This window comes from Desmodus rotundus, chromosome 13, assembly GCF_022682495.2.
Source record: "Desmodus rotundus isolate HL8 chromosome 13, HLdesRot8A.1, whole genome shotgun sequence".
In the NCBI taxonomy this organism is placed as follows: domain Eukaryota; kingdom Metazoa; phylum Chordata; class Mammalia; order Chiroptera; family Phyllostomidae; genus Desmodus; species Desmodus rotundus.
The window spans coordinates 8,030,883-8,239,722 of record NC_071399.1 but is presented as its reverse complement, the minus strand read 5'-3'; the positions used below and the strand labels follow the sequence as shown (position 1 = coordinate 8,239,722).

The 208,840-nt window shown below is 45.7% G+C and overlaps 1 protein-coding gene and 1 pseudogene across 7 annotated transcripts; both read right to left on the bottom strand.

The window, feature by feature from the left end:
• Positions 1–29,173: 29,173 nt before the first annotated feature.
• Positions 29,174–206,906, bottom strand: STOX2 (storkhead box 2). 7 transcript variants are annotated; one of them, XM_053916859.1, is made up of 6 exons: positions 206,143–206,212; positions 60,254–60,556; positions 60,028–60,147; positions 48,722–48,874; positions 38,830–41,098; positions 29,174–33,573 (listed from the first exon to the last, which is right to left on the bottom strand). In XM_053916859.1, the coding sequence occupies exons 3-6, from the start codon at positions 60,050–60,052 to the stop codon at positions 33,378–33,380; spliced, it is 2,643 nt and encodes an 880-aa protein (XP_053772834.1). In that variant the 5' UTR covers positions 60,053–60,147; positions 60,254–60,556; positions 206,143–206,212; the 3' UTR covers positions 29,174–33,377. The 7 variants fall into 7 exon arrangements, with proteins under 7 accessions (XP_053772834.1, XP_053772833.1, XP_053772832.1 ...); XM_053916858.2 differs by lacking the exons at positions 60,028–60,147; positions 60,254–60,556; positions 206,143–206,212 and adding exons at positions 38,618–38,666; positions 206,543–206,906; XM_053916857.2 differs by lacking the exons at positions 60,028–60,147; positions 60,254–60,556; positions 206,143–206,212 and adding an exon at positions 206,543–206,906.
• Positions 198,900–199,056, bottom strand: LOC112306808 (U2 spliceosomal RNA; annotated as a pseudogene).
• Positions 206,907–208,840: the final 1,934 nt, after the last annotated feature.

The following is a 208,840-nucleotide window of genomic DNA, read 5'->3' as shown; positions in this document are numbered from 1 at the left end:
CTCGTTCAGGTTCTTTGATCACTGGCCCAATGCCAATAAAGATAGGATGAAAGCACTAGCAAACTTCTTTTCAAACGGCAGAACAAGCGGAGATAAATTTGTAGGTGATTGGGGAGCATGGCAAATTTTATACCTAGAGAAAAGTGTAAGAAAAAGAGATTCCCACCTTGTTCTCTAAACTGGAGCCGAAAATAACAACTCAGGTGTGTTCTGATTGCCTGGCTGCTCTGGGTGCTGCAGCACCCAAAATTCTACGACGGCTCCCACAGTCTCCCCAGCCTCCGTCTTCTGCACAGCTCGCCTGAGTTCCTCTTACTTGTGTCTTCTGTCCTGGAGGGTCGGGAGACACCCGCCATGGCCTGACAAGCTCTCCACTTGAATCCCAAGGTGGGACGGTCATTCATGCCTAAGTCTTGAGTTAGTGGCCATAAAGCGACTTCAACGAGTTACTCCAATTGTAGCCTCCTTACTTGTAGGCAAGAGCTGCAATTCACGAGGGAAAACAAAACAAGACAAAAACACCCAATGTTTCAAAAGACAAAGTTCGCAGCATCTTGTCAGGCCTTGGATTCAGGTGGGACCTCATGCACCCAGCAGAAGGAACTGACCCAGGCTAGAACTTACATCAAATCACAGGGAGGGAAGCTGGACTCTTCCTGGCTCACAGCAGCCACCTCCAGGGACAGCACGCAGGAGGACCCGCGGCTTCGCAGCCTACGTGCCTGAGTTCTCCTAAATGGAAGGTGGCAATCCCGCTCGAGCAGCGGTGCGCCGGAGAAGTCACAGACCTGCTTCCTGGTCACATTCTCCATGTGGCAATGAGTTATTTCTCCACCAAACGGGTCAGAGGCCAGAGACTCTCCCAATCCCACCATTTTTGTTTGGCTTATTGTGGATTTTCTGACAGGAAATGGGAATTTGGTTGATAATTACCAGACGTACAGATAAGGTTTCCTCATTAAAGTCTCATAAAACCATGAAAATAAATCATTGCAAGTGGAAAGAGAAAGAAAATCTTCTGTTTAGACTTTTCCATGACCGTTTAGGCCAATTATTTTTCCGTCTTCCAGCCCCGGTGACTTTATTTTCAGCGAGCATGGGGCCTGGTAATCAGAGGAAAGAATTTAGAGACCTCACAGAACTTCTCTGATTTTAAGCTAATGGCTTAGTATGCAAGGACAGGCCAAGCCTGGCAGAATAAACTATGGAAGTGCAGCTGAGGAAACACAGCAGAGGAAACCCACGTAATACGTGTCTGCAGATATGATACAAACATAAATAAATACTGCAATTTCAAGAAAATCGAAGGGGTTCATTTGGCCCGTCTGGGAGACGAAAGCTGTTAGGAGTCACGGGGAACAGGGACGTTCCCAAATGAGACTCTGCGGGGAATGAGAGCAGACCACCCCTCCCACAGTCCCTCCAATACCAGGCATCAGGGCTCTGATGGAGTTGAGTTTCTCCCAGGAATTTCCCAACCTGGCCACAAGCCCAGGATCTTTCCAATTTTTTTGCCATCATTTCTCTGGTCCCAAGTCCCAGCCTTAACAGCATTTCGCTTTCTCCCAGAGTTAGTCTGGCCAGCCAATCAGAACAATGGTGGTACTGGATCAATAGCTGTTAGCAATGGCCTTCAAGGTTCCACACCAGGTTCCTGAGCAATATCTGACCTTGGATGGGTGGAGCAGGTGCCTCTTCCTCCGTAGAATGCCCTACAAGAGCAGGGAAAGAAACACACTCCAAGGTCAAATAATAAGTTCACACTAAAATTAATCCAGATTGTTTATAAACTATTACAATGAAGATAGTCAGGGTGGATCACTAGGTAGCAGGGTGACCAACTGTCCAGGTTTGCCAGGGACAGAGATCAATGCCCAGGGCTAAAACCAGACAATGCTGGACAAGCTGGTCACCCTACTGGGTGGAGCAGGGACAGTAACTGAAACCCACCACTGTGCTCATTTCGCCCTTTCCTACGAGACTGAAACATTTCTGAGGCAGTGACTACGACGTGCCGAAATATAAGGTTTTGATTTAAGTCTATGAGCCTATTTTGTCGCCTTTGGTGACAAGTACGACACAGGCATGAGATCCAGCTGGAAGGCTCCATCTGCCCCCAAATGTTTCTATGACTAGAAGTCACTGTCTCAGTCTGCTCAGCCACCGTAAGAAAATACCAGGCCGGGTGGCTTAAACAAGACATTTATTTTTGCACAGTTCTGGAGGCTGAACGTCCAGCACTCGGGTTCCAGCTAATTCTGTTTCTGGTAAGAACTTCCTTCCTGGCTTGTGGACAGCCGCCGTCTCACTGTGTCCTCACATGGCCTTTCCTTGGTGTGCAGGGACCAGGAGAGATACATTAAGGAAGCTCTCTTGCATTGCTTATTATATAATTCTATCAGGTCAGGGTCCCACCCTTATCATCTTGTTTGACTGTAATTACTTCCTTAGAAATCACATGTCCAGATGCAGCCACACTAGAGGTTAGGGCTTCAGTAGAGGAATTTGGGGGAGACATAAACATTCAGTGTATAACAGTCACGTCACTCAATCAGGACTGACCAATTTTAAAGCCCCATTTGAGAACATCCATTGAGAGAATGTATACGACAGCCCTTGGTGGACCTGAGTGCCCTGTGTAAGTCGAGCATACCGTGTAGACCAGGTGATGATCGGCCGTCTGGATGGGGCTCCTTAACTGTGACAATGGTACCACCTAATGTAAGATGTTAATAATAAAGAAAAGTGTGTGAGGGACGTGGGAGTAGTATATTCCCATGTATTCAATACTCTGTGCTAACGCTACGTACAGCACTATGTGCTGAATTTTCCTGTAAATCTAAAACTGTTCTACAAATAAAGTCTGTTATTAATAATAAAACCCACATAAAGTTTTTATTTATGAGACCAGTTTGTCAAGAATAAATACAATGTTTATTTTTAAATCTATTGAAACTCATTGGACTTTAGGGCATTATGCTAAGAGAAATAAGCCAGATGGAGAAAGGCAAATACAGTATGATCTCACTTATATGTAAACCTAAAACACACCCACCTACAAACTCATAGACACAGAGAACAGTTTGGTGGTTGCCAGGGGCAGGAGGTGGGGGGGATGCAAAGTGCGTGAAAGTGGTCAAAATGTACAAACTTCTAGCTATAAGATGATGGCTAAGTCCTGGTTTACTTTTTTTAAAATAAGAAGAAATAAAATACCACCATGCCATTGAACATGGAAGTCAGCTAAGGAGAAAACGCTTTAACAATCTTACTAAGTTTTAATTTTCTACTTTATCTACCTCTTAATGTAAAAAAGTACTTTAAAATAACTAATGAAAAAGTCAGACAGAAAGCTCACACGTTACATGATTCCAGTCATCCAAAATAGGTGAATCTACAGAAGCAGAAAGCATATTCGTGGTTGCCAGAGGGTGGAGGAAGGGAGGGTTGGGGAGTGACCGCTAGTGGGGATGGGGTTGCCTTTGGGGACCAGGAAAAGATTTTGGAACTAGACAGGGGAGATGGTTGTACAACAATGTGATGTACTAAATGCCATTGAATTCATTTTAAAATGATTCATTTTACAGAGAAAGAACTCATGGACACAGACAACAGGGTGGTGACTGGAGGGTGGGCTGGTGGGGCGTGGAGGTGAAAGAGGGTATGGGGGGATAAATGGTAATGGAAAAAATACAATAAAAATATTTTAAAAATTCATTTTATGTGAAGCAAATTATACCTCAATTAAAATAATTAGTGACAATAAAATAATTTGAAAGTAAAATAATTTAATAATGGTAATAAAACAGTGATAATAAAAATAAGCAATAACATCAACACCATGCTTTGTGTCTGTCTGTCTGCCCTGTCGTTCTTTGTCAGAACTCCGAGTGTTAATCAGCATTCTCGTACAAGTGTAAGTGACCAAGTACAATAAAAGTCATTTTTATTTGGAAAAAAAATCAGGAAGCAGTTCTAAGTCAAAACGGAATCTGACCACAGGGCACCACTTACCAGGGTAGACCGGGGTGGGCGCAGTGACGTGGGCGCAGTGAGGTGGGACCTTCAGCAATAACCCGAACCCAGTGGTCCTCATGGTCTTTGGTCGTGAGTGGAGAGGAGGGGGCCGAGTACACTTTAAAATCCCCTGCCAGGGAGAAATATCCAAGGGTTTTCAAGTAAAATTCAGAGACCGGCATGTGGGTTAGCAAGGCAAAGCGACCCTACTCCTGCATGGCCCGCTGCTCCCTAACTCAGAGCTCCCTCTTCTGTCATTCCGTCCAAGTACCAGGTTTGGACTGGGGAAGAGAGAGCCAGTACTTTCAGGTTCAGGTCAAGAAGCTGAAATTTAAAATCTCTAGTGCGTTCAACAACAATGAAACATAACAGAAACCATGGCAGAAACCAGACCGGTATTCACCAAACGGAGCAAGTCAGGGTGGCATTCTTTTCCTGCTCCATCCAGAACTGCTATGGGTACAAAACCAGTTCTGAGCTTTGGGAAGCAATTTGTAGGATGATGAACACCACCACAAAATGTGACTCCACGCTCCAAACCATCCTCCTTTGCACATCTAATCCCCCACCCCCCCATAACACGATCCATCTTAATCCAATTTAAAAGCATGGTTTCCATTCACTTTTCAAGAATTGTGTAAAATAAACATTTCAGCAGACATGACCGCACATTTGCCTTGGCTTCCCCGCTTCTTGATAGCGTTGCTTCATGGCCTTTCACAGTACGGCCTTCTGCCCATAGAATCCTTTGTGGGGCAGCACTAGGCCCATGGCGAGTCCGTAGGTGGGAAGGGTAACATTTAGATAAAAGTCGCTGCTCTAGCCGGGCACAGGGAGAGCAATATTAATCACTTCACTCCTGGCATGGAAAATGACTTCAGCGACCTGCACAATGACGATGTCAAACTGTCTTTTTAAATCTGACACTTGCCCTGGAAATGCTAGGAATCCATGACACTTCCAATTAAATACCGAAGATCTCCAAACACAAGTTCAGAGAGGGCTCATTTAGAAATTATTGTCAAGACTCACCAAGGAACGGTCATAATTTGGGAGAAAAAATGTTTAAAACGGCAAAAAGCCCCACCAAGGGACTATCTACACGGTTTCCCCATTGAAAAACTAAACTGAAAGTCAAAAGCATGCACTTTATTTAGACTAAAAGTCACAAAGATTAAAAATGTGTGATTAAGAAGAATCTGTGGCAATAAGCAGTTTCCAGAGGCAGGATGCTGTTTCTATGGAGGAAAAGGAGGAAAATCTAAATACTGCACCTCCCTTCTCTCCTACGTTTCCCTAAAGAACAAAGAGTTCACCTTGGACTCACGTTCTGGGTTAAAGTGGATTTTTGATTTACATTTATGTTGACAATTTCTTCCCACAAAGAATAAAATTGGGACAGGAAGTAGTAAGAGATAACAGTGCCAGACTATGAGGAAACCAAGATCTATCCGAAGACATACTCAAACTCTCCAGTAGCCTCCAGTACACCCCTTAAAAAATAAGAAAAAAAGAAAAAGAAAAATTCAGAGAAGCACTTTTTGTATCTTACGAATTACAGGGAGACATTTTCCCCTTGATACTTACCGGGCCACGAGAAAAATCTGTGACCCATTTCAGAGAAATCATCTGTGTCTATTTCAAATATTAATATTTTCAAGCAAGGCATAACTGGGGAGAAAGAAGGAAGATTAACATGAGAACATTACGTGCAGCTCAATACAATCTAAAACCTGCCTGAGATCAGATGGATGTTCTTAGAAGAAAATTAAAACATACCTTACGCGTTAAATCACACAGCTGAGTTGTCAGTTCAGTAGCTCCTGTTGGGACGATAGCAAATTCAGCTCCAATCCGAAGGAAGGCCTGGTGCTGAAGGACAAGCAGATGGAGGGGGAATTAGAAAGTGAAACCACGTGGCATTTGTCAACCAATGAGAGCTCCATAAAGACCTGCACATACACAGGCTGAGGGAGGGGGCAGGACAGGTGGGAGAGGCCAGTCTTGCTTTCCAGAGTTGTACACACAAAGTCCCAACGAGGAAAGAAAGGACTGGCCCCACCTGTTCTCCAGGGACAGCACTCCCTTCTCGGGACAGGAGCCCTGACTCTGGACATGGGGACACACGGATGGTGGGGGCCGGGTGGCCACGCTGCCTACTTCCTCTGAAAAACCATTAAAACCGAGTCTCTACTTGTTGTAGACATTCCTGCGCCCGCTTCAAAGGCACAATCCCTCAGTTCCAATCCTCACATTACCAGCTCAAATATCACAAAGGCCACGTGTGCCTGGGGCGGAACTGCAAAGCCGCAGCCAGTTTCCTGGGTGGCCCCAGCTGTCTCTATTGGAGCTGTTTTCATGAGGTTTCCCTGTCTACCTCCAAATGTGTTGGTGGCGGATCATCTCCTCGTGGCTGTGTGTCGTATGTGCCTCCAGGGTGCTGCTCTCATCAAGTGGTATTGATGTGTATACCTGGTGCTGGCCCAGGGCCCCTCTCTGTGTGTAAGGGTGGAGGGCCCCTCTGGGGGGGTCAGCCATCAGGAGAGGGAGCCCATCTCCCAAATGTGAATCCAAAATTTGAAGGGAAGGCTCAGATAGCACAGAGAGAGCACACAGAGAGACTCTGGTTCTCTGGGCCTCATCTTTGGGTTTGTTTTTTTTTAAGGTTTTATTTATTTATTTTTACAGGGACGGGAAGAGAAGGAGAAAGAGCGGGAGAGAAATACCAATGTGTGATTGTCTCTCGCACGCCTCAATCTAGGGAATTGGCCCGCAACCCAGGCACCGTGCTCCGCGACCAGGAATCCAACCCATGACCTTTCTGTCTGTGGGATGACGCCCAACCCACTTAGCCAGACCAGTCAGGGCTGGGCCTCATCTTGATGGATGAGTATGGTCGCTGAAGACAAGTCAAGAGCCAGTACTCGAGAACCCAGACGGAGTGACCCAGCTGGCACCAGGTCCTCGGAGCTGGAATGCAGTGAGCCCAGCCCCGCCATGGGCTCGGCTTATTTATTTTCCATCTGCTTCATCCTTTGGAACAGTGTGTGAAGGGCCCCAGCCTACCGCAGCTGTGTTAAAGGGAACACGGTGAAAGGAAGGGTGTCTAAGCTCAGGCGAGAACTTCCAAGTATGCACCGCTGGCTCACAGAGGGGCTCCGCAAGGTGAGAGTGGCCCAGCGGAAGTTGCAACCCCTGCAGAGGGAGCCCAGTCGTCCCTGGCCGCATAGAGGTTCTCTCCCTGGGCCTAAGTATTGATTCTGGAATTTGGATTTTGATTCTTGGTTCTGGATTTTATTTTATCTGGATCTTACATTCTAGGCTCTTTCCTCCTACCTCCTAACAAAACTTGCTTCTAAAACAAACAACAACAAAAAAAGGACCTATTTAATCAGTAAACATATTCAGGGTTTACTGTGCACCAAGCTCCAAGAAATGTTCTGGAAGCTACAACATGGGGCTGCACCATGACCTGCAGGAGGCCGAACCTCCCACTCGTGAGTGGTACCTCCCACCCTCGCCAGCTAATTCTATTCTAAGCCTTTCTGTGGTTGTGAATGGAAACACTTGGTCCTCGGCTACAGGACTATCCGGTGTCACCAGCGGTTGGGGCCAGGGTTCCGGACCCTCAGATCATAGCAAGGCCAGTCTTGGGCACGGATCCCAGCTGACTGCGTTCTCTTTTATTACTCTACAACGCCAATCAAGTCCTGCCGGTTAGCACATCACCAAGTGACTCGATCTCTTTCCCTGTGTAATGAGCAGGTAGAAACTCGCTGCGCCCCAACCGCCAGACTCTCAAGTGCACTAAGTTAAATCTCCTAACAAATATTTTCACGATATCCTGCCCACAGACAAAAATACGTTGACACAGAGCACCCCGACAACAGATTCAGGATAATAAACTGTATTAAATTACTAAGGCTTTCCTAGCCTTCAGTAAGATAAATATGCTAATAAGCCTTCTTCTGAAAGGAGTAAAGTTAAAAAGTCATTGTTCCCAGCACTCCCTCAGACAGGCAGCACCCAGACAGGAAGAGAGCAAAAAGGCAGGGCTGGAAAATAAAGAAAACACAAAGAGAGCATCACTCCAGATACCCATCAAAGGCCAGGATGCCCCGTCCTCCTGGGAGGAAAGTCGAACCTTCCCAGCCTTCTGTCAGCGGTGTCTACCTTGACCACACCTCCATTTCAGCCTCAGGCTCAGTGCCCAGGGTATGTGCACTGCAGCGCTTACCAAACGCTGGAGAATTCAAAGAAGAGTAACTGTCTTAAAAATACAAAAACAATGCTGCATGACTGAGATTCGTTCAGGTTAATTTGATAGCTCTTGTACTGGCTGCTAACACTTGGCAAAGTATTACCCACGGCTGAGGGGTTTAAACAATGGAAGTGCATGTTCTCACAGTTTGGGGGCCAGAAGTCCAAGATCAAGGTGTCAGCAGGGTTGGTGTCTTCTGAGACCCTCCTCCGTGGCTTGTTGCTGGCCATCTTCTCCCTGTGTCCTTCCTGCGTGTGTGGCTGTGTCCAAATCTCCTCTTAGAAGGACTGCAGTCGTAATGAATTAAGGCCTACCATATACCTTCATCTCACCTTAATTACCTCTTTAGAGGTTCTACCTCCAAATAGTCACATTTTGAGGGGCTGGAAGTTAGAGTTGCAACATGTGAATTCTGGGGAGACACAATTTAGCTCTTAATATTTATAAAATACCAATACGATTATGAAATTTAGGATGCACAAATATTTACTTGAAATAGTTTGTAAGTTAAAAGTTCTCATTTTATAAGAACTCTGGCTGTTCCCAATGGTCATTTCAAAAAGTATGCCCAACCTAAAGTTAGATAAATTACTTGTAGCCGAGTATCCACGGAAGCGATTTCTATTTCTAGCCCACACTTCCTGTCCTTGCAGAATCGACTGCCTGTCCGACTCGTGGATGTCAAAGGACAGCTCGGTCTCAGTGGGAGCAGACCCCTCAGACGGGCTTCCCTGCAGTTTCCACGGCGTCCTGCAGCTGGCAGGCACATCGGTGCTCGGGTCCAAGCCCACGGAGTCCAATCGCGGATCCCGAGTTTTCTCTCAACCCACTTCTGACATATAAAGAAATCCTGCTGGCTCCAACTTCAAAAGACTTTCCTATCTGCCCGCTTCTCACCACCTCTCCTGCTAGAGTACAAGTCACCCTTATCTCACCTGAGTGTGGCTTGTCCCTAACAGTCTGCTCACACTCTTGTCCCTCTACAGTCACCTCTCAGCCCGGCAGCCAGGGCAGTTCTTGTAAATATGTCAGACCATGCCGAACCCTGTAATTTTCCATTTCACAAGCCTCAGTGACCCACAAAACCTCTAACGCCTGCTCCCTGCTCCCTCTTAGAGTTCGCCACCTACCCATTCTCCTGGCGCAGGTACGCCGCGGGCCTCCTTGATGTTTTTCCAACACGTCAAGGGCCCGTGCCTTAGTAATTCCCTGGGCAAGGGCCCAGCCTTCCTAGATAGAGCAAGTCAAACTCCCCAACCTCCTTCATGCCTTGGCTCAAATCTAACCTTCTCTAAAAGGCATATCCAACCCCTGCATTGGAAACCGTCCCCATCCCTCTTCTCTGCTGGTCCTTCCCTCCCTGGCACTTCCCGCCTGCTAACACACCATCCGGGTTTCACTCAGTGTTCTCGCTGCCCCACCTGCATCCCACCCGCCAAGGTGAGCTCCGGGTCTTCTTCACCAAGGTGTCCCCTTAGCCTGGACTGAAGCCCACCATGTGGTGGGCACTCAATACATGTTGTTTAATGGATGGGTAGGTGAGTAAATGAAAATACAAAATTATTTTCAATGCTTTCAACCCTTTTAACAACACACCGAAAAGTGGCCTTTAACGTAGCATGTGGAGGAATTTTAAAGCATTTGGGTGAGGGTGCTACTCCTCCAAGTGAGAGGCCTCGTCTCTTCGGACACTGCCCTGGCAGTTTCTTCTGTCTGGCTCTTTCCACGAAACTCCCACCCAGCTACTATGTCATCTCCTATTTCCCTCCTAACCAGGAATCCTTCTTCCTATTTCTCCACCTAAATAACTGCACCACTCATCTCTCTTCCTTAGGACCAGGTGTTGTCCGGACAATTTCTAAACGAAAACAGCTTTCCACAGAAATGCCCCTCTGTGGCCAGGCAGCCTGGGGTTGTGCCCTGGTGTCACCTTCCTCGCCTGGGCAGTGTAACGCCGTCCCGTGCGGCTGGTGAGCGGAATGGGTTAGTGCAGATGCCGCAGAACTCTTCCTGTCACAGAATATCCATCCATGCGTTCGGTATGTTTCTTCTTGATATTATTGTCCCATGAAGAAACTTGCTTGATAGACACATGCTGTATTATCTTAACACAGTTTTCAGCTGCATGGGTCAACATCAACAAAACCATAACAACACACAAATAAAGATTCTATTTGCATCACATGAAAATCCAGACCAGGTTTTCACTGAATGTGGAATAATCTGACTTAAATATAGACTCCTAGCATGGTAAAAAAAAAAAAAAAAAAAAAAGAAGAAGAAGAAGAAGAACAAACAAACAAAAAAAACTTGGGGAGAATGCCAAAGGCAACTTCCAAATGATAGTCTTTGACCAGAACAGCAGAAACCAAATATAACAGACTCATAGGACTGAAAATTGAGACATGCTGCTAATACGGAGATGCCACAGACAGGGAAAATCAGAGGCGTTTTGAACGCCCGCCCTGAGGTGCAAGTCACTAGGGCCAGCACGCCTGTCTGCCGGTCCTCAGGAGCATCCAAGGTACTTTTCACGAGAGCGACTCTCTGCAGGCTGGCCCCGGTGAGGGAGGGGCTGTTGGATAATGCTCAGTGCTTCTGCAAAGCCACTCCACGGAGATACCATAGCAGGTAAAAATAAATCAGTCCCTTCAGGGGGAAAAAAAAAAGTTACTCACTCAACATTAAGTCTGAGGAGACTTGAAAATGGGTGAACCTCAGGCTTTTGAGGTTTAAGGTCATCTCCCAAGGAGGGGAGAGATTTATAACAGAACTTTAAAGTTCTAAGTGACTTGAGAAACGATCATTTTGCAGTTGAGAAAAATTAACACACTGAGAGGTTAAGTCCATAGCAAAGAAAAAATAATGGGCTTTCAATTGAGATACCCTGTAATGTAAGGACAATAAAAGATTAAAAAATATATTAACCTACAATGTCAAGGAGATAAGAGAGTGTCTATATGCAGATGAGTGATTTCGGCAAGATTCCATAAGGCAGAAAGCCAGTGCAGAAGTGATGGATGAACCGCGCGAGGAGGCGGGGACAGAGCAGCACCGAGCTGGCCAAGGGGCATCTGGTCGCAGGGAGAGGTGGCCGCCCTGCAGGACTTCTCGGAGCTTAGGAACTGGAGACTTCAGCCTGGCAAAATGGGGAGTGAAACTTGCAAAAAATAAGTGAATTCATTAAAGGTAACTAAATTAAGCAATCCATAGCCCAACGATTTTGTGCTTTTTTCATCTCACGGCACACATACTCTAGTTATTAAAATTCCATGGCACACCAAAAATATATTTTTTGCCAATCTGATAAAAAAATAGGTGTAATTTGGATTCATTCATAGTGGATGGCTGCTGGTGTGTTGGCTGTTGTCATTTTTTAATTTGACGATATAAGGGAAAAGAGGTCAGTGCCCCTGACTAAATAGTCAGGTGTCACACATTTTAAAAATTCTTGCGGCACACGGGTTGAAAATGGCTGCCCTAGCTTACCGCATAGAACGCTATTACCTGGGCATTCGAAAGCTGATGAATCAGATGTTTCTTTTTCAGAAAATTAAATAGCCACGTCCCCTCAAAGACGTCCACATTCTGGCTTTTCGTGGATTCGCAGCACAATGGCGGCCTGCTAGTCCTAAACACAAAACCTTACCCAAACACGCAGAGCTCCATCCACCTCCACACTCCTACTCTTAAATATTAATGGGCAATCTGGGAAATACAAAATATAAGCAAGAAAGTTCATAATAGACAGAAATAATATGATCCTAGAAGAAGGGAGAAGGGAGAAAATAGGAAAGAACCAAGTAAACACAAAATTCTGGCATTCTCAAAGAATTTGAATAAATACATCGTATCTATAAAATGAAAGGAGGATGTTTTAATAAAGGAATGGGCATGAATTTTTGTCTTACAAATTAAGACTATGAAAGCCAAGATGAAATACATCAGTTGGGTAATTGAAAGATGGAGTCAAGGAAATCTCGACAACAAAACTCATTGACCAAGAGATAGTATGAAAGAAATAGTAAGAAACTAAGAGACATAATACTTTAGGTCCTCCATCCAACAAATAATGGTTTGGGGAAGAGAGACTAGAGGGAATGGGGGTGTGAAAATTAAATATATAATACAGGATAATTTCTGAGTTGAAAAATAGAAGTGTCTACATTTAAAGAACCCGCTTCAATAAAAGAACAAATGAATCCGTGGAAAAAGATTTGCATCAAGTGACCCTGTGACTCTGTAGTGAACAATAATTATGCATTTATAACAATAAAACCACCTGCACACAATAAAAGGGACATTATTGGCTCAACTGACAAAATTGAAATATGGATGGTTAGGCTCGATAAAAAGTCTTTTTTCCAAAGTTAAATGTACTGAAGTTGAAAATAAACACTCTCTAGTCTTTGGAAATTCACACTGAAGTATTTAGAGGTAAAGGGTACATAACTTACCGTCAAATAGTTCAGAAAAAAGTGGTGTGTGTGTGTGTCTATGACGAGAGAGCTAGAACAAAGACAACTAAGATCAAATATTGGTGATAGGTGGATCTAGGTATAGTGTATATGGGTGTTCTTTGTACTAATCTTATTCTTAGGACTTTTTGAAAGTTTAAAATATGTTTTAAGGACAAAAATATTTGTAAAAGCCTTCCAATACACAATACAATTCCAAGCATATTTAGTTATAAAGGAGAGTTTCCTTCGAAAGTGAACAAAAATCAAACTGAACTTAGACTTTTTGGTCATGTTATACACCAGAAGAAATGAAATTATAGACATTTTGGGTAATATAATTGTGGCATAATATTTTCATCCTCAGTCAAGAAGTTCTTCTTGAAAACGGGAAATAGGAGCTCATTTCCTCATTTTATATTGGGGAACTCAGAGCATAATGCGCAATCTTGACTTTGATAATTTGTGAAAATAAGCTGAAAAATATAGAAAAACTTAACAGTAGTACGATGGAAACACACGTGGTGATGGGCAGCTGCTGCTTGTGGGTGCGACGCGGAGCCAGGAGAAGCCCTCGTGCCAACCAGGGACCGGGGCAGCAAGTGCTGTTGCTAGAAGCTCATGACTCCAGAAACGCATCGGAGCTTGAAGGACCCACGCACAACTAGAGGCTGCTCAGAGCCTAGAGTCAGCTTCGACGGGTCACCAAAAGTGAAGGGTCTTAAGATCCACGAGTGAAACTAGGCCTCCGACAAAGAGCTCTTCTCCCTGTGAGGGTAACAGCTCCTGATTTGCTGCTGGATCCTGGAGGAGACAATGGACCACGGGCCACCAGGCAACCAGACACTTGGTACTCACCATTCATGACCTGGGTGTCCCCTGATCCACTTGGCCATAAAATTGGAAACTCCAAGAAGTGCTCATCCATTACGGAATGACGATATCTGCAGGCCGGTGCCTGACAATTCCTGAGGGTATAAACGAGGGCCACAAGCACGGAGCTCACACACCCACATGCTTGCCGTGGCCACTCCACAGCCTCGCCCATCCCCGTGGCTTCAGGCAAATTCCCAGCAACCAATAGACTGGAGAGGAAGACAACCCCCACCACGTTTCGATGGCCCAGAGCCACATGGCAGCACCGCCCAAAGTGGCCTGCTGCGGTCATTGTGGCCCCACTTTGGAGCAGCCCTGAATGCCGGGGGAAGAAGTCCTCCCCTCGGGCAGCACTGCATCTGAAAGGGGACACGGCCTGGGAAGGCCCGGCATGGAGCCATGGAGGGCGAGCAGGGGGCCATATGGTCGGAGACAATGTCATGGTTAAAAACAGTCTACACCTGTGTATGTGTATCAGCCTGATTCTGTTAAAATATATATACATTTTATGTACATACTATATATAGTTACATATAACTACATACACATATAGATATATAGATGCATAATTGTGCATCTAATTGTAAAATGAAAACCACCCATATGTTGCTGTGTGTAATGCACACCCACATTTTGGGCCCAAGCTGTCAGGAAACAAATCTTTTGTTTTAATTTTTTAATTCAATTATTTACTTATTTATATTCAGGTATTTGCTTTGTAAGACCTAGGATCATATTCCGGGGTATTATTTTGCATACAGATACCATTACTGCTCTCTATAGTTACACTTTTAATGCATAAGAATAAATAAAAGTATTAAAAACATTTATATAGATACAGAACTAGTCCTATCCATGTACAATGTGCATCCTTATTTTTCCCTCAGAAATGTGGGCAAAAAAAGTGTGCATTACAGACGGCAAAATGCGGTACACATTCCATCATGGTAACATTATAAGTGGTTTTTATTTTCTTTCTTATATTTTCCTAGACATGTTTCCACTGTGCATTACTTCTATAAACAGAAAAAAGTTAAATATTATTTTAGAAAGGAACTTCCTCATGGCTTGGCACCGTGAAAACGAGCTCAGCATGCTTGTGGAGTTTATCTTGCCCTGAAGTCTATCTCCTGTGAGCAAGATTGTGGTTCTAGTAGGACCTTTGTGAGCCTGGTTTGGCTCGCTACACACCAAAGACAGCGGAATCATGATCTCTGTAACCGACTCAGTCATATAAATAGAATGCAAAATGAGAGGCTTTCTGTTCACGTAAATGCGCCCAAGGCAGTGTGGCATCGCTGAGAGATCTGGGCTTTGGGGTGAGATTGGCTGGTGTTTGACTCCTGGCTCTGCTGTTTTCCAGCCACAAGGCATTGGACAAGACAACTGACCTCCGAGTCCAGTAGTGGATGCCAAGGACCTTATCCTATCCATATGGTATGACCAAAAGAACTCAAAGCGGTAAGTTAGGTAAGATCCCTATTGACTGGTACTGAACACATAGAGGACTTCTGTAGGTACACCCACGGTAAAGCAGAGTGGATGGCAGGGCTGGAACAAGGGGCTGGCTCAGACTTACCAAGCCCTGAAATACCACTGACTTTTACTAGCAGAAAGGGAGTCAAAAGTCTTAATTTACCTTCTGCCCAACAGGCTACAATTTACTAGGTGAGCATGGGTTGGTGAGCTGAAAGAGGGGGGGTGGGGCGGATCTTGGTAAGCTCCTGCCTTCTCCCTTGGAGTCCTGATTCCTCACTGGGTCACACCCAGTTATGGGTGTGAACGAACCCCAGCCACCATTCATACTCCCACCGTCAGATGGGAAAGCACAGAACGGACAGCAGTGTCCACAGGTTTGTAAGATTACAAAGCAAGTCTACTCCAGGGGAGGCAACACAGAAAGGCGCTCTAGCGTAGCCCTTGCTCTCCTCTCTGGTTTCCACGTTAGTTTAGGAAATGCTTTAAGTTGAGAAAAATAAACTCAGGCCCATCCCAGGTGGATGAAGCTTGAGAGCAAGAAAAGAAACAGGCTCACAGTTAGAAAAGCATTTTGTAAACTCCGTAACCACAAGAAAGGCCTGCCGCTGGTCTCCGTCCCTATTCACGTTCTTCCCCGAGAGTCCTTGTGCTGTAGCCCAAATCTGCAGCCCCCACAGATGGGCGGCTGTGCACATCTCTTCCCAACTTTTTGGGTTCAGCAACATCTGCTGACCACCTGAAGTCAGCTGTGCCGGGAGAACTTCCTACCGACAGCCACTGCACCTGGGCTTTAGCGTTAGAAAGGTCTGGATTTGCAGCCTGGGTTCGCAATCTTAAAATACCTTTGTATCGTGAGTGAGGACCACGTGCTCTCGTGGCTCTCGGACCCCTCATGTATGACATTAGGGTGATGAATGCATCTCGAAAGTCACCATCTCTAACCTGTGAACAGTGCCTAACGTAGTCCTGGAGAAATGAGGGAGGTACAATTATTGCTAAGTTCATATTCCCTAAGGCAGCTGAAGACTTTTTGGAATTTTCTAGGAAGCTCTGTTAGCTTTCCCCAGGATTTTAAGGCAACAAGGGATAAAGCACGTAGGAAGGAATCAACTGCAGCTCTTCCCTCCAAAACAGAATTGCAGGAAGCTCAGTGGGGAGGAAGGCTAGAGACAGGGCCAGCAGGCCACTGCCTAGAGGGCTGTTCATCCCAGTCCCCTCCACCTTCCTGTGTAATGTCCAAGTTTGCCGTATCTGAAATGTCTCCAGCCAAGCAAATGTCTTTTAGCCCTCAGTGCCAGTTGTAGTGACTGAAATGTGGGCAAGTTATGCCATACTGTGAGGTTATTAGTCAACCTGCAAGCCTTCTGAATCTTTCAGAAAAAAAGAAAAAGTTGTGCTCAAGAGAGAGACAGAGAGAGGAAGAAACTGAGGAAGAAGGAGAAGGAGAAGGAGGAGGGGGAAGAGGGAGAAGAAGAAAGAAAAGGGAAGGAGAGAGAATAGAGAAGAGGGAGGAATGATAGGAGGGAGGGGAAAAAGCAAAGGAGAGAAAAAGAGAGTTCACAGCTCTTTATGGCTGGTTTTCCTGTGGAATCTATTATGTCTGGGAATGACAGTCTTGCAGCAACATCTGGGGCTCATCATCTGCTTCTGCTACACCAGGGAAGAGATGATTTCTGGATGTTAATCTAACATGGGGGCGCTCTATAAACACACCAAAAGGAACAGCAGACCTTTCCAATTTACTGTGCCAGATGAGAGAATTTAGAGACTGGAGGGAAAATTTTCACTGCAATGTCAAGGTGGGAGTCCTCAGGACCTCCATCCAGATAAGCACAAGCCCCATCTGTATCAGGGAAGACTCAGGCTGAAACACAAGCTCACATTCCTTGCTTTGTGCATATATTTGAACAGATACAAGTTCAAGGACTTCCGAGACATTGGTCAGCTAGAGTTAGAGCAAAGTCTCTCTCTAACTGAGATGCTGTCCTGTAGACAGGGGTGATTACTGCTAGTTTGAAAAGAGTCTCCTATATGAAAGGCTGATGTTCAATTAACCTCTAGAAGAAACAAGCAGTTCAAGTAGAAAATCACAGTCTGGAACCAACCATGACTTTCCCACAGTCGTGGTTGATCATGTAGAGTTCTTGTTAATCTCAATAGGTCTTGGGGAAATTCTTGATTTCTTTCTGTACAGAAGGGGACTTCAAGTTCAGAGTGCCTCTAGGAGGATGGTCAATATAATGTATAAACAGATTATTCAAATCAAGAAAGGATGTCAGCATAATTACCAGGAAGAACAGCATCTGTTCCCTGTGTATACAGAAAAGATGGTTTTAAGTCAAAAGGCAGCTGAAAGATGCAGTCTTTTCTTTTCGATGACCCCCCAAAATGAAATATTTATAGGGCTTTTAAAAAGCAATAATTTTCTTATTGCCAAGAAATTTATTTGACTGTTATTTTAAATTAGGAAAAAAAGGTCTCCAGCTTTTATGTGTTAAAAATTGTAACTGTTTATTGGGGGCACGAGACCAAAAACTCTCATTTTATTGAAGCTTTTGACATATGCTCAGCTATTAACCTTTCGCAGTGAAACGAGAACATTCCTTCTAAGTTCTAGAATTCAATGAGAATCTAAACATTTTTCCCCAATATTTTTTTATTACATACAATTTCTGGTTCAGTGAAAGTGTGCTGCGTTACAAGACATTGAAAACACTAGGGAGAAATAGTTTTTAAACTATTTATCATCCTATGGGGTTTTGATTTTCTGCTGACTGTTATAACTTGAGAATGGAGGGCCTCGCTGTAGGGGGGGAGTTATTTATGAATAGTTTGTGATTTGGAGCAGCTGTTCTTTGCTATAGATCCTTCTTGTTTGATAACCACATTTGCACAGAAAGCTATACCACTAATAAGTGGGTGCACGCTAACCGAACTACAGCAGAGCTGTTACCTTGAAGAAAGAAAGACGTCAACTACAAAGCTCCTCTAGGTTCAAGTATCCTTGAGTTTCTTCATTGTGGGAGAACAATAAATCTGAAAACCTGATGCATCTTGGGAGTTACATGTCATCAATAAGAAAGAACACTGTCAAGTATGTAGCTTCCACTGTGGACTAAAATAAAAACATCTTACAGGAGAGGTTGCATCCTCGTGCAAATCAGAAGGCTTTTATTCAACCCAGACAAACAGGACGAAACTCTCTGGGTTGTTTGGTAAATGTTTCCCTACCGAGCTAGAGACCAACTCATCCTTTCACTGTGCTTGGAGACTTGAAAACCAGAAAGGGGAAATATTTTTGAATTTGACTACACTGTTCCTGACCAGCCAGATGAAAAAGACATAAAAGCAAAATAGTTACTTTCTTGCAAAATGCTTATGATTAGAAATGACTAATTCAGTTTCTTATGGCATACATTTAGAGGGGCAGCAGTGAAGGAATCCTTTGTCATAAATCCGTTTTACTGAAACTTAAAGAGGAAATGTGTGATGCCTGATCTGCTGAACAATTTCACAGATTGTACACCAAAATCCACCTCCTGGGTGCAAATGCTAGGGGAGTGGTCATAGCTGCAGAAGTACCGAAATGAAAGTGACCTTTAATTGGGTTAGGACATAAATCCTTTAATAACTGCTCGAGGGAGAGTAAGTGGACACAGCAAATTGTGAAGGGTAATTTGACAATATATTTTAAAAGCCTTGAACATGCAAAGGGCTTTTGACCTAGGAATTCTACTTCCAGGAAACATTCAGATTCCTTTAAGGATGTTTGTTGCAGCCTAACACTTCAACATCAGGAAAATGTTTAAAGAAATGTCCAACAATAAGGAACAGGAAGAAAATGAGTTCAGGAAAGACTCGAAATAGGCAGCCATTTAGAGTAATGTGACAGAAGACTATTTCAGGACAAATATTCGTGGTAACTATGGGAAAAAGGCAGGTCGCACAAGAGCTTGGACTGTATGGTCCCGATTTTGTTCAAAAACACACAAAACATTAAAAGGAAATACAGTACGTCAAAATGACACCTGTCTCGTTCAAACCTGAGGAGCCACACATGTGTTGGACCCTCTCAGGCCAGGACAGCTCAGTGGTCCAGGGTTCAGTAATTCAAAGATGAGGCTAGAGGTCTCCAGACAGATTCGTATTATAAGCTCATTCTAATTTTACTTGTTATTTTCCAAATATACAAATACATTCTATCTCCAACACTTTTCAAATATCGGTTGTTTTTGTTTAAAAAAAATGGATAATGATGCCTCCCTAGGAATACTGATAATAATACCCCAACATATATCTGCTGCACAGCCACCAATTCCACTTAGAAGCCTCTTGAAAGAGTGGCCTCCATTTCACAGGCTCTTCGCGGAGCTGTTCCAACTTTAAAACAGAACAGACTAGAAGGAGTGCCAGGTGGCTCTGAGGGATCTGTGACCTTGTCGAAGGCCACCGTTCCCCGATGACTTCATCCCCTACCACTCTCATGCATGCGCTTCTTCATGTGCTCGTTCAGTCATTCGATAAACATCTATGCCTTTGTCAGAACCGAAAACACAAAGATGACTAAGGGACAGCCCCTCCCCCTGAAGCAAAAGGGACAGAAAGACACCTAAACAGACTCGTCTGAAACTGTGCAGAAGGTCACGTTCACTGGCATCCTACTATTGCAGGCTCTTCTATAATACGAAGACCTCTGGGGGGGAAAAAACTTTTCTACGTAGTTTCTACTAAGTAGTAACTACTGGCTTTTCTCCTGTGCAGGAGAGACAGGCTGTAGGAAAGAATGGAAAGACAGAGAAAAGCGGCTCAAAGCCAAACTCACCTGCTTCCCACGTTTGCCTGGGGGTATGGCTTTCTCTGCCCTAGAAGCACATTTAAAGGGTGAGTGTGAGGTCGAGTCCAGCAGCGAGGGCTCCAGGGTCCCGAATGGCCCGAGTCAGGGAGTGGATGAGCAGGGGGCCAGCGCGCTGTTCCTATGCAGCAGAAACCTTCGCTGTCCACATCGTCGTGAGACGACCTGAGGGGGAGGTTCTCAGCGTAAACAGGACTCTGTCATTGCAGGAAGGGATTGTTGAGGGATGTTTAATCCTTGGAAAATGTGATTGGTTGTGCAGAATGTCTCGGCTTGACAGTAACATAGCTTCGTGTTGGGTGTTTTAGAACTATGTTTGAGGAAGCAGGAAAAAGTGAAACATCTTCCCTGATTCCTGAAGGCCATTTGAAGAAATCACCACCAAATCTCAGTGTCTGCATCTTGGGGGACCTAGGCCATGACAGGAAATCATCCCAATTCTGACCAGTCAGTGTCGGGGCCAAGAGAACCCACAGTGGAACCCCTTCTCCAGGCCTGGTGAGCTGGGCCAGCCTCCTGCAGTGCCAGTCAGCAAACAGTGGGCGGGTGCTCCGATGGGGCGGGGGAGCAGGAATGGCTGGTCCAGGCCTGCCCACTTGTCTTTAGGATGGTCCAGTGGCCGCAGGGAGCCTGAGGAGCGTTCTGGCTGGGACACTGAAAGGCCAGTGATGTGAGGTTAGGGCAGAGAGATGACATGGGGACCCGGACAAAAGGACTTTATAAATCCTCGTAAAGAGTTGGGTCTGATTTACGTAATTTTCACCATTGAAAGGATTTAAACAGGGCAGCAACATACATACAGTTGTACTTTGAGTTCAGAGTCCAATTTGGTATTTAATCATCTCAAGTCACAAGTATAATAAAATAGAGCAAGATCATAGCACCTTCACGTTAGTGACTGTGGATGGTATTAACCCAGCCCAAAACTACTGGTGTTTCAGAAGTCTTCAAAATAATTTGGCTTTTTCCCTCCCCAAGTACAAGTGTGTTATGTGGTGAGGGATGCTCTGAAACCCACCGGCAGAACCACAAGTGGATTTGACTGTCAGAGTTAGTGACCATGTTAACGATAAGCAGGGAGAACATCTGGTCAGCACCAGCCTGGAGCCCGCCGCTCTGCCAACTTCTGGGAGGTGCCAGTGGGGAGATGCCTCCCAACTTCAAGGGCTGCCGAGTCCAACTGGGAGAGCGCAATATACACATGGGAAAAGGAGGACCAGCAAAGAACGGAGTGTCAAATTGACCGAAGGGGGTTGGCCGACAGCAGAGGGCTTCCTGCCGAAAGCCAGACTGAAGACAGTAATTGAAAGTGAGGGGTGGGCGGTGGCTCCATCCACACCCACAGGTGTGTAGTAATCATGTGTGACAGTCTTCCAGTGTGTCACTTTCCAATGACCACTTGCAATGTTCTGTAGCACAATTTCGTTTCCAGCTTCAATCCCAACTGCCTGAAAGGATACTTGTGCCGCAATGGTGCCATAATAGTGTCCTGTCTCCCCGACCCCCCACGACGGCACAAATCTGGTGTGGGACCTTACCAAGCATGTGCTGTTTCCATGGATCTCACGTCATCCTCACAGGCGTCGTTGTGAAGTAGGATGGCAGAATCCTTCCCCATTTTTGTAACCGCCGGCATGCTGAGCCTCAGGGTCACATGAGGGAGGCTGGCTGCCAAATCCCACACCTGGTGAGCAGGTGGGAGAGTTCTGGGACTTGCAGCTGCACCCGGCAGGTGCACTTTCCCACGCTATCTTCGGCGTTTTGCACCCTGCTTGCATTGCTCCTTTTCTAGGCATAAGCATAACATTCCTTCCTGAACCCCCTAGTAAACAATGATCGTGACTTTTACTTTGTGTCCCCAGGACTTACCAAGATGCCTAACAGTCAGAAGGAAGGCAATAAACATTTACTGCTTAAAACACCTATTGCATCAAATGAATATCCAAATGTATTACCATCCATGCAGGTGTATGTGTGTATAATCTTTCTATTGACTTCAGCGCCTTACTCAAAGGGTATATTATTAATTACTGAATTTAGAAAAGCAGTATTCAGGGTACTTTTAAAAATAAGTTAGCACCTTCATCGCCTTTAATAGACTACCTTTCTGGGATGATATTTTCTAGTCTATGATTTAGATATATTTATTGAAGGTTACGATAAAGATTAACTAACCATAATATGAACTGACAAGCACTGCACTTGAAGGCATGGTAGGATGTACTTGAAGCTTCTCGATTCGATTTGGAGGGGAACGGAGCTAGTTGTGAGGAATGGTTTGGGAGGAATGGTTAAGAATAAAGTAAAGAATAACAAGAAATCAAGCACCCGCTCGTCCTGGCTGCAAGTGACTCATTTGTCTCCCCTGTGCTGGCTTTTACTCTGGGCCTAAAGAAAGAAACAATCCTGACCTTTAATCCCTTTTCCCCCTGAATCCTACCTCGTATGACAAAATTCTGGACTGCACTTCATTGAGACCAGGAGGACGTCTTTGCTCTGGAAAGCAGGACGCGTGCCAATCTGCAACTTTAAGAAAATAATAAGGCTTTTTATACTCAAGAGAGATCTTCGGACTTCGGGGTTCAGTCCCCATCAGGGGTGGAGTGGCCCAGAAGCACAGCAGAGAAAGACAGGGCTTACTCACTAGGGAGGATTCAAACAGAGGACGCACGCAGTCACATCCGTGACCTTTCTTCTGTGTATTGTATTCATAAACACTTTTTCATAAATTGTATGCTGAGTTTTAAATAATATAGGCTTATTGTAAAAAAAATTGGCACATACAGGAAGCTAAAAGGCATAGGTGTCTTTTCACAGAGTCAAGAATTTCAAGAAGTGGAAATTTGGAAGCCCCTGTTCAAGTTACCTGCTACACCCCGCCTCCCTTTGGGAACTTGACCTAGGGTCCATTCAGCTCACCCCGACCCACGATCATACCCCTGGGGTAGGATCGCAGTCATGGTTTCTGAACCTTGACGTCACAGAGAAGAATTTCATTCTAGCACTACTGCTGAATAGAGGAGTCCCGATCCCACAGGTAAACCAGAGCTTTGCGGGCTCTTGGGGCATTATGTCAACCCAGAGCAAGGCTTTAACACTTTTTACTTGATTGTATTATCATTTTTAGTGAACCTGAATATTTGGGTGTCATAGCAAGTAGTCTGTTAACCAGAACTCCCTGGTTATACTTTTTAAATACACGACGGCTCCAGAATGAGCTAGCCATAGCTGGCGACCTGTTGTAGGAAGATATGCGAAAAAAAGGTTATCAAGAAATCAAAATCAAGAACTTGTTTTAAAAGTGCGTGACGGGGTTGGGGGAGAGAAATGAGAACATTAAAATGAAAAATTAGCTGTAGCCACAATCTCACAGATGAAAAAAGTGAAGGAACAGGAGTTTAGGGGAAGAAATGACAAGAAACAGGAAGAAAAACATGTGGCTGAGATAGAGGGGGGGAAAAACGAAATCAAGAGAGAGAGAAAGTATATTATTTGTTACACTGTTATGGAAAGTTTGCATAAATAACCGCCAGCCGTCTGTAGATTTCAGATACGGTTAAAAGGAAACATATTGTGATCGCGGTCACAGATACTCCCACCGCTTTGGGGAAGCAGCCCTGGCCACAGGGCTCACGGCCATTCCCTTCCCCACAAATGAACTCCACTTACACGCCCCCAGCTTCTCCTGACCCAAATCCAGGGGCTTTTGACCACCTTTTCAGGCCTTCCCCCACCCCTTGTCGCACACACGCCAAGGAGTCCTGAGGGGGAGCCCAGTTCCTGCTGAGCCCCAACCCAAGAGCCAAAAGAAAAAGGGGCCCAGGGCTTCCCTTCTTCTTTTCTTTCAATCTTTTAACAACTTTTTCACATTTCCAAAGCCACACCCTGGTCACTGGTTTTCTTTTGTAATACGGAAGACCCATTTCCAGCAGTGTGGTGAGCACACTTCATAAACAGCGGGCTTATTGTAAGAAAAAAAAATTGGCACATACACAAAGCTAAAAGGCATAGGTGTCTTTTCATAGGCGGCTGCTTAGGTTAGAAGGAGGCGAAGGACCCCACCTGTTTGAAATCCTGCTTGAGGCCTTCAACCCAGGCCCATTTGAAACAGTGACTGGAGGAAGTGCCCCCAGGAAATCCAATCAACAGAACAGAAGTGGCATAAATTGTTTAGCTGGGGTCATGGTCTCGGGCAGGAGGAGTCTGCACTCTTGACTTGAAGACAAAAATGGCGAACACAGTTGGAAACAACAGGGGTGAGGGGAGTACAGAGACCCTACTGGGTCAGGGCAGGAAAGTGGAAAAGGGGCGCCCAGAGAAGCCCTTGGGAAAGGAAGGCATTTAAGCTGGGCCTTGAAACCCGGCTAACATGTAGATGTACCAAGGTGGGGAGTGGTGAGAAGAAAATGGGGCTCCCTAAAAATACGGTGCATTACTTTGAAGTCAACATAGTGCTTTCCAAGTGCCGACAGTGTGACAAGAGGGCAGGTCACATTAGGCAATGTTACTAGTGACCTCTTTCCCTCTGAACCTTAACCTTCTTTAGAACAATCCACTTAGGACCACAGAAGTCCACTAACAAGTTCATGGTCTTCACCGCTCCATCACATGGAGTAAGCGCCCTGCTTGGGAGAAGTTGGGAAAACTTTCCATTTTTTTCACTTCCACGTTTGTCCATATTTATCTGAGCAGTTTTATAAATGACAGTGGAGGAAGCACCACACATGTATACTGCAAGAGAACAATCAGGTACGTGTGTGGCAGGTGTCGGGAGCCAGGCTCCCCACTGCTGGAGAGGGAGGTTACAGATGAGCACGGGGGAGAAGGCTGGAACCATCTAGGAGGTATGGATTCGCTTGGGATACAGCAGTGTGAACTCATGCGGAGCTTACTAGAGATGCCGATGTTACCTGTGGAAATACTGACAGACACGCATGTATGCACAGGTCAGTGTACTCACTTGCATGTCCTGGCTCTGTCAGCGGAAGGGCCTGGGAATACCAGCTCTCCAGGAGCGGTGGGCCTACCACCAGCCCCCAGCTCTTGGTTCCTAACGCAAAGGCGAGAGGAAATCAGACTGAAGGAAGATACTGCTGTGGGTACAAAGAGGGCAATATAAATACGAACTGAAAACAATGGCAATTAGATACACAATTACTGTGTATACAAATTATATATTACATATTCCTATATCATTAATATGTATAATATGGTAATCAATATTATGTCATTATATATATGTAACTGAGACCAGGAACAAGTCCAAATATTAATAGAACAGGCAGCGTAACAACAAACAAACAAAAATCGTTGGTTTTATGTAGACAAAAGAGTAAAGTAAAAATACCCTAGGTAACAGAAAAGAATGATGCTGCACAGAACTTAACAATGCAGAGAAGAAAGGGGATGTGAAGGAAGATGTCCCGGGAAGAACGTTTGACAGCATCCGGAGGCTGCCTGACTAACCCGTCTCGGTGGTCACCAGGACAAGCCCATGCCGGGTCAAGGGGCAGGCCGTTCACTCCGTTGGACACTAGCCTCAAAGTCCTAGACCTGCCTGAGGAGGAGAGACTGTCCTCTTCAATGAGCACCTGCTCAATTCCACCCTTTTCACTCCAACCTGGACCTGCAGGCCCTTCTTGTCTCCTCTAATGCATCGAATCTTCCTCTCCTGCTCCCCATCGTACTTCTCATGCAACGCCTTTAAGATTCCCCAAAAACCCTGCCCAGCCTAACTTGAGAGCAGGTGCCTTGAATTTCCTGAAATTCCTACATGGTGCATGCAGCGTGCTCTGTGAGTGCATTACACACTTAACCCATGTGTCACGTGATTAACTATTTGCTTTACAGGAAGAGTCTGGACCCACTGAGCCCAGAGAGGGGGGCTATCAGGAAATCCAAGTGTTCCCTCAGTAGGGATAAGCTTTCACAGTTAAATGAATTTTTAAGGTCAGGCAAATAAGTTCTTTTTATTATTCAGTGGCTCTTGATTTCACAGCTGGAACAGGGTGGGGGCAAATATTGAGTTCTCTGCTTCGATTGTTATTCTGGAAGAAAAAAAAAAATCCCACCACTCTAAACACTGAAAAATAAGTTAAAACCATATCATTTCCTTTGGAAAGAAAAGATTTTTATGAACTGTGACCATTCTTTCCAAGGAGTCAGAGCCCTTCCTTCCATCCCCGTCCTAAGTCACCCCATCCCGTCTCTGTGTCTAGTTGACTGGATCTTTCTGGAAGGCACATGCACTGATCCCTCCCCGGACCGGCGCAGCGTGTGGTCCGAGCGTAAAATGCACAATACGCCCTCAATATTCCTGCTCATCCTAACGTCACTCTTGAAAACTGGAGTGTCTGTATGGAGGCAGTTTGAAATATGGAGAGACAAAACTCTTTCAACTAAAATAAGACCTGGCCTCCAGAGCTGTCGCCGTGGGCTCTGCGCTCGTGTCCGAATGACACTGCCATCGTTCACAGCCGTTTGGGGAAGTCTGCTCGCGGGATTGCCTTTACGAGAGAGTCAGGCTCAACGGGAGAGCTCCGCATTGTTTCTGATTAAGAATGCTGTTTCCTAGCTCAATCGTTCCAGCAGGTCCTTTTTGCTTGGAGAACATGGAGTCCATGCTCCCAGGCCAAAGACTGGCCGCCCCCAAGGAGTAAAAAGAACATACAATAAATTCAGAAGACTCAGTATCGCCGAAGGTTTACTGGAGAGGGGGTCACGCCTATTTGGGGATAGAAGTTGTGATGTGAATGCTCACAAAACAGAATGAAACAAAACCAAAACCAACCCCGTTCCTTTCTAATTGCATGCAGAAAGTTTAATTATATGCATCTCTAAGTCTCACTCTTTTAAATGTGAAGAACTAGCTAAAAACGTGATTTTTTCAACATTCCTGGAAAAAAGATTTTGATCAGAAATGTCCATTTTTAGTTGTTTTCATTCAAAAGCGCTGATAAAGATTGTGCACTAAAAATTTGTCATGAAACCATGTTAACTGGGGAGAGAAATAAATTGATCTCACCTGAAGTGTTCTCTCTCAGGTACCAAAAAAAATCCACTTAGACATATAACCAAATGTTATTTAATATCTTAAAAAGTAACACAATCCAAAATGGATATTTCACACAACACTACATAAACAACATGAACACAATATTACCATATGGAGGGACTTTCAAATATAGACTTACAAAAATCCCTGTGCTTTTTTTTTCTTTTAAGTTATTATACTAAGCATGACAAGTAACCATCATTTACAATATGGCACACTGACACGATAAAAACCATGTTACAAATGTGCTGTTATAAATCAGTAACATTAGGGAAGACATTTCATGAACTGTAATTATTTCATATGAAATACTATACAATATAAACAGAACATCCATCTTGGATGACCTTTACAGCAACCAGAGACCAAGTAATTTAAATTTTTTTTTTTTTCAGTGCAAACACATTTTTTTCAAGGCAGTCTTGGCTGCAAAACTCCGTTCTAACATACAGTAAATCCCACTTGCACTTCTTAATTCATGTACCCTAATGCGATAGTCACATTCAGTCACTCAGAGAAAGATACCTGCAGAATTATGATCCCTTTAAACTGAACGCTGAAATTTAATTCTCTGCTAGAAAGTAGTATCTATGTCAACTACTCTAAGGACCTTAATTTGTAGCTGTCAATACTTATAGGAAGGCGACCCGAGGTTAGCTCTGGGGCTAACCCACCCCGTGTGCACAATACCACACACTATTTCGCCCTTCCAGTGTGGAAACCACGGCGGTGTATCGGTATCTAGGTGGGGAGACAGGGAGCAGGGGGAGGATTTGGAGGGCAGGAAGGCGAGGAGCTGCAGAGCATGTCATTCATGATACATTTCCTGGAACTGCAGAGGACTGATATTGGAGGAGATCTCAGATCTCGGATTTGGTACCTCTTTTGGGTGGGAGCAAAGGAACGGGGTGCCAAGGTCAACCTTTGGACAGGGAGGTAGGCAGCGGTATGTGGACCAGCCAAGCTTCTAGCCTTACACGGGCTTGCTGTCATCACTGTCTCACCTGGGAAGCAGCCCCTTCCCTTGTTGGCAGGATGTGTGTGTGTGTGTGTGTGTGTGTGTGTTCGCATTTGAAGCCAACAGGAGCAATTTAAAGCCTGGTAACTGATAATATACAATCATAAGAAGGAGGTTGAGCCCCCCTTTGAGCCTTGTGGAATTCTGAACCTTGCAAATCAGCAACTGTGAGCCACAGACAACACGACTGTGAACACACAGGGTCTTGTGTCAGGGGACCATCACCGGGGGCTCTCTGGGATGGGGGCTGCTGCAAGAGACGCCGAGAGGAACTCAACCTGGGAGATGCCGATGTCTGTTTCAAACACACCAGGACATTTAATAACGAATTTTTCATATACGTAATTTATGAAACATCTCCTATGTAAAAATCTACGGGAAAATCTTGGATGTTTCCTTAATCCTGTAAACCCTTCTGGGAGAGTGACGGAGTGACAGCTGATTCTTTTATCTTACTTGGCAAAGATCAGATCGATGGTAATCTCTTTCCTGCCCATATTTTACCATCTCAAAGCAAAAACAATGTTTTCCATGGCTTTTGCATTAATTTCTCCCATGTTCCTGCTTCCCTGGCACTAAATGTGTACGGGAGAGTCACTGAGGAACAGAAGGGTACTGGAGGTCTTGACAATGGGCAGGACAGGCCTGGGGGCTGGGGAGAGGGAAAGAAAGGGTCACTTCTGCTGGGGACCACGGTCACCTGCCAGCAGCCTGCCAGATGGTCCTACAGCTGGCCTGTGGCAAGAGAGAAGACCCCCATTGAGGATCTTCTATCTCCTAACTCAAGAAAATACGTAGAACTAGATCGGCTCCCTCGGAAACCCAGATTCCTCAGAGCAGGGTTTGATAATGGTACTGAATTTCTGTCGTGCTAAGAAGCACTGTGAAGAGTACTCGAGACAGTTATTCATGAAAATGTCTGTTTCAGCACCTTCCACTGCCAAGAGTAGTCAAGTTCCTGAAAGATGGTGTTTTAGCGCGGGGGTCACAGAAGCCCGATGTGAAATTGTAAACAGGGTGTAGGTCTAGATCTCCTCTGCCCACCATGGCGTGTGAGTGGACGTGCTGCCCTCCCACTTCCTAAATCGATCCAGTGAGGGGTACCGACGTGTAAAATTCCAAACACCCTGAACTTTTGGAATGAAAATGGACAAAGGTGTAAAGTTGTATTTGTTTTCTTTGACTTTATTAGCACACATCAGAAAAAATAGCATTGTACTGAGTGATTTCTCACGATGGTCTATCAAACAGATAGAAAAGAGATTGTTGATAGCTGCCGCTGTGTTCTGGGTAATCTTGTCACTCCTTCTGTTTATGCATTTCAAGTATGGGGATTACAAATAGGACCTGCTTGATGGGTGTTGTGAATCTGAATGCTTTGGAAGCACTTTGAGATCCCAAAATGAACTTGTAAAGTCATTATAGGTTGCTGTTGGTTTTTAATCAAGCTCTAAATGCTGCCCATATTATAAACGATGAGACTTTTCAAAATATGATCACTATTGTATTGTGAGCAATATGCCTATCATTGAAATTAAAAACTTTATTTTCAAGTACACTTTGTGGTGGTAAGTGGTTTATCCTGGGTAGAATTTTGCAAAGCTGTGCCAACCTAAAAAAAGGAACAATGCTTTTGTTTCCATTGAAGAGTTGTTTTCTTTTCTTTTCTTTCTTTTTTTTTTTTTGGTTCCCAAGGTGACTGCAATGTAATTGAAAATCGCATTTTAGAAATGCTGGTTGGGTTATGGAAAAGGGAGGTTTGGGAACAGCTGGTGTTCAGATCAGTGTTACTCCAGATTAACTTTCAATTTCTGCTTCCTGAACTTGAGTTTCCCAAAGTCAGAGAAGCAATGGTTTGTTTTCTTTATCCAGCTAGCCCCCTTTTAGCCCTCCAATTTATTTTCTCGATTTGCTAGCACCCCCCTTTCCACATGCTCGTGAAGGTCCCCTGAGATGTGCAAAATATACAGAATGGATGACCAACTACGTAACAGAAGTTGGCTGCACAGCACAGCTCTGCTCACTGAAGTGAAGTGTGGTTTGATATGGTGGCATGCGCGTGGAGGCAGAGAGGACCAAAGTGCTTCAAAGGTGGCAGTCCAAATCTCTTGTGTGTCTTCTGCTACTGAGAATCTAGAACTGAAATCAGAGTTTTAGAGAAGTCAATAGCTCGCCAAGTTATGTTTATCCATTGGCTCTTCGCCAGGGGGAACTTTTTAGCAGGAACTGGGGTGAGGAGGGGGGAGACAAGAAATTTAAACTTCCTACCATTCATAACAAAATCAAGTGCGCCTTTGTGGGCAGGAGAGGGGAGACAGGTTTACATCTGAAGGTGAAATAATGCCGTCAAAGGAAACCATGGCCATGAAGAAGTCATGAGTCCGCGCAGACAGTCACTGACACACACACACAGAACGCCGTGGCCTAATGACACGCGAGTTTTCAACTTTGCTTTTCTGAACAATACACTTCAACGCACTGCTGCCGCTTCATCAGATTTATGGAGGTAGTTATATGTAAAAATAAAAATTACCATAAAGTAATATGCTGTATCATAATAATACATAAGTGTGCAAAATGCTGACAGATGGGTTGACCCTTTAAAGTTGAACGCTACAGAGATTCATCCAGATTCAATTCTGTAACCCTTTCAGGTGATACGCTCTCAGTGAAGACTAGCTAAGCATCCGTGTAGCACGGAGCTCTCCTTTCACTGGAGGACAAGGATATTGGCAAAGCTAGGAGTGGCCCGAGTGTTTAGTCACTGAGAACCTCACGGAGTGACCTGACTGAGACGGTCACTGAGTAGACCGTCTTGGGTGACATTTGTGGTGCGCTTCCTGCCACCCTCCTTCCCCATTCAGGAATCCCAAATAGATCAGACGAGGCTATTTCTACATGGAACATCTGCTTACATTGTATCATCTTTGAAGTTCATTATTTCTATGCCAATGGCTGCTGGTCTGAGGGAGTTCTTTTCTTTCTTCTTCTTTTTTTTTTTTTTTCCAAATCATGTGCCCAATAGCATCAGGCAAATAGTGTACACATTTCATTTGAATAACGTCTGTAAACCTACTTCTTGTGAAATATTGATAAATTCATATTTTAAAGCTTCTAAAGGTAATGCTTTCCTTTCCTGTTCGCACAGCATTTGATTATTATAATGGCTACTTGCAGAGGATCAACTAGACGCTGATGGATTGTTTCAATGGTTATATTATTTATGAGCTGATAGCATGATAAACACTTGAGAGCAGGTTTTTGGGGGAAAAAAACGAATTTAGACAGAAGAATTTAGTAACCGTATGGTATACAACTCCCCAAGGAAACAGACTCTGTATATAGTCTCTTAGATGTGTTATCTAAGAGATATTTAAGCAGATCTGGGCATATTTGAGCAGTGAGTCAAATAGTGCATTTCTGAGCAATCAAGGCATGCCTTGGAGGAAATAAGGCATGACATTGAACACCAGCTCACTTATGCATTTTAGTGGTGTGGGAGTTTACCAAGAAGTGGGCTGAGGTCTCACTCTAAGCACACCAAATGAGCCTGTCCTGAACTCGACACGTCCAGTCTCCCACGCGCCTTCCAAATGTCCGATAAGGCGTGAGTGGGCACCCAATGCATACGACTGCATTGTTTAAACAGACTGCCAGGACTGAGCCTAATGCGGGGGCAGAAGGGTTCCACAGATTTTATGCCATTGATTGAAATCTGAGGAAAGAACATTTTAGATTTATTTTTGGATCTATATTTCATGGTATATGGCTCCAAACATCACATGACGCTAAACTAAATAAACTTTTGGTCAGACCATCTACTCGTGTCCTAGGTAACCCTTTTGCAAATAATTTTCCATTCTGTCCAGATTTATTCTGCTGTTCTCATAAAATAAAACAAGGGGACTTTGAAAAGTCTCTTTCCTAGAAGGCTGAAGCTTGTTTGTCATCCCGTTGCCACTGACTGGCTTCTTTGTATTCAATGTGACTGTGTAAGCTAAAGCCAAATGCGAACAAACCATTTTGAAATAAGTTGGGCTAATAACCATACAGCCACCTAAACATGCCTCTTGAAATTGGCTACAAAGTGTCTGTAAACATTACTCTGGCATAGTTCACGTATGCATCATTGTCATTACGGTCAACTTTAGGGGAGGACAGGTTAGAAGTACACACCAGGCTTGCAGAACGGCCACATTCCGTTGCTCGTTACATGGGCGCATCTCTACTTCGGATCAAAACTCACGTTAAAGTTTTCTCTATAGATATCTTCCCAGGAATAAAAGGCCTGAAGTTCAACTCTCCCTAAATCTGCTCTTTCCTCTAACCACTAAAAATTATCTCCCATAGCCTAATTTAGGCATTCTATTTAAAACTACATAAAATAGATTTATGTCCTTCCATTAGAAAGAATAACATCCCCAGGCCATACTCTTCATTTGTATCACAAAGAACATTTTGCTTTTAAACAAACTAATTATCGTATCTATTCTCATAAGCTAGGATCATCATAAGTATCCCAAAGAGGAAACGCTGTTCCTTACATCTTTGATGAACACCTTTTAGAAGTCCACATTACCTCTTCCATCACTGAGCGCTGAGCCCCAGCCAGGCTGGGGACCCCTTCCTTTTTATCCACTTCAGATTCAAAGGCCTATATTCCTGTGGGCGATGACGGAAGGTTCAAACTCAGACAAGCACCTGTGACCTTAAACACAAACTCCTGCACACACACACTCCCAGCACGGCCATCACGGCCCTCCCGACACACGTCCCTGGGCGCCTGCAAAGCCGCTTCACGCACACTCACAGTGACAAATGACAGGTGCCTAAACGCTTCACACACAGAGGGCTGGGGTCCCTTCTCGGCAGGGTGGTACTGGCGTCCCTCACGGTGGGCCCTTACACTGGACATTTTGTGGTGGCTTAGTGTTGTTTTGCTGTTACTGTTGTGTTTTGGGGGAAGTGCCAAGAGTCAGTTCTGCGGCACCATCTGCCCGCAGACCGGGAGCTACGCGCACCTGTGGCATCGAAACGTGGAACTGGCAAACTGCAGGACATGGAAAGTGCGCAGCACACTGACAGCGTCTAGACGTTCCTACGGGTGCTCGGGTACAGTTAGTGAAGCAAAAGTGTACACATCACCCCTACTGCTATTCTGTTGCTACAGAGCCATACATGTGAGAAGCAATACTCTGAAAGAAAGACTTTTGTGGTTTGCTCTAGCCTACTTAGCAGCACAGTTTAAGTAAACACAAAAACTGTGGTTGAGATGCTTGTCTTCCCGAAGATGTAAACATCAGTCCCAGTGTCGTAAACTTGGCTGCATCGAACGAGACAGGAGATCGGAGGCAGGACGACTCTCACACACTAGTCACAGAAGCTTGCAAGCAGTTGGAAGGTTTCTGTAACTTCTCAGCATCGTTGGTCGGGGGGTCCGTACTGGATCGGAAGTTGAAGGCCGGGCCGGCTCCACCGTGGGCCGGGCTCAAGGTGGGGTTCTGCCGACGGTTACTTTCGACAATGCTTGACGTGTTGGAAGCCAGGCTCTCCCGAGTGCTAAAAGAGTAAAAAGGTTGTGTTTTGTTTTGTTTGGAACATAAATGACTAGAGAGTGAGTTCCAGAGGAAGAGCAAATGATGTAGGTAATGGGTTTGCTCTGTTGGCTCACAACGTCACACCCAGACCCTCTCCTACTGGTTAGTCACACGTGGCTCCAGGAGCTTGTGTGACAGACCCAGCTGGCAGCGCCCTGAAGAAAGGGTTTTTCCACAGCTCGCACCCTTCCAGTGGCTCCCCTCTCCTCGAGGAAACAAACTACTTCAAAATTTGATGTGTCTACAGCTATTGCATCAGTTTTTAAACATACTCATAAATACACATATGGGATGATTTCATTTCAGGCTGGGACTTCACTGATATAACTGCTCCCGAATAAACCCAATGATTGCACCCTAATGGTTCTGTTTTCATTCTTGAGTAGCAGATTTTGACTTTGGTGGACTCTGAGCATGCCATTGGCTAATCTGCCACACTGATGGAAATAAAATCCTATTTTAAACACCTTCACACCTCTGTTTCAAATTTTAACCCTTTAGTGATAACATGTCACACATTATATTTTCAGATGAGGAATCTTAGATGCTACCCATGCAGTTGTGAAGTTTACATTATCCGCATACCCCGCCCCCAACACCCTTTGGTAGGAATTTAAAGGATTCTTATAGAGTAGAGATGACTTAAAGACTTTAGTATTTTGATTTCTCTTAATTTTCCTAAGTTAGAAATACTGAAATCTATTTTATTGCTCCAAGAGACTTAGAACATTTAACATTTCAAATGTGTAGGGAAATAACAGAAATAAGATTACTTGGCCTGATTGATAGGAGCTGAATGGGTTTCATGTTCAAGGTCCTCAAAATGGTAATAAGAAACTTACCAGCTTACAGACAGTCTGAAGAAACCCTTGCTGTTCAAAATACCCATCCTATTGGATAGATTCAAGGTTTATAAAATATTTGATGGGAGCTGGTCCCCATAACTGGTCTGAGCCTGCCGAAGCTGGTCTGCCGGTCAAAGTACGATAGGGGACACCCTCACTGCCCCTCATTCCCGTCCAAAACTGATGGTACTTTTGTCTGCGCCCCGGACCCTGGCAGCCCTTACCAGCAGGTTCTTCCATCCTAACCCCTTGTGGCCTTGAATTTGCTTCTCATCAAGGGGCTGAGAGTTAATTGTTCAAAAGAAAGTGTGTTTATCGACTACCAAAAAGACAACCGGACATTTCTTGACGGCAGAGAGTACCTCCAGAAGGTTAACACTTTTCTAAAAGTAAGTCGAGTTCTTCCACTATGCCTTTGGTAAACCTGGGCATACCTGAAGAATACTCAGCACATCATCAATAACGGCATGGGAAGTACTGGCCTTACCTACTTACCTGCCTGACCTCTTCCCTAAGCAAAATCATCAGCGGCTTCCCGGCCCTATTACGGAGGCACAGGTCAGGTGAAGGAAGGAAAAAAGGTGACAAATGTGCAGGCCCAGAGATTCCATGAGATGTTCCTTCAGTTTCATTCCTAATCCTGACAGTACCTCTCCCTTCTGGTGTTTAACTCCCTCATTTTTAAAATTGGGAAGGTTACTTGATGTACCTACTCACAGAGTGACCGTGAAGAAGAACCATGCATCGATGAAGAATTTGTACATGGAACAGGTAGACAAATGTAAATTATTTCTGTTCGATAGCCAGCATGTCGTGAAGCAGGTAGCCGCTGTGGGTTGGTTTGGGAATCTACACATTACTAACGCCATCTTTTCTATGGGAAAACACACTGGAAGATCCAAGGAACCCACTTTTACACCAGCCTTTAAGGCATGGGCTCAACATGTTCCTGCTGACTGCCAGACGCTGTGCAAGGCACTACATACAGACACACATCGCTGCGAAGGGCGGTCTGTGCTGGTACCTGTCTATGCGCCCGGACGCCTCTCTGCCATGGCCCACATAGTCACCGTGGTAACTGGATACAGGGCTCCAGTTTCTCCAAAGGATGCACTTCATGATAGCTGTAATCACGAGTGCAGGGCGTGACATGCACAGTGAGGGCTCTGGGCATAAGGATGAAAAAGTTAACGCAGATGGAGTGTGAGCAGGAAAAATATCCCACAAATTTAAACGTTCGTACTTTTTAAAGGAGAGAGCTAATGGAGTACCGCCTTAAAAGTAAGACCTTGGGGTTTCATAGGCAGAAGACCTGAACCCGACTGCCCCGTGGTTCGTGTGTTTCACGTGGCCCCTGGCTTCACACCATCACACGGTACGGACAGCACACGTCCCTGGCAGCCGCGGGTCCCTCTGGTTTTCATACTAACTTTATCCACCAGTTTTGTAGCAGGCTTTTAATGTCAAAAAATTTCAGTTTCAATATTAGATCTGTGGCAGAGCTTACGTGTCTACCTTTTTTCCCTTCTCAATACCCTTTAGGTTTCCCGAAAACGGGACTGAAGAATTTTAGAAATGTGGCTGAACATGACTCCTGAGCCAGCATTGAAAGCTGAGAGTGTGGGGATCACCATTTTTGGTCTTTTTTTAAAAAGTTGGATCTTAGTTGGTCAGTGAACTATTTACTGAAAGACCTGAATAAATGGTCCACTTAAGATTTCTGTATCTCACACCTGTGGGGAGATGTCAGTGGGATGATGCCATTTGGCTAAAATACTCCTCATGCTAGCCAGTAAAACTCCCTACAACTCAAGTATTCTCCTTTGTAAACTCTCCCCATGCACTAGTTAGAAAGGCAGCTTAGTGAATTCAGAGGTATACAGAAAATACAGTTTACACATAGGTATAGAAAATGCATTAAATAAGGGGGTATGATAAGGAATTGTTACGTAGATCCTCTAAATGCATGAATTTATGGGTGAGCTATGTATGCCTATGAGAAAATTCTGCCTAATGAGAGTGGACAGACACATAACTAATCTGTCTCCTCGGAGTAACCTTTACCTTCTACCGTGACAAGGTGCTTCAAGAAATGCAAATAAACTGACTTCAAAAAATAATCCCATTCATACCCTGTGTTCTGAACCCCAAATTTAGAGATAAAATATATCCTGTGGAGAGACTGGTTCAACTCTCTCATGAATATTTCTGTTTCTTTTCCCCCAAACAAACAAAAAACTTCCAATGTTATGCAGCGGTAGGTTCTTGAGTTGGAACCATTAAGGACTCTCAATGTCTCCTTAGCAACTATCTCTGGACTACTAAAGTCTTCTCTCAGCGGAGGTCTGGGGACCAAGGGCAACATGAAGGGTGAAAAGCATTAGGTGGGAAGAGCCTACATAATATGAAACAGCAGAGCATAAGGTACAGGCAAATAAACCACACCTTCCTTAAGCGATGGTTTTGAACTTCTACTGTCGATTACAGACCTTCAATCAAGCCTATAAGGTAGCCCCTGTAAGGATTTCAAGAGGAGAAAAAAGCGTAGAAAAAAGAAATAGAAAGGAAAGGACACACAACAAAATAACTGGTGAATAAGTTAAGATTTGATTTGCAAATTACGCAGGAAAAGTTATTTCTTAGAAAAGCCATTTAATAGGTTGGCAGTTTTCAGACCAAGTGCCATGCTCCTTGAGGTCCCCTAGGGCTCCTCAAGGGACAGGCAGCAAAGACCTGAGACTCCTGGTCTCTCACTCACTTTAGCCAGAGGGCCAGCTCTGTAGTCTGTTTAGATTTTGGGTGTCTGCCCATGTTAACTTGGAAAAATGGTTACATGACAATAATGATGATGATGATGATGATGATGATGATGACAACGATGAGAAAGGCCTAATACGTGACAGATAGATTAATGATTCCCAGTTCTGATTTTTGGGGTGTTATGTCCCCAAATTATCTAGACATACAGTGAAATGATCACAATAGAACTGATTATAATTCTTCATAATTAAAATAAGCATGTGAAGTACATAATCATATCTGAATACTTGTTAAAATGACAAATATTGTAAAATCTTGGGAATCACAGCAAACGAGGACCGTCAACCTCTCCACAGTATTTCTGCGTCTCAGAGTCACCAATCTGGAGTAGAATTTAGAAAGAAAATGAGGGCCAGAGTCGCCCTTTGAGGAGGAGGAAGAGTAAAGGAGAAAAAACGGGAAGCTGCGTAGACTCTCTTTTGCTTTCTTAACCTCTGAGCCACTTCAGGGCACTAAACGTGACCATCGGGCACTACATAGTCTCAACTGTCAACCCTCTGCTGAATCACCAGCACCTACCTAAAAGGAGGGACTATGATTAGAGGACTCGGATTAGGTCGTACCAGTTCTGCGGGGCGGGGGGGGGGGGGAGAGAACCACGCGGGCATGTGCCCTGATCTAACAGGGCAGAGGCCCCCGATCTTCCTGTGGGAAGAACAAGGTCCATTTCCCTGTTGACGCGTGAGTGGTGAGAGGAAGGAGTATGAGCAAGCAGGGGCGGGTCACAAAGAAAGTCAGGGTTCCAATGGCAACTAGCTTCTAGGTCTACTGGGAAGGTTTTCAGACCTGATTTTACAGTTGACCCTTAGACATCACAGGGCGCAGGGGTTTTGACCCTCCCGCAGTTGGACGTCCATGTATACTTTTGACTCCCCGCACACTTAACTCAGAATAGCCTACTGTTGATGGGAAGCCTTACAGATAATATAAACAGGCATCAACACTTATTTGTATATGTAGTAATACTGTATTCTTACAATAAAGTCAGTTAGAGAAAATGTTAGTAAGAAAATCATCAGAGAGAATACACTGACAGTATTTACTGAGAAAAAATCTGCCCTTACTTGACCCACACAGTTCAAACCTGTGTTGTTCAAGAGTCAACTGTACATTCTCACTAGAGGGGACCACAGTGCTTGAGTCAATCAGTTCATTCCCAGCCCCCACCCCGCCCCCACTACCTACTCATTCTACTCCATGTTCTAAGGACTTCAAAATAAAACACAACAAAACCCTTTCTTTATCAGAATGGTGGCAATATAAACATAGAAAAAAATACTGGGAAATGTTGGTCTTATTTAGATTGGACTGATGCGAGTTTGAGGGGAGGAGCCAACCCACCAGTCCAGATTGGTGATCTCTACAGCTGCAGAAACATTTGTTTCAATTCCTGAAAAAGAAGTCAGAAACAGGTTGTTAACAACACCACTCACGCAACTCTTAACCCTCATTCACAGAACTGAGACTGTGAAACCAGAAGCTTTTTGAGTTCTTTGCACAAAGCCCCAGGCCCTGGTAGGTGTATGTGTGTGCAGAAGGACGCCTCTCCCTACCGTGGGGAGTTGAATCCGCTGTCCACAGTGATGCTGCTGCTGTCCATGCTGTCCAGGCGTGCCGAATGGGTGGTTCTCTGGTGGCTGCTGCTGTCGGTTTCTTTCGGAGCAAGAAGGGTGAGGTTCTTCTCAAATTTCCTCTGCAAGTCTCTTTCCTTCTCCCTCTCAAGGAGCCACTGCATGGTGCCCACATCATCTCGGTTCTTCTCCTCCTCGGTGGTCTTGTTTGCCCCTTCCTCAGAGTCATCATCATCGGAGACATTGTAATAGTCAAACGAGGCTTCCTGGTTCCCCCCAGACTCCTGCTGACGCTGGAGGGCAGGCAGGACTTGTGCCCCCGAGGTCCCCAGGGGTGATGGCTCCAGCTTCTCACATCGGCCTGGCAGTGCATCAGTGGGTGTCTTCGGGTGAGATTTGAGGAGGGACAGGCTGGACTTGTGATAGCTGTTGACGGACAAGGTGCTGTGAAGAGGTTTGAACAGTGTGTCTTTGCTGAATATCTCTTTCCTCTTGTCCAGGCTGCTGGGCTCGGCGCCGTGATGCTGGATGAGGCGTCCATTGGCCATCCCTTCTGCTGTGGCGCTGGGAGCAGCTGGGCCCCCACCGGGCCCTTTTGGCGACTCCTCCTTGTGCCCCACAGGCTCCCTGGAGGAATGGGGGGCCGGCCTATCAGAGAGAGGCAGCTTTTTCACCCCTTCTGCCAGGGCTAGAGTGTCATGGTCCTCTTTATTCTTTCCCAGAGGTGACGGTGCCGTGAGCACTGTCTCACTGGAGGTGTTGCACTGGAAATAGTCATCCGTGGCTGTTTTTGTGGGACAAGAGTTGAGTTCACCATAGGATGGCAAACTCTCGGGTGGTTTGCCTGGCTCCAAGAGGCTACAAGCGCTGGACGGTTCCTTGCTGCCACCGACTTTTTCTGGAATACACACCTCTTTATAGCCTGTGGACAAAATGTGAGCCCTTTGATGACCGGCGGTCTGTGCAGGCCTCAGAGTACTGTCGTCGATGTAGGACTGGATGGGCGTCTGGTCATCCTGGCTGCAGCCTTCGGCCAGGTCATCCGGTGTCCCCAGAGAGGAGGCACCCAGGGGGCCTTTAGAGTTGTCCATGGACCTGGACCGCTCCTTGGCTTTGCTGGACCTCTCGTTCCTGGACCGCCGGTCCTGGGTATGGCTGTGGCTTCGGTGCACTTTTGAGTGGGAGCTCCCCCTGGAAGGTTCAGGAAAAGGCATCTCAGTCCTCCTTTTGGCCAGTTCTCCCGACACATCCCATTCCGGCGTCATGGGGAAATGAGGCTCGATCACGTTGGTGTTGCTGTGCATGATGAAGTTCTCTCCTTTGTGTTCAATGATGAAGCAGCCCTCCCTGGGGGCCCTGGTGAGAGGGTCGCAGAAGTCATACTCTCTGTCACCTGGGATATCCAGGTGGGAACCTTCCGACGGGTCTCCTTTAGAAACTCGCGTCTTGCTGTGTGACCGAGACTTCCCATGGGACTTCCGATGAGTCCTACTCTTTTTACTTCTTCCACTGTGATGGGCAGAGGATCCTGCTTTACTCCTATGCGCTTTTTCCTCTTCGAGCTTCTTCATTAGTGCAGTGTGCCTCATGACGTTCTCCACGGTCAAGTCCGGGTTGATACGCCGAATGATTTCCATTTCCACCTCCCGAGGGATGGTCGTCGGCGTGTCCTCGTCTCGCAGCGGCCACTCCTCGGGAGGAAACTGGGCGGAGAAATTGGCTAGCTGTTTGGTCTTGTCTTTTTTAAAACTGAGCCGGAATAACTTGAGCCCAAATTTTTTGGACTGCTTTTCACTATCTTTAGGTTTGGAGAGAGTTTCTGCCTTGTAAGAAAAATTTACAGTACTTTTGCTCTTTTCGGTGGGTGGCACCTGGCAGAGTGAAGGAGGGCAGTACGGGTCCTTGCAGTCCTTGGCAGGTTTCCTCTGCAGGGTCGACGCGTGCATGCTGTGCATGTCTTCTCTGCAGCAGTGGCAAGAGTCGCAGTGGTTTCTGGGTAATGTCCTTTCCCTGACGCAGCCTGAAGCAGAGGGTGTAATGGTTCCGGGTTGTGGGGAGGTACACTGAGACCTGTCAGGTATCCTCTCGTCCAAATGGTACCACTTACTGTTAGTTCTTATGAGGGAAGGAGTTATGAAATAAGTCTGCGGGGTCACAATGAAATAGCCGTCTGGAGTTGGGTAGATCTTCCTCTCCCGCACCAGCGTGTTCAGCGTGTGCCTCAGAATTTCTTGGCTTGGGGTGGGAACACCTAAAACCAAGAGAACACACTCGTGAGCAGGGAGGGGAAACATGCTTTAGATCCCTGATGGTTCAGAATCTGCCGTGGACTGAATGTTTGTGTTCCCCCAAGACTCATACAGTCAAGCCCCAATACAAAGGTATTGGGGGGTGGGACCATAGGGTTAGATGAGGTCATGAGATGGAGCCCCCCCATGATGTGACATTATGAGAAGTGAAGATCACAGCCCTCTTGCTCTGTAATGTGAGGACCCAGGAAGAGGATCCTCACTCTACACCAAATGTGCAGGCACCTTGACCTTGGACTCACTTCCTAGCCTCCAGAACTGTGAGAAATAAATGTCTGTCGTTGAAGCTCCCCTGTCTATGGTCTCTTGTTACAGCAGCCCAGACCGACTATGACAACATCCTGTTACTGTGGCCAAGCTTCAAAGTATCATCAGAGAGCAAGGACGCAGCATTCGAAGGTGTCCCTTAGGCTCAGTGGGAATCCCAGTTTTCTCTGATGACGCTTACGAGCATTACCACCGACAGAAGGAGAAAGCGGAAGGGGTGGGGAGAGAAAGGGGAGTGTGATGAAGTTAGGTCACTACTGTTGTAAAAAGGCTTTACCGAACTGAATCTTTAAAGATAGAATATTTTTAAATAAATAGAGAAATGAGAAATGTTTTACATGATATGATATACATCAACAAAAAAGACTTTTTTTCTATTAAAGCAATTAGGGAAACAGGGTTGAGAAGCCATCTTGGTATTGAAAAGCAAAGCTACAACACAGAGAGGCTACCGGATATACTTGGAACTTCTCCACACGTTTTTAAAGATTAAGTTTACTTAATAAACTGAACTTTATAAATTATATAAAAGGACAATTGGTCTTGACCATGGTTCATGATGCAGTTCTCTCCCATTTTAAACTACCATGGTCAATTTTGAATTATAGCCCTGGTGGAATCCAGGGCAGACCCTTCTTGGCACGAGTCAGCAGGACGGAGGTGGTTTTCCTAACTCGTAACCAGGAGCCCTAAGAAATACACTCATGAAAACTTAGATGTTCCATGTCTCTCTGGTCCCTGGTCCAAAACTGCCATACTTGCCAGAAGAGAAATTTCAGAAGGAAACCATAGATAACTCCTTGGTAGAGTAACGGACACTGTTTTCAAAGGGTTTTGCGTGTATGTGTATGCCCCGGCTACCCGAAGAGACAGAATTGGGCATATGCACACTTAAGGAAGCGTACATTCTCCAGACTGTAGTGCGTTTACTTTAGCTCTTGGCTGTTCTCCATTCCTCATTGCCAGGTACATTGATGGTTACCACGTTTATAAGGTTGACCTGAATGATATATGGCCACGTGTCACTTAACTACAGGGACACGTTCAGAGAAATGTAGTTTAGGTGATCTTGTTGTTGTGTGAACATTCGTAGAGAGTTCACTCAAACCTAGATGGTCTAGCCCACTACACACCTCGGCTAGATGGCGGATGTCGCCTACTGCTCCTAGGACACAAACCTGGACGGTAGGTAGGTTACTATACTGAATACTGCAGGCAAGTGTAGCACAATGATAAGAACTTGCTTGCCTAAACACAGAGAAGGCACAGTAAAATTATGGTATAAAAGATAAAAATGGGGAGGAGGTCGAGGGACTGGGTGAAAGGTGGGAAGGGGGTAGGGGAATGAGTGAATAAAATGAAGGTGTTAAGAAGTGCACAAATTGGTAGTTACAGAATAGTCAGGGGATATAAAAAATTACGGCATAGGAATATAGTCAATAACATTGTAATAACTATGCATGTTGTCGGATAAGTCCTAGAATTTATCCAGGTGATCACTTAGTAAGATATATAATGTCCAATCACTGGGTTATACACCTGAAACGAGTATGATATTGTATGTCAACTATAATTGAAAAATAAAAAATTACTTTTAAAAAATGGTGCACCTGTACAGGACATTTACCATGAACGGAGCTTGTAGGACTCAATGTTGCTCTGGGTGAGTCAGTGAGCCAAGGGTGAGTGAGTGTGAAGGCCTGGGACACTACTGTACACCACTGTAGATTTCGTAAACACTGTCCCACAAGTCCCTCTCCCTGCTTACTTCCGATGGGGTCAGAAAGAACACCGGAGCTGTCGATGCTGCTCCGTGAAGAGGGTTGTGGGCTGGGCTGATTGGAAACATCGAGGAGCAAGTGGCTGGGCAGGGCAGAGACCACCAACAGAGTGACAGTCAGGAGGGAGTGAACGGTGGCCTGAGGGTCAGTAGTAGGAATGAGAGATCAAGAAGGGAAGATAAAGGGGCACAGGGGACTGTCGTGGCTGTGTCATTTTGCCTGTTGCACATTGGAGCAGTGTCAGATTAAGGAGCTCTGTGGTAGTCATTACAAAAAAGAGCACTGAACGTGGAGACGGTGTAGAAATGAGGACTCAATATTTTGACTTTGGAAACTTGTTTTCAGTTCCATTGACCCTCTGGCACTGAAGTGATGGAAGAAAGAAAGCTCATCTATGCTTTAGATCATTACAACCTGAACATATTTCCCAAGTCCAGGGACAGGCTGGCCCCACCCAACCACAGAAAGCTCTCACTAAAGTGGCAGTGGCCCTAACACCTGTGCAGGTAGCTCCTCTGGGCCTGCGTCCTTGTACAAGGTCTTAGGTCCCTGAAAAAGAATGTATAGCCATGTTCTCTGGGCCCATCAGACTAGGTCTGGGGGCAATGCAGCACCCCCTGAGTGTGTGATGCTGGGGGGATGGGCTCCTCCACACTGAGACAGGACAGAGGCCGAAGGACCGAGACATCACATGTGCACTCAACACTGAGGGGCTGGGAGTGAGAGGGAACCTACTGCCAAGCCCCACAGAAACTGATCCTGTCGGAGGAAAACAAATCCTCCTCAACTACATGTCCTTCTATTTCTTACAGGAAGTCCAGCTCCATTGTAATCTCAGGGACCACCATTGTACACGTGGTCTGTCGTTGAATGAAACGTCACATGGGGTGCATGATGGCAGTTTGGAAACAGGTCAGGTTGAATCAGACTGCCAATATTCAACCGTGTCTGATCCACAAAAATGACAGTTCATGCAGACTGAAAGCTTGGGCTCCGGAGCCAGACTGCCAGATAGAAATCCATCACTGTTAATGGATGTTATTGGTTGGATTATGCCCCCTACCTTCTGCCATTTGTAGACTCAAGTCCTAACCCCAGTACCCCAGAATGTGACCTTAGGTGGAGACAGAGTCTTTATAAAGAGAATCGAGTTACAATGAGGTCATTAGGAGGGCCCTAACCTATACGACTGGTGTCATTTTAGAGGGGGAAATTTGAACACAGAGATGCACAGAGAGAGAAGACAATGAGAAGAGACACTGGGAGAAGACGGCTGTCCATCAGCTGAGGAGACAGTCCTGGAACAGACTCGGCCCTCGCAGCCTTCAGAAGGAGCCCACCAACTCGAGTGGTACCTCGATGTTGGAATTCTAGCCTCCAGAACTGTAAGACAATACATTTCTGTCGTTTAAGCCACATGTACTATGTTATGGATGCTCTAGAAAACTTAACCCAGCTGGTATCATCTTAGGCAACTTACTTAACCTCTCTGAGCCCCCATTCACTACCACCAAAATGTGGATCTTAATCGTACCTACCCACACAGGGTTGTTGTGGGTTTAAATGAATGTAATGTATTGGGTTGGCCAGAAAGTTCATTTTTTTTCCATAAGATGACTCTAGCAGTGCTTAGTTGTCTTTAACTTCATTCGAAACAGTTTTGTTAAGGTTGTATATTAGCGTGCATTTAAAAAAAGTTATCAAAATTGGTGAATTTCTGTGTATCCACTTTAATATTGAAGATGGAAGAAAATACACACAACGTTTTTGGCATATTACACTTTATTATTTCAAGAAATGCAAAAACGAGATTTGTGCAGTGTATGGAGAAGGTGCTGTGACTGATCGAATGTGTCAAAAGGGGTTTGAGAAGTTTTGTGCTGGAGATTTCTTGGTGATGCTCCATGGTTGGGTAGACCAGTTGAAGTTGATAGCGATCAAATCAAGACATTGATGAGAACAATCAATGTTCTAACATGTGGGAGATAGCTGATGTGCTTAAAATATCCAAATCAATAAAGTTATTGGTGAAAATGAAATTTTGTCTTTTATTTTACAGAAAAAAACTAAATGGACTTTTTGGCCAACCCAGTGTGTACAATAGTACCTCACATACAGTGAGGACTCAATACAGTAGCTATTAGTAGTCTCAACTTTGGGTCAGGGCCCACGGAAACCTAGATTACCTTCAGAGAACACTGCCTAGCAACCTAGAACAGCTGGGTAAGCAGAGAAGTGTGGGCTCCCCCAATCCTTCCAAAACTAGGAAGGTGGGATACAAAAGCATTGGAAACAGCTGGGATCACTCAAGGGAAACGAGGCCATGACTATGATGTGACACAGACACCCATGTCACCTTCTCCAGAAGGCATCCTTAGTGACCAAGGCAGGAAAGGTGACATTGCCCAGGAAGAAGGTATTACTATACATAATTACTTCATGTTTGACCTGCATGCTTTCCTTTCCTTCTGCTCTTGAGAAACAGGGAACTGGTTTTCCTGCAAGTGACTTCAATGCCAGGATAATCACAATTTTTTTTTCTGAAATTTTTATGGGAGTTTCTGCCCAAAATAAAAGCGAATTCCAATTGAATTAGTGATATAATCCAAACCATATCAATGCAATTCTTGGGAGATGGTATACAACAAAAAATGCTTTAAACTTAAAACAGTTGCTAAGCCCTACTAACAACCTTCTTCTCAACAACTTCAGGGGGCGCTATTCACACAGAATTCAGCTCCTGAGAAGAGACACTCAGTACAATTGTCACCCCCTGGAGTTGCGCAGCATGACAACCCAGATAACAAACCCATATTTAAAACTCAGGGTATCTTACGTGGTAGCATACATTCAGTCAAAATTAAAACAGAAGTTTTCCTAAAAATGGTAAGGCTCACTTATAAGATTTCACGATTGAGTTTACCGTGCTGCTAGATTAAAGGAAAGGGCCTAATTCATAAAAGTAGCTATTACTATATGACAAAAATTTAGCTGTATTCTAGAATTTGCTGATTGTAGGCCTTCCAAGTTATCTTAGAACCCTTACAAAACTGTATAGAATCATGACTACGCTGTAATCATTCCTTACCATTAGGACTAAGCTCTCTGATTATTCCCAAATGAAGGGATAAGAAAGTTTCCAGAGAAAATTTACATCTAAGGTTTTTGTCTTATATTTGCAAGTATATCAATCAAATAATGTTTAATTTGGAAAAAAAAGACAAAATAGAAAAACATTCCCTGTTTGATCCCTTTTCCATCCTTCTACCTGTTCATTTGCAAATGCTTTTAGTGGTAGTCACTGATATCCATGATAATTATTTTATTAGTAAGCCCTAGTGTAATGACTGATATTTTCAATTGTCTACGAAATTCAGGGTTCTACTAGAAATCCGTAGGGGTCACCTGAAAGAGATGTGGTTGTGAAATTTAACGTTCGCACGTTCTATCATTTTCAGACTCTACTCCCAGAGTTCATCACGAATTTGGATTTTAAGAGCTTAAAGAATACAGATAAGCTTTCCACCCGAGCTGACCCTTCCCTTACCTTACTACTGAAAGGAAAAGGTTTGCCTGGAAGTTAACAAGGAGAGACAAACAATTAGTGAAGAACATTCAAAGAGCATCAAAGGTTACAAAACTTAAGGTAACTTATAGGTTGCACGGGTGGGCTCCCGTCAGAGCAGGGGTGTCCAACCGCTGGGCATCTCTGGGCCACGCTGGAAAAAGGGTTGTCTTGAGCCACACATTAAGAACACAAACTCTAATGAAAACTGATGAGCAAAAAAAAAAGGTTTTAAGTAAATTTACGATTTTGTGTTGGGCCACATTCATGGCCACCTTGGGCCACATGCGGCCTGAGGGCTGCAGGTTGTACACCCCGTCAGAGTTTTTAAACAGTACACATAATTTCAAACTCATTAATTGGGAAATGGAAAGAGAAGGAAAAATTACCAGGAAAAGTGGGGAGACTCGACATCATACATTACTACTTAGTTTAGAAGCAGTCTTTCTGTCCTCTCCCCAGGGCTGGGTACATCACCCCACACCATGACCTTGAGTTTGGCCAATGAAATGTTAGTGTGCGTGGCACTACCAAAGTGCTGCCAGGCCCTTTTGCATCCAAGCTGGTTCTCTTGTGCCTTTGCCGTCACCACGCACAGAGCAAGACTCTGCTTGCCCCCTTTTCCAGGGAGGATGGGGTACAGGTGACTCAGAGCCACCTGACTAGGACCCATCTGAATCACCTGACTCCTGGAGAACCCACGACACTTGAGCTAAATAAATGTTTATTGGTGTATGCCATTCATGTTCTGTATTTGCTTGTTGCCCAGGTTTTTTGGAGCGAACACTAACTGATACAGCCAACAGCTTATATTTACTAAGGTCTCTTCTCCATTGAATGAAAATATGTGAAGCATTGGTGTTTAACATAAGCTCTATTTCAACCCAGGTAGAGGTCGCATGCAAACCAAGCTGGCAAACTGGTGGCCTGATAATGTGTTTTATTTGACTTGCATGTCTTTGGCATACTCATGTTAAAACGCACATGCATGTCACATAAAATTGAAATTCCAGATTCTCTTGGAAAAACAGCAGATTTTGCAAGTCTGGTAGGGTCCTTTTTTTTGGAGAAAGGGAGTGACAGACTGCAGCGAAGTAAGGGCTGCGTCTCCTGAGATGGGGTATGTGTTCTTCAGTTCATCCCCCTTCCTAACACCTTCTAGCACTGGAGGCTTCAAATGCCTTTCACACAGCAGCGGGGCTATTGTCTTCTTTTTATAACAGTTAAGAGAAAACATTTTATTATTTTATATAATCTTTAGTATATTTTACTGTTTTTACAGTGAGATCTTTTGTAATTTACCAAATGTGATTTAAAAATTTTTTTTATCCTCACCCGAGGACATTATTTTCATTGTTTTAAGAGCGAGAGGAAGGAAGAGAGGGGAAACAGAGAGACAGAGAGAGATACTGATGTGAGAAAGAAACATTTGGTTGCCTCCTGTACCTGCCCCGACAGGGGATCAAACCCACAACCTGGGTATGTGGCCTGACCAGGAATTGAACTTGTGACCTCTGGAATGACACTCCAACCAACCGAGCCACACTGGCCAGGGCCCAAATATCATTCTTAAAATTCATTGGGTCATGACGTAGGCATGCGAGGTATGTTTAGTTTTGACATCACTCCTCCTATAGTCGAACCGTGAAGGATGAAAATGTTCAGCTGTTTCTGACTGGCTCCCAGGAACCACAGTGTCGGTGTACTTGAACAAGGTTGGGTTGCAGAGGTGGGATGGAACCTCGGTGGGATTCCTCATGGAATCCAATTTCATTTCTTTTTCTCAGTGTCAATTAAAAAAGTCTTACAACTGAAGAAGGCAGGTTATTTTTGAAGTAACACAGGTGCCTTCATTTTTAATTACAAAACTAAGAAAAGCGTGTGGTCCGTTTTGGCAGAGATTTTTTTTTCTGTCCTACTGGAACACGAGAGGAACTATCCGTTCCCGTTACCTGGGAAGCACGTGGTCAGGTGCTCCATCAGTGCTTCTTGGGTGACAGGTTTTCGTGCCGAGTTCATTGCTGAGATGGCCAAGCAAAGGATCTCCCCGAGTGGAATAAACTGAGACTGACTGATGGGAGACATACTGATTGGTGATACATCACCTGCAGAAAGACAATTTTCAAGTGAGCGGTTCATGAAGAGGCCCAGCCATCTGTCCCCCACACACACCCTTCACACATACACCACCCTTCTGTGACTCTCACCTCGTCCCTGTGTTAGGCGGGCGGGTCACCTCTCAACACTGACCTCCTTCGCACAAGCACGGCCCACCCCTTCCGGTGGAGAGATGGCCTCCACAGGCAAAACCTGCCTTCAGACCCGAGAGCCCATCTAAATCGACAAATTACGGAAAGGCCGCAACCATGGGACTTTGGGAAACAACCTCTGTTTCTGTTAACCTGGAGCTTATGGGTTTACTCCCGGCCATCTACACCCTGACAGATGCATCTGTGGTCACTGGACAACTCATTCATTCAAATAGTGAGGGCTCTTTAGGGTCAGGTATCTGCTGGGGGGTTAGGACCATGACTTAGGCCGCTTCCCCCAAACACTTCTGCTCCCAAGGAATTTTTATTCAAGTGGAGGAGACAGACAAGTAGACCAAAGTTCATGGTGTCCCAGAGAGGCCGAATACCTGGGGCAGAGCAGGGAGGTGGGGGTGGGGCTGAGAGGCAGGGAGTGAGAGGAGGTTTCCCTGAGGATGTGCAGCCTGAACCCAGTGCTGAAGGAAAAGAGTGTCTGTGGCAGTGGTTGGGATGGTTGGGAGGCAGGGGGGGAACGAAGGGGGTGGTAGGGCCCACCAGCAGGTGTTTCTGGGGAGGCCCACAGGTTATGCAGGCACAGTGGGAGGAAAGAGCTGTGTGGTCAAGGCTTTCATCCTATGAGGGAGGGTGAAAAGCCATGGAGGGAACTTAAGGAAAGACAGTCAGAGGTCTTTCAGAAAGAGGACTGTAGGCCACATAAAGAATGGACTGGAGGAGCAGGAGAGGGAGGACAGATGACTTCCAGGAGGGGCTGAGCCCTCCTGCACATATTTGCATCTAAAAGGGTGGTGGTCGGGGTGGAGGCAGTGGGGGTGGAGGAGCTGGTGGGGACAGAGGCCTGAAGGCAGGAGGCCGAAGACCTGGCAGCCAGGGGGTTAACTGACTGTGGCTCTGGGGGAGGTGTCAAGAGGAAATGCAAATATGCCTTCCATTCCTGCCATCTTCACATCACAGTGTGGTGATTTTCAAGTTCAAGTTCTGCTCCAAGAATTCCTAGCCCCCAACAGAGGGAGAGTCTAGGAAAGCAGGAAAGTCTGCTCCTGACACCTGGGTGCCCTCTGTTTCACTTAAAAAAAAAAAAGGCCTTATCAAAAGAGGGTGAAAGCTATCAGCAGAGAGGAATCCCAATGAGCTTTTCTAAGTTTATTTCTCCCGTGTACTCACATCCTCTCTCCTGTCTTGTTTCCTAAGCATGATTTCTCTCTTGTAATAAGTACCATGGCCCGGAGAACAGAGACTTGGGTCAGCCTAAGCAACACCTTCCCAGAAGAGGTCTAGGAGCTCTGGAGTGGACCTGCCTCCTCACTGCCAGGCACTTAGAGCTGTACCCAGAGCTACCCCTAGTTCAGTGGGAGTCCGGAATCCCTTTGGGAAAGAACTTGAACCCTGTGTTGATGGACTGAATGGGAAAGAGTTGAATGGATGAAACCAGGCAACAGGGCTTGGGAATGAAAACCACCAGATGAAGGGGTGAGTCTAACAGGAGAACCAGCAGATGAAGCAGCAGGACCCCAGTGTCAAAGGTCTGATGCCCCCCGTAAGCCCAGGTCAGCTCAATGCTTCCCTCTCGCCTGCATTCCTTAGGGTTCCAATCAGCACTGCTATTGGTGCCATTCTCTGCAAGATGCGTATGAGGAGAGTAAGACATTTTCCCCAAAACCAGAGAGAGCGAGGAGTACTCAAATCTGGGCCAGGATAAAGGCCAGCAGAGATAAAAATCAGCAGGAACCGGAACTGACCCAACTTAAAACCCACAAACTTCTGGGGCCTACAAGATGTAAGTGCCATAAAGAGACAGTCTCTGAGAGGTTCTTGAAAATCTTGGAGGGGGTCGCAGGGGGTGGAAGCCAGAACATGGAATTTTGGGCTGATACTGTGGATGTGAACTTCCCTCACTGGCTGATGAAGCTCAACTCATGTTGGGGACTTAAAAATGGCAGAATTCTGTGGGCTGGGACCACCTCACTGTGCAAGTGTGAACCAGGGGTGATGGTGAATGAGCAAAGGTGAGAGTTCGGAGCTCCACCTAGTCAACTCTCTCCTCCCCTCAGTGCTGGGTAGCTCAGCCACAGCCACCCTCGAGGTCTTCTGTGATTCCTTCTCTCCCCCCTCTACCTCCCACAGGAGAGGACAAGCACTCCGAGGCCAGGGTTCCTGATGAGTTGCTAGGTTGGCCATGGAAGTCACGTAGAAGGATTTTGTAAATCAGATGAACAGAAAGGTGAGGTCAGGTGGCAAAGCGGGGAGGTCGGGGCACGTCCCAGTGCCTTCGGCCTGTGCGCCACCTGGGAAGGGGACGCCTTCTAATGTTTGCCTGTCGTAACTCAGGACTTCTCAGATCAAAAATATAAAATTACTAAAGATGGTTTTCTTAAGTGCAGGTCTATTCTCTTATTTTTGTATAAGTTACAGGGGACTTGATCTCTCTGTAAAAAAGAAATAACTATTAGCAAAATAAACTAATTTAGGTCAGGCTTCTCCTTGTGCTTTTAGCTGAAAGTATTTGTTTAGTGTAAATGCCATCTTCTAAGCTAATTCCTTGTCATTCATTGCAGCCAAATATAAGAGGCAGCACACTCTAAGTGTCTGAACTGCATTTGCTTCGAAAAAGCTCAGTTCCACTGTGATAAAGAATATGTGCAATAACTTTTAACTCAGGATAGAGGACAAAATGGAATTTGGAGGCTCTAAGTGACTATCTCCACGTCATCTTGTTTTTATTCTGCACTAAGATATATTAATTTCCACTTCCTCCCTACCCCCAGCCTCGTGGGCAATCCTGGGCTTCCTGGACCTCTCCCTGCCCTCCACCCCTACCCCAAACCACTGTTGTCTCTAACCTAGCTCATCAGAATGGCCGGACGACTGAACTTGCCCTCCTGCCCCATTGCTCCCTTCCTCACAGAGTGACCCAGCCTTCTTAGGAAAGCATAAAACACACCACTTCCCTGCATAAAATGCAGCATGGACTGCCAGGTGGCACCTAGAAGATCAGAACTCCTCACCAGGCCTGCAATGGCCCCCAGGGTCTGAGCCTGTCAGCCCCCGGCTGAGGCCTCCCCCACTGCTCACCACCTGGTGTCAGAGAACTGCTTGGTGGGGAGGAGACACCACACACCAGCCTACCACGGGTACCAGACTCTTACCAAGCCACTGTCTTCCCTCTCTGAGTGTGCGTGTGCCCTGGTGCGCTGTCTGTCTCATGCACGAGATTATAAGCTCCTGGGCAGAAGGGCACATGGACGCCAGGTTCCCACCACAATTCCAGTGCCTAGAATAATCCAGAGCTTACACCGGACACCCAATAAATGTCTGTTGAATGAATGAACATCCCTTTATAACATTATAATCCAAGGGATTTCTCAGGGTAGTTAAAGGATTGTGATTTCATTCATATTTTTTGCTCAATAATTACAAAGCAAATTTAACAAAAGACTGAATAGACCTAATTTATACACAATTTCTAAGACTTTCCTATTAATATAATAATAATAATAATAATCCCCCCCAAACATAGCAGTTACCATAGAAAAATAATGACCTACTAAGCAATTGTGAGGATGTGCATTTCACATCTATACTAAAGAAACCACGGGTATCTCGCAAACAACATAACACATCACTCAAGTTTACTGTGATTCTCCATGGATCTTCCATCAGACCTGCTTAATGAGTCAACTAGTCATTGTTAAAATGTATTACTAGAAAATTCTTCCAACTGGACCACATTTATGGTCAAAGAAAACAAGGACTATAAATGCCACTAAAACACTGTTGATCATCATAATCTCCTGAAACCGCCCCATTTCGCATAAACCACGAATTGCTACATGTCGATAATTTAGAGGTTCGATTTTTCTACTGTCAGAATTAGTTCTGAACACACTCATAAAGACAACTCATCTAAAAACTCATAGCTACCTTGTAGGCTGACAAATTCTTCCTAAACTGCAATAACTCTGTCCTGTTGTTCCAACAAGAAGGGGTAAATAGGCTTCGTTTCAGCTTTATTTTCTTACGAACATCCACTTAGGCACAGTCCTCAGGGAGCATTTGTCAAATCCAGGATGATTCAGACAAAACCAAACACAGTGCCTTGGACAGAGTAAGCATTCAATAAATTTCTGGTAAGTGAATTTAAGATGGGAGAAGACGTGAGAATATTACCATTGTAAGTAAATGTCTTTGATTCTAAGAGCATTTAACATCAAATTTAGAATACCTCGGTGAACATTTGGACATCGCTTTCATCTAAGGGACTAGTCAGCTGAGAAGCATGGGGACAAAGAAATCTGTCTGGTGGCGATGAGGGAGAGGAGGATGGAGACCACACTGGAGACGGGAGACAGCATGTGCGGAGCACCAAGCGCCACGCTGAGCTGGGGGAGCCAGGCCTAGTGAGGCACCGCTGGGCCAGACTGCAGGTGAGAGGGAGAGGAAAGTAGAAGCCAGATCCTGGTTGACCAGAAGGCTTCAGTCTCATTCTTGGTACTAATGAGGAGCCACTCACTGCTTGTATTTACACAGAGGAACAACATGGCATAGTTAGAAAATCACTACTGTGCACGTGTGGAGAACACACCAGTGACGATGCCAAGCAGCCAGGCGACTGACGAGGAGGGTCTGGACGACATCACACACATGCTCACTTTCTCTGTCCTACCGTCTACAGTCAGTTACCACGTCAGAATAACTTGATTACACACATGTATTTTCACTATTTAAACCCCTCTATCTATTCTCCCAACCAACTCTTGGCCAGTTACTTCAGCTAGAATTAGTTCAAAAAATTCTCTCTCATGTAATTCATCCTTTCAAGAAATATACCTGAGGGACTATTATATACCCGATACCTTCAGGTACTCGAGTTCCAAAACTGTTCCTATCTCGGTTCTATTTGAGGTGGGAACCCCACAAACCATAGTGCAACAAAACTCTGTCCTTTACGAATGCCATTTCCTTTCCCAGGCATTAACTTGGGCTCTCTGTACCCAAACTTTGTGCACGAGGGAGGACAATACAACTCCTAAGAAGATGTGACTTTCCTGACAACTTACACTCATGTCCTCCCAGAAGACATCATAGCTTTCCAAAAGGACCTACTAGAAAAAGAAACGTAAATCCATTTTCTTCCACCGGAAGTGCCCATCTTCATACTAATGCATAAGCAAAAGAACGCCGTGATTTTCCCAGGTGAACCATGTCATAATCATCTATAAGCCTGGAAGTACCCCAAAGTCCATCACCTATGTTAGCCTTCTTTAAATAATGTTTTTTTCTCCCAAGCGCCAGCATTCCTGTTTATTTTTAAATACTATTTTTATTGTAAATGTCAAAACTGATTCTCTCCTCTGGTTGAACAGTTACCTTTGACCCTAATGAAGTTCATACACCAAAGCAGCTTTCCTGTGCTTACAAACACAGTTCTGAAACTGTTTTGTTTGTAATCAGGAAACTCCCCAAATAAAGAGGCATGCAAGGGATATTTTGATAAGTGCCAGTCTCCTACAGCAAAACACGATGACCACTCTGCCTCTGGTTCCTTATCTGGAAGGCGACAGTTTGGGTGACATGATTTCAAAGATGCCGTCAGGCTCTCACATGCTCAGATTCTGTATCAGGGCTGCAGAGTTTTGGCATAAAAACACAACATAGAATTCTTGTCTAGCTGTATTTCCGCCTTGCTGGAGAAATTATTTTAATGCTTATCCAATCAGAGAAAGTAGGTTTTAATTTTTACAATAGCAAAATAGATTGGCTATTAATTTTCCCCCCTTTAATAAAGGTTTTATAATTCACTCTAATTCAAAGTCTTGCTCCGCTTTGCTCCTCGGGACCAAAGTGAGGCTGTTTTGTTCTCCGAACTGCCAAAATTAACACTAAAATTAAAATTATAGATGCCAATAAAATTACCACATGCAGTAGATACTGCTTCTCATAAAAATGGTCCAACTTCCCTGTAAAATGTACAGGGGCACAGTGACAATGCAACTCTGTTCCCTTCAAAAAACTAGTCACAGAACTACTCATGGGCCAAGTGTTACCTTTAATACCCTTGGGCCTGGGGAAGTCATAAGCTTTCTGAGGTTAAGAAAACACCTTCTCTGAGGCAAAGCATCAGACAAATCTTGTGTTTTGCAATTTAGTTCAATTTATTAACCCTGAGTTTATGTGTCAGTGTTGCTCGGTTCTTTTAGCAGACGGTCTACTACAATATATTTTTTTAAGTTCTTCTGAGGAACACACACTTTCCCTCCCTATGCAGCACCCTGCAAGAAGGCAGGCAGACAGAGCCCATTGGCCCAGGTGCTGCCAGGTGGCGTGCAGCTCTCCCGTGAAACCAAATTACTGTACTTGGCTTTCACACGTTTGTATTTGAAGTTTAAAAGAAAGCTGTTGTTGAACAAAGGCACTTTTACCAATTTGTGGTGTTTGGTTTAAATGCTGCTGATTTCAGAAAAGTAAGGCTGAGCCCTCCTTGCGGCAGTCAAGGCGGGGAAAGTGGACACAAAAAGGAATTTTAGAACATTTAGAAATTCTCTAAGAGCTTTTCTAAAGTTTGTGAATGTTTTATTTCGACACTGGATGGATCTCCTAAAGAAGGTCCAGTTCCTAAGCCATTATTTGCATAAATTATTTTAATTCAAAGGAGAATGTAAATAGGAAGCTCTTGTTAATAATACTCAGGTTAATGGAGGCTGGCGTTAGCTCTGGCTTACTAAGAAACTTCTAATGAGGGTAGGGTTAAAGAAGAGCTGGCAAGGTGGCATGTGCTGGGTGTGAGCGCGCGCGCGCGTTACATCTACTGCATCCCCTGAATCCTTCCGTTTACCTGCCTGTCTGACGCAGAGAGGCCAGGTGAAATGACAAGTCAGTTGGCTCATTGGTTTACAAAAGAAGCCCATCATCTTCCCCAGTCTACAAGTTTCCATTAGTCGTATTAGCTATTGCTGTTGTTTCTGTGATTTGACCCCTGATAAACAGCTGTCATAAGATAAGCAGAGACGGACGAGGCAGAACAAGTGGAGGCTCAGGTAGAGAAGGGCTGTCCGTGAACAGTGATGCATGCGACCTCCTCACCAGGGAGCCTGCTCCACCATCCCCAGGTGGATGCCTGACATCTTCTCCAATCAACTGCTAACACTATTGGACCATTCTGCTACTACAGTTGATGGGTCGCTTGAAAGTTAGAATGTAAATAGGGGCCATCAGGCCAATGACATAATTCAAACTTTTGCTAAGGTTCCATATTAAAAGCCAAGTGTGGGTTTAATCTTAGGCACTATGGAATAAAACCTAGCAGAGTGCTGGACACAAAGCAGACACTCAACATTGGATGAATAAATAGGCAGTGCACACACAGACAAGGCAAGCTAAGACCTTGCTACCTGCCAAGATGCTGTCCATCACCAGCTGCCCCCTTACTTTCCAGTCCCTCATTCAGGACCGAGTTAAAGCCATTTACAACCACGGTAAAATCATGATGAAATACCAGTCCTCCTTGACAACAATTAATAAGATCTCTCAGATACCATGCCATTCTGTAAGGCACTGACTAATGAGTTCCTATGTAATATAGTGTCTTCCTTCACTATGTTAAAAGTACACCATGTAGGACAAAATCTAAATTCCTGCTTTACTTCTCTTGCATCCCCATCGGATGTCAGAACCCAGCCTAACACTAGGGACGTATTAGATGTTCCAATTTCCATGGATGGTATTTTTCCTCTACAGTTTAACAAATCAGTTTAGAATCTCCAGGGTCATTCCTGTCCCCTCTTAATAAGTACGAATCACCATGGCTGTTTCTCAAAATTGTGTTCTTTGCTTCATCGGTTTAGGGATCACAAGTTTACTGTGAATGATTACTGTAAAATGCAATCGGAACACAACAAGAAGGCCTCGTTAAATACAGTTTGAATGTGTCTATGGTGACAGTTCCCACATGACAACAAAATTATACCGAATGGCTGCTATGGACTCCTGAACAAATGAACACCCTCCCGCCCCTTCTGACCGCCGCGGAGGCTGGTGCGAAAGAACTGCACAGGGAGTGTGGAGGCGGAGGAGCACAGGGGGCAGAGCAGGCACACAGAGAACACGCCCGGCTCCCTGCACCTCAGGTTCAGAACCGGGTTCTGCTCCTCATTAGTTGTGTGAATTGAAGCAAATTATTTAATGTTTTGAGTCTTGATTGCTTCTTTATTAAGTATACATCGTAATGTTTACATCATAGAGTTATTGAGGGGGTTAAGTGTTTACACTGTCCCTGAGACCTAATAGATGGTTAATGAACGGGAGTTCGGCCTAAAATTGTCTTCCCCAAGCCTATCTGGATCTATTCAATACACTTGTTTACGGAGTTTGAATTTCTACCGATAGGAAAATCATCTGGTTCTAAAAAGAAACCTTAAAGAAGAAGCAGCTGTGGGAAGACTAAGAGGGCAACAGCCTTTCTTACACTAGAACTAATGGGTTTAGTCCGATTGCTCACCTCTTGATTGTTATCTGTGAGCGTGCACACTGAATGAAGGGACTATTTTGACTGGGAGGCAGAGAAGTACATAGGTGGCATTTGGGATGTTTACTGGGCAGGGCGACAATGGTCTCAAAGCAAGCGAGAGACATGCATTCCATAGCGACTTTGGGGAGAGGAGGACACCAGGAAAAGGGAAAAAATGTGAATAAAGAGGTACAAGAATGTCAAAAACATCAAAGAAAGTTGTCCTCTTTCAAAATTTTGGCTGGGTTGGTCCTTTACCTGAAAAAGAAAAAGGAAACTTGGCACTTAGGTAAGTACCCTTAGTGCTAAAAGTCAGTGTACCAGGAGTTACCGCATTTTGCCGTATATACTGCACACCCGTGTTTTTGGCCCAAACACTCAGGGAAAAAAAACTTGCATTTTAATTTTTTAATCCAATGTTTTATTTATATATAGAACCCATTAGCATATTCCAGGGTATTATTTTGCATATGGATATCGTTATTGCTTTCTAGAGTTACACTTTTAACACATAAGTAAAATAAAAAAATTAAAAACATTTATATAGATACAGAATTAGTACAACCCATGGATAATGCGTATCCTTATTTTTTCCTAAAAAATTTGGGCAAAGAGTGCACATTATATATAGCAAAATACGGTAATTTCTGCCGGAACCTGGGATGCTAATAGCCATTTTGGTTCTCTCTTCTAAGGAAAAGATTCTGTATGGGAAATCTCCCACATAAAATTTTGGAATTTCTCATATTCCTTACTCAGGGATGGCTTGCCCAATAATATTATGCATCCTAATTAAGAAAACCATAACCAATGTTCATCGTTAAGGGCTCACCTTTATATTTTTCTTAACAATAACAATCCTGTAGAGGCAATGGGGGGGCACCGTCTGTAACCCCATCTCAGGTTAGAACAAGCTTCATCTCGACAGTTATGTGTGTAACTCCTTAGGTCTACCTTAGCCTTAATCTACCAGTGAACACTCTTGAAATGAACAAAATAGATCGTGCTCACCCTTTATGACAACCTAGCACTTTTTAAATGGCCTTTCTTCTTAATCAACTATTTACTGAGCGGTTTCCATGGGCAGGAAACTCTAGGAGATGTGAATTGTAGAAAAAGGCATAAATCTTGATGCCTGCCCTCAGTGAGCTTATGACTTGGGTGGGGAAACAGGATATAAATGTGTGAGAATAGAAGCAATTGTAACATGTTTAAATTACTGTTTAAAACACCTTTAGAGGAGATATAACAAGAGAGTACATGAATGACTAGCAACTTAATTCTGTCATAGAAATTTATTAATATATAATTATATATATATGCATACACACAAAGAGAGAAATTAATGGGTCAAGAGGACTGAAAAAGGACCTTCAGTTGGGAGTAACCAAGGAGAGCTTTGTGTGGGAAGGAGACTTTGAATAGGGTCGTTAAGGGTGAGTAGCATTGATGGGTATGGGGCCATTATATAATTAAATTTTCAACATATGCTTGTGTTTTTCCTGACGAAACATCCTTTGAAACTGACTCAACATCCTCAACTTTGCTTCGAAGATGCAAAGTGCTATACCCGAAGAAGAGCCACCTTGGACAATGAGGAAGGGCACATGCTTTCTTTCCTTCTGTGAAAGGGTGAATTATGGGATGGATATGAGCGTAGAGAGAAAAGACATGTTCACAGAGCTCAATATACAGTTTGCATTATTTTTAAATGGACTCGTTATTATTAGACATTACATAAGGGATTTAACACTCTCAGAAATGTCTAATAAAAAAGCGCTAAAGCTATAAACTTGCTAAAGTGGTAAAACTATGCTTTTCCAATGTGCTAAGTTTCACTTTGGAAAGGGAACCTGTAATCTACCTTTGAGGACCAAACTTTAGCATCTCACTATTTTTTTAAAAATTAAAAAAAATTTTTAAAAGGCTCTTGTGTGAAAAGCCCATAGATGCTATAAGAAAACAGGTAGGTCCTGATCTGAATCCTCCAGCAGACGAGGGCAAAACACAAAATACGCCTACTTCCTCTGTGGTTAATAGCAGCCTCAAAGTAATGGTAGTAACGTCGGACACAGCCTCGAGCAGATTTCTTGAACTTCAGTGTGCTGCGTGTAGGTCCACAGGCCAAATAACACACTGCATTTCAAAGTTTCCAATAATATTTACTGCATGCCTCCCTCAGAGGAGTGAAGAGAGAGTATAGCCAATGGGAATCTGAAGCAGTTTAATTGTTTCCTATTCGAACATCCTACAGCTGTCTGAATTTGCAGTTTCGAGGTGACGCCTGGGGACGACTCACGCTGGCTAGGTTGCATCTGGAGGGCAGCAGACAGGGGGCGTTGGTGCTGCTCCAGATTGAGGCCGTGGGAGGCTACAACAGCAAGACCCCTTTTCAGAGGGCTGGGCACCGCATCAAAGGGGTCGTGGGCAACGTTACCGTATTTCTTTGCATACAACAACTCTTGAAAGAAAAGCAGGGGCAACCTACCTGACCCTTTCTGGACTGGCTCCATCCCTCAGGTAGCTTTGACGCTAAAGCCTGGTGCATGCTAGGGGTTTGCATCCAGGCACAAGAAGGAGCCAGTAACAGAAACGGACGTCCTAGAATCTGGAATAAGAAGACAGAGTAAACTTTCGAGTAACAACATCCGAAATGAGCATTTCAGATTGGCTGCTGAGGGCACGTGGAACACAACAGGAATCTGGTACTTTACCTTGGTGGGTCTACTTTTAAAAATGAGTCCCAGTACTCTCAGTTCTTCTCACAGTTCAGGGCTTGAGGTACGGGTACCAGTTCAGGTCAAAAGCACCTTTAAAAGGGCTCTGTGCATGGACTTGGCTGGTAACAGTTTTAGGGAAGAAAACAATCCTCTTTACCATTCTTTTTATCCTATTTGCACGGAACAGCGGGAATCCTGTCCCGCGCCTAGGCCACAGATCACAGCCACTGGCACGAGCCACCATCCCACTGCAGAGCCTCGGGAATCTGCAGAGTCACTCCTCTTCTGCCTGGTTCTCTGCAAAGTGAAGTCATAGGGACGGATCAGCCAACCTGGCTTCTCACTACCCTGCCCAGAATCCTTTGTGAAGTGAAATGAGTCATCGCTCCAAGAAAAGCTACAGCCTCTGGTGTGTGCAGGCTCCTTTGTCTGTGCGCTGCAGTGAAGGCGCTGGGCTGGGAGTGCGCCCCAGGCCCAGGGCTGCCAGGGACCCATCCTCCTCTCCAGGGCACCCAGGTCCCCTCGCATGCATTAGCATAGGCACTTATTGTTTTAATCACAAAAACAGGAAAAAGGGCACATACCTCTGGACGCTTGAAGAAAAAAGACACACGTTAAAATTGATCTAGTGTCATATACTCACCAGTCCATAATTATAAACCTGACACATTCTCTCTCTCTCCCTCTCTTTTTTTTTAAAGGCTGGCTTTCCATTGTGATGAAGGACGAATCTCCCTCCTTGTGTACCAGGCCGTTTACTGTGCCCTGAATCAAAGTTTAGCTGCAGCGAGCTATTGGTCCTAAATTCCAGTTGTGTGCAAGTCCTTGCAAGCCTGGGTCTCATCACAGCCGACAGAGCCGGCCAGCGGGCTCCAGCACAGGCAGCCCACAGCCCACAGCCCACAGCCCGCCGCCAGGGCTGCTTCCGCTGCCGCCCAGAGAGAGAGAGAGAGAGAGAGAGGGAGAGGGAGGGAGAGAGAGAGAGAGAGAGAGAGGGGTGGCGTTGGGAATGAGGTCACTATGTCAGGAACTCATTCTCAGCGTGAGGCTCTCCTGAGCTCACAACACAACTGAAGGTATGATTCATAAGATTTTTTTATATCGCTGCTTCATCAGCCTTGAAAAAAGGTCTCTGTCTAAGATCTGTAACTTAAAAATAAAACCTTTACATATCTGTGGGAAAACGTCCCTTCTCTGCACTGCGTGTACCACACTGTACTCATTATTTGCTCCACAATGAAGAACTCCTGCATATACACGTGTGCATATTATATTCACACACACACACAGACACATGTACATACAGAGGAGTTTATGTCAGCAAAACCACAGAGAAAACCATTTGTCTCTATTTAGAGTACAAGAAATCACACAAATGTCTCAAGAGGGAAAGGGGGGTGGGAGTTGGAGAGAATGATAGAGATATCAGCAATCATATTAAAACTGGAGAAAAATGGAGTCTGAGAGGAAAAGAGTCACCCAGAAAAGAAAGAATTCTGTTGTAGCAGTAATAACACTGCCCCAACTCCCCCCAAAGAAATGATACCAAAGCAGGCACCTCTCACTGTCTCCATGCAGGAACCAAAGAGATGCCAGTAAATTAACCCATACTCAGAAACTAAACTGATTTGGGTAGCAGACGATATTTATACAGCCAATTCTCCTACATCCTCACAGATACAGTAGCTAAGTTACAAGGAATACAAAGCGCAGGGCACAACCAGGGCTGGGAAGAGCAAAACTCCCACCAGAATCACATCTTCCCTTAACTCCCGGGATTTAGCCCGTCTTCAGACACCTCCTTCCGCAGAGCTCTGGTCTTATCCAAGCCAGCGGCCACCTGCTGGTGTGACCCTACACAGTGAGCCCCATGCTATCCCCCAAAAGCCGGAAAAATGTATAAGTCTCTCCTGTTCACAACTCACCCCATATCTACAAATACTAGCCCAGTCCCTCCGTTCCAAATCACTTCTTCTGTAGTTGGACACAGTTTGGGACCCTTAGTAAACATGCACCCTCTATGTTCATTCACTGATCATTGATACGTTAGGTCTCAGCATTATTAACAAAGCTTCTTCAGCTCCTGCAACCATCTGACACTTGCAAATCCTCTGCCCTCATGGTTTCCACGGTTGGCTCCCGCTCATGCATGTCGATTCCCCTCTTCAAATGTTGTACAAAGAACCTCATGTACTCCGGCCGAGTTCTACCAATGGCCCTGTCCTCTCCCTGGTTCTGGACTCGATAGTCACATGGTCTAAGACAACAGTAGGTTATTGGCTATTGTGCCACACTGTCAGCTCCCCAGGGAACTCCTTCACAGGAACTGCTATGAGATCAGGTCTCATTTATGCACTTGAAAAAGAGAAGCCTCATCAACTATGCCTTGTATGTTTCATCATAAATGGCTTGTTCTTGATTTTCCCTTTGGATGTATGATTTGCTCTCCTTTGCTGGGCCACCCAGGTTCCTGTCCATTCTTTACACTGAGCCGGTGGCCCAGCACCCAGGCCTCCTACCCCAGCAGCTCACCGTGACTCAGCTGTCTTTGAGTTTGGCTGTGTCGTTAGTTATAAATCCACCTAACTCAGCCTGTTCCTGTCGGGCATAGTCTGGTGGCTATAAGGTCAGAGAGTGTACCTCACAAACACCTGCACCTTCAGAAAGCAATGATGTAACCACGTAACAAATGGACTGAAAATGAACGTGTAACTAGGGATATCTTGGGCCCTAGCGATGTAAGGGCCTCTGGGAACCTCTAGGTTATTAGGCCACTTCTTGACAGCTAAAAATTCAAGTTCCCTCTATGATATAGAAAAGTTTAGATAAGTGGATAAAGGGAAAAAAAACAAATACTCAAAGAAAAGAGATGGAAAAATACAAAGAAAAATGTATTCAAATTTTCTAATATCCAAACGTGTATGTTTCTCTCTATTTATAGGTCTCCTATGCCCATGTATGGAAACTCATCTAAATTTGACAAGGACCCAATAAGGGAGGTGCTGTTACTAGTCCCACTTTAAAGTGAGATTAACTGCCTTCCTCAGGCTCCCACAGCTGGTAAGTGGCAGGATTTGAACCTGGGGCAGAAGGCCCTTAATAAAACCCTTAATAAAATACATACCCTTAAATCAATTAAAAATATTCATTGGGTGCTTTTAACTACCAGACATTCTGCCTTTGGACTATTATAATAAAATAACCACTAGCAACAATTTTGGCGGGGAAAAACCCTCTAGCTCAATTTTTACATTTAACTTGAAGCCCATTCACTTCGCTAACGTGTGAGGTCCGTGAGGTTCAGCTCGCAGACTCTGTCTCTGTAGCGGCAGCGTTTGCCCAGTTCTGCAGCCCCCGGTGGGCTGACCTCCAGCCTCAGGCCACAGACCACTGCTGAACGACCGTGCAATTGAGTGTGACTGACTGGTCAAAACTGTATCCATAAGCTCACGTTGTGGTCCTACCAACACCAAGATGAGTTTGTTGATGAACACCCATTAGCCTTAACACAGCCATAAAGGCGAGAAGACACTCTGATACTATAAATATCGGTCTTTGATGGAGAGACAGATTCAAGAATCAACAGCAGATGCAATTAGCAGTCCTCCTCCTCTCCCTGGTGCCTCATGCTCCTTTTAATAACAGCTTCAGCATTACGGTAAAGATTTACAAACATCATATACCATATCGCAGAGGTGATTTGCTCAGTTGACGAGGTGTGGGCAGTGGTTGTGCTTGGCTGGTCCCTTGGCAAAAGATTACATAGTAGCACTATACAGTGACACAGCTATCCCGGATCTTTAAAAAAAAAATGCTTTGATGACCAATGCCCTAGCACAATCTCAGAGCTACTGTACTTGATAAAGCAGAGAGCAATACATACCCTCAACTCAATTAAAATACTCACTGGGTGCCTAGCTGCAAACGTGTAGGACAGTTTGGATAATGCAGAGCCTGTGCAGGGGCACATACGAACTTTCCCGTGAACCAGTGACGTGGTCTCTGCTGCCATGAAGCTTACAGTGCAAGTGAGGAGAAAAGATATTCACCCTAAAAAGCACAAAGGATACAAGACAATGTTTGTCAAAAGAGAGGATCAGATAGCAGGCACCCCTAAGAATTCAGGAGAAAGAACCTCGGTTGAAACAGTGAGGAGTGGCTTCCAGGGAAAGGCAAACTTGACCTAGGACCTGGAGAGATGAGAGAAAAGAGAAAAGGCATGCCCTGGGTTGAAACAGGAGTTCCTAGAAAAGAGAGGTTTTTACATGCTTTGTGTTTACACATGTATTCCTGAAAAGTGCCTAGCCAATGGTAGGCACCAAATAAATATGTACAGAATGAATGAATGAATGAATGAGCTGGACAAAGAAAGAATGAACCCAGGTATGGGGGTACTGATGCAAGGGAGGTGAGGAAACAGGAGGTGGGCCTGCCTGGGGTGGAGGATTCATACTGGGGAGTTGAGGGAAAGGAGGTAAGAAGGATGGTTTAATAGCAGATCAAGAACAGTGTTTAATGGATAAGAAAATGACCCACCTTAAATGTGCAATGAATTTCACTTGGCATTTGTTATAGCCATTACTAAGTCTCCTCCCTAAGAAGCATTACCCGATGTGAACCCCATGTTCTCCAAAACAAGTATTTATAAACTCATGGAAGCTCATGTGGACTGCATGGTCAGATGCTCTTTCACCAGGGATTTCTCTGCCCCCCGTCAGCATGCAGAAGTCTGCAACGCCAAGACTCTCTCCCCTTTGCCAAAATATAGCAATAGGGGAGGAAAAGATCCTAGCCTGTAGCAATCTTATACTAAACCACCCTAATTCAATGTAGTTCAAGCCAACAAACATGCACTAAATGCAACGCTGAAGACACTGCTTGTTGCTGAGGTCAGAATAGAGATGAGGATGTTATAGCATCTCCTCAGTCTTGCATCAGCATCTGAGTCGTTCTGTGAGTCATTCAAGGGAAAGATACTATGAGAACAACAACCCCCAAAAGATGATTATTTCTCCTACAAGAGAGAGATGGTGAGGAAACACTGCGGGAACTGGCCAGTGCTTTAGGAAGAATGTGGCAGGTGAGGTGGGCCCCAAAGGTGAGTGAGTAAAGGAGAAGGGAGAGAAAAGAAGGGGGTGTCTTTCCAGCCAGAGAAGCAGTGTGCACAGAGATCACGTGGGTTCAGGAGTGCAGACGCTCTGGGGAACGGTTCTGGTGGTCACCCAGCTTGGCTAGCGTGGTAAGACATGTCAAGGACATGGGTAGAGATTAAGCCAAAGAGACAGTCAGGCTGACAGAAGATTTGGAAGAAGATGAAATGATAGGAGAAAGGCATTTGGGGTTTTTACAGGGGTGTGGTACCACTGAGGCTGAAAGTTTAGGTTGCTCTGGCAACAGGGTGTAGGATGCATCCAAAGGGAGAAGGTAAGAAATTACGGGGACAACGAAATATTGTGAGATCCTTATTGTGAGAGCCTATTGTGAGATCCTTATCAAGATGCAGCGAGTGCACCTTAAACAAGGAACAGAGAGGGGCACAGAGATAGGAAATTTGTTTCTGTTTCACAGAGGAAGTGTCCAAAATTTCCGGCATGTTAGGATATTGTCAGAAATTCACTTCCAGAAATATCACGTACACCGAATGCTACTTGCCCGTAATCTACCCAAAAGACAGTCTGTGCTTTGGGGACAGTCTGACATTCAGAGTAGTGCCCAGGGTGGAATAGTAGTTCAAGGTGAGAAATAAGAGGAGGAGGAGAAGTCCTCTGAAGAGAAGCCCTGGGCCCCAATAACAGGTCAGACTTTCCCAGTTGCATGAAAGCTGATAAAAAGACACAAATTAAAAATTCAGTGGAAGTGTTTTAAAAAAACAGAAAGTTCCAACGTTTTCAAGGCCCATAGAGCCCAGGATTTACCAGTTAAGTGCTATTCTATTATGGTAGAAGAAATAACTTCAATTAAAGTTGAGTTAGATGCTACAGGATAGACTAGGAAACTAAATATGTGAAGACCAAATACCCTTGGTATCCCTACAAGTATCAGGGAGCATCCATGTGAACACAGAGTGTAGAACAGGGTTGCTCTGTATTAGTCACTAAAGTTCTAAAAAGTCTTCAGATAAGGTCAATTCTCATAGGCTGAGAAACAGAATAAGGACATGTTAGAGCTGTAGGAGACACTGAAAGGCATCTAGTATTTATTATTTGACTGAAGATAATCAATCCTAGGGTCCAAATGGGGAAGATGACTTGCCCAAGGTTACAAAGAGCTGTCGCAAAGCCAGAACTGGCACCCAGGTCTCTGGGGTCTCAGTGCAGACATCTCTCCATCACCCCACAGCACCTTGTAAAGTCTACTGGAAGAAAATGGAACCCTAAGGCCTCTCCAGATGCACTGTGGTTAAGGTATTATAAATGAAGTAGGCAGATATCCAAGTCTCCATACTGAACTCACGATAGTATGCATTCCTTTTCTGCTCTTAGTTCTTCTCATTAATGTCCAAAGAAGACAAGGAAGGGAAAGATGGAAGTGAGAACCTGGGAGTTTTCATTTAAAAAGACAGATTTTAAAATTGAAGTTTTGACAGTAAATGGTACGGAAACTGTGGGAAAGCACAGGAAAAGGAAATGTTACTCTTTTCCATTATAATTTCATTACAGTAGTTGGATTTGTGGACTGGTCATTTCTAACCTCCTGGCCAAAAACACAGTTGCGTATACCTCAGACATTTCTCCTTAGTACTTTCTACCGCAGAGGGTAGTGAAGGTATGTCCACAGAAGCCCACAATAGGCAAGAAAAAAGAAGATTCTTTAAAGTGTCCCTGAAATTCATGCAGCTATATATTATATTCTGCAATACATTGCTTTTTGTCTTAATAGCAAACATTTAAAAAATTGTTTCCATTGAACATCATTCAACGTTACTTTCCAAATTTTCCAAGTGAACCAACCCTCTAGGCAGACTGTCCACGTTGAAAGTGAGGTTGTATGAATAAACCTACAGTGCAAGCCCCGGTCCCGGGAGGCAAATATGCCCCCAACGTGACAAGCAACACTACATCTGAAAACACACCTGGAAATGGTGTTTCCCAATCAGTTCTCAAAGTTATCGTCAGTATTGTCGCAGCTTGAAAGATATATCGTTATTAAGCCCTATGATCTGTTCTAGCTGGAACTAGTTAGAAAGTCAAGGGCCTGAGAAACTGAATTACTTTATCACTGGCTTATTTAATTATGGCCAAGTGATCCCCTCTGTGGGTTGCATTCCTCCTCTGTGCGATGAAATCAAGGAAAAAAAAATATGAAAGTTGCCAAGGCTGCCATAGTTTTATAAAGGAGACCTATCTATAGAACTAACCTCTGACCTCAAGGCGTTTCCAATTAACTAAGGAATGAAAAGTAAACACACATGAAAAGAAAGTATCACAATATTTTCCCAAAAAAACCATGAATACGAGGGGGAAAAGTTACTGCCAACTAAGCGCAGACGGAGTGTAAAGCGAAGAAATACTGGCCGAACACTTCCAGCACAACTCGCTGTGCCCGGGCTGTCCCCGCAGTGCCAGGCTGGGAGGGGCGAGCGACGCGACACACGCTTCGGGCAAGCGGAGGGGCCTTCCACGTGCTGCGCCCCGGCCCCTTCCATTGACCTGGACGGACTCCGAATGTCTCCTCCATTTCCGTTTCCACTGACTGGAAAGTGACCAGGGTTCAGACTCTATTTCCAGCACCCAAAACAGTGATTTCGGCACCTAACACGGTCAAATAAGGGTTGACTCCCAAAACCCACAGCAGCTGGGCTTTAGCTTCCTCTACACGTTCATTGTCACCAACGTCTACTCATCCACTGTCTTCCGGAGCTGACTCTAGGTCAGTCCTCCGCGTCCCTCCGCCCGGCATCTCACGGAGGTTGGGTCATCCCTCCGTGTACATAAAGTGCTTACAAAACCGGGGGCCTGGGGGCAATCATAACGGCCTGATGTCAAAGAATACAACGCAGTCACATTCTCTTTCGTCTCTCTGTAATAAATGGATACAAATGAACTTTCTGCGCTATCCAGGATCGCAGTGATTACTCAACCACCAATATTTGCTCTAGCCAACACAGTAGCTATTAGCCATGCATGGCTATTTCACTTGCAGTTAATGTACATTAAATCAAATTAAAAATTTAGGTCCTCTATTTCAAGTGCTCAGTAGCTACACAAGTATTCACCACATTGGGCACGGCATATACAGGGTGGGGCAAAAGTAGGTTTACAGTGGCTCCTATGGAAAACAATACAATCATGAAAGAATAATAATACAAGAATAAATTGTGTTGTGTGTACTCACAACTGTAAACGTACTTTTGCCCCACCCAGGGGAGACAATTTCTATCACCACACAAAGTTCTATTGGACAGCACTGATCTAGTTAATCAATAAGCAATCACAAGAACCTCAGATACCATTCACTTTCACCTTGAAAACCTATCATTTTTAAACATAATTTTAGAAGTTCACATGTACAAAATCAAGGCCTTGCTTGATGTACAAGCTCTATGAGTTTTAACACATATGTAGGCTTGTGTAACCACCACCCCGATCAGGACAGGGTGAGAGAGAACAGTCCCCCCACCCCCAGATGTGCATGACGCTCCTTGTACACCCCAGCCCATGGGAACAACCCAGATGCTCCTTGTCCCTACTGTTTTGTCGTTCCCAGAACGTCACGTACATGGAAACGTCCAGTATGTAACCTTTGGAAACGGGCTTCTACCACTGAGCACAGAGCTACTGAAACCCATCACATTGCACACACTAGGAGCAGGATGGCTGGGCCATATGGTACAGGTGGGCGTGCCTTTACACACCTTTATAAGAGACGGCCACACTGTTTTCCCGATTGGCTGTACAGCCGTACAATCCAACCTGCAATGCGGTTCCAGGAACTTTTTGTTTACGTCTTGGGGTTCTCTAGGTAGTCAGTCATGTTGCCTGCAAATAGGGACAGTTTCTCGCCATTTGTCTTTTAGTTCTTTTTTAAGGAATTTTAGTACGATTTTTGAACAAGAACGATAAAAGTGGACACCTTGTCTCGTCCCTAACCTAAAGGTTAGAGTAGTCAGTCTTTATTAAGTATGATGTTAGCTGCAGGGTTTTGTAGATGTTCTCTATTCTACATTAAGGGAGTTGCCTTTTATTCCTAGATTAAGAGCTTTTAATCATAAAAGTACGTTGAATTTTATCAACTGTTTTTTCTGAATCAATTGATATTACCATGTGATTTTTCTTCTTTAGTCTGTTAAAATAGTGGATTACATTAATTGATTTTCAAATACTGAATTAGCTTTGCATTCCAGGGCTAATCCCCATTGGATCATGGTTTATTATTCTTTTATATATCACTGGATTCAATTTGCTAATGTTTGGGGGAGTTTTTACATTTATGTTTATGAGGAACTTTGGTCTGCAGTTTTCCTGTATTATACTATCTGTCTGGTTTCATAAACTCAGTTGGGAAGTGTTACCTCCTCTTTTATTTTCTATAAAAGACCATATCAAATTGGTCGTATTTCTTCCGTAAATGTTTGGTAGACTTCTTCATTGAAACTACCTGGTTCTGGAGTTTTGGGGTTTCAGTTTCTTGGGGTAAAATTTTAACTATGAATTAAATGTATTTAAAAGATATAGGACTGTTCAGGTAATCTATCCTTTCTTGAGTGAGTTTTGATAGGATGTTTTTTCTAGGATTTGGTCCATTTGATCTGAATTGCTGAATTTATGTGCGCACAGACACTTATCATACTTTTAGTCTCTGTGGAGGCTGTAGAGATATGCCCTTTTTCACACCTAATGTTTATAATTTGTATCTTCTTATTTCCTCGTCAATTTGGCTACAGGTTGATCAATTTTCTTGCTGTTTTTAAAGAACCAGCTTTTGACTTCATTGGTTTTCTCCATTGATTTTTTTTCAAGTTCATTGATATCTACTCTTCATTATTTCGTTCCTCCTGCTTGCTTTGGATTTATTTTGTGCTTCCCTTTCTAGTTGCTTTAGGTGAAAGCTTACTGTTCATTACAGATCTCTTTCTCTTTTCTAACATAAGCATTTAATCTTTGCATTTCCCTCTAAGCCCTGCTTTGTCTGCTTCATATGAATTGTGGGGTGTTGTATTTCCATTTTTGTTCACCTCAAAATACTTTCTACTTGCCCTGAGACTTCTTCTTTGATCCATGGATTACTTAGAAACACATTGTCTAATTTCCTGGTATTTGGGGATTTATTGGTTATCTTTCTGTTGTTGATTTCTAGTTAAATTCCATTGTGGTAAAATAACATACTTTGGATTATTTCAATTTTTTTTAACTGCTTTTAGGTTTGTTTTATGTCTCAGGCTCTCATCTATCTTTGTGAATGATCTCTGAGGATTTGAAAGGAATGCATATTCTGCTATTTTGAGGAGGAATATTTTATAAAGGCCAATTCGACCTCCTCGTTTGAGAGTGTTGTTCAGTTCTTGTTTATCTTTATGGTTTTCTATGTACTTGTTCTATTGATGACTAAGAGAGACGTGTTGCAGTCCCCAACCATAATTACCCATTTCTCCTTTCAGTTCTATTTTTACCTCCTATACATTGAAGCTTTGTTGTTAGATACATACATTTTTAATATTCTCTTTTTGAAAAAAATTTTTTTATAAGAACACTTAACATGAAGTCTATCCACCTAACAGATCTTTAAGTTTACAATAAATACAGTACTGTTATCTACAGGTGCAATGTCGCATATCAGAACTCCAGAACTCATTCAGCTTGTATGAATGAAAGTTTCTGCGTGTTGATTAGCAACTGATTCCCCCCTCCCCCGGCCTCTGGCAACCACCATTCCATTCTTGGCCTCTATGCGTCTGACCTTTGAGATATCTCGTATGGGTGCAATCCTGCAGTATTCCCTTGTGTGTGACTGTCTTACTTCACTTCGTACAATATCCTCACGGCTCACCCGTGTTGCTGCCTATTTTAAGATTTCTTTCTGCTTTAAGGCTCAATATACACCACGGTATATGCATCCCATGTTTGCTTTACCCATTTATCTGCCGGAAGACGACCGGGGACAGTGATGCAAGGAACAGGGGATGCTTGACAGCTCTCGAAGGTCCTGCTTCCAATTCTTTTGGATAAATACCCAGAAGTTGGATTTCTGGATCAGAGGGTAGCTCTCTATTTAATTTATGAGAAAACTTCATAGTGTTTTCCATAGCTGCTGCACCATTTTGCATTCCCACTGACAGTGCACAAGAGTTTTAATTTCTCCACATCCTTGCCAACCCTTGCCTTTATTATTATTATTATTATTGTTATTTTAGCTAAAAGCTATCCTAACAAGTACAAGGTGATATCTCATTGTGGTTTTGATTTGCATTTCCTTGATGATTAGTGACGTTGAGCATCTTTTCATATTCCTCTTGGCCATTTGTCTGTCTTTGGAGAAATGTCTATTCACATCTGCCCATTTTTTAATCAGGTTATTACTTTTGGGGTTTTATTTTGTTTTGTTGTGTTTTTGGTATTGAGTTATAGGAATTCCTTTATATTTTGGAAATTAACCCCCCTTATCAGATACATGGTTTATGTGTATTTTCTTCCACTCTATAGGCTGCCGTTTTACCCTGCTGATTATTTCCTTTGCTGTACAGGAGCTTTTTAGTTCTATTTAGTCCGATTTGTCTGACTTTGCTACTGTTGACTGTGCTTCTGGTGTCATACCCAATGACAGTGATTGAAGTCACTGCTAAGACCAACGTCATGAAGCTAGCTTTTCCTCTATGTTTTCTTCTAAGAGTTTTCGAGTTTCGGGTCTTAGGTTGGCATCTGTCATTCCATTTTGTGTACAGCATAAGAGGTAGATACACGTTTTAATGCCATCTTGCTGAACTGACCCATTGATTTTTATTAATGCTCCTCTTTATCCCAGGTAATTTTTCTTGCTCTGAAGTCTACTTTTTCTTTTTATTTATTTATTTATTTATTTATTTTATTGTTGTTCAATTACAGTTGTCTGCATTTTCTCCCCAGCCCTCTACCCCACCCAGCCAAACCCACCTCCCTCCCCTGCTTCCACACTCCCCCTTGGTTTTGCCCATGTGTTCTTTATAGTAGTTCCTGAAAACCCTTCTCCTCACTGTCCCTTCCCCCCTCCCCTCTGGCTATTGTTAGAATTTTCTTAATGAAGTCTACTTTTTCTGGCATTGATATGGCCCCTCAAACTTTCTTTTAATTAGTGTTGGTGTGTTTCTTTTAGTGTTTCTTTCAATTAGTGTTTCTTTTTACTTTTTACTTTTAACCTACACATGTCACTGTATTTAAAATGTATTACTTGCAGACAACATATCCTTTTGCTATTTTTTAAAAATCCTCACCCATGGACATGCTTTTATTTTAGAGGGAAAGGAAGGGAGAGAGAGAGAGAAACATCAATAGGTTGCCTCTGACCAAGGATCAAACCAGCAACCTAGGTATGTGTCTTGACCAGGATTCAAACCCCCAACCTTATGGTGTATGGGACAACACTCCAGCCAACTGAGCCACCCAGCCAGGACCTTTTGCCATTTAAAAAAAAATCCACTCTGACAATCTGTTATTTGTCATGTTTAGATGACTTATGTTCAATGTGCTTTTTAAATGTTGGGCTTTAGAGTGACCATTTTATTATTTGTTTTATGTTTCTGCCATCATTTTGCTCTTCTATCTTCCTTTCCTACTTTCCCTTGGACTAAGTGAATGTTTTTAATATTCTATTCTAATTGATCTATTGAGCTCTTAACATATTTCTTTACATAGTGTTTTCAGCACTTCAGTATACATACGTTTCACAATCTACTCAGAACTAATACTTTACTACCTCAAGTGATAAACCTTACATTACAATGGCCCTTTACCCCCCTTTCTTTATGTTATCGTTGTCATATGCGTTATTCTACATACACTGAAAACTCCCTATGTCACATTTGTTTTCCCTCATTATACAAAGAGAAGATTGGTTCATTATACAGATTGAGATATTCACCATTCTCGCTTTCCTCCCGCTCCTGATGCTCCAAGTTTTCCTCTGGTCATCTTCTGTCTGTCGGCATTTCTTTGAGAGTAGATCTGGCAGTGCATGTTTTTGTTTTATTTTATCTGAAAATATCATTACTTCACCTTCTTATCTGAAAGATAGGTTCACTGGATACTTTAAAAATACTGTTCCACTTCACAGTGGCTGTTGTGGTTTCTAATGAAAAATCTGCATTCATCGGGCTCTACTGTGTAGCATATACCGTTTTTTCTCCAGCTGCTTTCAAGATTTTTCTCCTTTTAGTTTTCAGCAGCTTATGATGTGTCTGAGTATGAATTTCTTTGTTATCCTGCTTAGGATTAGTAGGGCTTCTTGGGCCTAAAAGTTTGTATCTTTTACTGAGTTTAGGAAGTGTTAGCCATTAGTTCTTCATACTTTTTCAAATCACACCAGAGCTCTTTGATGACGCAGATGGTAGACATTTTTGGTTTTGTCTCATGTACCCTGAGGCTCTGTTTACTATTTTTTCAATCTTTTATTCTCTGTGGTCGATATTGGATAATTTCTATTGATCCATCTTCAAGTCCACTGACTTCATTCTGTTATTGAGCCCATCCATACATTTTAAATTTTGGTTACTATATATTTCAGTTCCAAAATTCCCACTTGGCTCTACATTATATCCTCTGTTCCTTTCCAGTCTACTTTCCCATTCTTTTCACTAGAGTTTAAGTGCACGTCTTGGACCATAATTGTAACAGCTGATTTAAAGTCTTTGTCTAATAATTCCAATATGTGACACCTCAGCATTGTCCACTGATGACTGGCTGTCCTTTCCTATGCAAATGAAGATTATCCTGGTTCTTTATATGCTGAGTAATGTTGCATAATGTTGATTATGTTTCAAAAATCTAAGTTTTTATATCCTAAGGAAAATGCTGATTTTTTTTTCCTTTGAAGGAGTCCATCCATTTGGTGAAGGTCAGGCTCCAATATCCAAATCACCTTCCATCAGGTGTGACTTGAGTGGCCCTGGGCTCAAAGCCTTTGCAATGCCATCCAGGCCTGTCCCCTGTGTGCACCATTCAGTGCTCGTCCGAGGCCTCTGTGGTGTCTAGTTCGTATTTCGGATCTCGAAGTGTCTGAAATGCTGCTCAGGTCAGGCGCACACAGGCACAGCTCAGAAGTGGGGTATCTCCCTGGAGCTCCCTCCCTTCTGTGATCCCAGCACTTTTCAGTTCCCTGGGGCCTCCTTTTAAGGTCCTTCTGCCAGAATGCTGGGGCTTTGGTTTCCTTGCTCGGCCTCGTACTTCCATCGAGGATGCTTCAGTCTGCTGCCAAGTGGTGGGAGCACAGCAAGAAAGAAAAAACAGGAATGGGAATTCACCCGAAACTCTTGGGACTATAGTTCCTGGACCCAGAGAGGAGGCTTCCCACCTTCACGGTTTGAGATGACTGCCCAGATCCAAATGCCACTGTGCCTCTGCATACCTGGACAGGAGGGGATGAAAAAAGAAGAAACGGGACAGGGACTTCCCCACACATTGTGCATGCCGGAGTCCCCTCCCTCCTCCTCAGGCCAGAAGGTGAGCAATTCTCTTCAAGATCCCTCTGTCCACACCAGCGGGCCCTGCTGGTTCTGGCTCCATCCAGGCAATCCCAGAGCAGGGAAATCCCAGAGAAACAGGAAATCACAAGCAGAGTGGTGGCACTTTGATTTCTGGTTTCCTTCCCCACTCTGCTGGCCACCACCTGCTTTCCAGTGTCCTTAGACAGCTGACCCCTGCCTTCCGCCCAGGGTTCTGCCTATGTTCAGGGGTTGAGACAGGGCGGATGGAGTGTGCTTACTTCATCTTGCTCAGAAGTGGAAACTTCTCTTCATTGTAATTACTTTTTATTGTTTAAATAACCATAATAATAAGTTAATAAATAATAAATAAGTGCTTTTGATAACAGAAGCAAATATGTTAAGTTTGTCCTTTGCTTTCTTTTTATAAAGACTTAGTTTTATTTTAGGGAGTATTTAATGGAGATTTAGATTTTTTATTTTAGTCTCAAAAAGATATCATTTCAGTCCACCCCTTTCCCAGGCACCAAACCCCTCCCGCTTCTCCACGTCTGTTGACAATGGTAGACCACGCGATTAGCTAGGATTACTGCCTTTTCTGTGCTCCTGGCTTCTTTGACACCATGCCACCATCTCATTCCCCCCAGCCTACCCTCCGGCACAAGGACTGATGAGCTTTGTCATCAGTATTCGATGAACCAGGAAAAGGGGGCACCCACGGCACCCGCAAACCAGACCACTGGCATGTAGTATAATTATGTGTTCATGGCTTCCTTTCTTGGCCCTTTCTCTTTTGTCCACAGTAAACATCAAGGAGTGACTGGTGTGTGGAAGACCCCTCCTTAGGTTTGGCTGAGGCCACTCTACCTGAGAGGAGAGATGAGTGTGGCCTGAGACCCAAGTAAGTCCACTCCAACTTTTACTCCAACCTGTTGGCATTTGTGGTCCCAGAGATGTGTTACTCAAATGTGTTCCGTAGATGAGCATGGCTAACTTCTGTACTGTATCAGCTCAAAAAATTCTACCAAAAACAATACTCTGAAACATTACATCTCAACAATGATGTTCGCCTCCATAAATAACTTGACCCCCAAATTCTCATGATCTTCTCACTGCGGAGGAGGGTGGTGTCAGCCACTGGTTACATCAGAAAGAGCTCTGTGAGGCCAATGTTCTATCACACATATCACTCAGTACGACACAGCTACGGCTGTTCAGGTCTAGGCCCGCAAAGGCCTGCTGAGCAGAAATCTTTAGGGGACAGACGGCACAGTGGGAGGGCAAGGTGTACGTATAATGCTACTTACTCTCTTACGAAGTAAAGTCTCAAAGTCACTTCTGCGCATGGGCAGATTTGTTAGGAAAGGTTTATGCACAGGGGGTAAACTGTGCTATTCAGCGCAAGTGAGGATTTAAATTCTGGCTACCTTCGGCAGCACTTTGGGGGGTTGGGGGTATGGAGAGGAGGGCCATTCCACTCAAACTGCTTCGTGGGGATCCCCCTCCCAGTCGTTAGTGGGGAGTCAACTAAACATTTTCCTTGAGCACATGAAGCAGCCACCCTTCCTTCTGCATGACACCCCTGTGACAGTTGGAGGGTGCACTCAGAGAAGGACCTGGTGGGGGACAGTGATGTGGCCTGGGAAAGGGGCCAGGGAAAGGGGCTTCCCCTCACAGGGTGACATGCTGGGCTTGGTCTGCCTGCACAGGGGCCATGCGGAGGGGCCCCCACCCTGCCAAGAGAGCATGGCTTTCGCTGTCTGCCCCGTGGCTGGGAGCCACTTGAACTGAATTCTGGTGTGGACGTCGCCGATAGGTACTCAGAGGGCCCGCCAAGTCCACAGGAGATGTCTGAAATGTCACACTCAACGCCACTGCTTATTAAAACAACGAGAAATTATAAAGTGAGGGAAACCTGATTTCTAACTCAGAGTCCAGACAGAAAATTCCAGTGAAACCACATACACACACAGTTACACAGGGAGAACGAGAAAGCCAACAAGGTTCTCGCACATCCGGACAGAGGACAACGTAGCCGTCTACACTGAGGGGGATGGGTGACTGATCAGCCCTTCGCACTTCATTTTGTTTGATCTGTAGTCCTAGATCAATAGCTCCCACAATCCTGGATCCATAAACTTATCATCTAAAAAGTGCAAACCCCGCAAGTAATAAAACCAGATTAACATACCAGAATAAGTACACATCAGACTCACAAGTAAATGTTTCTGAATGTTAAGCTTTTACTACAAACAATTCTAAATGTATAAAATTTACCAATAAGTTATTTGTAAGCTCCTTTATAATAATAGAATCATGGTGTATTTTTTTCTTCTACATTTTAACTTTTATCCTTGTTGACAAATCCCTGCCAAGCTTTTAAACTTTACCATTTTTTTTTTTTTGCTAATATCTTTTCTTAAGTAACACATACATTGATAAAGGAGAGTGTACTCTTCATGATCTGTTCAGATTAGGAAATTTTTCTGTTAACTTAAAAAAAAATCAGTATGTCTACCATGCTCACATTTTAAATAATGGAGTCGATTCTCAGAAGAATAACAGAGCTGTCCCCTTTAAAGTTCCACACCCCATAAAATGCTTATCTCAAGACCAAATGACTGACAAAGAAAGACATCATACTCACCGCGGTACTGTATACTATTACGTTAGGCTGGAATCTAACTCTCACCCAAGTAGCTTAAAGTCATACGCAGTTCACTGCTGTCAAATGTTCTCGTCACGTGGTGGACTACGCACCTTTTCTCCTTTCCACGCTCGCCGCTGCCCAACCCAGCCTAGTCTCAAGAAAGAAAAACTTCCTTGGCAACAAAGATCCTTTTGATAAGTCGGCTGGGGAGCACACAGTGGTCTAGAAACGGCGTTAGTCTTTAGCTCTGCGTTTGTAGCAGAAGTGGCAGGATTTCTGTCTCTCCAGCTGTCCTGGGCTGGTCACCAGGAAGCCGGGAAGATGACAGCTGAGCCAGCCCTTTGCAAATTCTGGTCTCACACATATGCTTGTGTGAACAACTATTTCAACCGGTCCGTGCTAGACCGGCTGATTCTAGCATAAAGGGATACGTAGAAATGTTTTCATAAAAGTAACTTTGGTTGATGAGAAAACTGTCTTTTGTTTATATTTTTTCCTTTTGTTTGTAAGTGTGCATGTGTGTGCATGCATGTGTGTGTGTGAAATGTCCTTGCTTTTAATGTTAATAGTCCCCTCTTTTATGGTAATAGTATTTTTTTAAAGTCCTTACTTGCCAGAACTAAAAGCTGGTGATCTTACATTGGTCCCCACACTCATGTTATGGAAGTGTTTTGGTTTGGCAACCCCAGCGTCTGAGAAGCCTTGAACTTGATTTCAGATGGGCGAGAGGGGGAAGGGCAGAGGTATCTGTCGTCCCGACCCACATCCTGCAGGCAGCCCCACCCCTCGGCGAGGTCCAGCATTGAAAGCCTTACTGACCCTGATAACTTCTTGATTAATGAAAGGCATTGTTTTTAGCTATTTCATCAGTAGGTACCAATCAACTTATATTTTAACTGGATCACCTCATGATTTTTCCTTAAGCCGTGTCTTCTTCACTTTATCTTCTACTTTTAAAGAAATGGACTTGCACATTTCAATTCCCAAGAGTAACTTTCCTAAGTCACTGTCTTATCAGTTTTAATGTTCCATACTTTCTTTTTTTCAGCCTGAATCCTATATAATCCAAAATGGATGGTCTTTTCAATCCAAAACAGGGTTCTAACTACTTGCCTTCTTAGTACCACTGCTTCACTCTACCCTACAACCCAACCACCTCTGATTTCAGGAAGCTAAAGGGAAACAGACAAGCTTGTTAGCCACTGGGAAACCAATGATCTGGGCTGGGGGCACACACACCCAACCGCCGGGTGCAGATGTGCCCCTCAGGTGGCCAGGGTGCGCTCCAACGTCTTCCCCACCCTTCACTCAAGGGCCAGCTGTCCGTCCCCTGTCCGTCCTCTTGTGCCATGTACTTTTCTGGTGATGCCACCATCAGCATTTTTCCTGTGTGCACCTTCCTCTCATTTCCAATGTCTATCAGTCCCTCTGGCTACTTCTCCCTTCCCCCCTCCTATGAACAGCAACGTCTACATTTCTCGCGGTGCCCACCCACACCACGCATTACCAAAGGGTCTTTAGATGTGCCTTTTCACTCACTGTCACAACAACTTTTGGAAATAGATGCTGCTTATCTCTATTATCTGGATGAAATCCAGGACAGTTAGGTAATGTGCCCAAGGACACAGTTAATGAAAGAGAATCATAAATAACTCCGATATTGATAGAGATAGCCCGATAGAAGAAAGGTTTTGAAGCAAGTTTTAACAAAGTAGAGAACAATTTGCTTGATTTAATCGCTCTCAAAAGTACTTAGAAGACTACGTCACAATTTCCACAGGAGTCCTAGGGCATTCCCTCTAATGATAAACTTATCCAGTCACTCTGAAGGCAGAGAAAACCCTTTTAATTCTCTGCTCCTGATTTAGAGTTTAGCATCTTCTCTTTTCCACTGCCACCTGTTGTACTTGCACTCCACGGGAGTCAGAGGGACGGGTGGTGGGGCCTGAGCTCACGGACACACGGAGCACAGCTTCAGCAGAAAGTGCGTCTGTGTCACTGGGAGGGTGCCGGGTGGTGAAACAGCACAGTCCCCCACGGGCTCTGGGACCCACCAGCCTGTCAGTCAAATGCAGATGAGTGGAATTAGATAACTGAGCTGCTTTCCTGCATTGGCTTCTCATTCCAAACAGTAAACTTATCAATTTCTCTGGGGAACCCAGTCATGTGTAAATCATTAAAAGGAAATCTAGATTCCAAATTCACAGGGAGGGTCTGAGTTTCCGCTGCTGGCTTCCAGGGAGGAGAGCTTGGTTGGCAAGGGCTCAGTCCCTGATCTCCTCTCTCCTCTGCTCCATCCCCAGTGCAGGCTCACCCAGCCTGTGGGCTCCCCTGACTTCCAGACCTGCCCCTCTCTCTCACAGACAACTCCATCTAGCTGTCCCCAGGGCCTCCAACTCCCCTGTCCAAAATGGAATTGCTTTGCTTGCTCATAAATCCTGCTCCTTCTTGTATCTCCGAGTTGAATTACACCCCACCATCTAGGCAGCCTGCAGCCAGTGAATGTCAGCTTCCTGTCTTTTCTTCTCTGTTCACCCCCCACCCCATGATCCAAAGACTCAATAAAGCCAGCCTACTCATTGTCCAAATATTGCTGTCCCGATCTCTGATCTCTGCCTCTGGGGTTTTCCTGGACCACTAGAAGACCTCCACCAGTCCCTTCCACCCACCGCAAGCATGATGCCCAAACAGGCCTCCTGTCTGATGCTCCTATATTGATGTAATAGCCTCAGTTTCATCTGCTTGAAAATAGGGATGTAATCGATATCAAATGCTCTAAATATGTTGATATCGATTACATCCTTATTTTCAAGCAGATACAACCAAGAATATTACATAAATACAAGTGATAAAAATGTCTCATCATATCAGAAGGATAACTCTAGAATAACATACCAAAGTTGAAGAACAAATCATTTTTCTCCTATCCAAACAGGAAAGATATCCCATGAAGGCTAAAAGAATGTGGTCATTGTAGGAAGTCCATGCACAGAGTGCTAACATTTATTGAGCACCCACTACCTGGCAGGTATTACATGCCAGACACTTTGGGCAGGCTACCTTCACTAATGCAAGCCTGCGATAGAGGGATACTCCTCGCTTAACTAGCTAGGTACTCGCTAAGTTGTTCTCTGTCTCCCAGTAAGTCAGCAGCCCATCCGGGACTCAGACATGATTCTGTTCAGCATCCCAGACCACCTCACATCCCCGCTCTCACGAAGCAAACGCAGACGCTTGCAGGAGCCACTTGCTTTCCTTTAAATTCAGCCACATTTCCTTTTTGGTTGTTTAAATTTCAAATTTTAAGAACATAAGACTTTTGTGTTAAATAAAAGGGGAACTGGGTAAAGATGAGAAGCTCAATTTGATAATAAGAAAATTCAACTGGCAACATAAATAAGATTGCATAGAAAACCCTCCCATTTCCTGTGTCTGAGGTCAGGAGTCACATTTCCATGTAAACACCCACCCATTCTTTTCTAACAACTAGATAAGATACCTGTTCTATGGTTAGCACTGGGCTAGGTACTATGAGGAAAACAAAGGCCCAACACCATCCTACAAGTAAACTATCAACTCCGGGTGTCGAGATAAAGATGTAATAACCGTAAAGGCAGCATTTGCTATTCCGACATTATATATTACATACAACCTCACCCTACATATTCAATCTAAGCAATAATAGCTCCACATACAACAAGATTTGACATATTTTAAAGCACACGCATGTGTAAATTACACCATCATAAAGGAGATTCTACATCCTAAAGATCTGAAAAAGATCTCAACGTACCATTTGAGTATTGATTAGCGACCCTTGGGTAACTGAAGAGAGTGGCCAAGGTTACTACCAAAGCAGACACTCCGCCCTGCAATGTGTTCCGGCTTTACCCCGCTGGAAGGCCCTTTCTCTGCACTTCAGCCCGGCCCCCAGTTCCACTACTACGCTTGGAATCCATGCGCTGTGGGCTTGGAAGGTTTTATCTTTATCACATGGGAAACATGGGTGAAATCAACACCTAGCACTGAGTTCCCTTGTCCGAAAGGTTGGGCCACTTACAACAACTACTTCAAGAGCACCTCATGAACGAAGGCAGGTGTGCCAGTGAGACTCTTTGACGACAATTACTCCCTGCTCCTCACGGTTCCACGCGAAGGAGCTCCCCTCCAATAAAGACTCAGGTGCGGTGCGAACATCATCCCCTCACTCCCACCCCCGAGAGGCAGCGACTTTTGTCACTGGTGAATGTAGGGAGGGATCACCTTAGAGAGGGTGAGTGACCAGAAGTTACCCTGAAGGAACCTGGAACAATGAAGGTTTTGTCTTATTCCAGAGCCTTAGTACCTGTGCTATTCTACCTCTCAGAGCCCCTAACTGTATTCTCCTTTCAAAGTGCTGCTTTTCCTGCAAAACCTTCTGCCTTTGCTGCTCAGTAAACCCCATGTTCTCAGCGTGGAGGGCTTGTGGTTTGTTTGCAAAGGGTGAATTTTTAAAGAAAGTATTCTTTACATTTCTTGAATGTCTGAATCTCAAAGCATAATTTTTCCTATAGACTTCTCCAAAGGGTCAAATTTTTAGAAAACTTTACAAACCATCAGTATTATCAATTGCATATTATTATCGAGCAAAGCCCTTTGCTAAGCTGCTGGCTTCGCTTGATAATGCGGGCGATGGCAGTGGCGCGGTGCGGCACTGTATCTGCCGTTAATCTCCAGGCACGTCAATCAGAAGCCATTTATTGTGCAGCCTGTCACAGCGTATAATAACTCACGCTAGTCGGAACTTGCCGTTTCTCCTCTGCGAGGGGGCTTTTGAACTAGTAAGAAGCTCGTGAAAGAGTAAATTAAAGAGAAAGTTTCTATACTTTTCATTTTACTTAATCTTTAACATGTTAATTTGGCATGTGTTAAAATGCTCTGAAATAACTTAATAATGAAGATTTGGGGAGATCATAATCTGATCCACAGGGACGTATTAAATCACCTCATAAAAGGTTCGAATTTTGCTACTTGATTAAAGGAAACAAGTTAGCGTAGAGTTACACAGAATAAAGATGCCTTCCTACAAGGATTAAGAAATAGGATTTCTCAATTTTAAAGTGAGGATCTTTCACAGCCTGCGAGATAACAAAGGTAACAAGTCCTGTCAGTGACAAGTGGACTGTGTTATGGAGTAGCCAGCCTTATGAAAACGGAATCATTAATGAACCTGAAAACTGTTTGAATTAGCAAAGCATGCCTAAGATCAGAAAGTACACCATTAGTTTCTCCCCAGGGAAATGAAGGTAACAGAACATCAGACTCTTCACAGAGAGAAAAAGTGCCTGACTTATCAACAGGTGGATCTTTCTTGCATTCTTCCCGGGCGCTGCACCCTGCTTTGTTCTAGACAAAGGACTCTGGCCCCCTTTCAGGGCTTCCCCATTCACGAGTAAGTGCAGCCTGCTGGCTCCTCGTGTATGCCGCTAGACAGAATTGACAGGTCATGGGAAGTCATAACCTAAGATCCTATTTGTGCCACAAGTCTTTGGCACCGATTATTTAAAACCTACATATACTATCACATATATTTATCCGTGGTAAGGTCTTCCTTTATGAAGACGCATCAACAGAAAGCACATAGACGAGTCCAATTGAAGTAGCCTTTAAAATCTTTAAAAGAGTAAAGAAAACGTAGTCCACAGCAAGGCCAGGTACAGCTCCTGCTGCGTGGTCTTGTGTTTTGTGAACTGTGATGGTTCCCACCACATGCCCGTGGCCTGACCTCCCATGGAGCAAGGGAGCTGGCAGAGCTCACTGGACTATGCAGCAGCCACAGCAGAAACGGTTCATTATCGTTCGAGGTGTTTTTATTCTTGGTTTATCCATTTAAAGCCTTATAAATTTTTATGAGCTCTTTGCGAGGGAAATACAGCAGGGTGGCACGGTGACAGCTCAACGAGCTCCGTCCGAAAGCTCGCTCACATGCTCTGCACTGGTGACAGGATGACCAGGTCACCCCCTCAGCTTCCGCCCCAGGGATCCAGACAGCAGTGGAGATGCTGCCCCGACCTCTCCAGGGCACTGGGTTACTGCTCCTGACTGTGAAGAAACATTCTCTAACCACCCGAAGGAGCCCTCGAGAGAAGCCACCTCGCCGCCACCACCGTATCTCAGAGGACCAGCATCAGGGCTCAGGGTTGAGCTCATCACATCGGTACTTTGATGCATTTGTTTCACAAACAGCCCATCGACATCCCTAGATCTTTGCATCTGTAAATACAACGTCCCTTTACAGCTTTAAGTTCTAACTGTCAAAGCCATTATTCAGTAGATGATTTCGGAGCAGTCAAATATTATGTTCAATTAACGAACAACTATATAAGATCAATAATAGGATATAAACCAGCCCACTTCAAAGAATCTAAAATGAAATAAACCTCCTGACCAAGCAAATCTGACACTCTTTACAACCCCCTTTCTAGCTATTCAAAGACATAATAAATAAAAGACTTTAGCAAGTAATCAATGGCAAAATAGTCTCTAAAAATGAACGAGTTTGCTTACCCAACATAAATGCCCTTTAATACATCATTTATCCATCAACAGCTATTGTCACTGATGTCAGCAATCAAAAGAAATGTTGACTCTAAGCAGAATGACTAATATGGAGGGTTATCTCTTTTTTTAGAATACGCTTGAGATTCTATATGCAACATACACACGTGTTAAGTTGTCTATCACATACACATGCACATATAGAGAAGAATGAATACAAGCAGCTGTAAAACTTCTTAACATGTTATAGTCAGTAATTAACACACACAGGAATGAAAACACTCTAGACTGCAGTCTTTCGGAGGCAGGAGCTCATAATCCCCAAAGATTCAGAAGCATTACCTCATTGCAGCCTTGAGACAAGCTGAGCATTCACTCTAGGTCTTACCCAGCATCCTCCGGTTCACACAAAGACAACAGAGGCGTGACCAATCACATTGTGGCTAGCAGGCACTGTTTCAAAGCCTTCTCCCAGTATTACCCATTGACATGCTCGCTGGCAGCCTGCTGAACTTGTTGTCATGGCAACACATCCCAGCTGCTCACCGAGGCTTGTTATATTACTTTTCCTTTTCATCACTCACTTAGCTAATTAAAAATTTAGGACCATGTTTTGCATGTTGGACGCAAACTGAAACAATGCGGGGTCCTTTTTCTCTTTTCTTTTCTTCCCCTTTTTTTTTTTTTTTCAATGGAGCTTTAAAAAATGCTGGGAAAAGAGATTTGAAGGACACTCCCATGAAGTCCCAATATAACCAATCAGTGGAGAGACTGCATGTAGCTCCAGCCAGATAGAATTTGTCGCTAAACCTAATCTGTAGCGAAGCAAAACCAAACCGTAGGCATCGCTAGAGATGTTCTTCCTGTTTTGAAATATCAAAGCCAATCAGCGGAGATGATTTATGTCGAAATATTCGCATTATTCCTGGCCACAATGTTCTTTAAATATTTTTATTTAACGTGATTCAGATTTAAAGCAGCCTTACCCATAATTCCACAATGCAAGCAGAGTAAATAAATAAATAAAGCACGGAGAAAAAGATCCCGTAAGAACCGCCAATATGGCAAGTGCTAAAAGGGGTTCCAGCAAAAAGCACGCCCGTGAACCTGTCCTCTGTTTTAGATTCGAGCACCAAAACGGACCACTGTGGGGGTGGAAAGAAAACGCCAGCTTTTGTTTACCAAAGCGCAGTGAAATCAATGAGCACCTCCCCAGCTGTTTCCGGGATGATGGCGGCCTCACATACACCACCTTTTAAAAATGCCCCCTTATCTCCCCACTTATACTTATAACTGGAGTGGGTACCAAAGGCATTCTTAGTATTCTAAGGTCAAAATTCCTGGGGGGTTTTTGTTTTTGTTTTTGTTTTTTTTTTTAGCTTTCCACTTAACCTATTTCATAGAGTAGAAAGAAAATTAAAATTTGAAACTATGTTCATTGTGAAAAAGCAGAGATAACGACATCAAAGGGGTTTTGAAAATCCAAGTGTTACAGTTTATGGGAAAAGTCTGTACTGATTTCAATGAAGTGGGAAAAGCAAGACATCAAAAATGGGCTTGGAGAGGCAGCTTAGCTCCTGCCTCCTGCAGGTGGGTCTTTTGATTCTTCTACCGGAAGACATCCACAATCCAGGAGAGCCTCACTTGTAGCATTCAGTCCTCAAACCCCGTGAAAATATGTAATTAGATCGGTGGGCCCTATTCTCTCCAGTACTGCCCACACCTCTACATTTTCAGGTTTATCACCAAACACCCCTGAAAAGGACCCCCGCCCCTGAGATGGTTAGAAGTAGAAATGTCAGAGAAGTGTATAGAATTCCAATTTGCCTGCGAGGTTGAACGAGAGGCATGCCAGCCTCTGAAAGCAAAGCAGAGATGACAGGCAGAGCTACTGGGGGTGTTAGAGGCAAACAGCATTGACTCGGTCCCTGTCTTTTCACCTTATGTCACCCAGAGCTGGAATATCTATGGTGAGGCTCTTGGTGAATCATGGAGGACTGTAAACAGTACTTCCCAACTCCCACAGAAACGGAAGCAAGAGGAAGAGAAAGAGAGAAAAGAGGAAAGCGGAGGAACCACCAAGTAATTCTGGAAGCTGGAGAAACAGATGGATGGGAGGGAGCTGAACGAAGAGAGTGAAGAAAGTTTAAATGCACATACAAGTAGCAGAGCCAGCCAGGGAGGGTGGTGTGGGCGGTGCTTCTGAAACACCTTGGTGCCAGCAGTGAGATTGAGGAAATCGGTAAATACGCTGTGGGAGAAAGAATTTACAGATGTGCGGGGAAAGGAGACAGGCCCTGTGATGTCAGCAGGATCGCCTGGTTTGCAGTTCTGTCCACCGAAAAGCTCTGGAAGCAATGGTACCCTGGCAGCCATGGGCCTGCACAGCAGGCATGACCCTGGGTTCTCGACACTCCTCCTTAGAGAAATTACTGATTCCAGGTCTGACGCAGGCAACACCTAAGTTTTGTGCCAGGAACATCGTTTTGTGCCAGAAAGTAAGAAAAGGCTCAAAACCTGATGGGACACCTCAATACACTCAGGGACCAGACGGAAGGGGTTTCCGTGGCCAAATCAGGAGCAAGGTGAGCATCCCAAAGCATGTAGGCAAAATATTGGAGCACACTGATTAAAAAAGAGTGCATGAGTACACCATGATACAAAAACAGGGTGTACAGAAAAGGATAGTGCTTCCCTCCCCCCCACAAACGAACCCCAATTTATAACTTCAGAAGAAATTATAGAATTAGAATTCGCATTTGTAACCACCATGGCAATAACAGGGCTTTGGGCACGAATCATTGAAGTGTGATAAAACATAGGGTAAAAGGTTGTTGGCATCCACGCTCTTCGCACAGTCTCAGAACATCAACAAGCAGATCACTCTGTGACCACACAAGGGAAGACAGTGGTGCAGCACCATCCCCCACTGACCACTCAGCCTCACCAGTGAGTCAAAGAGCCGCCCTGTGCCGCCTACTGGCGCACACTGAGAAGAACACAGCGTAACCTGCCTTTCATCTACATCTAACCATGAAGAAGTAGCCAAACTTCAAAGTGAGGAGCACTTTGCCAAAAAACCCGGCCTGTACCGCTCAAGGAAGGTTTACAAAATAAAAGACAAAAGGGAGCCGGGAAACCATCCTGGTTAAAGGGGGCTGAAGGCACACAGCCTGGGACAAAAGGTTAGAGCTTAGGATTTACAAATAAGAGTTTAAAAATATAGGGCATTATTGGGACAATGAAAAAATTTACACATGAGCTGTACACTAGGTAATAATAGCATTATATCAATGTTCAACTTTCTGAATCTGGTGATTCTGGCTTCATGATGTAAAAGAATGTCCTGCTCTTGGGAAATGTACCCCTGAAGGTGAAGTATTGTGATTTACACCTCTTCTCAAATGGTGCAGAAGCTAGCCATGCGATGGATGGATGGGTGGCTGTGCTCGAAAGAACACAGGTATTGGTAAAGGTGAGGTATGGAACAGCCTGAAAGAGGACTATCGCTGCAAAACTTCACAAGGAGAACACAGATAGTCCCGCACCTCTGTCTAACAGAGTTACCTCTCAACCTAGGCAGACAATAGAAATTTTACTTTCTGGAGAGATTAAACCAGACAGCTTTTTTTAACTTGGGGACCCAGGCAGAGCTGGGGGTGGTAACCAGATTCTGAACAAATGGGGTTATGTGAAAAATGCCACACCGCGCTTAGCTTCGAGAACGCCAGCAGCCAGTCTGCAGGCTGGCGTACCTTCTGGGGATGCGCCTGGTGGAAGACGAAGACCCACGATAGCCCCTCTGGTCTCTCTGCAGGAAGGCCCGGAGGAAGACAAGCTCTAACCCACAAAGGGCTTCCAAACTGCATGTTAGTGCCTCAAGAGATCACAACAGAACAAAAACTAGAAAGGGAATTTTAAAGAAACGGAGAGACAAGGTACCGAGGAGAAGAACCCTCCCAAAGCCTTAACATTAATCTCCCCAGGAAGCTACTGCAGATGTGGCCTAGTGAGATAAGGAATTCAACTGGAGACACAGAGCCTGGAAAACAGTGAGCGGGTCCCACACAACTGGCAGCCAGCCTCGAAAGCAGTCCGCCCGGGTCAGAGGGGCACAGGGGGCGCAAAGGAAACCGCCAAGAAAATAGGAAACCGGATCGACTATTTGAGACACTAGGCCACTCTGAAAAAGTGAATACTGGTGGGCGAATGGCACACCTGATGGAGTATTTGGAGAAAAGAATTAAACACAGACATATAAAAATCGATGCAATTTCAAAAAGACGACCACCGACTCCAGGTCAAACAAATGGTTGTACAAGAAAGTAAAGGTACTCATAGTGCCATACTAGGTCCTAGAAAGTATAAACGTTGTATAGTCATCATAGTATGAACACAGATTGTCAATTTACCTTTCAATTCTTAAACAACTACACTGAGAGAATGGGAGAGGGGAAGCGAGTCTGTAAGAAAAGCTAAGTTTTCATTTATCTGACCAGGAAGACAAAAGATAAAGTCCAAAATGGGTAAGGCGGGATGCAGCATCACAAGTGCATTATTTAGACACTAAATAAACTCCAAGGAAACAAGGCACGGGGTCTTAAAGGACCGCTCTGGGAAGTGGGAACCAGAAGGGTCAGGACGCACAGGGCAACAGGCAAGCAGCATCTTCACCGCGCTGGAGGGGAGAAGGAGCATGTGTGTGGGTGTACTCACTGCGAGAGTTGTCTCATTCCACTTCGTAGAGTGTAAACGTGATTACCTTCATGAAAGTAAACTTAGCTTATAAAAACGAAACTATGATGAATAGCATAGGTGAGGGCAGGGCAGAAATCAGCCCCTCCGTCCCGCCTTTCCTGAGCCCCGCCTGTGGGCCCAGCACTCACTAGCTTGTGACTCAGTTTCCCACCTGCTGGTGTCTTAGTTTTCTCATCTGTACAAGGGATATGATAATGACACATACCTCATTGATAGCACGTTGCACAGAAAAAACGCTCAGTCAAGCAAACTATTAAACGATTATGAGTAGGGCCCGGGGCTTGTCACTGTGGGACAACAGGAACCAGAGACAGCCCCTGCCTTCCAGGACCCCAGGGAAGGCGGCAACAGATAGGCCATCACAATGCAAGGCCCTAAACGGGGAAAGGCATATGGGGTTGGGAAATGAGTTCATGTACCCCATTTCCGCTCAGCACCCCACAGGAAAAGGCCAGCACTTCCAAAGTAAACTCAGAAAACACTAGTCCCAGTAAACATTTCTTAGAAAAAAGTTTTGTGGTCAAATCAGCCTGGGAAACTATTAGTTATATATCCTTTGGGAGAGTGGCCGTTCATATTAGCATATTTATAGCTCTAAGCTTCCTACAGCAAAGAAAAATGATTTATCTTTGTTTAATCCAGTCTCTCCCAAGCCAATGTGACTGGAGAACCCTTTTTTATTCCAGGGACCCAAGTGCCACAAAGCTGGGCCTCCACTGGCACCCGTTCCGGGAGCCTTGGCCATCGATCGTGAAACGGTCAAGCTGGAGAAATCTCTGCTCCTCCTAGCTCACAGCCTTTTACAGTCCCTTTTCAGATGTCCCCATTATTGTGGCCACTTGAAAAGTTTCCAGATTTCTACAGCAGTGACAATATTATTAATAGAAACTCCCCTAACTACATTACTTTTGTGAAAAGGAATCTGATGTGCTGGTGAGATCTCTCTATACTTTTAGAAAACAGTCATGTAGTTGATTTCAAATCATTCAGAGCCAAGGAAAAGCTCCAATGAAGTTTCTAGAACAGAGGTAAAATCAGTAAGCAATTCTTGACTCTCGTGTCTAGAAGAAGAATGTGAATCGTGGGTCGTTTCTGACATGGGACGTGCTACAGCTTCTAAAGTACGGATCATGATTCTGTATCGTAAGACCTCCCTTAAAACAACAAAAAAAGCAGCATGTGGGATCTGCAGCACCATTTCCTGTTTTAAAATATGCACGACTTAGATCATTTCACATGCACTTGCTTCTCGTGCCTCGTGAGAACCCTCAGTCCTGAAGTTTTCTGAGGAAGAGCAGCCGGAGGTCCAGCGCTATTTATCTCCCAGAAAACGACCCTGCTGTAGCATGGGAACAGACAAGCAGTTCTGGAAGCACTGGGCCGCGAGACAGTCCACCGCCTGCTTTTTAAAAACTGGACGAGAGACCGTCCTCCTCCGAGTCGCTGATGGAAACGTGGTGGACTACCGCATTTCCAAGGACGTTACTTTTCTCACGATCTCTGAGGGTTAGGACTTTATTTCTGCAATACGTCAGCTGGGAGAGAGAAGACGAGATCTGAGATGGACTGAGCGCCACCGTCAGGTACCAGGGACAGCACTTCTCATGTAGCGGCAACCCAGCGACATGCCGTATTTTGCCGTGTACAATGTGCTTTCCGTGTATAACGCGCACCCATGTTTTTGGCCCAAACTTTCAGGGGGAAAAAAAATCTTTCATTTTAATTTTTTAATTCAATTATTTATTTATTTACATTTAGAAACAAAACCAATTATTGTATCCCAGAGTATTATTTTGCATACAGATATTGTCATTGCTTTGTAGAGTTACAATTTTAATGCATGAGCATAAATAAAAGATTTAAAAACATTCATATAGATACAGCATCAGTACTGCCTATGTATAATGTGCATCCTTATTTTTCCCTCAAAAATTTGGGCAAAAAAGTGACCATTATACATGGCAAAATACGGTAGGTCTCAGCATCTCCATTTTAAGAGTAAAGCAATACCAAGTTAATAGCTTGTCCAGAGGCACCAGGGTCCCTGCTCAGTGACTAGTCCCCAAACTGTATGCTGAACTGACTAACAAAGGTGACGTTAACCTGGAAAACACATAACCTGCCAACTTTGAAGTTCTATGTATCACTTCAAGGACAAATAAGAAACATGCAACCTAAAAACAGTCTACTTATTGGCTTCTGCTTTTGAAAGGAAATAAGGTTTGTTAAACTTCACTCTTTACTTACCCCAAAGTGTAAGTTTTAACAACAGAGCCCTGTTATAACAACTTAGCAAAGAATCAAGTCAAAAGCCAGCTAATGATAATATAGATAATACGCCAGCCGCTACAATATTAGTATGTACAAAGTGGTACTGAGACACAGGAGGGAGCATTCAACCCTGCTTGGAAGAACCCTAAAAAAAAAAGCTTCACGGAGAAGGTACCAACCGAGGCGTCTTCGGAAAGGCGTAAAGGGAAAAGGCATTTCAAGCAAAGAGTAGGTGATACAAGAAAGGAGCAAGGCAACAATTACTTTATTTCATCCTCACCACAAGCCAATGGGGTGGTACTATTATTTACTCACTTTCTACAGACTGGGAACAGAAGCGCAAAGACATTAAATAACGTACACGCCCGTGGACAGTGGAGTTCTGTGTGTCGCCAAACAGCGGAGACAACAGACCGTGTTTTGGGGTGTGTATTGTATGAGACGCAGAAGACAGGCCTGTCCCAGCAATGGACGCACCGGTGAACGCTGAGACCAACGGTCCACCGTTACAGAGTAAGTTCTTGCTCTGTGCTTGGCACTTTGCACATAATCTCACAACAACAATAACCTCTGCTGTGGCAATTCTCACAATAGTTCCTTTACAAGGAGGAATTGAAGGCGAAGAGGAGGTACGAAATTGGCCTGAGGTCACACAGCCAATAAATGCCAGAGTCGGGACTTGCGATCAAGCCCGACTAGAAAGCCTGGGATTCTAACCACTAGGGTATCCTGCTATTTCATTAAACCCTGCGAGGTCATTTCGTGCCTCGCATCTGAAAGCGTTTGTTACCTCGATTTCAGCCAATACCTTGTAAGTGTTTTAGAACAAGACTAGTTATACCTAGGAAACATTACTGCATTTGTTCCAAAATCATGTACCCTGAGTGCCCATTTACATAGAAAATATTTTAAATTGTTCCATTAAAAAACAAAAAAAAACCTGTAGTCCTGAGGGAGCAATGCAGCCGCATTCGAAATGTATTATTCAGATTTAGAACGTTAAGCATTTCATGAGTGAAGATTTTTAAAGAGCTGAAAGAAACACCTTCTAAAAGAGGATGAGATGACTGCAGTTCTTAGCACGGACAGTGGGAATGATGTGTCCAAGCAAAACAAACCAAAGGTGAAAGAATCTACTGCCGGCTGAGCACAGAGGCCGTTCCCAAGTCGTAGACCCTGCACGGCAGTGCCCGTGAGTCGCCCCTGAAGTGGTGCGCTCGACTTCAGGGGTGTAAAGCAGCTGTGTCGCTCCACGTTACGTGGTTTTCCTCCGTCCTCCGCGACACTCATAACCCCCCAGGAAAACCGAACCTTCTTTGTTTGCACAAAACGTTTCCTCCCCGGACACGCAATGGGTGCCGTGTTGAATGCGGGCCTATCGGCCCCTTGTGCCCATTACCACTAACTCAAGCACAGCAGACTTTGGCTCAAAATACAGATGCAACCTGGAAATGATCTATAAAAGCTAAAGATAAAATTGCTTATGGTTCTGAATAAATAAAGTGTTCTAGTCAGTAAATAATCCAAAGGTCACGTGGCTTTGCCTTCTCACCCATGAAGGGCGGCAGGGTCACAGCTCTCTCCTATGCTAAGATGAAGTGTCTTCTGTCTCCTCATTCCCAACCCCCAAATTCTGCAAAGAGCGTTCTCCTGTGTTTTCCTCTTTTGGAAATACAAAATGTTTAAGTATTCTCCTTTTTTTAAGTTAAAAATACAAAAGAATATTTTTTAATCCTCACCTGAGAATGTTTTATTGATTTTTAAGAGAGAGAGAAAGAGAGAGAAACATTGATCAGTTGCTTCCTGTATGCACTGGGGATTGAACCTGCAACCTTTTGGTGTATGGGACGATGTTCCACCAGCTGAGCCACCCAGCCAGGACAAGAGAAATTTTTTAAAATAACAAACACCCAGATAGTCACAACCCCAAATTGGCAACTGTTGAAATTTTGTTCCTAATCTTTTCAATAGAAGGAATGAAAACTTTCAGGTAAATGTGATGCATTCACTGTGTCCATACCCAGAGGAAATCACGCTCGTGAACTTGATGTCAGTGTTTCTGGTATATTCAAAACACTTTGACATATGTGGATGAGTGCTCAGATGATGTTAGAAAAGATTTAACTAAACTGTATCATATTGCACCTTGTTCTGCGCCTGTGCCTACCTTCTCTGTGGATGCTCCCAGTATCTGGTGTGAGGTCTGGACATGGTAGACATTAGGTAAATATTTATCGAGTGAATGAAAGATAGGCTCGTAATAGAGTAGTTCTGTTATTTGCTGAGTACACAAATTCTTCCAAACATTCTTTACGAGCAGACATCTTGGTGCTTAAATGCAAATAAAGAATTTACACTCAGATGACTTTTTCACCCATCCTAAGTGCCTGCTGAAGATGCTCAACATTGCCAGTCACCGGGGAGGGCAGATCAAACCACAGTGAGACACCACCCACACCTGTCGAACCTGAGGACGGGAGATAAGTGCAGGCGAGGGTGCGGTGAAAAGAGCCCTCGTGCTCCGTGGCTGGGAATGTGGTGCAGCCACTGTGGACAGCAGCTTGGGGGCTCCCCAAACAATGAAAAATGGGACCGCCATGTGATCTAGCAACCCCACCTCTGTGTATCCATCAGAAGGAAACGAAAACACTAATTTAAAAAGATATCTGTACCTCATGTTCACGGCAGCATTATTTACAATAGCCAACATCTGGCTATTTGTAACAATAGATTTGTTACAATCTTAGGTTTGAAACAATCGGAGTGGTCCATCAGTGAATGAATGAATAAAGAAAATATAATATATATGTATTATTCAGCCATCAAAAATAATGAAATACTGCCTTTTGTAATTTGTATTTGACAACACGGATGGACCTTGAGGACATTACGCTGAGGGAAAAAAGTCACAGAGAAAGACAAATATGATGTGATCTCACTCATACGTAAAATCGGAAAAACCAAACAAGGAAAACCAAGCTCAAAGACACAGAGAACAGAGCGAGGGACTAAGGGTGGACAAAACGATGGAAGGGGGTCAAACTTCCAGTAATAAAATAAACACATCATGGGGAAGGTAATGCACAGCATGGGGACTATAGTTAACAGGGCTGCATTGCCTATTTGAAAGTTGCTAAGGGATCCTTTTGCAATGTGTGCCCACAGCAAATCACGTTGTACACCTGAAAGCAATATAATGTGGACGTCAATGATACGTTCATATAAATAAATACGTTTTTAAAATTAGAAAAATAAATGCATGTTCAATAACTCCCTGGTGAGGAATGAGATCATCCTAAGTGAGTACACACTAGAGTTTGGAGGACTCACGAGTTAGTACCACGTGAACTGTTCCGGTCACACACTGGTGCTCAGTGGCCCGCTTGCGGAGGGGCAGGGAGTGCCTGCCTTCACCACGCACAACCTGGCCAAGACTTGGCCACAGGGATGCACTCTCCAATTACTACTGCTTTTCTCTGGTTTAATATTGCCAGCTGTTCTTTAACGTCTCCCCCCAATTCCTAGGAAGGGTTAGTTCTCCCCTCTGTATACACTCTGTAAGAGCATTTAGGACACTAAAACCAAAATGTGACTGTCTGTCTTCTGTCCAGCTAACCAGGGGCTTCTCATGGGGAGCATTGGCGTCTCGAATGCAGAGCGCTTAGCTCCATGCTCAGGAGAAGCTGCAGGCGAGTGAGTCTCCTGGGTAGACTTTTCCAATATCATAAAACTCAAGAACGATCCTGCGCTTTCATTTCTCCTCATTTGCTTTAAATTCTTGATCGCTTTATTTCTCTACATTTTTATTATAAAGACACTTCTAATGTGAAGAATTCCAAATATTCAGAAGTCGAAAGAACAGTACACTGAAGGCCCCATACCTATCGCCGACTTTGGTGATGGACACATTCCATCCCTCTTTACAGAAACAAAACCTGGAAATCAGAGATGAAGTATTACAGGTATGCTTTAATTCAAGAAAAACTATACAAACGCACATGCAAAGAAGAGGTCTTGGCTCTACATCAAAATACTTTTTCAGTTAAAATATTTTTTAAGATTTTATTTATTTATTTTTAGAGAGAGGGGAAGGGAGGGAGAAAGAATGGGAGAGAAACAGTGTGCAAGAGAAACATCGATCACTTGCCTTTCACACCCCCCCACTTGGGGACCTGGCCCCACATCCCAGGCATGTACCCTGACCAGGAATCGAACTGGTGACCTTTTGGTCCTCAGGCCAGTGCTCAATCCACTGAGCTACACAAGCCAGGGCTAAAATAAAATATTTTAAATCTTTAAGAAAAAATGACGCCCTGCTTTAGCTACGTTTATCAGTTGAACAACTAGCAGCTGGCCCTGTCCATGAGGAGAGTGTTCTGCATTATCAACTTTGCAAGCACAGGGGCTTTGTCCCATAATATCCTATACCAACAATTAATGCTAGCTAAGTGATTAAATACATTTAATGATAAAAGTTCATTTTTCTCTTCCGGCCTAAATTTTCATCTGCAATGAGTCATATTAAATTTGGAATCTCACAGTCTGTTTTGTATATCATTCTAAAAGCTGAATGCATCACAGAGTTTTTTTCTAGAAGTTTTTTTCTATAAGCTCTAACTCACTGTTGCCAGAAATGGGATTCATAGCCCCCCCCCAAATTAGATAAACTGATAAGTAATGCTTATCAAAATACAAAGAAAGAGGTCTATTTCTTTAGGAAATAAAAATATATGACTAGGGTAGTCATAATAACTAACTTCAAGTCTATAAGAACTGCCTTCAAAAGTTAACTATTTAGCCCTGGCCAGGTGCTCAGATTGTTAGAGCATCACCCCAATGCACTAGGGTCGCAGGTTCGATCCCCGGTCAGGGCATATACAAGAATCAACCAGTAAATGCATCAATAAGTGGAACAACAAGTTGATCGATCTCTCTCTCTTCCTCTCTCTCTCTTTGTCTCTCCCTCTTCCTCACTCTCTAAAATCAATAAGAAAATATTTTTAAAAGGTAACTATTTAAAACGTGTTTTTAGAAAACCACACGATAGAGAAACCAGCCATTCACATCGGAACCAGCCCTGCAGTTCCGCAAACACCTTGACTGCCATTTCCTTCAGGTTAAAACAGCCTTTGGCCCATGTTGTACAATTAAGAGCTTCCGCCCCTCTTTTTGGCGTGCCTAAAGAGTCAATATGCAAATGTAAATTATGTAAGATGGATTTTTTAAGAAGAGGAGAAATGTAATTGAAAGGGAGCTAGAGGAGCAGAGGGGTGTATATGTGGGTTATAAAAACTAAGAGTGGAGTGTTAAGCATCTCACCAGCATGCTCTCGGAGGAATCGGAAGCCTCTCAGTGACCATCCACTAGGATCTAACAACCTCAATCCGGTCCAGTGGAGTGTTCTATTGACAATGATCTACCCCTTTCGTTGTTGGTTTGTTCTTCTTTAAGCAGGAAGCTTTGCACACATGTATACCACAGATAGGTGAGAACTGTGTTTTACAGATGTCTAAACTACAAGGAAATTAGCCGGTTGATCAATCAGTAGTAAATCGGATTGTGCCTTTGTTGACACGTCTTCTCCCAGTGTCAAAGTTTATTTAACTGTTGGCTGCTGATCTGTTAACATCAGAATTACATTGATTGAACCAAATCAGAGTCCTGTGCTGTTTACACATCAGGCATGAAGACTAGCTAATTACTTACTAATCCTTGAGGGCTTTTAACACTTTTAATGCACCGACTATCCCTGAGGACTACACATAGTTTTTAATGGGTTGAAGACAGATCCTTCAGCACACGTGCAAGCTAGTAACAGAAGAGCCATACTGGTTTCCACGCGTGACGATCAGACAATGGCAACAAGGGAATCATTGTCTTGTCAGAGAGGTCTCGCTGTCCCTCTCTAGCCAAAGTGGACAATCAAATATTCACGATCTTCTGATTGATATTGCATCCCTGTGTGCCTTCTAGTGGAGCTTTTTAATCCATAAAACACAAACGTAATAATAGCATTAATTCAGCCCTGGCCAGTGTGGCTCAGGCAGTGGGAGCATTGTCCCGTAACCGAAGGTCGTGGCTTCCATCCCCGGTCAGGGCACATACCTCGGTTGCAGATTCGATTCCCTGGTCCAGGCGCATACAGAAGACAACCAGTCAATGGTTCTCTCTCACATCAGTGTCTCTCTGTCTCCCCTCCTCTCTCTATCCCTCTCCCTCTAAGAGTAATGAAAAACATGTCCTCAGGTGAGGAAGATAATAGTAATAATACTAGTTGCATTTGCTGATGACTTTACTATGTGGCAGGCAATGTGCTAAGTACGTTAGGGGCATCATCTGATCTCTGTCTTGCTTATCATCACATGCTCAGTCTACTTAGTAGGCTGAAGTCCCCAGCACACAAACCCTGGGGTGCTCAAGAAACATTTTTGAAACGGTGAAAGCTCAGAAGATAACAGAAGGCTGGGTGAGAATGAATATTATGAACATATTACTAAAAACCCTACCAGTACCTTGAATCCACAGTTCAGTACAGTTGCCTAAAAAAGCAATTAATTTGGTTCATGAAAAGATGAACTAAAGATGATCTAATGTATTTTCACTAACTCATCACCCCTGTCTCTGGCCTACGTAAAAAAAGAGCTAGATCAGAGCTTGTTCCATAAAAAGTGGCTGGTGAGCCATCCGGGGATGAAAAAATATAGCAAGCTTTGTGTTCCCTGAATGCTTTATCTCCGTCAGCCTGAACGAAAAGTCATCTCTTTGCCATGGTACTCACCAACAAGCATTTATGGCACAATTATTTTATGCAGGAATGATGAAATAAGATTTTTAAACAAATGGGGTTGGAAATTTAAAAGAAGCAATAAGTTTAGAATAAAATGTTATGTGTAAATCACTTAAGGTAACGAGGACTAGGAAATTCGTAAGAACAGAGAGTCAGACTCCTACATGGCTGATCAGGGAGTCAAGTTAGTCCAACCAAGTCAGAAAGCAAGGCCTGACTACGTCCGCCCTCACGCCAACAACGCACCCAGGTTATCGTAGCTTCAGATGAGATTTTGCGGCATTCCTGGTGATGGCCACATCCCCAAGAGGCTGGCCTTTTGGTGGTCGCTGTGATGAAGGGCAGTGTTGTGTAAAAATCAGTGTGGGACACGAGTCAGGGAGCGGTGTCCCGTCTCCTTCCCAGGTCTGAGACGCTGTGCCCAGCAGGTGTACACATCTCAGGGCTGGAGTTACTGCACAATCATTTGGACCTAACCAATTACTGCTTAGTAAACGCAGCAACAGAAGTTTGTGGGACTTGTTGCAGTTCTTTTTGTTTGTTTTTCTTTTCTTTTTTGCCTTAGGAGTGCCATGAAAAACTTACTGAAGCATGAAAAGGACCCTGAATCCACAAAGTCGGGGAACTAGTGGTTGATTGCAAGGGGCACCTTGATTTCAGAAACGACAAAAATGTCCATCTTCAAATAAGGGAATGCTGTGATTGTGATCTCCCCTGACACATCTGTCACACTGTTCGGCCTTTTCAGGAACGGGACCTCTCCTCACCATGTCACTGTGCGTATGAGGAAGTTGAGAGGCAGAGCTGTTCCGAAACACGCCCCAGGAGAACACCGGACTCGAACTCCAACCCAGGGTTGTCCACTCCAAAGCCGGCTGTCTTCACCCTACCAGAGCTCACACTCCTCAGCAACCACTATCGCCCATGAGATACAACACTCAAGAGATGCTCAGTAATTATAAAAAATCCTGTCACGATCGGTGGTGGATTGCGTGGTGGCCCCTAAAAGGATAATGTCTAAGTCCTAACCCCCAGAACCAGTGAATGGGATCTTATTTTGAAAAGAATCTGTAAATGAAGGATCTTGAGGTGAGAAGATCATCCTGGATTTGCTGTGTGAAGCCTAAATCCAGTGGCAAGTGTCCTGGGAAAGACAGAAGAGGAGAAGACGCCCATGGAGGAGGCTGTGTGAAGACAGGCAGAGACTAGAGGGATGCAGCCAAGGAACGCCTGGGGCCACCAGAAGCCGCAAGAGGCTGGAAGGACCCACCCAATGGCCTTTGGAGGGGGTAAGGCCCTGCTGATACCTTCATTTTGGACTTCTGTTCTCCCAAACTCTAGGAGAATAAAGGGGCTTCATACTGGCTTCTGTGGTTGTAAGCCAGCCACGTTACGGTACTTTGCTAGAGCAGCCCTAGGAAACTAATACACCATCCGTAGGTCCAAATCACCAAATAATTAAGTTTGTTACAAACCACTTAAAAACCCATGTTACTGCTAGCTTTTTCAAGTCCAAGATTTGAAAGCAGACTTTCACCCAGTATATACCAAGGAGCTGACTCTTTTCCTCAATGTTATCACATGGCTCTCATTTTTAAAATAAGGCGTTTAAAGAAAAATTTTTATAGTTAGTAGCCTATCAAAAGTCCAGTATTTTTCATCAGAGCTGATACAATAAACTGAGTGATACTACATGTTGAGGGCTAGAAAATCTAAAATGCATTTCAAAACAAACACCCTAAATTTAGGCAGAATGTTATCTCCAAGGTGATGGTGAATTATGGAAACGGAAGTTATCATACAGAAGCCATGGCATCTGAAAGATCCAGCTCTAGGAATAAAACAGATTCTTACCATCAACACACGGATGGGAAAATAATGTGAAAAAAAATTATCATTTAAAAAGAACAGAAGGAACGGTTGGGGACCCTCTATGTCACAGGAAAACCACAAGGCGCAGGCATTCCCTAAAAACTAGAAAAAGGGATGCTTGTAAGATGAGGTACAGTCAGCACCGCTGCGATAACTATGCACGGTGTCATTTGGGGAGTGCACTTAGCGGGGGGTCATTCCCTAAGTTACATCAATGTCTAACCACTACGCTCTGCTCCTGAACCTCGTGTAATGTTGAATGTCAGCTCTAATTGAAAAAGGAATTTTTTTATGTGCCTATAAACCAAATGGCTGCTTATTGCCTCAACTGCAGATGGATTCGCTGTACCAGTGCTTCTCGAAGTACCTGCGGCAAAGGACACTTTTGTAAAATATAATAAAAATGAAGGACTGGGGGGATCAATGAAATAAAAAACACAAAAAGCAAGCCTCCATTTTTTTCACTGTCCACATTTTTATTCTATGCAGACATAAATTATATTTCAATTAATAAAATCAGAACAAATAAATCATAGGGAAAAAAGAAAAGACTGATATTACACACTCTTCACTGAAAGTGTGTCCATGGCCAGTTCATCTAGAGAAATGCTATGATGCTCATGATTCTTTGTCTTTTGTAATTGCAATGAAACAAAATTTATGGGAGAAATAGTAATCCCCATATTAAACATCTATGCTCACTACCTGGACAAACTAAGTATATCAATAAAGTTTTTAATGTGACAAACAAGCATGCTTCGTGCTTGTTAATTGACTAATTTAACCCGGGCAGCGGGGCGGGGGGGGGGGGGATGTTATTTGCAGGCATAATGTGTATCTACAACGCTCAGAGTTTCGTGTTAGAAACAGTCATATTTGAGAAACCAGTCTCACGAAAGCTATGTTAATTGGGATAGAAGAAGATGTTGAAGCAATTTCAGCAAGCTTGCAATATTTTTTCTAACTTTTACTCAAAATAGAGCCAGGGATGCTCTATTTTCAAGATTCATTTTTAATCTTTCATCAGTAGTCAATGCCAACACAATTTATCCAGATAAGTCAGAACTGAGTTTAAATCATCTACTGATGAAATAAATGGCTTCCCGATTCCACAGCCTTTTGGGTTACAGAAAGAAATCTAAAAAGGGGCGTGTCTTGATGACGTTCTACTACCTCGGCTACCCACACCCCACACGGACCCAGTAAGAGTGTCCACTAATAACGTGTATAGATGTTGCTCAAACATCAAATTGCTATGAGCTTTCAGATGACTACTTCCAAACTTTCTACTGTTTTCAGTGACTTGATTGAGGCATGTTAACATACAAAGGGTGCCCATATTTAATGTACACACCCTGATGACTTGGGCTTTAAGAATATATTCATGAAACAGCATATTATGTGTAGTTAACAACACTGTTGTTGCAGCTAAAAATTTGCCGATAGGATAGATCCTACATCGTGTTTCTACATTCCCCTGCTCCCTCCACACAAACAATAACGAATAAAGAGGGCCGGCGGGGATGGATACTGTTATATTTTTATAACTTTGATTTCAAGTCTATAGGCATGTAAGTCACAAACTAAGGAGTAAAAACTTAGGTATATGGCAAGAGGCAAGATTAGGTTTCAGATGTGACCTTGATAACATAATTTCTAGCTTTGCCTCCAAAGGAAGACTATTTCTTTTTATTTTATTCCAGCTTTCTTGCGGGGTAATTGACATACACACTCTCGGTTTTTGGAGTAAGTCCCCGGGGACCTGTCCACCATCCCTGAGTAGCTCTCAGCCCAGCGCTGACATCCCTAAGCGAGCACCACGGCCTCCCCCAGCAGGGAACGAGGCTGTGGCTTCCTGTGTTGAAAGTAAGACAAGGAACCCTTTCTCCCCATTGGAAACTCTCACCTTCAAGTCAGAGGAAGAGTTTATTACAGCCTCTCAAGAGAGCTATGTCTAAATGGGGAACTGAAAAGAACAAGGAGAATTCTGGATTAATAATTTTTTTTAAAATGACAGGTTTTTATCTCAACAGAAGCATCCCATAGGTTAAACGGTTTCAGTATATTTGGGATTTTTCTTGCATGTGCTCAGCTTTCTCTTAGGCAGAGCATGTTTCAGAGAAGAAAACGGCCAATGACTGTCCATCGGATGGAATAAAGTTCAACACGGCCTCCTGCAAGGTTTTAACTGTGCGTGAAAGACACCACGCGTGGCTCTGGGTGCACAGAAATACATGCACACGGTCACTCAAGATGCTGTGATCACGATTTCCCTCCTTACTTGTGATGCCCGTTTCAAAGTTTGTTCAAATTAATAGCGTAGCCCTGACCAGTGCGGTTTCCCTGGACATCACCCCGCAAAGCAGAGTCAGGGCAGGTCCCAGTCAGGGCGCACACGAGAGACAGCAGATGGACGTCTCTCTCACATATCGATGTTTCTCTCCTTCTCCCTCCCTTCCCCTCTCTCTAAAACCAGATAAATAAAATCTCTAAAAAATAATTAATAATGTAATGCTTTTATAAAGAAAACCCATAATACCTAAAAGCACCAGTCCTGCGGCCACGACATTACATCTCCCAAGGTTGTAAGCACGGCTCATTCTTACAAAGCTCCTGCAGTCATTAGTCATAATTAGTTATAAGGGGCACAGGTGACAGCGTTAACAAGACGTGTCAGTGGTTCCAACAGATACAGCCACACGACGTTATGGAGTAAGACAAACTGTCACACGGCCCACAGCTGTCCACACTGTACCTCTAGGACTATAAGTGGGCTGGTAATTCTGAACATGAAAGACACCCACACACCTATATTTCTTCTTTAAAGAAACTTCCTTTGGATTAACCACACTCAGAAAGGTCCTTATTTCTCATAAGCTAGTTTTCCCACTCATGGTCTTCAGACACAGTTTTGCCTACAGAAATGTCACATATAATCACAATTTCAATGCTTTGGTCCAGATTTTCCATTTTTGAGCAACTTTCTTATACCAAAAAAGCCTTAAAATAAAGTAAAATAATTTATTACAATAAAGCATAACCATTTATTTCATAAATTCATGATCCACTCTGAAAGAAATAATTTGCAAAACCCTTCCTAGAGAAATATAAAGTGACAGGCATCGGTCACAGCGCCAGGACAAAGAGCCGTGCTGGGGTTAATTAGAATGAGTGGAATCAGGTGGGCATTTTATCCCCGGAAGCTTCAGCAGGACAGACGGACAGACGAGGTGCAGGGGGACTGCAGGTAGAAGGGCAGCCTTGGGAGTCCTCAGGTTTACAACCCACTAGCAGTCGGCTACCCTGAGGGAGTCGGATGGGAGTGGTGAGGATTTCAGGTTTAATCTTATTTACAAGTTCAGGGTTTGAAACTCCTACAGCAAAGTATTTCTTTTCTATTTTTTTTTTTAAAACAACTTTTTGGTTTCCTCTAAAGAACGTTCTGACGTGTAAATCAAATCCGAAATGCAGAGGGTTTCGTGACAATGAAAATTCAGGATGCTTCCAGGTCCATAAAGTGCCACATATTAGGTTTTCTATCTTAAAAATTAAGAACCTGCACATTAAGGACCTAGAAAAAGTTTCACCTAATTATTAGTGTTACATCCCCTCCTGGAAATGCCAAGGCCACGATTATAAACCTCCGTAGGAGAGGGGGGCAGAGGAAACCGACAGTTCGAAAGTACGTCCTGGGTTCCGGGCACAAAGTCAGTTACTGTAATATATTATCACCCCATTAGTTCCCACAACAACCCTATCGATGAGGCACAGGTAGTTGTGTGACAGGTGAAGAAAGACTCAGAATTTAAAAGGATTTTTCCAGATCATACAGCTCCCAAGTGCCAGGGCCCGAATTCAGCTTGTTTTGATTTCCCTGAGCTACCAAACTGCCCTCCCTTCTGCCCTGCCCCCAACCACTCACCCCTCTTTTTGTCCCCTCAGTTTTCCTTCTATTTTTTTCTGCAACAGGGAGACAAACCCATTCACCATTATCATTTTTGAGGGAGCTGATCCCCAAATGTTACATTCCAGGCCCCGGGGAAAGATGACCCTACAGATGAACTTGAAATTGCTTCTTTTCATCTTCCTCTTCTTCTCTCTCAGCAGGGTGACACCAATTAGAGACGTTTTGAACATCTGTGAGGCAATTTTGTTGCCAGAGTGCTGAAGAAGGTGCCACTGTATCCCACGGGGACAGCTCCTGGACGCTGCAGGTGCCGCAGGGCACGGGGCGGACCCCAGAGTGCGTGCACCTGCTTCCCGATGGCCTGATGAACATCTGCTTTGGGAAATATTGACCTGTAATCACTCTGACTCAGGGCAGAATTCCATTTACATATGAACACAAACCTGTTTTGCTCGGCTTTGAGAAACACTGCGTTTTCCAGGATCACAACTGCGCAGGGAACAAACTTCGCTGCGTTGAAATATTGCCTCGAGTGGGTCCTCACTTCAGAATGTTGTGTCGCCGATGGCAATGGCAGTTCCTGTCGGGGCTCCCCATGCAGCACGGCTGGGGTGGCTGCGTCTGCACCTGGTGGGGACGCCTGGACAGGCGCAGGCCTCTGGCGACTCCTGTCTTCTCAATAGCAAATGCTATTAAAATGTACTTTCCCTTACTATAAGTTACATTCTTTTTCGTTCCCACTTATTTTACAATTAGGTAACACACTGATTTTTTTTTTTAATTAGGTGTGTAGGTCAGATTACATTTCTGAGCAGGAAAGGAAGCACTACCAGGGTATTTGTTCCTGAAAACAAGGGGTCTGTAGAGGCCACGGGGTTGAAAAGTGCGGCTCTAAATCAATGGGTTAAAGAATTTGGGTACCATACTTGCTTTAATTAACTAAGTTCTACTTGCTGTGGAACCATGTAAACCAGTAAAGGAGACAGAAATAAAAGGCAGGTTACATAAGAAATAAGGTAATTACATCAGTTCATAAACGTGCTTGAATGAGGCTTTTCCTGATTTCAGAGAACGGGGTCAGGCAGCACCTTCAGGAGAGAGGAGCAGATTATTCAGTTAACGATCATATTTATATTTTAATCTTTACGTGGGTTGGAATCCGGTTGGGATTTCTTCTCACTTCCAGCGTTGCACCCCCTCTTTGTCAATTCTGACACACCCTCCCTCAGTGTACTTTCTTCCTTGTCATCTCCCTTTGTCCATTTTTGCATTTATTTAATTTTTAAAATACCACGTTTTAAATATCTACATAAGACATCTCAAATCCTTTGGGGGGAAGGAGGAGGAGGTGTAGTACAAATAAATAACAAATGCTTTGCCAAACATAAGATAGTACAAGTTTAACTACAGTATTGCAAACAGAAACCATTGTAACACCCAAGTCAGGCACCATGTGTTAGGAACTAAAACTCCCCCGTTTTCTGCACAGATTTTTAGGTAGTCACTTTAATTTCAATAAGATTAAATACTGCAGAAAAGTTGTTCCCAACCATGTCTTTTGCTAAACCTACAGTATCAGTTTTCAAATTAATCATTTAAACTATGTTGGGGAAAGCTATGCTATTTGTATTTGTCTACGAATTCACATGCACGTTGGACACAATGCAGATAATCTGCTGCTGGAATTCTCCAGGAGCTTAAAGAGAAACCTCAACTGGAAAATGCACCTGAAAAACGCGATACCAAACAATACGAACTTTAACCAGGAAAGCGTTCAGAACGCGTTGTCATAGCCGTCTTTTATTTCATCATCATTTAGAATGTCCATCTGCCTCTTGCCAACTCCACGTGATGTTCTAAGGCTCTACGGGCAAGCTCTTTAGGATAAGAACTTTCTAAATACGAGGTATTTCTGAAGTCGTGTTCTGTAGGAGGCTCTAAATATTGTTTAAATGAGGAGCTCTCGTGCAGGACAGTTCTTTAGTTCGAAGGCTGCAAAGACACCCACGTGTTCCCCAGCTCTGACAGGCAGTTGGGAAACACTTGCTGTAGGAAGCTGGGTTCCCCGAGTCATTGCTAAGTTTAAGTTGCTGCGAGAGGAGCAGCCATCCTGCTTTCCACAAGGCTCCAAACAGTAACTAGGTTATTCAAGACTGACATGATCCCTCGAGTGGAACAAAGCAAATCTCTGCACTTAAGGTCTTTATGGGGAATTAAATCCATAAACAGCAATACCAGTCTGAATTATGTAGGCTGGTTTTCAGGGTAACACATAAGGGGAAAAATTATCAAACATCTCTACTTGCCTATCTGCATCAATACCTCCAATGCAACATATCCAATATGGAACTCAGCAGCGTCCCCCACCCCGAACCTTCTCCTCCCCGTGCATTTCCGTCTCAGTAAATCAGCCCACTCTAGGGCCCTGGAACAGCACTGACTTGGTCTCCAAGCCTCTCCTTTTGCTTTTTACCATGCAAAGTTTTATTATATCGCTTTCTAGATTAAACACTTTCCATGGCTCCTCGTTTACTGCCTCTTGAATAACATGAAAATGTCTTACCTGTATAAGTAGGGTAACTATGTGTCTCAGTTTGGGACAGTCGCAGCTCATGGCTGCTAGTCACATGTATTTATCAATAGTGCCACTTTCACTGGCCCAGATGACCCCGTCTGGATGAAACACTGCGTGTCCCCTGCCTACAAAGCCTCACTCTCCAGACTCCGTTCTCGCTTCTCCTCACCTTGCACACCACCTCCCAGGCACAGGAAATATCTCCCCATTCCCATCTTTCCCAATAGTCTGCAACTCTATGACAATGGTGTCCTTCACGGTCCCTAGACACCTGGCACGACCTCCTGCTGGCATCTAGATCCTAGATCTCACCAAATAAGCCAACAGAAGAGAACATCAGCAATATGGCAGCTCCATAATAAACACACTGTAGTAGATGATGAATGAAGATCTTTTGATAAATTTAAAGAAAACGTTACTCAGCAAGCTAGAGTTTGGGTTTAATACAGTCATTCCAACCACAAACTCTAGTTTCTAGATGAATGTGTTTAAGGATCGTTTGGAAGCTAATGAAGACACTTCTATGACCCCCAGTAGGATGCTCTATTATGGCGGATGTGCAGTCTCTTTGATTTCAGACATCTGTAGAAGCCACATATGTCTCCTGGAATATCACACAAGAAAAAAAGAAAATGCTGTAGACCAGAATCAGTACTGAACCAGATTTGCTGAAATACTGAGTGATGGCATCAAAAGAAGAGACAGTTCTTCCTCCAAAAAGAACAAGAAATTCTATTAAGCTTTAAACTCTTATATTGAAAACACAATTTCCTTTTTAACAACAAAAGTTATGTCACTTGGATAACTCACTGTAAACAGAGGTGCAAAAATAATCAGAGCGCAGTGGAAGTCATGCCAACCAGACGGCCACTGTCCCTGGAAAAGCGTCTAACTGCGAGCTCGCCAAAGCCGCCTTTTCCCACCGTCCACTGCTGCAAACGGGACTATTAGCTGGGCACGTGTGGTGGTGGAGTGAGAAGTGAGGGTTATGTATCTGGAGCAAGAGTTCCTTCGTTCATTTAGTGTTAAAGTTTACAAAAGGCTCAGAAGAACCCGGTGCGATCTACAGCCAGAGAGCCCATCGCCTTCTCAGTCCCGTGCAGTGTACTTGAACCAGTCCTGCCCAACAACCATCGACCAATCATTGATACAGGTGGTATCTCAAAATTTCACTCAGGGAGGCAACGGCCGACATATTTTCACTTAATGTAGGAGAAGGAGAGAACATATACTTCTTCCAAACCCACCATGCTTCTCCCGGAATTCCTACAACATTTGTATCTAAGTTATATACCAGATTGTTCCGGAGAAGGCAAATGTCACCAGAGTCAAAAAAACAGCACAAAGTATCTGACTTCACTGGAGCTCGTTACGTGATACACGGGGCACAGCTCTATCATCTTTTGGTCTCGCCCTCTGTGCTGCACAAAAGAAACCCATCATTAGTGATGGACAGGCCCCTGACTTCAGCAAATCTCTACATTTTCAAATATGACTATATTCCACGTAATCCTCCGAACAGCTAAACATTTCAAGTTACCTCTTTAAAGACTGTGTGTATGAAACCCAAGACAGCAATTAAAGTATATTCACCTGAGTACCTGTCAAGCCAGTTTCAGGGGCTACTTTTCCTGGGCTTGGGTTACATCACAGGCCCAAACCAACACCAGTCTTCATTTCATGCGTCCACCCAAACCTTCTTTTTCTCTGGATAAAAGATGGCTTTCTCAGACATCTTCCTTTCCTTTAAGTTCCTATCACTCCAAGTAGCAGTTGGTGTCCTTGTCAGGACCATTTCTAAGAAGACACCCAGTCTGTAATTCCCTCCTGTCTCTGAAACTTTGAGAACAGACCCCCCCAAGGGCCACACGAGCTTCCCGACCCCCCACAAAGAACCAACATCTCTCATAAACCTCTGCAGACCAAGGCTCTCCTCTAGCTTTCTCTCCATAGTATTCTCCACCAGAAACACACACTTCTCCAGAGCCCTGAGAGGGCACGATCCAAACTCCTTCCGGCACTGAAGTAGCCTTAGGTGCCTGTGCTTGGTTATTGTGGTTGCTAATCCCACGAGTTTTTCTTCTACAAACAAAGGCAGCAACCGAGGCTGTTCGCATTCAGCGGACAACTGGGAGGATGCAGTGATGAACAGCAGGGCAATGTCTCCTCGTTCCCGCTTCTCACCCCCTTTCCCTACCCCCCAGCCTTCCTAACCCAGGTAAAAGGAACATGCGCACTGAGGACAGGTGGCCCGAACCGAAAACCTGCCTGTTAGAAGAAGCTGCCACAAAGCCGGGCAGCGAGCAGTGCAACACGGAACCAACAGCACACTGTGGCCCCTTAGGCCCTGTCAGTGCAGCCGGAAACAAACCTGTGCTTTCGTCCTCTCTGGAGAGTTCCGGGACCACCTTGTGGAGCCTGTCACATGCTCTGCAAGACAACCCACCAACAGCAAGAGGAGGCCCAGAGCCAAGTGCATTTCTGCGGGACCTGGTGGGAGGCCTGTGTCCTGCTGAGGGTCTGCTCACTGACTTGCAGATAGGAAGGAAGGTGTCTCCTAAGGGAGAGGACAGATCAGACCGACGGTAGGGCCACACAGATGTGGAGCCCTGGGTAAGCCCCAGAAAGGGCAGAATGAGCCGATACTTAGGATGTCACACCAGCACACACCCACACTTCCCACTTCCTCTCAAAAACATCCGCGGGCAACATTATGACAATTACGTCCTAATGGCTACTTCCATCGATATTTTTTATCATGTTCACCGAAATTCCTACCTTATTAATTTCCTACCTTATTGATTACCGTGGACTTAATCTTATTTTACATAATTCTGGCCCATATAAGTCATCCCTTTTTGCCCCTGACACCATTATTTTAAGGTATTGTGCTGGGGCCCTGACCATAGCTCGGTTGGTTGGATATTGTCCCACCAAGCAAGAGGTCACCGGTTTGATTCATCAGGGCTCATGCCTGGGTAGTGGGTTTGGTCCCAGTCGGGATGCATGCTTAGGTAGCAGGTTCAGTTCCCGGTTGGGGCACTGCAAGAGGCAAATGATCGATATTTCTCTCTCACACTGATGTTTCTCTCCCTCTCTCTCTCTCTCCCTCCCTTCCCTCTCTCTAAAATAAATACATTTCTTTAAAAATGTTTAAATTACTGCGTTGGGTACAGTTGCATTCAATTATGTGGATCCTGCCCTATTCTTAACTCAGAATATTGTTCAGTCTACACTCTAACAGGAACAGATGGCAAAAGACAGACCACACTAAATCTAACGTTTCCTCCACGAGTTTTCAGAAGTAAAGAAGAGTGTGAGAAAAAATGAGTCAGCAGAAGAAAATGGTTTACAAATGAATGAAATTATGTGTGTGGGGGGGACTTCTCTCCATCTGAAGTTCCAGATTTTGTTGTCTACGACCTGTGTGCCCAACAAGTTAATCCTTAGGAACTGGGCACCCAATGAGTTCAGCTTCGCGGGGAACCAGCAATGCTCGCTGCGTGACTGACAGCTCTGAGAACACTGGGCCAGTGAAGACGGCTGAGGGGCCCCCAAGGGACGGAGAAGAAACCCACTCTAAGACGAGGGAAAAGGAGAGTAAGAGAGAGCACAGGGAAACAGTCCAGCAGTAACTGCCCCCCCCCACAATCCTCTGCCAGCTTTAGGGGACTCCACTGTTCTGTGGGCAAAGCAAGGTAATTCTCAGAGCTTTAGCAAGCTGGGTACATGTTATTTTCAAGTAACACACACAAGTACGTGAGGTTAGACGCATCAGAATATGCAGGGAGCTCTACCATCTTTCCTCTCAGTACACTAGGGGCCTCTCTCTCCTACAGGGTCCCTAGAGAAAGTGCCAGATGAACTCCTGGAGCAGTGAAAGGTAATATTGAATAATTTCTTAAAAATCAGAAGTGAATTTTACCAACATGTAACATATAGACGTCGAATAAATACATGATTTAAAGTACGTATGTATGTGGCCCTGACCAGTGTGGCTCAGTGGGTTGGGCATCACCCCGCAAAGCAAAAGGCCGCAGGTTCGATTCCTGGTTAGGGCACATGCCTGCGCTGCAGGTTCAGTCCCCGGTTGGGGCACTCACCTGCAACAGATTGTGAGGCAACAGAGTGATGTTTCTCTCTCTCATCAATGTTTCTCTCCCTCTTCCTCCCTCCCTTCCCCTCTGTCTAAAAATAAATAAGTAAAATCTTTTTAAAAAATTAAGTATGCGTGTGTGTGAATAAAATATCAGTTTTGTCATCTGTGCTGCTCACAACATTAATTAGTGGCTGCCTTCTGGATTGTCCTGAGACTACGCGAGGTGACTCTTAGGCATGGGCTGGTACCAAGTACATGCTCAATAACCAATGGTTTCCTTCCTCGGGGGAAAAGGGAATTGAAGGTTAAAAGGCTCCCTCTTAGTATCTACCTTTCAGGAGCACTCAGGGACTCTGTTATCTTGCTCAGAAGCACGTTCTCAGACCAAGAGAGGAAGAGCCTGCTTAGTTCGCAGGCCTTTGGACATGGCTTCCCGCCCCCAAGCTGAGCAGCGGCCTTGCAGGATCTGACTACACAGCACAGCGTAGCCACTAGCCACACTGCTCGGGAGCCCGCAGCCTCAATCCCAGCCTAACAACACGCCCCAGGGCGGCGCTGAACAACGTGCTTTCTCATCTCTGCCCATTTGACCATTGAAATCTCCACTTCTGGCCCTTAACATCAAGATGATATACCACCGCTTATTAGGCCTTTTGCATCCCAAACAAATGTTCTCTGACATCCTCCACACGCGTAAGCCGCCTGCACCGAGCAGAGTACAACATACAGGAAAACAGGCCTGCAGTCTCCCAGAGAGCTATGCCGTAACCAACCTAAGCCAGAGCTTTTGTTGTATTCTGAAATAATAATTAGAGGATGCCTTTTGTTTTTTAGCCTTACCTTGGCTAAAAAAGGACATTGTTTTCATTGCTTTCAGAGAGAGAGAGACAGACAGAGAGACAGAGAAACATCAATGTGAGAGAGAAACATTAATAGGTTGCCTCCGTATGTGCCCCAAGTGGGGATCCAACACACAACCTAGGCATGTGCCCTGACCTGGAATTGAACCCTCAACCTTTTGGTTACTGGATGGCACTCCAACTAACTGAGCCACACTGGCCAAGGCTAGCGGATGCTTTTGAAGTTCAGTTAGTTAGCTATAACCATGTAAAGCAAGCTACTGAATACCCTTAAATTCTTCTTTAGGTACTTTTCCCTGAACTTTAAGGAAGGGACATTTTGGGGGCAGGACAGGCAGAGTGTTGAAAACTAATGGGGGAAGTGGAAACTCAGGAGTTGGCCCAGGAAAAGTAGGAAGCGCCACGTTCCCGGAGTCTGGATCCTGGCTGGCAGTGGTTCTCATGTCTGCCCAGAAAGTGAGGGAGGTGGAGGAGGTGGCAGCTTTGAAAGCTCCTCCCTGAGCTCAGGTTGTCCGCATGGAACCCCAGATTCTGCTACCAAACCAGCTGCTCTTAGGAAAGCTGCCGATTTAGTGGCACGTGGAAAGTGGAGCCTTCTACCACCTGGCCAACCCAGAGGACGTTCTGACCTGAGATGCCACGGCATCATCACTACGGAGGAGGAAAAGGCACTCAGTTTGAGAGGCCACCGGGGTCTCCTTTCCAAACGGGCCCTGAAAGGTAACCTTGGCCTCACAGCTTTTCTTTCCCCTACTGCCTTTCGGTGACATCGTTTATACTGCACAGTCACACACACCCAAACACTCATCTCAACCCTCAGCTCCAATGAGGCTTTTTCTTCTTTACTTTCACCTGAAAAGCCAGCGTAAGAGTCACATTAAACCGTGTCTGACGATACAGAGCACCAGGTCGCTGATTTTAGAAGAAGCCACATTCTCTTGGATTTATATACAGCTCAAGGGAATAATGAATACACCTCGATTCCTGCCATTTTTCCTAAGTTGGAAATCCAAAGACAAGCACACCTACTTAGGTAAATGAATGATTCTAGAGACTTCTTAGATCTCATACCCAAATCAATAAGGAATGGGATATTTGATTTCCAATTAAATGAGTACCAAGTCTAAGCCTCAGATTTCACCTGACTTGTTTTCAACTCTACTGGACCCTGGACGAGGTGCCTGTTGTCCCGCTTCTTCTGTATCCTCAGGTGTAAAACTTTTAGAAATGAGTCAATCCTGCAGAGTTCTGTCCCCAGACAAATAATAGTACAGTAGCAGAAGTCTACTAGGTTCCTACTGTCAGGCACTATGCTGATTATTTTGCATATATTTGCTCATTTCATCCACACAACAACCATAAGTCAGATACCATTTTATCCTCCTTTTACACATAAGAAACCAGGTAAACTGATCATTTAAAATGCCAGGACACCAAATCACCTGACTTCACGCCGTAAGTCACAACACTCTGCTACATGAAGTCACTTATGAGACTGAAGCCGCAGACTTCATGACAAATGCAGAAAAACCCATCTGACACCGTGCCCACACTCCCCGCTCGACTCTTCTGGGCGTGTCCACTGCCTGGCGAAACAGGCCTTTTAAAAGCAGTTTTAAAAAGTTTATCAATAGCTATCCATTGTCTTCATGATAAATAACCAGTCAGCAGGTACGAAGAAAATATGTCTAAGTACTCCTTTCAACTATTCTACAACCACTCAAAGTAAAATTTCAAATGCATTCACTGGGTTAACAGGAAGACTCACTGTAATTATAAGCTCCAGCACCTAATCTAGAGGGACGCTTTATCTTAGAAGTTTAGTGGATTCAAAAAAGCTGCATTGTTTCATAATTTCACCAAAGATTCATCTTGGAATTTTTAAAATCCCAAGACAGAAGCCTACATGTGAAAAACCGGGTGCTTTCTAAACTGCCCCAGCGCACTCCTTGGGCCCAGGAGGAATGGATCAAGGTTACTGGTCTCCACACTCACCCCTGGGGCACCAACTAGGACCAGGTTAAAGAAGGAAGTGAGCGGGGAGGGTGGGAGCAGGGGAGGGAGGTGGGTTTGGCTGGCGTGGAGTAGAGGGGTGGGGAGAAAATGCAGACAACTGTAATTGAACAACAATAAAATAATTTAAAAATTAAAAAAGAAAGAGGAGGAAGTGAAACCCAGAGGCTCCAGATTTCACTGTCACTACGGGGACTGTTAGCATGACAACAGGTCCCCAGCTATAGTTGCAACGCCTGCTGCATACCAACTACATGCCTGGCACTTGCTAGAACAAAACCAAGCGAGCCATGAGCCAAGTTCTCAAAGAGCTTACAGTCTAGAGGGAGGATCAGACAAGAGAATGAAGACCGACTTGTAAATTATCTGACTTGTAAATTATCTCAGAAGTACAAAGGAGCAGCTCAGTCACTCCACGGGGCCAAAGAGGCCTCCTCCAGAGCCAACCAGTGAGCAGAGTCCGAAACACCAGGAGGCAGCCGGATGCAAAGCCGAGGGACATGGGCGTTTCTGGAGGGGGCCCTGGCACCAAGGGCTCTGGAAGTCTGTTACAAAACGAAGTTGACATGGTTGCAAAGCAAAACTCAACCACACTTCCTTACGTGGCTTACTTGTGATTTCCTCTTTGTGTCATACTTTGACGACTACTGAGATCCTGTTGAGTCTATATGTGTCCTTCAAGATTCTTAGTCACGTGTGAGAGAAACCAATGCTGGCTCTTTTAATAATACTAATGACAAATAACACAGATACAATGTTTCCTATGTGCCACGCTTGGCTCTAAGTACTTTACGTAAAGTATTAATTCACCAAAACCCAATGGCCATGTGCCGTTATTATTCCCATTTCAAGGCCCTGAGGGGATAGGTAACTTCTCCAAGTTGACACAGTCAGTGACAGAAAGGTAGGGCTAGGAAGCCATCTGGCCTGTGTCTCTACTCCAAATCATGGCCTTTCATTTACTGAAATGTCTTGGGTAATTCAGAGGACTGAGGGAGACATGGAGATACAGGCTTGGAACTCTACAGCCACAGTTGCCTCAGTGAGGACTCCTGGGCAGCCTCGAGCAAGCACGGACGCTGGAGCTGGCATCACACTGGACACCACCTGCCCGCTGTCCACACTGCCTCCAGAGTGCCATCTTCCTGCAACACCACTGCCAGCCCAGAGAACGTGGCTTCCAGCCCCACTGCCCCATCCCATGCAACAGCTTCCAAGTCTGAAAGGGGCTGTGTCGTCGGCGAGGCCTGGCTGGCACCACGCCCTCGATGCCAGGCCATCCAGGAAAGCAAGTCCATGGCAAGTTGAGCATCTACATAGAGAAATGAGGTTTCTGCCTGTCCAAGGGTCATAAGGTGGGTGTGTGTGTGCCCTCAGCCTGCTGAAACAAAATACCACCACTGGGTGGCTGGAGACAAGAGAAGTATATGTCCTTTCCCACAGCCTGGAGGCTGGAAGTCAGGAGCAGGAGTGCTTCCCTCTGGAGGTCAGGAAGAGGAATCCACTGCCTGCTTCTCTCCTGGGTCCCCGTGGTGGCCGGCAATCCCTGGCCGACCTTGGCTGGGGGACACGTCACTAAATCTCTGCCTCCGTCTGCACACAGCCTCACCCCTGCATCTGTGTCTGTCTTTCTCCTGTATGTACTGGATCTAGGGCCCACCCTACTCTGATATGATCCCATCTTAACTTAATTTCACCTGCAAAGACCCTATTTCCAAATAAGGCCATACTCACAGGTACCAGAAGTTAGGGCTTGAACATATCCTTTGCGAGGATATATTCAACCCTTAACAATGGGAAATTACACAGACATAGGAAGGGGGTTCAGAGGACAGGCAGCCAAAAAAATGAGAAATATCCCATGTACCTCAGTCGCTATGGGGGCCTTCATTTCATCTATTAATGAAGTGATTTCAAAGCAAAAGCTGGATATGCCGAAAGCAATAACAGGTCTAATAGCTCTCGTAGGGGAGTCGGCTAGACAGGAGTTTGCAGCCAGGGTGCAGTGGGCTGTGCAGTGCAGAGCGAGATGGTGCCTCTCCCTGAAACCATCCGGACAGGCCTTCTCCCCTAATGCCCGACAGGCAGCTGCCAAAGAGCTCTCTTTCATCTTCAAAAAGAGAAGACTAGGCCTGGAGGGGCCATCGTGGATTTAAGCAGAAAGATAAATGGAGATTTTAACTGTGAGTATGAGTTACCTAAGCCATAATTTTTCAATTGAATAGGTATATGATGGATGTTTAAAATACATGTTATTTACAGAACGGGTCTGGTCCTTTGTGCTGCTTCTTGTATTGTTCTAACTCTTTTCAAACTTGACTATAGATATAAAAAAATATATCCCTTTTACCAACAATGTAATAGCTTCTGAATAAATGCAAACACTAATAAAACAAATCCAAGAATTAAAAAGCATTTTGCTTTTAGAAAGAGCAGAGCGGTTGATCTCCAAGAAATCCTAACCTGGACAGTCCAGGTTTTCAGAAACCTAAGTAGGACTCAAAGTTAAGGGGATCCAGCTGACCATCTGCTGGAAATGAAAAGAAGTTGGTCATCTGCTTCCCTCTAAGAGGCAGAACATGAGGTACAAAAAGCTGAGCAATTCTTGGGTTCCCAACTAACATGGCTAAGGGGGTGACCTCCAGCTGCCCCTCTAACCTCTACCAGTGTGCCTCAGGACCCTCTGCTCGGACAGTCAGCCTATTACGTCCCAAATGGCACTCATCATCTGCTCCATTTCCCCTGGCTTTCCGGCCATTTACTGCGTTCTTCCAGCAAAAATCTGATTCACCTTTTACTTTCTTCACCTCTTCAATCGAGTCAGTCACCAAAAACAGTCAGCTCCGTGGTCCTCCTAGAGCCCCCTCTCCCTTTCGTTGCTCCATCCCCCCTCTGTGGCTGATACAGGGCTTCCACGATTGGCAGGAGTACCCCTCGGCCACATGAGGTCATTGTAAGTGACACCTACTTGATTTATTTTTTTACTAAAAGGGTAATATACTAACTCTAATGGGGATTAGAAAAGTATAATTATCCAATGAAACCCATACTTTCCCATGAAATATAAACTTTTCTTTTCACTTCATTTAAATAAAAAAAATAGATCGAGTTAAAGGAAAATATGAAGTAAATAACAGGAAAATCTTGAGGGGGCATGCTCCTGCCTGGCAGGGTGGGAAACCCTGCTCTGCCAGGCATGACCCCCCCATCACCTGCTACTTGACCACAGCACCCCTCAATCGCTTCCCAGACTCCTGGCCTCGAGACTCTCTTCCATCTACCCTGCAAACCACGGCCAGACAGGTCTTCCAAAACGCTCCTGGCATCGTTTCTCTCCCAAACTCACCGATCTTTACCTTCCCCATAAACTCTGAATTCTACCTGTGTTTCCAGATCCCACCAGGCTTAGCTACACATTGTTCTGGTTACTCCCGAGGTTACAGCATGACCAATTCCCACAAACGTGTTCACTGTCAGCTTCACGCCTGGGTTCCTACCGCTTCCACAACCTTCCCCCAACCCTCCTCCCCCTCTCTCTTCAAAACCTACTCCATCCTTCATGACACAAGCAAGTCCTCCCTCCAGACAACTTTTTCTAATTGACAGCCTCCTATTCTCCGACCTGCTCTCCACTCACACCCACCATATCAACCACCTCACTTGACTCTTGATTACATGCTATTATTTACTGCTTTCGAACGGTTGGCTCACTGAGAGCTGGTCCTGTATACCACTACAACAGGAAGTCCTTGAAGAGTAGAATCTTAGGTCTTTATACACATGAATTATTCCATAGTTATGAAAGGATAACTCACATTAGGGGCTCAAAACATCTCTTCATCCAACTTTTTAAGAGAAGCCATGTTTTATTCATTCATCCAATAAACATTTACCGAGTGCTGACAAGTGCCAAGCTGTGACGAAAACACGGACTGCCATTGAGGAACCTGCTGGCTAGTACAGGAGACACACACGTCAGCTCCTCATGCCACACAGTGTGACAGTGCTGCCATTATACCGGTACTAACAGTGACCCCCTGTCAAGACGACCTAGAGGAAGACTGAGAGAGAAGGGGAGTGTGACTGGTTCTGGAAGGTGACAAGCTTCCAGAGCCTGGAGCACAGGGCAGTGGGGGAAGCAACAGGAGGGCACAAGAAAAGGTGGACTGGCCATGCCATGACGAGCCTCGGTCTAGAACTTCATCCACAGGTAGGAGAGGCAGTGAAAAGAGATGCAACATGACCAGCTTTGCCCTCTGAGGACATCTGGAAGATGAATTGCACTGTGAGCAAGGTCAGTTTGGAAGATACTGTAACCGAACAGAAGATTTAAGCAACAGAGATGAAGGGGGCGGGGCAGATTTTAGAAACATCTGGGAGGTAGAAATCAACAGGATTTTCTGACCAACTAGTGGTGCATTCCACTGTCAAATAAAAATAGTCTAGGGGTTAACTGCTTAAGGAAAAGATCATTATCTACTTAAAAATTACCCATGTCATCTCTTCCTTGTGTTACTATGGCTAGTTTAATGAAGAGTTGACTCTAGTCTCTATTCTTACAAACTACAAGAACCTCTACTTTGTACCATGTAGATTTAGGCACACACGGGTTCTGAGACTGATCTACAAAAGTCTGTCCTAAATTCAAAAGGCAGCCCGCTGGCCCATCAGCGAGGACCCAACCAGATTTCGCTCCTTGGTCCTATCTGCACTGAGCATAGGCCACCCTGTACCAAAGAGCACACTTTTGTCTGAACTGTCCCGACTCTCCGGGGTACAGGAAACTTAAGCCAGAATTGCTCTGGGGGTATAAAAATGCTAAGGGTTTTATACAACACACTCATATGCCTTTTTTTTTTTCAGATAAAAACGTTCGCAAGAGTGTAAAAGATATTGAAATACCAAGAGAGGTGACCTTTTGTAAGCACATTCTCCTGGGAAATAAAGAATAAAGTCATTCACCACCACGTGTAATATTCCTCACTTCCACTTGCCCGGTGAAAGGAGTCGACACAGGTAGTTTCAAATTAAAACAGTTGGAGCAGCTAGGCTGAAAATGGATGTCTGCAAACAGGGGAAAGAAGGCGGCGGGGTGCTGTTTATTGAAACGTGTCTACGATTATAACTTGCTAGGACTTTATCCATCATCCCCCCACCACCACCCTTACTCTGGTCGCCAAGACGAGCCCTGACACTTAATGTACCATTTGGAGATGTCAGGAAATAGGAGTCCCTTGCAAAACGAGCACTTCCCCACATACCTCACATGCAGAGGCACGTGACTCCCATAAGCAGAAAGGGCAAAGGTTATTTCTAACGTTTTCCATGTAAGTACTCGGAAATCCTGTGCTGGCGAGCCACTGCCCAGCCCAAATCTGTAATGGAAGCATGGACTGGGGGGACCTCTTACAGAGGGGACGGGGGTCCTGTTACTTGCCGGGGACACAGCTGGTTCGTGGCAGGCCCCGATTAAACCTCGAGGGTCCATTCTCCACTCCCAGGAAACTCACCTCTCTTAAAATAAGAGAACATGAGGAACTGGGAAACAGTCAACTGCGCCCCAGAATGAGTTTCTATAAAATGAAAACTAACAAACTAACAAAGGCGGTATGCAGGCCCGTCCTCCCCTCTGCTTGTATTAGTTAGCTGGGCAGGAAAAAAAAGCTGATTTAAACTGTCTTAAGATGTCAGTTTAGAGGCTTTTGTTTTATCTTTCTTTTCAAATCCTTTAAAACTCTATTATTACAAGTGTTTGCCTTCGTGGCCTTTAAAGTGGCAAATATCAAATGCAAAGGACCATGATGTGGGGTATGTCTCACTCAGAAGCAACACCTTTTATGAACATGCTCTGGGGAAACTTTCTAGTGGAAAAATCACTTTCCAATCTGGATCAATCCAATGCCCCAAACTTGGTGGCACTAGTGCGAACTATAAAGAAGCACTCGTCCCCAGGGCTGGGGAAGGGGAGAGGGGACAGAATTAAAAGTTAATAGCATCATTTGTGCAGAGAGATCGTAGTTCACACGCTGCACCCAGAGGAGGCTCCTACAGCTTTACCAGCAAGAGGTTTGGGGCCTTGGAAATCATTGGACGCTTTCATATATAAGACGCTAAGGATTATGGGTGTTTCCCTCTTTGTGGGGAGTTTTACTTTTTCTCTAGTTTTAGAAAAGGAGGAAGAATGATCCCCTATTCATTTGGTCTAACTCCAGATCATGCATACACATTTTGTTATTCACCTTGATTTGAACAAAGGCAAGACTTCCGTCCTTCTGCCCAGAAACTCCCACTGGGAAATTCATATGCAAGATGAACGGTGAACACAGCTCACAGTCTGTGAACTTGCTGGGTGCCAGGAGGCATGGGGATGCTTAGGGTTATTTTAAACTTGGTGGCATCCCTTGGGCGCTTGCACAGTGATATAAGGTGGGTCATCAAGATTGAAAGTTTCAGAATTCTCTATCTAACTGTCCTTTTGCAGGATATTTTTAAGTTTCAAATGTGCCTACTCTAACATCTTGAGCTGAAGTGCAGTTTATTCTGAAGGTGTGCAAAACAACAGGCTAAATGTCAAAGGTATGGCTGTAAATCACATTTCAAACCGGTACAACATCCTTATGTCTCCAGATTTTGCAATAAAAAAGACGGTTATTTTATTAGGTTTTATATTCACGGAAATGTGGTCACAAGACATGTTTAAAGCATGAGATACGGGCCCCCGTGTTTTAAAACTTGCTGTTCTAGGAGGAGGACAGCAGTGTGAGACTGTGAGCACCAGCCGCGAGCTTTAAGCAGTTTTCCCAGTTAAGACAGGACTTACAAAGATTGGGTATAGAGGTGCTTCCAGATACAATCCCATTACACCATGTTTAGGAGAGAATTAATTCCTCCAGGATGAAAAACAAACAAAAATTGATGTCTTGCACATGATCACACACAAAGGGTCAACAATAAGCAAGGCGAAAACAAGGAAAGAGTGCCTACATTTCCTTCCTTCAACATTTCCTCCAGGATTTTATCCCTGGGTTCCCAAGTCACACACCAAAGCCATTCTGCCGTATTTCCAAGGGGAACTGCCTCTTTCAGACACAGCACTGCATTTTAAGATGAAACCTTTTTCGAAGCCTTCATTTCCATTTACCGTTCTGCTTGTCCTTCCCGTCTGACATGCAAATACCCGATACAGCCTCCATTCTTTCCATACAACCGAATCCAAAGCAACATATGTTAAATCCACACCGAATCATGTGAGCATTCAATCCGCATACACACCATTACCCCACAGAATGCATTCAATGAGCTCCAACAGAGTTCTCTGCGTGCAAATAAGGGAAGCCGGAGATGGATGCGGGGCTCTTCCCTGACTCAAACCATGCAGAACGGTGCGTGGAACCTGTTCCCTTTTCCGAAAGGAGAGCTGTTTAAATGCCCACTGGGATAACTGGCCACGATGCAGGCGCCAGCAAGCCGGGTACTGCAGGCGACGCTGGACGCAGGCTCTCCCACAAAGCTCAAGGAGGCTGCTGCGCGGAGCTTGCAGTCATTCATCTCCCCGCAGCCCAAACGCCCGGCGCGTCCCCCTCCCGTATTTTACCTAACTAATAGCTCTCAAACCCCATATTGAGAGGGCCTGCTGTGGATCTTGCGGAGGTACAAAATGGTGGATGTGAGCTAATTTTCTCCTGCTTTCCCCATAACTTATCGCATCCGTCAGCGCCCGGCCTCCCCTGCCAGCACCCCGGCAGCGGTGCAGGGAGCCTGCTGCAGGCTGTGGCCCCGGCCCGGGGCGGCAACGCGGTTACCAACCTGATGTCATGTAGCCCCGTGAAGCCTGGGGCGCGAAGGCCGCGGGGAAGCGTTTGTGCAGGCGGTAGTCCTTCTCGCTGCGGGACCTCATGCGGTCCGAGGCCCGGTCCGAGAAATCCGAGCTAGGCCAGGCTCGCCGCAAGGTTGTGCTCCGGGTCTTCTTCATGGTGGGGAGGGCGACCTGCTGCCCCGATCCTCGGGCCTCAGCGCCGGGGCGCAGTGCGCGGCTTCATCCGTCTACAGTGGGCACGACCTGGGCGCACTCTGCGCGCATTTTCCCAGCCCCTCCTCGTCGGCGTCTACACCGCCAGCGGCGGGTCCGGCCCTCCCCACGCCCCCACACCCCCCCACAGCGAAGGCTCCGATTTTACACACGTCCCACAATGCATTACACTTCATTTGCAATCCGCCCGGCTTATAGCTTCCAGATTCCTGGGGGGAAAGGCACGTTAGGAGGCTCCCCGGCCAGGAGGAGGCGGGGAGGGGAGGGCGGGGTGGGGGCGCCGAGACTTGCAGCGTGAAAGCAATGGGAGCGCAGACAATGGCCCGATTCAGCGCAAGAGTGCTTAGCCAACTGTGAGCCGCGGCACAAAAGACCCAAACAAATGAGGACGCCGAGGCCTCCGGGGCTGACCCGGGATCGGGCACCCGGGAAGCCGGAGGGGCGGCTCAGCGCGAGGCGTGGGGATGACAGTGTCCAAGTCGTGTCCCCCTGGGCCTACCAGCCGCGCGGCCCGCAGTCCCGGGCGCAGGCGGGCTCTGCCTCCCCTGCAGTCCTTGGGAGGCAGTCTTCATTACAGAGGCTGGGATGGGAGGCGCGAGTGCACAGGGATCCGAGCGAGCTCTGCAGACAGCAGCTACGGCGGGCGGGCTCTGCCAGATCCAAAGAGCTGGAGTCGTCCTCGCGGCCGCAGCGTCTAGTCAATCTTGCTTCTTCCCAGGCTTAAGGTGGTGTGCGTGCCTGCGCGCGCGCGTGTGCGAGTGCGCGCGCGCATGTGTGCCCCGACACGCATGTGCCCCCTGCACATGCATGCTCCTACTTACTGGTCGAGGCGGCGACGGGAGCCATGGCTGCCAAGGATGCGGAGCCTGTCGATCGACTCCGCATGGTGGCACCGCCGCCTGGTAGCCAGCGCGCAGAATGGCTGGCTACTGAAGGGCAGGAAGCACGGCAGCCGCCCAGTCTCGCTAATCACCAAGCTGCCTGACGTTAGAGCACAGATCCCCGCAGGCTTCCCATTTTCTTGTGAAACACCCCGCGGCGGCGCTGGGACCTTGGCAGGCGCCACTGCCTGGAGCCAGCGCTTGGATATTTACATATTTTCAGGATGGCCCCTCCCCCTCACAGAAAGGGAGAGAAATCCCTGTGTGGGAACAGAAAGATCTGCGGTGCCCTGCTCTGCCCACCTGCGCCAAGGCCGAAGTCAGCGAGGGCCCGGGGAGAGGGCGCCACCCGGAGCTCCTCCAAAAGCCTCAGACGCCTGGGTACGCAGTCTGTGCGGCTGGCACGCGCCGCGGAGGTGGCCTGGCTCTTCCTCTCTCCTGGAGCCCCTGGTGAGCGTCACTACCTGCCCGCCGACCTGCACTCGGGTCCACAGCCCGTTGCATACACAGCAGAGCTAGGCACAGCTGTTTCTAGTCCAACAACCAATCACTAAAGGACAACAAGGCGCCTCGCGGGGGCGGGGGGGGGGGCGCAGGGAGGAGGGGGCGCTGCGTCGTCCCAGCCGAGGTACCCGGCGCTGGCGGGATGCGGCCTGGGATGCGGAGGTCACAGGAGTTAAAAGCGAGTGGCCACAGGCTGAGCATCCCTGCAACGTTGCGCTGCTACGGGTTCTTCAAAAACACTTATCTCCCCGTTTGGGTTTCCAAAAATGCTTTGGTGTTACAAAGAACAATTAAAAAAAAAAAAAAACAAACAAATTGGTTTTTCTTTTTCAACATCGTATTTTGTTTGGCATCTTTGGGCGTTTTTTCCCCATTGGTGATAATGCAACATACAAAATCATCGCTTTTTTCCTGTTGTGTCTTAATCACAGGCGCCAAGGTGCGCAGGCAGGGATACAAAGTGCATGGAGCTATGATTCTGAGCCGATACTGGAAAAACCCACACAGCCAAAAAGCCAGCGAGTTCTAAACAGTTAAGATTCAGTTCTAGCACAATTCAGTGCTATTCCAAGGCTTGAATTCTTTGGGGAGTTAAGAAGGTTTTTGGAGAACCTTGCCCAGCGGGGCGGGGTTTAAGCCACAAGCATCATAGAATCCAGAACTAGAGCTTCCACTCAATATTTCAAGGCTGCCCTCTGTAACCTGAGGCTGGTGTAACTAATCTATCTCTTGGGATACCAGAATATAAAAACCAAACAACTAAAAATCACTAAGTATCATATGGAACTTATATTTACACTAATGAGAATTTATCACCAACTGTAAACCAGTTAACCAATGTTCAGTGACATTTTTTTAAGTTAGAAAAGGGGAGTCCCCCCAAAAGATACATTTTGCTAAAATGTCTGTTTTTGTAAGAGGACTTCTAAGAACAGAAAGACTACAGCTTTAAAAGCCATAGAAGACTAAACGTGTAAAGAAACATAAAGGTAATATAAAATAATTGTATGCATGAATGCATAAGATATTGACATTTAGATATCTCAATTCAATTCAAAAAACCATTACTCACTACCTCCCAGGAGCCTGAAGTGGTTACATGAATGATCACAGTAGTTACGACGGAAGGCTAATGACGATTGCTGTGGCAACTGTGATATTTCTTCGCTCGGCACATCATTAGTGACTGTCTAGTGTCTGCCAGTGCAGGGTTGGTTGTTGGCTGCTGGGCAAACAGAACACCACATGGTCCCAGGCAGCTTACGGCCTAAGTAGTAAGTAAATAAATGCACAAATCGAGTGCATTCTACAAAGAAGAAACCTCTCTGAAAAAACTGACACTTAATCTGAGACCTACAGGATGCGGAGATGTCCCAGTGAAGACTGGGGACAGCGATGTTTCATAAAGCGGGCACAGTGCATACAAAGGCCGGGAGGTAGGAAAGAACCATGTCTTCTGTCGGAGGAAGTTGAAGTGGGGCGGTGCGACTGGAAATGGAGCACCAGAGAAAGGTGTGCGGTGAGGGCATGGAGGAAGGCGAGAGCCGGGTCCTGCAAGGAATCCCGGGCCATCATAAGGGTTTTGTATTCTACTTCCAGTGCGATATGAACCACTGAAGGGTTTTAAGCAAAAAAAAAAAAAAAGCAATGTTGCAGAATTTCTACATTGAAGGGACTGGAGGAGGAAATCTGTTTGAAGGGAGGGTTCAGCCCAGAATTTTCTGGGAAGTAAGTTTGAATCACACTGGACTTAAAACAGAAAATAGTCATTGCTCATAGGCAAGAATGGGAGGGGTGATAGATATTTTGGAAGGAGAGCTAGACCTTCACTTGGGCACTTCTGAATGGGGGCTTTGCTGGGGAATGGTATCATCCAGTGTCCGTACTTTCAACAGATGCCCTTGGAGCCAAGGCCAAAAGCCAGACACAGAAGGTTCAGGTAGTAAATAGGTAAGAGTGGCGGAGTCAGATCTGAGAGTAAAGGACAAGAGGAAGGGGGAGTCAAGCAACTTCTCAGTCACGTGACAACATCAAAAGTGGTCATAAAGGTAAGGCTTGAATCGAAGCAAACAGCATATTGCAAGACCAATCCTATCTGAAGAAAGTGGATGTGGAATTCCAATTATTATAGCCGCTGTCAAAATCGAACTCCATGTGTGCATCTGTCCTATGGGAAGATTCGCTGGTCATATGCAAGCCTGGCTTCACATCCTTGAACCTGCTGGAGACGATCTGGGTCGTGAACTTCCCATCCGGTAAGTTCGGGTGTGTGATCTCAGTATCCACTACTAGAAGAGTTCAGAATTAAATCGAGAAATGACAAAGCAAATCAATTTTGTAGCATTAGTATTTTTTTTAAATCAGGCTTAAGAATAATTTGTACATTTGGCATTTCGGTATCAGATAGATTAGAGGCACTAATTAGACACACTTGGCTTTGTGATTCTAATTCAAATGTCTAATTGATTTTAGACACGCAGTTTTGAGTTGAAAAGTGTAAGAATTTTGACTTCGAAATTCTCCTCATTTAAAACTTCGGTTTATTCGACTCAGGAGAGTTGCGTGAACTTACGCGCTGTAAGAGCTATCGGATGCGAACTCCCTGAGGGCAAGGGGCATTTCCTGTTTCCTGCATTGCCCTCCATTGCCTTCTCGTGTTCATACTTGTATCTCCAATGGCTGGCGATGCCTGCGTGTATTGGATGACTCACAGAGCCTGATTAAGTACCGTGGAAGATCTGGTCCGAGTCCTTCCCAATCACGTACACCTTATAAGTGTTTTTTAAAAATTAAGTGTACTAAATTTGTAAATGCAATGGAAGTCTTTAAGGGACTGTACCTCACTGTCTCTGAATGGGGCTAACTGTTGACTCAAGAGACTTCAGTCTTCAGTGTGAGTTGACCAAGTGATTTTCAAAGCCTCCACTGAGAGCCACGATTTTTTATTTTATTATTTAAACATTACCAAATTTATAAATAGAACGAATTGAATTTGAGACTTAAGGAAAATTTGACTTTCCATTTTCACCTCTAGTAAAAGAAATTTTGAGCTTTTGAACCTGTACCTCTAGTATCCCAAACACTAATTAAAGACTTCAATATCTGCAAGTGGCCTTTGCCATGTACAGAGAGCCCCCTCGGGCATCGAAAAGCCCACACGCACTAGATAGGCTGGCGGATGTAGGAGATCAGAGGACCTGAACTACTGGAGTGAGTAACGAGAAGATTGATATGAGTGAAAAATGAATGTAAGAGGTAACAGTCCTGAGCCGTGACCTTGTAGCCTAGAGGAGAAGAATTTCAATCCAGGACCTTCTAGGCACACAGTACTCCGGGGTTCAGGAACATGTCCTGATGTGATACTGGCAAATCCAATACTACATCAGACTCATCAAATTCAGAGGCAAGCCATTGAAACTGCAACCGAAGTTGCCCATGGCCTGCTTTTCCAGCAAAGTACGACTTTGGTACAGTGAAAGACCTAAATATGCAGAAAAGACATTGGTGTCTATGTATATGTGTATGGATGGATATATACCCATCACGCTTTGTGATTAAAATATTTGTTGAACGAAAATCAGAATTCTGAGTCTGACAGTCATTTATCTTTCTACTTCTCCCTGGAACAGAATTTGCAAAAGCTATTCATAGTTTAATTTGACAAATGTGATGATGAGTCCGAAAAAATTCACATCTATGCACCGTGAAGTTGGGCGGCTGTGAGCCCTGGTTATGGATGAAGGAGGGAAAAGAGTGTGCCCGTGGAGGGCGAGGGCTTCCCGAGGCGTGGGAGGTGAGGAGGATGAGGCATGCTCTCATGTGACGCATGTCTACACTCCTATGTTCATATGTACATATATGTGTACTTCCAGATGGCCTCCAAAGCCGCTCACTGGGGTAGCTGACCAAAGCTTTGTCCCCAAGGCACTTTGGGAGATACATTTTGTCTTCCTTAACCCAGACTCCATCCAAAGTGCTAGCTACAATTTAACAGAAAGCTCCAGCACTTAGGGTCTTTCTTGGAAGATGCCCCCTCCTTGTGCGGCACCCCCACCCTGCCCCCGCCCGGTCTGCCTTGGCAGCGGTCACGTGGCTAGCACTTCCATCTGCAGCCCCCATCAGGTGCGCTGGGAACACTTGTTCCAAGATAGTTAGCAAATGTGACTTGAAAAGAGGGTTCCATTGTGCAGTAAGTTTAGAAAGTGTGTTAACATTGAAACAGGCCTGTTGGCCTCTTAGGTGCTTCAATGTGCTAATGCACCTTGTAAATCTACCCCCCAAATGCTACAGGAGCTCTAATCACAGGACCACTTGTTGCTGGAGCACATTTTGGGAAACAGATTCAGACAGGTGGCATTTGAAACACCCCGGGAAGCGACAAATCCAAAGGGTAAAACATGTTTAAGAGAATTCCTAAGAATGAAGAGTAGTATACAGTGTTCTTTCCATCCCTATGAGATCCGAGTTGACTTTCTCTTTGTCTCTTCATTTAGGTACGTTGTCACCTACAATCCACTCCCAATAGGGCACTCGTGAGTAATGGTTGTCAATGAATTCTACTCCCAAAGAGAGCAATGTTTGGGGATGGAAGGGCTCGCCACAGAGGAATAACTCAAGAGGGCCCTGAGTCTTTGGGAGGGCTGTCCATAGGGTGAGTTGGCACAATTGTGCCACCCATCTCCAGGCCAGACTAATCACAGTCAGAGCAATGGAGGGCAGACAGGTGTGGTGATGCCAGCGAGCCTGCCATTCACATCTTTGTTGGGGCCTTGGAAAAGTTAGTCTTTGAATTCCATTGTTTCAATTGTGATAGTAGTAATATCTCTCTGAATGAGCTCTCTGAAAGATCTGAGATACATATATAAATGTCCCGGTTCACTGCTGGCAAGTAGAAGGCATCAATCAAAAACAAAAGTCAATTTCATTATTAGCATTGATCACTACAGAGGGAAACTACTTCAAAAACCTGAATCCTTTCTATAGCCTTTTGTTCTACAGACCCTGCTTTGTATCAAATAGCAAAACAAGATGACTTCCAGTGGAGGCCAAGGATGCTGCCCGCTGGAAATACCTCTGCCGCAGGTACTGTTGAGTCAGACAGTTGAGTACATAACATCCTCACACCGCGTGTAGAAAACAGGAAGACAACGACACATTTTTGCTCTTTGAAATTGATATCCAGAAGTACTCCATGTTAACATTCCATTTCTACCAGCTGGAGTAAGTGGCCTGAGCAAAAACACAGGGGTCAGGAATCAACAGGGGAAGAAGCCCTAAATAGTCTTGTTTGGCCGACGGGTCCAGAAATGGTAAAGGAATAAGAGCAACTAGCCTGGAAAGGTATATTGGAGAGTTAGTTGGTGGAATGTTTGGGACTTGAGGCAAATTTGTCTGTATATTTCAGAAGGAAAAGGTACTGTGAGTCCTGAGCAAAGGAGAGAGATAAATGGGTATGTATTTTAAAATCTAATCCAGTGGGAAGTGGCTACAAACAGGCTTGAGGAATCTTTCTGGGATGATAAAAATGGTAAAACCGGATAGTGGTGATGCCTGCACAATTGTATAAATTTATTAAAATACACCAAACACCTATAAATGGATAAATTGTATAGTATACAAATGATAATGCTGTTTAAAAAATTTAACCCAGCCCCAGAGTGGAGGATAACGTGGGAAACAGAGACCGGAGCCGGAAGACCCATTAGGAGGCTGCGGCTGCAGAGCCATTGAGATGATGCAAATGGGAACTTGACTTCCAGCAGCAGGAAGGAGAAGAGGGGACAGGAAACCCTGCCTGGCTAGACCCTGAAGACCTACTCAGCTGCTCCTAAAGGATGGGTGAGAAGGGCAGACACAGGAGACAGAACCACAGACTTCCCCAATGTGGGTAGACTGGGGATTCCACACACAGAAACAGGGAAGTTGTTTTAATTCTGGATCCTCCCCTCTGCTGAACTTTATAGTCATTACTACCTATGCTATTTAGTTTAGCTCTTATTCTCATACTTTTCAATATTAAATAATTCCTAAATCTCTCTCTCTCTCTCTCTCTCTCACACACACACACACACACACACACACACACACACAACTTTTCTTCTTGCTAATAGTACGGGCAGTCTCTCCACCGCCAAATCCACTGATGACTTTAGTCCTTACCTGGTTTCTTGCTTGTTGCTGACTCTCTCCCCTTAAAACATTTCCCCTTCTTTGTCTGTTTTATGGTCCCTCCCCACGGGCTCCCCTCCAACCTCTCAGTCCCCCACGCTGCCCCGCAAACACAGGTGTTCTCTGGACTCCATCCTCATCACCCTCTCTCCACATGCACAGCCTCACGAGCTGAGCTCAGAAACACCATTGGCTTTGTTTTAGCCCCTCTCAGTGGATAACTTCCCAAAACTCTCACCATCAGACCCCTCTCCCGACCTCCGAATCTTCACTTCCTGCGGCCAGTTGCCTATCTTCCCCAGCTACTCCACCGACAAGCAAACTCAAGCTGCTCACTGTCCAAAATCAATCCTCTTTATCCCCACTGCCCCCCACCTCTGGCTTCTGGGAGCACACATACAGGGAATGGTCCTCCAGGCTCTCCAGGCTCTCAAAGCGAGAGCCTGGGCATCACCCGACTGCTTCGCTGCCCTCCTCCCATCCACCCCACGCTCATCTCCACACTCAGTCTGTCCCATATGCTTCAGTTTCTCCTGCCTTCCTGGGTCCTGAAGGCTGGCGTCAACACACAGAGGAAGGAGAGGGTGGCCAGAAACCGAAGACCAGTGTCACCTGCCAAAGACACGTAAAGGGTGACCAGAAAAAGTTCAATGAAATAAGACTATGTTATAGAATGGAAATATTAAAAATTAAAATTAAGTATATGTAACCTTATGTAACCTGATTTATTTGCTTAAATACATACTTCAAAATAAACTTTTCCAATTAAAAAAAATGGAAATTGATCATTTGTACTTTGGTTCAACATTAAATAGTTAAGGGCAAAATCAGACTGTATAGTAACCACATTATATGTTTCAGTCTTTGTATTAAGCAGCATGGGGAAGTCCCGATTCACAAGTGAATGCAGCTAGAAATCATAAAAATATTTAACGCCTTTCTCTGATCAGACTTCAACCCTGGCCATGAAGCAGCTGACTCTGTCCAACAAACTTTGTTGGCTGAGGTAAACCTCAGAATCTGTTTTTATTTTGAATGGGCCACATGTTTAGTAATACCTACTGCCCTGCTCTTTGGGAAAATATCCATGAGGTTCTTTCCTCCAGCTTTCCAGGCTCTCTTCAAGAGGCTTAAAATAGTGTCAGTGAAATCAGAAGTTTAAATCGGGCCGTTCAGTCACCCGAGAGAGTCCAGCATCCCGTGATCCCAGGGTGCAGCCGGTGAGGCCAGGCTTCACCGTCACCTCTTGTAATCTGCATCACCCCCCAAAACTGCCTTTGCAAATCCACACACGTTACAGCTGCATTTGTTCATTCACTCGAAGAATCTAAGGTCATCCCGAGCAAGCCTCACGCAATTACAGCGAGCACCGAAATCTGGTCATTTCCAAAGCCGGGGGCAACCAGGCACGCTCTCCCAGAGAATAGGTTTCCTTTCAAAAGACCCAACATTTTTCTGAAACCCAAATAGATGAATAATAGGCTTTCGCACGTGAAATGCATTAAGGGTCAGATTAAGCAATAGTTGGTTTGAGTCACCGTACTTCACAAGTTGAGGGGGGGAAAGGTAGAACACAGTTGCCTGATTTACGTGAGTGACAGTGTTACCAACTCATTGAGTGATTCTTTCAATTTTCCGCATACATCTCCGGCTTAGCCTGTGTACACAACAGTGAGTAAAACATTTGCTTGTACTGCCAAGCTTCACTAGGTAGAGGAATTTTCTCCTGGACCACCCAAGACTCCAGCCACAACTGAACACAATGTCTCAGTGAACTTCTTTGTTTGGCTCAGAACAGACTAACCACAAAAGCCTAGCTGAAGTCCCAGTATTGGGGGGTCCCTCAGGTTGCAGTGAGTCCTATCAGCCTGGCTGTATTCAGGAAAGGTCAGCCAAATTGTAACTTTCTTCACTTTACCGAGAAAAATGCATACCTTATCTTTATGTTGAACAATTACTTGAAGTGTTTCACTGAAAGATAACCGGTGGGCTTTTGTGCGCTAGAAAACATTTTCCTGGCTGCTCCTCAACACGTGACAAAATTGTGAACACCTCCTGAGCTGCAAATCCACTCACTGAGCACAGATAACCTGCAACAGGGAGTCAGACCCTAAGAGAAACACAGTGCGGGGCCACGCAGAAATGGCCCACACGGGTGTACTCACGGACATCCCCACGGGACGCGTGGCCCTGACACAGTGCCACAGTCTGCAAGCGCCCACATTTTCCCCTGGCAGCCCAGTGAGCCACCTTGGTTTTTGCTGCAAAATAACAGCAATAAGAACAAACCCTTCTGGATCTCAGGAGTCTACATGTCAATGAATGGGAGGAGATAATAATAAACAAGTAAATGAGGAAATTATGCAGAATATGAAATAAGGAGTATCATGGAAGAAAAGAGTGCAGGGGAGGAAGACTGAGACTGGAGGTTTCAATTTAAAGTGGGGTGGCCAGGCAATATTCCACTAGATACCAGGTCTGTCCAGAAGGTATCCAGCCATATACTATGAAAAATAGAGACATTCACTGAAGAAGATACAAGATACAAGAAACATTGTACACAGGACAATGATGTCTCAGCCCCCTTCAAAGTTGGCACCGTGGGACCTCACACAGTTCTCCCAATTGCCATCAGCTGCCTCATCATATTTCCCTGAATCTCAACAGTGGTCTGAAATCTCTTCCCTTTGAAAGGTGATTTTAGTTTTGGGAAAAACCAGAAGTCATATGGTGCTAAATCTGGGCTGCCGTGGGGCTGAGTCACATGGCCGATTTGATGTTTTGCCAAGAAAACTGCATGAGACGTGATGCATGAGCAGGCGCATTGTCGTGATGAAGCTGCCAATCACCAGGTGCCCAGAGCTGCGGCCTTCTGAACCATCTGAATAGTTTAGTCGGAGGAATGTTCAAGCTTAACGCACAATCTGATGCAGATTCATTGCTCTGCTCACTCAGTCATTTTGAAAGCGACAACCACACCATACACATGCTCACTCAACAAGGTCTACCGCCCCCACTGACTAGTACAGTGAAGCCATCATTGTTCACACATGCGCATTCCAGTCCACTCTCCTTGGCTGCCAGGTTACATGGATGTCGCACTTGTTATGTTAACAATGGCTGGGCTTTTTCCCGCCCGACCTCGTGCAAGCACCAGATCTTCTTTACCCACTCGTCTCTGTTGACGGGCACTTAGGCTGCTGCCCTAGCTTGGTTATTATAAGTAATGCTGCAACAAACATGGGCATGCAAATACCTTGTCAAATTAGTGTTTTAGATTTTTTCAGGGATATGCCCAGACGTGGAATTGCTGGGGTGTACAGTAGTTCTATTTTTAATTTTTTTGAGGACCCTCCCTACTGTTTTCCATAGTGGCTGCCCCAATTGGCCAGGTGAGTATTAGATGTGGGTTGGGGGCGGGGGGAGGGAATCACTTATTAAATTATATAAATGTCTGAGCACTATGCTGTACATCTGAAACTAATACAAAAAATATGGAATGTCAACGGTAATTGAAAAAATAATAAAATAAAACAATCCATAAATAATGGGGTGTCCAGGGAAGACCTCGCTTTATTAATCATCTGAGGCCCCGTGCCTCAGTGCCCGTGTGTGATATGCTCATGTCAGGCCTCTGCGGTGCTGTTTCTCACAGAAGTGCAGCAAACAGCCATGGCTTTATCAAGTGCACTTGGGATTGTAAAGAAACCAGTGTTATATCTACTTCCTTTTCCCTTAGATACGCTTGCCGCTAAGGAGTAATAAATAACACCTCAGGTTTGCCCAGCCCTTTATAGTTTACTGAGTCTCCTAAGGTCTGAGGTCAGCCGGGCAGGTGGTATCATAGCTAAAGATGAAAAAAACGAAGGCACAAAGGCTGTGAGTGATTTGCCCAAAGTCACGCACAGTCCGGGATGGCTTTCAGCCCCACCTGGCTTTCTTTGTAATGACTGATGCCAGCAGATTTGAGGTTACCTGTTCATTGCTTTTGTGTAGAATGAACAAAGTTTATCTACATCTTTATATTGCTAGCATGGCCCCCAAATTTCTAAGTTATCTTATGAGGTGTTTTACAAGTTTCTGTGCAGGTGAAGAGAAGACAAATTTCTTCAGGCGGCGCAGATGACCCCCTGCGTGGGTTTCCACAGGTGGTGCCTGAGAGTTACCCTTATACCCACACACGTCCTTCAGGCTCATCAATCTCCAAAGTGTTCTTTTCTCAATTCTGTTTGCAGGTCACCTCAGACTTGCTTCCCAAGCCAGTGAAAACCACTCCATAACAGAGATGGATTTCCAAGAATGGCTCTTTCTTCCCACATGTGGCTTCCTGTAATTTAAGGATATACTATACAAGAACAATTAAAATCATATACCAGAAAAGAAGCAAAGCTCCAGTAGTTCCCTAGTCCATCAAATTATAATATTTATAATTCCAGACCCTATTTAAGAATAACTACTTTAAGTCCCAGTGAATAATAGAACTTTTATGTGATACCATTTAATAATTACTAACATTTTAACTTTCACAAAGAATGCAAAATACACAGATATAATTATTTAATAATTTCTAAGTCCATCTGAAAGATTTTTTAAAACTTTCTTTCAATATTTAGGAGTAATTAGGCTTATAGATAATGATCTTTAATCTTTCCATTATTATTCATTTGGTATATTAAAGGTGCTGTGGAAATCAATTTCAAACACAGAGGAATTAGCTACTCATAATCGTTCTGGTGGTTCTCATTAGGATCGCCACATTATTTATTATTTAACTAAGGACATTTTTTTAATTTAGAAAGGATGCTATTGATACACTAGCACAAAATGCTTAAAGCAGTGCCCTCCTGGGCCAACAGGGACATATGGTGGCCCAACTTTCAGCGATAGGAGACCAGGAGATCAAAAAATATAAGTGCTGCTTTATAAGAGGAACACATAAATCTAAGTGCGGAGACAAGAAAAATTACCAGTAAGATCAGATATTTTTAAATGTAAAGTAGTGCTATTTGGGGGGATCTCTATCCGCTCTCCCCTTTCCCCTGACTATAAGGGTAAAGATTCAAAGATCAGGGGCAAAAGTTTCCTTTGGGGCAAGACATATTCAACTGGTTCTGTTATGACCCCGCCCCCATAGAAATGGTTCGGTTAATTGCATGTGATGGCAAAGGCTTCTGGGACCATGAACACAACACCCAGCATAACGTGTTCTACCCACACTTTTCTTCCCTCTCGCTTTCCCGGCTGCCACGGGGAAGGAGGGAGTATGCTCTTAAGAAGCCAGCGGCGGCTCCTTCCAGTCACTGGCAGCAGAGGGCAGGGACAAGTGCCAGTCCTAATGTAACACATGTGGAATGCACTTCTGAACACAGGCTAGCCTAGATCTAACAGTCCCCCCCAGGCTCAGGCTACAGGTGGGCTCCCTGAGACACCCCTCTGTGCCGGTTGGGAAAAGGCTACCTGTCTATGTCTGAGGCTTCTCAGAAGAAAGGAGGGGAAATATCCTAGAAATAGGAAAAAGCCCAACCCAGTAAGAAGCAACAAGAAAGAGACAGAAGGCAATAAAGAGAAAGCTGAACCCCACGATAAAGTGGGGACACCGTTTGAGAAACAGTTTCCTTCCAAAATCTCAGAGACTGACCTCCTGAGGACATCGGGTCTGGTTCTCCAGCCCCAGACACTGTGTTTAAACATCTGCAAGTCCTTGGAGGCAAATTTCCCACAGACTTTTCCAGAGTCACCATATATTTGTAAACGCAAATTATTTAAGTTTGAGCACAAGGAAATTCATCCATGTTTGTTACTGACAAAGAAATGCATTCATGGACTCATCACCTATGTGCTAATGAAGAGGGAGCAAGGCTAGTGTGGTATTTGAAATGTAGCTGCTGTAATGGGACAAATGACCAACCTGGATGAGAGGCTAACTACGTCCTAAGAGTGAAGTAACTGTGAAAGCATCCCACTTGCTTTTACATGTCATTTCAGACTGCTACTACCACCACCCCACCTCAAGAGAAAGCGATTTTACGCGCTTGTCGGAGTTCAAGAACTGCCACATTGGGCTGTGCCCATGAAATTGAGGTGCAGGGTCCCCTACTGTTGCTGCTCAGACAGGAGAACGGAGGGGAGAGGCCTTGAGCCATCTGGGAGGGGCCCAGTTCTCTCAGTGACCCCTCCAGAATTTGGCCAAGGCAAGGATTCCCTTGCAAGGATTTTGCTCAGGTGGTAGAGTGCAGGAGTTAAAAATGAATGCTGTGAAATGCCCTCGTCAGCGTCTGTATCCCAGCATTCCCTTCTCCCACCTGGGGGGCCGTGCCCGCCACCTAGAAACACTCTTTTCCTCAGTTCTTCCTCTGTAACATGGGGAAACCACCAACCTAATAGGGTTGTTCTGGGATTCAATGAGATGCAAGGGAAGGGCTTAGCATAGTTCCTGGCTATTAGTTAGTGCTCAGTAAATGTTAACTGAACTATTTTAATGAACGCCCTACACCTGACCCAGGGCCGAACACACAGAAAACTTCTGACCGCCGAGTCAGGTGGACAACCCCTGGAAAGCTGAAAAGATTTTTATTGAATTTAGCGGGGTGACATTGGTTAATAAAATTATACAGATCTCAGGTATACAATTCTATAACACATCATCTGTATATTGTATTGTGCGTTCACCAGCCCAAGTCAAAGTTTCTTTGTTATGCCACCGTAAATAGTTTAAGCTCTCTCTTTCTCTCTTAACTTCATCTCTTCCTCTATATCCTTCAGTGATTACCCTAATATTGTAGCATTCTCAATTTTTAAAAAATCTAAAGTTAATCACTATTTCCGTAGTCTCCCAAACTACAAAATGACCCTGGAGTGCGTCAGCTCCATACCAACACATGTTGGCTCCCCAGTCATTGTCTTCCTCCTTCCTCCCTCCTCCTCCTCCCGCTTCTTTTCCCTCTGTTGGCCCCTCTTTCTTCCTTTCTTTCATCACTGCTGTAAATGGCCAAAACTTGTAGCGATTTACCCCATTCACCAGTGACCTTGCTCAGCACGAGTGGACCATCCTTGGGCTCTGAGTTGGGAGCCTAACGGGACTGGAAGGTGGGTGGAGCTGGATGCGTATTTTATGAGATTGAAGAGTCAAGAAACTCTACGAAATATTTCACCTGGAAATTTGTAGATTTTTTTTCAATCTGGGGTTTTGGGGGGTATCTAGTTTGCTCTATTGCTAGAAATAAAAGCAACCAGCTCACTTTTTCCTTTTTTGGCCTCTAAACAGGAAGAATCCCTTAACAATCGATGATAAAATCTGATTTTTTTTCCACCAAAAACGCAAAGAAAAACAGATGACATTAAAAGAAACATACACGCACTCGTATTTTTTGCGTAAACAAGAGTTCCCAGCCGTCTTACTATTTTCACAATCAGTCATCCGTGATGGTTATGATCCAATCTCCCTCTCCCAGATCCACCCTCCCTCCCTCATCCATGGGCTTAAGGCCACAGGGGGGCCTACCGTGGGGGGGGGGCAGTCTCTTGCAGGCACAGCGGACAGGGCTTCAGAGATGGGGGTGAGGGTGGGGTTGAGCACTGTCCAAAAGACTGTGGGGGGATGGGGTGGGGGAAAGTAGCACTTATGATGTTTGATTCTTGTTGAAAGGAGCAGGAACTTTCTCATTACTGGGCAGGCTGGGGGGCCCTCTGGCTCCTCCTGTGCCAGGCCCCAGGGCCCACAAATAACAAGGACCCACAGGATTGGCAGAGAGCAGGCAAGAGAGCACCTCCAGGCCCCAACTGGCCTTGCTGTCTCAGGACCTGCAGTTGGCCCTCGCAAGGGCCTCCTTGTCCAGGTTCCTTCAAGGCCAGGAGGAAACAAGCAGCCAGAACCCACCACTACCTGGGTCGCCGGTTGGGCTGTGGGTACATGACAGGGAGCCGGCCTGCCCGGGAAAAAGGCACTGGGCCACCGATCATCCCTGTGCCTCAGTTTCCTGAACTGTAAAATGGGGGTAACAATAGAACTCTTAGGGATGCTCTAAGGCTCAAATAAATCCCCACACATGAACTGCTTAGAACAAGGACTGCTGTAATTGTTGGCTACTATTATTACTGTTTGGGGGGTGTAGCCTGGGGGGGTCTTGCTTGGGGCCTTGAATCCCCACCTTTTGAAAAATGAAGTTTTCCTGGGAATAATAGAGAAGCGACGGTCTCCAACACCTTACTTTTCTCCCACAGGGTAGGATGGTACAGATGGGTCAAAAATGTTTGCCTACCATTCCAAACTATTAAAAGAGCTTAGGAGCCTGGATCTAACGTTTATTAGCTACATAACCTTGAGCAAAATCCAAAATCTCTGCTAAGCCATTGTTTGCTCAAGGTAAAATGGGAAAATAGCTTTCTCCTAGTGTCGTGTGAAGAATAAATAGGAAAACAGATGTAGAAGAGCGCCCGTAACAACTACATACGTGTTCAACCATCAGCAGCCATGCATCTGGTTAGAAGGGGCGGAAAGCAGGTAGATTCTGGGCCTCTAGTAGCTTATACAACACCTTTGTGACAACTAAGGGAAAGAGTGAGTGTCCTTTCTGAGGACACATTATGTCATCTCTTCAAGAGCTGTCGTACAGGTGTGTAAACACCTGGTGTGAATGCTGTCCTCTGGGGATGCCATCCCTGCACAAGGCAGGGCTGTGTGCCACGGTCCTGAGGTCACCTGCCATAGCAAAGGTCTCAACACAGACAGCAACACACCCTTCAAGTACCCAGCATGACTTTCCCACATAGAAGGTATGGGAAGAATAGTCGGTGGAGGAAGGGAGGGAGAGAAGAAAGGAGGTGGGAGGGGGCTGTCAGGAGGAGCTGTCTGCTCTACGTTCTCCTGATGAGACGGCAGTGCTTGGGGGCAGTGCCACTCGGTGCTCAGAGAAAGAGGGCTGGACGAGACAGACTCAACTGCCATAGCTGCCGCAGCTCCTTTTCCACACAGCTTGCCCTACGGATACTGGCCTAATTCGGTCTGGTCCTGCCTTCGGTCTACACCTGGGAAGCACAGCGGCAGTGTGCCTAGAGCTGCAGACACGTAACAACTGTCCAAGCATTAGCTCTTGTCCCCCTTCCTTCTCCTGTGTCCCAAGCAACCTCAATGGATTCACACACCTACAGGCAGGATTTATTCTCAAAGTTTGTATTATTGAAAAACCCAGAGAGTCCCCTGGTTGGAAATGCTGCATTTACAAGGCATCTCAGAGCTTCAAGCCCCCTCTGCAAGGATGCCTTGTATATTCCAGCCTCTGTTTTGCAACAAACAACCCTAATGACCCCTGTCTTGAATCCGTCTACACCACCCAGCAACCATCAGAAACTCCATCATGGCCTGCCAGCCTTCACACCCTGTAGATCCCCCTGCTTCTGCCCTCCCAGAATCCTCTGTGTCCACTCTGTTATCTGGGCCCCAATTTTGGGAGCCAGGGAAGTCCACTCTCTCTGGCCATCAGTCTGAGAGTATGGGCTGAGGAGACATTGTGAAGTCCTTTTCTAGGTAAACATTGTTATAAAGGGGCCATGGTTCCCCTTTGTTGGGGTCTCTCTATTGGATCGGGTCCTCGGGTATTGGCCAATTGCAATAAATGAACTTTCAAGCAATGTGCAATGTTAAAGGTGGGCTTCCTGCATGTCCTGTAGTCCAACGGCGACCCACCCACAGGTTGAAGAGCAGGACTTTGGCTGAAGGGACTATTAGTGGGGGACACACAGAAACTCTCGTCATCCCTCAGCCTGGGTGTCCACATTGTTTAGCCTCCAGAAGCTGAGGTGCTTCCTCCTCCCCCCTCAGCACCACTAGCAAAGCCAATGGGAGACCGCCAGCCCAGCAGCCCCCACAGCAGAGAAGCCTCACTTGTCTCCTCACACAAAACTGGAAGCCCCGTAAGTCACACTCGCCAAGGAGGCTGCACACAGGGGGCCATGATTGCAGAAAGCTGGCCTTTGGAGATCCGTGTGAAGCCCTCTTCCCAGAGCCACTGTTCTGACCATCAGGTTTATCAGCTGTGTCACTCCACTTTCTTCTTCTTTAAAAAAAAAAAAAAATGTGCTTCTTAGACCAGCCAAGACCAATGGCAGAGAAAAACGGTGAAACAAACCAACATACAACAACTACAACAACCGACATACAACCACCAACACACAACCACCACCAACATACAACCACCACCAACATACAACCACCACAAAAAACGGCATACAACTACTACAACCACCACCAACATACAGCTACAACAATCAACACATAACAACTACACCAACATACAATGACTACAACAACCAATATACAACTACAACAACAAGCACTATATGAAAGGTGAGGAAGAAGGACTTTTTCCAAATTCAGATGGGGTGTGGGGAGACACCTAATGACTTAGAAGGGGGGAAGGAAAAAATCTGAAGCAAATCCCAAGGTGTGCCTGTGGCCTGGTGACCACCGGACGCTGGGTTTTGTGGTGCCCCGGAAGCCAGTCTGATGTAGACAGAGCAAGTCGTCAGCTACTCTCAGCCCACACTTCTCTCCACTGCCGTCCAGGATGGGTTGTGAGCATCAGGACATGTTCCCATAGCTGGACCTGATAGTCCTCTTCTGCTGTCTGGCTCATCCACGGGGGGCCGGGGGGGGGGGGTGTTGATGACAGCCGCTTTCCTGAAAACCCTGCTTCCTGCCCCTCCCTCCCAGGACCCACCCCCTAACCCTTCTCTAAGGAAGAAAAGGTCTCCAGTGAGCGGTCCTGGCTGCAGCCAGCTTGACTGAACCCACAGCATTCTCACGACAGCAGTCAAGCAAGGAGGAAACTTTCCCTTTGTCCCCCATGTCTTGAGACAGAAAGCTCCCTGCCAATCTGGATGCACTAATGAGATGCAGTATTCATTAAAAGCCTGCTCTTGGCTTCCATCACTACAGAAACTGGAAATAAGAAGCGGAAGAAATAAACGCCTTACCAACCATGTCCCCCCAAATCAATCCATGTGCCCCAAAATGCTTTTCCTGGAATATGACCTTCAGTGAACAGAAGATGTCTTGAACGACACAACACTTTCTGTCCCTGCTAGTACACAAGAGCACAGGAGCTCAGGGTGCTCGCATCCGCTGACAGGAAGGAGAAATCAGCTCCAGACCCGCCACCAAAATAACCATGACTCTCTCCTTTTCTGTGGTGACGAGTTTCTTCAATACACTGACACTTAGAGGGCCATGGAAGCAAACAGCTGCGATGTCTTTGAAAAACCTCGTACTGAAGTTTACTAGTTTAGGTAGAAAGGAGAACTAAAACACTCCAAAATCAAGGGAGAACCCAGTAAATCCCTCAGCATCTGAAAGTCCTGGCGAGTTTGGCAGTGAGACTCCTCTGTCTTTTCTTCTTTCTTTTTTTTTTTTAAGATTCTTTCTTTCTTTATTTTTAGACAGAGGGGAAGGGAGAGAAACATCAGTGTGTGGTTGCCTCTTGCATGCCCCTCACCGGGAACCTGGCCCACAACCCAGGCACGTGACCTGAATGGGAATCAAACGGGTGACCCTTTGGTTTGCAGGCTGGAGCTCAATCCACTGAGCCACGCCAGCCAGGGCTGTTCCTCTCTCTCTTCATTCACCTGAAACACCTACTGTTCACAGAGCTTATTTCTCCCTTGGGGGAGAAAAGAACCTATTTGGAAATAAAATGGTCATACAATATTTATAATAGAGGTTTTAAAAGACTAGGGGCCATTGACAAGATTATGGAATCATGATAATTTATTTAGGTTAACAGTGTCATACTTACAATTTTTAAAAAGTCCTAATCTTTTGGGGACACATACTGAAATATTTATAGGTGAAATAATATGGTGGCTGGATTGGCTTCACAATCATCTGGGCTGGGAGAGTAGGAAAGGATAGAAAGAGAAATAAGATGAACCATAAATTGATCATCGTCGACGCTGGCTATCGGCTTTGTGTTTCTATTCTCTCTACTTTTGTACACACTAGAAATTGTGCATAATAAAAAGGGGAACGGCTATATGAAATCACCTAAGTTTTTTTTTAAGTGTTCAACTATAGTTGACATTCAATGTTATATTACTTTCAGGGGTAGAGTGGTTGGACATTTATATGACTTACAAAGTGATCCTCCCGATAAGTTTAATACTAAAATGATCTGAGGTTTAAATCTCCAACAGTAACATGCATTCCTTGGAAAATTTCCCTCCTGACTCTGGACCAAGGTGAAAGTATCACTAAATTCTGTTCAGCAATAAGTGACCAAAAACACTGGCCCTGGCTTGGCTTGGTTACTGGATGGATTTGGGACCTTAAGCAAGCCTCTTGGTGTTCGTGGGCTTCGTTGCTTCATTTCTAAAACAAATGGGTCAGACCAGAAGTTTTCCAGGGTCTCTTCCAGCCATAAGATTCTATGAAATATGAAGCCTACTTACAAATTAGCAGCAAAGGATGTCAGACAAGCAGTTTAAAGTGCAACCCCGGCATAGTAAACCCTAACAGCTGCTAAAACTCTACTGTCCACTTGTTCAACTACCACAACTAAGCATTCAACCTAAATGTTGGGAGAAAGGTATTTTTTTGGCATCAACCAAAGTCTTGGCTTTGTCCCTCTTCATGTGGCCTCAGGTCTACGCCAGAACTGGGACAGTGAAGGGACAGGATTGACCTGAAGTAGGTTTCACAGAACTCTCGCTATAACTCAGGATTAACTGACCCACTGGGAAGCGAGAGTTTTATGTCTGGGAAATGTCCTGTTTTCTCTTTTGTAATTGCTTTAAAAAGTGGGAACCCAGCACTCAGGAACCCGTAAAGATCGGTGTGTATGCAGAGCAAAGGGCCAATGGACAGAAAATTCGAGATCAGAAAAACGAAGCAGGTCTAAGTGGGGTGAAGCACATGGCATTTCATCTCAGGGGGTCAGTTTCCCAAATTCTACTCTGGCAGTCCCCATAAAGAGAGAACAGGCTGGAATTTGTTTCAGGCCAAACATTTTCACTGCAGTTTTTCATAACAGCGAGTAGGGTGTTTATGTACATTAGACCTGAAGTCCTACTTCCCATACTTCTCCCGTAGTGCTGCTCGTCATAAAGCATGTCACTGAATGGTACTTTAGCTGGAGTCCTCGTGACATGTAATTAATTTAATTCGAGGTCAGTTCAAGTTCAAGCCACTTAAAATTAGTTATTTTAAAAGATGTTTGTTCAAACTAAGTTCTACCTCTAGAATGAAGGATGCTCCTATTGTCTCAATCTAGAATAATGTGTGAATGTCACAAAGCTACATGTCATTATGTGTGAATGTCACAAAGCTACATGTTTGGTGGCCCGCATGCCACAAAGAATGTGGTCAGAGGGAAAATTTAATCAGCGGTATGAAATAGGCTGGAGTGGGGGTGAGAGTAGCAGAATTAAACCAAAAATTTATTTTTTCTGTGTATGTTCTTTCTGCACATTTCTGCCTAAGAATCATCTCACGTAGAGATTTCAATATATTTACTAAGTTTATCTATACACCCTGGGTAATAATTCATGTTGAATTCTAGTTTTGAAAAAACAATTTATTTAGTTATTTAACAAGTACTTAGTCTAAAATGTGCCGTAGTGATGTCCTTTCAATTCATGGGCTCAGTATTTTCTTGTTCTCCATGGTTAGGCCTAAGGTTTTCTCTCCCTCTTGAAGCCTGAGGTTGTACTTCTTTCCTAGACAATCTCTGAGCTTGTACATAACTTAAGCAGCCCTTGGAGTGCAGACAACACAAGTTACCTTGGTCCCGCTGGAGCCAGAAAGGATCTTAAGGAGGCCCGCACCACCCCGCAGCACCGTCTGTTATGTTTAGGGAAAGTCTCTCCTTCATCCTTTCCCCAAGTATCTGAAGCATGACTAACCCAACCAATGAGATAAAGCGAACTATTGCATACAGTGGTCCCAATTTTAAATGTTCGACACAACATGTCTTCTTTAGAAAAATTTCTGCCCGAGAGTCTGTACAGAGGTGGGAAAAAATTACTAACTCCTACTTAGAAATAAGTTACCAAACAGTCCAAATCATTACCCTACAGTGTTCGTTATCGGCGGGAGGTAAAATGCTAAAATTTCACACATTTGGTTGTTCAGATTTTTAACCGAGAGGAAAATAATGAAGAGAGATACTGTCAAATCTTTCTGTTGCCTCTTTCACCATCTTCCCTGGATCCATCCTTCCCCTCCCCCTCACCTCTCATCTTTAATGGGCATAGGTAATTCTGACCTCACATTTCACCCTCCTCTTTTCCACTTTCCTGGCCTCTGCACATTTTCTGATCACATTTAATGTAGGTGACAAAATCATCTTCATTCCTGATCTGGCTGTGGCATGCTCTTCTAAAACTCTCACAACATCTTCCTATTCCTCTGCGAAATGAGTGAGCTGTTTTACCTTCCATGTCAAGACTTCTGGCTGCTTTGATGCGTTGGCTGACTGGTTTGTGCCTGGATTTGTTAGTTTAGAATCTCCTCATCTGACAGCTGGGAGAGGAGACTGTGAAAGCTATCTGCTCCCCCACATGCACTCCGAGGGAAGACACTGAGGTGCAGAATGACTGTGCCAGGGCCACACAGCTATCTGGCTGTAGTGTGGACTGGGCACTGGGTCTCTGACTTCCAGTTGGTGCCATCTGTACCATATGGTGCTACCACTTTCCACAGCCTGCATTCCCGGGCCACCCACCCCGTGCTTCTCAGGTATAACGGGTCCCTGTGCTATATCATCATGCCCCGTCCCCTGAGCCTCCTGGGAGGCCAGCCACACACCTACCATGGTTCCCACTAACCTCTCCATCAGCTCAGCAGCAGCTGACCAATGATACCACTTGATACCACTAAAATTACCCAGATTTCTGCAAGAAGAAACATAGGCAGCTGTCTGTGGGGAAACGGCAGAAAGTGCCGCACAAGAGCGAGGGGTCCGCCATTGCCCATGGTAAAGGAAGGGGTGGCCATGGAGCTCCCTTTGACCCACGGCTACACCAGCCCTGCTGACATTTGTCAGTGTTAGGGAACTACGAAATGCATCCCGCTGTCCAGCCACATTCCGAACTCACAGAAGTTGTATAAGACCTTGTGAAGCATCCCACTGAGCTGGGCGTCTGTGGTTCCCTCCATAGTACTGTTCTGGGGAGTTTTTGTTCCATAAGAACAGTGTGATATGATCGCAGTTGATGTCTCGGCTGAGAGTAGGAAAGTGTGTGAGTGGGGTGTATGGGTCCATGGAGGTGGGGATGGATGGGTGGACAGGGAGTGGGGACAGCAGCTGCCACCCCAAGGGTCCCTCGGGCAAAGTGACAGTGGAGGCTGGGCTGAGATAGCTTGAAGTCCCACAGTGAACTTACACCAGCCCCTCCACACACACACACTGAAATTATGCCACATGAAAGCTAATTTTAGGATTTCTGGCCTGTTATGTCTTATGCAAATAGGCGTGCACACCACAGTTGATCTGTGAGGGCCCCTTGGTTGCTCCAGCTGTTATTGAATGGCAGATACCATTGTGTAGATTTCATCACAATTTAGAACTTAAAAATATCTATCTGTCTGTCTGTCTGTCTGTCTGTCTGTCTATCTATCTATGGCTGAGGACAGAACAATTCCAGAGAGAGGAGCTTTCTTTGTAATTCTTTGGAGAGAAGAAAAACAATGCAAACAAATTTTTTTTTGGCTTGCCCCTAATGGGCTATTCTTTCTGTTCCTAATCTCAGTACAAAGGTTAGGATTAGAAGTATTGGCACGAAAATGGCCCGCAGTTTGGGCTTTGAAGTGGGACGATGACAGTAGCTAAAACCTCTGGCAACTTTTTCCCAAGGCAGAGTCCCTCAGGGTCCTTTGAAATGTTAAATACAAAACTGAAGAGGTCATTACAGAGGAAAATTTTTCATAGAAGGTGCACAACGAACATGCTTTTTAAATTCACACCCGTCCAGTTTTCTTTCAACACCCGGACTGCGGGTGTGTTCCCAATTTGCTATTGTCTGCAATTCTAATTCAAAACCCAAATCAGGAACTCACTTCCTGGATTAGCCGCAGGAAACAACTGTTAAAACAGAATAATTGGTCCTTATGAAGTGACAAATACTGCTCATTTTGGAGCTGCTCTCACTTTTTATTGGGCAAACCCGCCAGTGAAGATCTAAGAAACAGCCCTTCCCCGAAACGCTCCAAAATTAAAACAACATGAATAAACGTGAAGCAGCATTATAAGGCCCAAACTTGCAGTCCTTCCTATTCCTGGAAATCCTACACATGGCACCTTTAGGAGTCAAGGTCACTGAATCTGAAGATGTCTCCAGCAAGGCCAGGCCGGGACAAAGTTATGTAAAAGAAGCTGAAATGGGACAGGTCTTGGGGGCTCCAGCTGACCTGGGTGCAAATCACAGCTCTCCCTCCTGCTGGCAAGTGGCCCTGCGTGATTCTTACCTTCTGCAGCTCAGTCTCCTCATCTAACACATTCATGTGACAGCTCTTGCCTCAAAATACTGTTGGGAGAACTTAATAAGATCAGTTGTGAAAAAGTGTGAAACACAGCGTGACATCAGGTAGGTGTAGAATTTTTTTAGGTTTAAAAAAAAACACCTTTATCCCCAACCAGGAGCTCAGAGCTTCTATTAAGCCACCCAGAGAAGGCAAAACAAAATGGCAGCCAAAGTCACAGGCCTCATTTTCTCCTTTCATCCATAGTAATCTTCATATATTTGGATCCGTTCATTCTCCAGTCAGTGAATTAATCTAAAGACTGGATTCACGCGGACATACCGGTGAGTGTTCACATTCCCCCCCCCCCCCCCCCCCCCCCCGCCGCTTCAAAACATTTGAGCACGCCCTGGCCAGGCGGCTCAGTTGGTAGGTCGCTGGTTTGAATCTTGGGCAGGGCACATACCCAGATTGAGGGTTCGATCCCTGGTCGGGATGCGTAGAGGAGGCAACAGATAGATGTTTCTCACATCAACATTTTTTTTCCTTTCTCTCTTTCTCTAGCTCCCCATTCCTCTCTCTAAAAATCAATAAGCATATCCTCAGGTTAAAAAAATTTTTTTGAGCAGAAACTTCGTTGCAATGATGTAGTCTGGCGCTTCTCAAACTAATGCTTGGGACCTTGTGTTAAAATGCAGACCCTGCAGGTCTGGGGTGGGCTCTGAGAGTCTTCATTCCACTCGAGCTCCCAGGAGAGGCTGTGTCCTGGTCCACGGACCACACTTTGAGTAGCAGGGTTCTAGTTCGGGGTAACAAACATCAAAGCCCCACAGAACTTGGAGCTAAAAGAGAACTTAGAGATTTTTTTTTATTGCAAAGAAGGAAAATGGGTCAAATTCAGCTCATACATAGTTTAATTACTATTATTATTTATTATTATTATTATTATTTTGATCCTCATCGTGTTTTTAGAAATTGGAAATTTTAACAGATTTACAGCATCAAAAAAAGACAATCTGAAGGTATCACAGCAAAGGGCCTTTACTCCTGAACAGCGAGGATTGCTGGAGCTGAGGAGTGACCCTGTGGATGGACCACATACTCTTCCAGAGCTCACAGCTCCACGGTGCTCCCCAAGACAGAGGCCAAACGTCTGTGGCTTCACAGCATGGGGCATGTGCTGTTGTAAGCTCTTCTCGTACTAGAGGTGTATTCGTCAATCCCCAATCACAGTGGTACTTGGAGGCCAATGTGTTTCAAGAAACAATAGACGAGACTGTCCATTTGGCCACTTTATTAATTTACATTACCTACCTGAGAACCCCTGATGCACCCCACTCACTCTGAAGACAAGAAAGTGGGGGGCACAGTGGTTAAGCAACTTGGCTCAGGCCAGCAGAGAGAAGGGGGAGTCCCAGGTCCCCACCAGGCACAGAGAATTGCTAACAGCTGGGCAACAGGCCCGAGGGGCTGCCTTCGAGCAGGTGGGGCCTTTTAGCACCTCTCAAATCACTTCGTGTTGGCAACCTCTCCTCATCCCAGCCCTAACGTGACTACTTTCGTTAAAAAAATCCCCTCTCTGGTGGAGCTCCATTCTAGCGTATTGACAATATAAGCAAGGAATACCAAGAAGCCTATTTGTCATCCACTTGCTGGTCACGGCCAACAGGACGGCTGCTGAGCCAAAGCTGGAGTTTCCCCCCAAAGGAGACGAAGCTCAGGCTCCCAGGCTGCCACACAGCCTCTGAAGGGCCAATGGTGCGGCCCCTGCAGGCCTGCAGGGGAGGCTGCCAAGCGCTTGGGGCCTGGCCACGTCGGGGGGGAATGACTCAGGCAGCTTGGAGTCTCATTTTCATGTTCAAATTAAAGATAAGGCCACTGTCAAAGACACATGTGTGTCAAGGATAGGGCTCTGGTGTGCCCCAAGAAACAGAACTTGGGTCAAGAGCAGGTCTTTACCTCTTGGGCAGCACTTGGAGTTCAAGGTGAGCGTCGGCACAATGTTCCCGTAACACTTCTAGCTGACGTGGGGTCTCTGGGTCAACGCTATCTACAGCATTGATGTAACAAAACTCCACCCCCCCCGGAAGAGTCGGGTTTTAAGATGACCCCCCTCAACATCCTCTCAGCAAAACGCCTCCTGTCGCTCAGGCTTCTCAGAGGGCTTTGTAGAGAGGCCCCCGCTCCTGCTGCAGGAAATGCAAAGGGACAGACACCAGATGGGGAGGTGGAAGGCCTCCTCCCAGGGCCAAGGGACCCACACACGTGAGCGACGACCCCCCAGTAACACAGCCCTGCAGTGCTCAGTCCCGGCTCTTCTCCCCAGAAGGAGCCCAGGTGTGGAGCGAAAGCAGAGACAGACACTCTAGAAAAGCCATTCTGCCTCGGAGAAGTGCTGTCCAGAAGGTGAAGATGGAACCACAGGGCCCTTCCCTGTGCCCCCACTTCTAAAATTCGGACCACAGGACTCATCTCCACCTGGGGGGAAAACCTATAGGAAGTGGAGGGAAGAAAGAGAAAGACAGGAAGAGCCTTGGGGTTTTTAAGCAAGTAAGAACTAAAAGCAGACTTGGAGCTCGGGTGCTCGGTAATCCCTGTCGTCTTGAGCACCTCACAGAGGCTTCGCTGATGACTGCTTGCGGCAGAACACTGGGAGAGAGACAGCAGAGAGCCACTCGGGGTGTGAGGACTGGGAGCTCTGGACACGTCTGTGGTTTTCCTCTTGAGACCAAAGACAGCCCCCAACATGCCGCTTCAATTATCCTGTAAAACTACAAGATACATGTGTAGTCTCTGCACACGCAGGCACAGTTCCACAAATCAAGGGAAAAATGCTATTAGAAAGAGCTCCGTACAATTGCTTAAAATAAGTACATTTTAAAACACTCAACAAAGTGATAAAAGCTCTGAAGATTAATCATCTTCAGGCCTCCGAAGACTGAGCTTTCCAGGAGTCCACAGAGATCACAGCTGCTTCAAGAGAGAATTCTGGAAGGTGTAGCTCAGACCACATGGCTCCCCCTGCTCTAAGGGGAGAGTAGATACAGAAAGACTTCTCCATTCATTTCTGACTGCAGGGGGTTGCTGGGGTGGAAGCAAAGAGAGCACTCAGGCCCAGTCAAAGAAAAACGACTTACAAAGTGTCACTTTTCCCGGGGGATGAAAACTTCCCCACAATGTCACTGATAAGGAAATATTCCAACTGGAGGTGTAGCTCCGAACGTGGGTTGGATGCACGCGGGCCATTTTTTCTCCTGCAAGTCTCTGCCATCTGTCTCTTGCCATCTGCTGGGATACAGGTACAACCACGTCTAAATCGAGCACTCTTCTCTAAGGACGATGGAATGGGTGTCTACTCACCACTGACTTGATAGGAGCCACAAGCAAACTGTCTCACCCGCCCAGCCCGCGTGGGAGGAAGGGTGGGCCAGTGTGCAACCAAAGGCACAGCCTGGGCTCTAGTTGAAGGGGACAGCGAGTCTGGAGAACAGAGTTCACCCACATGCTCCAAGGTGAGAAGATACCATTTCAAACCCACGGCAGAGCACTGGAGAAAGAAGCCACCCTGGGGAAAGAAGCCAATTCTACGCCAGGAAGTCCCTGTGTTATGGTGGGGTGTCCCTGGGCAATGTTTAGGAGAAGCACGAGTGATAACGGTATTGGAACTAATTGTATGCCTGATTTAAATAACTCTCTTCCGAGGAACTCAAAGCCTGTTCACATACATTGTTCTTTCAACACACAGTACCTGTGGAATAGTAACGGGCGGTGTCATACACCCACAGTCTCTGAAAACAACCCCCAAATCAGAGTTTCAGAGGAAAGCGTGCATGCCGTGGGCGCTGGCAGCACGCCGCTGTCTAACATCGTCAAGCAGTCTCCAACACCCTCCTGGAACTCTACAATGGAGCACCCCCCCAAAAATAAACCAACCCTCCGAAATTTTACACGTGCACAATACAAAGTGCTTATGGACGAAGCTGAGCGCACCAACCAGTATAGAGAAAAGACCGAGGACTCCCTTTATGTTAACATTAAAAGGCAGCTTCTGAAAAAATAAGTAACACTTTACAAATCTGAGAAGTAACATTCATAGCTTATACACAAGCCTCAGAATGCGACTTTCTGAAATGTTTATGTCTTTTTGTGGTTCTTCAGACTTTCCCTGGACAGCAAGCCGTGGAACCACACCGGACGACTGACACATCTTATTAACACGGATCTGAATTCCACAGTGTCAGATACTCAGACATGGTGGGGCGGGAACACACAGGGTCAAAAAATAAACGAACAGATGGGCAGTGAGCTGTGAGGACCAGAGCCACCAATTTATATGGGTTTATCTTGTTTGTTTACTGGGCTTTCGGCCAACGCCCAACAACAGCTCTACCCCACTCCTCTTGCTTTACAACAGACCTGCTTTTTGTTTTAAAAACCACCCCTGCCCAATCTCAAGACACCTCTTTTGTTATGAATGTTAAACATGCTATTTCCAGTCTCTCACACATAGCCTTTGTGTTTCTCCCTTGTATTTAAAATATTGCAATGCACCTGTTTTTTTTTTAAGTCTATATAATGTTTATACATCTTCTGGAATCTGCCCATAACTCTTCCTTGAGAGTATGCTTCAGAATAAGCCTGAACTGAAGATATTTCTAATAAATAAGTCACCTTGAACAAGAGCCAAATGGCTCCCCTGGATGCCATGGGGTCTTGGTACACGTTAGAGTTTGTCCATATGATGGGTTTTTTTTTTAATCCTGCAACACTTCATAATACATTATTATATTAATATATGAGGTACAAATTTTCATCTTTACAAAAGTAACTAACTTGGGTCCATAAGATCTACTATCTTTCCATTATAAACCCATATTTCTGTAGTGAGTTACAGCTGTACTTTTTTTCCTATTGAATGTTTCATAAGAAGAGCTCACGGTCTGTCAGAGAAATTTTCTAAACGATAACTTATTACATAAGGAATTCATTTTCCCCCTAAAAAAAAAAAACTGGGCCTGAGGTGGTAGTTACAAGGCAGAATAATCACAAGCAGATGTAAAAATACTCACACGAAGTAAAAAAATAAAATAAAATAATAGAATAAACTTCATATGTTTTGCTCCTTTAAAGAAACGTCAGACACGGCAGGCAGTCGGTTGGCCCCTGATTGTCATTAATTGCATTATTATGTGCTGCTGATGGCTCCTAATGGCACAAGTTTTTCTGAGCAATGGTTTTATATTATTTTTCTGGCACCAAAACCTGTTCACAAATATCACCATGTTCTCATACCAAAACTGAAGTGACTGGGAGATTAAATGCAGTTAGTATAATTTTACTCACTGGCATTAGTACTGAAATAGATCAGGATACACATTTTTCAAGGTTCAAAACCTTTTTCAAGTTTAGCAAGATTTGAAAACGGAACAGAAAATGCCTATCAGAAGCACTAAAAAGAGACATGCTCTCTGAAGGGCAGCCAAGGAGAGGGCACAGAATTCTTCGTACCCGAAGAAGAGATTTCGCCGTTGTTCAAGGAAGACGGGTGAAATGTAAAAACCAGCCCTGGCCGGCGTGGCTCGGTGGGAGTGTCATCCTGTAACTGAAAGGTTGTGGGTTTGATTCCCGGTCAGTGGTCAGTGGTCAGGGCACATACCCAGGTTGTGGGTTGGGTCCCTAGTCCGGGAGTGTACCGTGTCTAGTCCAGGTGCGTGCACCACCCCCGCTCTGAGCACGTATGGCAGGCAACCCATCGATGCTCTCTTTCACATCGATGTTTCTCCCCCTTCCTCTCCCTCTGAAAAGCAATGGAGAAAAAGGTCCTTGGGTGAGGGAAGGAAGAAAAGAAGGAAGGAAAGAAGGAAGGAAAAAAGGAAGGAAGGGGAAAATAACCAAATCCAAAAAACCCAGATATGGGCATGTCTGGTACAGCAGACCTGACTCCAAGGTTTAAGGGCTGAGGTTCCCACGTAGGGACCCCTCTCACACGCAGCTAGGAACAGTGCCTGCTCTCCAGAATAATCACGTTCACTAAAGCAGGTAAGTGATCAAAGGACTAAAACGCTCATAAATAGGGTTAGGCAGCCATCGGTAAGCCCCATAGAACCCATACCTGCACGACTTCCAGGCATCTTAAGTTTTTCAGGATAAAATCATGTAAGATTCCAAGCAATGACATTTTCACATTTAGTAAACTTGCACGAAATGTGGGCTTGCTAGGGGAATGTAGCTGGAACTCACGAAATCTGTGAAATTAAGGATAAAGTCCTGCCGACAAATACGAATCTAGTAACCAGCAGTATCCCCTTTGAAAGTCATAAATGAAACTCTTACTAGACTGCTCAGGGTAACAACAGAAATTCATAGTGATGATAAAGAAAGACCTTATAACAATAGAAAGGCTATGAGAATCAAGTTCTAAATCTAAAGCTTCTTATTATTAAACAGCATTTATTCTCATGGTCATAATTCAAATATGTACACAGGTGTTCCTGACTTAAAAAACGTATAAACCACAATCCACTATAGAATGTATTGTCCCAAGAAACAATATTATAAATGGTAATTCACACCAGAGTTCAGAGTACAAAAGGCCAACATAATCCATAGAGTAGATGAAATAACTACAAAAGCCATTCATACCATTGTTCTAGTTCTAGTAGACTGTATAATAGCACTCCAGCTCAGAGATATTAGCACTGTAATTTCCCAGCTGCATACAGAAGGAATCAGGCACTGGTAGGATAGTCTAAACACTTATTCAGTATTTGAAATGATTTCCCCCCTTTGGAAACACCAGTTCTGAACTGATCCAAATCAACTCACGAACAAATCTTGGGAAAGATCCATGTGCCACACTGTGAACTGCCTGTTCATTGGAAGCCTGTTCTCTGGCCTCGCTGTAACAAAGCCTGGAATTAAGACATTGCCCCAAAACGCAGCAAGGGTTCCCTTAGATGGAGAGGAGCGACTTTTAAAGAGCGTATCAATGGTTTCAAATACAGGAGGACTTCCAAACAGCGGTCTTTTCAGTAGTGTTAAATAGTCACCGGTGTTTTCTGTTTACACAACTATATAATCTAAGAAACCTCCCACAAATCCCCCAAAGGTAAGCCTCGTCCAAATGTTACCCAGATTATCACAGAATTTAAAATTAGTGAGACCAAAGTTAATAAAGGTAACTTCTGTGTTACGAAGTTAAATGGTGCCGGGACGCAATCCACTGAGCCACGCCAGCCCGGATAAATGCCTGTTCTAAGCTTTCTGACAGTTACTAAGGAATAAAAACATTTCCTATTTTCAAACCATGCGATCACGTGGTAGAGAGACATGTTAATGCCAATTACCTCCCACGATGAAAATATAACTTAGCAAGCTAGAAAGGTGATACATTATCGTTTTTAACCTTTTCGTGGAAGTCCTCTGGCTACAGTAAAACAGAGTTTAGAAAAACCTTGAGAACATCTGTTTCCACCCATCAATCCACACGCACCACTGACAACAGACACGGATTCTGACAGCTTCCAATGATGGTCCATCGGCTTCCAGTCCATTTGATGACTCTGTCTGCGGTGGTTTCTATTTTCTTTATTGTCTGTTTTCTTCCCTCTGGTGGCCAAACTGAGGTGTCAGATAACAGAGCTTGCTTCTTAGGTTTGCTGTGTATACTAAAACCAGCCTGCCTCCTGCTGTACTGGCAAACTTCAATCTCAGTAACTGGAACCTTCACGTAGCTAATGCACCCACAGTCAGCGTTCTTTCCATTAAGGTTACAGAAAATAATCTGAATGTACAGAACCAACCTGCTCACATCTTACATGAGGATGGTACCAAAGTCAAATGAACCTGGAAACTCTTCAAAACACCAAATAAACCAAACAAGAGTTTAGGGTAGTCACTGTATTATGCGAAAGATATACTTTCATGGACAAGTACAGAGAAGGAAAAAAAAAGATTTATTTTTTTTTAAAGATATTGTTCATGTATTTTTGGAAAGAGGGGAGAGGAGGAAGAAAAAGAGGGAAACACCAATGCGTCACTGCCTCTTGTGCACCCCCTACTGGGGACCTGGCCTGCAACCTAAGCATGTGCCCTGACTGGGAATCGAACCAGCGACCCTTTGGTTTGCAGTCCAGGACGCAATCCACTAAGCCACACCAGCCAGGGTGGAAAAAAAAAAAAAGTTTTATTTTTAATAAAAGAATTTACTCTTTATTTGATTTATTTATTTATTTTTTGGATTTACTCTTTCTTAAAATAAAAGAGTTTACTCTTAATAAACCAGGAAATTCAGTTAAGCCTGGCACCTTTTCCCCTCTCCTTTCAGCCATGGCTGCTTCTGTGAGGTCTTCACCTGGATTGAAAGACAGCACTGTTGCCCTCAGGAGAAGAGCTGAGCATCCGAGTGCTCGGCAATCAGGGCCTTAGAACAGCTGCGACAGGCCTCCATGATGACATTGACCTGGGAGCAGGTCTGCCATTTCACCAGCATTCCCAGATGACCAAGTACCATCCAGAGAAGTCTTCCGTTATCCCAGCTGTAGGTATAGGAAGGACTTAAAGAAATGATCGTCCGTGGCTCTCTGGGATTCTAGCGTCTTCTTTAACAATGTCATGGCACTTTATCGGCAAAACCATTTCTGTGATTTATTGGCCTGATGTCCAAATGCGTTCCTAACACTTCACCTCAGGTGCCACCCAGAGACAGCCATCATGGGGATAACACAAAAGGGAGACATTTAGGGACAGACAGACTTGCTACACAAGACTCAGGCTCAGATTCACTCCACAGAACCAATGACATCAGCCGACACAGCACAGTGACTTGATTCCTATCTCACAAATGCAAACCTCCATGAGGAAAATGCTGAAGAAGTTCTCACTCTCCCAAGGAGTTGCTCCTTCTCCTGCATCCATGGCACTCCCCGGGTGCTCCTCTCGAACTCGGCACTTGGATCGTCGCTTCCTTGTCCGTCCCTTTCTGTGGGGCTCTGAGGTGTCCTTGAGGAGAAGCGACTGGACCTCCTGAGCCCAGCACGGAGTCTGGACCAGCGAAGGGGCTCAGTGAATAGCAGCAGACTGAAAGTAATTGCACACACCCTGAATGAACTGCATGGGACAAGAGCCTGGACAGGAAACTTTTCCTGAGTTATTAAAGGGAAACCCCTTCCAGGATGACAAAGGACAGAGAGCTGCCAGTCCCACCATAAAGCAGGACCATGATTGGATGGGCCACTGCTCTGAGCGACGATGACGTTTTCATGTGCTTTTAATGATCATCTGACTAAGAGAAAAATGAGATGCTGCGTTTGCTGGAAACACACTTGACAATGTGGCCCTCAGCCGTTCTGTCCAGAAAGTGACACGAGGCCCCTTCCCCATCGTGGCCTTTGCTTCTGGGGCTCTTGGTCTTATTAACAAGTTCTAGCCTTTTACCCTCTCCTCCTATGTCATTTTTTTAAAATCTCTGTTTAAACCCTCAGTTAATAAGTCTTGGTAAATTTAAAAAGCAATCTGGGAATTTCAAAATGTTGGTGGCATTTCCTAAAACGCTATCAGTAAATAAAAATGGAGGTTTCGAGAAAAACTGTTTTCTCAACACTCGGGGCCCAGGCACATGAATACGTGTGGATGGTGAGCACATGCCTGGCTTGATCCACTCAAGTGTATGGAGTTGTCCATAGGCAGCTCCAGAGCTCAAACTCAGTGGCAGAAAGTTTAGCCTCCGTGTTTGAGCTCTAGACCCACAGAATAGCCCTCGTTCATGAAAAGAACTATAAACCCCAAATTGCTCTTTCCTCTTCCCTCTAATTTGTGCACAGATATCAAGCGTGAGGATGACTTACTTCAACTTCTAGTCATGTTGCTCCACAAAATAAAACCCACCGATCGTTCAGATGCTACTACCTTCAGGCCTGGTTTCCCACCTCACCCCTGACCCCAGCTATTCACACCCACTGTTTTACACCCTTTGGAGAGAGTGCACACTCGAGCCCATCAACTCAGCAATGGAAAACATTTCATTTACAACCAGACTGGCAGTTCATATATATTAGCCATAAGACAACAACCTCAAAGACTTGTGCTGAGACTTAGCAGGACCAGGTAATGAAAGCTTTACCTGTGCTTAAATTTTACTCTGTTCCTGGATTTCTCAAGTAATGTTAGAGAAAACTTAAACTTCGAGCAATAAGAAGGCAACCCAAAAACAGTGTGGTGTGCCATGCGCCAAAATGAGTGCTTTGGGTGCACTAATATATCACAGGCACTGTGATGGCGTGTCCACGTGGCCAGGCTTCGATCTTAGGCTGTGGACCCAGGCCTGGGTTCAGACCCCGGCGGTCCCACTCCTGTTACCACGACCTCCTTCTCGTCCAGGTCCCTGAGCACAGACCTGGTCGCGGTGCTAAGAACACCGTCTCCATTCAGTGGGTTACTAGGAGAATCAGGTGAGTTTGTGCATGTTTGCAAGAGCAATTCCTTGAACATAGTCAAGTGCTATAAAACAGCTCACCATTTTTATCTTGTAGGGAGGTGGTATATGCATAAAATAAATACTGTAAGGAAAACTCAATTTTATGTAAAAAAAAAAAAAAAGCCCAAGAGTTCCAAAAATACAAGTTGTTGCAGGAGCTTTGAAACTTTAAGCTAAAGAGCAATTAAAAGAAAAACAGTGACAGGAAATAATACAAAACACGTCTTTGCCTGGGCCTCTGGCACTTACACAATAATTCTGATCTCATTAAGAGAATATAGTCTATTCCAGTTCCCTCCCCCCACACCCTCGTCTTCTCCATAAATCACACAAAATGCCTGATTCTAACAGATGGCTCTTAACTCGTGCCCTGAAGCCTGAACCAGCCCACTCATCACACCAGGAGAACAGGGTCCTCGGTGTCAGAACAGGTTCTCCACTGAGAACATTCCTTCCTCGCTTGCAGTGCTGGGCTGTCTCGGAGGCTGCCAGTTAGAGGAAGCTGGAGAGGGACCACAAGGGAAGTCTGCGCCCAGGTGTTTAGGCAAGTGAAGGACACACTCAGGGGCGGCATGTCTTCTTGGAGAGGCTGAGCACTTGTCATCAGAGAGCATGCAAAGGTGGATGCAAGAGCTTAAGGTGCCTGTGTGATCAGCCTCACCCAAGGAACCAAAATCCCCTTTGAAAGGACCCATGCACATCCCCCTCTCCCCCCCTAAGCTGGAAGCTGCCTCTACTCTGTATACCCAGGGCTGCTGGGGACAACAGGACAATAGGACCCACGCCATCTCAGCTGGGCCCTCCTTTTTGTCACCTGTGGCCAATTTCCTAAAGCATACATTTGATCGCATCACTTACTGGCTTAAAATTTGCTCTAACGGCCATGGCACTGCCTAGGTGGTTAAAAGCCTTCTCCAACCTGACCCCTCAAAATTCCACCTTTGTCGCCACAACGCTTCCCCATGCAGCCTCATTGCAAGGTCTTCCTTCATGCTATGTCGTTCCCACGCCTGGGATCTCCTTTCCCTCCTCTCTGCCCCCAAACTCCTAGTTCCTCCTAGCGTTTTAGCCTAAATCACCACCTCCTCTTTGGTAAACCTTTTCTTTACGCCCCTTATGTCCCTTGTATCTGCCTTCATGCGGTCCTCCTCACCCGACATTAAGCATCCTCAGCTCTATATTCCCATAATGGCTTCTGTGCAACTAGCATCTTTATTAAAGTGTATATCTCCCCCAACCCACTGTACACTCATTTAGGGAAAATAACAGTGCTTTGTGTTCACAGAGTTGGGCACCCTCTATGCACAGAATATATCTGTTTGTTGCAATTCCCACTGCCGTTGTTCATTCCTGCTCGGTAGCCTCCGTCCACCTCAAGGACCCAGAGGGAGGTAAACCAACAACCCCACGCCGCCCCACTGCAAGTACCGAGAGAAAGAATGAATTGTCAGTCTTCAAAACACAGTGTAAGCTGTCCTTTCCAGCTGGAGCAATTTCCACAGTGTGCGGAGCTCACCTAGAGATTAAACGCATGCACACAGGTGAGGTTTTAGCCTCCAGGGACAGGAAGCGCACACTTGCGATGAAGCGCAGGCAGCAGACATAGCACAGCACTAACTGAGGGCCCGGTGCAGATGGCGAAAGCTCCCGGGGAGGTTCCTGGGATGCTGGTCAGGAAAGTCTTCCCAAAGGAGCTGGGATTTGGAGGGCTGGGCTCTCACACAGGCGCAGGGGAAGGAAATTAAAGGCCTCCAGGTTTGCGAGGAAGCATCACTGGGCCAGTGGAGAAGCGACTGGGAATATCATGGGAAGAGACCAAAAACGGAGGCAGGCAAAGTGTGTCAGGAGATTATAAAACAATTTGCTTTGCTGGGACGGGTCCTCAAAGCAGTCGTGGGACATGGTGTGGGACGTGGTGCTGGGGGAGTGGTCACGGAAAACAGGGCACGGGGTGCGGGTCTAATCCTACAACAGCATTCCCCAAAGTTGGGTCTACAGAATAACACCCCTGAGAATTGCTATTAGAGGGCTGGGGTAGGGGTTTGGGAGTTAATGAATTTGGCAAAAACCATCCTGCCTCCCTTCTGGAAAGACACTGAGTGTTGGAATAATAAAGGCACTGACAAGTCTGCAGGAAAGAGCCTCGTTTACCTCTGCTTCCTCCTATCTCAAAAACCTTGTTCTGGGAACCTAATTTAAGAAAGGCTGAACTCCAGGCAACGCAGAGCATTAAAATAAAGTAACATTCACATTTTTAAAAGTGTAGAGCACAGAGTTCACAGGATGAAGACCACGCCGAGGGAGCGAGGACAGGGGGAGAAGCGATGGTGCGAAACAGACCTGAAACCCTGTGAGGAGCTGCAAAGTTGAAGGTAGAAGGGAATCAGGCACTTTCCCACGGACTTTGCCAGAGTTCAGTGGGGGTGTCTGTGAACATCTATGGAAAGCATTTCCTGAAAGTTCAGTTATGGTTTTGTAAATCCCTAGGTAAGAGCAGGGTGGGGGAAAAAGAACAGGAATCTGTGTGAACACAGAAGGTTGCAAGAATCTATAAATAGACTCTCTTCTATGTAAATGTATCTCCTTGTAGACAGCAACCTCACATCAAAGCCCTGCCAGGTTTAGTGAATTTATCTTTTAAACCAGATTAAGACCAGTTCCTGCGTCCACATCTAGAATCCAGGGGCACAAAACGATGGAAAGGCCGTGAGTTCAAAGGGCAAAGTAATTAACAGTCGTGTTCCAAACAGGAGTGGATTTATGATTTTCAACACTTTGAATCCCCATTTATCCAGGTTCTTCATGCTAAGCATATGGAAGTGCTTTACAAACGTGGTTTCTAACTCTTTTACAAGAGACAGGAGTCTCGGGCTCAGGTAATAATGTAACTCTTTCAAGAGACCATTTAGTAAACACTAAATAGCAACTCTCTGGGCTGGTATTTTCCAAATGGCATTTGCAGAACTTGCCTTCCTTCAGATGTCGAGGGACACCGCATAGGAAAAGAGGTCTGCTGGCCAGGCGTGGGAAACGACAGGGTTCATAGAGCTTGGTACTGCGGAACTTCTCAGGGCCTTGGCGCATTTTACAGTGGGGACAGCAGGGACCTGTGTATCGGTCCACATTCCCTCAATCGGACCCTTCTGGCCTGAAGACTCTATGCACTGATGTTCCACAAATAACCTCTCAGAAGACACATACTGCCTGCCCTGCCCCCTCACCTCCCACCCACCCCCTCACCTCCCACTCACCCCCTCCACTCCCCTCTACCTCCGGGCAGGAGTTAATTGGCTGCACAGGCAGGAAGATTCTGAGCCACTATGACATTAATAATTTAAATGTGAGAAGAGTGGGCTCCCCGGCCTGGTAAAAAGGTTTCGGCAACAAGCCTGAAGCCCTCGCTGTTTCCGGTCACCTCGCCTTGCACAGGAAATACACATAATCGTACCTTTCTGTGGACCTCACAGGTCACGAGGACTGAGGGCATCCTACGTGGGAGGGTGCTTTATACCAGGAAGACGCGCTGGCCTGTGTTCAGCAGATACTGTCAGAAAGAAGAGGCGTGCGTGCAACCTCTGCCCCTTCTAATTTCCACGGGACTTCGTTTCTCCCCTGGCACGGATGACGATGGATCTTAAAGCCATTTCAGTGAGAGCAACCTAGTTTTCCCCCATAGTTTATCAGCTCCTCATGTGGACTTACCTGCCCAAGCGCCACTCGGTCATGCCATTCAGCCTCTTCGTGTTCTTCAAACACGCCCCCACTCACTCCCACCACCAGGCCTCGAGCTTCTCCCTGTGCCCACTGTCCCTCCCCAGCTCTTCCCCAATGTCACTCCTGCAGAAGGACCTTCCCTGACCACCCTTTAGGAGGGACCCTCTGAGGGCCATTCCCCAGTCCGTTAACCTACCTGATTACCTTACTCCTGTACGTTCCCCCGTTCAGCTGCTGCCTCTGGACTGTAGCCCTGGCTGCCCCGGGCGGGCACTGTGCTGCAGTGCAGGGGAGCCAGGAGACCCTCCCTGTCCTGAAGCACCTGCTGAGTGCCTGCCGTGGAGGGAGATGGGACCTGGCAGGAAGGGGTTGGGGGTCGTGCGGCTGGGGAGGGGTACGGCTAACATTCTCATTTTCATCCAGACAGTGGTTACAAGGGCGTGTTCACTTTGTGATAATTCATTGAGCTGTAAATTTGTATTTCAGTTCTCTTTGGGGTCTGCTTTCAAACTAAAATGGTTTTTGATGGATTAGTGTGTATAGAATCCCAAGCACAGGAGTAATGACCATTGTTCCCATGTGTGAGGCCTGGGATGAGCTTCACACTCTGCAAGGCACTTCACCTGTGCCATCACGTGGAAGTCTCAGAAACACCCTATAGGCTGTTAGCACAGCCCACTTTTCAGAGGAGGAAACCAAGGCACACAGAGAACAAGTAACGGATATGGTCACACAGCTAGTAAGCAAAACTGGGATCTCAAGCCAGCTTAGTCTAATTCTAAAATTCACACGTGTAAACCCTCCTTAAAAGTCAGTTCTAAACTCAGGGCTGGCATTTTGAGGCGTCCTTATCTTTCCCCATGACCTTTTCTAGCAGGGATATCTAACCCATAGACTGCAGGCCGCAGGTGGCCCAGGATGGCTATGAATGCAGCCCAACACAAGATTTAAAACCTTTACTTAAAACCTTTCTTTTTTGCTCATCAGTTTTCCTTAATGTTTGTATATTTAATGTGTCACCCATGATCACTCTTCTCCTTCCAGTGTGACCCAGAGACACCAAAGGGCTGGACACCCCTGTTGGAGGCTGTCACAGACTACGAGTAGCTGAATGCTCCCCTTACTGGAACCTTCCCGGGTACCTACCAAAACCACAGCTGGACAAACTTCACCTTTGCACCAGGCGCACCAGAAACAGTCTAGGCCGGTACAAGTGCAGACAGTGGGCAGGAAGGGCACCGACTGCCCAGAGCTGCAGCAGGGAGGAGTTGCCAAGGTCACTGCACAGCCCACTCTCACCTGGCAATTCTGTGGACGCCCGGGGAGTGGGCGGCTCTGTATCTGATGTGGGCCCTCCTGTCTGCTCCTGAACTTGAAATCTGACCGAGCTCTGGTGTTTTTCCCCACATCGCTTAGAACTCCTTTGGAAGAATTAGCACTTCGAGTTAGGACAGATCTGCGGAAACAAGCCAGAGCGAGGAGAAAATACACCCAATAACCGCTCGCATCGTGGGATTAGGGCTCCATGACAGCAACTGAAAGGGATTTGTTTCTCCAAACAGAGGGTCACCTTGGAGTGATTAGCACAGCTGCCAACACACAATCCCTTTGCCAACAGCGCATGGTGGCATGAACAGGAAGACGTTTGGCAGGCGAGTACCGCGGGAGAGGCAGGGACATACACCCAAGGAAACTCAGATGAAAATGAAACTGTTTGCTTTTCTTTCCATGTGTCTGACAGACTCCCCCAGTTTCTACGGGGTGTACTGTAAAGATGTCAGACCCCATCAGAAATTTGATGGCAGCCACACACAAATAAGCAAAGAGAACCCTCTTTTGTCCTCCCTTTGAAGTCTCCTTAGGTTGCTCTGAACAGCATCTCCCTCTGCCAAGATTCCTGTGTCTTGCATAATGAGATACTTTCTAATTAGCATATCACAAATATTCCTGATCTTCTTTACAAGTCCGGATACATTTTTAAATGTTTCTTTTAAAGTACATCAGGATTTTTCGCACTCTATAAGGAGACAGGAGAATTAAAGCAATGTGTCGGCTAGAGTCTCCAACTCTTTTCTTTTCTTTGCTTTTTTCTCTTCTCTTTCCTTGCTTTTCTTATCTTCATTGTGTAACTAGGATGGTAGCAGAGACTGGTGGAGAGGTCACCGGACCAGGAGCCAGAGTCCTGGATTAGGTTTCAGCTCAGCTGCTAATTAGCTGTGCCACTTTAGGCAAATTTTGTGAAACTTGAATAATTTCTCTTCTACTTATTAAAAAAACTGGAGCAAGTTATGTTCCTTGATTTGAAAATTCACAGTGAGCTAAACACAAAAAAAGGTAGAGACATCAGCCAAAGGGATGTGCTTTTAAAGGGACACAGATCTTTAATTGCAGAATTATATAGATTACCTTTGAACAGCAAAATTTTGCTTCTTCCCTAGAGAGGTACAGTTATAGATTTGCCTACTTTTTACTATGTTGACAAATTTGTAAATATACACACACACATTCTAATCTGCCTTTACATCAATGCGTATAAGTGACACGAATGAATTCTAACAGAAATATTAGAAGAATGGAAACAAAGTCCTAGGTATTTAAAAAAGGCTTTCTTGTCTTTTGGTATAGTAGAAAAAAATCCAGTCAGGTCAAAAAAATAATTTGAATTGTCCAGTAACATCTGGGTTTCAGGATTTAACTTGGACGATCAAAATCATATGAACACAGAACTCCATCTTGGTTTTGATTACAAGCCGTGGGGAGCAGGGCCCGCGCTGGTGCTGCGTGCTGTACCATTTAATTAGCCTACTCAAACTGTCTGCGGGGGTGGGGGGGATAGAGACCTCCCCCTACAGGCCCTCATCCCTGGACCTGCCATCTCTTTCTTGTCATGGCCACACCGACACCCTCCATCTGGCCTCTACGTCCTCCAAGGGTGGCCCATCGCACCCCACCTTGTGGACTTCCCACCCGTGTCCCCTCTGATCACCGCCGACGGAACTCTGTAAGCCCCTGTCCGACTCCAAGGCTAGCTCTGCTGTCCCATCCCACCCGTCGCTCCCGAAGCAAGCGCTGCCGGCTGTATTGTGTCTGTCTGTTTACACAGCTGTCTGCCCACTCCACTGAAGCAGAGGCCAGAGCTCGGAGGGGCCTGGTCACCTCTGCCACTCAGGACACTGCATGGCAACGAGAGAAAGAGAACATGGACAGAGGGAAAGCAGGGCGCTGTGTACAGCCTAAGAACTGTCCTTCCGTCAGCCCGAGGGACGGTTCAAATTATTCCAATCACTATGTACTCATGAAAAATTATTACAAATAATTATACTCATAGATGTGGAAAAGCAGTCCTATAGGTTAAGTACAAAAAAGTAGCTACAAAACAATAGAGATAATAAAATCACAATTTGTAAGATATTTTTATATCTGAGAAAATTTAAAAATATAGATGTTTAGCTATATAGAGAAAAGTTTAGGAGGATAAACATCAGAGCATTCACAGGGATGTTAAAGAAGTGGTAAAATATGTGATTTTTCCTTTCTTCCCTTCTCTTTATCTGTGCTTTCTAATTTTTTCTACCATGCACGTAAACCACTTGGGTAATTTTTAAATATCTCCCCTGAATAAGTAAAGACCCCTTTATAAATATTAACCAGCACAGCGAGGAGGTGGTGAAGGTTTGGCCGCAGGCAGTGGCGAGGGGAGTGGAAAGCAGGAAGCGGAGTTGAGAGCAATTACAGAGCCGGAGCTGTCAGAAGTGGGTGGCTGACTACGTGAGGCATTTAGGGGAAATCCGAAATCTAGTGTGATTCCCAGATTTTCAGCCTCCGCAATGGTTCAGTTGCCAGAGATGGGGCAGCATGGAGGCCCCTTGCGTGCAGGGAAAGATCATTTCCCCTGAGCTATGGTCTATCTGAGGTGCTGACAGGTCATTCAAGGGAAACTGAAGTTCAAGGTTAGGGCCGAGGTGGCTTCAGGTTTAGGAGCCACCCCGACCCAGGTCAGGCTAGCTGCCCCCCATGGACTCCCACAGGAGCCGTATCCCTCCCTGAGGCGCAGCTCTCAGGTGTGCAGAGGTGGCCTGCAGACTTGTCTCTCCTCGTCCCTAGCCCACAGACCCTAGGAGGCAGGCACACCTGTCTGTCAACATTCCACCCTCAATGCCTACATCTCTACAGCCTTGCCTGGTGCATAGTAGGGACTCAGCAACCAGCTGGGAAGTGGGTTACTGAATCCTCTAAGGGGCCAGCTGACATAGGAGGAGGAGCAGAATAAGGAGCAGGGGCAGGACAAGGAGCAGAGGCAGGACAAGGAGCAGGGCGTGACTGAAACCTGGGAAATGCAGAAGCTGGGAGGGAGCAGTACAGCCAACAAAACAGATGCAAAACAGCACAAGGCACCTTTCCAGAAGGCAAGGAGCGGGAGAGGCCCAGAGCTGGAAGACACAGGACTGAAACAAGTTCGTCGCTGACAAGGACACTGATGATTCAGGGGAGAATAACTCTGGCAGGAAAACACTAAGGAAAGCAGGACGGTTCTTCCCGCCAAGTGGTGAAGACCAGAAATAACACAGCTCCAGGAGGAGCGGGGTCAGGACACACCCTCAGGATCAGAGAGGGGGCCTGCCTGAGCTGGCCTGTGGGGGGCAGAGGCGCAGAGGAGGGACCGATGGATGCAGCAGGCCTCTGCCTGGCAGGGATGGCAGCTGGGGGAGGCAGAGCTTCGCCCCTGAGGAGGAAGAGGGAGGCTTGTTGGCCCTCCCAGTCCCTAGCCCAGCAGCACTCCCGGCCTGCACCGCACGTCTCTGCTCTGCTTATACACTCACACCGCTCACTGCTGCTTCGTGCGGCCTCTTCCCTCAGGTGCAAGGCACAGCCCAAACCTTCGGGACTTTGCATAGTAAATTCTCCATGAGAGCTGGTAGTTGTTTAAATCCCATAGGATAAATGCCGCCGAGAATATAGCTACCGACATGAATACACACGCAATAACTTTTCAACAGATACTACAGCAAAATAGACTATTTTTAAAGTAACACCTTGACATCTTCCTTCTTTCCTTCCCTCACAGCAAATCACCCCATTATACTCGGGCAAGGGAGCTATCATCCCCCAGGATCTAAACCAATTCATTGCAAGGTCATGGCCATGTGGACCACCCTGCCATCAGCTGTGAGTCAGCTGGGGACAAGGGGCGAGACAAGGCATTTGCAGGCAGATATCTGGGCTGCACTGTGGTTTGGATGGAGAATGATCTGTGACCAGCCTGGTTGGGACCCCAAGGTGCAAACTTAGGGTGTTTCTGTGAGGAGGTACATCCCTGCAGCAGGACTCTCCCCAGAACACTGACGGAGCCCCCAGCGAGGCCAGGACGAAACCCTAGCCTGGAAGCTGACTCAGGGCAGACCTGCCAGGGCAGCTGCAGCCCTCAACCATGATGCCCGGCTCCTGACCCACGCTGGAGCAGCTGCGGCCAGGGCGTGTTCCACATTCCTATCGAGCGGGCACCACTGGGTAGCTCAAATGCCAAACATTACTTCAAAAAGAAGGTGGGATGGAGGTGAAGAGCCCACATTTGCCCCCCATTTGCACACCTCCAGACAAACCATTAACATGCCTCAACACATAATTCCAACCATGCCTTCTGCTGAATCAAATCTGGGTGCTTGCTCACGTGTAGTTTGCAATAGGCAATCATCTATGTCGATTTAGCACTGTTTTCTTACGCTTTAAGGTATTTAATGTAGACATAAGAAGGTACATTTATTATAAACACATTCATAATAAACTTTACCAAAGATTTTCCCACACTGAGATATTTCCAAAATGTATGCTAAACATCTGACCACTAGTTTTTCTTCAATAATGAGCTCAGATTTCCAAGCTACTTCTGCCATAAGTTATACTTTCCAGTGAGAAAGAAGCAAACACATGGGAATTACATGAATGTTTTTGGGACACTGGAGAACCTTTAACATTCTGAAGCAATAATTTATCAAATAGGACCGCAGTGTCCAGAAAGCCTCATGGCCCCTTTCCCATCTGCTCCATTACTCCCCCAAGACTAAGCTGAGAACTAAGACCCTGCATCACTAACTAAAGGAGTGTAATGGGTCCTGACTGGGTAGCTCGGTTGCTTGGAGCCTCCTCCCAGACACCAAAAGGTTGCAGGTTTGATTCCCAGTCACAGGGCACATACCTAGGTTGCAGTGGCAGCTGATCTCTCTCTCTCTCTCTCTCTCTCTCTCTCTCTCTCTCTCTCTCTCTCATCAATAAACACTCTTCAGATGAGGACATTAAAAAGAAGAGCAGTGGGTTGGCAAATGCTAACAGGAGGGGGCACCTGCAGTAGGAGAGACTCAAATTCACACTTTAATTGCAAAGTGAAGAGTTAGGGTGAGTAGTGTTCAGAACGGAACTCTTAAACTAATGTGTGTGATTCAACTTCCCTGCTAACCTAGTGTTCAACAGGTGTGGGAATTCATCTGGTTTCTTCCACCTTCCCTCACTTTAATTCAGCCAAATGCTCCATATTGGATGATTCTGAGAACTTTAGGTTACCAAAGAAAAAACTGGGGCAAAGAGTCTCTCGCTAAATATTACGATCTTAGAGCATGCAAGGAAAGAACAAATCTACCCATGAAACATTCCCTATCCAGGAGACTAGTCTAAGTTTCAAAGAGCTCAGATTTCAGTGTTGCCGAACTAGCCAAGATTTGCCAAGTGTGAAACTAAATTCATATGCACATTCAAAAAATAGTCCCTGTTTGTAAACAACCTTCCGTATGCGTTGGATAGAAATGCACTAAGTGACAATTAATTGGCTGACTTCTGCAGTCTGTCGTTAATTGCCATTTTCAAGTTAAAATCATCCCATTACATTTTATTTTCTGTGCTTTATACTAAACCCATTTACAAGAAAGTTTCCATTTCTGAGAATTCAAATACTGTGCCTGATGGTCCCATTTACTCTGTTTATGTAACCATTTTAGGTAAATGGGCTTCTCCTTTACCACTTGTTATTTTAAAACATATATTCACTTTTTATAATAAAAAAATCTCATCTCTCCCCTTCCCACCCACCCCCCTAATGATTCTAGTCCCCAGTGAATCTAGTTTTCCAAGTGCTAGAATTAACCATTTTAGGTGCAAGATCTCCGAACAAATATGAGTTCTGATTAAAGCGCGCACAACCTAAAACTTAAAAAAATAATCAAAGACATTTTCTTAATGTGGGCTCATCCAAAAGGACCTTGTTTGGGGGAATAAATAGAAAACGCCAAACTAAGTCATCTCTGAGCGTGACAAACCGATTCATTGTTCAGAACACTTAAATGGGTTTCAGGATGACACCCCCTCCCCGCAGTTTCTGGAAAAGAACACAAGAACGCATTGTCTAAGAACAATCAAATCGCAGAGCAGTTTACGAATAATTCTGCATTTACAGAGGCATCGTGAAAGTGTGAAGGCCTGATCGAGTAAAGGTTTATAGCAAGGGTATTCCCCACATGAGGCACAAAAATAACTCCGCGGGATGTTCCAGATTTTAGGCAAATGAACTATTGGTACCAGTGTCGCCAGAAAAAAAAAAAAAAGGTGTCAGGTTTTATGAAGTATTGTATTTAAACCTTCGGACCAGTTTCTTCTGTCTAACAGCACACCCCAGAGCTCAATATACTTACCCTCCAGCCCGAGTCCTGGCTTTCTGGTTTTGCAAAGGTCTGTAAAGTGTACAGATGGTAACGATCTGCCGCTTACTCCAAATCCTGACGGCTGCTTCCTTTCCTCTCCCGATTTCCTTCGGTGCCAAGGGTGTCGTTCTCCTCCAGCGTTACCGCACATTAAGCGAAACTGCTGTTAACATTTTATTACGTTCAGCATTTCCGGTGTCCTGATAGCTAACTCCAACATTAAAGATAGCTGTGCTCTGTGTGTTTTTCAATGGTCTTTTTCTTTTCTCCCTCCATGGAAGGGTGTTGGGCCGTCCCCACGCAGCACAGAGGTTTAAAGTTGTACGTGGACAGGCTGCATTAAAATAAACTCTAATGCAAGTCTTTGCTACCTTCAGACACTTCTTTGCTTCCCAGGTTGCTCGGGCAGTGTTAATTTTCCCACACTCTCCGGCAATGGGGACGGGCTTGTCTGGGCAGGTAAGATAACATTTGGGCAAGAGATTAAAACCCACACTGAAGTCATTAAGTACCTACAGGGCTGGGCCCTGAATCCATTCAGCACAGTCTCCAAACACCTTCCCCTGACTTGAAAACCAGCCGGAAGAGCCTACCAATGAAGACAGTCTCGGTCTGGCATTCCCAGTCCCTCAAACCACCAGGACAAGGAGGAAATGCCTCACCTTCCTGTCGTTTCACCTGGAATCATGGGAACTGAAAATCACACAACTGAGGTGTAGAATCGGGGTGACTTCGTTTCTATCTGGCCCAGCGTTTCCAGGGTGTAATTATTCCTAACACTGCCTTTCACTCTCCCAAGTGTCCTGGTTTCATCAATCCTTCGTTTCCTTATCTATAGCTCTGACCTCAGTTCTGGAAAGTTCTTTACATGTGCCCTGTGTATTTGAAAAACTAGTTGACGCCTCTACCCCCCAAATCACAGGTTCCAATAACTATTTCGCCATTCTGTTAAGAACTTAAAGCCTATGTATTTCTTATACTTAAGTACCCTTATACCAACTTATGAAACCATTAATTTTATGACATAGGTATTAATGATTTTTCTTTTTTCCTTAAAAAAGATAAATCTATTTTAAACCCACCTCTAATTTAATACAGAAAAAAAGAATCCTTCCTGGCTTAAAGAATGCTCCTCCCACGGCACAGGGCACGGTCAGATGGCCCGCCCCAGGATAATTGTGACGTTGGTGCCATAAGGCATTGCTGCCTGATCATAGAATGAAGGGGGAAGTTGCAACATATTCTTCTTTTGGCATTAAAAAAAAAATCTCACTAAAGGATTTTATGGGTGACCCATAAATAACAATTACTGTAAATAGAAGTCATGTGGAGTAATAAACATGACGCCATATCTGTGGCATGAGGATGATGGAACCCTCCATTTTTAAAAATTTTTTGGTTTTGTCCTTGATCAAGCACAAGGAGGTGCAATGTGCTGAGCTCTTCCTCTGGGCCATCTCCCTCCAGTCCCAGTCCGCCATCCCCCTGATGCGGATGGTCCAACCTTGGCTCCTCGTGGTACCCTCTCTCCCAAGCCCAGTTTCGTGTCATCAATTACTGACACCCCTACCTAGATGTCCAGCGGGCAGCACAGGCCCAAGGGGGTTTAGCTTCAAAAATGACGGCCGCTTCGACCTTCTGTGTTTGTGATAAGGCCCAAACCCCAGCATTGTTCTCCTCACCGACACCTACAGAAGCTATCTCCACATTATGCCTTGCTTGTATCCATCCCTTAAACGCCACATCCTTTCCCCTCCCTCCCCAGCTGGGACCCCCTGATCCTCAGCCCAATCCTCAGCTCCCGTGACCCATCCCACCCTGAGACCGGAGAGCTTTGATTCTGGTAACACCGAGTGCCAGTCCCTCCCTGAAGCCCCGGTTTTGATCGGAGGGCCCCTAGTTCCCTAATCACACCCTGCCTCCCACCCTCAAATAACAAGGCTTCGCCTCCATCCCTTGTCCCCAAGCTCCTGCTTTGGTCGCTGCCCAGTACACCGGACTCCTCCTAGGTCTGGGACTCTTGCCAGTTTCTCAGCTTGGCCCTGAAAAACCCTTCCCTGTCTCCTGTTCATACCCAGAGGTAACTAGCTGTCTACGGGCCTGGAGATCGCCACACCTGTCAGACCCCAGCTCTCAAAGCTACGTGAACTCCCACCGGGCAAACACCAGAGCCAGCAACCAGCACCCTAACAGACGACTACACGGAACAATAATTGTAACTCTGTGTTAATGGGCACTCACGGTATAAAGATGTAATTTGTGACAATGAAGTATGTGTGCAGAAGAGAACAGTGACTCTGAGGGAGGTGAGCAGCGACACTCCTGCAGGAATGCCCTGAACAGCAATCACCCCTAGAGAAGACATCCTCTTCTCGTTTGGCCACGTCCTCCCCTCTTCACTTGTTACCTGCCTGGTCTCTCTAGGCATCTGGGTTTGCAACTCCTGTGTTTGAAACTGCTGCCTGATGTATCATTCTTCTGCTTACAAACCTCAAAGGGTTCTCGATCTCTGAGCAAATATTATTCGAACTTCTTGGTCTGGCATCAAAGACGTGGAATGGCCATTCCCTACCAGGCTGGAGCTTTCCTAAACCCTTTCCAGGGTGAAGTCCATCCAGCTGATTCCAGTGACATCCTTTACCCACCCGCTCCCAGAAGCCATCTCTCACGCTCTGGACCCCATACTCCTTGAGCAGTACTTCTCTGACTGTATTGCTTCCTATTTTGCATTAGCCGTGGTGGACATTTCCACCTGTCGAGCTTGGAAAGATCACGTGAGCGGGCATTCCAGAAACTGCCTCTGTGACAGCCTTTGGTTGACTCTAAAGTTTCCCACGTTGCACTTTCATCATTCAAAAAACAAATCAACTAGTATCTGCTTCGTGGAATTCTTGTGATAACTTAATGGTGTTACTTGTAATCGGTATAATTCTGTGCACTGTGAGTTAACAGCTTAGCCTGAGGTGAGAGCCCATATTTTAGCCACATGTATGTGTCTAACAAAATACCCAGCACACAGTAGGTGGGGTGCTCAATAAATTTCCGTGAAATGAATTCACATGCTAACTCTGTGGTGAGATGAAGCTGAAGAATGTAAACAATTTACGAGCATTGTTAGTTAGGAACTTAGCATCCACGATCTCTGCCAGAGGTAAGCGATACAAGAATTTTTTTTAATGGATGCAATTATGTGACTCACCTTTAGTTTTAACACAAGCAATGGCTTATTTAAGTACTAACATGTCTTTTCCTGGTACCCCTCAACGTAAAAATTCTCTGAACTCTGGCTGTTTTTCGCAATTCAATAATCAAATTTTCAAACGAAAGTGAGAGAGGGAAAACTGACTGCGTTAGGTATAGCAAAAGTATACCTAGTTTTTTAAAATTGTAACACAAAAGGGTTGTTTGAATAAAACTGATTTTACAGGAAAATAAAGCAATTGCTCGCCTTGGTTTGACTCTCCTACAAATGTCAGACAACCTAGAGAGAGAAATGAGTTCACAGATTTGTTTTTCTGGAAATTAACTCTTGCTTTCCAGAAGGCATTTCTCAGCATGAAAATATTCAGCTGAACCAGGGGAACTCCCTATGCAGTGCTGAGCATCTGGCGGGGGGCGGCGGGGGGAGAAACCCTGCCGTCCTAATAACTACTCGGGCCGGTGTCTACGTTTCTTTCTCAGAGATCTGTATTTCAGAGTACCAACCAGCACAAGGTCCACATCATTCCGCCAGATGGAATGATGACTTTGTTCTTATTTTTCAAAACTCTACTAGACTTTTTAGATTAGAAATTGGCACCAAGTCTAAATGAGATTAAGGAACTAAACAAGTCTCAAAACTGTATACCTACACTATGTAAAATTGATTATAAGGACATTCACTGGGTGGAAACAAGCACGGGACTGTGGACCGACTACGGTTACAATGGTTAGAAAATGCAATGGCATATGAGGGAAAGAATGTGGAATAAATGGATTATGGAATTATGGATGAGTTCCTTTTCGACGTTTTCTCTCATGTTATTACCATCATGATGCATAAAACTCAAAGGAGACAAGAGAACCTAGGGTTTTTTGTTTTGTTTTTAAAAACCAGAACAAGGAAACTTGAAGCAGTCAAGTCGGTGTATTCTGTTCTCACTTTCGAATACAAAAGTATGAATATATTGGCAGAAGACCTTTCGGACAATCACTTATATTCTGCCCCCACAGTAAACGTTGCGTACCTTTTATTCGCATTGTTATTCTGTACATTGTTTCCAACATTTAAACCTAAGATGTGAAAGTAACTGACAGATCGTGTTCTGCATTTTTAATTTGGAACAGAAAAATTCCTTAGCCCCAAGATTGAAAACAACCAAGAATTCTTGGGTTTGAAGTAAAACTCCAAATAAAACATTGGGTAATTAATCTTTTCTTGTCTTTCTAATATGGGTACTTTTCTTTCTAAGGAAAGGATTTTAAATTTGTTCTTTTTAAATAACCCTCCCTAAGCAGCATTTGCTTTTTACAAAGAAGAAATATGTGCGCAGATTATTTTAACATGTTTGAGTGTTCAGGCTGTCAACCCTGACAAGACCCTAAACATCTTTCCTCTCATTTGCTACGAGCTCCCTCACTCCCCTCAAGAAATCAGAAAAGTGAGTATACTTTAGCCTGGGACCACGACACTAATGCCCTACAATATTTTTCTGTTGCTTATGTTCAGGGGCTTCAGATACATCTGTACTCGAACGGCGAAACGTAAAACACTGCTAAAATGCTCCCAGACACACTTGTTTAAATCCGAAAACCACCCGAGACCCCCTCGCCTGTGAGCTCTACACTTCTCATCGTCGATATTTATACACTTTTTCCATCTTCATATTTGGCTTTGCCTGTTGGCCGTCAAATTCTATTTCTTGAAATGTGAGAGTTAAAGAGTCTGTTAATAATTCTGAAAGAATTCTCTTGGAATGTTACGACAGAGAGAGAAAGTTCTGTAATGCTACTAAATAGTGTACATCTCTGCATATTAATATGTTGAGTTGGAATTCACCTTATATCTACTATATCATGTTATAGTATATTATATTAATTATATTAGTTCCATGAGGAGCAAGAAGCTTGTAGTTCTGTTCTCAGCATATCTCTACCTCACGGCACAGTGCACGGTATACAGTTGGTACTTAATACATGTTTGTCACGTATTTGTTGAAGGTGTGGAACTCACTCACATAGAGAGTCAGTTTCGTAGTCACAGAACGGCACGTAGAAATGTCATCAATGCCGCTGTCCACAACAAAGGAATGATTTCTCGTGATCACTCCCGAAAGTTGTCCCCCTCAAAGTCTGAGAGGCCTCTTTTTAGAGCCAAGTGGAGCACTGAGTAATCAGAGTAGGACAGCTCGCCTTGCTGGCATGCAGGGGTCACTGCCAAGTACAACTCTTTCAGACACCAGGATCCATTTAGTAAACTGTCATTTAACAGCATTTAATGACAACTCATTCACCTGTGGGAGCAGACGCCTCTCTAAGAGGTGAACAACAGCTCTGGGCCTTGGTGGAAACAGGCTCAGTGCATCTGAGCCTCTTAACAGCCTTCCTACTTACAATTAAAATTAAGAGTACGCTCAGTTCTCACACCATCACGATGTCTTAGAGGCTATAAATATGCATGCCGTGCATCTCCTCTGCTGTTCTTCTCGGTCTCTGCGCCCACTCTGGGCAGCTCCCATCTCCAACAGCCCCGTGACACTGTGCCGAGTCCCACAGAAGAGGCGTCCCCTGGTATCGCAGATCCCCGCCCCTGCCCCCAGGGCACCACCCACGTTTCTCCCCTTCCTTTCCCTTGAAGTTATGCTCCAGGGTTGACCTGGCTAGCTAAAGAGAGCTGATGTCTCTTTGTTTGGAGTCAGATGTAAACAAAATGCATCAGGCAATCTAATGGAATGCTGAGTGAGCCTTCCCTCGTCACATCACCTGTCCCAGGTATGGCTCCTGGGTCCTGATGGAGCCATACCTGGCAACAGAATACAGGCTCCTTTTCCTGCCTCCTTTTCCTTGTGCTTCTTCTCTGCCGGGCTGGAAGCCCACTTTCCTCCCCTGCAGCTATCCGCACCTTCCCACCCCTGGGTGGGTACCACTTGGCTCTAGTCTCCCAGCCCTGGGGGACAGGGGGAAGGGCTGGGCAGTCATTTCTAGTGACTCCAGCACAGTGACCTGCTTTGACCCCCACAGCACTTCCCTGGTGGCCGTCCTCACACCAGTCTGGGTGGGAGGGGCCCCTTGCTCCAGGCAAGTCTTTTTTTTTTTTTTTCCAGAAAGAAGGAGAGAGGGAGAGAAACATGGATGTGTGAGAGAAACATCTATTGGTTGCCTTTTGTACACTCCCAACCATGAACCGAACCTGCAACCCAAGCACGTGCCCTGACCTGGAATCAAACCCGTGACCTTTCACTCTGTGGGATGACGTCCAACCAATTGAGCCACACCGGTCAGGGCTACTCCCGGTAACTCTTAATTTGAACAAAGAATTCTATCATTAAGAAACTAGAAACCATTGGTTTACAGTGCTAATTTTGGTAAACAATTGGTTACTAGATTATTTCGTGTTTAGTCCTGTCTTGCAAACCAAATCAGAAGGCTCTTAGAAGGCAGAATATAATTTTTATTTTTTGTAGGTATCTCCCTTGGCATGTAACATGATAAGTGTTATAGAAAATATAGCTGAGTAAATTTTAATGTTAAAATTGGAATATATAACACAGACACATCACCCTCTAAAAATGAACCTCAAGGAGTGCCAGGAACTTCTTTATCTCAGTTTGGTTGGTTGTTACACAGGAATGGATGGATGGATGGGTATGTTTTATATATCTAAATATATCTGTCATATACCCATAAAGTAATTGAGCTGTACGCTTAAGGTCTGTGCACTTATATGCTTTTATTGTATTATGTTAGCCCTCAATTTTTAAATAAATAAACACAATTAAAAAGGAAGAAAAAATGTATTTACTCAACAGGCATTGGCGGAGTCCACATTATATCCCGGCCCTGGGCGAGGCGCAGTGTTCCTCACCCATCCCTGCACCTGTCAGTCATTCCATGATGGAACACAAGCCACCGAGCATCCATCTATGAGATGAACAAGGTCCTTAGCCTCACAGAGTTGACAGTCACATGAGGAGGATAAACTACGAAATAAGCAACTGTAGTCAGGAATGACAGCCATGTGCTAAACCTGTACGGAGACGAGCATCTAATTTTGTAACTCGCAGATATTTAAATACCGGTTTTCACAGGCTCAGGGAAACGCCGGGACTGAGAGGTGGGCAGACCCTGACTACAAACCCAGGGAGGTGTCCTACCCAGGGACTTCATGTGGGTCCAGCACGAACTGGCACCTCCTCGGACGGCAGGATAAGCAGGTATGGACTCAGCTGCCCAGGGTTGCTTGATCCCACCCTCCTAGCTCACCGGTCAGTTCCGAGGCCTTCTGGCCTCCTTGGTCCTCACGGATCACACTGATCCTGGTAGCACATGGGGGCAACGCTGAGAAGGAAGGAGAGAGTGGGCTGCTCGAGCGGAACCACCCCCCGTGCCCATCTCTGCACAAGAGACATGTCAGACGTGCAGTAACTGTCTCCACTGATCCTCGCACTGCTGTCAGATTGGGTCTTCCCTGTTTCCTAACCACGGAAGCTGAAGATGACAGAGGACAAGTGGCCGTGAGAGACAGGGATGAGACTCAAATCCAGGTCTGGGACCAGGACTAGAGCAGCCCCAACAGTTCCTCCTTCAGGAAGTGAAAGCAACTCCTGGGGACCCATGTCAACCCTTTTTATTGCCCAGAACCTCTAGGACAAAGGAAGGCCAGACAGCTTCCCAGTTCATGAAAACCAAGGAGCCCAGAGCTGCCTCTGTCTTTCCCATAACAACACAGCTGAGGGGCAACGGGCGGCCCAGGGTCTAGGCGCCTGTAGCCCCAGCTGTGATGGGATAAACACACTTGACCCGCAGGAAGTCGTCCTACAGGTGCACTTCCCAGACTCCAAACCCCGTGGGAAGCCACAGCCTCATAAAGTAAGTGCGAAGACGCTCTGGAGATGTGAGTCTTGCGAGAGAAGTGAATGCTTATCCTGAATCTTTACTGTCGCTAAAACATGACTTGCTCGGGTCTTGCTTTTTAAAGCATCGTTTTTCTGCCACTATTTCTGTTTTTTACTCACCCGAGTTTCTGTCTCAAGCAGCATTTCAAGAGAGCAAAATGTACACTTCAAAATCTGTTACTTGAAACGAGTCTGTCCGGTGTACCGAACAATCAGTTTTAGTTCCCTAACCAATATTAGCTTGACCCTAATGCCCTAGACAACGCAGTGTTAAACGACTGTGACAGAATGGTGACGCTTCCCTAGAAAAAGGAAAAAGGATTTACTCCCCCAAATTTCCCCAGCACTTATTTATTTGAGCCTCAAAATAGCAAGAAGGTCAAATATGACAGAGCTGGTGATATGACACAAGGAGCTAGAACAGGAAACTGTTATCTGGCCTCAGAGATAAGGTTTAGACAAGTACTTTCAATGGCCCAGGAAGTTGTAGGAAGTCAGCTGATGTGACAATGACACAGGACTTGAGTTTCAGGCCTCTGTTCAACCTCAGCTCTGTCACTAACTTGTGAGGTGATCTCCCCACACTTCCAGCCTCAATTTGTGCAGGGGGGGGGGGGACACCGCAGGGACTCTGGCCACGTGACTTGACAGGGTGGCTGTGAATTGCAATCAACCCAGCAATTACCACACACACTGCAACTGCCGAGAGGCATCACTCTCACCCAGCCCCGCGTTGGGGTGGTTGGGTAGGAGTACATGGCAAGTCATAAGCTGCAAACTTCTGCGCACGTCAAACTCTTCTCGGTGCTTCTGTGTCTTGTCCTTTTCAACCCCTCTTCCAGTCTTTGAAACCTGCTGCTCGGCTCAGAGAGAGAAAAACTGGGGTTCAACTTTGTGGTGATGGATGACGTGGAACCTTGGCAAGAGCAAATACAGAAAAACTCACTCACCCTCTGAGAGTATTCATTTCAATGTTGCTCTTCTTATGGAAATGGCAATACGGAACCTGCAGAGTGTCATGGACTGAATGCTTGTCCCTGCCCTCCCTCCCCACCCCGAGTATACAGGTTGAAGCCCTGTCCCTCCACGTGATGGAATTTGGAGGTAGGGACTTTGGGAGGTAATTAGGTTCAGATGAGGTCGTGAGGATGGGACCCCCATAATGGCATCAGGGTCCTTATAAGAAGAGGAAGAGAGACCAGAACCCAGTCCCTCCCACCACGTGAGTTCAGAGGTGGCGAAGAGAGGTGACAATCATCCACAAGCCAGGAGGAGAGCCCTCAACAGCCACTGAATCTGCTGGCACCTTGATCTTGGACGTCCCAGCCTCCAGAACTGTGAGGAAGCAATTTTTGTTGTTTAAGTCAAGCAGTCTATGGTACTGTGTTCTATGGCAGCCCAAGCAGACTAATACAGAGATGACGCAGGAAACAGTGACACAGGTGATTTTCCCCAAGCTTTAGAGTGGCCGTCGTTAACAGGCAAGATTCCAAGGGGAGGTGTGTGGCATTTATCAGCAGCCTAGAACACGCCTTGTGCCCGTCTTACTCTCCAGCTGCCAGCCAGTGAGCGCTCACCAAGGGCAGTGTGCTTGTTGTCCACATAGCGCTCACAGCTCTTCCAAAGAGTAGCCCCTCCTTCTCCCCTTCACAGTGGGCGGCACTGAGGGGAGCTGGGGCCAGGGGGGTCCAGGACTCCCCTAGTGTCAGGGTCCAGAGGTCTGAGCCACATCTGCCTGGGGGAGGGTGGCCGGGCACCTGGGCGGGTACCTGCACTATCACCATTTTAAAGACAGAGATAGTGGGCAGCAGAGCTGGAGGGGACCTCAGAGCCTCTGGCTTCAAGGACAAGGCTTCCTCCAGACAGCCCAGCCACCTCCACCTGCAGAAGAGAAAGCTGCAGCAGCCTCCCGACCAGCCCATCTCCCTCCCTCTGCACCTTCCGCCTGTCACCCACTTCTCCCATGTCCCTTGAAGTCCTCCCTCCATCTACTCCCTCTTTCTACCCACAGCCATCTTCCTAACGCAGGTCTGTGCTGTGGGAACAGCCTCCTGACCGTCCTGCCTGCTGTTTTTGTGGCCTGTCTCCTAGGACAATTAGAATCTGCTTCCCGAATGACCCACTGTCTCAGGTTGCTCCCATGCTCAAGAGCCCAGAGTGGCTCCTATCTGTCTACTACTTCCACTTCAAAGTGCAAGGCCACCAACCACCATCCTCCCCCTCCTTTGCCTGACACTGTCCATCTGTCCAGGCTTAACTGGGGGCCACCCAGCCACAGGGTCACTGAGGACGCCCCGGTCTACATCTGCATGCTGTCCAGGCTGCTTCCTGGAGGAAGCCCCTGAAGGGGAGGAAGGAGTGGGGGAGAAAAAGGGAGCTGGGCGCCCACAGATCATCTCCTCTCAGGCTTCCTCCTCCTCCTCACATTCTCCAACCCTCCAACCAGGCAGAGCTCCAGCAGGGTAGGGGGGAGTAGGGAGAGGTGGGGGAACAGGGGGTGTGGCAAGGCTCCTTCAGGGACACGACACCATGAGTCAGGGTTGTGTGTGCTTCTCCTGCACTTTGCTGTTGACTGTGTCTCCTGCTCTCACACTCCTTCAGGTCTCACACACTCTGCGTGTGACGGGAGGGGGTGGCCAAGGACAGAGACCTCGGAGACAAAGTCACACATTTCTCTAGTCTGGGTTTTGACATTTATTCCTGAGAAAAAAATCTGCTAGGAAGGAAACAGAGGACAACTGGGAAGACATCAAGTATGACATGGAAAATAATCGTTTTTTAATTTTACACAAGCAGATTAGCCACACCTGGGTCCGTAGCCTGGGTCCGTCACCCTAGTCTGTGTTTAACTGTCCCTCAGTGGGCGCCCTCGAGAGAACATTCGCATCAGGAATTAGCAGCCTCTGAAATGCAAAGCAGCCACGTTCGGTAGTCTGATAAAGGGGAAAGAGGTTTCGGAGAAGCTGAAATAAACTACAAACACCCAGTCTGAACTTCAGCCGAACACGTATAATTTCCTTTTTTTTTTTTTTTTTTTGAAAAAGTAACGGCTATACAATAACTAAAGCAGGAATCAGCCAACTCTGGCCCACAGACCAAATCTACCTCGCAGCACGACGGCCTAGGCACTAAGAGTTGTTTGTTCATTTTTAACTGGTTGAAAAAAAAACAAAACAGAAACAGTTTATCCCATGTGAAAATGATGAGAGCCAGGTTGCGGTGTTCATAAATAGCTTTTCAGGAACCCGGCCACACTCGTGCATTTGCACGCAGCTAGTGTGTTTGCGCCGCAGCAGCAGAGCAGAGAGGCGTGACAGAGACCGTGTGAGCCCAAAACGAAAATATTTACTATCCAGCCCTTCCCAGAGAACGTCGGCCAACCCCTGGTCTCGAGTTCGGTTCCCAGGAAGTCCCGGCCATGCTCCTCCCTGTCCACGCGTGTGGCTCACCAAACATAAAGGCGAGTGGAAAACAGACAGGACGCAAAAACAACTCAATCTTCTGTGTCAGCGTTTTTCACTTCGAATTCTGACACCCCTACCGTTCAGGGTGACGTCCCTTTGGGAGACATCTGGGCAAGATCCTGGGATTCGGACTCCTCCTCCCCAAACTAGCAGTTTGGCTTTCATCCTAAGAGACTGGGGTGCCCTGTGTAATTTTATTTGAACAAGGGTTTTGTTTCCAAAGAAAGGGAGGAGTTTGAAATTCACTGGGACCTCTCCTGTCTACACGAGATGACGGCAAACTCAAACACGTTCCAAAGACCACGAGTGGAAAGACACACTGTGCGTGCCTGAGACCCACTCAGCGGGGCTGAACATCAGCCAGCCCTACTTGCTGGGCACGGTTCGTGCACAGAGTGTCACGGCCAGCGTGGTCCACCAAGACGAGATTTTCGTCACGAAGCACTCTGCCTCCGCCCCACTGGCCCACCGCCCCGCAGCACTCTTTAGTAAATACATAAAATTACAAAGCAATTTCATTCACATGCCCGTATTATTGCCACAGGCCCATTTTCCTGGTGTGGTAGCCCAATCAAAAACTCCGAGGAAACTACAAACAGCGTTGCAGAGCACCTATAATTTATTTTTATAAGTAATGAGTCATTAACAGGTACTTCAGGAGGTAATTAAAGGGAAATTGAGAGGAGCTGACTGTAAGGCTCGGAATGTCGGTGTTTGCTTTTTTAGTAAAGCAACAGTCTTCTCAACTGCATTCAAAGCATCTGAAAAATGAGTTTAGTCATGTAGCAAGGAACTAGTAAACTGATATAGGCTAGATTCCACCTAAAAAGGCGGCTTTAATACATTTACAAGAAGGCCGAGTCTTGCAGAGTGCGCGAGGCAACCCAGAGCAGGCCTGGCCTCTTCAATGCTCAGGTCAGTAAAGGCTGTAAGAGCTACGAAGGAAATAGGGGGTTGCGTGGGTGCTGTATTTTAATGAATATTGCTCTAATGCGCATGGAAAGATCAGGTGACTTCGTGACCCATCTAATTTTTGTGCAGGGATTAGGTGAGGACATCGATGACCTAAGCCACCCACGGGGCAAGAGCAGAGCACGTGCTGAAAGCAATGCCAGTGTCATAATGCCACAGTCAAAAAACATCCTTAATAGGAAGGGCAACTTACTTGATTTATTATTATTTTATTTTATTTTTTAGAGAGACAGGAAAGGAGGGAGAAAAAAAGGGAAAGAAACGTGGATGTGAGAGAGAAACATTGATCGGTTGCCTCCGGTATGTGCCCTGACCAGGGGACCAAAACTGCAGTCCAGGCATGTGCCCTGACCGGGATGGGACTGCTGACCGTTTGCTTTGTGGGACAATGCATGGCCAGCTGAGCCACACCAGCCAGGGCCACGGTCAATTTTTTTTTCCATATGAATGACACCATGCGAAAATAAAGTTCCCGATATAAGTATTTCTCTTATCCATTATTTTTCAACACCGTGCATACAGTGAATGCAAAATCAACACGGTGTTTGTTTTCATTCTTCATCCAATAATAAATTATTAAAGCAGAATTGTACTCTACAGTCACCTGGTATATATTTTGAAATGACTGACTCAGTTGTTTATTTTTCCCGTTCCCATTGCCTAAACTCCTTGCCTGTTCCAAAAGATGTTCTACGTTTCGTGCTGTATGTATGTCATGGCATTTTGCTACACACCTTAAACGTGTGCAGTGCGGTGTGCCGATTATATCTCCGTAAAGCTGAAAAGGCAGGCGGGCAGGCGGGCAGGCGGGCAGGCAGGGAGGGAGGGAGGGAGGGAGGAAAAAAAGGAAGGAAGGGAGGACGGAAGGGAGGGAGGGAGGAAAGGAGGGAGGAAAAGAAGGAAGGAAGGGAGGATGGAAGGAAGGGAGGACGGAAGGAAGAAAGAAGCTCCATATGCTCTAAAACAGTGAGTCAACTCCCAGAAGAATCTCGCTTTCAGATACGGAGCTGGTTGGCCAATAAGAGACTGAAGAGGGACCCGCGTGCTAGACAGGATTCTGAATATTTCACAGATATTATGCTGAAAACTCTCCCCACAGATCTACAGAATGCAATGTATCTACGAACACACTGTAATCACGCTCCCGTGCTTTTTTGTAGCTGGGTAAGTAGATTAAGACCAACTCTCGGGGCATGGAGAGGGCTCTTGGCGAGTTTGAAATATGCATATAAGACAAACAGTATTAGAATTTCCATTGAAACTCCTACCTGTGTTATAATCATTTTTAAAGGATTTCTAAGAAGCTGAGTGTGGAAAATGTGGCAATTTCATGCAGTCAAAATACAGCAAACAGTGCCCCCTGCTGGCTGCTGCCCCACACACGCACAGGCCTCAACCTGATTCTGCTTTTCCTCGCCTGCCCTCCAGTGGGGACACTAAACCGACCCAACCAGCTAGTGGGGGACAGAAGCAGCCAATAGAATTCATTCTTCAGATTAACAGGAGTTGGCTGTAAAACGCACACAAAGAAAAGATGTTTGAAAAAACACAGAATTTTCCAGATAGGTTAGGAATCATTTTAAATCACCCATCCATTTTCAAGAAGAAAGAAAGAGAGAGAGAGGAGGGAGGTAGGGAGGAAGGAAGGAAGGAGGAAGGGAAGAAGGAAGGAAGGAAGGAAGGAAGGAAGGAAGGAAGGTTGCAGCCTTACATGTTCATCAAAACCAGCTATGAACCTAAAACAAACATAATTTGGGTATCCTGAAAGTTTACCCATAGTTCATACATCAAAGTTATATATGTATTTGTTACTACTCTTCATCAGCAAAATACATACACACAGATGCCCCTTCAACATATGCACCTTATAAGAACCAAAATAACTCATACATATGTCAAACCACCGTTAATATTTAATGCATATTAATGACTCTGTAACTAATAACTTTTATATAAGAATTAACTGAAATAATTACTGTATAATTAATGTACATTGTTAGAAGGCCCCCCAAATGGAAAGAACGTGAAATACGAAGTCAGAAAGCCACAATTCCCTCTCTGGCCTCTGTCATTAACGTGGCCTGTATCCTGGCAGTGTCGACCTGCTCACAGTCAAAGTAGCTTTCTCAACGCAAAACTAATGCCTCGGAGGGAGAACCCCGGGGACCCTTGCAGTGCTGGTGTTGGCTGTTCTCAAAGACAAGGGCGGAGGAGCCAGCTCTTACATTTTCCTTGTTCATAGCGCCCTCTAGTGTCTCCCAGGAAAACCTACGTGATTTTTAAATTTTATTTTTGCAGGAATGTAGGACAATGTTAAACCCGGTGGTACCCAAACTTTTTAGATCCGTGTGATGGTTTATGTTATGTGTCTACTCGGCTAAGCCATGATACCCAGATACTTGGTTAAATACCAGTCTACATGTCACTGCGCCTGATCCAATCAGTAGAAGGCTTTACGAGAAAAAGATCGAGGTCCCCCAGAAAGAAGGAACTCTGCCTCCAGGCTGCCTTCGGTCTCAAGACCACAACATCAGCCCCTCCCCGGGCCTCCAGCCTGCAGGCCTTCCCTATAAAATTCCAACTTGCTGGCCCCCACAACAGTGTAAGCCAATTTCTAAAATTAAATATATATTTTAATCCATATAGACATACATAAATGTATATACACATATGTACACATGTATACACGTATATGCACACACCTATATCTACACATACATCCCCACACATGCCATTGGTCCGGACCATCTGGAGAACCCTGACTAATGCAGCCAGTGATTCTCAAGTCCTTTGCAGAAAATACTCACGTACCTCCGTCTCCAGAGAGAAGATCCAGCAACCAGACCTGTTGACGATGAGGGTGTGGAGCTCCTGTGCAGGAGAGGAGGCAGAGCAAAGGTCGAAAGCCACCCCCGCAGAGCAGTAAGCAGGAGCCTGTCCCCTTCCTGTATCTGTCAGCCTCCACTCATCAACGACAGGCTGTCCCAAGTGGGGGCAGCACAGGGCAGAGAGGCCGATACTTCTGAAATTTTCGCACAGTGTTGAGCAGGAGTAATGCTCCGCTGGCGGTGAAGAGAGAGGGTCTCTCCACACTCCGAGGTTGCTGCAGAGAACTGCAGACAAAGCAACCTGGCCGTTTCGGAGCTCCTTCAAATGTTCGCACCTGTGATGCAGCCCTCGTATTTCTAAGTAAATAGCGGACTGATCAGCAAGGACTTATACAGCTATATTCATCTCAATGTAATTTATATTAAATTTCAGAATGATGCAAAATAGTGAAATAAGTTGGCATACCCACAAAATTATCTTTTATAGTCATTAAAATATTTTAAATGATTCTAATGACCACAAAATAATGTTCAAAGAAAAATCATGATACAAAATTGAATAGTTTTTCCTATAAAAAATTACTAACTGCAAAAAAGTCACTAACTGTAGAAAAAGTCACTAAATGTATTTGTGAATAATGCCATTATGAGTGATTTTAGTTCTAATTGTCTTCGTTCTCTAAGTGACCCATAGTGACAGCTCCTGTATCTCAATATGTGTTATCTCATAATTTAAAATAAAATATTTTGAAAAGTGAATGCCACTCAAATATTTGTACAACCATATTCCTAGCAGCATTCTTCACAATGGCCAAAAAGTGGAAAGGACTCATGTCTCTCAACAGATGAATGGATTAATAAGATCTGCTGTATACACAGAATGGAATATTATTCAGCTGATAAAAAGAATGAAATTCTAACACATGCTACAACATGGGCGAGTCTTGAAAACACTGCTCCATGAAGTAACACAGACACAGAAGGACAAATATCCTACGATTCCCTTTAAGTGGGGCACCCAGAAGAGGCAAATTCATGGACAGGTAGAAGAGGGGTTCCCAGGGACGGGGGAGGGGAAGTGGAGGGTTAGTGTTAGTAAGCACAAGTTTCTGTTGGGGGTTATGAGAAGTTTAAGGTGGTGCCAGTTGAACAACACTGTGGATGTACTGAAGTGATAGGTATTATGTTATGTATATCTTAGCGCAATCCAAATGGAGCGCCCTGGAAGCTTTGTCCTGATCCCCGAGGCACCAGCAGGGACTCCTTCCGCTCTGCTCTCAGACGGCACATATACCATCACTCAATGGCACAACCGTATGTCTGTGTGTCTGTCTCCATATTTTTCCTGTGAGTCCTGACAGACAGGGGTGAGCTGGAATAAATCCTCATGTCTCCAGCACACAGCAGAGCCCCTGGCGCATAGTAGGTGCTCAAAGAAACCTTTTCCAGAAATGATTATATGAAAGACAGAAAAGGCAGCCCATTCAACGTGCTGGTGAACCTCCTTAATCAAATGAGAAGCAAACATTCCAGAACAATCTCAATGTCCCTCAGTGAAGTTCCATAGTTTCATTGGGCCAACTAGGATGTTTTCATAAAATATTGGGCTATAAAAGCACTCCCCCATTTTCATCTTATGAGGCCGTCACAGAGGTCACGGACTCGTGTGTAGAATGAGAGTTGGGGACAGTGACAGACAGGACAGGTGCCCACTAACAGCAGACCTCTGCCTCCTGGGATACAGAAGACTACACCTCCTAGACCCCTCCCATTGGGTGGGGCCAGCTGACAGTGCTCTCCCCGAGGGCTGGTGAGCAGAACGGAGGGATGAATATCCGTGCGGGCGGCCCTGAAAAGTCCCCAAACAGCTCTGCAGGAAAAGCAGCATGGAAAGCAAGGTAGAGCCACACGATCCCAGCAGCCAGGTCAGGGACGTCGAGGATGAAGATGAGGGTGTTGGGTTTCTGGGATGCTGGCATCATGGGTTACTGCAGCATGAAATAAGCCTGCTGACCACACAGAGACTCTGCGTATGCTGGCTTCTGGTGGTCGTCAGGCCCTGTCGCTGTGGAGAGCCCCCAGGCCACCCCCAGATCCACCCACTTGAAGAACAGGACCTGCCGCTCTGGCTGGTGTGGTTCAGTGGGTTGAGTGCCAGCCTGCCAACCAAAGGGTGGCAGGTTGGATTCCCAGTAAGAGCACATGCCTGGGTTGCAGGCCAGGCCCCCAGTAGGGGGCATTTGAGAGGCAACCACACATTGATGTCTCTCTTCCTCTCTTTCTCTCTCCCTTCCCCTCTGTCTAAAAATAAATAAATAAAATCTTAAAAAAAAAACATGGGATCTGCTATGTTGCCTACAAATATTAAAAATATTAAAAGTTGCTGACTCTCAGTGGGCACAGGAGTTGAACACTTCTCCAAAGACGATGTATGAATGGCCAATAAGCACACGAAAAGATGCTCAGCATCCCTAGTTCTCAGCATCTAAACCACAATGAAATGCCATTTCACAGCCACTAAGGGGGCCAAGATTAAAAGGAGGGACAATACAAGTGTTGGTGAGGATGCGGAGAAAGCAGGACCCTCGCACACTGCTGGTGAGGATGAAAAAATGGTGCAGCCACTCTTGAAAACAGTCCGGCAGTTCCTCAACACGTTAAACAGAGTTGCCGTATGACCCGGCACTTCCACCGCTAGGCACATACCCAGGCGGCATGAACGCCTGTGTGCACACAAAAACTCGTTCGTAAATGTCACAGCGGCCGCGCTCGTTATAGTGAAAATGGGAAGCAACTCGTCCACAGAGGGTGGGACTACGCCACACAGCAGGGCGGTGGCACAGCCAGGACGACCAGCCTGCCAGTCCCGGGGGTCTGTTCACTAGAGTAACCAGCCTTCCGCAATGCCGGGGAGGACAGTAAGGGGAGGGGAACAAGAGCAAATAAACAGTAAGTAATTAGTTCTTAATTAGCATATAAAAAAACCAATTGATTGCCAAACACTGTGACAAGGTCTTTATTATCTTCTTAGCCCATTTTCACATGGAAATGCTGATGTTCGAAAAATAATAAAAATGACCTGCCTGGGGGGTCAGGTGTTAAAAGGAGGAGTCAGAACTCAAACTCAGCTGAGCTCTGTTTCAATGCTGGCGCGGCCCCTCTGCACACCGCCGTGCTGCACTGAACCCTAAAGGTCATTGTTCTGTGCAGGCTTCTCTGCACCCAGCCCTGACACCCGAAGGTTCACGGTCCACCTGTGGGCTCTCCGCCGCCTCTGCAGTTCTGGTGTGAAGGACTTGTGTCTCTTCCACCACAAACTCAAAGCTGAGGCAGGACACTCAGCCCCCAGCCTGACACGGAGAAAGTGCTAAACACGGTTTGATGAATGAATGAATATCTCAAACTATGGAGGACTGTCAGGAATTCTATGGCCACCGGCCTTGGTTCCCTGTGCAAGTCACAGGGGCTGCATGCATCATGCAGCTCACACACACAGGGGCAGAGACAGCACCTCCACCACCTCCCCCGGCTCCCCTCAGCCTGGATCCCACAGACTGTAGGAAGCTGCCAACCCATCACCCGGAAGTCGGCCAGCTGACCCACATTGCTCCTGGCCCAGAGGGAATAAACCACAAACAAGGCAGCCCCGTTGACCAACTGCCCAACAGCTTTCACTGTATAAAACCTCAGGATCCAAAAGAGTTTGCAAACGATGCTACTGCAGCCATTCTACAGGTGGGAAGGCTGAGCCTGGCGTGGGTAAACGGCTTGCTGGGCCAGCTCAGCTGGGTGTCGGGGAGGCAGCACATTCACGCCTGGATCTTGTGACAACTCATCCTTGTGCTCTCTATGCCTGCTTCGGCCAAACCGCGGCATGCCTGGAATGAAGACATGTCTCCCGAAGTGCCAGGGTCCTCGTTCAGCCACAACACTGTCCTTCACTCTAACTCTACCTCACTTGCCAGCGCTCGGCTGGGACAGCCAGAAAATTTCATTCTGATGCACCTTTGCGTGTATTTGCATTTTTTCAGGCTATTCCCCACATAACCTGCAGGTTTTAAGGGGTGGGATATAGAGAAGAGTTTAAGGAACATTTGACAAATGATCTTACTCTGTGGAAAAAATTCCCATGCTGTGATCTTACCTGGGGACACAACATTATCAGAGAAATTCAACGACACACCAGCTTCATCATCACCAAAATGGGTTTGACTTTGTTTGATGATTCTGGACCTCAGTGTTCCGCTGAGAAACCAGGAAGAGAGTTCTGATACATCACATTACAAACACAGATGGGGTGGCAAAGCACAAAAACCCCGTAAGATCAGAAAGAGATCTTGGCCCTTTAGCCTGGGCTTGACTCTTGGCAGGTGGTTACTACATGCAGCATAAAGAACTTGAGCTGAATTTAGAAAGAGTATAAACTCATCAGTGCTAGAACTTACAGAACCATATCGAACTCAGAGGAGAAATTTTAGGTACACCATCGTCCTGGATAATCTAGATTTGGTGACAAATTAGTCAAATATTCTTAATGATGGAGTAAGCTTCCCAAATCATTTAAGACTGAACAAAGGCAGCATGGCATAGCAGAAAGTATTAAAAGTAACTAAAAAGTATTAAAAGCTGCAGTGTTTGGTCAACAGAAGTAAAGATTAAAAGAGACTTATCACTACCCCTTAAATATATGGAGGGGTATTGTGTATGAAGGATCTCTTCATTACGATTGAAGAGTTGGAGAAAAGGGGTAATGACGATAAAGGCAGGAAACTAGAAGAGGCCACTAAAGAGCTTCAGAATCTAGTTTTCAGGAGTTTGAAAAAATTGGAAAAATTCTTAAGCTCTTCAGATCATTTCAAAAGCGTCTTCTCTGGAAGGGGACAGGAGACGATTAAATGTCAGAAGGGGTGGCAGGGAAAAGCAGAGCCATTGCTTTCGGAAGCAATCAGAAGTCAACCAGGCCCAGGTTGCCAGGGTCAGCTCGGGGAGGAGAGGAGCAGATGGCTGAGGCTTGGAGGTCGAGGAGGATTCTGGGAGAGCAGCAAACACACAGAGCAATGACCCAGAGGTCGGGACGGGGTTTGGGGGGCCCAGAGATAGAAAGTGCCAAAGAACGGGATTAACACAGTTTGTGAAAAGTTTTTTTTTTATAATACAGATGAATTTTTGTGTGATGGTAAATTAATTCTCCATTGCACCACAAAATTCCAACAGCTAACAAAACATTTCTATCTTTTTGCCCATAGTTTAAATCTGATACTCACAAAACATTACAAGTTTCTCAATTTTCCATCAGGGTCCTCAAAAACAAATTTTCGTGAGCCACACAGTTATTTGCGTTTTCCGAAACTGTCTAACCACCTGTTTCCTGAGAGGAGTGGCAATTTGGCAATGACAGTAAAGGAAGACTCCAAGTTCAAGGTAGAACCAGGGGCAACAACGAATACAGGCAAAAGAGCCAAGCGCCTTTCCTGCCAAACTTTTTTCCCTACCTTTGTACAACTTTCTGTGGGCGTGTTTTTTTAGAGGACGACCTTTTCAACCTTCTGCGTCCTGCCTCTCATATCTTCCTTTACTGTGGATCTCCAGCAGCAGACAGCTCCCAGTGAAAACCGCCTTGCCCCCGCCGCTCGGCCCCGCCCCCCGCCCCCGCCAGAAACAGGCCGCAGGCCTCCAATCCGGTGCTCGGGTCTGAACTTCAGCCAGCCTTCGGGCATCTCCACGCAGCAGGCCTGACCCGGAGCCCCAGGATCCTGCTCGGAATGACTGACACCAGAGGGCACAACTTCAGAACTGAAGACAAGTTCATTCCAGGCAGCTAACAGCCACAACAAAAACAGTATTTTCTAAAAATGCAGACCTGCCTGTTACAACCGCCTTCTAAACGTTTGGAAAGCATTCTTACTCAACAGCTTCCTCTGACTGTGACTTTCCCAGATGCACGGTGGTGGTGGATCAAATGACACCAAAACCGTAACAAATCTCCTATTCTTGGAGGAGGACCCTGAATGACTGCTTCTCAGTTGTCAGTGAAGCACACGACTCATTTCTTTTCAACGAGCTGCGGGCCTTCGATGAAAGATACATTTTCCACCCCAGCTAATTCCAGCCAACAGATTAACCCCCTCTCACCCTCAAATCTCCTCACAGAACCTCCACGTGGGGAGTGACCAAGGGCCAGGCCAGACAGCCCTGCATCCAGGGAATGGGGTCAGAGGTGAATCCAGTTTCAAGGTCAGAGTGCAAGAGCCGTCATAAGGGTCTCTCCACTGGAAGTCTTCCTCTCTCCCCGAGGAAGAAGTGCAGAGTGGAACTAGAGTTCATGGCCCCTCGGCACTTAGTCAACAGTGTCATCGCCCTCGGCAGTGACCTCTCAGTGTGTCTAGAATGTCCCTTGGCCAGTTGAGAATTTAACGAACCACATCTGCTTGCATTTGGCCGAAGGGAGGAAAATATTTTCGTTTTAGTCCGAACATTAAGTTATATTTGGCCCAGTTTCTTCCCACGTGCAAGGAAACTGAGTTGGCATACAAGCAAGGAAGAATACACCAGGTGGCCCTGCCTACTTTATTAAGGGCAGAAGTGAGATTAGTTCTTGTCCCACAGACACTGGGAACAGCACTGCAACCCCCACCCCCAGGCCCTGTGTGTCAAACCCGATAAAACCCACAGAAAAAGTCGCAATCGGCACAGCTCCAGCAGCAAGGGAAGAGCATGCACAGGGCTCACCAGCCCACCCACAGCACTATAACCGCCCGTGCAAGTGAGCGCGGCGTGCTTGGCACACAGCAGGCACATAATAATTGTGCACTTGCCTTCGTGTCTCTTTGGGAGTATAAATTCACTGGCCCAGGGAGGAGATTACTCTGTTTCCATACGAAACACAAGAAGATGTGTTTCTACAGCTCATTACCATCAGGATTAGTCGGGTGCATTTGACGGCAAGAAGCAGAAACCCCAAGCGAAGCTGCCTGGAACAGCAAACTCAGAGCAGGGCGGGGGCGGGAGAGGGCGGCCAGCCGCTCGGAGCGATTTCCACATGAAAGTTCAAGTGTGCACTGGTGCTCACCCTAGTGATTGACAACTTCATACAAAAACACCAGAAAATGAGAAGCAATCATCTTCTTGCTTACAGTAATTTCCAAGTCACATAGCATTTTCTAGTGAGTTCTGGGGGTTGGAGAGACCCATGACAGAGAGAAACACAGGCAACAAAGTGACGATGGCTTAAAAGTTTGAACAGAAACATAACGGAAACAGGATTTTCCCATGTTTTTTCTTCTTTTTCTGCTACTACTGTAACTGACAATCCCACAGCAGTTGTATTAGTTTATTGTTAACTATAGTTGATGTACAGTATTATATTAGTTTCAGGTGTACAACACAGTGATTCAACATTTCTATGGTGACCCCCCCCACGCAAGTCCTGGCCCCCTCTGCTGTAGGTAAGGCCACAGCGGTCTTAAAGAATATTGAATAGAGAGAATAATATTGTTAAGATTTCAAAAATAAGAGCTTGTGTGCCTAAAGTTAAATTCAAAGCACAACCAATTAACTAAATATCTCACCAGAAAAATAAAAAAACGAGTAGTTTCACGATTCAGTATTGAAAATAACTTTTAATGGGTATAAAAAATGATTCAGACATAAATCAAGTATACTTCTACAACCAAAGAAAAAGATGATAGCTTTTAAAAACCTGAAAACTACCACTTTGAATAGGAAGAGAGTAAAAGTTTATTCCTATAATCCCTTTCTTAATGTTAGCTGGCAAACTACCTGTGGAAGAAATTAGTCAACGTTATACATGCAGCTAATAAAACAGCTGAAATAAGCAAATTGCTCTTCTAATCTCCTGGTTGGCAGCAAAGCCAAAACGCCTGCTTTCTTCTGCCTGTTAGAACTTCAGCCTACCCGACAGAACTCTCACGTCTACGGCAGTGGGTTGTGGCCGCAGGTCGCTACAGCACACGCGTGATTATCCGCCTTGTTTAAAACGGTGATCTCGGTTAAACCCAGAAAAAAAGCCCATCAAACACAAGGTAAATCACAACCCTTTACTTTGAAGGTAGCGAGGTCCCCAAATCAAAGGCGTGGATAATTTCAAAGCAAACAGAAATATTCCACAGAAGTTCACATCTCCAGGTCTCGGAACACTTACTCCTTTGACAAGACATTTTCCAGCACATTCAAGCCAGAATGAACAAAAGAGCCCAGATCTTAAAACTTACATCCATCACCACCGGGATTATACCACTGAAATGCATGGATTTACCTCGACACACTTGTTTACTTTTCTCAAAACCTCATCACTGAGAACATCCAAATTTCTATCAAGTTTTTTAAGGAAAACAAAGCCAACATAATGACTTGCCGGTCGCCATTGAAAGGAGAATCTAGTGGAGCGGCAGAGAGGAGAAAGGAATGGAGAAAATGCACATGCGGGACAGAATACGACTTCAGACTTTAGATACAAACCCAAGCCTCCCCCAGCCCCTGTCTTCCCAGGGCTGTTTCCTCCTTCCACCTCCCGTGGCTCGCTCAAGAGCTCTACCCCTGTCTCTCAGCCAAGGTTACAGCCTTGGAGGCAGCATGAGCCAAAACCCTCTGCTATTTTCCAAGCCCATCAGTCCCCACGGCCAGGTCGCAAGTCCTTGGAAATGGCATTCATCACCCTCAGACTGCGCCATGTCTAACACAGGCATGCGGTAAGTAGTTCCCCAGTGAAATTCAGTAAAGGACTGAATAGGCTCTCTTTTGTTTGGGTCCTGATTTGAACAAGGGATTGGTAAGAAATGTTTATGCACGCACTGGAGAAAGTGGGATGTAGGGGAGAAATAATTTATATTGACATATGGGGTGCAACGGGAGGTAGTAAGGTTCTTTTATAGTTTTATGACCCAGAAAAAAAAGAGGGGGAACATTTTCTATCAGAGTATCTCTGCTGAAATGTTCCTATTCGGGCCAGTCTGAATTTATGACATGATGACTTTAATCCAAAATAATTTCCAAGTAAGCCACAGTTCATAGGGTGAAACTCAACAAAACCATAACATAAAACTGTCAAATTACTAGTCCAATACTTGATACCTTCTGAAGTTTGCAAGGGCACCGCAAAATGTGTCTTGTTTTCAAACCACTCCTGGAGAGTGAGGCAGCCAATTTTACAAGGTACTCGGCCTGCTCACCTGGGAAAAAGGTGGAGACCTGAGGCTGCGTGGAAGGACAAGGTCGTGCTGTTGTTACTCCCTTCTTAACCCCCAGTGTACACCACGCTTTACAACAGTTACAACACGCCAGAGAACAAAGGCTTTGCCGGGAACATTTCCAGTCTAGGGGCACAGCCAGAAAGGCTGAGGAAAAGGCCAGAAAATTTGCAGAAGTCACTGGCATCGAAAGGCCTGCCCACCAGGTGAAGCTGTCCACCAGGCGGACTTGGGGACATTACATTTCCATAGGCCCTGCCGTCTCTTTGCTTTGGTAGCTATGGCTACTCGCTTTGTTGTAACCTCTTGTGGACAAGTGTCTGACGCAGTGACCAGGAAGGGGAGGGAGGGGCTGCGTAATTCCACACCCTCTGGTGTTCCGGGTCCCTAAGGCTGACGAATACTACAGACTGGCAGGAAGGGATGCCTTCTCTTATACAATTTGACTTTGACAATCTCCTAGACAGGCCTGGCCTCCAGATAATAGAGTTTTTCAAAGGACAGAGGGCTTTTATTAGATGATTACAATTAAATTCATATTGAAGGGTAAAGTTGATGGATAAGCTTTGCAGAGCACCCGAAGGTCCCAGCAGAGCCGATCGGAGGCAGGGACGTGTGGGAGAGGAAACGGCCCAGTTGGCGGGAGGGGATGATGGGCAGGTCAGGGCTGATGTCTCAGCTCTGCCACCCCCTACCTCCCTGACATCGGGCAAGACACTTAACACTCTTAATTTCAGCCTCTTGTCCAATAGAGACAAGAAGAACCTCAACGAGTTTCTGTGACGGTTAAATACAATCGTGTATACAAATGGGCTACTGGAGAATCTAACATATGGCAAGTGTTCTGTGAACAACAGCTTTTTCTAAGCGCTTCTTAAGGAGCAGTGGGGCCTGCCATCGATGGGTGGGCACTGGGACCCCCTGGGGACTCCCAGTGAGTGGGGCTGACCCACCTGGGGCAGTGCTGGAAAAGCCATTTCACTGCCAGCAGAGGGTGACAAAGGCACCCCAGTCCAGAGCCTTGGGATCCTCCCACCCTGGAGGGCAGGGCCCAGAGTCCTGGGCTGCCCATGGGCCCCAGCCTGGGTTCTAGGACACGCTGGCTGTGAGACCTGACACAAATCTGCACTTCGGTGTCCTGTTGGTGAAGGGTGGGGACAGGGAGAGGATGAGACACTGAGTCCTAAGGTCCTGTCTGGGGGGGCAGGACCCCAGTCACTCGCTAACACAGCCCTGAGACGAGAGCGGAGCCAGGCTTGACAAGGACAGGGATTGGGTGCACTCTCCCTTGGGGAGGCCAAGTGCCCTGCTTCTGTCCAGTCAGGGCCTGGATGGAGGCTGGGGCTCTGCCTCTGGGGTAGGAGCTGCCAAACTTCACATGGACACCTGCCTGCCTACCAACCTCCCTAAGAGACCCCAGGCCCAACACCTGTGACATCGGAGCAAAGGACACAAAAGTGCGTGAAGATGTGACCCCTGATCTTTAGAGTGAGGGTCCAGCACCCTCAGTTCTCTTCAGAGTCGGGGTGAAAATATCCAGAAGGAGGAAGAGAATCATGATTTTCTGAACAGAGGGACAGGCGGCTGTGCTGTGGCCCAGGTAGTAACGGGTGTGATGTGTTCGTGTGTGCTTTATCCTACCTGCTAGCACAGGCTCCCTGCTATTAAAGCAGACAGGAAAATGAAGCCATTACCTGCATTCCGAGGAGTGCAAAGTGGTTACTCAGTGGTTACTCTATGGCAGCCGGCCAGGGCAGGGCTCTAACCAAGCCTGGGGGCACAATTCAGAAGCGAAATCAAGTCCAGACACTCTACTCCTTTAGCATCAGGAAAGGGGGGCAGGGCGGGGGGGCAACAGGGCTCTGAGCCGAAAAACCTCTTTAGCTTACTTTTGTTTATCTTCCAGTTTCAGGGTTTTCTTGGGAATCTCAAAACCCACAGCTGGGCTCAGCCAAATCTTACTCTACCAACGACTTGCTACTCGATCAGCTTACTTTGAAGGTAAGTATGACAAATTCAGTCCTTTGCAAGACACAGAATAACCAAATAGTGTACTGTTATGTATAAATAGTCAATCCAAATAAACAAACCCAAAAGGATGAAGAATAAATGAGAACAGGTGTATTTTTTTTTTTACTCCATGTAATTCCCCAACAGAACAAGCTGCTTGCCTGGGACCCCACCAGTACCATTTTCAATGGTACCCTTGACATAGACATAGCTTTTCTTCACACAACATTTTCAAAGAACGCCGAGGACGCTTGCTCACCACAAGCACGGTGAGAGCCACGTCACAACCGAGGGTCCGGCGCTGGTTTCAGAGGTAGAAGTGAAGTAAAAAGGCAGGCCGGCCCGTGCACGTCGGCGAAAGAAAGAAGATAACATCTTGGAGAGCTTGCGTGTTTCAGCACAGACCAGGAGATTGCTCGGTGATCTGTAACGTGTCTGACGCCTGAATCAAAGCCCTTTCCAAGCTCCTCTTGGCTGGTGTTTTCTTTGCACGCTTGCCGGTGAGACGGGTCTCTCCCTCAAAGCTCATGAACGCAACCATCCACCACACTAGTGTCGAGAGCAGACTGGATTGCTTGAATTCATCCCACAGGCCAGCTGTGCCGCAGCTTCCTCAAAAGCACTTACAGAAAGCCCTGAGAGTCATCAAATCAAAATAATGAAGAGCTGGTTTTATTTTTAAATCTGACTATAAACACGTGGACTATAATGTTTGTTTTTATCCCCGGAGGTTTCAATTACAGTGTATTCACAGTTTCGAGTTTTTCTACCAAATACGCAATGCTCCAGCTAAAAACTGTTCGTAAGCGCAAAGAACTTGGTTTTATTCCCTGGCATTCCCAAACAGGGCTGCTGCCTGTTTGTACTCTCGGATCTGGCAATCATATTGACCTCCGATGACCCGTCGAAGGATAGACCCTGTGACCAGCTCTCAAGGGTGGGCAAAGCAAGGAGCATCCCCGGGGGAAGGAGGGAGCACTCCCTTTCGGATGATGCAGCGGACCACCTCATGAGTGCGGACTGGGGCCTCCCAGATTACTGAGCAGATTTGGAAACCAATGTTTCCTAATTCAGCCCCTGTTGAATGTTAAAGGGTTGGGTTTTTTTTGCTTTTGCTTCATTCAGTTCACTAGCTTCTAGGAATGCTGTGGCCTCCTCCCTCGCTCCGTTTTTCTTCTCCTGTGACTTCAGGTACAGATCGCACCTAACCCGGGCGAACACAACTTCGTGATCACAGCAGACAGCCAAAGTGAGGTCTGATCTACGGCTGCACTGGAGACTCAATAGCTGTAACTGAGTCATCAGTTCAGCCAGTTCAGCACTTGGCCTTCGAGTTGGACGGAGACATCAGCTGGAATTTCTTCTCTACTTCCTCTCCGAAGAAGTTTTGACAGATGCAAAAATGTTGGTTTTGGTGACAACATCTTTAATAGGACTTTTTTCTTTTCAATTGAGAGATTACTATAAAACTTTCACAGCTTTTATGGATTTCTGGTACTATGTTCCAGTTCCATCCGATCTCGTGTGTAGGAGACAAGTAAATTTTTCAGAGAAAGAAAGAAACGTCACCATTTTTAAAATAAGGCTTTCAGGAGTCCTTGCTGAGGACATCATTGCTCAGCCTTTAAAAATATATACAATACGTTGTTACTCTTTACAATACACATTCACGAATCCACACGTGACACAGGCCTCATAAAATTATTTATCTTCTGCACTGAGGCAGGGATTCTGAGGACTGCTGTCCAGGCCCGTGAAGTGAGGGGGAGGCGGGCGCGGGGCCTTGGAGGCCGAGGCTGCTCCAGGCTTTCATCATGGAAGCCAGCGTTGCATCATGTCACGTATCCTAATTTATACAAAAGTATCAACATACATTGTTTAACATTTTCTTTTTAGGGCGTGCACGTGTAACTTGCCTAGTGGTGACATCTTCCTCCGCACTCCCCAAACAAGGGAAATACTGCAGCATCTCCTTGACTTTCCAAAGGTGCCACGTTGCTACTCCTGCCTTGGGGGACCCACCTCGGCGATCTGCCCTGTCACAGAGACTCCATTAAAAGGTTCTGTGTCTCCCACCCCACCCCCCGCCCCATCCCCCCACCCCCGCCACCAGTGTCACATGGCGCAGCATTAACAATAAAGTCCATTATTTCCTGTAATTATGGTCTCATTTCACACCCTTTCCTCTCAAGTATGAAAAAAGAACCCTCTTCCTCTTCCCTATGAAAATATTCTGCAATCACAGTTTTCTCTCGTGCTTGTCAAGAAGCTAAACAGACTTAGTTTCTCCATGGCCTTTCTTAATCCTCCGATTTATCTTATTTTCAAATGAAATATAATTAACGACCATTTCTTACTTAGGCCAAGTCTTATTTTCTAAGGCAGTGTTGTAACTCAAATATGCTATTAACCGCAATCATCATTAGGCTAATTTATTTTGTAGTATTTTGCCAAGACTATGCCTCTTTTGGATATAATTCCATTTTCCCCACTTAGCACCCTCAGAATGGTGATCAGTTTTCAATGTTTGTGACTTGAGAAGGCAGTACCTTCATGGAAATGTCCGGACAACCTCACTGGCACGAGGACAAAGCCGGCACAATGACCTCTACCTACTTGGAAAATTAAATATGTTGGCGATGTTACAAAGGACTGCATTCACTCGTTGGAGTCCACACGCTGAAGTCATCCGAACCTTGGATACATGGGGTCAGGGCTCGGAGAAGGTTGCTCAGTCTCTGGCCACAATTGCACACACTCGAACTCCCTCTCCTTGAAAGGAACAGCATTGTTTTGAATAGATCATACTCTTGACCTTCAGGGTGGCCAGCACAGCTTTACATTCTAAAGAGGAGTCAGGCTGACAAAGAGTCGTTGAAATTACGTGACTCACCGATTCACATCAAACTGCTCTTTAGAAATAACTTCGGTTTGCATTCTGGTAACACGGGACAGATGCCTCTCTCTGCTACTGATAAATTTTCAGAAATTTTAATGAAAGAGGAGGAGAGAAAAAAAATCATCAAAGAAAAGGATAGTTATTTCAGCACAGCACATTTTTACAGCTCTCAAGTCATTTAAATAGTTTAGGCATATTATCAACTAATCATCAGCTGGAGTACATGTACATTTAAACCACAGTTTATCCAAACTGCATGTAAATTTGCTGGTTAAATTTGCTTTTACATTTTCATTACAATTATAGACATATAGTGCTGGACGTTCTTACGTTTGGCTGCTTTATAAGGGGTGGGCATGTGCTTGAATTGAGAAGAAAAGAAAGTGGTATTATTTTAAGAAAACAAAATAAATTTGGGTGTTTTCTGAGTCTTGTTTCATATGTGTGTGTGTGTGTGTGTGTGTGTGTGGTGTTTGTTTTTAAAAGAAGAGAGCAAAATTCATCAAATTAAACTTTTCTCCCACAGCAAACCTTTGATGATTCATTAGCCATATATTGCTGAGTTAACACCATCTGTGATTTCCGCCAGTTTTGCCTTCATGGGCTTCTTCGAACTGAAGATTTCTCTCTGTTACAAGAAGCTTCTATTCTCTTTTTTGTCTTCATTTCTTGATATGGTATAAGTAGTTTCAAACACAAATCTATCCCTCCCACAAATCTCTGAATTTCTCCACAGCTGGTTTGTGTCAAATAAATAAAAATCAGCTCTAAGATGCATTAAGTAGTCAAATTCCACACAATTAAATTGTGTCCTATTGTTTACAATGTGTTCGGGTGGCAACTTTAGCACATCCGTCACCACCACCAGGAAAACTATTCAGAGCAACCCACAACCCCCCCAGCTCCATAGTGTCACCTCTGCGCACAGAACACCAGTGTTAAATCCTGAGTTCCAGACCAGCAAACAAGCCTTTCCTGCAATCTGCCACAGTTCAGGGCATTTCAGTTCTTAAACACTGATGTCAGCGCTTCTAAAGCCTTGTCCTCCCTCTCTTTTCCATGAGGAGGAGTCTCCGTCTTGCTCCACAGCACTATTGGTGGGACACGTCCCAAACCACACAGCTACCTTCTTCTGTAAGTACATGGACAGGCACACGGACAAATATATTTAAGTCAGTCTGAATACAGTTAAATGATCTGCTTTACTATGAAGTGTGAAAGGCAGATGCAGACCATTTACACAGAAGCCAATAACCTCCCGGATGAGCTCAGGGAATCAGGCCACTGTCTGGACCTACAGGGGCTCCCCCTTCTGCAGGTCCCCGAGGATATGGGTGGGGGCCGGTGCAAACAGGGAAGCCCTCACTGGATCGACAGCCAAAGACAGCAGTCTCCACTGCAGCAGACCCTGCTTTCCAGGAACCTTCCCGTGACAGAGCAGCCAGAGGATCCCAGGCTAAGGGTGCTCACTCCCTGCAGGACATGGGAATGGGAGTTATCTGTGCCTCCATCCCTGGTACCTGCCTTTGCTCCTCCCGAGCACTAACTACTCCCTCCTTTTCGATCTCTCGTGCATTCTCCTTGCTCTCGGGCTCGAAGGCAGGTCCGTCAGGGTCCGGCTGCCCGAGTTTCTCAGGCCATGCTTGGCTGTGCAGCACGCATTTTGCTGCTTCTGCAATGTCCAGAGACAGGGCTCGCCACAGTGGACCGCCAACACTGTGAATGAGCAATGCTCTCAAAAGCTTCTGTGCTTACTACGAGGAACTCTTAGACACACACACATCCTTGTTATATTAAGAAAAAAAATGATTGCAGCGCCCCTTCTGGCTGACAATCTCAGCCAGAACTCTCTGGCTGGAGTACTTAGACAAGGAGCCCCAATACCCCACTGGGAGGAAGCACCGCTACGCAAGGCCACCAGTTCCTGGGGAAGGTCTTCCTAACTCCCGCATCAAAAGAGCCTGGCTTGGTTGGTAACATACCCAGGTACCTGAATTAAAATCTCCAGGACTGGTGGCAGGATATCTGTGTTTCTAATAAGCCCCCAAACTGATTGGTGGGCCCACCAACATCTGTGACTCTCTCAGGGGTAGGGAGGGAGGGTGAAAGGAAGCTGATTGTTAAGTCGGCGGCAGGAAGCACTACAACCCCAAGCATGAGTCTCTCTGGCTGAAACGACAGAGTCGGAGAAGGTGCGTGCTGAGCAGGGGACGGGCTTCTGTGTCTGGGCATCCTGAGGACACCTGTGGTAAGCATGAGGGACGTCCCCTCTGGTAGGTTAGTCTCACGTTCTTGTGCATGCAAGGTTCAATGGCACACCAATGCCATAGCTTTAAAGCCTCATCATGAACAGTCATACGTGTACCGTATAAGTCACACTACCCAGTATACTCACTCACAGCACCTGTATCTTACATTGCTCACTTTTAAGCTGATAAGAACAGATACTACACTTGATCGTAGCCAAAAGGCTGAGAAGCGATTATGTGTTAAGTTTTAAAAGAAGACAAACGTCTCTGGCACTATGATCAAAGTAGTTAAAATGCACTTTATCCCACCAAATTAAATGTGAAGTTAGGAAAATTCAAGAGGAATAACACAGGTGTGCGTTATACACGGCAAAATACGGTAGGTGTGGAAATGTGATACTGAGACCTATGCACCGATGTGACTGACTATAACCAATGAGATGAAGAGCTGGAGCTCCTTCCCAGAAGGATGGCAGTGTTCCTGGAGCTGGATCAACCTTTCACTTCCTCAGCAGGAGTCTGAAAGTGTCTGGTTCCTTGGCCAGAGGCAGGGATTTGAAAAGAAAAGACAAAGTAAACTGTCCAGCAGGGAGACGACACCCGTCGCAGGGAAACACTCTCTACTGCCAGACCACTCGGGACCGCCCCGGCCATCCTCCTGGCCTTGGCGAGACCGTCAGAGACTGAAGTCTTAGGAACCGACGCCACAGCACAGAGGCCTATCGCCGGCATCACAAGTACATCTTAAGGCCTGGCACCTGCTCCGCATGGTGTCCACCCTGTCCTGCGGACCTTCTCCTTTGCCGGGTCTGCCCTCTCGGGAGGGTGATCCCATCTTCACACCCCAAACTCTGATGAACCCCTTTACCTCTTTATCTCAGTCATTTATCAAATTCTGCAAAGAGACACCTCTGGTTCTAGCCCTTGACAGCGGCCAAATTTGCTGTTCTCTGTAGGAAAGAGATTGACATCAAAATGTGAAGAGTTGTTTTAAACATCCTCTGATGTCATGTGATTTAAGGTTTTTTTTATTGTTGTTCAATTACAGTTGTCCCCATTTCCCCACATTACTGTCCCCTGCCCCACCCCCCACCCTCCACTTTCAATCTCACCCCCCGTCCCGCCCGGCCCTGCTCCGGTTGTCCTTGTCCATGGGTCCTTTATACACGTTCCTTGACTTGACCCTCCCTCTCCCTTCCCCTGTTACCCACCTCCGCCCTCCCCTCTGGTCACTGTCAGTTTGTTCTTTATTTTTCCATGTCTCTGGTTCTATTTTGCTCACTTATTTGTTTTGTTGATTAGGTTCCATTTATAGGTGAGATCATATGGTAGTTGTCTTTTACTGAGTGACTTATTTTACGTAGCATAAGGCTCGCCAGATCCATCCATGCTGTTGTGAAGGGTAGGAGTTCCTTCTTTCTTTCTGCTGTGTAGTATTCCATTGTATAAATGTACCATGGTTTTTCGATCCACTCATTTACTGATGGGCACTTAGGCTGTTTCCAGCACTTGGCTATTGTAAATTGTGCTGCTATGAACTTTGGGGTGCACAGGTTCTTTCTAATTGGTGTTTCGGGATTCTTAGGGTATAATCCCAGCAGTGATTTACATTTGTTAAAAAGCTCTTGGCATACCACCTTCTTAGAGATAAATTTACATTCTCCTTATATATGAAATACATTCATTATACACATATTGTATATTAAGAGATTATATTCACAGCTTGTACTTCATCAATACATCTATTCAACCTCCTCACAGAGATAAACTAGAAGCCAGATCATCAGGGACCCCAAATTAAGAAGTGTCTGTGATTACATTATGTCCTCAGTTATTGACAGAATGGAAGGGTTCACAACTTGTTTTACTAACAAATAGAGAAGTAGAACAATGACACAAAGGTCCATCCCCAAACTTCCAGCACTATGGCAAAGACCATCCACCCACTGAAAATCCTGTTTTTAAGGTGCTCACACATCCCTGGGTGAGACATTTTACACAAAATGAAATGTTTAAAATAATTTGTAGCAAGTAGTCTGTACAGAACAAACCTCTCTAACTTTTCACCCCAAAATAGGTGATGCACCTCAGGACGAAAAGCATCTGATGTTTCCACTCCTGCACAAGTCACGCAGACAGACACCCTCCTTTTGGTTTGATGCCCCTTTAAAAAGAACTTGGTGATAACCAGCAGATTTCCCTCTGAATGCCAGAGGGAAACAAACGTGCCCAAGATCAGAATGAAGCCAGAGGAGGTGAAATTTATAAACTTTGCAAAGCCTCTCAGTGGTCACCCGCAAGGCCTGGGTCTCAGAAGTTCACTCTCAATGCTTTTACTACAATGAAACTGGCACACCTTTACCAGAAATCTCTTCGAGCCAGAGTGAGGTAATTCATAAAAACGTTTTTATGGCTAGCTGGAAATTAATAAAACTTGAAATGCATCATCATTGTTCACTGTTTAGACTTAACCCTGAGATTTTCAAGTGAGAGGTAAGCGTCTCTAAAAAGGAGGCTCACGTCTCAAACGTTTCTGGACGTTCCACAGACTCCCGCCCAATGCTCTATCCTCACTGGGTGCTCAATGCCTTGTCACCGCAGAAGAAAATCCCACGAGGCCCCACCTGACCTGGAGCTGGCCAGCCCCTCTGACCTCAGCTCTGGTCACACCCTCCATTCTGTGGCTCCTCAAGCCCCAGGCCCCCTGGCTTTCTTTTCTGTCCCTCCAAGGAGTCAAGGCGCTCTCCATCTGCTCCTCCTTCATTTGTGGAGGCCAACTGAGCATCTTGAGTCGGGGACCACAGGACATGAGGCATTCTGGAGCAGTCACTCAAAGCCCCGTCTCCCTGCCTGGATCCAAGTCTTAGCTCTGTCGCTTCCTAACCAGGTGTCCTTGGAGAAATGCTTGTCTTTCTGTTCCTCAACTGTTTCATTTGGGTAAAATAGTGATACGTACAGAGAATAGGTATCTTAACAATGAATTAATAAAAATAAGGTCCTTAAAAAACAGTAAATGATCAATAAATCGTGGCTATGATCCTGTTCTCCTCACCACTCTGCTCTGTCATCAGCACTTGTAACTACCTGAAATTCTTGTATCTTTGTTTAGTTTTTGAAATGTCTCTTGTCCCACGAGGATGAACCTCCAACAAAACAAGAGCTTGCTCTCCATGTCGGTTTCCAGGACAAATCCCCGAGAAAATGGCAGGGGCTCTGACAGCCGAATCAATCAGTATCTCTAGTTCAGAAAGCTCTGTACCACTCGTCAACGCCAGCCATCAGTCTAGAAAGAGCACTCGATTTTACGTTGACTTCACGAAATCAACTTTTGGGGGAGTGCATATAAAATATTTTGGAGTATACATTTAAAAAAAAATAATTCTGTCTTAAAATTCACTACTTGGAGAAACCATTTTAAGAGAGCAACTCCTTTTGAGAAAACCAATAAAGATACTGGAACAGGATATTGGAATAGATTCTTGATGCTCGTGTGTTCTCAGGCATTTCATCATGGACAATACAAGGTTTGACTTATAGTCTAAGAAGCGTATTTGGTCCTAACTATTTAAATATTACAGGATAAACTAGGGAAGTGTAAAGAGCCACTGGACGGGTCAGCGACACTGGCCCCCTGCTCCCTGAGATCCGAAGTGGGGGGACCCGTGGAGGCTGACTGCACAACTGACTACAGCTGACGGACCCTAAAACCCCAGGAGCCCCAGGAGAGGGGACACCAGGGCTCACACAAAGGCCTAAGGGATCAGCCGGGCTGCAGTGGTCTCTCCCCCCCGCGATGGGAATGCGCCCGTGCTCCCATGGCTGTAGAGAGCACATGCTCCCATAGGGCGCTCGGCATCTCTCCCCACAACTGGGTCTACACCTGTCCCAGTCCCATCCATCACCCTCACCGGCCAGATTCTCCCTATACAAAAGACCCAATCACATCACCTCTCACCCCGATTAAAAGCCACCAGTGGCACCCTGACCAGTGGCACTCAGTTGGGCATTGTCGTACAAAATGAAAGGTCATCAGTTGGATTCTGGGCCAGGGTATATGCCTGGGTTGTGGGTTCGGACCCCAGTCATGGCATGTTCTAGAGGTACCCAATCACATCGATGTTTCTCTCCCTCTTTCTCCCTCCTGCCCTCTCTCTCTAAAAATAAATAAATAAATAAATAAAATCGTTAAAAGTCACCTGTGGCTTCTAACTCTTCAGCCCTAGCTTCCTTTCCACTGTCATATCCCACACGGCTCTCCCCCACACCCAAAGCAGCCACCTCCCAAACATGTCATGACTCCCCAGCCCCGTGACTTGGCTCATGCTCTTGCTGGGCAGGAAAGCTCTCTTGCTCTGGATGAACCCCTCGCACCCTGCACCCCACGTCTGTATAAGGCCAAGCTCAAAGCCTCATCGCTGGGGAAGCTCTTTACCAGCTCACAAGGCAGAAGTAACTCTTTCTTGCTCACTGTCCTCAAAGCACTTACCACAGTCTTAGTTCTTGTCAATATCCCCAAAAAAGACTGCAGGCCTCAGCATCTCCAGAACCTCCGGGTGACTCACAGAGACTGGCGCACTAACTAGCCGGCCCTGGATAAACAGGTGTGGGGTTCAACGTAATGTGATTTACTCAAAATATACAGCACAACTTTAGAACGTTAGGAGCTGTCTGCGCATATATATCCCCTTTGTTGGTCCTGGACATCAAAAGTCCGAACCTTTTTTCTACATGCCCAAGGCAGGTTATTGCCAAGTAGTGGATTTGGAAGTTCCAAATGAAAACAACATCCAGTAGTCCCGCCTCCTGTCCAAACCCCCACCTGAAATTTTACAGTGGGTTAGAACCACCTACTTTTGGAATTACAGGCACAGAAATGCTTGCCACTTCGACACAAATGTTTGCATTTACAAAACAAACTACCAGCTCGTTGTGGGGCCTACTGTGCGCGGTCACCTTGCCTGCTCTGTACAGCAGTGCGGCCAGAGAAGGGCGCCTGCTCAAACTGCTCGCAGTTCTCGCTCAGCTCCGAGGTGCAGGCGCACACACCTCGGGAACGGAACTCGAAGCCCTTCCTCTCCTTCCCTACTGCGAGGATCTGACCGAACAATTTCATGACCACTCTCTAAGAGACCGACTGGAAAACAATCAGATTTTGTAAATAATAATTTAATAATAATCTACAATAAGAATAATAACATGACGACTGGAGACTGAGGAATTTAATTCAAGTTCAACAAGGAGGAATATAAAGGCTTCAGTAATGCTCATCTATGTGTCTGGTCTGCTGGCTGCTCCACGCTCAGGAAATAATTAGCCAAAATCACAAAACAACATCATCAAAGTCCCTGACTGTAATGTAGATGGTACAGTTTGGGGGATCAGTCGAAAGACATGCTGCAAGAAATGTATTACTACTAATAAAGTATTAAAGAGAGTGATTCCTGCTTATGAACATAAACTGGTCAGATTCCAGGGTATTCCTACACAATGTCACTCATTCTTTTCAGAGCAGAGTACAGCCAGGCTCCCTCTGCGTGTATCCTTGGGTTTTGTTGTTTGTTTTGTTTTTGTTTATAAGAACTTGTCAACACATGCACTGTGGCTCAAAAGAACAGACTGTGGGCCAATTATCAGAGACTCCAAGACTTTGGCATGTCAAAGCTCAGTGAAAAACCTTGCAACGAAAAATATTAGGAAACCTTTGCCGCAGACACAGCGGATTTCCTTAGAGAATCTTTACAGTTACAGATAAACTCTCTCAAACAACTCAGCCTCACCATCATTACTGAAGCAAAAATCTAGTAGAACTCCTGCATCCTCAAGACAGCTCAAAGGAGAGTCACCACTGGGGGTCCCAGCAGGCGTGGCTCGAATGCCTCCTCTGTAGGAGGTAGCCGGTGGCTTCCTATCCTGGTAGTGAAGGGCCCGGCTGGAAAATGCAGCTGCCACACCCACCAGCTGCTGGTCTCCTTGACTCCTGTGGGCTCTGGACCCAGATTCGGGCAGCAATCAATCAACTACAGCATTTTGGAACCTTGATGGACAAAATATTTTTCTTTGGTTCCTATACAGATCACCAACGCCTATGAGCTTACCAATTCTGCTAAAATGAAAGCAAATACAAGCCACTGAAGTATTTACAAATCGGATATTGCTATCATGTCTGGGACTTCAGACTGGTGGAGGGGACAGGAAAATACAGATGAAAAAGGACTGGCCATGTGCTGATAAACCTTGGCACTGGAGAAAGGGTACACAGGGCTTCAATATATTGTTGGATTAGAGTGTTTTTGTATGTGTTTGACATTTGCCAAAACAGAAAGTAAAACATAAGCGTGACACCCGTTTTAAAAGAAAACTATTACATCGCAATGTGTAGCATGCACACCAAGGACAGCCTGTGGCCTTACTTCCTCCTGAGTGGCAGTCTTTCCCAGACACGTCAATCTCGGCCCCTTCACCAAGGTGGCTTAGTTACAGGGACGCCATTGAGGTTTTGCTAAAGTCAATAAAGGACAAAATTAAGGCGCCTTTTGAAATTCAGCACAGGTTATGAAATAAACAGGATACAAGCCTCACCACTTTTTTGTCTGTTGAGTTCACCGGAAGCTTTGTAAAGGTTTCCGCTAGGCAGAAACAGACAAAACCCAACAAAATGTTTAAAATGCTATAAATTTGCCGTCTGCATAGGGGAAGACACACGAGCAAGTGAAAGCCAGTCCTTCAGAGGAAGGCCACGGAGCAGGAGCGACGAAAAAGGCGGCTTTACAGTCTCCTAGCTTTTGCACTTTTGACCTCCTCCCAACATGTCCTGGAAGTATTTCTAAACCTTGGGACTAAAAAGAATGCTTTCTTCCTTGAAATCGTTTCATAAAACACTCTTTCTGTATATGCGTTTAGCCACTGTGCCCACGGCACAAAACTAAAAAGTATGTTGTAAAAGAGATGCACACGGGACTAAGAAAAACATATACAGCAATAACAAACAGCTAGCCAAGCACCAGGTGCGCGACGGAACATCCCCTATCAGGCCCTGGTCCCAGGTACCCTGTTTTGTCTTCCGTTGAGAATCGGACTTTCCCGTCCTCCTCCTGTCCCTCCCTCCTTCAGCACACAAATGACCCGCAGAAAGGCGTCCTGGAGGCAGGATACTGAGAACGAAATCCACAGCCCTGCCTCGCACAGGAATGTCGGTGCTTAAAAGGCAACCGCCCGGGTGCAGCCAGACGCATCCCCGGAAGGACGTCCCGGGGGCCCGCAGCGCACCCCAGCTGCCCGCCGCCGCCTCCCGCGGTAGAACCCGCAGCCACCTGATGCTACCTGAATCCTCTCTCTCGGCGTCTCTCCCTCTCGCACACACTCCCCCGGCCTGATCTCTGCGGAAAAGGTGCCACTCGCTAACCCCCGAGCGGCCGCAGACCCGCCGCGCCTCGCGCGCCACCGCTGCCGCCTACCTGGCCAGCCCCTGGCACCGCCCCGCCGCCAGGGAGGCTCCGCGGGCCGGCCGGGTGGCGTGTGGGGAGGGTACAGTCCCCGGCTACAGCTGCCAGTCTGTCCCCCAATCCGGCGCTCGCGGAGGGCCGCCGGCCCCTCCCCCGGCCGGGCGCGGAGCAGGAGGGAGGCGCGGCGCCCAGGGGAGAGGCCGGGGCTTCCTGGGGCCCCGGGCCCCGCGGCGCGCTCGGGGCGGGGTGGGGCGGGTCCCCTCGGCGGCCGGACTCACCGAGGCAGCGGATGTGGAAGCCCGAGGGAGGCCGCAGCGCCCGGCGCGTCCAGCCCTCGCGCAGCACCTCCAGATGCTCCTCTTTGCCCTGGATCAGCAGGACCTGCTCGTCGATCCAGCCCAGGAAGAAGGTCTCGGCCACCGCAGCCGTGACCTTCTTGTTCCAGAAGTGCTGCATGTTCTCGGCTTTGAAGTCGGCGAAGATCTCGTAGCCGATGTGGTGCCGGGCGAGCTGCCGGGGCTGCGCCGTAGGCGCGGGCTGGCCGGCCCGGGATCTCGCCCCCGCGGGACCCTCGGCCGGGCCCAGGACGATGGCCAGAGAGTGGGGCGCGATTTGCAGAAACTTCTCCATCTTCGGAGGCATCGGCGCCCGCCGCGGGACCCTGCTCACGGCAGCCGCCGCCTCCCGCCGCTCCCGGGGACAGCCGCGGGCACGTCCCTACGCGACAAGCCACGAGCGTTAGTGCCCCCAGTCCGGGACGGACCGCGCCCCCCACCCTGCGCTCCGGCCGCCCGGGACGCCCCACGCAGCCCCTGGGCGCAGCCCGCTCCGCCCGAGGGAGGTCAGGCGCGCTTACCTGCAGCTGCCGGCCACCCTCCCGGCACCGCTCATTTTCCTGCAGCGGCACCCTCGCCTCCCTCGGCGCCCAGCGGCCCTGGCAGGGGGCGGAGACGCGGGAGGAGGCGGGCAGTTCGCGCCGAGTCCCGGGAACCCTCCTAGCTGGACTCGCCCGAGGAATCCCCACAGTCCGAAGTGGGAGGTGGTCGAGGTGGCACGTGTGGCGGGAGCGGGAAGAGGGGTGCGTTTAGGTGGCGGGGCTCCAGGGAGACCGGGAGGCCCCGGGGCACACGCGGCGACACTTGGAAGACAAGGATTCCGGAGCTGCGAGTGTCGCTCCTCCCCACGCTCCACCCCCGCTGGAACAAGTGGATTCGTTGACTGGTTGATGTGCCCTTGGAAGTGGCTTTTTAAAAAACTTAGTCAAGCAGGAAAAATGGTCACCGGTTCCTAATCCTAAACTCTGCGGTCCTCTCCTCTCGCGTCTCCATCGGGTGCTGTGGACCGACTGTACAAGACACCCAGTGATTCCCGGTGTTATCTACACAACTCCCCGTTATGTAAATTGCTGGCAAGGGGGTGCAGCAATTTACCAGGAAAGGTACGACTGTGCTTTAAAAAGGAAAACTTCATTAAGCTTGTTTCTGTACAAAGAGTCTGTTTTGCTTACTTCTCATTGAGAAGGGCTCTGTAGGCATACCTTGGAGATATTGTGGGGTACCTCAATAAAGACAGTATCGCAATAGAGCAGGACACACAAATTGTTTGGTTTCCCAGCAGATATAAAAGTGATATGTACCTTATGCTGTAGTCCATTGAATGTGTAGCATTATATTTAAAAAATGTGCATACCTTAATTTAAAAATACTTTCTTGCTAAAAAAAATAACGCTGACCATCATCTGAGCCTTCAGTGAGTCTCTGATGGTGGTGCTGGTGGAGGCTCTTGCCTCAGGGTAACTGGCTGCTGACTAATCGGGGCTGCGGGTACTGAAGGCTGGGGTGGCAATTTCTTAAAATAAGACAACGATGAAGTTTGCCACATGCGCTGGCTCTTCCTTTCACGAACGATTTCTCTGCAGCATGCGATGCTAGGGGACAGCGTCTCACCTGGTAGAACTTCTTTCAAAACTGGAGTCGAGCCTCTTACACCCTGCTGCTGCTTTACGAACTGAGTTTATGTGATATTCTAAATCCTGCTTTCTCATCTCATCTGTCCTCACAGCACCTTCAGCAGGAACAGATTCCGTCCCAGGAAACCACTTTCTTTGCTCGTCCACAGACGCGACTCCTCCGGCTGCAGTGTGATCTTGAGACCCCTGCAATCCGCTCACATCTGGAGGCTGCAGTTCCCATTCCGGTTCCCTGCAATCTGCTCACTTCTGGAGGCTGCAGTTCCCATTCTGGTTCCCTGCAATCCGCTCACTTCTGGAGGCTGCAGTTCCCATCCCGGTCCCCTCGCTATGCCCACCCACCTGCACACCTGTGGCTGCTTCCTCCACTGAAGGCCTGAACCCGTCAAAGTCATCCACGAGGGCTGCAATCCACTTCTTCCAAACTCCTGTTAATGTAGATATTTTGACCTCTCCTCATGACTCACCAATGTTCTTAAAGGCACCTGGAGTGGTGAATCCTTTCCAGAGGGTTTTTTATGCCCTTTGCCCAGATCCATCAGAGTGACCTCTATCTATGGCAGCTATAGGCTCACGAACTGTATTTCTTAAATAATAAAACGTCGAA

What these genes read in the sequence shown, in the direction of transcription:
- STOX2 (XM_053916857.2), bottom strand. Translation starts at nt 206,906, where the DNA reads ATGCCTCCGAAGATGGAGAAGTTTCTGCAAATCGCGCCCCACTCTCTG. An exon ending in CTTCCACATCCGCTGCCTCG is followed by an intron (nt 48,875 to 206,542) that starts GTGAGTCCGGCC and finishes GTCTTTCTGCAG; the next exon opens with GTGATGTATCACCAATCAGT. An exon ending in AGCGGATTCAACTCCCCACG is followed by an intron (nt 33,574 to 38,829) that starts GTAGGGAGAGGC and finishes TTACTCTTTTAG; the next exon opens with CACTCGGGAGAGCCTGGCTT.